Source organism: Coenobita brevimanus, chromosome 29, assembly GCF_032717465.1.
Source record: "Coenobita brevimanus isolate Jiangsu-jjx chromosome 29, ASM3271746v2, whole genome shotgun sequence".
Lineage (NCBI taxonomy): Eukaryota > Metazoa > Arthropoda > Malacostraca > Decapoda > Coenobitidae > Coenobita > Coenobita brevimanus.
Window position 1 is genome coordinate 2,160,001 of NC_136982.1, and position 282,500 is coordinate 2,442,500.

Consider the following 282,500-nt stretch of genomic DNA (forward strand, 5'->3'; position numbering starts at 1 on the left):
GCGTCCCTAAAAGCAAAAATATATAATCCTCGCAGTGAAGGAGTCAAGCCAGAAGCGTGACTGATTTGGCGTTGAGATAGTGAGAGTCAGGCGTGGAGGCGGTGGGAGGGGACCCAAGGGCAGAATTTACGGTTTTCTATATTTCGGTCACCTTTACTTGGCCCGGGTTTTCGTCCTTGTGCAGCCTACCGGTACTCTGTTTCCTGTGCCTCAGTCGCGTAAGATGGTGGTGGTGGTGGTGGTGGTGGTGGTGGTGGTGGTGGTAGTAGTAGTAGTAGCAGCAGTAGTGGTAGTAGTAGTAGTGGTGGCGGTGGTAGTGGTGGTGGTCGTACTAGTAGTAGTAGTAGTGGTGGTGGTGGTGTAGTAGTAGTAGTAGTAGCCGCCACCAAGTTCATCTGAAATGTGAACCTGGTGGACTTCAGGCTGAGATTGCGCTTCTTCCACAATCCACCATCCACAACCCACCATCCTCCTCTCAAGGGAAGGGAAGGAGATGAGGGACGTATGTATTACCAGGCAGAGGAGTCGTTAGGTTACACCGGTGCCACCACGTGAAGGCGCTCCTCTCCAACACCATGGACAAGACAATAATATGAACCTACATCCTTTCTACTGATTTCTTCCTGACCGTCGCCATATTTCCTGTTAATTTCTTGTCACAGCACAACGTTCAAGATGGGCAGAAGGCAATTTTAGGCCAAGTTAAAGTGGTGAGAATAGAGGCATAGCAAATAGAGAGTTACCTGCACAGATAAATCGTACAGTCGAAGCAGTAAGTCCTGTCGCTTCTCCGATTTTTTTTTTTTTTTTTTTTTGTCTACGGTTTGCGACAGTGTGATGAATCCGTAGTAACTGACACTGACGAATTTATTTACCTGTAGATCAGTGTTATCAGTGTTGTCTGCCGCGGATTCACAAAATAAATAAAATAAATAAATAAATAAAACAAAAACAGGCCATGCAACAGGACTTTTGATTCTCACTTTACATATACCCCATTCCAATCCGCTATCATTTTATTTTAACCAGCCAGACGATTTTACTCATCTACAGGAAGAACGCGGGATGTGAATGGAATACAGACTAACAAAAACCGAGTCAAAGAAAAAACTAGGAAACACAAAAACACACAACCTTTCCGACCAGTCACATGCGCATCACATCCACTCAACCTCCTCCTCCTCTCAATCGCCTATCAACTCCCTAGCTTCCATCAACTTCCATACTTTGCTATCTTACATATTCGTAAATAATCTCTCTCTCTCACTCGATATCCTGTCAATTCCACAGCCTCGATCAACCTCCACATCTCGCATTCCCACACACTCATTTACAATCTCTCTCTTTCTCTCTCTCTCCCACACGCTCATTTACCACATCCATCCATCCTCTTTAACGACCCAAAACTTACGTGCGAGTCAGCGGTGTGAGTGAGAGGGGCTGCGAGTAACAGGGGACCGAGTAAAATGGGTGCGAGTGAGGGGTGTGCGAGTTAGAGGTATGCAAGTGAGAGGTGTGCGAGTGGGAGATGCGCTAGTTACGGGTGTGCGAGTGACAGGTATGCAAGTGAGAGGTGTGCGAGTGGAAGATGTGCTAGTTACGGGTGTGCGAGTGAGAGGTATGCGAGTGGCAGGTGTGCGAGTGAGAGATTTGTGAGAGGTGCGTCAGAGTGAGAGGTGTGCGAGTGGAAGATGTGTTAGTTACTTGGTGTGCGAGTGAGAGGTGTGCGAATGGAAGGTGTGTGAGAGGTGCGTGAGAGTGAGAGGTGTGCGAGTGGAAGATGTGTTAGTTACGGGTGTGCAAGTGAGAGGTGTGCGAGTGACAGGTGCGTGAGTGGAAGGTGTGTGAGAGATGCGTGAGAGTGAGAGGTGTGCGAGTGAGAGGTGTGCGAGTGTTGGGTGTGCGAGTGAGAGGTGTGCAAGCGGGGTTCTCTGTATACTAGTTGGACGGGTGAAGGTAAACCAATGTGGGATTTGCGGTAAACTGGTATGCACGGCCACACATGCCTCTGGGAGTGATGATGAAGGATAACACGGGCAGATTAGCTGTATTCTTGCTACTTTCAGACGATTTTCTTCAGCTCGAGAGGCTTTTCGATCTTAAAGACTGATTTTAATTCTTCCTACTACTACTACTACTACAGGTACTATTACTATTACTACTACTACCACTACTAGGCTACTACTACTACTATTACTACTACTACAACCAGCACTCTGTAACTGTCCTGCGGAGTCACTAGTCACACCTACTGTTTCTTACAATTACTTTGACCCCAATCGTGAGCTTTGAATTTTTTTTTTCTATCAGCAATGACCCATACCAGGACACATAACCTGGGCCAATCATATTCCTTGCGCAGGTCGTACTGAAATCTCCATTAGGCCTAGACACGACCAACTTATCTCGTTCATTCATAATACTGATTGGACTCTTGCTGACATGCCCTTTCACTGCACGTAAAGGAGTTGGATTTTTTTTTTCTATCAGTAATGGCCCATGGCAGGACACATAACCTGGGCCCTTCAGATTCCTTGAGTCTCCGGTCCTCCTGGAATTGTTGCGAAACTCTGAGGCCGGAATAATAATAATAACAGCGGGTGGAAAGTAATAATAATAAACTACCACTACCAAAACTACCCGGTACTACTACTATTGTTACCACTACCACTACTACTACTGCTACTACTACTACTTCCACCATCACCACCACCACAACTACTACTACTACTACTACTACTACTACCGGTACAACTACTTCTGCTTCTACTACTACTACTACTACTACTTCTACTACGCTAGATATCTTCCATAAACCACCAGACATCTGGCGGCCACACACACAAACAAGACGTCATCGTACTGAAGAGGTTGTTCCTTTCCTTACAAGACGTTCAATATGACTGGCGAATGTAAGAAAAAATTGAGGAAATACAGAGGAAAGCGGGGTCGTTACTGAACAGGGGTTGAAACGCCTGATGACAGATAGATAAACAGATAGACATACACAGATAGATAGATAGATAGACAGATAGACTGATTGATAGGTGGACTGATGACAGATACAGATAAATAGATAGACAGGCAGATGATAGACAGACTGATGACAGATAAATAGATAGACAGATAGATAGATACGATACCCGGTAGTCAGCATTCACAAGCTTAAACCACCTCGAACAGCCCATTCTCTGATACTGGCACACCTAAGAATATCTATCTATCTGTCTATCTACTACTACTACTACATCAACTCCTCTATCTACTACTGCATCTACTCCTCTACTTCAGTGAGTCTATCGTTGGCTAATTACAGGCCATATGATAACACACACACACACACACACACACACACACACACACACACACACACACACACACATGAAAAATTGTCATGGGACTGATAGACTGCTAATAGATGAAAAATTTGATAGACTGCCGACAGATAAAAAAATGATAGACTGCCGATAGATAAAAATTTTATAGACTGTCGATAGATGAAAAATTAGATAGACTGCCGATAGATAAAAAACTGATAGACTGCCGATAGATGAAAAATTTGATAGACTGCCGATAGATGAAAAATTTGATAGACTGCCGATAGATGGAAAATTTGATAGACTGCCGATAGATGGAAAATTTGATAGACTGCCGATAGATGGAAAATTTGATAGACTGCCGACAGATGAAAAATTTGATAGACTGCCGATAGATGGAAAATTTGATAGACTGTCGACAGATGGAAAATTTGATAGACTGTCGACACATGAAAAATCTGATAGACTGTCGATAGATGGAAAATCTGATAGGCTGTCGATAAATGCAACATTGACAGACCGCCGATAGATGGAAACTTTGATAGACTGCCGATAGATAAAACAGATAGACTGCCGATAGATGAAAATTTTGAAAGACTGCCGTTAGATTAAAAATTTGATAGACTGTCGATAGATAAACAATTTGATAGACTGTCGACAGATGAAAAATTTGAGACTGTCGATAGATGAAAAATTTGAGACTGTCGATAGATGAAAAATTAGACAGACTGCCGATAGATAAAAATTAGATACTGTCGATAGATGAAAAATTAGATAGACTGCCGATAGATAAAAAACTGATAGACTGCCGATAGATGAAAAATTGACAGACCGCCGATAGATGAAAAATTTGATAGACTGCCGATAGATGAAAAATTAGATAGACTACCGATAGATAAAAAATTGATAAACTGCCAATAGACGGAAAATTTGACAGACGGCCGATAGATGAAAAACTGACAGACCGCCGATAGATAAAAAAATTGATAGACTCCCGATAGATGAAAAATTTGAGACTGCCGATAGATGAAAAATTTGATAGACTGTCGATAGATGAAAAATTTGATAGACGGCCGATAGATGAAAAATTGATAGACTGCCGATAGATGGAAAAATTGATAGACTGCCGATAGATGAAAAATTTGACTGCCGATAGATAAAAATTTGATAGACTGCCGATAGATGAAAAATTGGTTAGACTGCTCTGATAGATGAAGAACTGGGGGGGGGACGCTGTAACCATGGCAACGGCGAGGGGAAAAACATGACTGGAAAAAACTTCTAAATGGCGAGAGAGGCTCAGTGGATAGAACTAATGTGCCGAACCGTACTGACCACAGATAGACAGATAGATAGATACATGGATGGATGGACATAGATAGATAGACAGATAGATATATGGATGGATGGACAAAGACAGATAGATAAATAGATAGATATATGGATGGATGGACATAAATAGATAGACAGAAAGACAGACAGATATATGGATGGACAGATAGATAGATATGTAGACAGAAAGACTGATAGATGGAGATAAAGAGCAAGAGATATGGATGGATGGACAACAGATGGATAGGCTAGATAGATAAGCAAATGGAGAGAGAGAGAGAGAGAGAGAGAGAGAGAGAGAGAGAGAGAGAGAGAGAGAGAGAGAGTGCTATGTAATTATCAAGCCCGCAGGTAACCAATCACCATACCTCTACCTTTAATACTAGTAAACAAAGGAGTACGGGCCTAAACCGCTTACGGGATATCAATTATTCTGAAACATCTCATTTCCACCACAACCGCTTAAGAATGCATAATTTATCAAGTCACTTAAGCAGAAGAGGCTATTAATACGGTTGCGGAGGAGGAGCAGGAGGAGGAGGAGGAGGAGGAGGAGGAAAGAAAGAACAAGAAGAAATAAAGATGAAGAAATAAAAGAAGAAGACAATTAAAGAAGAAGGAGAAATAAAGAAGTTTGATACAAAATAACGTGTATAAGCTGACTTGGGATTTTTTTTTTTCACCTGATGGAACTAAACTGATCACATCTTGAATATTAAGTCGTGACTGTATGAAACTAGAAGCCTTAGCTGTGAAGTTAAACGAGTCTCCTTGGTTACTAGTCAAATCAGCCCTCCTATCTGACTGCAACTGGCCATTTACTGATGTGAAAGGGGTCAGGGATCTACGTCAGGTTGGAACAAAATCTCTAGAGTCAATCCCTAACACCCTCTTCCTAAGCGATTTATTTTGCTTAGCCTATTACACCTGACTGTCCTATTCTGTTATATGTAATTTCTTCAAGCATTGCCACACCCTGAATAAATAACGTACACCACAATATTACAAAATCTCTATAGTCAACCCTTAACACCTTTACCTTAGCGATTTATTTTCTTTACTACACCTCACTGTCCTATTCTGTTATATATAATTCCTTCAAACATTTTAATAACGTACACCAGGATATTAACCAGCCATAGCCAAAAATAAATCGCTAAGAAGGAGGTGTTAGGGAGCCTCCTTACCTGACAAAAGGGGCCTAAGTTACTACTGATTTTGGGTACTAGATTGACAGGTTGAAAACGGATATCTGATTCTAAAATTATCCAGTCGATTTCCAAAATAAATAATATCCTAACTGAACAACAAAGATAATGTCTGTTTTTCTTTTTCTTAATAATCACATCCTAAAACTGATGCATCAAAAAATAAATGGTATATATATATAACTTGCTTGTAATATACCTTCAAGAAAATTCAAAACAGTGAAAGAGTAATCAGCCCAGGTGTAATACAGGTAAAAATAAGTGTTTACAGGTGAAAATCATTGTAAACTCGTATACCGCGTAGGAGGCAGGTGTGATTCTGGTTACTGTATCGATATGATGTTAAAGAAAAGGGAAAATTGTTATAGCAAAAATAAATAATGAAACAATTAAGATAAACAATTTAGAATAGGTATGGTGAAAATGAAGAGGACAGTAAGTTGGATAAAGTCTTCTGGTAGCAGCAATAATTCAACACTAAAGTCTATGTAATAATAATGTATATAATAATCTAAGGGAGATAGAGATAGATAGATAGATAGATAGATAATTGAGGGCTCGCGGCCTTTGGTTCCTTCTTCCTGGCATAAAAAAAAGATAGACAGAGAGAGAGAGAGAGAGAGAGAGACTCTGTGTGTGTGTGTGTGTGTGTATACAGAGAGGCAGTAAGGGGAAATGAATCCAAGGCTTAGTTGTGACCTGGAAAGGGAAACAGAACGCCATCCACTGAGGTTTAAGAGAGAGACACCATTTGTTAGCAGTTCCAGCCCTTGCACACTTAACAAGGCCATTAGGAAGAGGGGAAAAACAGCTTCTAAACGACTTACACGAGGGTCTATGGGTGGCTCCACTGCTCGCTTATAAATGCATCCCTCAACTAACTCCCTATCCCCCGAAAGGAGTATGATGGGATGCTGGAGATGGGTCAAGTTTAGCCTGCACGCCACTAGGTTCACGTCTGAGATGAACCTGGGAGCACGACAACAACAATAGCAACAACAAACACCACCACTACCACCACCACCACCACCACCACTACCACAACCAGCACTACAACCACCAACACCACCACTACTACCACCACCACCACCACCACTACTACCAGCAAAAACAACAAACACACTCTTAAGACGTGGGTAACTAATCTATACAGTATTTCTTCCATCTAAGCTTAGTCGAGTCTTACGAATTTCCATTTAATAAAGTCTGGCAAAGAGAGAGAGAGAGAGAGAGAGAGAGAGAGAGAGAGAGACGGGGGGGGGGGGAAGCCGGAAATGAGCGGAGTCAGTACATTCAGCAGGTTAAGGAAGTTCCCTAACACCTCTTCCTTAGCGATTTATTTTTGGAAATGGCTAGTTATTATCCTTTTGTACGTTATTTACGTTGCTTATGACGATGTTGAAGGGATTTATGTAACACAGAGGAGTACAGTAATATGTCATAAACAAAATAAACCGCTTAGGAAATGGTGTTAGGGGGCTTCCTTAACAGACGAGAAGACAGGCCCTAGATTCACTGCAGGGGGTGAGTGAGGGCCAGAATTATCGTTTCCTCAGGCTGGCGAAGTATGAACTAGGAAGGGTTCTGAATGCATTAGTGCCACTCTCAATACAGTCCATTTACCACTGTTCATAGTAACCAAGGAGACTCATTCCCACCTCAAAAGACTTATCGAATTTCACGCAACTAAGTATTAAAATCCTGAGCGTAAACCAGTTCCATCAGGTGAAAAAAAAACTCAGCTATAGTTTCCAAATTTGCATAAACGTTGCTCAAGACAATCTCAAGGAACACTGGCCAAAATTATAGGAACAATGTTGACCTGAAGGAAGAAAGACCTTTGCACAGCTTAACTCTCTCTCTCTTTCTCTCTCTCTCTCTCTCTCTCTCTCTCTCTCACTGTTTATTCTTACCAATTTCAGACGACTTTATTCAGCTTAAGACAGACTTTCTCGAACTGGAGGGGTTTGATGTAGCTCAAATAGACCCTTTCAGTACGAGAACCATTTTCTAAATTACCGGTAAGCTACTACTACTACTTCCACTACCGCTACCAGTACCACCACCAATAATAATAATAATAAAAATAATAAAAATAATAATAATAATAATAATAACAATAATAATACTCTTACTACTACTACTTCTGTTGCTGCTGCTGCTGCTACAACTACTATTACTAAGACTACTGCTACTACTACTACACTACAATCGTCTGGTAAGGGCAAGCATAACCGCCAAGAAGCTCTGTGTCTTGAGGGGGTTAAGTGAGGTAAAGGAAGTGAAATTCGTTTGTTGGGTAAATTGGTTTTGGCTTCATTAGTGTAAGGCTGGCAGCGAGGGTCAACACGGAAGGAAGGAGGAAGAAGGAACAAGAGGAGGAAGGAGGGAGAAGAGGAAGGAGAGAGAAGAGGAAGGGAAGGAAGACGAGAGCAAGGAACGATGGCAAAAAGGAGCGCGAAGAAGGAAATAGAGGAGCAAGATGGAGGCAGATGCGAGAGTAAAAATGAGTGACAGGAGAAAAGAGTGCAGGGAGGAACAAAACACGAGAGGAGGAGGAAGAGGCGAGAGAAGAAGGAAGGGGAGGAGGAATAGGCGAGTGAAGAAGGAAGGGGAGGAGTTAGAGGAAGAGGCTACAGGAAAGAGGCAAAAGAAATGGAGAAAAGGGAAGAGGGGAAAAAGAGGCGAAAGGAGGAAGGAGTAAGAGAAGGGAAAGGGAGAGACGAGGAAGGAGCAAGAGGATATGCATGGCTTGAGACGAGGAGGGGAAGAAGCATGTAGGCAGGGAGAAGCAACGAGGAATAAGATTAAAGAGAGAGTAATAAAGGGGGAGAGAGAGAGCGACTGAGAGGGAAAATAGAGTTGACACCAAATAAATGAGAAAACTAAGACACAGAAGTAAAGGTACGTACAGGAGGCTATGGAGTTAGTCTGTTTGTTTTTATCTGACCAAACTGACCCAATCACAGTCATAACACTATGTCGTGGCTGTATAAAATTCGGTGAGCCTTAATGGGGTAAGAATGAGTCTCCTTGGTTGCTAGTCAGATCAACCCTCCAATCTGACAACACGTGGAAATCAACCAAGCTATAAAAAAAATGGGGGAGGGGTTGGAAATCTTTGACAAATGAAAAATAAATCAAGTATAGTGATGCAAGACGGAATCATCTACATAATAATTCGCGATGTTTGTCTGTCTGTCTGTCTGCTTGTCTGCTATATACGGTCTCATTTCTCAAACTCCATTGTTGAATAATTACAAAGGTATAGATATGGCAAAGTGGATGGTTATTAGCACCATTCGGACATCATGTGGGGTTTGGGGAAGGGGGGGCAGCAACCCAACCCGACGGTCTTCATAATAATAATAATAATAATAATAATAATAATAATAATAAACACAAAACTTAAAATTGCCCGAAGTGGTGATGGTTATGGTAAGCGAATGCAGGTAGTAGTGTAATGAGTGGTAGTAATGTGCTGCAGTGCTGAGTATGGTAGTGGATAGTTATGATGGGGATATGGTACCTGGGGTTTCATGGCAGGAAAGTGTAGGTATGTGTATGGTAGGAAGAGTAAGTGTGATAATGAAAGACAGTGATGGCGGTATGGTAGAGAAATGCACGAGGGTAGCAGGGTATGGTGTTGTGTATGATAGGAAGGGTCAGTGTGATGGAGAATGAGTGTGGTAGTGAAATGCACGAGGGTAGCAGGGTATGGTGATGTGTATGGTGGGAAGAGTGACTGTGATGATGAATGACAGTGTGGTAGTGAAATGCACGAGGGTGGCAAAGTATGGTGATGTGTATGGTAGGAGAGTTCAGGTAGTAAAGAGTGGTAGCTAGTGGTAGTGTTGCAGTGATAAGTGACAGTGAGTGACAGTGATGGTGGTGAGTGAGTGATGATGTGTGTTGTGATGGGCGTCTGAGTGATGGAGTGTGTGTGGCGGAGATAAGGTGCGTTAAGGTGTGGGTGTCGCGCTGAGCCGGCAAGATTAAACCCCTTCACTACTAGACCCCTCTTCCTTCAGCTGAACAAAATCGTCTGGATGGTAACAAGAACAGACCAAAACAACCCCCCCCCACCCTTCAGATGACCAAAATCGTCTGGGCGGTAGCAAGAACAGACCAAACGAGACCTCTCCCTTCAGCTGAACAAAATCGTCTGTATATATGGAGGCAAGAGCAGATCAAGCAAAACCCCCCTCCTTTCAGCTGAACAAAATCGTCTGTATATATGGTGGCAAGAGCAGATCAAACAACCCCCCCTCCCTTCAGCTGTCCAAAATCGTCTGGATGGTAACAAGATCAGACCAGACGAGACCCCTCCCTTCAGCTGACCAAAATCGTCTAGGCGGTAGCAAGAACAAACCAACACTCTATTCCACTGTGGGTTTTAATCCTATATCTAAACCCCTTCACAACGAGTACTCTCCACAGCTGAATAAAATCGTCTGCAACAAAGAACAAATTGAGATGATACGGTATGGTATTGAAGAGGTTAAGGACTCCAGTGTCATATGTTACGGGATATTCTCTTCTTGTTACCACCAGACGATTTCATTCAGCTTTGGTAGGGCTTTTCTGAATTGCAGGACTTTTTTGTATCCTACCAGAAGCCTGACCTACGCTGAATAAAATCGTCTGGAGTTGGCGTGGGTTCTGGCCTTTGGTTCCTTCTTCCTTTCATTGGAGAGAGAGAGAGAGAGAGAGAGAGAATCATCCTCGGGGTAAATGGGTTAAAGGGGTCATCGTACTGAAGAGGTTAATACTCCTTTAAGAATTATATCTACAAAAGGAAATTGTGTTTAGTATTAAAAGGAAACCCACTACCATTACTAGTTACCATGATGACACCACCCTAAGAACTACCATAACTACCATACACTACCAAACCACTAGACGGCCTACTATGACTACCACAAACCTACCACCAATACTAGCTACCATGATGACTACCATAAAAACTACCACAACTACCATACACTACCAAACCACTAGATAGCCTACTATGACTACCACAAACCTACTACCAATACTAACTACCATGATGACTACCATAAAAACTACCACAACTATCATAACCACTAGATACTGACTTCCACAAACCTATTACCAATACTAGCTACCATGATGACCACCATAAGAACTACTGTACCATAACTACCATAACCACTAGATACTGACTTCCACAAACCTATTACCAATACTAGCTACCATGATGACCACCATAAGAACTACTGTACCATAACTACCATAACCACTAGATACTGACTTCCACAAACCCACTACCATAATGACACCCCCCACCATATGAACTACCATACACTACCATAACCACTAGATACTGACTTCCACAAACCCACTACCATAATGACACCCCCCACCATATGAACTACCATACACTACCATAACCACTAGATACTATGACTACCACAAAACCACTACCATGATGACACCACCATAACCACTACCATAGAGCCTAAGAGGGGAGCGCAGTACAAAAGCTCAACTTACCTCCCACTACCATAACAACTACAATAACATTACCACTACCATAACAATAACATTACCACTACCATAACTACCATGATGGGAGAAAGGAGTGTAGTGGTAGCCTTCTAAAGTCACTGGACACTGACAACACCCACTCTACCATAACTACTATGAAAACACCATCAACACTACCACCACAATTGCTACCATAACACCACTACCATAACTACCATAAAACCAATACCACAGCTACCACAATACCACTAACATACTTGCAATGATAATACCATCACCCTAGTCACTAGCTACCATGACTACTAAGAGAGGAACAGGTTATAACACTAGTACCATAACCACTATCATAACTACCATAACCACTATCATAACTACCATAATCACTGCCATAACAACCATAACCTGAACCATGACTACCATAACCTGAACCATGACTACCATAACCTGAACCATGACTACCATAACCACTACCATAACTACCATAACCACTACCATAACCACCATAATCACTGCCATAACTACCATAACCTGAACCATGACTACCATAACCACTACCATAACCACTGCCATAACTACCATAAACTGAACCATGACTACCATAACCACTACCATAACTACCATAATCACTGCCATAACTACCATAACCTGAACCATGACTACCATAACCACCATAATCACTGCCATAACTACCATAAGCCCAACCATGACTACCATAACCACTCCCATGATATGAGGGTGAGAGAGCGCTACAAAATATGCAGTGTAGTGACGTCACACCATATCGACAAATTTCACTCTGGCATTTGAGGAAAGCTTTCGTTCACCCGCCGTTCAATCTCACGTTCTCTTCCTTCCTCTCTCAATTTTACGTTCCCTTCCCTCCTCTCTCAATTTTACGTTCACTTCCTTCCTCTCTCAATTCTATGTTCACTTCCTATCAATTTTACGTTCACTTCTCTCAATTCTACGTTAACTTCCTTCTTCTTTCAATTCTACGTTAACTTCCTTCTTCTTTCAATTCTACGTTAACTTCCTTCTTCTTTCAATTCTACGTTAACTTCCTTCTTCTTTCAATTCTACGTTAACTTCCTTCTTCTCTCAATTCTACGTTAACTTCCTTCTTCTTTCAATTCTACGTTAACTTCCTTCTTCTTTCAATTCTACGTTAACTTCCTTCTTCTCTCAATTCTACGTTAACTTCCTTCTTCTTTCAATTCTACGTTCACTTCCTTCTTCTTTCAATTCTACGTTAACTTCCTTCTTCTGTCAATTCTACGTTAACTTCCTTCTTCTGTCAATTCTACGTTAACTTCCTTCTTCTGTCAATTCTACGTTAACTTCCTTCTTCTGTCAATTCTACGTTAACTTCCTTCTTCTTTCAATTCTACGTTAACTTCCTTCTTCTTTCAATTCTACGTTAACTTCCTTCTTCTGTCAATTCTACGTTAACTTCCTTCTTCTGTCAATTCTACGTTAACTTCCTTCTTCTTTCAATTCTACGTTAACTTCCTTCTTCTGTCAATTCTACGTTAACTTCCTTCTTCTGTCAATTCTACGTTAACTTCCTTCTTCTGTCAATTCTACGTTAACTTCCTTCTTCTTTCAATTCTACGTTAACTTCCTTCTTCTGTCAATTCTACGTTAACTTCCTTCTTCTTTCAATTCTACGTTAACTTCCTTCTTCTGTCAATTCTACGTTAACTTCCTTCTTCTGTCAATTCTACGTTAACTTCCTTCTTCCCTCAATTATATGTTCACTTCCTTCCTCTCTCAGTTTTACGTTCACTTCCTTCCTCTCTGTTTTACGTTCACTTCCTTCCTCTCTGTTTTACGTTCACTTCCTTCCTCTCTGTTTTACGTTCACTTCCTTCCTCTCTCAGTTTTACGTTCACTTCCTTCCTCTCTGTTTTACGTTCACTTCCTTCCTCTCTGTTTTACGTTCACTTCCCTCCCTCTCTCAATTTTACGTTCACTTCCCTCCTCTTTCCATTTTACGTTCACTTCCTTCCTCTCTCAATTCTACGTTCACTTCCCTCCTCTCTCATTTTACGTTCCCTTCCCTCCTCTCTCAATTTTACGTTCACTTACTTCCTCCCTCAATTTTACGTTCACTTCCCTCCCTCTCTCAATTTTACGTTCACTTCCCTCCTCTTTCCATTTTACGTTCACCTCCCTCCTCTCTCAATTTTATGTTCACTTCCCTCCTCTCTCAATTTTACGTTCACTTCCTTCCTCTCTCAGTTTTACTTCACTTCCTTCCTCTCTGTTTTACGTTCACTTCCCTCCTTCTCAATTCTACGTTCACTTCTCTCCTCTCTCAATTTTACGTTCACTTCCCTCCTCAGTCTTTTCCATTCCCGGCCCCTTTCCTTCTGGCTGACTCATACGTTCCCTTCCTCTTTCGTTCAAGCCATTTTTTACGTTCTCTACTCCTTTCATTCTTGCGGTTCATTCTCACCTTCCCATCTCTTAATTTGCCTCTTTCGTTCTAGTCGTCTCTTACGTTCTTTGCATCTTTCGTTCTTGTTAACCTTCACGTTCGCCGCTTTTCTCACGTTCTTGTGACTGCCCTCCAAATTCATTCTAGCCCTGTATTACGTTCTCTGCTTATTTCATTCTCGCCGTTCACCCTCACGTTCCCTTCCCGTCTTTCATTTTTCACATCTCCTTCCTCCTCCGTTCTAGCCGTGTCTTACGTTCCCCACTCCTCTCGTTCTTGTGCACTAAATTTGGTTGTGAAACATGGGGTGTAGATTCCGTAGACTTTTCTTCCAACACACACACACACACACACACACACACACACACAACTCCTGGTGGTTGCACAGAATTCGATTGAAACCTTAGTTATGAGGTACGAATGCGTCTCCTTGGTTACTAGTGTCTGTTTTTATCTGACGAAGCTGCAACACTCCCCCATGACTAACTCTAGTTTCTGTAAATAATGTGATGTGATGTGGTGTGGTGTGGTGTGGTGTGGGAGGGTATTTTGTAAGGTTTGATGTGGTATGGTGTGGTGTGGGAGGGTAATTTTGTGGTGTGGTGTGGTATGGTGTGGTGTGGGAGGGTAATTTTGTGGTGTGGTGTGGTATGGTGTGGTGTGGGAGGGTAATTTTGTGGTGTGGTGTGGTGTGGTATGGTGTGGTGTGGGAGGGTAATTTTGTGGTGTGGTATGGTGTGGTGTGGGAGGGTAATTTTGTGGTGTGGTGTGGTATGGTGTGGTGTGGGAGGGTAATTTTGTGGTGTGGTGTGGTATGGTGTGGTGTGGGAGGGTAATTTTGTGGTGTGGTGTGGTATGGTGTGGTGTGGGAGGGCAATTTTGTGGTGTGGTGTGGTGCAGTTTCCCTAAAGTCACCTAAATCTGTGGAAGTAATGCACCTCCCATCCTAAAATCGTTAGTGAGAGACAGACAGACAGAGCCGTTCTCACAGATGTCTTCGTGCCTAAAACATCATAAAAACTAACAATAAAAATAATATTATCAGGGACCTAGATATAACATCGGACTGTTGGGGGTCGTTTTCTAAGGAAAGACTGGGACTCAGCAAAATTGTACCATCTGCTCTAATGCCCCTCATGTGGTCTACCTATTGCCAGACGCCTTAATCCCATAGGGGTGGCCACAAACAAATCGCCTCCAAGTCACCCTGTCCCCCGCAATTTGACTGCCCTGCTCCCAACTCACCTCCCCCTCTCGTGTGGCCGATAGGCAATAATTTAAACCTTCTTGGACATAACTAAGATTTATTTATTTATTTATTTATTTACTTATTTATTTATTTATTTATTCAGGGTGGGCACCGAATGAAGAGTACAGAACTTTAAATGTCTTTGTTACGAGGAAAACATCGCCTTACAACCTCTTAAATCGTTGTCACACGATTCTCGAGGAATTTTTGCTTCCAGAAGTGCTGTTTTCCACTATATAAGGACCTTCTCAAGTTTTCGGAGCAATTCTTTAAGACCAATTCTCTCGGGGCAATGATTTCAGATTCTCACAGTCCTGTCCGTCTGAACACGAAAGACTTCCAGCAATAATCGGTGTCAAATACATTGCTAATATATTCAGTTATGCAAATTGTAATGCTCAATTGTGTGCTTAGTCATTATGTAATAAATTAATATGATTACAGACAAAATAATCACATAATCTTAGAGGCTATTCTGATCAGCTTTTGTTTACAACCAAAGCCCGCTGCTCAGTTAAGGTCACCGTCTTCCTCAAGTTTATATCCTGCTTGTCAATAACGCGAAATACAAGACCCAAGAGAGGAAGATATTGCGAGTTTGTCAAGTCAAATCCACTGCCTCGTGGTTTCTCTGCCTTCTAAATTAAGCTCTGACCAGTTTATAATATATATCATTTTCCCTTCTAGCAAATTTCTTAAGAGTCTACAGATACTTCCTAACCAGCAGTCCGCTTCTGTCTTACACAATCATAGCCATAACAGTAGCAACCTCACTGGCATTACCTTCGTTCTTTTTCTTGTTGTCCTAATATTCGCCTCACTCCCATGGCAACACTGACCTTTTTCATTTTTTTTTTACTGCTGCTCGAAAATAAGTATGACCATATATTTAGTTAGGAGGAAAATAATCGCCTAAAAATGCCTTAGTTACGATAGGAAAATTATTGTTTTTAAACGTCTTGATTACGAGAGGCAAATTACTGTTTGTCCTGATTACGAGAGGAAAATAATCGTCTAAAATGCCTTAGTTATATATGAAAGGAAAAGAACTACCCTCTTAAATGTCTCAGGCTCGTTACGATATGAAAATTATCGTGTTTGTCGTGATTACGGGAGGAAAATGATCGTCTTTAAATATCTTAAGCACGAAGAAAATGGTCGTCACTGCCTACACTCTACTCGGGTCACATTAAGAGAAGCCTGGGTTACAACAACAATAAAAGGAACAATAGAAACTACTACTGCTACTACAATCACCATCACCACCACCACTAACACTACTACCACCACCACCATCACCACGAAAACTACTACTACTACTACTACTACCACCACCACCACTAAAACTACTACCACCACGACCACCACCACCACCACTAACACTACTAACACCACCACCACCACCACCACCACTAAAACTACTACCACCACTACAACAACTAATAGAGAACAATTATCGTCTCTAAACGTCTCAGTAACGCGAAGGAATTTATCGTCAAGTAATTCAGTTAGGTTGGACCCCTGGACTAAATGACGAAATTACGTATGCGGTTTCCGTCTGACCCCGCCGGAATGTTAAACCCTCCTCCCCCCTCCCCTCCCCCTTCCATCTCTCCCCTCTTCCCCACTCCAGCAACCCCTCTCTCCACCCTACTCCTCCATCTCTCCATTCCTCTCCCCTCCTCCCCACTCCAGCAACCCCTCTCTCCACCCTACCCCTTCACCTCCTCACTCCTCTCCCCTCCCCCCTTCCTCCCGCCCATCACTCTTCCGACAGATGAGGATGAATGAGAGAGAGAAAGAGAGAGAGAGAGAGTTACACAGAGTTAAATAGATACACAGACCACACAGACCTTACGGTCCCTACGAGGTGGTCCGGCCTTAATCCTACTATAGTGCATAGGAGCAGGAGAAAAGGATGGCACAGCAGAAGGCTCTCTCCCCCACCCTCCAGACCCTCCGGCATTTGCCGTACAGGAAACAAGAGAGGAAGTAATACCTTGCAGGAATGAAAAACCTGAAGGAATTTTATAGGATCGGCAGAAAGTAGAATAGTATGGAAAAGGAAAATTTGGGCATACAGCCACATACTTACTCTATGCATGCAATTTTTTTTTTTTTAATCAAAAGATGAATAGAATGTTAGAGAGAGAGAGAGAGAGAGAGAGACTAGAGCCTGTATTCTCGTCGGGTAAAGAGGCTCCGTAACACCTCTTCCTTAACGATTTATTTTTGGATATGGGTGGGTTAGTATCCTTTTTTGCGTTATTTGTGCAAAGTATGGCGATGCTTGAAACATTTAGAGAACACAGAATAGGACAGCAAGGTGTGATAAGCAAAATTAATCGCTTAGGAAAAGGTGTTAGGGAGCTTCCTTAACCCATGAGAACACACACTTTGGCAACACCTCTTTCTTACCGGTGTATTTTGCGTATTAAATCTCTCTCTCTCTCTCTCTCTCTCTCTCTCTCTCTCTCTCTCTCTCTCTCTCTCTCTCTCTCGAATGTTACTGACGTCGATACTAAAACCTTCAATCCGATGGCTTATTTTCTATTTTATTTCTGCCACCACTTGAGGATTTATTTAACTTACGAATTTGTTCAGCTGGAAGGATTCGCATTAGCTGTCAGTAAACCCTCCCTACCAGAGATTTATTAATTACTTGGTTATTTTTTACATAAGATGAACAGAGGAAGAAAAAATTAATTAACAAGCCCAACCTAACCTAACCTAACCTAACCCAATCCAACCCAACCTAACCCAACCCAACCCAACCTAACCAAACCTAAGCTAACCCAACCTAACCTAATCCAACCCAACCTAAGCTAACCCAACCCAACCTAAGCTAACCTAACCCAACCCAACCCAACCTAACCTAACTTAACCCAACCCAACCCAACCCAACTTAACCCAACCCAACCCAACTTAACCTAACCTAACCTAACCCAACCTAACCTAACCCAACCTAACCTAACTAACCCAACCTAACCTAACTAACCCAACCTAACCTAACTAACCCAACCTAACCTAACTAACCCAACCTAACCTAACCTAACCCAACCTAACCTAACTAACCCAACCTAACCTAACTAACCCAACCTAACCTAACTAACCCAACCTAACCTAACTAACCCAACCTAACCTAACTTGATCTAACTTAAGCTATGCTGATCTGACCTAACAAGTTGTGGGAGTAGCCAGGAAAAAAAAAAAAAAACTATAGTGAGGTGCGCGGTGTGTGTGGTGGCAGGAGAAAGACTGAAATTCCGCCATCGTTATCTTATCAGCCTCGATGGATACCTCCTTTATATTGCGTCAGCGTTATACCTTACTTCACCCCTCTCTCTCTCTCTCTCTCTCTCTCTCATGCTCGCGTTATTCCAGCTAACACCAGACGATTTTATTCAGCTGAGTGAGACATTGCAGCCTATAACATACCCTGCTGTTAAACTACACCCTCTTCATTTAACCTGGCCCAGATTTTCATTCGTTTTGTAGAATATTCCTCGTAGTTCTGTGGCAGAAAGATACAGTAGCTACTACGGCTCTATATCCTTTCCGTGGCACTTCCTCATGACTAGCATCGTATTCTACTGTAGAGTACGGTAAGTCTACCGTTGCAACTCAGTACTGAAGATGAGAGATGACAATTTTAGACCTAGAGTAAAAGAAGTATATATACTGTAGTTACCACAGCCTTGGATTATCAGATCACCAACAATTGCTTCTTCCTTCCATTATGTCTCTCATGGAATTAATTCTCGTGGTTGTGTCTATACGATAACTTAGCCTGTCTATCTAAGCTATAATTATAAAAAAAAAAATAATGAGAACCACACTGTAAGAACCACTATAATCGACAACCATTATTATTTTTTTTTCTTCTTTAAGATCAGTTTCCCCCAGACTTCAACCTCCAGCGTTCAAGTCAACTGTTACAATTTTTTCCTTAATGAATGGGGGACACCTGCAATGTGGTGTATGGATTTTTTTTTTTTAGTTAATCAGTTTTTCCTTCCTCTGTTCCTCTTCTGTTTAAAAAAAAAAGAATCGAAAGGTTTGAAAATCTGAAGTTAATGTGCACTCAAAATGTCATACATTTCTGAGACACAGGACTAGACTTGGTAAACTCTCTCTCTCTCTCTCTCTCTCTCTCTCTCTCTCTCTCTCTCTCTCTCTCTCTCTCTCTTCATATTTGTTTTTACTCGCCTACTGAAATTCATACACACGAGAGAAGGTTTTCACGAGGAAGAAGGGATGGCGTATGAATGAATGAATAACTGAATGAGTGAGTGAATGAATGAATCTGTAGCGGTGGTGGGAGGACATCTGGGTCATCTGGATTCCAACCTTATCCGTGAGATTAGATAATATAAAGTTTATCGCAAAAAAATGTCACGCTTATCGGGCAGGGCGGTAACAAAGCTTCTACCGTAAGTCTGTGCGTGTGGATGGCCCAGTGGTTAGCATCACTGACTGCTAAGCTGCCCGCCCGTCAGCGCCAGGACTCGACTCCTGGTGCGAGCACCTGGCGTCACTCGACTCAGGTGTCCATCAATTCCTTGTGGGTTGACAGGTAAAATGAGTACCTAAGGTAACACCTAGGGGAGGTAACCATGGTAACCTGGATGATGCAGTGGCCTTGTAACCCACAATATTGGGTGAATAACCCGCCACGGACTCAAAGGCCTTTGTTACGGAGTCAGTAGCGCAGCTATGCGCATCATGGCGTCTGCCCCCACCCTTACCCTTACCTTACCAAGCATACAACCTGACCTATTCCTGCGTTTTAAAATCACAACTGCAGTCTACCATTACACTAAATAATCAACGGCTAAACATAAAAGTAAAATAAATATTGTACCAGTATTGAAAATGGGTTCCAAATCTGAACCACACATGGATATCCTACTATTCTCTGTAAACTCCAACTTGTCCCAAATTTTAATCCTTTTCGAGCTTATTTCAAGCCGAGGGGCAGAAAAATGCAGTACTCTTGATATATACTCTCTCCAGAACATTTTCTCATGACAAGCATCACATTCTAGTGCTAATATATTCCTTCAACTCAGCATTTTTTTTATACATATAACAAATTTACGCCATGTTAACATAAACAGAATATATCAATACGAATGGGGGACTAGGTGAAAATTTCCTACACTACCGGCCACCCTCGTCAAAAGTAGCATTTTAAACATTTTTTTTTTCCTATTAAGTCCTTGGTAAATTAAAGAAAATTTTCCGTCAAAAGCTCCACTGTAATCTATGTAGTTGATTAGCCAGTTTCCTCAAATTTCACAAAAGCAGCTTCATGTAAAAAATTGTAATATTTCAGGATTCATCCCTTACTTGATACAATAAGGACTGTCTGAATACTCTAACCTGCGGATGGTGCTCAGCTGAATCTATCTATCTATCTATCTATACTACCTATCCATCCATTTACCGTATCTATCTACCAGTTCCTTCATCTATCCACATACTGCATTTATCTATCCATCCATATACCACATCTGTCTATCTGTCTATCTAGGCTATCTATCCATCCATCCATCCATATACCGTAGGCTATCTATCCATCCATATACCGTATCTACCTATCTATTATTCATCCACCCATTCAGGTGACATGTAGAGGTGTGCGGTACGTAGGAGGACTACTGGGCCTTGAAAGCAGGCTGTGAAGCCTATGCCCAGAGTCGGTCACATAAAAAAAAAAAAAAAAAAAATATGCCGTATTTATCTATCTGTCTATCTAGGCTGTAGCTAAACACCTTAATCCCGGAAGGGGTAGCCATAAACTAATCGCCTCCATGTCATTCTGCCATCCTGTCCCTCACCAGGCTGCCCTATTTCCGAGTCATATCCCCTTCATATATAAACTTCTCCACCCCGTCTCATTACAATTTAATAACGGGACTGGCAATAAATATACGTGGCCTCGCCCCCCCCCCCTACTTCCACATCCACACCCCCTCCATCCCAGTACACTGTGATCCTGTTTGAAACTTATCACACTAATTTCAGACAGGCAAACGGGTGTAGTAATAAATAGATGTCCTGAGAAATTATGACGTGGGAACAGTGAGGTAATGAATTGTTGGTACCGTACTGTATTAGCTATACAAAGTGAGGCAGCAGGTCTACTGTAGGTATCGTATTTTTTTTTTAATAACTAAACAGCCGAAGGCAACACGCACTTCCTCGTGAATTCTATTATTCCTTTCTTTTCTCTTCTCTTTCCTTTTTTCTTTTCTTTCTTTCCTTCTTTCTCTTTCCTTTTTCTTTCTTTCTTTCCTTCTCTATTTTTTTCTTTTTCTCTTTTCTTTTCTTCTTTTTGTCTCCTCTTTAATTTCTTTCTTTCCTTCTTTTTCCTCCTTTCCTTTTTTTCTTCAGGCTAGTTACGCCTACTATATAAATCATAGAATCACCACCTTCAAGCCTCTTTCCAACTTCAGATGTTGCCTACAGACTGGCTGAGATTCATAAACAAAGTACCGCATAGCCTCCTGCAGTTATGAGTATGGAAGTACTGACAACAGTAAAATTCGTCCTAGATGGTTTTCTGTATTATCACAGTAGGATTTACTTAATATGGAGCCTAGTTTACAATACAGACGGTAACCAAACGTTTCTCTCTCTCTCTCTCTCTCTCTTGCCTTGGCTTTAAGCAGAAAAATGGCCACATCAGTATTAAAACTGAATGTTTTCGCTACATAGCTAATGATATTTCTTTACTCAGATGACGTTTAAGCTGATGTTTATCGTATCTCACCTTTATACAGAAATCACGATTTTTTATTTTTTTTTGGTTAAATGAATGTAATTTAGAATTTTAATAGCATTCAGGCGCAATTACAAGTAAACCGCCTGAACTTGACAGAAAAAAAAAAGTGATAGTTATTTATTTATGGTAAATTTATGTATTTCAGAATACCCGGTACCACACATTCAAGCTCAATTATTAAAAAAATGTCTGAACTTGACATGCAACATTTCTTCATCGAAATAAATTTAACGTTTAATTCAGAATTCTAATGACAAGTTATAAACACACCATCAGCTAGAATTTTTAAAAATAAATAAATAAAATCTTAATAAGAGATCAGGTATTCTTTTTCTCTCAAGGGATCAAGAAACTGCAAGTCAAAATTCAGACACAAATCACATCTCACTTCAGCTTTCAGATTCATTTACAAAGGCAATATCGATTCACCTGTATCAAGTTGGCCCCATGTTTTTGCGAAATGGTCCCACGATGCCAGTTACCAATGGGCTGTCCTCTCTAGACAGACGATTACTGCTCTTATAGTACCAGTTTGTGTTAATCACAGTAGCTACCTATGTAAGTTTCATCCCTTCACATCATTTCATTGGTATGGAGCTAAGGGGGCCGGGATGATACAGCGCGCGCCTGCCAATCTTCCTGACGGGTTCAATCCCATCTGGGGGCGGACATTTATGAGGGCGCGATAGTATGACCTTTCATGTGTTTTTATATGTCCGTGTCGAGAGCTTCCCTTGATGACATATGGGTCACACACAAACACAACCACTACAAAGAATCTCCACATGCACTCTCTCACCCTACAATCTAAAGCCTTCCACTTGTGAAACACTGGGTAAGGGTGGGTGACTTCCCCATGGACAGAAGGTGGTGTTCCTCGACCCCATGGATAGTCGCTCTTCAGGGGCCACAAAACACGGCTTGAACGTATACGGCCAGGTTCGGCATATCGCAGTAAATTACCGATAAATAACAGTACACAGCAGCCTATCGTACTATTTACTGGGGACCAATAGCTACTACTGAAAAATAACTACGCAACACCCCAAGGTATTATTTACTGGGGACTAATATAGACCAATACACACTGGCTACAAATATCCTACAAACTATTTACATGCGAATGATCATACAGTATCTTTGAAATGGATAATGAGCACGGTAGCTTTTTAATATTACCGATATTTGCCAGTCCCGTAAAATGCAATTGCTAAACAGGAACACACTGTGGAACTGACTTATAATTTAATGTAATCTTCTGACAAGCTGCAAATGAACGAATAAAAATGTGTGAAAATACCGCAGACTAGGGGAGTTACAATCACAAATCCGTACAGTATATCGTTGTATTTTCGTTATACAAAACTGAGTACCATAATTTAAAAGATCATTGCCTGTACCTAAACTCTACATTAGCAATAAAAGAAACACTATTATCTGTGGATTTATCTGGATTGCTGCCATAATAGGGATCCTCTCTCTCTCTCTCTCTCTCTCTCTCTCTCTCTCAATAACACAGTACTTATCGGCACGAACTGTCAAAAACCCTTGGGATTGTGTCAGTATTCCTTACTTATGATGAAACAACAAAACAGTTTCCTGATCTGTCGTTCCTATTTCGTATAGGAATTCAAAGTTTGCAAAAGTTACTTATAACTTCATATAAGAACTATACTCCTTTCACCTTAACCTGGCTTCAATTCCGTCCTTCTGCAGTTGATTTCGCGCGGCTCAGTGGCATGAAGACAGTATTATGGCTAACCTATACGTAACACTTCTTCGCGAATACGGTACCATCATATTCTAGTGTTAATCTGATTTTACACCTCAGCATTCAAGATAGGGAGATGGCAGTTTTAGGCCAAAGTAAAATTGGTAGCTATAGTAACCAAAAGAATAAACAGAAACAAGTCTTTCATATACTTTTGCTCGTCAGTGTAATGTTTTCGTTAAATGATAAATAATACCAAAATTAAGAACAACGGGGACCACTATGACATTAAGACGGAAAATTTGCGGTTTCGGGCAGTCACGCTCCCACGCATTTTTTTTTTTTTCTGTTTACATAATCTGACTGAATCGCAAATGCTTCGTTAAGTACTTTGTAAATCAAAAGGCCCGCTTCATCTTCGCTGACATGAACATACCTAATATGATCTAACCTACCGAACCGAACCGAACCGAACCTTATTCTAAATTACATGTGAGAGCGGACGGAGACATTGATGGAGAATCCCCCTGTCTACTAAGTACTACGCGAAACACTGGAAACTGAAAGGCAGAGAAGACCCCCCCCCTCTAATTCGGTTACTGTAAAAATAAATAAATAAACATAAAACATGAGCACAAGTACTACGGTAGATTGATGCGAGACCATGGGGTTTACTTAAAGTGAAGCACCATAAGCCTTTGTTAGCAATGGATCTTCAGCGAAAATCCTTTGGCAGCTACAATAATGCACCATATGAAGCTTCACTTGAGTGGGCACCTTGCATGTCGCGTGTGAAAATTCTAGCACCCAGTGTTGCTTCCACACCTAGAAGAGGGCGATGACTATTCAAAACTGCAATTACTGTGTACCTTTTTGGACTCCCTTTACCTGCCTCCTTGCTTGGGGTGATAATCAGAGACAACGCTAACCTTGAAATCTTCTACCGAAAAATAATTTAAAAACCTGTGTGTGGCGAGCGAAATTTAAAAACCTTTTAAGTGTTTGCCACACTAACACTTCCTATGCCCAGTACTTCTACTTACCTTCTTTCTTATTACGCAGTTTGTTGAGGATGGAAGCCATCGTTGCTCAGGCGGTGCTGTCGTACAAAGCTGATGAGATGAGGGCGTCCACGTGTAGTGCCCACTTGATACTTCTTGACCTTCACTAACCTGAGGTAACTGTTACGCAAAATGAAGAACTGTTATGATGGATTTTCGTTGTGATTGGCAATTCTTCACGTACTGTATAAATAGTCTAAGCCAATGAAATCACTGCCAAATATTCCTGGTAAGGGTGAATATTTCACTAAGTACGATACGGTACTGTAATGCTAATTTTCACACTTAAAAGTTACCACTAGGTTATCAGGCTATTTCAAACACTGGATAAACAACGGATCAATATTTCTAACGAACACTTGCAAAATAACATAATTCACTTTCGCACACCGTGATTTCAACCGCAAATCACCATTTTATGAAAAAATTGCCATCCTGAGCAGCATTAGTTCAACCAATTTTAGCTTTCGACTGCACATGTAACAAGCACTGTTTGGACAAATCTTGTTTTCATGGTGACTTCAGCAGCGCGAGATGAAGGACACGTGAGACTAGCGACGAAAGTCAAGTTCAAGTGAAGGGAGAGGTGCAGCGGTGTCCCGTACTCCCACTTCCAGGGCTGGAGGGAAACTGAGCTGGGTGGATCGTGGAGGCACGGTTGGTGGAGCCTGCCGTACCGTCCTCCCTCCCTCCACCCTCCACCCCTCTGACTCATCATACGCCCCTGCCACTTTTTTTCATTTCACTTCAACAGTACTAGTTTATCTACTGTTATTGTTCAGTATTAACACCGATCAAGGCTAGTGGCGGACTGGCTATACGGGCATTTGGCCAATGTCCGTTTGGCTGGTGATCCTGTCCGCCGGTGGACCGATTTCTGGTAGTTTTTTTTTTTTTTTTTTCTGTAGCTTTAATAATTTGGTGGGGACCCTTGAACGTCTCGAGGTAATCATTTTTGTCTATCAACGCAGAAACTCTCTCTATGTTCGACTACAGTACAGATAAAAAAAATTTACCCTTGACTGCAAAACTTGACTCCAGCTTACTCCAGCAGACGGGTAAGTGGATGAACAGAGTGAGTGGAGGTGTATCGTCGTGATGATACCATGAAATAGAGATGATACAAAATGAGACAGATGACGGACAATCGAAAGAAGCCAAATTAAATTCACGAAGCAGAAATCCACCACGACACGACCTACCTCTCTCCAACCATTCTTTACGAGTATTCACTTCATCTCCCTTCACCCCCACTCTCTCTAGTCTCTACCTTCACTCCTGCTCTCACACACTTTGCCCTTTCCTCATTCGCCACATAATTCACTCACCCGCTTCTCTGTCCCCTCCCCCCCCACACACACCACTCACAGTCACCTCTCACGTACTGTATCCCCTCCCCCCACTCCACACGCACTCAGCTCACTCCCATACTCACTTCACACTGGCTAACTCTTCTCTCCCTCACTGTCACTCATCCCCCGCTCACTCATTCACTCCCGATTACATTCACTCATTTCCCACTCCCAAAAAAATGGGAGAAATGGAGTTCCCCCGAGCTAAGCCCTGTATTGGACTATATAGCCCTGCTAGGGTTACAGGAGGTAGCTACCCCTCCCGGCACGGCAGCCCGGGCGAGGCTCGAACTTGCAATCCCCCCCCCCCCCGATCACAAGTCCAGCGCGCTACCACTGTGCTACCGCCCCCCCCCCCACTCACTCCCAAATCACACACTCATTCCCTACTCGCTTGACTTCCCATTTACTCACCCATTCGCCTACTCACTCTCACTCATACACTCAGCTCACTCAAGTGCTTAAACATTCCTTCCTCACACCCTGTCATTAATTGTTCCCCACTTAGTCACTCATTCACTCACTCACCCACTCAGTACTCCCCACTCCCTCATTCACTACACTTACTAGCACCAGTACAAGATTCGTATGAGAAGCAGCACCCGAGTCCAACACCCGTGCCCTACAAATGGTCTAAAAATATTGACTTTGCCACGTGACCTTCAACCGATTCTTATAATAAAATTACTTCACCTTTGCCTGACCCTCAACCCTTTCACGACTCCTTTATTCAGACAGGGTCAACACCGGGTTAACCTAGCACGGTGTCCCTGATCTTTTATTTTCAGAATCGACTATCATCATCTTTGGTTGACCCTCAGTCCCACCACAAAGTCTAGTCCTGAGTCAGTCTCATTGCTATGGGGTCAAATTAGACCTTCCCTTGTAATCCTGGCCTTTGGTGGATTGGGCTAACATCGCATCCCTTCAACTTTAGTTTACCCTGAACCCCTCCACAATATTTTATGTAAATCGGAGAGGATGGAGGGTGAAAACCTGACGAAGAGAGTGTATGTGAGTGAGGTGAAGGGGGGAAGAGGGAGGGGGAGGCCGAGGATGAGATGGAGGGATGGGGTGGAGAGGTATATGAGAGAGGGGGGTGCAGGGCAGTGAAATGGCGGGGGACGGCGACTTGGAGGCGATTTGTTTGTGGCCACCCCAAACGGGATTGAGGCGTCTGGCAATAGATAGATAGATAGATCAATAGAATAATAATAAGGGTGACCCTGCAATGTGACTTTGAATTATGATTATTGTTTTAAAAAATGCAGTCCCTTTGACTGACCCTCAACCCTTCCATCACGTTTGATCAGATTCAGAGTACTATGTTCACAGGTCAAACTTTGGCCTTGCCCTGTGGCCTGGACCACGGATTGAGTGTTCTTTAAATCAAATCCCTTCGTTCTTGCCTTACCCAACCAATCTACCAAGTTTGATCTAAATCAGATTATTTAAGCTGACCCTGCCATGCGACCTTGACTTTTGACCTACGGTTCTAAGTAAAATATAGGTTAATCACTAGGCTGACCCTTAACTCTTCTACCAAACTTGGTCCAACTCAGATCAAAGCTATACCTCATACCAATTAATCTGGCCAGGCATGTATGGCAATACTGCTCCTGCCGAGATTCTGATTGGCTGGAGATGTTTGTTCGATTTCGTTGTTGCTGAAACTGATACTCTTTTTATTATCAGATGTGATACTGAGTTTGTCGACAATACAATCGTCAAAGGCAATGAGAAATCCGTCATATACTTAACAACAATGAAATTTGCGTAGGAAGATAGAAATATGAGTCAATAAAGTATTATAACAGTCCAAGTCAAGGTCAGCATTCGAACAATTCCTTTAAATCTCCGACACTCGATAATATAACAGAAAATTAAGGAAACCTGCTTAATCTAAGCGTTGGTGTAACACACACTTAAATTTTAAGATCAGTCCGCACCCTTAAATCGTGCCACAGCTCTGAATAATTAAAAATTCTAATGAAAAGACGAGTTGTGCGGGAAGGGAGGTTTGAAAAAATTGCGAAAATCAAAGTAGGCTAAAGGAAAACTATTTCATTATATCTCCTCTTTTATCACAGTATGGACTGATCTTAAAATTTAAATGTGTGTTACACCAACCAATAGATTAAGCAGGTTTCCTTAATTTTCTGTTATATTATCGAGTGTCGGAGATTTAAAGAAATTGTTCGAATGCTAACCTTGACTTGGACTGTTATAATACTTTGTTGACTCATATTTCTATCTTCCTACGCAAATTTCATTATTGTTAAGTATATGACGGATTTCTTATTGCTTTTGACGATTGTATTTTCGATAAACTCAGTATCATATCTGATAATAAAAAGAGTATCAGTTTCAGCAACAACGAAATCGAACAAACATCTCCACCCAATCAGAATCTCGGCAGGAACAGTGTTGCCATACATGCCTGGCCAGATTAATTGGTATGAGGTATAGTTTTGTTTTGCTGTTCACACACAGACATGTATGTGTCGATACTTTACCCTCCTTGTAACCTTGATCTTTGTCTGTTCTTAAAATCCTTTTGTTCTTGCCCTACCCTCGACTCGTCCACCAAGTTCTTGTCTGATTCGGATCAAAACTGTCTATATTGATCACTGACCTTTTGTTCCCAAAAGCCATACATCAGTCTCATATCTGACCCTCAACCCTTCCACCAAGTTTGGTTAATTCAGATCGAGAGAGAGAGAGAGAGAGAGAGAGAGAGAGAGAGAGAGAGAGAGAGAGAGAGAGAGAGAGAGAGAGAGACTAAATGAAATTCAGATGGCTGTAAAGCCACGAAGGTACTGAGATAGTTAAAATTAGATAATGGATTAAAAAAAATTCTTGGGGGACCATGACCAAAATACCTTCTGTATACTGTATATTCAGTGATCTAACTACTATACCAGAATATTGCATCATATCTAATGACAAGAATTGTGGCTATATTTATTTCTCTTCAGTTATGACTCATATTTTAAAAACTCAGTTGGGTTCATAAGTTTGCATCATTGGATTTTGAAGTTATTGCCAAGTCCTGTTATTTTTTGAAAGGAAGTGAATCAGTACTGGTCCACAACTGTAGGCTACACGAGATGCTTTTGATATATCAGATATCTTGTGGTGTGGGTATAAATGAAGTGAATGGGAATTGGCTGCGACTATTTCCTACCAGAATATTCACTCAGTTACAGGTTCAAGGAAAATTCACACACACACACACACACACACACACACAAATAAACTAAGATGTAGTATATTATTAATACCAGGGAGAGATTTCCATGTCTACTTATAATGGGGCCAGCCAATCAAGGTTCCATTCCTGTTTCATTTCATTTATAAAGGCTCCAACATGCTTGCATGCATTGGCCTTGGTCGCCTAATGGCAGCTCTCCATGCTGCTCGATCTCTGGCAGCCTCCCTATGCAGTCCCTTATCCCCGAGGTCACACCCTATGACCTCGTCCTAGGTCTTTTTCGGACTGTCTCTTACAACCCCACCCGCAATGTTCACACTTTTCACTTTCTGCACCAAATTGTCATCCCCCATCCTCTCCATATGCCCACACCATCTCAACACCTCACATCCCCCTAGCCCCATCACTATCTGGTTTTAGGCCGCTACACTCCACAAACACTCTTCTTACAGACCTTACACGAAGAGTTTTTGATGGCATCAATTCAGCTAGGCCACCACACAGAACACTCCTAGTCACACTAGACATTAACAAAGTTTTTTATGCCATCCCTCGCCACAACCTCACAAACAAAATAACACAAACATGCACAATAACACAAAAAGATGACTGGGAAACTATTTAGCAGACAAATGTGCACATGTAACATTTGTCAGTCAGTCATCAAACATCAGGAACTTCACAAACAGCGTCCTTCAAGGATCTATTTTGTCCCCTACACTCTTTAACCTATACATGCTCGACATACCCACACCCCACAAATACACATAGCTTCCTATGCAGATGACATAACACTAACATGTACACACCAAAACTCAAACAGCTGTATCCTCCAACCTTACCTCACCACACCACAAACAGACTCAAAATAGCCCCAGCCAAATCTACAATGACCTTTCTCACAAACTGAACAGCAGAATATGATCACATTTCACACCTCACCATAAACAACACCCTACCACACACACACACACACACACACACACACACACATAAAATCCTTGGTGTAATATACTTCAATGTCATTTAAACAACACATCACAAACATTAAAAATAAATTAACACCAAGACTCAACACCTTAAGGTCACTTGTCCATATAACATTCGGACACAACAAAGAAACCACTACCACAGTATACAAATATATACGTTCAGTGATGAACTATGCAAGCCCTGCTTGGGCTTCTAACTTCACTGAAACACACTGCAACACCCTACAGACCATACAGAACAAGGCCCTAAAAATAATCATAGGTTGCACAGCTACTACACCTACAGACCACCTATACCAAGAAACCAAAGTCCTTCAAGTCAAGGATCATCTAGACATGAAAGGCACACCAATTCTTGCTGCAGCCTCCACAAACCCACACCATCCACCACACTACATGGCAGCACATCCACACACACACACACCAAGAAACATCAAAACAACACCCAGCACACGATATCATACACAAATACTGTACTGTCATCTCTCCCCCTTCGCCCGCCTCAAACCAGCCTCCAGAAACATATCCATGCTCAAATCACTCGCTGTTCCATTCAGTCACTCAAAGACAACACACAGCTGAATGCATGGCCTCCTGATATCCACCCTTTTGATTCATCCTTCCCTCGTGAGGACAGGGTACACCTGGCCAGACTGAGATGGGGGCATCATCCAGTCCTCTTGAGTTATCAGAAAAGGCTGGATGACTCTGTTGCTGATGCCTGTCCAGGATGCAACAGCAACACAACATACACTCCTTGAGAGCTCTGTGGGATAGCCCTGGGTCGGCCATGGCCTTCCTTAAGGACTTGGGGCTGTTCGGCCAGACTGCCTAGCTAAATACTACGACTACTACAACCCCTCCTCATCACAACACCAGTACACCCCAGTCCTGTAATGTATCAGTTCCTATGAGGTTCACTAAAGGACAAGATCTTTTCCTCTGATGGAAAGTGGTGACCAGACTCAAGCCTTCCCTAAGCTGGTGGAGAATGAATGGGGAAGGGGTGTCTGTAGAAAAAGTGCACATGCAAAACTTTGTGTGCTGTAATTGTTATATTTGTGTGTAAAGAGTCTGTTTATGTCGTCAGTAGAACCAACAGTGTGTGAACATATGCAAGTGTATGAACAGATTTACTGACAGTGCCAGCACTTATGTCTGCGATGGCTTTGGGTTGAACCATAGTGTATACACAAGGCACATGCTCAGTGTGGTGAGCATGGTGCCACTCGAGCCATTGCAACTTCAGCCTAATGGCAGTTAGATTAAATTACATGTAAGACCATTAAAAAAGTGCCTATGCAGGAGGGATATGACTGCAGTGTATTCTAAATGCTCAAAACAGCTCTAGTTGGATTACATTACATGTAGAAACAATAATAAAAAAGTATCCATGTAGGAGAGATACAACTGAGATACATTCCAAATGTTCAAAGTAGTTTGTGATGTCCAAAAGTGATGAAGCAATTTTCCTGTGAATGTGCATATAATAACAATCTTCAAATGATTAATCTAACTGTAAATATGGATAAGACAGAAATGTCATCAGCAATCAATACAGAGCATTCTCATATGAATAAGGGCTACTGCTACCTATTAAGTTCGTTCTCTCATCAAGCAGGGCTACCAATATGGGGTAGGATTTGTCATTATGCAGGGTCAATTACCTGTGGTGTTAAAGTTTCATATGGAAGGAATTCACTAATACTTTCTGATTCAGTCTGCAGTCAAGGGCAAAAGTTCACATACTATTACACTATGTTCACTTTATACAAAATGCATGTTTGTTATTTTCCTTCTCAACACATTGTATCAAAATCTTCTATGAGCAGAGGAGCATACCAGGCCTCCCTCGGTTTAGGAATAATTAGCCAGAAGAAGGAGAGGTGAAATATATGGCGAACTTTAGTCTCCAGCAGTAACATTATAACAACCTTTACATCAATCACTTACTTTGTGTTTCAGCAATACCTAATTAGAGGTAAAATGAAAATCTCAGAACACTTTAAAAAATTTTATTGCAAATTATTCCTATGATTTGGTAATTTGTAAAGTGTATGCTTAAAAAACTCCTTGACTGGACATTTATAACTATGACGGGAATTATACAAAAAATAGCCTGACTTGGTCAGTTACTGTATAATACAAACTAGTACTGCAATTTTTCATCCATTCATTCATTACCAGACGCCATGTATCCCAAACGGGGTGGCCAAGGCTTAGAGTTAATTGTTTTACAGGGAGGGGCACTACTCCTCCACCAACCCCACTTGACACGTAGGGAGAACGTTATGCCAACAGCATCTGGTGTTCCCAGGCGGTCACCCATCCAAGTACTAACCAGACCCAACGTTGCTTAACTTCGCTGATCGGACGGGAAGCGGTGTACTCAACGTGGTATGGCCGTTGGCACTGCAATTTCGTTACATATTTATAGATTATACATTACTGTAACTTCTTCATGTAAGTAACTTTTTCATGACTGGCTAAAATATTCCATTCCATCTAATGCCAGACAATTTTCACTTGTTATATTCCAGCTAACGCCTGACTGATCTGCTGCAACTGTACCACAGGAGCTGAGCAAGTTAAAAGATGATTTTGTTTCCTTTTACAGTACTGCACTCTGAAGAACAAGCCAATATTTTTCTGTAGTAGATTCATTAACATACTTTTAATAGGAGTCTTCTCGTAACTCAGAGTTGTTTTTGCAGGAGAATACAGGGATGGAAAATTTCATCATTTTCCCGTCATGCCATTCCTTACAAGTTAATGAGAATTTTTCTCTTGTAAATGAAAATTGCTTATTTAAATTAAACAAGAAACATGGCACAATTGCACTCTCTCCTTGTTCCTCCTGCAGAAACAAATGTGAGCTATGACAGGAAGTTGACATAGGTTCGTTCATGAATCCTTGTCCTGACTAACTAATGCAGGATCATTTCCTCCTTGTGATTCAGATTTGTTTTTGCAGTATCATCAGGATACATGGAAAGATTCTGCATTCTCCCTTTTTTTTTTTCTGCAAAACTAATTTCAGGGGAAAATTATTATATAATTACAATTATGTTTCTGTAGGAACGACACAGAAAGGAGACTGAAGAATCTTAATCACTTGTTATACTGTATATAAGGAGTCTGGAATACAAGTGGCGAAAATGCCAAAATCAAGTTTTGAGATATGAGCATTTAAAGTTTGGCAACCTTTAAGAACACGCAGCAACCACAATTTTAAACCTATCTTCATGAAACTTTGCAGGTTACTATGTACATATGTCTAAATTATGCCTGCAAGGTTTCACTAATGTGTCGTTAATAACAAGCCTGTGCTGCCCTAACGAAGAGTGCATACCTGAAAATGTATCATTCCAGTGCAAATGAAAGTCACCCCAAAAATGGGAGAAATGGCATTCCCCCGAGCTAGACCCTGGAATGGATCATATAGCCCCACTAGGTAACAGAAGGGAGCTACCCTTCCCGGCACCGTAGTCTCTGAGCGAGGCTTGAACTCGCGACCACCCAGTCCCGAGCCCAAAGCTCTACTCCTGAGCTACCGTGCCCCCAGAGTCACCAAAAAGACATCAGAAAACAGATACAGTAACAGTAATGAAAATACATGGCATAAAATTATTTACATTACTTCCCATGCACACTTCTTGACATCTGATGAGAGGGGGTTACTGTCTTATTTAATAACTGACATGGTTGTCATCCACATCGACCTCCCCCTCCTGCTGATCTCCAGGCATTGTGTTCTGCGTTTGCTGGGCGAATAAGTCCTGGTAATACCCCTTCTGGCACATAAGGATGCAGAGCCTAAAAGTTTGCAATTTTGCCAGCGGGAATCCTTACAAGGTTGGGATACAATTCACAAACATCCCCTAATGCACACACACAAAAGTGAATATCGAGTGGAGCAAGAGCGAAGTTTCATTTCCTGCATCAATGCCACACACACACACACACACACACACAAAAGTGAATATCTAGTGGAGCATGGGCAAATTCACATTTCCTGCCTCACTAACACACACACACACACACAAAAATGAATATCTAGTGGAGCAAGGGCGAATTTACATTTCCTGCCTCACTGCCCGGATAGAGGGGGGGATGGACTGAAGTTTATGAATCCATCATAAAACGAAAATGGGAAACCTGGCGTATTCGCCTGTAGTACTCCGCACACACACGCACATACACACACATATACAGTACATATATATATATATATATATATGTTACTGCTCACGTAATCTCACTCAGGGATGACTGAGGCTGGTCACTCTCATCTCAAATGTCAGGACCAACTTGCCTAGCCCTGGGCTCCTACGCTCCTCATGGGGCAACGTAGGATTGGTTGATGAAGATATATATATACACTCAACCCCCTGCTATCGAGCTTAATTGGTCACAGCAAACGCGCGTGATAGCTGAATACGCGATAGCTGAACTGAACAATCAATGGGAATATTTCTAATTGTTTTTTCGGTGGCCCATTTTTCTAACTTTTAACCACTTTATGCCGGCGATTTCCTGCCAATATCTCCTCCAACATGAAATAAGCATTATTATATTAATAATAACAGTATAATGAATAAACAACATAAAAGGCCATCAAACTTTTATAAGGATTAAGGCTTGGGTGGTTTGATGGGTTCCGAAGCTTGGGAGTGGCTTAATTGTCGCCAGACCTCTTTAGCTGTCTCCATGATTTCTTAGTGTCCACAGCTAAAGGGGGTATCACACAGTACATCGTATCAGGAACGGCCGAGGAAGATTTAAGTGGAACAAAACCTGCACGCTATCACACACGTTCCTCATACTGTTGCCAGAGCCCCGTCTCAGTTGTAAACATGTGATTACTTTATCGACATCACAGTTTTCTCAGAATAGGAAATATTAATTCTTTATAAGGGTTTCAAAACGATTGATATTTATTCTAAAATACAGTATTAATAAATATTCAGTGTTAGGCTAAATTTCAATGCTGTAGCACGATATATTCTTTCGAGTTGAATGGGTTTTGTTCACACTGTTTTGCCCGTCGTATCTTTGGCAGGAATCCGTTCAGATGCATTCCAAACGTCTGTGGTATCGTCGGCAATTTTACCACATTACCGTTCCGATTAACCATTGTATCCTCGGCAAACCTCGTATGAAGTGCCGAGTGAATAAGTTTTGCTTAGCCTGTCTTCAAACTCGACGTGTGATAGCGGTCCTGGGGTGCGTGATAGCATGTATGATTGTGCATTTGATGTGTGCGTGATAGCAGATAAACATGATAGCTGAACGAGCAATAGCAGGGGGTTGAGTGTACAGTGTATGTATATATATATACAGCATATATAGTATATACTGTAACTTTTTACTTTTTTTTTTTTTTTTGACAGGAAGACAGGAAAAGAGATTGGAAAATCTTCTCATCTCTTGTTCCTCCAATAAAAAAAAATCTGTAAAGACAGTGACTGATCATATGGTTTGTTCTAGAGGAAGTGAAAAATTTAACCCCAGTAAACAGTATGGAATGCTACACAATGAATTCATTATACAATACTCTGCAACAAAGTTGGTAAAATGCATTTGCACAGATTATCATCATTATCGTCATCATCATTCCAAACCTAATTTCCTCCTCAGAGATGAAGTGAGGAGATTTAGATACTCTATATGATGAAATACAGTAGCCTTACTCAGAAAATATAACACAAAGCTATACTGTACATATAAAAAGGTTTCATTATAAGAGCGTAATGTATCATGAAAATTACTTATACATGTACTTATACATTTATACCATACATAATTCATAATGTGCATAAAAATGATCTCAAATCTTTAATACTATATGGTAAAGGTTTGAATGATGATGATGATGATTATTCAATCTCTGAACGTCTTAAAAAAAAAAAAAAAAAAAAAAAAAAAAAAGTTAGTAATACCACGAGAAATCATCACACAACATGCAGCATCTTCTGAATACTAGTGAACTGTTTAGACAATACAAAGAATATACACAACAGCCTTTACAACAATACTGTACAACACAACTAAATCCTCCCTGAATTATAATCAATATCAATACTGCTCACACTGTACATCCTACTTATACCTTTACAGCCTGGGACAAAAGTTTGCCAGCTATTTTGTTGCATCTACTCAGATTCAGGCCATGTCAGTTGTTTCCCCCTCTGATGCATCACATCAAAGAGAATCATCTGTGGATATACACATACAAGCTTCTCTCTGCTGAGTAACATTAGCCAGCAAACAATAGCGATAAGTAAGATAGTTGAAATATGATGCAAATTTTAGTCCCCGGCTGAACTAATCTCCATTCATACCAAAATTATTGACCCCTTCAGCCCAGGAATATATTTTTTACTTTGTATTTGCCATCTCCAGACAATGTTATTCAGCTTTGGAAAGGCATTTGGAACTGGACAGATTAAATACAGTCTTCATTTACCCCTTCACAACAGGAAGTTTCCCCAAACCTGAATAAAACTGTCTGGTGGTAGCAAGAATAAATCAATAAAATACATCGCTATACAGTTGAGGACATATCAGAATCACAAAGCCTTATCTTCTCTATCAATAAATGGGATTTTTCTACTTTAAAACAAAAGAGAACCAAAAAGTAGATGCTGGCAAAAGTGCTTCTTCAAACCAAAGTTGACCCCATAGATACAAAAATCAAGATCCATTCCTTTCATGATACCTGGACACCTGGGACTGCAGGTGGGGAAAAGGGAGACTTAGGATGACAGTTACAATAAAGTACCCTGATTTTGGCAATCACTAATCCCCTCAGCCCAAGGACATAATTTTCCTTTCATTTTTCTTCACTCATATATTATACTACACATAAAAGGTTTTTTGAACTGGAGAGTTTAGGTTCTAGTCTTTTATAATTAAAGGTCTTACTGAAGTTGAAAAAAACCTTCTGGTGGTGATCAACATAAAAAAATATATCACCGGCTGAAGAGATTCAGTGCATATACAGCACAGTATTTAAGCATAATCAAGACATGCAGTAATGAGCATGCCTTAGTCGTTGACTCTATCAGCTCTTATGCAGTCCAACAAGGGACTGGACCTTCATCAAAGAGTTACAGTATTGACAGCCAGAAACAGCTTTTCACAATGCTGTCCAAGTACAAATTGGAAAGGGGTGTCTGTAGTGAGTGGTTATGTGTAAACATAGAAGTGCTGTACTGTACTGTACTGTGTGTGTGTGTGCGTGTGTGTGTGCACACATGCGTGTGTGTCTGTTAAAGTTAGCAGTGCAAAATTATGCAATGCAAACATGGGTTTACATACAAAAGCACCATTCTACCAGCACCCATATTAAATCCACACAAAGACAAAAGTTTCAAACCCAGACACAGAACACCATGAAAAGGATATGAAGAGGGTAACCAGTGAGCTGCAATGGCTCCGTTGATTATAATATGTAGTGTATTAGAAAAGCCTCTTCACTGAGACTAATTTAACTGTTCCATGATTTTACTTTAAAAATTAATACCGTAATATGAAAACTACTCCTGCTGTATCTTAACTAATAATACTGAACATCAATTTAATCAACAATTATTATAACACCTTACAAACAGCTTTGGTTTGTAAGTACTGAACATCAATTTAATTAACAATTATTATAACTCCTTACACACAGCTTTGGTTTGTAAGTTATGAACTCTGCAGTTGTCTACCATCCAACAGCCAGGGTAGAGACTCACAATTATTTTGTTCCTTTACACAACAAACAAAAAATGAAATGATGAAACAATGACTACATACATTTCTGCATGCCAAATGCAGAAATACTGTAAATATAGTAAATAATACAGTATTCTGAACACACATTTTTCACCTTATTGCTCAAAACTGTGCATGGTAAGCTTCTGAGTCGATACAGTATATAAGCATGTTTGAAATTTTTTATATGGTTTCCTGTGGTATTTTTTAAATTTTATATAACCAAAACCAGTAGTTCTTCCCTAAAATAACTTTAAACTATAATAATTTTGCACTGTCTGGCAACTGCTCTAGAAGCTTCTGGCATATCTTCCCTAACTCAAGGCAGCAGTGCCAAGTTGCCGACTGTTTTACTTTCTGAAACTGTCAGTTACGATGCATCTATGCATGATGAAGCTCCCTTGAAAAATTTTCCTCTGACAAGCATTTAAAAGTCACCTTTGGTAAAAATAAAGATATGATACAATTCTCACTAAAATGTGTGTTGGGCTTAATATTCATAATATCCTAACAAAAATGCCAGATTTCAAGACAGCATTAACCAACGAGCGCCTATTGACATAAAGGTGAAGTTCGGGACATGACAAAATACTCAAGAATGTAATTATTTGGCAAAACAAAGAATAACTGTAACATATATACATATATATACATTATATATATATATATATATATATATATATATATATATATATATATATACAACATCAATTTTACACACTTTTACAGCTAAGCAGCAAAGTTCTTGGTAAACCAGTACCCGTGTCTTTAACAGACTTCAATGCAGATCTACTACATATATACTGTATATATATATATATATATATATATATATATATATATATACACAGTCTATATGTTCATTCATACACACTGTGTGTTCATTCAGTGGTACAAAACATGTTACACAACAAAATAACAAACTCAAACCAATTAAGGCACAAAGATTTAACACTTTGGCCGGCCAATGACGTTATTTACGTCATCCGAAAAACTTCCGTAAGCTGGCTGATGACGTTAGTTATGTCACTGAAGCAAAATATTTGCCAAAAATCCATTTACTGCTCGATGTTCATTAGGCTAGGTTTAAAATGCATGCTAACGTCTTCCCATTAGTGACTAAAATGAATGAAGCAGCACACAAAATACAGTCAGATCTAAATTAAACTACAGGTATAAATATTTACAAGACGGCGTACACTGATGGAGTGTGAATGGCCTTCCTTATGTTGTTTTTATGGTGTCAGTAACAGTGATGTTGGTTGTATGCTCAATATTTTATACATATATTATTGCTGAACAAACACTTGCAAACAAAGAGAGACTAAAATGAATAAAATTGCACAAAAAATAACGTCGAACATAAAGAATGAGTATAAACACTTATTAACTCTCATCTTAAATATCAGGACCAACTGCCTAGCCCCAGGCTCCTACACTCTTCGTGGGGCAACGTAGGATTGGATGATGGATGGATGGATAAACATTTATGCCAACTGCCTACATATTTTCACAGGTCGTTGTACATTCTGTTATAGTATTAGTAATGCTGGTATTTTATTTGACCTTATATGCATATATCTTTACAGAAAAATCTACTGCAAACAATTTGATACTAAAATGAATAAAGAAGAATGAAAAATAAGGTCAGAAATAAGAAAAGAGCATAAACATTTGTAAGTAACTATGTGCTGCCTGGCAAACCCCGGCCAACCGTTGGGTGCAGCGAGGCATGCGCGCAGGGCTGGCCAAAGTGTTAATTTCACTGTTGAAATATACTTAAACTTATCATTTTACTACTGTAATGAACAAATCTCTAATTCAAACAGAGAATGTTTCAGATAATGGATTTGCTTGGAAGTCTCTGGACAAACCACTAATCTAACAATCACTGATATACTGTATTGCAATGAAAAATATGTTAGATCAGGAATTATCCAGGAACTACCATTTGAGAATGTCATCAGCACAGAACAGTATTACCAGCTTATCAAGGAAGTCTTTCATTCATGTGTACATACACACACACAACACCTGCCCTACCCCTTTTTAATGCTACCTGATTCTTTTTTTTTTTTCCCACCATGTCCCCTCTTGTCAATATGGGCTAAGGTGTTGCCCCAGGGTAGAGAACTTAGGTTTTGGAGTGTGTAACATTTTACGAACAGATGCCCTTCCTGATGTCTACCAATGACCCTTGGGTGGACTCGTACCTCTGACCCTTCGATCAGAGCGTTCTAACCCACTGAACCAAGGCTGCTACAACCAGTCATTCTGCTTAACATAAAACACATAAAATCCTTCAACATATTCCCTACAAAATATTCTTGGTAGGTCCAGTGGCAGTAACTGAAAACAGTAACTGCAGTTCCTGGTCCCATGATAACATACACACACAACACATGCAGCTATGGCAGTTTAAACTATATTACTGTATCTGATGCAGTTACAGTAAATTTTTAAAGAGAACAAAAGAATATGTACAATAAGAGGAATGTATCACTTCCACCTTTAATACAGTACAGTGCTGTAATACATTTATTTTCTAGATAGTATCACTAAATAATAGCACCGCTAACTGCAGTTTATTTTGCAGTAATATGTAAAATAAAGTGAAGTGTAACAAATCACAAAAATATAAAAGCATATCAATAAATATTATTATACAATAAGCAACTGATAGCATGGAAAGACATAATGAAAGACAATTTGAAAGAAGGAAAGCCATAATGATCTATGAGTACTGTACACTGTTCTTCCATACTGTACAAGGAGCTAATTTAAAGCAGCAGTGTGAATCCATAATCAAAATGGGAGAAATGCTATTGTTTAATTTTTTTTTTTTTTTTTTTTTTTTTTTTTTTTTTAAATGGAGACAGCAAAGACTGGCATGCAAAGGAATGTTCATCCAGCCATTCTTGGAACCATGACTACTCCACAGAATATGGGCCCAGGGTGTCCCTGAATGGCATTGTGTAAGCAACAACCAGTAGACTTACAAAACCTTCATGGTCCACATCTTGTTATAATTCCTGAATCCTCTACATCACCTGGTATCCTCAACTGGTTATATGGTTACCATCAAACACAATACAGGGTACTATAAATTGTTCTCTCGGAGAGCTAATGGAAACCATTTGGCTTCAAGATAATACAAATCTCTTCACCCTCAAAGAAAGCCAACCTCAATATTATCATTTGTTCCAAAATATAGTATTTACACCATCTACCTACCATTCAACCCTTGCAACTTGAGAGGTCTCCCTTAAACAGTGGACGAGGGGAGGGAGTGAACACAGTTCAAGAGAGCCAGAAAATGAATTAAAATAAAACATCCTCATACTAGAAGAGATTAACAGAGATTCTTTCTAACCCCTTCATCCTAATCAGTCTCTCCTAACCTGAAAAAATATATATACTGGTAATTATATATCCAAGGATATCCATGGGCATGGGTTAGTAATATGGTACAGGTATTAATAAATGTAAAAGTTACAGCTTTACATTAAGCACTTGTAAGTTCACATATTATCCAAAATGCAAAACACAAGGAGACCTTTTCTTGGCCTACAGATTGTATTAAGTGAATAATTCTAACCCAATCAAAGTACAGTAAGCTATATTTAGTAAGATGGTGGTCTTGAGTATGGTATGTAAACTGGTGCCCTGAATGGCACCATTTCTTGCAACTGTTTAATACTGGTTCCCCAACTATTTTTCTCACTAGTAGCCAGAATAGCCATCTTTATATACATATATATATATATATATGCAGAGACTTCACTTCACCGTGAAGATATGTATGCAAACTAACCACAGGAGAAATGAAAGGAGCGACAGTGAGTACTTTTGTATATTACATCTTCAGACAGAAGATGTAATATACGAAAGTACTCACTGTCGCTCCTTTCATTTCTCCTGTGGTTAGTTTGCATATATATATATATATATATATATATATATATATATATATACTGTATATAAAAGGAAACTGATAATTTTCTAATTCAATTATGCATGCTTTCTTTTATTCCTGCTAATACCTGTACTAATGATTTTCTTCAACTATGGACACCTCTAGAAGGGAGGTGGTCTGTGAAAGCTATAGACTATAACTTCCCTACCTTGAACAACTTCCTGATTATTATGTAAACGAATCCTGATAATAAAATACGAAATGCATCACTTGACTTATGGGGTTAAAGGCTCTAACAGATATTATCTCAACAAGAATTTCCATGAGTGGTTATTTTTGGTAAGGCTCCAGATCTTATACAACTGAAGAAATCAGACAACTTTGGGATAACTGTCATGTACTCTTGTATATTCTGGGTAAACTCATCTGAGTCTTGGACACCTAACGTAAACACCGCCAGTCTTCGTAAATTTACCTCCCAGTTATAAATAATTCTTCTATCTTGTTCCCAAAAATCATACTGCATATCCTTCATGACTTTCTTGAGAAGAGCATACAAGTTGTTGGAGTCTTTAAAGTTACTTACAATGCCATTAAGCCATGCCTTAGTGTAATATACAATTTCTCTTTCTTTTTCAGAATCAAATTCAAATTCTTCCTCATCAAGTTCATACTGTTCTGTTTTCACAAATGTATCCCATAAATTTATCTCAGCCTCCAATCCTATTTCATTTTCTCTTTCTCTAATGGGTTTTAGCCAGTGGGGCACAACATAGTTCTTACTGGTAATCTCAGTACTACATGTTTTGCAAAAGTTTTCTTTATCTGAAGCTGAATTTCTTTCATCACTGATGCAGTTTAATTTGGAATGGATTCTTCTGTTTGATGATAAAATACATGATTCATCCACTTGACCAAGGGCAACAGATGTGAAGTCAATTTGATATGAGCAATTTGTGCTGCCTGCTGCTTCTGAAGACTCATACTCCGTTCTTCCTACTTCAGAGACAGTCAGTGAAACTGTATCTGTAAATGGGGCATTCAACCTTACTGCTATGGAATCATTTTCTTTGTTGGCAACATCAGGTACACCACTATCCAATGCAATGCTTGCGATACTATTTCTCCTTAAAATTCCATCAGGGTTAATACTTCTTGCTTCAACTTTAGGGATGTCACATCCAGTTGCATCTTCAGAAACTTTATTCATTACTGATACTGACTGGTCCTCATAAAATCTGTCATATTTTGGACTATAACTTATTTGCATTTCCGGGATCTTCCTATCTGTTGCAATTCCTTGGATATTTTCAAAATCCAGGGCAGCAGTTTTTGATGCACTTTTACTGATGCTACAATCATTTGAAATTTCAGGCTTACTGCTTACTGAAACTGCAGTATTGTTATTCAACTCTGTTACTTCACAGACATTTCTTCTTGCTGCATCTTCATGCTCAATCCTCTCATCTTGTGATCTCATATCTGCTTCATCAAATATTTTCACATTCTCCCTGGATGTCACTTTTTCCTCCAGTACGATAATTTCTTCTGAATCTTCTGCAGAGGAAGAGGAAGCAATTTCAATAATTTCAACATCACTTTCACTTCTACTACACATTAACTGGCTGATTCCCCCAGCATCTTCATGCTCTGATGATGACATGTTTATCTGGCTTATTTCCTTCCTTTTACAAATGGCTTCATTCACATTCTGACTTGTCTCTCCAATTATTTTTTCTTTCCCTTCAGTTTCAACAATATTGTATGTCCTATTTTCAGCATTTTCACTATTAACCACATGTATCTCATGGCTGTCTATTACAGTTGTATTCCTGTTGTTTTTTTCTCTTACTTTCTTCTTTTTCTTTCCTTTCACTGGTATGCCTTTCCACCTTTTTTGCTGATTTCTGATGCTACCATCACAACTCACAGTTTCATCATCAATGTCACTAACAGCACTCTCAGCAGGACTATCCACTGTAGCCAATTTTATACGCAATGAGTCATTTGATACCACCCTGAAACGTTTATGATAATACCTGTGCTTCTCATTATGAGAGTGAATTTGTTTGTATTTTTTTCTTTTCTTTGGTTTATTTACTTTACTTCCATTACAACCATTGTTAACTTCAGCACAATATACGTTTTGCCTATGTGACCTCGAAATTCCAAAATTTTTTGGTAATCTGAGATGCAATTTACTTGTCACCTTATTTGTGAAGTCATTATTCTGAGGAGCTAACTGTGTATCATTCCGGAAATCTGGATTTCTCTTTAGTAGTAATAAATCATCTTTCTGTGAAAACTGGATATTTGATGTCACTGTGGATGAAGATGTGATTTTTTCCAAGTTCAAATCTCCTGTCCTCTGTGAGGATGAAGGTTCATGATTGTTAAAGTCTGAGTCAAAAACCCTGGGATTCTGTTCAGATGTTCTCTGTCTCAGCAAAATGCATGGCTCACTGACTGCACAGTATGGCTGGGAAGGGACTCCAGTTTCACAAGTGTCTGAGGCTTCTGTGGTTACTTTAATAGCTGGGTCTGCAGAGTTCTGTTCATGAGATTCTGCAGGATTCTCCTTGACAGTTGTTTTTCTTCTTTGCAGCTCTGATGATATGGTAAATGGCTGAGATAATGATGAGCTTGATGAAGCTTCTTGTTGCTGATCTGTTACAATTAAAAAGGTTCTTTTCAATCGAATTGATGGTACTTTCTTGTGGGCAAATGTAGAATCACACATCTGACTGTAACTGTTTAACCCTGAATCTGAATTAGTGTCCTGGGAAGGAGATTTAGGTTCATGACTGCATGAAGTTTCTGCATCTTCTGGTTCTGGTGACATAGGCCTATCTGTCTCTACTGTTTCACTCATATATCCAAGTGATGACCTACTTTCACCTACATCAGATGAAATGCTCTGATGCTGGTGAGATAACCCTGCTCTCAACAAGGCTGCACGTTCTTCATTCTGTTTGTCTGATTGTCCAACGTCCGATGACTCTGAAACAAACTCCCTCGTCACATTATCTAGTGTTCTAGTTTCCAGTGTTACAGATGGTTCTATATCTTGCCGAGATAAACAATTGTGATTCTGCAGTGCTGATTTTAATTTCTGTTGAGAAGGTTCTTTGCTTACCAGTTCTCTACTCGCACAAACTCTATTTCCTTGTGTTACTGACGCTTGCTTTAACTTTTCTGAAGTATGAGCTTTTTGTTCTGAATGCAGATGTATATTTTTTGAACTCTCCACAGCTTGATTCACCAGAAGGGTGACTCTCTTTTCTAAATGAGGAGTTTTAGGGATCTCTGATACTGGTGATTCTGAAACAGATTCAGCTAATAGTGTTGGTTTAAACATCTTTTTATTTTTTAACTCTCTGGCATTCACTGTTTTAGAACTCGAGCTAACAGAATTCTCAACTGAAAGAATATTATCATGGGAAGTCTCCCTCGTATCATCCTTTAAAAAATCATTGTGTTCTGAAGCAGTTTTATGCATTACATTCTGAGTTACTATGTTACAGCAGTTGCTGTATTTACCTTGTTCTGGATGCTTGAACCAGCAATTTTTTCTAGAACAATTACCCCTGAGATAGAATATGCACACAACATTGTCATGCTTGGGTAACTTATGTAACTTTAAGCAATATTTACCATATGAACAATGGTTATATTTTAAGAAATTCAGGCATCTCATTCCCCTTTTAGGATCAATGGTAGTACCAGATGTTTTTTCACAATCATCTAACTGTTTTCCTTTTATAAAATTTTGATCTTGCCCCGAGTGATGTGCCTGCAATGATTTGTCTGTTTCTGAGCTACTGCTTTGCAGTTCCATGCCATCTTTACTGTTTCTACCATTAAAGGATTGGGTTGACTCAGATGACCCTTTATGAGAAACAAAAGCACTGTTTAGTGGCGCAGGAGATACTGGTTTAGAATCATCATTTGAAATGTCATAATGTTCAATAGCAGACGGTGTGAGTAACTGATCTGTCACACTGTCATACTTGGTTTCAGCAGAGTCTGGTACTTCAAGGACTTTCTCACAGAGTCTTGTTTTGGGAAGACTGGCAGATGAAACTCTTTTTCTTACCACTTCTGCAGAAATCCATGGTTCATTATTATATATTCTTTTCTTGCTATTTTGGTTGGTCACAGATGACTTCCCTGAATCAAATATAAATGCAGTTTCCTGTGTGCAGCTGTTGAGTGCTTGTTCAGTGAGAGGAATATAACTTTCCTCTCTTGAACAACAGTCCTGATTTTTCTGGTGGGACACACCTTCCTCAACAGTCTTCACCCTAGGATGAATTTCTTTCTCCCATCCTCTTTTCAGAATGTTACTTTTATTCTGAAATATAAAGTCAACAAATCCTTCATCTGTGTGTCTTAATGAACTTTTAGACAACTTCTGATATGAGTACCTAGTGTTAACACCACAGAAAGGGCCTTCTGTAGAACTTACACATTCATCAACGTCCTTTTCTCTCTCTAATTCTCTATATCTTTGATCACTATCATTTCCTCCTTCAGATTCCCTGTAGTATGTCAAACTAGGATGATTAGTTCCTAAGATCTGCTGTTCAGGAACATATCCACCATACAAGCTTGAAGAATGGTCATCTGAGGAAGACAAAGGTTGTAGCACTCTTTCATTATGCACAGAGCCTGAGAGTTGACCCTCTAACAAATTACTATGTGGCACTCTGTGATTGTATGATCTGAAAACTGTGGATTCTGAGGTGGCACCTTGAATAAAGATGGCCTCCTGACCCTTGCCATAACCAATGCTTCCTTTGTGGCACCTGAATGAATGAGGAATACCCTCACTTCTGAATCTCCTCCGCTTACGTGGGCTGAAAATCTCCGAGTCTTCATCACCATGTGTCAGATCCTGCAAATAAAAAAATACATATTTACGGTACTACTTCACACACACATACATGCATGTGTGCATGCACACACACACACACACACACACAGGACCAGCCAGAGCAATCGGACGTGTCCCAATCACCTTTCAACCACTGCTGCAAACCTTAAGTAGTTTTCAGGAATTATGTTTGTCCTGTCTCCTTTAAGCCAGCATCACACTAGGCAGAAAACGGCTAATATGTTAGCCGTTTTTGCAAGCTGAATGACCAACAGTCAGTGGGATCCAGCCTGCTATGAAGTTTGTTGCTGTGATAAAGACTGAAATGAGCTAAAAATCATTTTTCAACATGTTTTTAACTGTGAATGAAATATTTAATTAGAGCAGCAGGCAAGTTTAAATGAATGCAGTTCGCAAAAGTGGCTAACATGTTAGCCATTTTTTCCTTGTGTGACTCCACCTTTAGTCTTGTCTAAAATTTAAAGTATTGTAAGTTAATACAAACTGCCAAAAATGTAACAAGCTATTGTCAGAAAGTATACATGAATGTTTGTTGGAATTTCAGTAACAGCTGTTTAGTACTGTAACCAACCTCAAACATGGCCGACAATGTAAATATCGAGGGACCCGAATTTCCAGGTTTTGACAGTGCAAAAAATGTGATGGATTTGGTTAAAACACTGATTATGAGGAGTAGTGAATTAGAAAAGAAAGTGGAGGATCTAGTATCAAGAAACATGCCTGAAAATACGGAAAACACTATACAGAGTCTGATACAGGCCAGTGAGACGGCGAACCAGGAGATGGAAAATTTGAAACAAGAAAATATCGAATTAAGGAGAAAACTAGAAGAACGCAGTAACAATACGGAGAAGGTGAATAGTTTGTTAGAAGAGCAAAAGGCAAAGTGGGCACATGTGGAAGAAAAACAGAAAGAAGTGGTCAGACTAAGGAAAATAAGTCACAAAGAAAGGGAAATGAACAAGAAAAAATGGAAGAAAATGTAGTGAAAATATTGAAGAAAAATGAGAAAACTGTGAGAGAAACTTCAGAAAGGAACAGATGTGTGGTAATATTTGGAAATAGGGAGGAGGAAGAAAAGGTTAGATCTGTGAGACTCGAGAGAGAGACGAATCAAGTGAGAAAAATACTCGGCAAGATCAATCCCGAAGGAAACAAGTGGGAAAAAGAAACTGAGGAAGTAAGGAGGATAGGGCCATATAAGAAAGGGGAAGCAAGACCAATGAGAGTTAAGCTGTCATCAGAAAGTGTGGTAAATGATAAACTTAAAGTGACCTGGAAACTAAGTAAAGAGGCGGGGATGGAAAATATCACAGTAAGAAAAGATTTGAATGAAGAAGAAAGAGAAGTTTTAAAATCTTTGAAGGAACAAGGAAAAAAATGACAGGAGGACAGATGAAAAAGGTACAACTTTTTTTTGGAGAGTGATGGAATGAAAGTAGGGAAGTGGTATGTGAGATACTAGAAGTGAAGGAAACAAGGGGGATGGATATCAATAAAAAAATGAGAGGAATGAGTGAAGATAAAACCAGTGCAGTAAATCTAAGTATCGTGTAGAGTAATGTGGATGGGTCAATATCTAAGAAATGGGAAACTGGAGACTATATAAATGAAAAGAAACCTGAAATTGTTTGTATGATGGAGACTAAGTTGCCCCAAGATGTTGATACAAAATTATTTGGATGGAACAATTATAATATTTGGAGGATGGATAGGGAAGGCAAGTTTGGGGGAGGTTTAATGATTTTAACTTGTAATGACCGAAGAGCAAAAAATACAGAAACTGAAAATAGAATGGCTGAACTTTTCGGAGTTGAAATAGAGGACAGTTATGGAGAAAAAACAGATGTACCGTAATAGTATTTTATATGCCTCCCAAAACTAGGGCATGGACAAAAGTTTATGAACAGTTAATAAGAGAATCCATTATTAAACTAAAGATGATAACTGACCAAAGAAATAGAATAATAGTAATGGGAGATTTTCATTGCAGAGAACTTGACTGGGAAAGTATGGATGCTGGGAGCAATGAGGAATCATAGGGAAATAAATTAATGGAACTGGTGATGGAAAACATGTTAACCCAAGTTTTAAAGAAAATACAAGAATTAGAGGTGACGACGAATCATCAAGGCTCGACTTAGTATTCACTAAGGACCCAAATGATGTGAGGAACATAACCTACCAATGCCCCTTTGGTAAAAGTGATCTGGTTATTGAGATGGAAGTGGCAGGAGTAAGGAAGAAAGAGACGAAAAACACTGAGAAAATTGATACAATTGTGGGAAGGCACACTTTGCTTCCCTGAGGAACTTTTTCCAAAATGTAGACTGGAGTAAAATGAATATGATCACAAATCTATCTATCTATTGCCAGACGCCTCAATCCCGTTTGGGGTGGCCACAAACAAATCGCCTCCACGTCGCCCTGTCCCCCACCATTTCACTGCCCTGCTCCCAACTCACACCCTCCTCTCTCATATACCTCTCCACCCCATCCCTCCATCTCATCCTCGACCTCCCCCTCCCTCTTCCCCCTTCCACCTCACTCACATACACTCTCTTCGTCAGTCTCTCACCCTCCATTCTCTCCACATGGCCAAACCACCTCAGTGTGTTCCTCATAACGCTTCCTATCACATCCACATCCACACCACAACGCTCCTTTATATCCTCATTCGTCAGCCTGTCTCTCCATGTGACTCCACAGGCTCCTCTTAAATAACTCATCACAAATGCTGATGAGAAATATGAGTTTTTGATAGAAGTGTATAAAACGGTAGTTAGGAAATATGTCCCAAATTTTTCCACAGCTATGGAAAGGAAGAAAGAATGGCTTAAGAAGAGATGTAGAATGGTAATGAGGCAACAAAAAGAGCATGGAATAAAGTGAGAACAAGGTATAGTGAAAGGGCTTGGGAGGAGTACATGCAGGCAAGAAATGAATATGTATGGGTAGAGAGAGAAGAAGAAAGGAAATATGAAAATGATATTGTAACAAAATGTAAAAAAGAGCCAAAATTATTTTATAGGTTTGTAAATGGTAAAATGAAAGTTAAAGACAGTATAGTACAATTGAGGGATGGAAAGGAAACTTACAAAAGAGAAGAAGAATTGTGTGAAACAATGTGCAGTAAGTCTATGTGTTGGAAGAGGAATTTAGGGAACCTGAAATGGAACACAGGATGAGGGGAATGGCAGAAATTATAGTTGACGTGAATGAGGTGCTGCAGCTGATGAGGGATTTGGATATGAGAAAAGCAATGGGACCAGATGGTGTGGCTGGATGGATCCTGAAGGAATGTGCTGACCAATTAGTATGGCCTGTTTATGTCATCATCAAGACTTTGCTGGAAAATGGACAGTTACCTAAAGATTGGAAAGGAGCAAGTATTGTGCCAATCTTCAAAGGAGGAGATAGGGAAGATCCACTCAATTACAGATCTGTATCATTTACTAGTATTGTTTGTAAAATCTGCAAGAAAATTATCAGAAAAAGATGGATAAATTATTTAAAAGAAAATGAAGTGATAAAACCAAGACAATTTGGTTTTAGGGAAGGAAGATCATGTGTTACTAACCTATTAAGTTTCTACAGTAGGGTAATAGATGTCATACAAGAGAGAGAGAGAGGGATGGGCAGATTGTGTCTATCTTGATCTCAAGAAAGCATTTGACAGGATGCCCTATAGGAGACTGCTGTGGAAGTTGAAGACCTTTGGAGGGATGCATGGGGAACTATTAAAGTGGATAGATTATTTGATAGGAAGGCAGATGAGAACAGTTATAAGAGACAAGGTTTCACAGTGGAGAAACATGACTAGTGGAGTACCCCAGGGCTCTGTCTTAGCCACAATAATGTTTCTAATATACAGTAAATCCTCGTTTTTTGCGTCATGGATGTTCCACCAAAACTGTACGAAACGCGAAACGTCGAATTGTGAAGAATCAATGGGTAAAATAGAGGATTGTTATGGTGGGACATGTACCTACCCTAAGTACTATAACACCAAACAGGCCCTACCCAAAATTTAATGAAGAGTGTTTACTAGTGCTATAACAGCAGAACACAATAAACATGTACCTGAAAAGACATTAAAGCTGTTATAAAGAGCTGCAACACCAAAAATCCTTACCAGAAATAAAGTGATGACTGGCTTGAGTGGCATGTGAAGGTGTGTTGAGGGTAGATGGGTTAGTTACTTGGTGACATGGGCCTCTCTGAGGAAGTCCCATCACCTATGCCGAAACCCTCGAACTTGAACTCAGGTTCCAGCACCTCCACTTCCTCTCTGTCCACTTCTCCTTCTTCATCCGCCCCCTGCTGGCATGTCTAAGTCTTGCAGAATAGCAGCTAGATTCAGTCTTTCTTGAAAATATTGTGTGATCCAGGCTTGTCTCTGCTCCTTTATGTTTCTATTGTAGATGGCCATCACTTGAGACTTTAGATTACTCGAGGTCGATAGGATGTTGGTAGCCTCAGGCATAGTCATGGTGTATGCATCGAAAGTGGTTGCCATGTCAGTTATGGTCGACAGGGTGGTCGCAAGATGGCCACCAACAAATGAGCACCGGTATAAGTCATTGGCTGCTGGCTGGGAGCATCAAATTGTGGGGAAATTTGCGAATTGTGAGACAACTCGGAAACTTTCTTCTTGCGCGAAAAGAGGCGTCGAAGTAAAATGCATCCAAATACAAGGACTTACTGTATGTAAATGATTTGCCAGAGGGTTTAAATAGTTACATGAGTATGTTTGCAGATGATGCTAAAATCATGATACATATTAAAGGTACTGATAGTTGTAAAAAAACTCCACGACGACTTGGACAAACTCCATAAATGGAGCCAGACTTGGAAAATGGATTTTAATACCAAGAAGTGTCATGTATTCGAAATGGGAATGAGTGAAAAAAGACTGCACTGGACATATAAAATGGGCAATGAAATAGTTTGTAAAAGAAAAGATGAGAAAGACTTGGGAGTGATTATTCGGGATGACTTGTCACCAGAAAAGCATATAAACAAAATCATTGGAGGAACTTATGGATTACTGACCAACATGAGAGTGGCTTTTAACTATATGGACGAGGAAATACTGAGGGAGTTGATAGTGCCCATGATAAGACCAAGACTGGAGTATGTGGCTGCGGTATGGTCACCTTATTTGAAGATGCATATTGATAAACTAGAGAGGGTTCAACTGATGGCAACGAGGATGATACCATGCTTAAGTTAAGGGAACTCACCTACAAGGAGAGACTGGAAAAACTGAAGTTACCAACACTGCATGAGAGAAGGGAAAGAGGTGACTTGATCAAGATATTAAGAAATGTAAGAAAATTGGAAAGGGTGGATAGAGAGGATCTTTTTATGTTGGATGATGGAAGAACAAGAGGTCATGACTTTAAGTGGAGGAAAAGTAGATGTCTTAATGATCTTAAAAGGTTCAGTTTCCCGCAGAGAAGCATAAGCATTTGGAATGACTCAGATGAAGAGGTGGTGCAGGCAAAAAACATTTATGTGTTTAAAACTAGACTAAATAAATGTAGATATGGTGACAGGACAATACAAGCTTCGCTCAGTTCCTGTATACTACAAACTGGTAAATACAAACACACACACACACACTACCTGTGTATGATGTGTTCTGATATTAACATCAAACTGACAATACTGTTACTCTGGGTTATACAGTAAACACTGTAAACGCAGTAGTTCCATCAAATACTGAAATATTACTGCATATTACGGCAATAATGTAGTACAATATACAGGCAGTCACCACTATTCAACAGGGATGCACTGTATAGAAAGTGGTTGAATAACAAATTGGTCGAATAACAAACCTATTTTTCCCAAAAGATTGCTAAGAAATAGGGGAGTTAGGTTCCTGACCACCTTCAACATTAAAAAAATATTAAATAAATATGGAAAAAATACCAATATTTATCATTTTACACCTTTTATTTATTAAACAAAAGGAAAGTTTTTAATCTATTTATTTTCAAACAATAATGAGGGAAAAAAACAAAGTACAGTACAGTGGGGCACCAATTTTCGCGCCTAATTGGGTCCAAAAATAATGCGCGAAAATGGAATTAGCGAAAGTTGGGGCATTGTCTTTATGGCAAAAAGGCTAATTGGTTCCCGGTTATCCTAAAGTAACATCAGATTTTCATTTTCACTTGCAATACAGTACATCAAATCACTATTGTACATTGCATTGTGAGATACAAACAATAAAAACTCAACTATCTTCCTTTTCATTTCATTATTATACTGCCGTTTCTTCACTCCAACACGATACTCTCTTTTAGCCTTGGCCTTTCCTCCCGACTTTGAATGTCCCGGCCACTTTTTATCACCACCACTGCCTCCCGGCCCTCCCCCCACACCACCAGGCTCTCCCCCCACACCACCAGGCCCTTTCCCCACACTACCAGGTATAGTAGAGGCCATTGAACCATGAGAATCCAACACAATGGAGCTAGCACGCTCGTACACAATGGCGGGAATGGGTGGACAGAGTGTTGACATGACATCATTCAAGATGGCGGTGGGTTGCGGGCGGGCGGTGCAGGAAATTCAAAGTTCAAAATATTGTCCCAAACCCAAAATTTGTGCGCGAAAATCGATTTTTTTCAAGCGAAAGTGGAAGTTAGGGAATATTTGGTGCATGCCGTGAAAGTGGATTCCGCGAATCCTGCTGTAGCGAAAGTTGGTGCCCCACTGTACAGTAACCCCCCCAAACTAGTGAAGGTTAAGTTCCAAACCCTCTCGCTAATTCTTCTTCTCCTCCCTTGCAAAACACACACAACCACCCTATTTATGAGTATAAATAAACACAGGCATAAACAAAACAGACATGAAAATAAGAGAAAAATTAATTTTTGTTTGGTATCTTTATCTATTTGCTCACGTTTGCTGCACTGTTTTGAATCACTGTACATATTCTTTGCCTTTTACTGGCATACCAGGAAAGCCTTCTGTGTTCACGTGATGCTTTCGTGGGTAGAAAGGCCTCCCTTCCCTTCCTGCTAATCAGCTCATGTGAGGTGCGAATGGCAGGTCGTCTCGCATTTCAACCCTCATTGTCCAGCCTGTACACTCAAGGGATGACGTTTATCTCATTTAGGTCTGAAAACAGACACTCTCACTTCCTTTTTCCAACAAACTCCACCACCCAGACTACAAAAATAAGTTGATACTACCATATGCACAATAAACACCAAAAAATGCAAAATAAATTCATAATATAATTTTTTACATTCAAACCTTGCATATTGTGTACTGAAAAACTCCAGAACACACTTATATAGTTACAGTCAATCCTCATAAATTGCAGAAATTGGGGTCTGGACCACTGCCGTGATTTACGAAGTCCGTGATTTATGAATAATAACTCTTATGTGAAATATTAATTTGGGTCTGGACACTGGCCAATCCGTCCCCACAGCACCCTACCTACATCAATCTAGGCACCATCAAACACAAATATACAAATTTAGGAATATTCAGTGCATGTATTAAATACAAATATGCAATGTTATGGGATCTCACCTTAATCCTATGATAAAATTGCTTAAGTGAATGGAATGGGGTGGTGTTGGGAAGAACTTTGAACCTCTCAGCATGAGGTGGGGGTACTCCCTCTTGCTGTTCTCCTGTCTCCAGCTCCTCTGCCTCCCTCAGGAAGCCCTCAAAGTCTGCCTCAGAGATGACAGATGCTACGTCATCCACGTCCTCAGTGTGTGAAGGGCCAGGCTGTGGTTCAGGCTCAGATTCTGCCTTTACCCGGGCAAAATAGTGGGTGATGAGTTCCTGATGACTCTCATCAACTCTCCGATTAAACAAGTCCTTGTAAAAATGCACAGCTTTTCCAGGTAACCAATACTCTCACTACACCTTTCCTCATCACGTTCAATGGATTTCACAATCTCCTTGGCCATGTCTACGTAAACAAGCAAATCACTGAGCTCCTTCACAGAAGGTCCGCCACCTTCCTGCACATTCACTTCAATCATTTCACGGTTGGTCTGCCTTTCCAAGTGCTTGTCGTCTTCTATAACAGCCTCCATAACAGCTTCAGCATCATCAACCTTCTCAGTAATCACATCCATTATGTCACTAGCTGACACTTCACCACAGCCTGGCAGATTCTGAGCCAGTTGAACAACAGCCTGTACGTTGTCCTCTAAACCCAGGGACACGTGGTGATTGGTTGTTGGGTTGAGATTTTCAGTCTGAATGCCGCGGTTTACAGTTCTCCTTGGAAAAGGCCCATTTGGGTGTCTAGGTCCTCGATTTTCATGACTTAATAGTGATTTAAGGTTGCCGGCAGTCTGACGGTCACTTGGCCACGATTTACGAATCCGTGCTTTATGAACACGCGATTTACAAGGACTGACTGTATTTCATGCCTTTTCAGCACCACTGACAATGTTTTGTGGTAAAAAAAAAAAAAAAAAGTGCGATATTGTGTCACTGCAATACCTTAGTGTGACTAGTATCAACTGCCTAAATTTATGCAACTTCCGTGTTCATTTGCACACCACAGGATGGGTCTAGGAAGCTGAAATTTGCACTGCCAGGTGCGTCAGAACTTCCTCTTCAATATGGCAAGGAAAAAAAAATCAATTTTCGAAACTTCAGAAAATGGTCCCGGCATCAGCCAGGGGCGCACATAACATTCCGGATCCACGGCTACAGAAGGGTTAATCTTGAGCATCATTGGTAAACTGCTGATTTGGAAAGGAATGTTGTACAGTAGAATTATCATGACTCCCTTGCTCACAGTTGTGTATATGGCCATGGCCTGCCAATTTATAGGTACAGGTAACTCGCACGGAACACGTGGGTTTCGTTCCTACCGTGCCGTGTTAGGTGCGAAATCGCGTATATTTAAACTACTCCATATTTTGCTCCCTAGACCCCCCAAATGTGTTGTTTTGCTGTTATCTGTCACTGGTAATCACTAGAAAGCACTTTAAGTGGTTAGAAGGTTTATTTAATGTTATAACTCACAAATACAGTACTCCACAGCAAAACTTCAACACACAAATACTGTATGTAAACACAAGGAAACATTCCGACGCCGATCATAGGTAATCATATAAATCAGGTTAAGTGGTACCAGTGCTTTAACTTACAAGCACAAACCAGAACAGTACATATTTAACTTAGAAATGAAGTGCTGTGATATTGAATGATTTCAGTACATAATCTGTAAGGAATGGCTGGAAAAAAAAAATGTTATGAATACATTTTCACCTTTTTGATATATGTTTATGGTAGTTTCGAGTTATTTTTTACGTTATCGTTGTGCCCATGCTTGGAAAAGGGAGCGAAAGAGTTGAATTTTCAGTCCTAAATGAGAAAACTGCACGTCCTCCAAGGCTAGACTCTGCCACGGGAGAATAAATTGGAGGGTCAGTCCAATTAGCAATAAGGAAGTTGTGTCACAACTTCCAGCTCCCACACCACGAGTATGGCTAAAAATAGAATCATAATGCAGTTTCAAAACTAACAATAAGTCTAATTATTACGAATACAGATACAAAGCAGAAATAAATACGTTTACAGACGGGGAAAACGTACTTCTTCCGTCATAACATGTTCCTCTTTCTCTATCATTTTACCTTGTTATTTTCGCAATATATATTGCTGTCTCGTAAACAGGGTGGTTGTTTGTGTTTTGCAAGGGAGGAAAAAGATTGTATTTTCTGTCTGGGTCGAGATAATGGGTGTAACTATGTGAGGTTAGGCATGGCCACGAACGAAAAAATCGTACATCCACTCATCACGATATCAGGTGGTGAACTGACATGACACATGAGAGGGTGAAGTCAAGGTCAGTCTCATGTCCCAGATTTTCGTTCACTTCCCGAAAGTTTTCACAGTTTTCTACAATTTGCATTGCATCAAATGATCCAAACCATTACAGCAAACCTGAGCAAATAGGTAAAGATATCAAGACAAAAATGTATTTTTCTCTTATTATAAGTCTTTAATGAACAAACTAAAAAGGCAATATTCCGACGCCGATCATGGGTAATCATATAAATCAGGTTAACTGGTTACAAGGCTTTATTTAATGCTTTAATTGCTTACAAGTACATACCAGAACAGTAAATATTTAACTTACAAATACAGTACTGTAGAAAAGCAGTACTGTAAGAGTTTAACGAACAAACAAAAAAGGCAATATTCCGACGCCGATCATGGGTAATCATATAATTCGGGTTAACTGGTTACAAGGCTTTATTTAATTATTTAACTTTATTTAAGTGCTTACAAGTACAGTACATACGAGAACAGTAAATATTTAACTTACAAATACTGTACAGTAGTGGAAAAAACGAACAAATAAAAACGGCAATATTCTGACGCCTATCAGGTAAACTGGTTATAAGACTTTATTTCTTGCTTTAAAGTTATTTAATAGTACTTTAAGTTGCACATAAACTTACCAGAACAGTACAGTACTCTAAATATTTAACTTACAAATACTGTGCTACTGTACTCGGGAATGTCTCACTCACTGAATAATTTCCCGCCTAGATCGTCACATAATCAAAACAAACCGCGCGCTGTGGTGACGTTCGAGGATTTGATCTTTCAAAGGCCTCTCCTGCGTTAATTTGTAGTTTTCATGATGGTTTTTTAATCTTACGTTGTCTTATATGTATCCCAGCCCTTACCGTGTACTGTATAATTGCGAGTGGTGACGTTCGAGGATTTGATCTTTCAAAAGCCTCTCCTGCATTAATTTGTAGTTTTCATGATGGTTTTTTAATCTTACGTTGTCTTATATGTATCCCAGCCCTTACCGTATACAATTGCGAGCGCGTTCCGTGAGATCGTGTTCCGTGCGAGTTACCTGTATACAGTACCCCAGTTTAACGATGCAATTGGTTAGGTAAAAACCCATCGTTAAGTGGGGTATCATATAACAGGGTTGATTTAACATTACTTTAATGGGATGCGTTTTTCAACCTTGGGTTTCCCCACCAACCAAGTCCAAAACCCACCCAAATGAGCCCAAAAACAAGTTTAAAGCCAATCGAAATGGCCTAACAGCTGCAAATGAAGCTAACCTAAGCCTGACACCTGGAAATAACTCACTAAAACGAGCAAGAAAAATCTGAAAATCATCAATTATGTCTAGAAAAAAATCAAGCTTGGTAAATTATACCCCAAAATGACAATGTTCACCCCACCTATGGCTAAAACACATTAATCTAAGCCTAAAAACAGTTTATAAATCAACCTAAACACAATTTTAGCCTAAATCATCATCAAAATTGGTAAAAAAGTCAAAATCCATCATTAAACCGGAGTTTGACCATTGTTAGGAGGCGTATGGTAGTATTTCTACCCCCATCGTTAAACCAGGGTATCGCATCTAGGGGTATTGTATATCGAGGTATTCCTGTATTCCTCACCTGACCACCGTCACTCCATCCCTCGTTCACCACTCAACTGTTTTGCAGGAAATACAATAAATACATAGGAACTGCAAGCACAGCAATTTTGTCAAACAAAACAAACCTTCATCTCTATCAGCTTTTCTCTTGGAGGGAACTGTTACTGCGGGCTCATGGCCTTTGGTTCCTTCTTCCTCGCATAAAAAAAAAAAAAATCTATGACGATTTATAAATTCATCTTAGAATGCATCTGCACTGACTGAAAAAATAAATTCTAGCTGATAGAAATGAAGCTTTTGTTTTATTTGACAAAATTACCATGCTTGCAATTCCTACTTATACTGTATTATCTGCAAAACAGCTGATTGGTGAGTGAGGGGTGGAGTGACAGCATTCAAGTGAGGAAAAAACTGGCAGGCCATGGCCGTCTGCAAAACTGTGGGCAAGGGAGTTGTGATACTTCTACTGTACAACACTTCTTTCCAAATCCTCAGTTCACCAATAATTGCCCAAGATTTATTTCTATAGTTAATTTTTCCATGTTTAACAGAATGGTCTTGCCAGGGTACTGTATGACACTATAAGCTCTTTGGTAGTTAGATAGTCAGTTCGCTAGGTAGAAAGTCGTACTGGTACCACATATTTTCAGGCAATGAAGAGTATACCTTTTTTTCAATGGATTTATTCATCTTGCTTTTCACAAAAACTTCATTAAGCTTGGGTTCCTGGGACTTGATATCAAAAATTGCGGAATTTCCTAAACTAGATTATGTTATCAGAGCCTTTTAATGTTTGCCATTTTCAAGTATACTGCATCTGTCCAGCTTCTGTTTCAAGATGAGCACAATGTGCTTAAGACTGGTTTGCACCTTAGGCATCACGGAGAATACAAGTCGCTATCATGACACAGCAACACAACAGTGAGTGCTTGGTTACTGACTGGTGTTGGTAAGCAGATTAGTGATTTGTGGAGGTATGGAGGGTGAATGAATTAGAGGATGGGAAAGGGGGGGTGGAAGGAAGGAAACTAACCCGTGGAGAGTGATCATGCTTCCATAAGTATCGGGCGCCAAACGACAATTTGGCTGAAATTTTGGGTCTTACAGAACTGAATGAAACACACATCATTGTCTTGGGCATGTTTGTGTGCATCCAGCAAATATATATATATATATATATATATATATATACCTGTATATATATATACAGTATGACCACATAAAGTCACGTGGTGGTGAGATAAAATGGCCAGAAGATGAATAGCTGGTGGTGTGAGCAACCCGCCCACCACCCGTGGTGATTGAGGTGGGTCATTGTCCAGGAAAAACAGCCTATATTTACCAAAGCATTGGCAAAGATCACATGATTACTTTATCATCAACTCTCTCTCTCTCTGAGAGAGAAGGGAGAGAATGGAGAATAAGAGAGAGAGAAGGGAGGGAATGGAGAGTAAGAGAGAAAGAAGGGAGGGAATGGAGAATAAGAGAGACAAGAGGGATGAAGTTTATGCCTTATCTCCTCACTCAAAGTGACGCTCCTTTGCCATTCCCGTATCTATTCTCTCTCTCTCTCTCAGAAAAATGCCCTTTATCTCTCTCTCTTTCTCTCTCTCAGAAAAATGCCCTTTATCTCTCTCTCTCTCTCTCTCAGAAAAATGCCCTTTATCTCTCTCTCTTTCTCTCTCTCAGAAAAATGCCCTTTATCTCTCTCTCTCTCTCTCAGAAAAATGCCCTTTATCTCTCTCTCTCAGAAAAATACCCTCTCTCTCTCTCTCTCTCTCTCTCAGAAAAATTTTCTCTCTCTCTCTCTCTCTCAGAAAAATGCCCTTTCTCTCTCTCTCTCTCTCCCTCCCTCTCTCCGACAGAGAATGGAGAGAATGGAGAATAAGAGAGAGAGGAGGGAGGGAATGGAGAATAACAGAGAGAAGAGGGACGAAGTTTATGCCTTCTCCTCACTCCAAGGGACGCTCCTTTACCATTCCCGTATTTATTCTCTCTCTTTCTCTCTCTCTCTCTCCCTCTCAGAAAAATGCCCTTTATCTCTCTGTCTCTGTCTCTCCCTCTCGGAAAAATGCCCTTTCTTTCTCTCTCTCTCTCTCTCATGTGTGTGTGTGTGTGTGTGTGTGTGTGTGTGTGTGTGTGTGTGTGTGTATTTACCTAATTGTATTTACCTAAATGTGATATACAGGAAATGAGCTACGCTCGTGGGGTCCCGTCTCTGTTTCTCAATAAGTCGAATTTAGCTTTAAACTCGTTTAAGTTTTTAGACTGGACGATCTCTTTGTCCAGGCTATTCCACAGGTCGATACACCTATATGGAAAATGATATTTCTTGATATCCTTCAAGCAGCTTGGTTTCTTCAGTTTCATTCCATGTCCTCTTGTTACTCTCTTATCCCATAAAAACAGATCTTCTTTGCAAATTTTATCTACTCCCACCATGGTCCTGAACACTGTAATCATGTCTCCTCTCTTTCTCTTTTCTTCTAGGGAAGGCAAATCCAGCTTTTCCAACCTCTCTCTATACGACAGATCTGCCAGACTGGGGACCATCTTGGATGCTGTTCTTTGTATTCTCTCAATCTTGTTTATATCTTTCTTTTTGTGTGGGGACCACACTACTGCTGCATATTCTAACCTGGGGCGAATCATGGCCACTATCAATTTTTTCATCATCTCATCCATATAATGAAAAGCAACTCTTATACTAGTCAGGAGTTTATACGTCTCTCTAACTACCCTGTTAATGTGTTTTTCAGGTGACAAACTGTCCTAGACCAGCACTCCCAAATCTTTCTCTTCTCTCGCTTTTGTAAATGGTTCATTACCCATCAAATAATTCAATGATGGCCTCTTGGTACTTTTACCCATTTCCAATATTTTACATTTCTTTGCATTAAATTTCATTTCCCACATCCGGCTCCAATTATGTATCCTATCCAGGTCCTCCTGCAGCATTTTACAATCCCCCTCAACCTCTACCTTCCTCAAGATCTTTGCATCATCAGCAAACAGACTAGCATAACTGGTCACTCCAGCTACTATATCGTTTACATAAATCAGGAACATTACTGGCAACAACACCGAGCCCTGTGGAACTCCACTTGTTACTTCCCTCCATCCAGACATCCTCTCCTTTATTACTGTCCTCATTTGTCTGTCTCTCAAAAAGTCTCTCATCCATTCCAGGAGGTTCCCCTTCAGTCCTCCTATATGCTCTAGTTTCCACATTAGTCTCTTAATGAGGTACCTTGTCGAAGGCCTTCTCCAAATCTAAATACACACAATTCACCCAACCATCTCTCTCCTGTTTCACGTCAATCGCTCGAGTAAAAACTCGACAAGTTGGAAACACATGACCTTCCACTTCTAAATCCAAACAGACTTTCAGCCAATATATTCATCTCTTCCAGATATTTTATCCATCTATCTTTCAGACTTCTTTCGCACAATTTTGCGACCATGCTGGTTAGGGACACTGGTCTATAATTCAGGGGATCTTCCCTGTTTCCTCCCTTATAAATTGGTACCACATTTGCCCTCTTCCATTCTTAAGGCACTTTCCCCTCTTCCAGAGAACACACAATTAAACTGTGAAACTTATCTGCCAGTTGTTTTCTGCATTCCTTCAGTACCCAATTAGAGATTCCGTCTGGTCCTGGGGCTTTCCTCACAGCTTGAGTTTCCAGTAATTTATACACTTCCTGTACTTCCACTTTTATATCTTTTATCACTACATTTCTAGTCACTCCCTCCCCTTCCACAAACTCACTCTCACTGGTGAAAACTGACTGGAAACGTTTGTTCATTATTTCTGCTTGCATTGCCGCATCTTTATAGACCTCTCCTTCTACTTTCAGTTTGGTAATTCCTTCCTTTTGTTTCAGTTTGCCATTGACAAATCTAAAAACAGTTTGGGTTCATCCTTACATTTGTCTATTATACTTTTTTCAAAATTCCTTTCTTCCTCTCTATGTATTCTTGTGTAATCATTTCTAGTTCTTTTATATTCTTCCTTTGTTCTGTTGTTACCTCTCTTTCTCCAATTGTTCCATGCCGTGTCTCTCTCATTTTTTGCTATCATACACCTTCTATTAAACCACTCCTTTTTTCTGTTTTCTTTCTTCCTTACTCTTGGCACAAATTTTTCCACTCCTGAATTATAGAAGGCTAGAAAAATACCCCACTTCCTCTGTATCTCTCTTGTTTCTCTGAATTTCCTCCAATCTGCATTTTAGAAAAATTTTCTCAATCATGTAAAGTTTGCTTTCCCAAAGTTGTATCTTCCCTGCCTTTGCTCGTCTCTTGGCTCCACGTTCCCTGTTATCATCTGGAACTCAATGACCACATGATCACTTTTTCCAATAGGACACAGATACTCCAATGATTCTATTACATCGGGTTCTTTGGTAAACAGTAAGTCTAATCTTGCTGGTGTGTCCTCACCTCGGAACCGTGTCTCTTCTTTGACCCATTGCATCATCACATTGTGCATTGTTATATTTAATAATGTAGTGCCCCATGAATCTTCGCTGCCTCCTGTGTGTGTGTGTGTGTGTGTGTGTGTGTGTGTGTGTGTGTGTGTGCAGATCCCATTTATCTCTCTCATGTGTGTGTGTGTGTGTGTGCAGATCCCATTTATCTCTCTCATGTGTGTGTGTGTGTGTGTGTGTGTGTGTGTGTGTGTGTGTGCAGATCCCATTTATCTCTCTCATGTGTGTGTGTGTGTGTGTGTGTGTGTGTGTGTGTGTGTGTGTGCAGATCCCATTTATCTCTCTCATGTGTGTGTGTGTGTGTGTGTGTGTGTGTGTGTGTGTGTGCAGATCCCATTTATCTCTCTCGTGTGTGTGTGTGTGTGTGTGTGTGTGTGTATGTGTGTGTGTGTGTGTGTGTGTGTGTGTGTGTGTGTGCAGATCCCATTTATCTCTCTCGTGTGTGTGTGTGTGTGTGTGCAGATCCCATTTATCTCTCTCATGTGTGTGTGTGTGTGTGTGTGTGTGTGTGTCTAGATCCCCTAATGCCTGGTGTGGGGTTGGCGGTGTCACGGGAGGAAAATTAGTGCACGCTCCATGGTGTCCACGCGCACACGCGTATTCTGAGCGTATATGGGGCAGTGCATGGGCGGTATCGAGAGTTGCCACCAGCCCCTATTTCCCATACAAATTTCAGCCACCTGCTCCTCATGGTGCAGTTTTGGTACATCTTTGAAAATCACGCTCATTTGAGGCCTATTGTTTTCAACTCAGATAAGTCCCAAATGAGGCCTATAGCTCTCAACAGGTTAATAAGGAAATGACCTTGACCGGAAATGCCTTCACTTCACATCATTCAACTTCACCCAGTCTCATGTGAAACATGCCTATCCCATGCACAGGCGGGCATTGAAATTGGCACACACTGTTATAATTTTATTTATATATTTGCCAGTCCATGAATTTTCCTGGTTGTCTGGATACCAGATAACTGGGATTGTACTGTATATATATATAAAAATAAATAAATCAATAAATAAGTAACACTCACAAAAAAAGTATACAGTATATGAGAGAAGCACTGAGCAGGGCAAGGGATTTCCAACGGATAAATGCACTCACCAAATTCAATTTAAGTCCAAATATAGGACTTAGGAAGGAAGAACTAAACCACAAATTCAGCCTTCAGCAACTTTGGTGTAAGGAAAGTCCTGTAGATATGGACAAAAAAAAAAAAAAAAGGAAAAAAAAAGGAAAAACAAATACACAAAACAATGAAAGCAACACTGTAAAGTATACAACACTAAAGAAAGTGATATCTATAAGTGGTTGAAGCCACTTCAAGATACTTGTACAGTCAACCAAAGAAACGGGGTAAGCCTATATCTACATATTTTTTGAAGTACAGTATTGTATTCACTGAACCTGTTGATTTGCTGTCCATCAAAAACTGGGAAGCCCTTCACATCATACAATGCAGCAGCATGAAAAAGCAAAAATAATAAATATATATACTCTCTTCTATGTACCACAGCCACATTCACAGGTGGAAAATACAGAAAATATTTCAAGGCATATAATATCTCACCATTTTCAACAGCAAGTTCCATTGAGATGCCCTCCTCCATTGGATTCAGCTGAAAAGAAAGAGATTGAAGACACTAACATCAATAGTGAAACTGACACATGAAATGAGTTTTTCTAAGACGCAATGAGCAGATTCGTCTCAAGCTACCCATTACAGTATAGAATACTGTACACATATACATATCTATCTTTATCTATCTATATACCTAGACTGCTTCCCCCAAGGAATGGGAGGTAGCCAAGACAGGACGACACACTCCTCATTTACTCATCCATTCAAACACATTCATTTGCATCTTAGCCCCAAGGGGAGACGGGACAGATCCTCACCGCACCACACTGCACAAGGGTCAACTGCGCAGTGCAATCAGTGACATCCGCAGCAGGGCCTGACAGCAGAGCAGGTTTACCCCTGCCACATCATAATAGACCCATCCCCTTACCCACACCTGACCTGACTAGCTGATCATACCAAATGCAGGAGAATATCCCCTCAGGGTTGCGTCATCATTTATTCATTCACAATTTCTCTCCATTTATTTCTGTCACACACAGCCACTCTTCCTTGCCAAACAGACATCCCTCTCGCATCCAGCGCTCTCTTCACACTATCCATCCATCCTATTCGTGGTGTCCCTCTCAGCATTACATCTCTCACATCAGATCTAGTTATCTTTTTCACCAATTGCTCATTATCCATTCTCTCCATATGCCCAAACCATTGCAACACCCTCTGCTCAACTCTACCAGCCATCTCCCGAACAACTCCAGTTCTCCTTCACACTTCATCATTTCGCACTCGATCCATATGCGTCACTCCACACATACTCCACAGACACCTTTGCTCCATTACATTCAAACTTTTCCTCTCTGCTACACCCATGTTCCATGTTTCAGCCCCATATAATGCAGTCGGTACCACAACACCCTCATACAGCCTTCTCTTTACATCCATTCTAAGCTAACGACATCTAAACACTTTTTTCATTCCTCCCAGCACCTTACCTACTTCATTTATTCTAAACTTCACCTCTGCATCTATTCTTCCATCCACAGCAACATGTAACCCTAAATATTTAAAACACTCTACCTCCTCAAGCAACTCACCATTCAAAACTATATTCAGCCCCCTACCATCTACCAACCTTGTACACTTCATCACTTTACTCTTATTCTCATTTACTTTCAATTTCCTCCTTTCACACACCCTTCCAAACTCCTCTACCAACTGTCTCAATCTCTCCTCTGAATCAACCACCAGTGTAGTATCATCTGCAAACAGCAGCCGCTTCAGATTCCACTCTCCACCATCAACATTCACCAGACTCAGACCTCCACCTAAAACTCTTGCATTCACCTCCCTTACAACACCATCCATATAAATATTAAACAACCAAGGCGACATCACACATCCCTGTCGCAGCCCCACTCTCACGGGAAACCAATCACTCACAGTATTTCCCACTCTTACACACGTTCTACTGTTTACATAAAAACTTTTCACCTCTTTTAGTAACCTAACATCGTCCATACAATCTCAAAACAGTCCACAAAACCTCCTTATCAAGTCTATTATATGCCTTCTCTGAATCCATAAATGCCCAAAACACAACCTTGCCTTTCGCTAAATACTTTTCACACACGTCTCACAGCGAACACATGATCCACGCATCCCCTCCCTCTCCTAAAGCCACACTGCTCTTCATCAATCACTCCCTCTGTACCCTCTCTAATTCTCATGATTAACACTCTACCATACACCTTACCTACAACACTCAACAGACTTATACCCCTAAAGCTAGTATATTCATACTTATCACCCTTGCCTTTATACAACGGGACCACACAAGCACTTGCCCAGTCAACTGGCACCATACCTTTCACAAAGCACACATTCAACAATCTGGTCACTCCACCACCCTTCAGGCATTCCACAGCACACCCATCCATACCTGCAGCTTTCCCTGTTTTCATCTTTACTGCCTTCTCCACTTCCTTATCCACACATACATGGGACCCAGAAATGCTCACCCAGTTTGATTTAGTGATGCATACTATGTGAAAACGACAATCAGTTCTGTGCTTGCACAGGCTTAAGAACTGATCGGGAATAGCATGGGTAACCAATTTATACCAATAGGTCAGAGGCCACTACCAGCAGTAATAAAGCAACCTGTCTGGCCAAGAAGAGCTGTCAACCACAGACAAGCAAGTGCCCCCAGGTCATCCCATGCAGTGAACCAATGTTTCCTTCTGGCGGAGAGTGCTTCACCACAGCAGGGAAGAGTGTGGTGGGTTGTATTTGCGTCTCTCCACACAGTTAACAGGGGCACCATAGTAGGCTCCTCATCACCCATTAGCTACATTGCTGGGCTATTGGATTACCACATTGTACTGTAAATGGTTTTCTGGGTTGCAAGAAACCATCAGGCTTGTCACTCAGTGTAGAGTCACCTAAGGAAGATGTACTGAAAGGTAGCACTATATCAAATGAGTGGATGACAGTCGCCACCACCTACCACAACTACAAGCAAATAGTATAAACTGAGTGTCAACTCATCCCTGTCCCATTCCTCTTACTAAGAGACTAAACAGTTCTCCTCGTTGACTTGATCTTAAAAGATACTGAGGTTCTACCTGACAACTCACACCAGCCACACACATTATGCCTCATTCCATACAAGTCAGGCATGACTCAGTGTTAAACTGTAATTTGGCAAGCACATAACAAATAATATTGTTATCGCAATGGGATGACTTAAAAGTGCTGTTCTGTAATATGGCAAGCAAAATTGATTAATATCAATATTGCAAGTATGCTGAAACCTTTATAAATAATATGACAATCAGTATCGGAAGAGGAAGACTTAATGCTGTACTTTGACATGCAAAATATGATTAATATCGGTATCCATACCAGAATGGGAAAATTGTCTGATAACTGGAATCCTATCAGAATGGACTGAGTATTATTCAAAAGTCCTACCCTCTTTTAAGACTTCTAACACTTATTTCATCATCTTTTGTGTGAATAAAGCCATATTGTTAACCACTCAACAAACTCAACAGATCTCAATATTTTTCAACAGATTTCGCTTGTTTAACTCTGTTGAGAAAAAATGTACCAACTCCGTCATACAAACTAAGAAAGCTTGTATCAACATTTAGTTTTTAATGTTGCTGAGTGAAGACGAAGGGGAGCTGCAAGGCTTGGTGGATGAGTTTGCGAGAGTATGTAAGAAACGGAATCTAAAGGTGAATGTAGGGAAGAGTAAAGTGATGGTCTTTGAGAGGTGAAGTTAGTGAATGTACAGCGAGGTTGGATGGTGAGGAATTGAAAAATGTGAGTACGTTTAAGTACTTGGGTAGTGTGATGAGTGAGGATGGAGGTTTGGAGGGTGAAGTGCATGAAAGGGTACAGCAGGGAAGAAAGGTTGCTGGGTCTTTGAAAGCAGTGATAAGAAACAGGGGAGTGAACATGGAAGAGAAAAAGTTACTACATGACAGTATTGTGATACCAACTCTAACGTACGGAAGTGAAGCTTGGACATTGTTGGAAGTACACAAGTCAAGAGTGAGAGCAGTGGAAATGAGTTATTTAAGAGGAGCCTGTGGAGTCACGTGGAGAGACAGGCTGACGAATGAGGATATAAAGGAGCGTTGTGGTGTTGATGTGGATGTGATAGGAAGCGTTATGAGGAACACACTGAGGTGGTTTGGCCATGTGGAGAGGATGGAGGGTGAAAGACTGACGAAGAGAGTGTATGCGAGTGAGGTGAAGGGGGGAAGAGGGAGGGGGAGGCCAAGGATGAGATGGAGGGATGGGGTGGAGAGGTATATGAGAGAGGGGGGTGTGAGTTGGGAGCAGGGCAGTGAAATGGCGAGGGACAGGGCGACTTGGAGGCGATTTGTTTGTGGCCACCCTAAACGGGATTGAGGCGTCTGGCAATAGATAGATAGATAGATAGATAATACAGGTAATGCCCAGTTCTGATAAAAGAATTATGTATTTGTAAACTCTGATATATATATATATAGTATATATATATATATATATATATATATATATATATATATATATATATATATATGTGTGTGTGTGTGTGACAAATAAACTGAAAATAAAATATGTGCTAACAGACCTAACTGCATTTTTTGCACAATAATGTTATGATTTTTTACTAGCTATAACTATGAACTGTTTTCCCAGTGAATAAGTGTCTACAAAATACATGAGTTTTTACCTCATTTAGTTCCCTCGCTACTATCTCAAATTTACTCGCTGAACCTTCTAGTGCAGTGTTTCTTAACCTTTTCGGACCTCAGCACCCCCTGTAATAAGGTCTCAGTCCAGCCAGCACCCCTTTACATCTAGTTACTGGGACTACAGTTGCTGCACTACTGCAGGGTAAAAAGTGAAGTGAAGTACTGCTTAACAGTTTGTTTTATAACTTCTCAAAAAAAAAAAAAAAAAAAAAAAAAAAAAAAAAAAAACAATAATGCAGCATTTTCTAGCACCCCCTAAAATTATTTCTGCTGATTTTATGTGTACGGCATGCCGGGGTGAGCAGGTGGAGATTGTCAGACATGAAAGGATTGAACTTGCTGGTGAATCTCTTGAGTGTGTGGAAGAGTTTTGTTATTTGGGAGACATGTGTGCTGGAGGTGGGGCTGGAGCTAGCTCTGTGGCTAGGGTGAGAAGTGGTTGGAAGAAGTTCAGGGAGCTCTTGCCTCTCCTGACATTGAGAGAGCTCTCCCTACGTGCTATGGGGTCTTGGTATGCAGCATGTGTTAGGAGTGTAATGCTGTATGGCAGTGAGACCTGGACAGTGAAGGAGGAAGATATTCGCCGGCTCAGACGTACAGAAATGACAATGATTAGGTGGATGTGCAGTGCATCCCTGCGTCCAAGGCCTGGAGGGGCTGGGTTTTCAATGGAAGAGTTGAGAGGTAGGATGGGACTGGAGTGTATTGGTGTTGTGATGAGGAGGGGTAGATTGAGGTGGTTTGGACATGTGGAGAGGATGGGGGATGATAATTGTGTGAGGAAGGTGAAAAGTGTTAATATTGGGGGTGGGGTTATGAGGGGTAGACCGAGAAAGACATGGGACGAGGTCATTAAGTGTGACCTTAGGGTTAATGGACTGAACAGGGAGGCTGCAATGGATCGTGCAGCGTGGAGAGCCGCCATTAGGTGACCAAGGCCGACACATGCAAGCATGTTGGAGCCTTTAAAAATGAAAATGAAAACGAACCCTTGGGGGTGCTAGCACCCCAGGTTAAGAAACGCTGTTCTAATGCTATTAACCTAGCTTCCATCTCATCCTGTCTCTTAGAGAGCACTGCTACATGTGATAGTATCTTGACTGTTACCATACTGCACTTGTTACAATACCAGTGAATAGAGTCCACTGCATGACTCTTCAAGAAATCATATACATCTTTTGCTACATCCTCACATTCAATATGGTGCCATATTTCACAAAGATTACACTCCAGTGCTTCATCCTTATTCAATACTATACCGCTGCAGATCCTGCACTTGAAATCTCCTCTTTGTTTACCTTTGGGTTTGACACCTCCAACCTCTTCACATCAACTCATCCTCACCACTTACTATTTATCCTTTGAGAAAAAAATATGAAGCTTTTCCCATTTAATTATACATCTTGCTATTCTTAGACCTCACTCTAATATTTATCCCAGCATGCAATGAACTTAAATGACTGAAAATACATCAAAACTCCGAAAATATCAGAGCTCAAATGAGCTCGTGTACACTTGACCGCCACCCTTGACCCTGACTCACATAAGTCCTTCTCGAGAAACCCTTCATTTTTATGAAAATTTAGGTCAGTCTGGATATTTCAGCACTGATACAGGTAATTTCATGGCAAATGGTGTTCAATGATGGGGATGGGGATTGTAAAATAGACTGTTTTTAAATGTAAGAAAAATAAATAAATTCTGCAAATGCACTCAGAAAATATTCAAAGAATCACATGACGGGCATTGGTTGTTAAAAAAAAAAAAAAAAAAAAAAAAAAAATAATAATAATAATAATAATAATTATAATAACTGCACAATAAGGTGGTTCTATGTCTCTGAAATTACCCATAGTTTTTCTGATAACTTTTGGTCAAATTATATTTTTTATTTATTCATTCATTTGTTTGTGGCCACCCCAAACGGGATTGAGGCGTCTGGCAATAGATAGATAGATAGATTCATTGCCAGACGCCATGTATCCCAAACGGGGTGGCCAAGGGCTTAAAGTTAATTGTTTTTACAGGGAGGGGCACTAATCCTCCACCAACCCCACTTGACACGTAGGGAGAACCTTACGCCAACAGCATCTGGTGTTCCCAGGCGGTCACCCATCCAAGTACTGTACTAACCAGACCCAACGTTGCTTTATTCATTCTCGATAAAAATGTATGCCGCCATACTGACCCTTTATAAAACTCCCTTGTGTACAAACCATAATATCTTGGAAACGGTTAATCTGTGGGATATTTAGAGAAGAAACTCTCTTAGAAAAATGGCAGTATAAAGTAAGCCTATTGGTTCTTCAGTGCATGGGTTTGGTGTGAAAGTAAAGAATTATAAAAAAAAAAACTTGGTTTTATTTTACAAGTTCACACTATGGAACCCAGTAAAATAAGGGTCACAGACTGGAAGGCCATCAAAAAAGATGACTTTTCTGTTAATACGAAACCATTTGCAAATGCATAACCGAGATGTTAATATCTAAACACCTACCTCTATTTGCCTAAGCATCATATGTGTGTGTTTGTCTATCTGTTTACACCCAACTTTCTGGGCATCATTCCTTCCTGCCATTTTTTGGTTTCAGCCAATTAGAGGGACTTGGTTATATTAGCAAATGAAACTGAACTGCACCCCTACAGAGGCTAATGTGAGGGGATTCAAAATAAGTTTGAAAATAGCCACCACTGAGGATGGATTGTTCTTCTCTGTGCAGTTTTAAAACTGCCACTGCTGAGGATGAGTATGTTGCTTCTCCTCTGTGCAGTTTGAAAATGGCCACTGCTCAGGATGGGTGTATTGCTACTTCTTCTCTGTGCAAAGGTTGTGATCTGGATCACACTCAGTTTTTTTTATCAAGGCGAAGATGCACTTGACAGGATGGTGATGACTCACTGAATGCAACATTACTACATAATCTCTTTACTCATTAGATTATGAATTCACAAGCTATAACTGAGGCGGTAATTTGGGTTAGTAAATATTATTCGGACAGGTTGCGTTCAGCCGAGCTGTTTCAGCCCAACAACGAAGAAGCTGTGCTGTTTCTGTGTAATCACGGTGTCCTTGTACCAACCTCACTCAGAATAAGGTGAGTGACTGGGATAGCTTGTTACTGTGATGTTAGGTTAGGTTAGTGTAGCTTCTTAGGCATCAATTTTTTCTGGTGTTTTGGATAGTTTTACCTTCGGTTCTGTCAGATTTGCTACATCTGTCGGGGAGGGGGGAGGAAACAGGCACAAAGAAGCACTTCCAACAAAAATGAATGTCAAAATATTTCAAAACACATCAGAGAAAAATGTTGCCCAACAACAGGGGTGTAATGGGTACGGTACTTGTAAAATTTTACCAAAATCTTTATAATCAAGTACAGATATTTTAAAATCTTGGATAAGAATTTTCAATTTTCATTTCTTCTCCTATTTCAAAAGGATTTTTATATTATCAAGCACAAAACCCCTATTTTCCTTGGTCTTAAAAGCCCTCCCCCATTTATGACTACTAATTTCACTGGAAAGAACAAGTTACCGTACATTATAAGTAGTGATTTGCGACAAAAATTATGGTCAAAGCCATTCAAATCATTCATAACCCTGCAAAAACTGCGTGAAACTGGAAATACGACGCCTAACTTTACGGTACAAGTTATTATAGGCCAAACCCTACAAACAGCTCAGTGTTTGAAAAGCTACTGTATAAAAATAACAACTGATTATTCCTTACCTAACTAAAACACACTTAGGGATAGCTTTACAAAATACGCTGTGTATGCTTCTGTCAACTCTTCCGTCTACCAAGCTTGTTTGTTTTCGACCCCGAGGTCAATTATTCGACGGTCGGATATGGCGTTTAGTGAACAGAATATTTATAAACTCGTAAAAAAATGTGTTAAAATATGCAAATATATTAATATTCTAATGCACCTGAGTTAAATATGCGGTAAATGTAAACTTTACTTTAAGCAGCAGAAAGGCCTTACCAATTCAATTTATATTCCTCCAGTTAGTTTTCTTTATTTTTCTGACTATTTTCAGGTGTTAAATATCCTTTCCCTGTTGAAAATCCCCCTCCCCTCCTGTTATTTCATCACGTTCCGTAAGCCGTACCTACGATTTGTTTGTTTCCGTCATAATGGACAAACAGACGTACCGGTACTCAAAGGTGAATCTCATTTCCCATTTCCTAATTGGAGGTTTAGGTTAGGTTACATTATTAAATACAGTGAAGCTAGGTTAGGTTAGGTTTAGTTAACGGTAAACATTAATACCGTTTCCTAATTTTGGTGTTTTATATGCTCCACCAGATAGTTTTTTGTTGTTCATTTGAGTGTTTTGAGACCTCACTTGTTGTGCAAATGGATAATAACCATAATATGACTATGACAATCTTAGTTATTCTCCAACCCTCTGGGAGCTCTTGATTGCTACCTAACCTAACCTGACCTAACCAAACCTAACCCAACCCAACCCAACGTAACCAAACAAAAGCAACCTGTGCTAACCTAAAGTAACCCAACTTACACTGATGGTCCTTTTTGGCTCATCTGACAAGCTATTCAAGAGCGGCCATACCACGTTGAATACACCGCTTCCCGTGCGATCAGCGAAGTTAAGCAACGTTGGGTCTGGTTAGTACTTGGATGGGTGACCGCCTGGGAACACCAGATGCTGTTGGCTCGTTCTCCTTACGTGTCAAGTGGGGTTGGTGGAGGATTAGTGCCCCTCCCTGTAAAACAATTAACTCTAAGCCCTTGGCCACCCCGTTTGGGATACATGGCGTCTGGCAATGAATGATGAATGAATGAATGACAAGCTATGCAAAGCTGTCTCAACCTAAGCTAACCTAACCCAAGTATGGGGGTCAGGACTGTCAAGGTCATATTGCACAATTTCAAAGAAATTTTTCCCAATTTCGTAGTAATTAAACGAGAAGCCTGCACACGGCATCTTGGTGGTGGCCATGGTGTTGAAGGGCGATTTCAAAATTAAACATCGCCCTGTGATTGGCCGGCTGAGTGATGTCAGTCAGGTGAGATATGAAATTTAAAATATTCATTAAAAAAAAAAAATATTTGCACACAGAAAAGCACACAGGCATACACTATATGATAGCACAAATCCACTGGGTAAGATTGCCCGCTAAAGAAACAGCAATAAAGTAAATAAATACTGTTGGGTAAGGACAGTCGCTTCCCCCTCTGTAAATACTTTTGTGGCAAACGCTCAGACTTTTGCAGCCGTTGTGCCACCTCTCCGGCCACGCCTTACCCCCTTGCTACATGGGCATCTGGTAGCGCTCATGGCTGGACTGTTACATTGCCAGAATGCAGAACTTCTGACTGTCAAAATTCCTTTATTCCTCCCAAACTTGCTTCCCAAGAAGTTTCCCCCCAAACTTCAACCTACAGCAGTTCAAGTGGGACACCTGTAATCTGGCATAGGGATTATTTTTTCCTTCATTTTTTTTTTCCTTTCTGTGTTCATTCTCTTAAAAATAAAAACATTGTCACAGCTGAACATAGCTAAAAGCAACGGGGAAACAGTATGACGAGAAATGTTTATTTACCATCCCAGAAATCTATCTATCGAATGATCGAATATTTATTATTGTAAAGGTGTACAGAGTACTTATGCAGAAAAGAAGATGGTGGGTCTCAACACACACCTCCTTCAGCAAATACAGTTTTATACTGCCAGTGGTTATAGTCTAAAGTTGTGGGTGTAGCTGCACTCATTTTAGCAAATATATATCATTTAGAGTACCGTATGTGCTATGAGATGTAAATGGATTTATGAGATACAACATACAGAGCAAGAGGCAGTATCAGGGTGGTATAGAAATATGGCAAGGCAGCTTTTGCCACAGATTAAGATGATGACATCGCATTGCCTTATCAGTATGTTGTATGGGGTCGGTGAGTGATGGCGAAAACATCCATCAACACACCACACTCTCCCTCCTGCTCACTCTCTCAGCTTCATTACTCTTTAGTTATTTATTTGTTTTATACAAGTCCTTCTATCTATCTGCCTGTCTATAACCAGAAGTTACAGTCCTGTAGACTAATGGGTGGCCATTTGTCTTTGAGTTAATTCTTTTACTGGGGGGAGCACTCTTTGCCAATTCACTTGTTGACACGTAGGAAACACACATAGGTTGGTTATATGGTTACCACCCACTGTTGTAAATGGTTTCCTGGCTTACAGGAAACCATTAGGTTTGTCATCCAATGTAAAGCCACCTGAAAAGGAAAGAAGAGTGATAAAAAGTTACAGGAAAGATGGGAGAAACAGGAAGAGAGGAGGACAGACACAGAAAAAGAATGATAAAGGTGAAGGAAGAAGTAGGTAGCACTACATCAGGTGAGTGGATGATGGTCACCACCACCTACTTCCAGAAATAAAATGAAAAATATAACAGATTATTGGGAAGAACTGATCTGGTAAGGTATGTATTTTTACTGCTTAAAGTAAAGCATATGTTTGCCAAATATGCAAAATTCATACTACCATGAGGATCATAGCCTAAAAGCTCAAATATATCTGATTTCCAAAACTCAGCAGCTAAAATGATACGTCAGCCAAATTAAAAAGTTACGGTAACTTCCTCCAATATTGATTATAGCAAACATTTTTAAAAAACATTGATTCCTCTACTTCCAGGTAATTGCACTTACAGGCCTACTACAGGGATTAATGAAAGGTGTACCTGTACTTTGCTGAATTTTTTTCCATAGTGACAATTTTCTTGACAGCTTCATCAGGTAATTCATATAAGTAGCAGAATATTTTTCATTTCTTCTCAACTCATATTTTCCCATTTTATGCTTCCTTCAACAGCAGGCATCTCAGCAAAAGAACGTGCATGGTGGGTCTTGCCACACACCTTGCTTAGCAACAGTCTTTGATTACAAATTCATGCCTTAAAAAAAAAAAAAAAAAAAAAAAAAAAAAAAAAAAATGTCTTGTCACACACCTCTTCAGCAAACAGAGATGGAGTAATATGCACCTAGTAGATACAGTATATACTATGAAATGTAAAGGAATTCATTAGATATATCACAGAAGAGAGAAATGGCACTAGAACAATGCTGAAGCACAAGCATAGCGGCACTTGCCACAGCCTGGGATATACTGTAATAACATCGCACGCCTTATCGCTGAATGGTATGGGGTTGGTGAGAGATGGCAAAAGCACCCACCCTCTCTCTCTCTTTCTCTCTCGTATGCTGTATCAGACAAAAAAATAATAATAACAGCACACCATTAAGCTTTAGGCAGCCTTTTCTCGTTCCTCTCTCTTTCCCTTATTTCGTCTCGGTGTAAATGATGCCCCTTGGTACAAAATGTAGTGTTTAGCTTAGTCCAACTGGAGGTAACCCCACCACTCCTCATCTATCGTCTACCTGGGTGTCTTTAATGACTCTCATATCCATCATTTGGTGGTTCCCGTATTTCTCCCGCTGGTCATTGCCTTCATGACTTGTCGCTGTTATAAGCATCACCATCCTTTCCCCACTCCTTATCCCACTCATGTTAAGGGTGGCTGTCTCGATCTTGTTTTCAGTTGTTACATGGTACATGTCTACAAAAGCCCAACGAAACCACCACCAGCAAACCCACAAAACCCAACCCAACCTACAACCACTAATGACTCCAAGGCCACAGACTTTCACAGAGGAACCCCAGCAGCTAAAAAACAATTAACCAATAAGACACCACAGCAATGCAGACGGCATGCACCATATCCATTCTCACTGTATTTCATCCCTTCCTGCCGCTGCTCCTTCTTCTCCCACCCTTCTTTCCCATCACTCTGTCTAGGGTTAGCTTTGGCTTAGCTTTAGCTCCCATAGAAGTTAGTTCCAGCTCCAGCTTCTTGGTCCTTTCCTCCATATCAACCAGTGCTGATGATATCTACTTCTACTTCCCCGTTCCCCAAATTGTTCTAACTTTACTCTGTTCCCACTCACAGACTTGTCTGCATAATTATCACCCTACAGGGCTGTCTTATCTGAAGGCAATGCAGGACTGTATCTGTCTCTATCTATCTATCTAAATATCGGCTTCCCTCTCCTCCCCCCCCTTTAACTCCGAGTACGTCTCCACTCTCTGACAAAGATCCCACCGGCATCCATGCTGACCTTGTCATACCCATCTCTGCTGACCCTCTGCCCCCTGTAAGGACATGTAATACTCCTTCATTTAAATCCTTTAAGTGTAGCTACTTCTGGAGTAAAATCCATGTGTAGAGATGAAGATTAAGCCAGAAAACATCAGCAACTCAAATTAACAACATATACAACAATTAAAGCCGCATTTCATTCATTACCCAATCACGTATCACAGCAGGTGACAAGGTGTACTTTTAGATGAATCTGAAGTCAGCCAGTACTGGGATGTGATGTGAGGTGTTTGTACAAAAATGACGTCATTTAAGCTGATCATTCAGAGAGCTGCTGAAAATAATGGCTGTCCAGTCACATTCTGTAGGGTCTTTAAGGAGAATGGTGGACTGTAGACGGGCAACTTCAGCCTGCAGACTTCGTTTCATGTTCAAAAGACCTGGTCACAATAATGACCACTTTTCTTCCATTCCAGAATATTCTTAAATTTTTGTTTTACACCATCTTTGTTGCATACGCCTACAGCTGTTTGCTGTACTGTATCGTTAATAATGGCTCTAACATGCTTGAATGTGTCAGTAGTGCTCACTTAATGGCAGCTTTCTATGTTACTTGATCTCTGGCACCCTCCCTTTTCAGTCCTTTATCCCAGAAGCATTCTATGACCTTGTCCCTTTTTTTTTTTTTTTTTCCGGTCTGCCTCTCACAGCCCTGCCCTCGGCATTCACACTTCTCATCTTCAGCACCCAATAGTCATCTTCCACCCTCTAAACATGCCCAGACCATCTCAGTCTACCCCTCTTCATCACAATACACTTCAGTCCCATCCTTCCTCCCAAGCCCCTCAGGTCTCACATTCAAGGACACACTAGACATCCATTTAATCATTGTCATTTCTGTATGTTTGAGCCTATGAATATCCACTTCCTTCATTGCCCAATTGTTGCTACCATACAGCATTATATGCCTAATATATCACATACAAAGATCCTTTAACACAGAGAGAGACCCCTCTCAGTGTCAGGAGAGGTAACAGTTCTCTGAACTTCCTCCAACCACTTCTTACCCTTGCCACAGAGCTACTAGCTTCAGCCCCACCTCCAGCACATAGTTGCTCTCAAATAACAAAACTCTTCCACACACTCAAGAGACCCACAAGCAAGATCAATCCTTTCACTCCTGACAGTCTGAAAAGATGATCTGCACAGTCTGTAGACTATCCCAGAAAGTTCTCGGTCACTTACTGTTCAGACTTCAAGAAACTGTGTGGATATCTCTAAGCAGAATTTCAGTGTGCAGGAAGTCTATCAAAACTGGAAGCTTGATTTATGCACTGATTAGGTTGTGGACATTCATTCTTGGTACCACTGGTCTCTATTACTCAAGTATTCTGTTTCAGTCCTTCAGAGGTTAAGTAAATGGATACAATAATATCAGATCATGACTCTAACTACATCCCTTCAGTTATATTTTTTTTGTCATTTTGTTACAGTAATTACTGATGACTGTACTCAATTAAAGTTAGATATCTCAACAAGATAGGCCAGATATACCTCTCAGTAACCTCCCCCCCCCCACTGCAAGACATTTCCCCAAAGCTGAATAACATTGTCCATTGGTAGCAATAATACTGTAATTGAAGATACATCCTTGGATAAGGGGATTAAAACTGCATATTACACATAAAATCAAATTCCTAACTTCATTTAGGAAATAAAAAGTCTATACTGATTTAGGAAATAAAAAGTCTATACTGTACCTTCACTAATTCACAAGTTACAGTATTCTGGAAGTTCATTCATTCATTCATTGCCAGACGCCATGTATCCCAAATGGGGTGGCCAAGGGCTTAGAGTTAATTGTTTTACGGGAAGGGGCACTAATCCTCCACCAACCCCACTTGACACGTAGGAAGTTGATGATTTGAAATTGAATTATTTTTCCATTTTTCACATTTTGTCCTTGGTATGTCCTTCCTGTGGTAATACCACTCATGATTAGAGGACAGGCTTTTGCAGAAGTAACAAAGCAGCTGATTTCCAGTTCAGTGCTGCCTCAGTCTAAATTCGAATTTTGGCACTGGCCCTTCTAATATGGTACCTGAGCCTAAAATTACAGTAAACACCAATTACAGTAATCATCATGTGTTTAACCCTTTAAATCTCTTTATTTATATCTATCTATCTATCTATATCTATCTATCTATCTACTATCTATCTATCTATCTATCTGTCTATCTATATATATATATATATTCATTCATTCATTCTTGCTGCAGGTGCTGGCAAGGGATGCCTTCCTTCACTGGCATCAGTGCACCTGGACAAAGGACGTGCCCGGATGAAAAGACGTTCCTCAACTTCCCATCCCCTCACTTCCTGAAAGAGGATGGTGGGCTGCAGTGTTAGTGTCCTGTAATCCACTGAGTTCATGTACAGTTGAGTCTAGGGTTGCTGCTGAAGTACTGTACTAACACTACTGTTCTTTGCCACGTGGAGGTAGCAATTATTACGATGCTGGTGTCCAGACTTGAAAGTGTGGAATGTTTGAGGAAGCATGCTTGCAAATGTTATTTTCACTTTCTCATAACAAGCATAGGTCCGTTGTAGCATTAATAATTTCTGGAATAATCTAGCTTTAGTGTTCATTCTGGAGATCTGGGTTATTTTCAGCAGTATGGTGGTGAATTTTAGGAAATGCCACTTAAGTAACCCCTATAATTTTTCCATAAACCTTCCAGTGGTGTGTGTACTTTTATTAATATCTGAGGTAACCTAGTATATTTTTCTGTTTGGTATTATTATTGTTTTTTGGCAATATGGTGGCAAATTTGGAGGCAAAACACTCAAGTACTGTACAGTTACTCTTCTTACATATCCATACATTCTAACAATATGCTTAGAGCCACTGTAACATTAATAACTACTATAGTTTCAAAGGTTACTCAGTTTTAGTGCATGATTTGGAACTTTCTGGCTTTTTTCAGTTACATGGTGGCAAATATTGATAAAGCCACCCAAGTTCTTTAATACTTATTGCTTTTTCATAAGTTTTCTAATGGTGTGGGTGGACTGATCCACTGTAGCTTAACAAGTACGGGCATCCACACCCAACTACACATAAGACACTCTTCTTTCTAGCTCAAGAACCTAAACAATATATGCATTGTTTTGCCTAATTTGGCACTTTTTCAGTAATAAGGTGGCGAATGTTGAGAGGTCACCTCCATAACAAATTCCAACCACTCGTTACCATTTGACGAAGATAGAGTCCAACCAAAATCCAACTGCTCATTATCAAATGATGCAGGTTGTAAAAAAAAAAAAAAAAAAAAAAAAAAAATAATAATAATAATAATAATAATAATAATAATAATAATCTATTTATCTATCTATTGCCAGACGCCTCAATCCCGTTTGGGGTGTCCACAAACAAATCGCCTCCAAGTCGCCCTGTCCCCTGCCATCTCACTGCCCTGCTCCCAACTCACACCCCCCTCTCTCATATACCTCTCCACCCCATCCCTCCATCTCATCCTTGACCTCCCACTCCCTCTTCCCCCCTCCGCCTCACTCACATAAACTCTCTTCGTCTGTCTTTCACCCTCCATCCTCCCCACATGGCCAAACCACCTCAGTGTGTTCCTCATAACGTTTTCTATCACATCCACATCCACACCACAACTCTCCTTTATATCCTCATTCGTTACCCTGTCTCTCCATGTGACTCCACAGGCTCCTCTTAAATAACTCATTTCCACTGCTCTCACTCTTGACTTGTGTCCTTCCAACAACGTCCAAGCTTCACTTCCGTACGTTAGAGTTGGTATCACAATACTGTCATGTAGTAACTTTTTCCCTTCCATGCTCACTTCCCTGTTTCTTATCACTGCTTTCAAGGAACCAGCAACCTTTCTTCCCTGCTGTACCCTTTCAAGCACTTCACCCTCCAAACCTCCATCCTTACTCGTCACACTACCCAAGTACTTAAACGTACTCACATTTTCCAATTCCTCACCATCCAACCTCGCTGTACATTCATTGACTTCACCTCTCTCAAAGACCATCACTTTACTCTTCCCTACATTCACCTTTAGATTCCGTTTCTTACACACTCTCCCAAACTCATCCACCAAGCCTTGCAGCTCCCCTTCGTCTTTACTCAACAACACAGTATCATCTGCAAACAACAGTACAGGGAGTTTCCAAACACTATCCTCTCTCACCAGGGCCACTCCAACATCCACTACCCTACCTTGTACCTCTTTTATTACCCCATCCATGTACAGATTGAACAACCATGGAGACATGACACATCCCTGCTTCAACCCAACTTTCAAAGAGAAAAATTCACTTAGTTCACCATCCACACGCACTGCAGCCTTCGCACCATCGTACATACTCTTCACAGCATTCAACAACTTCCCATCTACTCCATATATTCTTAACACTTTCCACAATCCTTGTCTATCCACCGTCATATGCTTTCTCCAAATCCATGAAAGCCGCATACAACTTCTTTCCCTTCTCTAGAAACTTTTCCACTAAAGATCTAAGAATGAATATCTGATCTACACAACCTCTTCCCTTCCTAAATAATAATAATAATAATATACTTGTTTTATAAATGGTTTTGCCAGTCTTGTTTCCATCACCAACAGGAAGTATAATTATTCAGGGATACTGGGGTAAAAGAAGTATGGAGGTAGAAGCAAAAAATATTGGTGACAGAATAAATAGTTTACCAGTATAAACTTTTTTCATCGCTGCAACAAGCAGCTCCCGCAGCATGAGTTACGGTAACATTTTCTTTCATAAAATTGTTCCAGACTGAGCTTGAGTGACCATTTTTTTAATCAATATGCAGGGAAGGAAATTATCAACAACTATCTCTCAGTACATTACCATGGAAAAAAGTATACCTGTACTTTTATCTCAGTGAGTGAAATGAAGAAGAGGTTTAGTGAAAAAACTATTCATTTTGTCTCAGCTAGCCTTGCTTACACCACCAACAGGAAGTACAACTAATCAGGAGTACTGGGGAAGAAGTTTGGAGGTAGAAGCAAAAACACAGGCAGCAGAATAAATAGTTTATTAATTATTTTCATCATGGTGAGAAGCAACTCCCACTGCCTGAATTAGGGTAAATGTTCTATAACACAATCATTCCTAACTGAGCTACAGCAACCATTTTTTTACCAGGAGGTAGAGAAGGAAATTATCAATAACTTTTCTTAGCACAGTATCATGAAACAAGTATATTTCTATCTCAAAATGTGTCAAGAAAAGGTTTAGTGAAATAACTATTCATGCCTCAGCTGGTATTGTTTACATCACATAAAGGAAATACAACTATCGAGGAGCACTGGGGAAAAAGAAATATTGGGGTAGAAGCAAAACTGCAGGCAAAAGAATAAATACTGTTTACGTATAAACTTTTGGCATGTGTGTGTGTGTGGGGGGGGACTGTATAAGGTCCATGAGCAATGAGGGTGTGTGCACTGAGTGCTCTATCGCATTTATGTCTTTTGGTCACAAGAGGGTTAAGGACTACTTATTACTTTTCCACAACTTTTACATTGAATAGTTTTCGGGGTAACACATATCTGGTGCTCTACTCTACTACCCTACTACAGTAGATTATAAAATTTAGGCATCTTTGGTAGTGTAAAAACCTCACAAATTTAAACAGACTCCTTATGGACAAAAATAGGTTGGTGCCAAGGGTGATCAGTGACAACACAAATAAATAAAATAATGGCTTTTTTTTTCTTATTTAATATTCTCTTACTCCTTCCTTTGAACATGAAAACAATCTGAACAAATTCTAGCTAATAATTTCCACTACCTCCTTTTCATCATCATCATTATCCAGACCTCCTTTCCCACCCTAGGGCGGGGTGAGGAGTAGCAATGTCCAGACAACCTAAGTTGCCCAATCCAATGGCCCACACTTCCATTTACTCATCATTCAAGCCCCTGGCATCCTGATTCTATCTGATACACCCAAATGAATAACTGCTTGCCACTGGATTCTTAACCCCTCCGTGGCCGAAGGCCCGGAATTTTCTGTGCACGCCAGGCCGACGCCGGGGCCATTTTTTGAAGTTTCGAATTGATTTTTTTTTTCTTGCCATATTGAAGAGAAAGTTCAGATGCACCTAATAGTGCAAATCCCAGCTTCCTAGACGCATTTTATTGCTTGCAATGGAGTGCGGAAGTTGCAGAAATATCAGCAACCGATATCCGCTGCCCAGGGGTGCTGCCGCAATGCAACTGAGCAGATGTTATTTATTTTTTTTTTTTACCTCCCAAAACTATACGAATGGTGCTGAAATGTTGTGCATATATGAGATATGATGATATCGAATGATTTCAGTACATAATCTGTTAGGAATGGTTGGAAAAAAAAAAAAATTATGAATACTTTTTCACTTTTTTGATATAAAATATGTTTATGGTAGTTTAGTTATTTTTTATGTTATCGTTGTGCCCATGCTTGGAAAGGGGAGCGAAAGAGTTGAATTTTCGGTCCTAAATGAGAAAACTGTATGTCCTTCAAGGTTAGACTCTGCCACAGGAGAATAAAGTGGAGGGTCAGATCCAATTAGCAATGTGGAGGTTGAGTTGCAACTTCGAGCTCCCACACCACAAGTATGGCCAAAAATAGAATCATAATGCAGTTTCAGAAGTCTAATTATTACGAATACAGATACAAAGCAGAAATAAATAAGTTTACAGACAGGGGGAAACGGATTTTTTCCGTAATAACATGTTCATCTTTCTCTACCATTTTACGTTCATCTTTATCATTTTACCCTGTTATTTTTGCAATATATATTGCTGTCTCATAATCAGGGTGGTTGTATGTGTTTTGCAAAGGAGGAAAAAGATTGTATTTTCTGTCTGGGTCGAGATAATGGGTGTAACTATGTGTTTTTAGGCATGGCCACAAATGAAAAAATCGTACATCCACTCGTCATGACAGGAGGTGGTGAACTGACAGATGATATGTGGGGGGGTGAAGTCAAGGTCAGTCTCATGTCCCAGATTTTCATTCACTTCCCGAAAGTTTTCACAGTTTTCTACGAGTTGCACTGCATCAAATGATCCAAACCATTACAACAAACCTGAGCAAATAGATAAAGATACCAAGACAAAAATGTATTTTTCACTTATTATCATGTCTTTTTTGTACGTGTCTGTATGACTTCATAATTGTAAGTAGGTAGTTGTGTGTGTTTTGCGAGAGAGGACAAAGATGATATTTTCTGCCTGGGTCGAGATAATGGGTGTAGTTGTGCTTGTTTAGGCATGGCTAGGGGCGGAAAAATAGAAAATCCACTCATCACAGCAGCAGGCTTTGAACTGCTTGATGAGGTGTATGGGAGTGTAGTGTAGGTCAGTGTGAAGACGTTCAGAACGTTTGTTCACTTCCCAAAAATTTTTGCATTTTTTTATAGGCCGTGCTCAAACAACACTGCGACCACTGATTGACTAAATGTCATTCGATGCCGGCGGCCACGGAGGGGTTAATAACAACACAATCAAAAAGTCATGGTAGGGCAGTGTTAAAAACTATAAAATATTAAAGATGAAGTGGATCAATCAGCTGGAGCATACAGGCACCTCTCACCTGCCGCTTTTGTCAGTGTCCAATCACCAATTCTTGTTGTCGTAACTTTGCTTCTCGTAATTTTCAGTTATCATGCATTGTCTTCCTTTATTTTGGCTCTTGTCACCAAGCAAAGTTATGTTCAGTGAAACTTAAGCTAGGTAATTCATTTTTTTTTTTTTTTTTTTTTTTTTTAATTCATGCCCTCTTTAAAAAGTTGTTATCCACTGGGTTAGGATCGTTAGTTCTGGTTCATGTCTGATGACATAAATACATTTAGTCATCAATGGACGAATGGACAGAATACACAAAATAGTAGCTGGTATCTGCACAACTGTTCACTCAATGTCTTTATTACATTCATTTTTAATATTATAGTGCCCATTATAACGCAATGTGTGATATATAACTGCTATTCATGTGTTGTTTCACCATGGGCTAGCTTGGGTTTGAAGCACCTTAGTTCCTAACTAAAAGGATACACAGACTGCACACAGCTGGGACCTACACAACCATTCATTCAATGTCTTTATTTTGCTCATAATCATTGTTTCTGTATATGATGTGTGATATACAGCACTGCTATTCATGTGTTCTGGTGGGGCTAGAGCGCCACTGCTTGTATCCTTCACCCATGCGAGACCACTTCCTTGACAAAGTGAACAGCTGATGCAATACACGCCATTAATGATGCAGCTCATGTTACATTTCTATCTTTACATCAGTAATTTTGAATGGCGAAATTTTGACAAATATGAATACCCTGTACCATAAGGATGTAGTGAATCATTCTTAATTTTTATCATGTACTGTAATCTGAATGGTCACAAAAAGAGCCATTGTACCTCCAGGGTTTACTGTATAAAGCCAGTTCAGCACCAAGAATGGCTATGATCTTTTCGTCAGATGATCTTTTACTATGACCCATGTTTATATGGTATTTTAATTGGCAGCTGTAATTTTTTGGTTCTACATTGCAGACTGTGTTTGCAGACAAAAACCAAGAAGCCCCAGATGTGTTTCAAATCCTAAACTCTAGCCTCAACCCACTGAAAAATGTGAGTTTGTAGTAGAAACTTGTGACCTGATAGATACTTGATGTGCTCTTGTCAATCAAGTTGTCCTAATTAAATCATGCAAAATTTGAAAATCTACTGTAAATAAAGCAAAATTTGAAAATCTACTGTATGTAAGGCATTATGGTATTATGGTAAGTATTGTTGGCAACAAAAATCATTATATGTCCATCAACGACTGTGAGACAGTATTGCTTACATGAACAACTGATTCACAGGATGGTCAAATTACTCACAGGTGAGTAAATGTTTCTTTTGTAAATGTTCCTAAACTTTCTAAGTGTTTCATATAGCTACTGTACGTATATGTACAATGAAAGGTAGCTATTCTACATAAACAATGTGGACAGGGTGCTTGAATGTAATGTCAGAAGGGTCAAAATGAGAAAGATTTTACAAATTGCTTATGATGTCCTGTTTTCCTATAAGTTATACATTCTGTCCTGATTTCTGGGGTTCATGCTAACTTTCATGCATGATACCCTCACTGATACCAGATCTCCATTAATTCCTCCTCACTGCCCTTAATGTATGTTCATCACTGTCAACCTATAGAGGGAAATTACACCTCTGAACATGACTGTCCTACTACATAAGAATATACAGTATAATATGTGGGGGCACTCGCCATCTACACCTCTGAACATGACTGTCCTACTACATAAGCATATACAGTATAATATGTGGGGGCACTCGCCATCCACTCACTCAATGTGGTGCTGCTCTCAAGTGTCTGCCCTTTCCTCTCTTCTATCCTTCTTTCCTTCCATTCTCTTCTGTCTTTCTTTCCTCTTCCTTCCGCCTGTGGGTGACTCTACACTGAGTGACAAGCCAAATGGTTTCCTGTGCACCAGGAAACCATTTACCATCCTGGGTGGTAACCATATAACCAAATTATGACACCTGGTGGTTTAGTGGGTAATTAAGGTGCTCCAATTGGATTGAGTCAGTGAAGGTTTATATCCAAGGGGTGGTTGGGGTTTATTACTCATGTAATGCCACTCAGGAATGAATGAGGCTGGTCACTCTCATCTTATATGTCAGGGCCAATCTGCTTAGCCCTGGGCTCCTACATTCACAGGATGATGAGTAAAGTAAGTACAATATTACATCCAAGGAGTGTAATCTGTAAGTTATTAGGCCATTCAATACCTCTTGCATATAATACAGTACATGGACTATCTTCTTCACATAATGAACAGTATCATCTCCAATTATACAGTATATATGTACTTCAGACATCGCATTCCATTAAGTATATATTCCATGTTCAAGTGAAATGTGGCAACTCCACTCCTTATCTGAGGTGAAAGAAGTATTATCATTCTAAGTTACAGCTGGGGTTTCTATTCCCTCTGATTCAAGTCCCCCACACTGACTGGTCTACAAACTTCAAGTAAAAAATGGAAAACAGAATGATCCAGATGAAATGCCGTACAAAACATGAATTTCTTCCGTTTCATCATCAATATCCTCACCTAGTTTTTAATGTGGGACAAGGAGGCCCAGCTGTTGTGTGTCATGTAACATATTTTCTTCCACCTTGTCAAGTCCTACTTCCCCTTTAAATTGTTATAGTGTTACAATACTGCCACCTAATGTTTTAGGCAAATCTTATGATACTTTCTCTGGATCATTAACATTCTGTCTTTCCACTGAGATATGAGGTGGAAAGATGTAAAACAAGCTCTCTTATCTATTTTGGGACATGGATCAGAGATGGAAGAGAAACAATTGGCAATATCCAAACTGAAAATGTACATTGTACCCCTATTACAGTTTGTTAGGATATGATATTGCTCAGGAGTGAGTGATTAGTAACTCAATAAATGTCGAGACTGAACTGTCTAGACTCAAGCCCCCACAGTCCTGATGGTGCGACTGAGAACTGAATGATGGATGGACGGGCTGATGGATGGTTACATCAGTTTTTTCTCATAATACTTGGATAAATGTTCACATTTTACCTTTAGTCAAAGATATCATCTGAATTTTCCTCCTTTTTGCCTTGCACTTCCTCTTCTTGTTTCACAGGAATTTCTTCTTGAAACTCTAGGTGGGCTGAGGCAAGAAGTTCTCCTTTCCCCTCTTCTGTGCCTTCATCTTTCACAGAAGCACCATCAGGATTGGCTGGCTCAGAATTAGTAATTTCTCCTGAAGTGGTTTCCTCTCTAGAATAAGTGTCCTTTGCTGAGGGAGTTTCAGGCTCTTGCTCAGGAGGTGCTAGATTGATCTGGGACTCTTCTTGCTGAAACAAATACACACATAAATTGCTCTTTTTAACATTAGTTTAATTTTACTTTAAATTTGGATTTTCAGGGTGCACTTATAAACACATCTGGTGACTTACTAATGTTTCAGTATTATTTTGCTAATCATGACTAAAATCTTAACTTTCCTCACTTGCAAAGTCTAACAAAATACTTTTAAAATAATTTATATTGTACTGTTTATAAAACCACAACAAGCTTACTATTAAAATAATTTATACTGTATAGTTTATAAAGATCCCAACAGACTTGCATGTGTTGGCTTTGGTCATCTAATGGTGGCTCTCCGCAATGCTCAATTTCTGGCAGCCTCCCTATTCAGCCTCTTATCCCTGAGGTCACACTCTATGACTTTGTCCCACGTCTTTTGGTCTGCCTCTCGCACTCCTACCCCTGAGGTACACAGTTCTCACCTTCCACACCCAATGGCCATCCTCCTTTCCTCTCAACATGCCAAACCATCTCAATCTACCCCTCCTCATCACAACACCAATATGCTCATGCCCTATACTTCCTCTCAACTCTTTAGTAGCAATCCTAGCCCCTCCAGGGCCCTTATTCAAAGGTGCACTACATTTCTGCACATCTGAACCTACAAATATCCTCTTCCTTACTGGCCAGGTCTCACTACTACTACTATACAGTATTACACTCCTAAGGTTCAAAATATGCAAAGTGTAATGTGGTTTGGGAAAAGCCAACACAAATGACACAGATGATCATTTACACTACACATCTATTGTGTATCCTATACTCTACCTACTCACTGGCCTCTCAGGATTTAGTGCCTGATTCCCTGAGTATTCCTTACTGGAACAATAATAGAGTCTCCTGCTATCCAATCATTTTGGCAGAAAAGAAAATCACATCAGTGTCAAAGCCCACTGGCCAGGCACTAGGAACCCTTATGATCAGACCCACCTCTCACTCCTCCCCATCTGCAATAAACAGCAATACAGTCAATGAGCAAGATATGAGTATTTTATTTATCATTCTGTGCCAAAGACAGGTCAAATGATGTCTGTTTTACTGCTTCTCTTAGCATTCCACTTTTGTAGCTCCTTGGGACCTTACATACCTTGAATGTTCAGCTCAAACTTTAATTTCCTGTTTCTCAGAGTAATTGCCAGCTCTTTCCTTTTCTCTTCTTTGTCTTTCCTTCATTTCCACTCCTCTTCCCTCCTTTAAAGTGGTAGGAGTATGCCTTGCCATGCTTCTGTATACTGATACCTTAGTCTCAAGCAGTGACCAAAGTCTTACTTAGATTTCTGTTACCACCATTGCCCTTTCCCCCATGTCCTCTTTGTAAAGAGCAAATACTGTTCTTCATTTGGACAAAAACTTGGACACCAGGGCCATAAGGCTCAAATTTACAAAAGATATTAAATATTCTTCCAAACAACAATACTCCACATCAGCAAACTATTGACATTTATAATTTTATTTGTAATATTGATGTGATTCCTCACTTAAGTTTATTTTATTAAATGTTTGGTAGTTTTTATGAGTTAAGGAAACATCATAAACAGAAATCAATTCCATTTACTTAAGCCCAAGTCCAATCTTGACAAGTTTTCAATTAAACTTGTCAAACAGCCTGGCAAGCTGTTCTATTAAACTTTTGCAGGCCTTTATGCATTCATGAGTCTAAATGGCTAGTACTTTCACTTCTCTGATGTTGAAATAAGAAAACTTCTGAGTATCTTTCCAAACCAATGTTGTCTTGTCACAAAAAGTACTCCAACAAAGTGTGACTGGGAACCTACTGAGTGAAGAAGTTCCATCAATGAAGCTGGGGTCTGCTTCTACTTACAGCCTTTCAAGTTATCTCTGCTGCCCCACACCTATTATCCAGGTCTTATGGTTAAACCATCAACTGCCCTCTATTGGAAAGGGTGTGTGGAAGGTTAGAGGATCTGTGTCAGTCTCTCACAGTGGATCCTAAACCTCTCTTACCCTCACATTCCAGTCCTGAAGCATGCCAGCACCCCCTGGTAGACAGGAGTAGCAGGTCACCTAAATCTAATCCCCTGCTTAGCTGCGGACATGTAATTAGAAGTGTCACTGCATACTCTTCTTTGTGCAGTATAGCAAAGTTTCAAACCAAAACCCACTGGAAAACAGTGTTCATTTAGTGTGAAACCCTGGCCATGACTTCCCTTCTGATGGGTAGGATTAGAAACAGAGTGGAAACTATAACTCATGAATGCACATTTCATTCCAACAATCCTACACTACTCATCCCAGCTCTAGTCCTTCCATCCTGGTGAAAAAACATATAAGTGTTACCTGTAATGCATCATCCTGAGGCCGTAGTCTGCTACGACTAGACTTCTTGCGAAACACTGACCCGTCTACACCCAGCAGTGTTGCAAGTTTGGCCCCATTTTCTATCACCTGTAAAGATTATATCACTGAGCTGTAGCTACTACTGAAGGAACTTTTATGGCCTACCCATATCCATCACAAAAAACAACTCTTCACTCCAGGTACATCAATCACAGTTCATTTTTGCTGCTTTTAGACAATTTTGCTAAGCTTTGATGAGATCATTTTACATGGATGAGGTAAGAGAGTCTCTATTCTCCATTAACCTCTTCACAACCTGTACTTCTCTCCCAAGGCTGAGCTAAACTGTCTGACTGATGTATGAACAAAAAATAAAAGTATCACACTGGACTGATGAGATTAATACCAATTAAAGTAATATAAGATACAACTGGATAAAGGTTACTGGAGGTTCTTGTTATAATTCAGAGATAGGTTCCAGCATATCACAATTTTTTTCCATGTATTCATACTGTAACGGGGAAAACTGAAAAAAAATGGCTTTACAAGTAGTGATGGAATTCTGACTGGCAGTTTTTCTGCTATTACTTGTGGGGAAAAAAAAAAAAAAAAAAAAACTAACAAGGACTTACTATACCACCATGAAAGACACTGCATCAGATTTGGTGACTATAACTAATCCTTGTGTAATGTTGTGTAAGTTCATAATTAAACTTAATGAATTAATGTAAATTCTTTAATTAGCATGGTTCATAAGTCTCTAAAATTGTTCTAAAGCCAGAAATTAATGTTTTTGTGTTTTTAACCCTGAATCATGAATCAGATGCATATCTCAATACTATCTATCTATCTATTGCCAGACGCCTCAATCCCGTTTGGGGTGGCCACAAACAAATCGCCTCCAAGTCGCCCTGTCCCCCACCATTTCACTGCCCTGCTCCCAATTCACACCCCCCTCTCTCATATACCTCTCCACCCCATCCCTCCATCTCATCCTCGGCCTCCCCCTCCCTCTTCCCCCCTCCACCTCACTCACATACACTCTCTTCGTCAGTCTTTCACCCTCCATCCTCTCCACATGGCCAAACCACCTCAGTGTGTTCCTCATAACGCTTCCTATCACATCCACATCCACACCACAACGCTCCTTTATATCCTCACTCGTCAGCCTGTCTCTCCACGTGACTCCACAGGCTCCTCTTAAATAACTCATTTCCACTGCTCTCACTCTTGACTTGTGTCCTTCCAACAACGTCCAAGCTTCACTTCCGTACATTAGAGTTGGTATCACAATACTGTCATGTAGTAACTTTTTCCCTTCCATTCTCACTTCCCTGTTTCTTATCACTACTTTCAAAGAACCAGCAACCTTTCTTCCCTGCTGTACTCTTTCAAGCACTTCACCCTCCAAACCTCCATCCCCACTCATCATACTACCCAAGTACTTAAACGTACTCACATTTTCTAATTCCTCACCATCCGACCTCGCTGTACATTCACTGACTTCACCTCTCTCAAAGACCATCACTTTACTCTTCCCTACATTCACCTGCATCACTTAAAGCAGCATCTACCTGCACACATCCTAGACTTTAAGAAAGTACTGGCTAGTTATACTACAATCATTCTCAGGTAGGGAACTCAGTCACAAATACATGAGATCAAAGTCCAAGATGAGATTCATACACTAAATCTTAATAACACACATTTCAGATTTCTGTCTATGCTTACAGCATGTATCCCTCAAAGCTGGGAACGAAGAACAGTGGCCACATACTGCCTATGCGTTGTGAAGATACTTAAAAAGATAGCGATGGTGTGGGATAGGAATTCCATTTAAAGCACATACGCACACTAGATAGCGTACTCATACCTTTTCTATTACAGATGCTACCCCAAAATGGCATCTGCGGTGAAAAATTGTATGTTCTGAGAAGCAATGGAAACTGAATCTTATTTCCCAGAAGACTGTCATACCAAATACTGTAATGCAATTTCAAAGGACATGTAATGTCCTCAGAAAAGAATCCTCATATGTTCTAGATTTTTTTTTTTTTTTTTTTTTTTAATGCAAGGAAGAAGGAACCACTGACTAGAAGTCTGTAAGACTGTTTCTTAAAAAAAATATATATATATATATATATATACAGTAAAACCTCTACAATTCGGCATCCTTTAAGTCGGAAACCTCTACAACTTGGGAAGGCTTCAGAATATTCATTTAAAAAATCAAAATTCAAAATTTCCCAAAAATGCACACGTGAGAGGAAGAGAGTCGGCAAAAATCCCCCTAACTCGGTAAGATGCCGAGTTGAACAGTAATGTTTAAGTGTTTAATGTTTAGTTCTCCAGTATAGTACAAGTGATAAATACATTACAGTAATGGCCTTTATAGTGTTAATTGTGCTTTACATGATGTTCAGTGACTAGTACAGTACAATAAAGGTGTGCCCAAAACTGATCTTGAGCCCCTCTAACACCTCCAAAAACTACCAAAAGTCCTCCTCCATGCCTGGAATACATCCTACAACTGCATGGAATCATGGTAAGTCAGCTTTTACTGTTTATTTTAAAAACTTTTAATTTTTGTCCATTTTTTTTTTTTCCATTTTTCCTTTTTTTTTTTTTTTTTTGGGTGTGTGCTGGGGGGGAACTTCAAGTTCATCCCTACAACTCGGCAAATAGGCTAACTCTGCAAGGCTTACACGTGTATTATGCCGAGTTGTAGAGGTTTTACTGTGTATATATATATATATATATATATATATATATATATATATATATATTTTAAGTGAAGAAGAAGGGGAGCTGCAAGGCTTGGTGGATGAGTTTGGGAGAGTGTGTAAGAAACGGAATTTAAAGGTGAAAGTAGGGAAGAGTAAAGTTATGGTCTTTGAGAGAGGTGAAGTCAGTGAATGTACAGTGAGGTTGGATGATGAGGAAATGGAAGATGTGAATACGTTTCAGTACTCGGGTAGCGTGATGAGTAAGGATGGAAGTTTGGAGGGTGAAGTGCTTGAAACGGTACAACAAGGAAGAAAGGTTGCTGGTTCCTTGAAGGCAGTGATAAGAAACAGGGAATTGAGGATGGAAGTGAAAAAGTTATTACATGACAGTACTGTGATACCAACTCTGATGTATGGAAGTGAAGCTTGGACGTTATTGGAGGGACACAAGTCAAGAGTGAAGCAGTGGAAATGAGTTATCTGAGAGGAGCCTGTGGAGTCAAATGGAGAGACAGACTGACAAATGAGGATGTGAAGGAGTGTTGTGGTGTGGATGTGGATGTGACAGGAAACTTTAAGGGAAACACACTGAGGTGGTTTGGCCATGTGGAGAGGATGGAAAGTGAGAGACTGACAAGGAGGGTGTATGTGAGTGAGGTGGAGGGGGAGAGAGGGAGGGGAAGGCCAAGGATGAGATGGAGGGATGGGGTGGAGAGGTATATGAGAGAAGGGGGTGCGAATTGGGAGCAGGGCAGTGAAATGGCGGGGGACAGGGTGACGTGGAGGTGATTTGTTTGTGGCCACCCCGTATAAGGGATTAAGGCGTCTGGCAATAAATACATACATATATATATATATATATATATATATATATATATATATATATATAAATAAAATTATATGTCAGAGCCTGTTCATTCTGAGATGCCTGAACACACTACATTTAAGAATGGAAGTCATCAGGATTAGAAAACACAGACAGAGGCAGACAGTTCCAGATTTGACCTACTGCATACATGAAGGACTGGGAGTAATGGTAAACTCTTGCATTTGAGAGTTGGACAGAAAAGGGATGAGAGTTTGCTACTCAACAGGTGCTATGCACCTGTTGTAGCACTGGAGGGATGCACGCACACAGTTCAGAGGAGCTGTGACCAATTGCTACAGACCTCCTCCTTTACAGTGTTCTTTAGTCTAAAACACATTGGCGTTGCCAGACGGGTGGCCATGGTGGCACTGGCTGCCCATCATATATGCCTAGCCACCCCAACTGCTGCCCTAAATTTCCAGGGGAATACCCTCAGACTCTGAAGAGCTCTCCTAGGGCCATACTATCATTAGGCCTGGCCACCCCTTGATCACCACATTTTGAATGACCTAGTTATGGCCCTGCTTGATATACCATAACCACTAAATTTTTGACAAAGTGCAACGTTGCTTGTAAATGACTTACGCTTTATCACACTGGGAAAGGGGGAGGAAGAGATCTTGGATGAGGTGGGGGGACAGGGTGGAAAAGTACAGGTCTCCCTTGCTTTACGCTGTATCGTTTTACGATATTTCGCATTTACGATCCTTCTTCTTTAGTACCAAGTGTTCATTTTACGATTGAGCTCCCTCGCATTTACGATTCGGCATGTGGAAATCCTGCACTCACAGGCAGATCAGCTGAGAGATGCGTGCCATACCCGCCCCACCCACACAGTTTCCTGCGCTTTTGCCACTCTCACCCGTGTGCTTGATCACCATACAACCTCTGTGCATCTGTGTGCATCAGTGCCCATGACATTACTATTTCTCCTGTTCTTCATATTTTGCACCTCTAGTGCCACCACCGTGATGTCTTGTAAAAGCCCTGCAACATCTGGTGCTGGTGATCTGAAGCCAAAGAAAGCAAGAACGTCCTTAACCCTGGAGTCTAAGCTTAATATTGTGAAGCAGCATGAAGCAGGTGAGGGGGCAAACTCCATCGCTCATTCCATGAGTCTTGCACAGTTGACTGTATCGACTGTTATAAAGCATGCTGTCAACATTAAGAAAGCTAGGGAGACAAGCACGACTCTACAATACATAAAACATCATCATTATTATTGCATATTAGATCACTTGTATGGGTCTTGGTTTTCTTATACACAAGTCCAGGAACGCATCTCTATTTTTCCCATTAAACCTTAATTTCGCTTTACAATATTTTGGTTTACAATTGCCTTTCTAGGAACGCATACCAATCGTAAAGCGAGGGAGACCTGTATATGTATGTGAGTAATGTGACCTGCAGGGAGAGCAGGCTGATGGCAGAGGGTAACATGGAGGAGATACGTTTGTGACGTTTGGGATAATAGTGTTTGGGTATACATAGAAAAATACAGTAGATATATATACAGACAGTCATCTCTAAACTGATCTGATGTAATGAGGTTTTACTGTACCCATATGTCTTAACTGATGCAAAGCAAAAACATGAAACAGAATAAGAACAATGCTTGCTATAAGTATCTCCTCCCCACACAGAGTACAAATCACTGTACTAACTTGTTTAGAATTACTGTATTAAATACCAGTGCAACTAAATTTCAGATTCATATTACTGTATTCAGAATCTGTAAATAAAGAATGGTTTAGTAAAAATATTAAGTCATGAATACATTATCCCATTCCTCCCTTCGAAATGCCCCTAAAAAGGAAATGTCGTGAATTCAAAAGAAGACTAGTAAACACAATACCACCCACCTCTGTGTCCAAGTCTGCTCCAGTAGACTGTCGGAACTTGACCATTCGCACCTCAAACTCATTTATCATTTTCACTGCTCCATCCTGAAAACATATACTGTAATTTTATAACTATTCAAAATATTTGTACACACACTTGGAGATGGTTTCACTTGCATCACCACTGACCTGGGTTCCATATCCCCCCTTTCATTATTCTGATGAAATGCTATTCATGACATGGCAAGATGGCGTGCCCATTATCCAGCCTACAGGTCTGCACTGGGCTTATATAAAGATGGCAGCTCTCCCACAATCACTGGCTCACTTTCCTAGTTTCTGGATCCTACCTCTTGCTATCTTTTAAGATGAAAGGATCCAGATGATGATGATGATTAATGATGATCACTATTTGTTATAGTATGCAGGATTATCTGATGACACTGAGATGGTATGTACAAATAATGAAATCTTGCACATTCAGTAAAAGATGCTAAACGATAAAGAGTGGGCAATAACACTAGACATGTTCGTATGATACAGCATGTTTTCCCAAGTTTGGAATTTATAAACTAAGGCCTCATTATATGTGATGTCTGATTAACTGGGTTAAGGCACTCCCACCTGATATGGACCATAAGGGCTTACAATCAAGGGATGACTAAGGTTTTTTGCTCACATAATGCCATTCGGTGGTAAACAACTAGTCACTCTCAATGTGAATGGCTGGATTAAATACTCTGGCCCTGGTTCCCTTCACTCTTAAAAAAGCAATAATGAATTTGGATAACTGAGAAACAGATTCATTACATGTCACTTTTTCGTGTGTGTGTGTGTGTGTTCTTACCTAATTGTTCTTACCTAACTGTATCTTTACAGGAATGAGTCAAGCTCGTATTGTCCCGTGTCTTAGACCATATTTATCGTACATATCCTTAAATTTGTGAATTGTTTTGGCACACACTATTTCATTCGGTAGTGCATTCCATTGATCAATTGCTCTGTTTGGGAAACTGAATTTCCTTACGTCTTTATCACCTCTCTTCTTATGCAGTTTTTTGCAGTGTCCTCTTGCTGATGCTTCTCCATATGTTAAGTAATCATTTATGTCTATTTTCTCCTTTCCTGATATGCACTTATAAAGCATTATCATGTCACCTCTTTTCCTTCTCTCCTGTAGTTTTGGTAGATTCAGTTTATTTAGTCTTTCTTCATAGCTTAGGTCCCTTAAGCTTGGTATCCATCTTGTAGCGGCCCTTTGAACTTTTTCAATCTTGTCTATATGCTTTTTGAGATGAGGACTCCAGACTACTGATGCATATTCCAGGGTTGGTCTAATGAATGATGTTATTATCCTTTTTAGCATGTCTTCATTTATGTATGTGAATGCTATTCTCATATTTGCAAGCAGTGTATACATGTTCCGTACCTTCTCGCTGATGTGGTCAGCCGGAGATAGTCTGTTATTGATAATCACACCTAGGTCTTTCTCTCTTTCTGATGTGTATAGGGTTTTATTTCCTAACTTATAATCCCAATCAGGTCTTTTTCCACTTTTACCAAACTTGATTACATGACACTTGTCCACATTGAATTCCATTTGCCATGTACTACTCCATTCATGAAGTTTATTTAATTCTTCTTGTAGCTCCCTACAAGAGTCTGTGCTAGTAATTCTCCTTTGTATTTTTGCATCATCTGCAAACATATTCAGATAGCTCTCATTTCCAGTGTTACTGTTTATATCATTTATGTACACTAAAAACATGATTGGTGCCAGCACCGAACCCTGTGGTACTCCACTAGTCACTTCTTTCCATGATGAGTAGTTTCCTCTTAGTACTGTCCTCATTTCTCTTTTTATGAGAAAGTCTTGCATCCAACAAAACAGTTTGCCTCGAATTCCTCCTTGATGGTACAGCTTCCATAAAAGTCTTTGGTGTGGTACTGTGTCAAAAGCTTTCTTGAAATCTAAATAGATACTGTCCACCCATCCTTCCCTTTCCTGTATTGTGTTTGTTACTCTGTCATAGTAGCTCAACAGATTAGTAACACATGATTTTCCTTTTCTGAAACCAAACTGTCTTTCTGTTATCATACTGTGTTTTTCTAGATGATTTACCCAAGCTTTTCTAATGAGTTTTTCTAATACCTTGCTTACAACACTAGTCAGTGATACTGGTCGGTAGTTGAGAGGATTTTGTCTATTTCCTTTCTTGAATAAGGGGACTATATTTGCTTTTTTCCAAATATCAGGTAGTTTCCCTTGACTCAAAGATTTCTTGAAAATTAAAAATAGTGGTTTACTTAACTCCTTTGCACATTCTCGTAACACCCAACATGAAATTTCATCAGAACCACTTGCTTTTCCTCTGTCTAATCTACTTAACTCCTCTTGTATTACTTTTTCTGCTATTTGTATATCTGGTAGTATGTGTGGACATGCGTGTTCCACATAGTCCCTCTCAAAATTTTTTTCTTCTGTAAAAACTAATTGAAAATTCTTATTTAGTGCTTCACAAATATCTTTCTCTTGTGTATAAGTGATTCCCTCGTCCGTGATGGATTGTATTATATCTTTTACTTTGGTTTTGCTTCTGATATAGCTGTAAAACAGCTTTGGTTGATCACTACTTTTATTTATTATATCCTCCTCAAACTGTTTTTGGGCTTCCCTCCTTATTCTTGTATAGTCATTTCTTGCCTGTTTGTAATTATTATATGCCCTTTCACTATTATGTCTTCTGTATCTGTTCCACAACAAATCTCTTCTTTCTTTTGATTTTTTACATTCTGTATTGAACCATTTCTGTATTTTCTTATCTGCTTCTTTGTGCTGTGGGATGTAATTCTGGACTCCTATTTCATAATATTCACAAAATTTTTTATATACAGCATTTAAATCTTGTCCTCTAAGCTCATTTTCCCAATCAACTTCTAAGAAATTCTTCTTTAGGTCTTGATAATTTCCCTTTTTATAGTTTAGTCTCTTTTTGTAACTGTCATTGCTGTTTATTATGTCATATGCTATCCTGAAGTTATAATTTAGTACTGCATGATCGCTTTTGCCAAGTGGAGGGTGATATATTAAACTGTCAATGTCATTTTCTTGCCTAGTAAATATTAGATCTAGCACTGAAGGTACATCAAGTCCTCTTTTTCTAGTAGTTTCCCTCACGTGTTGCGTTAAGAAAAACTCTTGTACGAGATCCAGGAGCTTTTGGTCCCAGCAGCTTTCTTGGCTATTTATATCTAGAGTATTCCAATTTATATTTGTATTGAAATCCCCAGTTAGTATAATTCTTTCCGATTTCTCTTCCATTTTATGTAGCAAGGATCTTATACTCTGAATTGTACTCTCTGCTAGGTCCTCATATTCGTCTCTTTCCCATGTGTTTGATTTGGGTGGCATATACAAATTGGCTACAATTACTTTACCTTCAGATGTGTCGATCTCTACTGCAATCAGTTCTACTTGTGATGGTATATCTAGGTTTATTTCCTTGACTTTTAGATTTTTCTTAGTTAATATTATAATTCCTCCTCCTTTTTTAAATTTCTGTCTCTTCTCCATATATTGTATTCCTCTAAGTTTAGTATGTCATTGGATATCCTTGGTGTTAATTTTGTCTCTGTTAGGCATATTATTTGTGGTTCATTTTCTCTGACATAATCATTCATCTCTAGTAATTTAGATACCATTCCATCCACATTTGAGTACATCAACTTTATCATCTTGTTTATATACTTGTCATGACATGGTTCTACTAACTTCCTCCTTTTTCTTCCATCCTGTTTGTGTACCACTTTCGTACCTGCAATCCTATTACTTTGTAAAAAAATTTCTTCTTGTCCTCTTCTGATCTTCCCTCATTTTTTGTTTTTGCTTCCTCCCTTTTCTCTTTCAGTAATTCCAGTTCCTCTTGTGTTAGACATCTTTTTATCCATACATTTTTGAACTCCTCTTTTTCCATAAGATTTTTTGCATTTTTTAGTATCTCTTCCACAGTGTTTACACTCTGGAAAGTCACCTTTAGAGGTCTTGTCTTGCTTTTCTCGTATTTCCCTAACCTTTTGTGTTCCTCTATATCTTTACTACAGATTTCCTCTGATACTTCTTTCAGTAAGCTCATTACATTTGCCATCTCCTTTTTGTCTCTAGTGATTTTGTTTTTAATTTCTTCCTCTTCTATACCAGTGATTACTATTGATTTATTTATTTCTACTGAATCTCTGACTAACTTTGGATTGTTTTGGATTATTCTTTTCACTTCCTTTTTAATGCTTTTTTCCTCCACCCTTGTTTCTAAGTCTTTCTTTACTTTCACCATTTCAGCATACGTGGTTTCTACATCATTTTTGTAGCTTTGCACAGCTTCATTCACCTGTGTTATCTTCTCCTCAATATCACTGCTCTGGTCCATAAGACTGCTTGCTTGTCTAATTGTCTCTGTGTCATTTTTTAACTCTTCCATAACACTCTCGTGATTAACTACTGTACTTCCCATTTCACTCACTTTCTTCCTAAGGATATTCAATTCCACTGTTAGTTCACTGATGGTTGTGTCTTTCTTATTGGCCTCCTTTCCCAGTTTTTCTATCTCTTCCTTTTGCAAGTGCATTTGCTTCTTTATTTCATCAATTTCATTTTTGAAAGCCATTTCTAGTTTGTGTACACGTTCAACCAGTCTATTGTGAGTCTCCACTTCAACTAGTTCTTGGTAGAAATCATCATTTTGCTTTTTACTTTTATCCCTTTTCTTTTCCAAATTTGTTTTACTGAGGTATGTATCCATTTTGTAATACTAAATGAACAGAGTGTGTACTTACAGTGTGCACGCTTTCCCGGTCTTTCTGTAGTATAAACAAACCCAGCTGACTCAACGCATCGTGGTTCTTTGTTGTTTGAAAGTCTTATTTAAACTTATTATTTCTTTTCCTTTTAATAATGAAAAATCATTTAGTCTAACCTGGTACAAAGCTTGACTCATTCAAAGATACTTATTTAGGTAATGCCTCTGGCCGTGTTGAGCTTGTATGGAGTGCCGGTACAGACGTTCACATCCGACGATGCCGTGTGTGTGTGTGTGTGTGTGTGTGTGTGTGTGTGTGTGTGTGTGTGTGTGTGTGTGTGTGTGTGTGTGCGTGCGTGCGTGCGTGTGTGTGTGTGTCCTACTTAAAGTACTTCACAGTAAATTCAAGGAAATTCTCTATCAAGGCTCTACTGCTACCTATAAAATTCATCTAGTAGTTTTCTTAACAGTACAAGTTAAATGGAAAAAGCCATATTTTGGAACAAACCCCTAACTTACAATATAACAAGATCTTACAATAATCTTGGATCAAATTCTGTGCATGAATCAGCCAATAAAAGTATAAATAACTTACTTTATCATTATGGTTGTGAAGGAAGATTGCATAGTTGAGACAGACACTGGGATCCCTCGACTCCAGATTAACTGCCTGTTCATATGCTTGTCGTGCATTTTCCTCGTCATCCAAATATGTCAGTGCAACTGCAAGGGACAATGATGTGTGCTGGGAAATATGTTAATCCACTGTCTGGGACATGTTTTGTCTTATTCAGCTCAGGATTTTTTTTTTTTTCTATAATAACACACCAGGGAGTCAGGTACAGCCTTGATCCCTTCAGTAAGAAAGATCCATGTAAGTCAGCCTTAGGCCCACTCTAGGTATTCTAGCTCATTTCAGCCATGTTCTGACACAGTAGATCTAAGGGTTAATTCATGCAAATTAGGTCCTACCAGGTAACTTAAGGTCCATTGGTTCAATCTGCAGTAAACTGATATAAACTGATTTAGATCAAGTCTGTGATGGCATATGCCAATAATCAGTCCTACCGACTCAACAGTTTTTTAGATACGCTGATTCATGTCTTTCAAGACTGGGTGAGGTTGATGGAGATAAACAGACAGGATGGACCTAAATGCTGGTGTGTGACAGGCACTGACAATTTGAGTATACCCAGTGAATTCAGGTGTAGTTGATTGACTGGTAGTTGGGACAATTATTTTTATGATATTTCATCACAGCAAAATTAAGCAGAATGGATGGAAAAGACTTGATGGAAAGGGCTGGGCAGGTGGTGGAAACAGGCACATCAGCACAGCAAGTAGTTTGAGGACACAGGTAATGGTAAGAAAGACAGTGGCAAGGAGTGTTATGCACCATAATGATATATTTTAACATTAAGTGATCTTCACTTCTGCTTGAATGATTATGTAACATGACAGCTAAAATTAAGCCCAGACTGGAATATGTAGCTACTGAGGCCCTAAACTCTCTGGGCAAGCAAGATGATGAACAATAAGAACCTAGTGCCAAAATCCAGCACAGAGCCAGATCATCAGCTAAAGTTGAGTACAGTATACTGGGCAGGCTGCAAACACTGATGCGGTGTGTTTAAAAAAATGTATTAATGGAAGAAGTACACTACATCACTTTACAAACGGGACTACTGAAATGGGGAACGGAATTAAATGTCTGAAAGAATGCCAACAGAGGTAAAGAAGGACATATTACTTAAGGAAAAGTATGGTGATTCATGGAGGAAGGATTCAAGAAGGGGGGGACAGTGAAGGTGAGTCAAGAATGGAAAAGCAACACATCACTGTAAACAGTAAAGAGGACTATCAAGGAAAATATGGTGTACAGAGGAGCATCTGGGCAAGCAAATGAAGGTTATATTATAAAAACTACCATTCTCATACAAAAACTTCCAATACTGAGACAGATTTCTTGGTCTTTCAAGCCTCCTCATGCCTTCAGATTCACATGAACAGAGTATACTCCATTTTACTACTTCATGTTAGTTGCTACTATATAACCAGCTACTGTTTTCCACAATTTCAGCTTCTTTATGTACCAAAAATGCTTTCTATACCTTCCTCACCACATAAATTACAAAACAAGTTTTCCATTACCATCAGTCTTGAATTGAACAAAAGTGATTTTTTTTCATAACGTTTTGATGCGGCAACTGAGGCTGGTCACCCTCACCTTAATTGTTAGGACTGGGTATCCTAGCCCCAGGCTCCTGTGCTGCTGATGGGACAAAAAAGAACTGGACAATTGATGGATGGATGAACTTTTGAAGTATTCTAGCCATTGCTCTTTTTCCCACTGAAAAAGGCTCTTGTCACTTAAAAGCTTTCCAGATTATTCACATGATCTCTTTTCTTCTACCTCATCAGAATCTATTACCACACTGAATATAACATGATGCTTTTGTAATGAGGGCAACTGATATGTTACAAGAAGATACCAGTAAAACCTCATCATACTGAACTATATAAGACCCAGTCTGACAAAAGCAAAATTCTGGTATCCTTCAGCTATATCAGAATATTTCTAAGTACACTGGTCCACTGTCAATGCATCTGGAATACTTCACTGCAACCATGTGAATGCAAGACAATACAACTAGAGTACACACGGAAATGTAACGCCAGGCTTCACATAATTAAACTGATACATACAGAAAAAGGTGTGTATGCTTATCAATGCAACTAAAAAGCTTAAGAAACCATTAACTGTACCGATGAACACTGATTGCACTTGTTTTTTATTTATATTTAACTGAGTCTGATGTAAGTTCAGTAGGTGTCCAGTAGAGTACAGTGAAGTCAATGCAGTGCAGAAAGGCTTTACCTTTTTCTCAAGGACTCTACAAATGTAATTACTGTATTACTGTAAATTGCAAAAACTGTTCATACAGTACTAAACTACTGACAAGACTTTGCTTCTTCCATATTTGATACGGTGATGTACAAGCAATATGGGCAGAAAATAAAACCATACTGGCGAGAAGCATGAATATATGTCCCTTGGTCGGCCTGAGGTTAACAGCAGCAGAAAGGAAGTGGAAGGCAGAGGTGTACTGCTGCATTGTTAGGTGAACCAAACCAAGGTTGTAGAGGATCTTCCAGTCAAATGGAGCAAGGTAGTTGGCTCGCTTCAAACAGCTAATGGCCTGGAATAACAACACAATTATGGTATTGTCAGTCCTCACTTAAAGTCCATGATGTGTGCAGGCACAATGTTACTTTAAATAATATAATTATTGTGAAACATGCTTCTGAGTCATGACACAGGGATTACAAGCATATATGTATAACATTCACATCTAACGTCTAAACAACTCTATGATGAATCACACATAACTTTAAGTGAAGGAAAAAAAGAAGGGGGGGGGGGAATAATTTCATTTGCACATGAATAATAAAACAAGAAGCGGTGCTATGGCATCGCAAACCCGTCCCCGGCAGTAATTTTTGTGTTGATGTATAAACACAACAGGATATCCAGTTTAAGATGTCACATATCAAATTTGGATTGAATTGGGTGAAAATAGACAATTTTATGTCCATTTGAAATTTCAGGCCTGACCCACCTGACATTGACCCCCAACCACTAACTAAGGGGTGACCTCTCTGATATAATAAGCCATGTTACAGGATGCAGGTTTGAACAATGCATCTATGGGTGTTGCATGTTCATGTGATGAATTTGAAATTTGAAAGGAGTTACAGCGAAAAAAATTATTTTTAACCGTCACCATGTTTTTACATTTTGGGGGGCCTACAGCCTGGGCCTTGGCCCGATTTGGCCCAAAATTTATTTAAGTGATCAGAAGGTCATGGCCCATCATCCCTGTAATTTTTGTCAAAATCAAACCAGTAGTCTTCATGTAAAGTTGTTAACCCATAAACTGCTCATGGCAGTTTTTTGGAGGTGTCCATGGTGTGCAGACATAGGGGTAAAAATGAAATTTCCCAAAGGCCAAATTTTGTCTTAGGAATTGAGAGAACACATGCCAAAGTATAGAGTAACGAAATATTAGCTCAATATTTACTTTGGTAAAGCCATGGATGAACATCGAAGTGTATGATTCCCTATTGGAAAGTATGGTTTTCGTTTTCTTTTTTGGTTTTGGTTTTGGTTTTGAAGGCTCAAACATGCTTGCATGGGTCGGCCTTGTGCACCATGGCACTATATTTGAAATTCACCTGCGCAGCCAGGGCTGTATTGAGCAGTCGCACTCGAAGCAGTCCAGGCTGTATACAGCAGTTAACAGGTTAACAACCACACAGATAGACAACAAACAGACAGACAGACAACAAATCGAATGAAACAATACCCATTCCCAGGCCCCTCCGGGGAGGGGATGGGTAACAATATGAAACAACTAAAAATGAGGTCTAATGCATATGCAACATTACCAACTATGTTAAATCAGGTGATACTCAGTCAAATATAAAATTAACTTGGAAAGAGAGTTAAATTCACATTGGTAAAATAGCCCGAAATACAGTATGACATAATGATGGATACTGTGTGCAATTTACATGATAAATTTTCACAATTAAAAAATTTTCTGTTCAACATACAACAAAGAACGGAACAAATATTATCCAATGAATCCACTCAACTTAGCTACCAAACATTTGTGGTTCTGTTGGTACAGTGGAACAATAATGATATCAGCCCTTTCATACAACTGTTTATTTTACTATAATCCAGGTAAAAGTAACCCTTGAATCCAGTGATGTCAATTTGAGTTTACTTTTGCTTCATCCATACCATCATGTTCAACTTAGGTGACCCTGCTGCACCTGAATACTTTCCCTTCCATGAAACAGTTCTCTGATGTATGCAGGGAGATCAAGAGTAGCTCTTCTTGGTCTGTACTTATACAGCATATACCCCCAGTGACATCATGCAATTCTGTGAGACATATGGTGGGCTAGTGAATTACGCACTCCATCCAGATGTAGCCACTAAGAGTCTACTCCCAGTGGGCGGTTGGGGTTTACTGCTCTAGGGGCAATCCATAAGGATCTGCTTCCAAAGACTGGTTGGAGTTTACTGCTCATGTAATGTTGGTAAGGGATAAGTAATGCAAGTACTGTATTGTCTCTTGCCTTTTCTGTTTGGACTAAGATGTTTAGCCCTGGGCCCCTATGTTCCTGATGGAGCTATACTGGGATGGATGGTGGATGAGCAGATAGAAAGGCCTTGTTTTACCGAAGAGGTTACATTAAACCTCTTCAGTATGAAAAGTCTCCCCTTTAGCTACTGTAATCACCTCGAGATGGCAGCAAATAGTCGTTGTTGCTGAATAACCCTGGCATGTATGAATGAGCAGACCCATCAACTGCAGACCAACAACTACCCCTGCAGGGATGTCCTGTAAAATGCACAGATATTTCTTGTGGTAGACAGCATCTCACACAATTGAGGCATGGGGAAAATGTGGAGATCTGGTTCCCAGGTGGAAGTTGCATTTGCATCTCTCCATTCAATCAACAGGGACACTATAGCAGGCTCCACTTCACCCTATTTTTTGGTTATATGGTTACTACCCAGTGTTGTATACAGTCTCCTGGATTAGAGGAAACCATCAGGTCTGTCACTCACCATACAGCCACCTGAAGTGGAAAGAAGAGTAATAAAATGTGACAGGAAAGATGGGAGAAAGAGGAAGAGGGGCCTGAAGACATAGTGCAAGAATGATAAAGGTGATGGAGGCAGCACTACATCAAGTGAGTGGATGCTCATCACTATAAGAAGGTTAAGTACAACAGTCAATGACATTAACAGCAACTCACCGCAACATATTTCTTCTTTCCAAAGAAGCACATAGCGATATTGTTCCACAGTGGCGGAGACTCTGGGATGCTCTGGGCAGCCACTCGGTACTTGGCCAGAGCCACATCGAAGTCCTGGTGGCTCTGATGGACAAAGAACACACATTATGAATAAAGTAGCATGCCATTAGGAAAGTGAAATAAGCATCGCATTGTAACTATAACCCCTCCAATACAATGATTTACTATACTTTTAATTTATTCATGCCACCTCCAGGTGATTACACTTAGTTTCAAGGAACTACAACCAGTTGTTGAATGTGGAGCTTGACTTGGGCAGGGAAGGTTTGGAGCCAGCAGAACCAGTGTCTGACCCTTGGTCTCTGATTCACGCTGCTACTGTGAGTAGGGCAATAGGCAGGATTCAGATGGGGAAGGCAGCAGGTGTGTCTGGGTTAACTGCTGAAATGCTGAAAGTTTCAGGAGATATAGGAGTGGGGATCAGTCACTGATCTGATAAATACGATTATATATGAGTGTACGTTGTAGGTGGGGGTGCTTACCATCCACTCACTCAATGTAGTGCGCTCTCCAGTGACTCTCCTCTCCACTCTTCCCTCCTTCCTTCCTCTTCTGTTTTTCTTTCCTTCTTTCTTTCCTCTTCTGTCTGCAGGTGACTCAACACCGAGTGGCAAGCCAATTGGTTTCCTATACACCATGAAACCATTTACTGGGCTGAGAGGTAACCATATAACCAAACTATGGCGCCTGGTGGTTTAGTGAGTAATTAAGGCGCTCCAGTCGGATTGAGCCTGTGTAGGTTTATATCCAAGGGCTGGTTGGGGTTTATTGCTCACATAATGCCACTCAGGGATGAGTGAGACTGATCACTTTCATATTAACTGTCAGGACCAACATGCCTAGCCCCGGACTACTATGCTCCTCATGTGGCAACACAGAATCAAAAGTGGTTGATGATGATGATGATATTGTCCCAGATGACTGGCTGAAGAGTGTAATTGTAAATGCATACAAGGGGAAGGGTGATGCCCTGGAAAGAGGAAATTATAGAGGCATAAAGCTTTTGGACCAGAAAATGAAGGTAATGGAGAGTTCTAGAAAGTATGATTAGAGAAAGAATGAATATTGATAAGATGTAGTTTGGGTTTATGCCAGGCAAGGGGACCACTGATGCCACATTCTTCGTGCGACAGCTTCAGGAAAATTATATAGGAAAGAAACAGGAACTGTACTTTGTTTTTGTTGATATGGAGAAGGCATTTGACAGAGTTCCTAGAGAGGTGGTGCAGTGCGCAATGAGAAAGCTTGGGAATGATGAATGGCCGGTTAGGGTCGTTATGGTTATGAGCATCCAGGTACAGGTGAATGGAGATTTGAGTGAGGAGATTTCTGTGAATGTTGGTGTGCATCTGGGGTCAGTCTTAAGCCACGTGTTATCATGGTACTTGAAGCCCTCTCACATGACATGAGAAATGAACTCCCATATGATTTGGTGTTGATTGTAGAGAATGAAAGGGAGGAAGAGGAAAGATTTAGGAAATGGAGAGATGGTATGGAGCACAAGGGCTATGGTATCCAGGGCAGGGGGCAGTATTGTCAAAGAAGAGGGGGAGTGGGCATGTGCAATTCGCCACAAGGGTGTGAGAAGCAATTCCATCTTGTGCAGCCTCTGTCACAAGTGGCTGCATAGGAGATGTAATGGTATTAGAGGTAGACTGCGAGATAACGCTGATTTCACGTGTACGGTATGTCGGGGAGAGCATGTGGAGATTGCCAGGTGTTAAAGGACTGAACTTGCTGGTGAGTCTCTCGAGTGTGTGGAAGAGTTTTGTTATTTGGGAGACATGTTATGTGCTGGAAGTGGGGCTGGAGCTAGCTCTGTGGCTAGAGTGAGGAGTTTTTGGAAGAAGTAGGAACTGTTGCCTCTCCTGACACTGAGAGGGTTCTCTCTCCGTGCTAAGGGATCTTTGTATGCAGCACATGTCAGGAGTGTAATGTTGTATGGTAGAGAGACCTGGGCAGTAAAGGAAGAGGATATTCACAGGCTTAAATGTACGGAAATGACAATGATCAGGTGGATGTGCAGTGCATCCCTGAGTGTGAGCCGGGGGGGGGGGGGGGGGGGGGGTTTTACGATGGAAGAGTTGAAAGGTAGGATAGGACTGGAGTGTATTGGTGTGTGATGAGGAGAGGAAGACTGAGATGGTTTGGGCAAGTGAAGAGGATGGGGGATGATAACTGGGTGCAGAAAGTGAGAAGTGTTAATGCTGGGGGTAGGGTAGTGAGAGGTAGGCCAAAAAATGATTTGGGACGAATGTGTGACCTCAGGGATAAGGGACTAAATAGGGAAGCTGAAAGATTGAGCAGCATCGAGAGCCGCCATTAGGTGACCAAGGCCAACACATGTAAGCACGTTGGAGCCTTCAAAAACAAAACTAAACGAAACGAGATTATTGAGCTGAAGGGATAGTTATAGCCATAAATAATGCTTCAATATTACTGATCCTTATTCTGAATAAAATATAGAGAGACCAAGAATAAATTAACCCATAGAGACTGAATAGGGAGGCTGCCAGAGATTGAGCAGCATGGACAGCCGCCATCAGGTGGCCAAGGCTGACGTTTGCAAGCATGTTGAAGCCTTTATAACAAAATGAAATGCCACTGTATTGAAGGCGTTAGTGTAAACATTCAGAAAAGTTGATATACAACAGGGATTCCCAAACTCTGGTTGATCATGTACCCTTCAGGTTATGCATTGTAAACCGTGCACCCCTTTCCAGCTGTGACAAATAATGTTCAATACCACGTTGAGTACACCGCTTCCCGTCCGATCAGCGAAGTTAAGCAACGTTGGGTCTGGTTAGTACTTGGATGGGTGACCGCCTGGGAACACCAGATGCTGTTGGCATCCCTACGTGTCAAGTGGGGTTGGTGGAGGATTAGTGCCCCTCCCTGTAAAACAATTAACTCTGAGCCCTTGACCACCCCGTTTGGGATACATGGCGTCTGGTAATGAATGAAATGAAAAAATCTAAGATAAAAGCAAGAACAGTATCCTCCTAAATTTATAAGAATGTAACAACAGTACAAAGTGAACATTCAAAATGATACATAGGGATACTGGGAAAAATATGTTCATACAATACAGTAGTGAGCACCATACTTATTATAAAAAAAAAAAAAAAAAAAAAAAAAAAAAAAAAATTAAATTATTTGGTCTGAAATTGGCATTATCACCTTTTTAAACAAATGGCTTCTAAGAAGCTCACTGTGAAGGATGTACTTGTCTTCAAACTGGGGCTTCAGTTCTGCGCACTGTTTTTGACAAAGCCACCCTGAGGTCATGCTTCACAAAATGCCATACAAGATGATCTTACTGATGCACAGAACAAAGAATTCGTGATCACACAGATATGCTGTGATAAATGTTAACCTTTTTATGGCTGAGACAACTTTAATATGATATTCTACCTAATGTCAGATGATTTTATTTACCAGCTGACTAAGTTATAGGAGCTTGAAAGGGTTAACAATGCAACCACTAACTTTCTCTGGTAAGGTCAACTTCTATCCAGTCTATGCCAGATTATCATATTCTGCAGAAAGAATCACATAATCCTGATTTCAAAGTGTTGTATGGGTCATATTATATAGCATGACTGGCATATCTATGACCAGAATAGTCCATTTTGTGAAACTTCCAGGAAAGATCCCTTTTACAAAATCTGCACATATCCTTTGCATACTGATAGGATGGGAGTGCACTTCCAAAATGTATGGCTTACATGTGAATTTTGCATCTCGGAACAGCTCGCACATAACCTTTACATCACTCCTTTTTAAGTCTGGGAGCTACACCTAATTTCTCTGCTCAGGGAATATGCGAACTGAAAGACGACAGCAATGTAAAAAATGACCCAACCCATTTTACTGACTCACTTGCATCCTCTGAAAATTCCTTCACAAGCCCCACTTTAGGAACCCCTGGTCTAAAATACAGAAAATTAAAGTATGAAATGTACACTATAACTACTGTGAATTAATGATGATGTAAACAATTTAAATTTTTATTCTTCACTATGAGCTTGACAAGATGCCAAAACAAGGTAGCATCAAAATTTCCAATAATCCCCGCACACTGTGACAACTGTGTTGCCATCTCAACAAAATGAGGGGATCTAACACTTAAATAAACAAACCCACACAATACTTGTGATAGTTACACAATACTAGCAGCACTGTACTTTTACAGACATGCCCGGTATGTTACGCAACTTCAATTTATTCCATAATATAATATGCAATAAAACACCACGGAAATATGATGACTGACATACAGCCTGGGAATTGTAGTATCTTCTCACTGCCATCTAATTATCCACCATATTAAACTTTGGGGGATGAAGTGCGTGAAAGGGTACAGCAGAGAAGGAAGGTTGTTGGTTCACTGAAAGTAGTGATGTGAAATAGGGAGGTGAGTATGGAAGTTAAGAAGTCACTGCATGATAGTATTGTGATCCCTACCCTGACGTATGGAAGCAAGTCAAGAGTGAGAGCAGTGGAAATGAGTTACTTGAGAGGAGCATGTGGAGTGGCATGGAAGGACAGGTTGACGAATGAAGAAGTGAAGGAACGTTGTGGGGTGGATGTGGATGTGGTTGAGAAGATTAGAAATACACTGAGGTGGTTTGGACATGTGGAGAGAATGGAGAATGAAAGACTGACTAAGAGGGTGTATGTAGGTGAGGTGGAGGGAGGGAGAGGGAGGGGTAAACCGAGGATGAGGTGGAGGGATGGAGTTGAGAGGTATATGAGGGAGGGGGGGGTGAGTTGGGGGGAGGGTAGTCAAATGGTGGGTGACAAAGCGACTTGGAGGCGTTTTGTCTGCGGCCACCCTTTGCGGGATTAGGGCATCGGGTTATAGATAGATAGATAGATTAAATCTCTTTCCCACGAATAATTAGAGTAGGAGAGTTCCAGAAACAGGAAGAGAAAAGCATGAAAGCTGAAGATTTATACGTGATGCACTAACCACAAAGGTAATAAAACCACCATACACACTACTGTACTTACCCAATGGTGCTTTTGAAATTTATTTATCACAATGTTCACCATCACCTATCCAGGACGACACACAAGAAGTGGAGAGTGGTGAAAATTCCAAGCAACTGAAAGAATCACAACATTAAGTGCAGAAAAATGAAAATGAAAGTGTGCATAAGCTGTGACCTTGTGCAACATATCAGTCATATATGTATACTACATTTTTTAAACACTTCAGACCAGTAGTGTTTTAGTCTTGCTAACACTAGGTGATAAACTCTGTTTATGAAAGAATTTTCAGACTAAAGGGATTAAATATAGCCTTCAGTAATCCTTTCATGACAAGAGATCTCTCCTCCACTGAATAAAGTCATCTGACGACAACAAGAATAAAGTGGAAAAAATGTCACTGTAGTGAAGGAGTTGCCAAGCTTTATATAAGTGAACATACATATTACATATCTCAACAGTGTACTGTGTACATATTCCAATGCAGATAGTGTAACTTTTGTGTGGAGCAATATCCATATCAGAATAATCTCATACATATGAAGTGACACACCAAATGGGTTTTGGCAACCCAGAAAGCAATTAACAACACTGGGTGGAAACCATTTAACCAAGAAAAGGATGCCTGGTGGTCTAGTGGGTTTAAGCTCTTCAAATAAATGTGACCCATGAATATCTAAATCTGAGAGGCTGCCATACTTATCTTACCTTAGATCTTTCCATCTCATGTCAACATGGGAAAATGAGTTTGAAGGTGAAGGATACCAAAGTGAAAAAGCATATTATTAGTGCCAGTACTTGCTTTCAGGTGTGACATGCCACAATAATTGAAAAAATAAAATAAAATAAAATAAATCATTCCTTCTGTGCACTTAAGCTGCACTATAAAATTGCATGATTATAAATACAGTATGTTGCTGGCAAAAGAGAACTGTAAACAACTACTGATTTGCATATGCCACAAAACTAAATGACATACTATACCTGCATCATGGAACCAGCAGCAAGGATGGCCCTGGTGTTGGTTGGATCAAAAGTGAGAGTGGTACCAAGGTGTTCAAACGCTTGCTGGTACTTCCCGAGTTGCATATACAGCAGCCCCAGAGTTGTGTGTAGATCACCATTCTCAGGGAAATACCTGGGAATAATATGTTAAATCCTTAAATTCAAAGATGTACAGTTTCATTTCATCAAGCCACCAAATTTTCATTCAGTTATATAATCTCTCTCTCTCTCTTTCTGGAAAACCATTTACTACGATGGGTGGTTATTATATCACCACATGATACCTGGTGGTCTAATGGGTTAAGAAGCTCAACCAGATGAAGCCTGCAAGAATTTACATTTGAAGGGTGTTGAAGTTTATTGCTCACATTATACCACTCAGGGATGTGTGAGGCTGGTCACCCCTGCCTCAAATGTTAGGACTAAGTAGCCTAGCCCCTGATGCCTATGCTCCTGTTTATATGGGGCAATATGGGACTGGATGATGATGATCTCAAGTGGTGAAGAGATTAATAATGACTAAATTTAATTCTTTCAGTTTGAAAAGTCTCACTATGGTGGACAGAAACATCTGGAGACAACAGAAATACATCAGTGGACTGAAGGAGTTCAGTATATCTCCTGCAAAATATCTGATGAAAATGCCATATGTATGAATTTAATAAATGAATATTTTGTCAAATCACCATCAAAATCATCTTCATTATCCTCAAACTCATCAACAGTATCCTCAAAATCATCATCTCCAATGCCTGACTTCCTCCTAGGAAACATCTAAATGGCCATGACAAAACTGCCTCTAGAATACTTTATCTTCACACAGCTCTCTCACTCTCAAATATTTCTCTTTCTCTTTCCTCTCTCTCACTAAAATCCTGTTCCACTCTATTCATCTGAACCCCATAAGGTCTGCCTCCACCAACCTTACTTTGTCTCACTTGCAAAGACTTTCTTCAGCATTTTGTCTATATGCATTCTTTGTACACATTCATACCATGTACTCTATAGTCGCACATTTAATTCTTTACATCTGGTTCATCATTTTGCACATAAAATGACATAATGCTTTGACATAATACCTGAAGATCGCATGTGTCTGAGAACACTGGAGGAGTTAATAAATTCAAACCATGTTAAGCTCAAATGAAAATCAAAACTGACATACACATGCCCAATTAAACATAAAAACTCTCAAAATATATACTGCATATATCTAGAAATGTACTTACTCAATGGCAGCCCGATATGTGTTGATGGCAGAGGGTACATCATTTTCCAGCAGGTATATCTTTGCAAGGGTAGAAAATGTCTGGTGGTGTTTATTCTGTTCCAAAGCAAAGAGCAGTTGTTCTCGTGCCCCTTCATAGTCCTTCAAATGCATGTAACACACACCTGGGAAAGGAGGGGGGAGGGGAGAGAAAGAAAATGTAACAGTACGTTTTCAGACTGGGAGGTCATGCTACCTATCCTAAGAATGCATTATCCTACTTCTGAATCCCTCCGTCCCTCCCCTCCTCAAAATGCTTTTCTAGTTTTGTTCCAAGTAAGATATATAAAATATATCACTAGTCAGAAGCTTTAGCACCTAAATATAAATGAAAAAGTAACTTACCTAAGTTGTGGTGTAGCTCCCAGTCTGGCTTATCAAGTTTGTCCTCAGCCTGTAAGTATGCTTCTACAGCCAGACGGTGCCGACCCAAGAGATACCTGACACATGAGTTAGTCATGTACAACTAATTTCAAGTTTAGTACAACAACAAAGATTCAAATATATATACCACAGAGTGGGGCTATTTGGCACCAAAAAATAAATAAATAAATAAATAACTTTAAAAGTTCCATCCATTCATTCATCATACAATCCTGTGTTGCCCCATAAGGACCGTAGGAGCCTGGGGTTAGGCAAGTTGGTCCTGACATCTAAGATGAGAGTGACCTGCCTCACTCCTCCCCGAGTGGCATTATGTGAACAGTAAACCCCAACAATCCCTTGGATATAAACCTGCACTGGCTAAATCCAATTGGAGAGCCTTAATTGCCCACTAAACCACCAGGCACCATAATTTGGTTATATGGTTACCATCCAGCATAGTAAATGGTTTCCTGGTGTACAGGAAACTATTTGGCTTGTCACTCAGTGTAGAATTACCCACAGGCAGAAGGAAGAGGAAAGAATGAAGGAAAGAAAGACACAAGAGGGAGTGTAAAGTCACCTGCAGGCAGAAGAAAGAGGAAAGAATGAAGGAAAGAAAGACAGAAGAGGATGGATGGAAAGAAGGATGGAGGAGAGGAAAGGACAGACACCCGAGAGCAGCACTACAAGGGATTACTTGTATGTATATACTGTATATACAGTATATATATATACATATACACACACATATATATATATATATACACACACAAGTAATCCCTCCACTATCCGATGTAATAGAGCGCCAAAAGCATGTCTGGAAAGTGGTCCTGTCCGGAAAGTGGGCCCCTGCCTCCTGGACTGGTACTTATGGACCTTAACCCAGCCTAACTTTGAAAGCCACCTAAATAACTCCCTTCCAGACATGCATAGCACCTATTTAAACCTATTTAAGACCCTGTTCACACCAATAATGGACATAAAGCATGAAATAAATGAAAAGGAGCCAGAGAATGAGGAATTAGAAGTGGTTGTGGAAAATATTTAGCAGTGTACAGGGTACTTACAGCACGTCTGTGGCCACCTCCTCTAAGGCTCTGGTAGTTGTGAAAATGCTCTTGAAGCACATACAGTAATCCAGTGTTGTGCTGCACTTAATTCTTTCCACTGTGAGTTATAACTGTTTAGCACTGCACATTCTGTTCTTAACTGCACCACACCAGTTTTAACCACCACTTTGCACTCCACACTTAACCCCTACACCGCGGGCATGTTTACCGATGTTTTGCGTGTGCCGCAGGGTTATTCGGGCTCCGACAGACTTTCAAAAAATATTTGCCAAAAATCAGTTATTAGTCCTAGAATATTAAAATTATATATGCTTATGGCACATACCTTCAGCTTTCTCCTGGAATGTTTGTTGAGCCTTCGTCAGTTACCGTAGGACTTGTGGAGACCTCTAAATTTGGGTAACGAAGTCTCCACTTTACACTTCCCGACAACCTGTAATATGATTACCACAGCCAGATATTACCACTATAAACACTACTCTATGATTTTCAAGTAGTTTGGGATCCATACTCCAAAAAAAAAACCACTGTTAAAGCAATGAAAATTATGAGCGCGTCTGACCGCCGCACTTGCGCTAGTTCGCTCTTGGTACTCTGTCATTTATTATTCATAAAACCCCTCACACTTTATATTTCTATTACTATATAACACTTATATATATATATATCTACAGTCTTTATCCATAAGTTTCCTTCAGTAGTATTAGTTTATTGTCACTGTAGGGATTCAATTTCTTTCAGTAAAATACGTAGCATTCACTTTCTCGTCCTGTATACTAGCATTGAGAGTGAATGTCACTATCATCTTCACTTTCATAACTCATAGTATTCAGACATGCTTGAGTGAAACTTTCACTTTCATTACTCCTAGGGTACATACTTGTATTCTTATAATACTACTCATTTACATTTCTATTTACGTTCTCTATTTTATTTACGTTATTTACATTTCTATTTTATTTACACTGTGTTATGCACTGTCACTTGAAGTAACTTATAAAACTATTTTCCATTGTTCACGTATATTTACATTCATTACTTTCACTTGCTGTTTACACATTATTTACAATTCCACTTGCACTGTTTTACTCAACAGAAAGATCGTAGTCACTCTTTTATCAATTGTCAGCCCTTTACCTCTTTCCACACGAGGTTTAGTAGGGGGTAAAGGTCTCGGTGGGGTAAAGGTCTCGGTGGGGTGGAGTCAAGGGCTTTTCGTCTCATTGACTCTCCTCCTCTTACTGACTCCCTTCAACCTCTGTCTCTTCGCCGCACTGTTGCGTCTTTATCTCTTTTCTATCGCTGCTTTTGTGGTCACTGCTCCTCTGAGCTGTCTGCTTGCATTCCTCCACCTCTACGACGGGCGCGTAGCGCCCGTCTGGCAGCAAGCTCTCGTCCCTTTTCTGTCCAGCTCTCTGGTGCAAGAGTTGGCCGTTGCTCCCAGTCTTTCATTTATGCAGCGGGTCGGCTCTGGAACTGTCTCCCTCTGTCTGTGTTTCCTGCTGCCTGTGATCTCCAGTCTTTCAAGCGCAGTGTGTCCAGGCATCTCGAAATGATCGGATCTTGAATTTGGCTCTCTATTGTATTTTGTTTTTCTCTTGGAAGGAACTGTTACTGCGGGCCATGGCCTTTGGTTCCTTCTTCCTCGCATAAAAAAAAAAAAAAAAAACAGGGCCCTTTGCATGGGGGTGAAAAAGGCCCTGAAGTCAGCAAGAGGAACAGACGCGTACCTCCTCTTCGGAAGATGAGAGAGAACTGATAAGGGAGGGCTGGCCCGGGTAGAGGCCTACTTAGGGGATATTCAGTACTACCAACGTAGCTCTTGAAACAGCTATGTATTTCACTGAAATGATTGGCAGGAAATCTAGACAATACATTATAAATTAGGTAGTTCCAGGTGAATGTAAATATCACTTAGGCTTCTCTCTTCCCTCCTTATGTGTATATTTATTACGAAAATAGATTATATGGCACATTTCAAGGGGAAAAAAACAGCGAAAATTAGCGAACGAGTGCACGTGAGGTGTTGTCAGGTGATAATTAGCCAATTCCAGGTGTATGGCACTCTCACTTACCTTATTTCTTTCTTGTATATATTATTTGGTATAAGAATAGGGCAAAGGGCTTATTTCAATGGATGAAATCAGTGAAAAATTCCAGGGAAGATTTACTTAGCGTAGCACGGCCGGGCAGGCGAGAGGATAGGGTAATGGAGGGGGGGTAGGGAGGGGAGTCAAGAACGGGGAGAAATGGCTAAATTGTCAACAATGGATGGGAGTACAGATGAGATTAGGAGTGCTGACTAGTGTTGGACATTGGCAGTACTGATAGATGATACAAGCCCCCACTTGGAAGCCCGGGTGAATTCAAAATAACACAGAATCACAAAAGCGACGCCCCGCGGTATGATCCCTTGCTCCCAAGCGTCACGAAAGTGATGCCCCGCGGTTAAGGGGTTAATCCTTTGCACTCTAAATTCTAATTTCTTAACACTGCACAACACTGTAAATTCCCATGTGGTCTAGTGGCGAGGTATTGCAGTTTATTCACTGTTTATTCACAAAAACAAGCACGTGCGGCATCCATTGCGATGAACATCTACCCTCGATGGTGGTTAGGTGGTAACTGGGGAGTGGGGAAGGAAGGGGTGAAGGGGCCGTGCATAAACAACAGCTGTTCGGTGCCACGCTGCAATTTCAAATTAAGGCTGGGGAAAAAAATTCGGATTTTGGAGGGATTTGTTTCTTTTTTGGCCATTTTTGGGTTCCGAAGGTCCAGGCCCACAGTGTCCGGTAAGTGAGGAGTCCGAAAAGTAGGCGTCCGGATAGTATAGGGATTACTGTGCATATATATATATATATATATATATATATATATATATATATATATATAGACTGTGACAGAACTTGATGCACTATCATCAAGAAATGATTCCTAAGGTCATTAAAACAAATATTTTATGACCTTGTGCTGAATTTGCAATGATTACGAAGTAAAGAGTATTTACATCTGAATAGCCTGAAAAATAGGGGATAAAACACTCATTTCACTTCCTTGTTGTCACCCTCTATCCTTTATGTTTTATTTTTACTGAACACACTAGTTTTCAAACCAAAAAATAAAATGTTCGAAGTATAGAAACAACTCTGGAAGATAAATACCAGCACTGCCACTCCTGCCATTAATCCCTGTAAAGATCTCCTTCACAATTATCAAGGAACAATACATTCCCAACATATATATGTTAAATTTGAAACATCAGTACTGTATGTAAGTACGTTTAAGTATTTGGGTAGTGTGATGAGTAAGGATGGAGGTTTGGAGGGTGAAGTGCTTGAAAGGGTACAGCAGGGAAGAAAGGTTGCTGGTTCCTTGAAAGCAGTGATAAGAAACAGGGAAGTGAGCATGGAAGTGAAAAAGTTACTACATGACAGTATTGTGATACCAACTCTAACGTACAGAAGTGAAGCTTGGACATTGTTGGAAGGACACAAGTCAAGAGTGAGAGCAGTGGAAATGAGTTATTTAAGAGGAGCCTGTGGAGTCACGTGGAGAGACAGGCTGACGAATGAGGATATAAAGGAGCGTTGTGGTGTGGATGTGGATGTGATAGGAAGCGTTATGAGGAACACACTGAGGTGGTTTGGCCATGTGGAGAGGATGGAGGGTGAAAGACTGACGAAGAGAGTGTATGTGAGTGAGGTGGAGGGGGGAAGAGGGAGGGGGAGGCCGAGGATGAGATGGAGGGATGGGGTGGAGAGGTATATGAGAGAGGGGGGTGTGAGTTGGGAGCAGGGCGGTGAAATGGCGGGGGACAGGGCGACTTGGAGGTGATTTGTTTGTGGCCACCCCAAACGGGATTGAGGCGTCTGGCAATAGATAGATAGATAGATAGATAGATAGTACTGTATACCAACTTTTTCTTTCCCTGATCATCTTCAATCCGGCTTTTGTCATCTTTGTTCAGAGCCCTCTCATTACTCCATTCATAGCCTACATACTCTGGGCAGGAAACTACAATAAAACAACAAACACAAACACAAAAACGTTACTTACAAGGCACGTGCCATCTGCTTAATGTTATCCACACTACTAGGGTTGAGGATGTTGCAGAGCTGGAACAATTCAAACGATTCCTGGATCTTCCCTTCCTGCCGCAGAATTAGGCCCTGCAATGAATATGATCACTGTCATGAGGCCATTAAGTTTATTATCATGAGATGTGGTAAACACTCACATGAAAAAACATACTAAGGATTAAAAAAATACTGTACAAGTTCTCATTAAAAGTCACAGACATGTTCCTAAATACTGTATAACAACTTTTTCTATACAACTGGGTTGTGACTGTAAATTGGGGGGAACTATACTGTTTTTTTTTATTGAGGCGAAGATGCACTTGACAGGTTGGTGATGACTGACTGAATGCAACACATCCGAATAACATTGTTGTATTTCAAATAATTACCAGTAATGCAACGACATTATTCGGACACGTTGCATTCAGCCAGTCATTATCAATCTGTCATGTGCACCTTTGCCTCGATAAAAAAAAAAACGGAGTATAGTGAATAAACTCAATGGCAACAATGATACTTCAGTATGTACACTTTCTGTATTTAACTATGGTTTTCATATTTAAAAAGATGATACAAAAGGCAACTAACAACAAGGATTTACTGTATCACCAGAAGGCACCAGGTATGGATAAATATATAACACAGCAGAAGTGATGGAGTCCCAAATGGATACCTATCATTTGCTAATCATGGAGTTCACACTGATACAATGCATTATCCAATATTTGCGATTCTTAGGAAAGTGGGCAACCTGGACTAAATATTTGTAGGGACTGGTGAAGTATCCTTTAAAAAAAAAAAAAAAAAAAAAAAAAAAAAAAAAAAAAAAGTAATCTGGTACTGGTCAAACCATTTTACCAACTGGTTGGCAGTGATTGCAAATCTTACCTATTCTATCATCTAATTCCTTGCTGTCTCATCAGATGCACAGGGGCCTGGTGCTAAGCTATTAGGCTAATCCAGACATTTAAGGTTAGCATGACCAGCAGTTCTTCCTTGAGCGACATTACACGATCATGAACTCCAACCATCCTTGGATATAAACCCTAAAAGGCTACAACCATGTGCAATGCCCTACACTTTTTGAGCATCAGGGACCTATTTGGTTAAATGGTTACCCTTCACTATAGTAAATGGTTTACTGAGCTAAAACACACACACACACACACACACACACACACACACACACACACACACACACACACACACACTCAGAACAGAGTATTCAAATGAGTCCCCCAGTAACAGTCAATCCATATTAACTCATTGGTTTCTTTGAGTTTTAACCAACAAAAATATTTATGAGATAAACATATAACAAAACCTACCATCTACAAACCACAACTTTCCCATTTAGTTCCACCTCAAAAATATATATGCAAAATCAGGATAAATTAAGTGAGGTATACTTAAAAGATGACTGCAAACAGGCATGAGATGACATGCCTACACTGAGATGCTATGCTTTATGTTAGATGAAAAATATATGGACATTTTCAGGCCATAATACATTATGAAATCCTCTGCTGTTATAATGAACTATCACTGCTAAACCCCTTCACTCCAATGGCATACTGTACAGTAATCTTTATTTAATTCAGCTCAGAAGAAATGTATGGGTTAGATGTAGCCTCAATGAACTCCTTCACAAGATGACTTGTATAAGATGAATAAAGATGCCAGCTGGAAGCACAAATAACACAAATGATGTGTGTGGGTTGAAGGGCTAAATAAAGTCATGTACATAATACCTGGACATAGTTGGCATACTCGCACATCCCTCTGGTCTCCTCCAGCTGCTCCCGGATGAGCTGTTTGCAAACATCAAACTCCTTCCTGACATAATGGAGGTGGATCAGCCAGTTGCGTCTCTCCACAGTCTGGAGCTCTGGTGCTGGGGGGTGGAAACTTTTCTTTAGGGGTGAAGCAGTCCTCATTTAAAGCAGTTTTACTTTCAGCAATTTAATTTCACCTTAAATGTTTGGACTGAGATGACTACCCCTGAACTCCTATATTCCTGAAGAGGTTAAACTGAACTGTAAAACTGGTTAAGTTTTACCATAAAGCAGCTGATAAATTAATATCCTTCCTCAATTTAAAGTTGTGTGTTATTTATTATAAAGCAGCTCAAAATAAAAATGACCAGTAGCTATATATTTGTGCTTCTACCCCTTCAGTCATGGACAAAAAGTACTGATAAGTTTTGCTTAATGCTGTTTCACTTGCATTACTTTGCCTGAACACATTCTAGATTTTATGAGAGGTCTAACTGTACCCCGCTGTTTTATTAACCCTATCAGGTTTCTGGGCCAGGCACATTTTGTCAGTGCTAGGGTCAGCCGCTCTCACATCTTCGCGGCGCGATATTTTTCTTTGATCCCTCTGTGTAAGTACACTTCTCATGACAGAATGTTGGTTGTGGTGTCATTTTAAAGCTGAATAGTTGTACTTTATCGCAGTATGTTCCAAAAGGGAGAACAAAGAAAATAAAATGTCAAAATGATGAGCTGAAGTTAGGCAAAAGCCAAAAATTCATACCCAGCCATAGGAAAATATTCGGCAAAAAAAATTAAAATAATAATAATAAAATAAAGATATGTAAATCTCGTTTAAACCAAGCAAAACTACAATTAATTACCGGTACCTTTACAATGATATATAGATTGTGGTAATTTTTACATTTTATTGCACAGTAAAACAAAAGGAGAGATGCACAATTTTACTTTAGTCTTGGCCACACATTCGTTTTGCAATCTTTTTCTTTGACTGGTCAGTGTAAATACATTTTTTGTGATAGGATGCTGGTTGTGGTGTTATTTTGAAGCTGAATAGTTGTACTTTATCGTAGCATATATGATCAAAAAAGGAAAACAAAGAAAATAAAAAGTCAAAGTGACGAGTTGAAGTTAGGCAAAAACCAAAAATTTTATACCTTGCTGTAGAATATTCTTCACCAAGAATAAAGCGATAAAGAAACAATGCCATGAGTCAGACCAGCTGTGCTGTACCTGCCACGTCTAAAACAACCATTCCGTGACGTTATGCTTGAGCCTCTGTTATGACACGTAAATGCAATTTATGGCTAATATTTTATGAAAGTTTCTCAAAATGACGATTAAAAGTGTCATCGGAATCTCTGAGGTTGGATTTGAAATGACGATCAAAATCATCATCGGAATCTCAAAGGGTTAACTGTGTTGTAGTTGTTGTTGCTGCTGCTGTGGTCCCAGGCTCATCTGGATGTGAACTTCGTTCACTGTGGGTTGAAGGTGCCCTTCTCCTGCAGTTCACCATCCTCCTTTCAAGGGATAAGGAGGAGGTTCAGAAAGCCATACAGAGCTAAGCAGTGAAGCTATATGGTAATATCAGTGACACTGCATGAAGGCACTGCTCTCTAGCACTGTAAACTATGTTAATAGTGTAGTGTATACAATTAGCACTATCATCATATTGAGCTGAGTATAATTAGAAAAAAATTACTCCCAACTAACACAAATTATGTGGCAAAACTTCATTATTTTACTTAAAATAGTAAATGGTAGATAACCTTATTGTATTCCCTTTTCTCCTCAAAGGGACAATATGAGAGGCAAATACGGTACATATATTTACACTGACTAAATCAAATGCAGTAACTCTGGCAGCAATGTAACTGCTGCTTCTAGCTACTACTGTGTACCACCTTTTGTTCAAATCAGTTGCAAATTTTTCATCGGACAGATTTTATTGATTCACAATACAGTATACAAAAATTCTTCTACATCTGCTATCACTTTCATAAGTAAAGATAATGATCAGACTTGTTACACAGCAGACCACATCAAAACCCATGTGTCTTAACAAGCCCAACCCTCTCCCCTTCCCATCACTTCCATCCCTGCAATACAGAATATAGGTGCTATACCATAATATGTGGGGCACCTCTGGTTTGGATACTTTACAAACATTAAGCCCATGGATGGGGTAAAGCTTACAGATTTTCAAGGTTTTAAGGAGAGGAGATGAAGGAAGGACACAGAACAGGAACTTTAAAAATCAACTGGCAATGCCTTAATCATTTGCCTGCTGTTGGACTCCCACCCCTGCAATGGTGCAAATACAGTAGACCCTCCCTATAACAGACTAGCTGGGGGAAAGCCTGGTCCAATAAAGCCGATAATCTGTTGTATGTGATGGTCCTCCCAAGATAGGACTTCAAACACATGTGTGAAAATAAATGAGCACTACTGCATATTCTAATACTAAAAATGAAAAGTACACCCATTTTACACTATCTTGGCCCATAATTTTGCCCATTTGCAGTTTATTTCACATCCTTGTCATTATATTTCTTCATGACTAGTAAAGTATTACTGTATTACAGTCTGTTATTACAATGCAGAAATATTGATGGGGAGAAGGTAAAATCAGGCCAGGTTGGAGTAAAATGGGTAGGGAACACATGTATTGTGACCGAATGCGCCCATTTACCAGACACTGTTCATTAAAGCTGACGGAAGTCCACTGGTTTCATAGTGTCTATTAAATCTGATATCTGATCTATCGAGGTACTGTACATTAAATTGAGGGTCTACTGTAATAACAAATACATCATTTTCTTCTTATGAGCACAACTATGTTTAGGTAATTAAGTACTCCAGTCAATCAATACAGTACCAAGTAGTAATAACTAAACCTGAAAGATCTACTGCACTATTAAAACCTCAGTAAGGCAAGTGCTACACACCTTCTACAAATGATCAAATGCCAGGTAATGGGAGTTAAATAAGTGAATATAAAATTCATACAGTGTATCCTTAAATACCTTATAATGGGAGATAAATAAATGAATATAAGATTCATACAGAACGTCTTTAAATACCAACCTTTGCGTGGTCGTGTCTTTGCCTTGAGGGCTGATCCAGGGGCAGTGGTAGTGGATGTCATGCCATTGACATGTGACTCAGGTGTTTCTGTCACAGGATTCATGGGTGAAGGGGTTGTGTTCTCACTCTGAAGAGAACAAAATCAACATATAACTCAGTGAAGCTAATCTGCCCATCAAAGACTTTCATCTGTAAAACACAGTTTGTATTAAGTTGTCATTGATAGGGTATTAATACAATACAAGGCTCTGACATTTAAAATATGGCTTAAATTTTGTATCAAAGACAAAATGAATTATCGAATACTACCTAATTCCAGTTCATAATTCAGATTCACATCCATATCCACTTCACTGCGATAAAAAACAAGACAGCGAGCACTGACTTTCAAAACTCAGTGATGTGATCTTCATAAAAAAAACTTCTCAGTATACTGTGCATGAATTTTGTAACTCTGACTAAAATTGGACTCAAATTATTGTTCTCAACTGCACATTCTGAAAGATAAGAATTCCATGCTTGCATAGGCCACCCTGGTTCACCTGACTGCCATTTACCAAGCCCTATGATCTTCTGCAACATTGGTCTACTTCCCTAGCTCTCACATCCTTTCTCTGGACATCATTTCATGTCTTCTTTAGTCTGCCATAAACATCACTTTGCAAATACAAGTACATTCAATATCAATGCATCCTTTTCACGGCACATGGCTTTCTGTTCTCTGTTCTGAGATGGTTTGGACATGTGGAGAGGATGGGGGGTGATAATTGGGTGAGGAAGGTGAGAAGTGTTAATATTGGGGGTGGGGTTATGAGGGGTAGATCGAGAAAGACAAGGGACGAGGTCATTAAGTGTGACCTCAGGGATAAGGGACTGAACAGGGAGGGTGCAATGGATTGTGCAGAGTGGAAAGCCGCCATTAGGTGACCAAGGCCAACGCATACAAGAATGTTGGAGCCTTTAAAAATGAAAAGAAATGAAACGTCCTGAAATTACAAATCCATCTCACTTTATCATTTCAGCAGTCAGTAAACCCAAATGAGCATGCATCTTCTTCCTTTTTTGTTTTTATTTCAGTACCACAGAGAATTTCACTTCTCACACTTGAAGCATATAATTTCCCTTTCACATGGAGAGAGATTCCCTTCACCATCAAATGAAGTAAAAACTCAGAAATATTCTTCCTACCACTTCGCTCTGCATCAGACCGCATCCTACTGCCTCATATCTTGACATAAAATAAAACCCATCCCATTCTGTACAGGCAGCTGTTGGCAAAAAACTCAATCACTTTTATATACTGTACAACACATTTTATGTAATGTACAATATATAAAAGTTATGATGTTTGAAAGGAATGAAGTCACAGAATGCACAGTGAGGTTGGAGGGTGAGGATATGGAGAATGAGAGTGCATTCAAGTAACTGAGTAGTAAGATGAGTAAGGATGGAACTTTTAGGAATGAAGTGCTTGAAAGGGTACAGCAGGGAAGGAAGGTTGTTGGTTCACTGAAAGCGGTGATAAGAAATAGGGAGGTGAGTATGGAAGTTAAGAAGTCACTGCATGACAGTACTGTGATCCCTACCCTGATGTATGGAAGTGAGGCATGGACCTTGTTAGAGGGGAACAAGTCAAGAGCGAGAGCAGTGGAAACGAGTTACTTGAGAGAAGCATGTGCAGTTGACAAATGAATAAGTGAAGGAACGTTGTGGATGGATGTGGATGTGGTTGAGAAAATTAGGAGAACTACACTGAGGTGGTTTGGACATGTGGAGAGAATGGAGAATGAAAGACTAACTAAGAGGGTGTATGTAGGCGAAGAGAAGGGAGGGAGAGGGAGGGGAAGACCATTGAGGTAGGGTAAAAAAAATCCTACCTCCATGGGGAAGACTGAGGATGAGGTGGAGGGATGGAGAGGTATATGAGGGAGGAGGGAGTGAGCTGGGGGGAGGACAGTCAAATGGTAGGTGGCAGAGTGACTTGGAGGCGTTTTGTCTGCGGCCACCCTTTGCAGGATTAGAGTGTGGGGCTATAGATAGACAGAGATTTTTTTTTTTCTACATATGATTACTGATAAGGTTAAGAAGTTTAAACACTCCTCAGGAAGAAATATGATTATCCATCCATCCATCCATCATCCAATCCTATGTTGCCCCATGAGAAGCGGAGGACCCTGAGGTTAGGCAAGTTAGTCCCGTCATTTAAGATGAGAGTGGCCAGCCTCACTCATCCCTGAGTTGCATTACATAACAATAAACCCCAAACACCCCTTGGATATAAACCTACACAGGCTCAATCTGACTGGAGTGCCTTAATTAACCACTAAACCACCAGGCACCATAATTTGGTTATATGGTTACCACCCAGGGTAGTAAATGGTTTCCTGGTGTACAGAAAACCATTTGGCTTGTCACTCAGTGCAGAGTCACCCACAGGCAGAAGGAAGGGGAAAGAATGAAGGAAAGAAAGACAGACAAAGGAGTGTCAAGTCACCCATAGGCAGAAGGAAGCGAAAAGAATGAAGGAAAGAATGACAGAAGAGGAACGAAGGATGACAGGAATAGGCAGACACCCACAGCAGCACTACACTGAGTGAGTGGATGGTGAGCACCTCCACCTACCACCAAATATGATTATCATAACTCAAATACACAAGTCATAACTGACCCAATCAATATAAGAACATTAGGTAAATGGTTCATTAATAAATGACGGATCTTGTTCTCTAGGATTTAACTACAAATAAAAGCTACTCTAAACACACGTACTTGAGGGTAGGGAATGGGAGAGGAAAACAAGAAGATAGGATAAATACGAGGCAGAGGAGGAGGCAGGAGGGAGAAAATAAGGACAGGTAGGAGTAGGAGAGATAGGAGAGAAAATTAGTTAATGATTTCTTAACCTGTGGAAAGCAACGCACTCAACACGGTGATTCAGTGGTAGAGTTATCTATTCTGACAATGTTAATTATGCCTCATGGTTGAGTCATTACAGCACCCATGGCAGAGTGACAATCAAATCATACACACAGATTTGATCCCCAGGAAGTGACTGGAGGATTATCAATTACATAACTTTCTGCAGTATCGTCAAGACAAGTCTGGTTATCTAACCTGATATGTACTGGAGTATGGTAGTCTTACCTTGTGCACCTACACCTTAAAGGGAGTAATATGAAATTAGTTGCTGAAAAATGCAAGACGAAATTTATTCCACGACAAAACACTGTCTCACGTGAATCAGGTTAACACTTTAAAACTAATGTTTTTATACAACACTAGGTCTCCTCGTATAAAAGATAAGGATATTATGAAAGGCTATACTAGTCCTTCCAGTTCAAGTCTCTCTCTTAATATGAAGGAAATCATCTGGTGGCAACAACAATAGAGTTAAAAGTACATAATTATACTGAGGGGATTAAAAGCTGCCCAAAATTAAAAATTACCTTCATGTTCGGGTCAAGATGTTCAGGCAGAAGAATAACTATGGAGCCACCCAAACCACTACTACTCATCCTACCAGGGGTTGTGAAGCTGTCAGACCTAAGAGCAGTGGCAGCATACACAACACTACACTATGTCTGCTGCTCTCACACTGACACAAAGCAACATAACTGCACTACACATAGGTACAACAGCACATAACCCAAAAGTTATTTTGACATTATTAACTCCTCTTGCATTTTTTCATATATCACTATAACTTTTCTCCACTGGCTGTTTTCAGGATGAATAAATGATGTTGGGTTTCTCAGAACACTAAGCTATGTCTATTGATAGCATGGCTACTGCAGGCAGGTGGGCCAATATCTGATTACAAGAGGGCTCACAGGTGCTGAGTTGGTTAGTTATAGTTGCCAAATACTCTCAGCATTCTCATTTTTTGTATGCACAGCTCATATCCAAAATTAAACTTCTGCATGAGTATCATTTATACAAGGAACTGGAAAACTGGATAACAGAAAGACTCCTGAAAAAACAGGGAACAAAAGGGTACCTGGCAACTGAGTATTGACTGAAGTGCTGCCCTCCCAAACACTTCCATCAAATATTCAGACCAGCTAACAAAGACTGATGGGCAATTGCAAGAACACGGTCATATTATTTCTTCTCTGAACTTCTCAACCATTTCTAATATTAAATATTTTGTACCAATGACTATCAGAGGACAGCCATCAACAGCAGCAGAATACAGTAGGTGAAAGGCCATGCAATGGGAGGTCCACACTCTAACATACACTTACTGACTTAACCAATCAATAATCAATAATTCGAGCAGTTTTCCATGAAGATGTTATTTCCTGCTACTCTATCATATGTACTGAATATCTATCTACTTGATGTTCTCTGACCAGTGTATAGTACTACAGTAGTAGGTCTTCATTACACAAAAGGAATGTGTTCTAATTTATCACAACTTTTTACACACAACTGTTACTGTGAACTGGGGGAAACTGGCAAACCACCTTAATAGGTACAGTAAGAACAAACTTTGATGGGAAATTTTGCTCTAATTTATGTGGACTCAGAGGCAAAAATGATTATCAAATGGGTATCATGCAACAATGACTTACTGAATTTAGAGCAGCAAAAACTTTCTTATCAAAAGTTATTGGGTTTCAAAGAGCTTAGATGTGGGGTGATACCAATGAGTATGGCAGAGAAGGCATCCAAAGAACAGCTTAGCCCCATCAGTCCAATGACATAGTTTTCACCTTGTTTTTACCATCTCCAGACAACTACATTCAGTTTGGGGGAGAGTTTTCAAATCCTCTGAACTGTCTGCTTGCATCCCTCCACCAGTACAGTGGGAACATAGCACCCATCTAGCAGCAAACTCTAATCTCTTTTTCTGCCCAACTCTCTAATGCAAGAGTTAACTATTACTCCCAGTCCTTCATGTATGCAACAGGTCAACTCTGGAACTGTCATTGTCTGTCTGTATTTCCTACTGTCTATGACTTTCAGTCTATGTTAGTATGTCCCGACATCTCGAAATGAATGAATCTTGAATTTGGACCTAAATTATCTTGTTATTTTTTCTTCTATCTATCTATGTATCTATTGCCAGATGCCTTAATCCCATAAGGGGTGGCCACAAACAAATCGCCTCCATGTCGCCCTGTCCCCTGCCATTTCATTGCCCTGCTCCCAGCGCACACTCCCCTCTCACACCTCTCCACTCCATCCCTCCATCTCATCCTTGGCCTCCCCCTCCCCCCCCCCTCCACCTCACTCACATACACTCTCCTTGTCAGTCTTTCACTCTCCATCCTCTCCACATGGCCAAACCACCTCAATGTGTTTCTCCTAACGATTCCTATCACATCCACATCCACACCACAATGCTCCTTCACATCCTCATTTGTCAGTCTGTCTCTCCATGTGACTCTACATGCTCCTCTCAAATAACTCATTTCCACTACTCTCACTCTTGACTTCTGTCTCTTCAACAAGGTCCAAGCTTCACTTCCATATGTTAGAGTTAGTATCACAATACTGTCATGTAATAACTTTTTCACTGCCATACTCGCTTCCCTGTTTCTTATCACTGCTTTCAAGGAACCAGCAACCTTTCTTCCTTGTTGTACCCTTTCAAGCGCTTCACCCTCTAAACTTCCATCCTTACTCATCACACTACCCAAGTACTTAAACACATTCACATTTTCCATTTCCTCCTCATCCAACCTCACTGTACATTCACTGACTTCACTTCTTTCAAAGACCATAACTTTACTCTTCCCTACATTCACCTTTTCTTGGAAGGAACAATTCATGGGCTACTAGCCTTTGGTTCCTTCTTCCTTGCATAAAGTAATATACTGTATATCGCCTTCACCAATCCCATCAATACAAGGTCTAGTCTAAGCTAAATAAAACTCTAAAGGTAGCATGAACAAAAATGAAAACTAAGTCACTGAGAAGAGGTCAACCAGGATAAGAATACATGCTGGGGAGAAGTATGAGTGGGATGAAGGCTTACACGAATTCTAGTGACCATGGAACAGCAGCAAATGTAAATGAAATGGTGAGTAACACGTTCTTAAATGGTATGCTGATAGATGGATGGATGTGTAAGCTATCACAAACTTTTTTTCTAAGACAGGAGCAGGTAGATAATAAAAGTCTCAACATACAGCTGAAGCTATGCACTAAAAACAATGGTTGTATGTGCATATGTTGGTTTTGATGGGTGTCAGGCATGATATACTTTTCATTTTAAGTAGTCCACCATCAGATGATTCAACTAAAAATGCTCTTTAGCAGTAATGGGGTTACTGAAGGTTATCTGAATGCCCCTAGCTGGACAAGTCTCAATTATGCTGAATAATATTATCTGAAGGTAGCTGAAATAGGATAAAAAAATACATTACTGAACTGCAAGGGTGACTTACAGTACAAATGACAAGGTTAACACCGTAACTACAGTGAAGGTGTTTGCGTGTGCACATATAAATGCTGCTTAGGTGAATCAAACAATTTACTTGGATGTCATGATTAGCACATGACTGTAGAGGGATATATGGAGTAATACGAAAGTACACTATGTGCAAGTATGAGTAAGACAGTATATGAAAGCAACTTGAGATATGTGGATAAACATAGTGACTGTGTATAGAAATGTGGATAAGTGCAAGACTGCATGTGCTTAAAGATGTACAAAAATATGTGGATTAATGTGTGAGTGAGCCTTTGACTAAGGGTGTTGCTTATGTACTTATGCATGGGTAAGCGGCAGCTTGGGTGCATAACCTACACACGTATGACCTGCCTGACTACCAACAGGTTGAGCCCATACTAGTATGTAAATGTTGGGCAATACATGAATAATGCATATATACAGTGATGATGCATGAATGCTGGCTGTTGCAAATAAAAATTTAGCTGAGCTAGTACAAACAGTTGTAAGGGAAAAAACAATGAGATATAAGTATGAGTGTGAATGCACATAGGGGTACAGGTGATGCAAGAGTGGTTACAACAGATGGGTGAACCTGTTAGATTAGACTACGAAGGTTATGGAAAGGGTCATTAAGGGCATGCTTTGAGAAAATGTGAGTATAAGTGAAATGAAGTTGATTTTATGTCACCAATAGGCATGACTGATGCAATATTCATTGTCTAATATCTGCAACAGAAACAACTTAGATTACAAAACAGTATTGCATACTTGTCAATTTGAAGAAGGTATCCGATGAAGTCTTGAGGGTGGTAGAAAGCTATGTGGTGATGAATGAACTTTCAGGTTGGTGATGAAATTGCATGAAGAGACCACAATGGATATAAGAGCAACTGGAAAGTTACACTGGGAATTCTCTGTCAAGGCAGACGTGCATAATGGTACCGTGCTGAGTCCATTCCTGTTCATCCTGGCACTTGAGGCACTGCCAAGAAAATTTAGGGTTGGTTACTACAAGAGCTTTAATGCTCAATATTTAGTTTTGACTGCTGAAAATATGCAGAGAGAATTTCAAGGGATAGACAGATGGGATGGAAGCATATGGATTGAAAGTTAATGCTGTGTTGGTAAACACAGTAGGTGCGAGGGCAGTACTTCAATGCCATGGATCAAGGTGAGTGGCTTTGAGCTGTGTCCAAGAAAGGAGCTGGTAGGAATTCTATACCGTGTACAACTTTTAAGCGATGGATTCACAAGAGATGCAGTACTGCTAGAGGTAGGCTGTAGAATGTGGGACATTTTTATTTGTGCAGTATGATGGGAAGTTCAGGATGATGATGATAGAATGGATAATACAGTTTGGGATGACATCCATTTGGAATGCATGAATGAGTTCTGTAGAACATGTTCACTGCAGGAAGAGAAGTAAAGGCTAGATCCAGTGCTAATGAGAAATGAAAGGAAGAAGTGTAGGGAACTGCTGCCTCTCCTGACTATGAAAGGGTTCCCCTTTAGTGCTAATGGTACTTCTACGAAATATGTATGGGAAGTGTTATGTTGTATGGAAGTGAGCCTCGGCCATTAGGATACATACATGTAAGTTGGAATGTACAAAGATGAGAATGTTCAGACTGATGAGAAGGGCATCAGAGAGTGACACAAATGAGAACGCTGTACAGCAGTGTAGTGAAGGAGATTTGGCTTATGATATATAAAAGATGTGATGCAAACTGGCAGGTTAAGATGGCTGGACATGTTGAAAAGATGGGGGATGGTACCTCGCTGAGGAGAGCCACAGGTATGAATGTGGAAGAAGTGTCCAGAAACAAATCAGGGAAGACATGGGATGGAGTCCTGCCAGGTGATCACCTGAATAGGGGACTGAGTTGGGAAGTGGCTCACGATGGCAACACATGGATGGCTGCCGGCAAGTAAAATGATGATTTCCATATGTTAGCATGGTGGTACATGGTAGCAACCATCATCCACTTACCTAATGTACTACTGCCTACTTCTTCCTTCACCTTTATCACTTTATCTCTGTGTCTGCTCTCTTCTCTTTGTATTTCTCCCGTTTCTTCCCGTCATTTTATAGTACTCTTCTTTCTGCTTCATGTAGCTCTACACTAAGTGATACGACTGATGGTAAAGTTGATGTGATTAGGTTAGGTTAGCTCAGGTCAGATCAGGTTTGGCAAAGTTAGGTTGTTGGGCTATGTTACGTTTCCCATGAAATCTAGGATTTTCCCATGTTTTCTGATGTGATGCATGCAATTTTTACCTTCATTTTCCTTTCAAATTATCATCTTTTTGTGAGATTCTCCTACACTAACACCTGATTTCTAATTGGTTCCCCAGTAACAACTGGAAATGGGGAACATCTCATAAGTAGTTATTTTTGAGAGAAATGAATGTCAGAACCACACAAATCACTAAATAGGAAAAAAAATATAACCATCATACTTTATCTCAGGGACATGGGCTTTCCAAATTTCCTATTGGAATACTGTAATATTCTTACAGGCTATTTGATAGTTTTCATGGATTACCACAGCTACTGGGCGAATTTTAAATGTTACCTCTGAAAAGTGTTAATACACATTTAAAATAAGTACCAAATAAACACTAATGAAGTTCATAATTAGTACTAAGCTGATTGTCAAATGCTTCTAATGCACACTTTAGTTTAAGTGCAATTTTCTTATGGCATGCCCAGGCTGTTGGATCCCTCTGGTGGAACTACGTGTTATTAGCAGTAATCAGGTTAGGTTAAGTTAGGATAGTCAGGTTTGGTCAGGTTTGAATGGAGATTATGTTATGGTCTGACAAAATGCTGTTACTACTGAGTAACCCCAGTCTGTCTGGCTAAGGAGATGTATCAACCACAGGCAGGCAATTTGCAGAGCCATCCTGTGCAATGAACTGATGTTCCCTTGTGGTGGACAGCACCTCGCCACAGCAGATGGATGCTGCATTTGCATCTCTCCACCTAGTTAACAGGGGCACCATACTGTAGTAGGCTCTACATTACCCCACTATCTGACTACTGTATATGGTTACCACCCGGTGATGTAAATGGATTCCTGGGTTACAGGAAAGAAATAAGCTTGCAGCCTAGTGAACAGCTGCCTGAAGTGGAAAGAAGAGTAATAAAAAATTACAGGAAGGGACAAACTGGAAGAGAAAAGGGCAGACACAGAAAAAGAATGATAAAGGTGAAGGAAGAAGTAACCAGCCCTACATCATGTGAGTTGATGATGGTTGCCATCACCTACAACTATGGCATTTGGGGATTTCAAGGTCAGGTTTAGTGGCAATCCTTGGTGGTGGGTTTTGGAGATGATGCCCCCTAATTAGGTTAGGTCAGACTAATTACGTGGATTTTTTTTTTTTACTTATGGGCAAACACAGGGTGCAGTACACGGTATCCTTTAGAAACTGATAAAAATGGAAATGGGGGTACTGAAAAATATACCTGTACATGAAAAATGAACACAGGTGTCATTTCAGACCAGAGATGTTTAGCAAACTCCTAACTAACTTGATGAACCTGAACCAGAATCTTCTTAAGATAAGTGGCTTTATAAGGTCAGGTTTGGTAGCAGTCTGAATGGTTAACCCCTAAAGACTGCAATTATTTCTGGCAGGGTACCTCCCACAACCGAAATTCGGGGGTGTTTTGGCGACTTTCACCAAGGGTAAATTGATTGTGTTCTGGCTAAAGAGGATGAATTTACACACCTGACCGCAATCCGCACCCCCGTAGGCCAAAGGTTACCGCACAATTGCACGTCAAAGTTAAAAAAAGTTTATAACAGGTATCTCTCGAAAACACTTTAAAATGTGAAAATTTTGATAACTACATATTTTTCTTTTTGAAACATGTCATTTCAAAGTGTTTTGCCATATCAACCATGAAAACAGGTGTATGTAAGTGTGGGAAGATACTAGGCTGTGGGTAGTAGGCCTATAGGTACGGGCGTTGGAAAAATAACGAACTTTTCGCATGAAAAGAAAGCACTTCAGTGTGTTCTGTAACATCTTGGTGATCTGATACCTCTCAGGGGTCTGTAGGGGGTGGGAGGGTAGTGAGGGACAAGGAGGTATGGATGGGGTGGGGTTCAGGGGAGGACACAAGGCTAGCAGGGAGGGAGGAGGAGCAAGAGTGGGTGGGAAGGGACACAGGTGGTGGTGGAAGGAGAGATGCAGGTGCGTGGAGTGGTGGGAGGGTGATGGGGGACAAGGAAAGAGTGAGGAAGTGGGGTAGAGGGTGGCATGTAGGCGGCCCAGAGGGGGGTGCCTCCCCACCGCCCAGGTTGGGCTGATCCCCCCTCACGCCACTCATGGGTGAGTTCTCATTGGCATGATGCCATGTACGTCATAATTGGGGCAGAGGAAGCGCTCCGCAGTTTTTTATAGGCACCGCTCAATTGATGCGATTAGGCATTTTGGCATAAAACTCAAATCACATCAATGGATGCGATTACGACTTTCGGGGCTAATATCATGGACGGAGAGGTTTAGGGGTATGTAACTCTCCTAGTTATGACTTTTTTTTTTTTTTTTTAATGAATTCAGTCAGTTTTTGAAATGAGGCATTTCTGCAAGAAATGAAGGTCAAAATTAGATTAATGTTATCACATAAACACACAAAAAAAGTAAAAACCCTTCTTTTATCCACAAAACGCACATTTGCCCAAAAGTATGAAGTAACCGGTTAAGCTAGAGTAAGGTGGGGTCAGGTTAGAATGTGATATAAATATATACCTGTATATATATGTATATCGTTAGGTTTCCCATACTTCTGACACGGTTGTTTATAGTTTTTATAAATGGGTACATTTGAGTATGCTTGATGCACAGATGTGTCCAGTTAGCAACACTGTCAGTAAACATGCTGCTACAGATGTCCTGGCTACTTCCTTAAATACCCCGATACAGGTATAGCCTATTTTGTATATTCCATTCACTTTTGTTGTATAAAATCAACAAGTACAGTAACTATATGTGCTGTGCACTGTACTAAAATTATTTTCCTTGAGACTGTAAGATTAGCCTATTGACAAGTCAGCTGAAACTGCTATGGGGAAAAAAAAAAAAAAAGGAAGTATAGTATGGCAAATACCATACTTCCGGTGGCTTTCACAGCGAAAACAAGTACGGGCTGAAACCATAAATTTACCCATCATTAGATTAATTTTTGGAAACTTGGCACTAATTTTTGTTGGGGTTTTCTTCATAATCGTTATATTCCTAACAATGAAATGCCATAGAAAAGAATACAAATCAGTAAGATAATATTATAAGATATTTTTCATAGCTTTTAAAAGTCCACAGGCTATGCAAAATAATACCTAAAAGCTGTCTGTAGCAGACGTACTGAAATGTTTATTGCTATACAAGTATACAGAGTACATGTACAACAAAAAGGAGGTGGTGGGTCTTGCCACATACACACACACACACACACACACACCCTTCTGCAAAACACAGTTATTGTCACTGATTACAAATTAGTGCATACAGTGTACAACAAAACGGGGTGGTGGCTCTTGCCACACACCCGTTCAGCAAACAGAGATTCAGTGACATACATTTAGTAGATACTGTACATACTATAAAACGTGCATGAATCTGTATCACAAATACAGGAGAAAAGTAGCATTAGAATATGAAATACTTACAGTCCTGGACATACTGTAGTAAATCTTACACTGCTTAATCTTCAGGTGTTACCGGTTAAAACCTCGATTCTTCTTTAGGTAAGGTTCTTCTTGATGCTTCTGCCATAGCGCAAGCGCGTCCTCCTGTCAACAACAGCTGATGAAAGCATAACATCAAGCCTGCCAATTTAGCTTCTTTCGCTAAATCTTGGCCTTCGTTTAGCGAATATGTGGTCATTGAGCGGAGTATGTGGTCTTATATTTTAATATGTCTAGCGGTATTCTAAATGTGTTTTCACTGCTTTATCTATATTATGGAAATGCTGGCATTTTTTCTAGCAGTTTGCTAGAGATTTGTGAGATGACATTCAAGTGCAATGTTAAAGTAAAATGATATTTCTACGTACAGGTGTATAGTCGCTGATCTGGACTATGCAGATTAATTTCGATATAAGTTTTCTCATATCAGGCAATAGCCCCCCTCCTCAACTCAGTATGTCGTCTGCCTTCTCTGTGCCATTTCTTTCATTTTTTTTTTTTTTAAATCTTGCTAGTTATGAAGCTGTCGACCCGTTAGCGCAAGGTTCAAGTCAGTCCTTGACACAGGTGTCCATTCACCTCTTGTTATTTGAAGATATAATGATTATCTTGGTTAACACCTGGGGGGGGGGTGCTGGCGAGGGGTGCCTTCGCGCGGTGGAACTGATGTAGTTGGGCGGCTCCACTGCCTGGTCATGCAAACGCTCCGTACCTCACTCCTTGTCCCCAGAAAGGAGGATGGTGGACTGCAAGAGGTGGAGGTAGGAAAGGAGGTAGTCATGCTTTTTTCCTGGTACACTTGTTCATCCAGTCATGTTGGCATCACCGGATGGTGTGCCTCGAGAAGGAACTCGGCAGCGTCTCACCTTCTTCATCCCCCCCCCCCAGCAAAATACGGTTTTATGTTAAGTTAACGTCCAGTTAGGCTTACGTTGGTTAGGTATAGGTCGGGGTAATTTCAAAACGCGGCTTTTCTAATGATTTTATGGTCCCCTGAAGACCATATACTGTCCTCGAGTGAAAGCGCGACTTGCAGGGTCATTTCTCGCTGAAATCGTTCCGATTCTGCTAATGTGACTGAATGACTTCAGCTTGCAGTATACTGGATTTACTTACAAATGATCGTGGTGGTTACAGCTACCTTTACTACTACTTTTAACACCTAAGGCAGGTAACTGGTAGCCTGCATGATCCAGTAGCTTTGTAACTCAGGATTGTGGGTGAATGGATGAATAACCCACCATAGGCTCAAAGGCCTAAGTTACAAAGATGAACACTATGGCAAAGTGCCTATTGGCATTTACCCTACCTGTACCTTATTTTGACACACGTCTTCAGTGGACTCCCATCGTGGGGAATGAGATCGTTAACTTGGTGGTAGTAGATACTATAGGCTATTAGTATGTGCTCTCAGCTCATGATCACACAACTTGGCCCTGGTCAGAAATGCTTCAGCAGGCGTTTGAAATGGGTGGAACTCTGGAGAGGACTCGCCAGCATCCACCTTGGTAGGCCTATGCCTGGAGATGGGCCCACTCATGGGTATTTCCCATCCTCAGAGGTCATTGGACTCGAGACCTTCTCAGACTAAGAAGTAGACACTCAAAATTGTAAGAGTATCCTCACCAGGTGGGGCTGGGTGATAGTCTGTGGTATCTGTGGCACTGTGTCCGTGACACGATAGCTGACTATGTTCTGTTCACTGCCCAAGGTGTCTGTTCCCTATGCACTACCCTCTGCCACTGTTTGTTCTGGTCCAACTGGGAGTCCTCATTTTTAAAGTGCCTGCCATCCTTGATGCTGGTTCTGTGTGACCACCTCTGTGATGGCATTCTCCATCCTATATGCACCTTTGAGTCAGCTGTTCTGCATTTAGTGTTAGCCTCCACTCTGGGTGTGAAATGAGGGCATAAAGCTGGTGATCTACTGGCCAATACCCTTTCGCCACTCAGATGAAGAAGAAAGATATTAATACGATACTACTGTTCTCATGAATTTTGCATTGGTTATCCAGTAATGTTGTATAGCTAATGCTTTAAGGTAATTAGCAATAATGTGTGGAGAATGTAAATACCTGCAGTAGATAAGGATGCTATAATGTGATTTGTGAAAGATGTAAATTAAGGAAGTCTGTGCACAGTCGAGTTAAAGAGAATGAGAGAGAATCAAGTTGTGCAAAAGGTGTACCATGAGTTTGAATGTGAGAGGAGGCATGGTAATCTCTCTCTCTCTCTCTCTTTCACACACGTGCATGCACACGGTGGTATGTAAGCACGCACAAACACAAATACTTTGTGCACTGCAGTGATGGGTGCAGAGGTATTTCCCCTGCCTTGGGGGGGGGGGAGGGAATCAGCAATGACACTGCATTAGGAATTAAAATTAGGAATGATGAAGATAATTCTGTTCTGTCAAGCATCTCAACAAATCTCTGGTCTAAGCTTAAAATTAAGAGATGTTCTTTATAATGGAAATTTTCCACAGGTAATTATTAACACATCAAGAAGAACCCAAAAGTCTGTTAACCCTCTGGCTGTGAATGCTCTCATTTTCATTTCATTTTGGCTACAATCAGATTACTTTATTCAGCTTAGAAGAACCCACCACAGTAAAGTTATAACATCAATTCGCATTTTTAGCAGTCAGGTAAGAATTCTATCGTGTATTCCACCAAACTCTCTATGACTTAATTCAACTCACAGGAACTCAACACAGCCAAAGTGTTATTTCGAAGATACAGTGTAGGTACAGTACAATACTTTTTTTTTTGCTGAGTGTTAACTGAGCACACACACAGTTGTTTTCATTTTAATTTCTGTTCTTTAAAATATACAAATTCATTAATGTGTATTTGCATAGATTAACAGCCTCAAACATAACCATTTACTCACAATCAAAACATAATCTTTATATTACAAACTAATAACAACAACTAATACCCCCCACAAAATCAGTCTGTATAAAGACCTCAGATGATGAGCATAAGTGGACTTTGAAAATGATAGTTGTGATGGTTTCCTGGATTTCTTGGAGCTTGGGAAGCAATTTACTACACCCTGGTGGTAACCTTATAATCCTGTATTCCTGTGAGCCTATGCATAGGAAGAGGATGGCAAGGATGAGCAGTTCCCCACCCACTATTTTTACTTGCTGGTAAAGGTAAAAAGCCTCAGAAGGTTCAGTAACTGTTTATGACCCGGGAAAAATTGGCAGGCTCGTATATCCATATGGAATGTGATTGGCATGAACGAGAAGTGTAAAAGTGTGGAGAAGGTGAATGTGTTCAGGAGTGCTACAGTGCACTGTGATAGCTCTGTGTAAAATGAAGATGAAAGTAAATGAATAAGAAGTGGGATGGTATAAAGTTGGTAGTCAGGTATGAATGAGCATGATGTAAGGAAAGTGTTGCACTGTTGACAAGTGATGACTGGCAGAAAGGAATGAAATATCAGAAACTGTCATCTCAAGATGCATGTACAATAAACTCTCAATTATCTGCCACTGCAAAATCTGATCCAACGCAATATCCGGTGCTGCTGGTTTGACTCTATTAAAGCAATATCCAGCAAAATTATGCGACATCTGGTGATGAAACAGGATGTACCTGGTGGTTTTATGCAATATCCGGCATTGAGGCATATCAACTGGCTTGTAAGTGGCAGCCAACCAGCGCCCAGGAAAACCCTGAAATGTGCCAGCTGATGGGAATGCTCACTACGTGCCAGCCAATTAGAATCCATTGCCTGAGTGGCTCACCTGGCGCGCCGAACATACTGCCATGCTCTCATTCTCGCCCGTGGATTTCGTAGATTAAAGACGTGTCTGTGTGCTCTGTTCTTCTGACCATGTGGTCGCAAAACCCTAGTGCTGCAACTAACTCTGTGGCGTCCTATGCTTGTTGTTGTTGCAAAGTTTATGGCCTGTTAGTACTTGTGTCCTAGTGTTCTATTATGATCCTGAAATTATGACTGCCTATGGTGGTACTGTACTGCAAGGTGTACACCTCTACCCTCCATCGATGCCAACACTTGGTAGGTACATACAGTAGTTCACTATACTGCATTACTGTACTGTATTGTTACTGTATTGTATTTTTATTCAGGGAATGTTTTTAGGATACAGGGTCGAGACGGATAGTTACTCAATACCCGGCTCGACGCCGAATGTTGAGCCGATGCAGAGGTACTATGCAATATCTAACATTTCACTTTATTCGGTGTACGGCTTGGCTGAATTACAATGGATAAATGTGAGTTTCCTATATAGTCAAGTGGCCTATGGCGCGTGCTTCTATGGCATGGTTTTCTATGACATGGCATGGTGCCACACCAAAAAAAAAAAAACCACACGCATAAAATACCTATGGCGCGGGTACGGCAAGGTTTGAAATGCGCAAGCAAATTCCTCTGGCAGTCAGCGCGCTCCCATGTTTGTAAACAAAGATGATGGCAACCACTTCAGCTCCAACTGTGGACTTTTTTCTCTCTTATGAGGATGTTAAACTTCACCAAATTCATTGTGTTAAGTAATGAAACATTAAAGATTCTTTTGATATTGTGACTAGTTTATAGGTTTGTTCGTAAAACTGCTTCAAACGGATTAGTGACAAAGCACCTACCTCTGAGTTAAAACGAAGTATAATCCCTCCCATCATCATCATCGCATATATAAGAATGATTATTAATGTGTTAAATGTGAGTTTTGTTGACACTTGAGCATACAAACTTTATCAAATAAACTTCTTCAATCAGTGCCTGACCAGGCAGCCTCCGCCATCTTTAATGTTTTGGTCGGTCAGTTGATCTGTGTCTACTTGGCTGAGCTTTTTTTCACTTGATCTGCAGCGTGTGGCATTGCCCAAGTAGACACAAGGCTGATCACCCTCCCGATTTTTTGTGCCTATTGTTACGTATAATACATGCACTGACTGACTGCTTGATTGTGTGTGTGTGTTAAGTAGGGAAACATGGGGAAAAGTGGGGTGAAAAGGGGAACTGTGGGTGAACGTCCAGAACAAAATACCATTTTTCCCATTCGTTTAGTTATTTCTATGGCACGGGCACGGTCCAGAACCAATTAGCAGCGCCTCAGGCGACCTGACTGTATATATATATATATATATATATATATATATATATATATATATATATATACAGTATATATATATATAACCCATTGGAGCCCAGTGTCCAGAGTATTGGACAAAGCTGGAAATTTTCAAACCTTAATAAAGTAGGGAACCCCCGGGTAGGGACCTATGAGCTTCGCAACTATGAGCCAATAGGCGGAGGGTGGCACGCTTAGTGCCCTCCCAGTGCAATGCCTCGCCCAGCAGCTCCAGGTTCCAATGAGATATATAGATAGATAGATAGATAGACAGACAGATAAGATATATAGATATATAAATGTACAGTATGAGTGACACATTATAAATGTGCTGTGTGTGAGATAAATGACCGAAGATTCTTCCACCCTCTCAAGAGTTTGTGACGTGGTTTAAAAGCACACAGCAACATTATAAACATAAGACTGAAATTAGCTGACATATGAAAATCAAAAGAAACAGAATGTAAAACACTTTAGCATTTGAATATGGTATCGTTAACTAATATTGTATGCTGGTATTTGGCTTTAAAACATGCACACTTCCTGGCCTGCACAGCAACTGGGATGAGCTTCTCTTCATGAAAGTACATTTTTTTTTTTTTTTTATGTGAGGAAGAAGGAACCAAAGGCCATGAGCCCGCAATAACAGTTCCTTCCAAGAGAAAAACAAAATACAGTATAATAGAGAGCCAAATTCAAGATCCGATCATTTGAGATGCCTGGACACACTGGGTTTGAAAGACTGGAGATCATAGGCAGCAGGAAATACAGACAGAGGGAGACAGTTCCAGAGCTGACCTGTTGCACAAATGAAGGACTGGGAGTAACGGTTAACTCTTGCATTAGAGAGTTGGACAGAAAAGGGATGAGAGTTTGCTGCTAGACGGGTGCTACGCGTCCATCGTAGAGGTGGAGGAATGCATGCAGACAGTTCAGAGGAGCAGTGACCATTAAAGTAGCGACAGAAAAGAGATAAAGATGCAACAGTCTGGCGAAAAGACAGAGGTTGAAGGGAGTCAGTAAGAGGAGGAGAGTTAATGAGACGAAAAGCCTTTGACTCTACCCTATTGAGAAGAGCTGTGTGGGGAGCCTCCTCACACATGAGAGTTGTACTCCACACAGGGGCGGATAAAACCCCTGTATTGAGTCAACAATTGTGCAGGGGTAAAGAAAGAACAGAGTCGGCTTAGCACACCTAATCTCTTGGAAGCAGATTTTACCAGAGATGTAATATGATCTTCCCAAGATAAGTTCCGAGTAAATGAAACCCCAAGCACGTTCAAGGATGATGCAGGATTAAGCTGAATATTATTAAACAGTGGGTATACCTGTGGAAGATTTTGTGGTTGACAGGTGCAAGAACTGAGTCTTAGATGCATTAAAAACAACCAGATTATATCTACCCCAGTCAGAGATTCGAGCCAAGTCAGACATTAGGTGTGCCATAGCCTCATCCCTTGTTTGTTGAAGTAACTGCTGAGATGGGCACTGCAGGAACCGAATGGAAAGGCGAAGGGTGGAGTCATCAGTTATGAGTGGATAGGGTTAGATGTACTGCTTAGAAGGTTATTGATGAATAAAAGGAAGAGAGTTGGTGATAGGACACAGCCCTGAGGAACACCACTGTTGACAGATCTAGGAGAAGAACGATGGCCATCTACAACAGTGGCTATAGAACGACCAGAAAGGAAGCTGGCGATGAAGGCACAGATAGAAGGATAGAAACCATAAGAGGGCAGTTTGGAAATTAAAGATTTATGCCAGACTCGATCAAAAGCCTTTGAGATGTCAAGTGTAATGGCAAAGCTTTCGCCAAAGTCCCGAAAGGAGGATGACCAGGAGTCTGAAAGGTAGGTGAGAAGATCGCCGGTGGAGCGTCCGTGATGGAACCTGTACTGACGATCAGAAAGAAGGTTGTGATAGGAAAGATGCTTTAAAATTTTTCTATTGAGAATTGACTCGAAAACTTTTGATATACAGGACATTAAAGCAACTGGACGATAGCTGGAGGGTTGGGAGTTGTCACCCTTCTTTGGGACTGGCTGAATGAGAGCAAACTTCCAGCAAGAAGGAAAAGTACAAGTTGACAGACAAAGGCGAAAGAATTTGCCTAGGCAGGGTGTAAGCACAGAAGCACAGTTCTTGAGAACAACAAGAGGGACTACCATATGCCTTGTTAGTATTGAGGCCAGTGATGTATACTGATGCAAGTGTAACTGTCATCGAAAGCTCATCAGTAATTTTTTTTGCTTGTGTGTGTGTGTGTGTGTGTGTGTGTGTGTGTGTGTGTGTGTGTGTGTGTGTGTGTGTGTGTGCGCGCACGCGCGTGATTATGTGTGTGTTTTAGTCTTATTTTCCTTACGTTGATACCTACTTTTGTATAAACTTTTCACATCACTGCTTCATAAATATCTGGAGATATTGTTATATGATAATTCATAATCTTACCACAGAAAAAATAAATAAATACACTACATGAATGAATTAATATTCTAATGGAGAACACCTTTTAGAAACTGACGTTAACATACAATTCTCTGTCCATTTACACAAAAGATATATGGAGCTCTGCTGTATTGGTACAAACTCTCAAATCTGAAAATTCGCTTTTCAAAAACCTCCAGCTATTCAAAATATTTTTCAAGCAAAACAGGGGTGCTAATACTACTTGTCTTCATTTTTTTTTTTTTTTTTTTTTTACTGTATGTGAGAACAGATGATCAATTACTAACACTGGGTACAGTACTTCATATATACTGTTCAAGGTACTGTAGGTTACTTATTAGACAATTTTTTTTTGTTACCATTATGATTCTACATCCCCAAATTTTTCATTTTTCATAAAGTCTTTGAACTCAAGCATTTTGGATTTGAGTGCATATATGTACTGTCCTGTAGTTAAACCTAAGCAATAAAACATCAAGAAGAAGAACACAAATTTTTCAGCCCAGTGAAGTTTTTTGGTGAGATGCCATGAATGGAAATCATCTGTTCTGCAAAACATAGCCTGATTATTTCAAATTTACCTGTGACATAATCTTTTTTGTTTTTGTATCTGAGCCGCCACTATCAAACAAAAGCAATAGTAAACAGACGAAAATGAATGAAAATGAAATGTAAGTTGTAGAAAAGCAATGAGAGTTATGTTTGTGCCATCATGTACAAGAAATATTTAGTGAATCATTAAATGTAATGAATTCCACATGCTGTTTTAAAGAAAACAGGAAACTATCACAGAAAAGTATATGTACACATGCGAATGTAACTGCATGTTTTTGCGGAGCATCAGCGACACCTGGAGTCAGGCTCTTGGAGAGACAACAGGCCCTGGTGCTTAGGAATGTTATGGTCCCCTGCCCCTATAGTTACAGTAGCATGGCACCTTCCTCACCCATCCCACCATGAAAAACAATCAATAATAACAATAATAATACTATTATTATTATTATTAATAAAATAAATACAGTGTAAGTAGAACGTCCTCATTATTATTCAAAACTTGACATATACTGTAGTCATGATTTAACATTCATCCACCCATCACCCAATCCTGTGTTGCCCCATGAGAAGCATAGGGGCCTAGGGCTAGGCAAGCTGGTCCTGACATTTAAGATGAGAGTGACCAGTCTCACTCATCCCTGAGTGGCATTACATGAGCAACAAACCCCAACCACCCCTTGGATATATACCTGCACCGGCTCAATCCGACTGGAGTGCCATAATTACCCTCTAAACCACCAGGTGCCATAATCTGGTCACATGGTTACCACCCAGTGTAGTAAATAGTTTCCTGGTGTACAGGAAATCATTTGGCTTGTCACCCAGTACAGTACAGAGTCACCCATAGGTGGAAGGAAGAGGAAAGAATGAAGAAAAGAAAGACAGAAGAAGGAGAGTAAAGTCACCCGTTGGCAGAAGGAAGAGGGAAGAATGAAGGAAAGAAAGTCAGGAGAGGATGGAAGGAAGAAGGATGGAGGAGAGGAAAGGGCAGATACCCGAGAGCAGTACTACATCGAGTGAGTGGATGGTGAGCTCAATGCAAGAAAAACATAAATAGCATTATACTGTATCTAATTTTTGTACAGTATTAATGAAAAGTATATACTATTTATTTTTAAGCTCTTGGCTGGCTTTGCAGGCCCCCACTCTGACCTGGCCCAGGTCTTTTGGTACCACCAACACTCCTCCTTCCCAGGTCTGGCTCTGAGTTACCGGATATGATAAGGAAGGGACATAAATGTGAAGCTTTGATTGAATATTATCATACTGAAAGGATAAAAGCTTGCATCACGCCTTGAATATGGTGGAATGTATGAGGATTTTTTTTTTTTTTTCTGGTCATCTACTCTTTTATCTCAATCTGGTTAAAAATATTTTAGTCTGCTCTTGTCAATGTATCTCCAGAAATTTTATTCAGTTTGGGGGACACTCGTCTATCTGGATATGATGCATAAATCCTAAATAAATCCACTCACTGCTACATATCTTTCCTAAGTTGAATAAAATTATCTGGGGGTAGCAATAAAATAACAAATGTGTAATTTGGCTGAAGGGATTAAATATACTAGACTCTGGCTGCCTAGTTTTGGAGACAAACACTCTGAAAGGGGAAATGCAATCTGTTTGTTATCATTTACAATGCTCTATTACACAAAGTATAATGAATAATACAGCAATTTAGCACAACTTCCCTTCCACATTTTCTTATCCCAAATGAAAATGTTATAATGAATATTGAGTGTCCCTCTAATAACTTACTCTGGTCTCTTGTTAAGTTTGTGTGAGTATTCCATCCATTGTCCAATCCTATGTCACCCCACAAGAAGCATACGAGCCAAGGGCTTGGCAAGTTGGTCCAGACATTTAAGATGAGAGTGACCAGCCTCACTCATCCCTGAGTGGCACTACGTGAGCAATAAACTTCACCATCCCTTGGATTATATAAACCTACACAGGCTTAATCAACTGGAGTGCCTTAATTACCCACTAAATCACCAGGCACCATAATTTGGTTATATGGTTACCACCCAGCATAGTAAATGGTTTCCTGGTGTACAGAAAACTGTTTGGCTTGTCACTCAGTGTAGAGTGTGATTAAATACTGACTTTACATCATGCTTTGACCTATTAAATGTTCATGATTATTTCACTCTCTGTATCAGTACTATCAGGAAAGGAACTTTAATTATAAAAAACCCTCTCAACACCACATAGCTCATCCTCTAAAGGTCTTCAATATAATGTATATATTAAAAACACTCAACTGCTATGAAAATCAGAGCAATCAGATAACAATACTGTACAATCAATATTACACTGGCAGAGTCATGTGTCAAACATAACAAAAAAGCTGTGCCTGAAAAGTCACTTGCTATTAGTTACCTAATATTATACACCCTGGTCTTATTAGCTTTTAAACAGAGATGAAAGAAGAGCCGATACTTCTTCCTGACTTGGACATGCTATAATTATTCTGTCTTCTTCACTATAGCTGTCATTCATGATATTTTGAAGTCTTGAGAATGCAGCGGTAACATTTGTACGTACAGGCTTGAAAAGAATGAACTCTGTGTCACGGTTGGCAAGATACAGCTGCATACTGCGCTGGATATTGGGAAGGTGTGTACGAATGTTCTTGAGGCAGCTGCTTACTATCTCTGCGACCTGGGAAAGAGAAACTCTACTGCAAATCTACAGTACTAAAATCATCATCAACTGAAATTAAAACAAAATTAAAAGACTGAAAAGTAACACATTAACCCTATCAGTACGATGACATACTTTTGATATCATTCTTGAACATACTAGCTGATTTTATTCAACACGGTAGAGATGCCTTGCAGACAGCAGGGTAATGGAAGATGTCATATATCTAACCACCTCCTGCTTGAAAAGTCTACTCTAAGGTGCATATAATTATCTGGAGCTGGTAAGAATATAATAAAAAGTATCTCAATGGGCTGAAGGGGTTAATCACAAAAAAGCAAAATTTTGCACATGACACTTATGACCTGCACTGCTACTCAACAGATATTATGACATACAAAACAGTATGTTTTTTTGTCACCTTCCATGAACTTCCTTGTCATGAACATTATACAGATTCTAGCACTCACTACATCAAAAGCAAAAACTGTTTATTCATTTTTTTTATTTTTTATACAGACTACAAGCAGCTACCATATCTTTTTCAGTGTGATTTGTACTTTCCAGTTTCTGTAACTTGTTCTATGAGCTCCAACCTTTTTCATGTTAAATACTGTAATATTATACATATTACGTAAAAACACTAGGATCAGGATAGATTGCCAGATTACTTGTATTAGAATTTTAATTTTTGAAAGTATTATGAGAAATACTCTATGGTTTGGCCATGTGGAGAGGATGGAGAATGAGAGACAAACTAGAAATGGAACGATAATGATGATAACTGATAATAGTGATGATTATGGCTTGCCTAAAGCCATTTCACCCACAGACGGGCAATTTTACAGATGCATCATAGTACTATACCTGTTAAATCTGGAATCTGGTTAGAGTCTAAGAATCTCTCTTTCCCTTCACTATCCATCCGTCCATCCATTATAGATTATAAGAATCTCTTTATCCCTTCTCTACAATGATGTATGGTACTCTTCCTTTTGCATCTAATATCTCAAGTCTATTTTATTGATCTTTGGGATGACTTTTCATAGTTCATTCATTTGTTTATAAAGACTCCAACATGATTGCATGTGTCAGCCTTGGTCACCTAATGGCAGCTCTCCACGCTGATCTGTTCAATCCCTTATTCCTGAGGTCACATTCTACACTATGCCACGATTAAGTTAAAGTGGGCTATATCTAACCCCAAGTTCCAAAAATCACCCCTAATTAGAAAAAACTTATCTGAGGATACATGAATAAAATAAAAAATATAAAACTGGACTGAAGTGATTCATGTACTGTAGTCTACAGTTTTAAAATAATATGACAAAACTCAAACAATACTATACTTTTTCTGGTACTGCAAATGGCTGGTTTTTAAGTATGATTGGCTTGACATTCTCCTCTCTATTCATTTGTAGTATGACATCAGCTTTGGCCAGGAAGACAGTTAGAGGACTGGCCAAGGTCTCGGTACAGGTGGATATCAGCTGCTCACAAAGCTTCTTCAAACGATTATCTAGATCTCTCTTGGAGTCTAGTCTCTGTTCAGTTACCTGGAATATAAAGTTTTGTAAAACTACTTAACATATGTCTTAGAAAAAGTATTACAGTATTGTACAGTATACTGTAGGGGAATAACCAATCTCAAGAAAATGACAGAAATATACAGACAGTATAGTATTTAGGAACTAAAATAATCTTAAACCCCAAATACCACAGGTTTTCATCTGATGCTGAAAGCTACTGACCTGCAAGATGTACTGGTACAGCATATGTAAAGTGAGGCTTCAGTGTACAAATAAATAGTTAGATGTATAGATAGACAAACAAACAAAGAGATCAACCATGGGATATCTCACACTCTAGTTTCACTCCAACAATGATACTGAATCATTCCTTCAGATATCTGTCCACTCTTAAACATGCTGCAAAATCACCATAAGAACTCCATAGCAGCTTGGAGTTTTCTCCACACTACTCATACAGATTACTTTCCATAGTCCCTCCCGATTCACCTTTTCATATGATTCTTCCAAATCCGTAAACACCACAAAAAACTATCAATTATTTTCATACACCTACTCTCCCTTGGCACTGTGTGTAAGTTGGGACACATGAATGGGTAGGCTGAGGTGGTCTAGATATGTGCAGAGAATGTATAAGGGTAACGTCATGAAACAGTTTACATACATTAATACAGAATGGAGAGCCATATGAGTAAACCAAAGAAAGCTTGAGATGAGGTCCTAAGAAAAGATGACACGATTAGGGGAATCATATAGGATACCATGCACCATGGAATCCTGTATAGGCAGACCAACGAAAACATGCCATGAGGTCTTAAGAAAGTAGGGTACTTCAGAGTAAGAGGACTCAAATGTTACGATGCAATAAGGCCATGTAGCTTTGAAATAACCATTATTAACCCCTCTGCACCGGGCTGTTTATATCAGCACCACCCTCTCAGAACGGGCAATTTTCACAAAGGTGCTATGTGATTCATGAAATGTGTGGAGTGAGGAGGTCTGTGGACACCAGAATCGAAGAGAATGTACTGAGATGGTCTGGTCATGTGGAGAGAATGGACGACAACAAAGTGGTGAAAATGGGATACCTGAGCAAATCTGAAGGAGGGAGGAGGTGAGACAGGCCGAGAAGAAGGAATTGGCACCCCTTTTTAACGTGACAGTGTTCGGACTGACTCTATCAGCTAAGTATATACAAAGCAACAGAACGTGATGAAATTCTTTTGGCCTACCTGATGATGCCAGGATTCTGTGGGCTTGAATCATGAGTGAATGGAAGCATGGTCCATTGAACTGGGCAAACTTAGGCTGTCTGGACGTTACTACTCCTCACCCTGCCCTACAGTGGGAAAGGAGGTCCGGATGATGATGATGATGGTGATGATGCTTGTTTTCAAACCTTAATATCTCGGAAAGTATAGCAGTCACGGAAACAAATTAAAAACCACATTACTCGCCAACTTTTCTTCTTATGAATAAAACCATCCCCAGGTATGTAGGTGGTCGTGTTGATGAGTAAGGACGTGAAGAATGTACGTAACTTTTGGCTGCAAGACAGGCTGTATTTGCGCATGTGTGCATGGCACCGGCTTTCGCTTTGCCCTCAACGTGAAAACTTCTCTATTACTAGACAAACTATTCACAGTTGCATCCAAGACATGCCCTATGGCACTATCACCTAGCCCTTTCCTAGTATCCTCGGAAAGAGGATTTGGAAAAGGTGGAAAAGGCAGGGGTCCATGCAAGGTGGGAACGGAATCAGACAAGAGACTTAACCCCTCCGTGGCCATGGGTCCGGAATTTTATGTGCACCCCAGGCCGACGCCGGGGGCATTTTCTGAAGTTTCGAAAACCGATTTCTTTTTCTTGCCATATTGAAGAGAAAGTTCAGATGCACTTAACAGTGCAAATCCCAGCTGCCTAGACCCATTCTGTGGCTTGCAATGGAGTGCAGAAGTTGCAGAAATATCGGCAACCAATATTCGTCACCAAGAGGTGCTGTCGCACTGCAACATGGTACGTGTTATCATTTTTTTTTTTTATCCCCCCAAACAATGTGAATGGTGCTGAAATGCTGCACATATATTATATATCATGTATGAATATTTTTTCACCTTTTTCATATAAAATATGTTTATGGTAGTGTCGAGTTATTTTTTAAGTTATCATTGTACCCATGTTTGGAAAAGGGAGGGAAAGGGTTGAATTTTCAGTCCTAAATGAGAAAATTGCCTGTCCCCCAAGGCTATGCTCTCCCACGGGAGATGAAAGTGGAGGCTTAGATCCAATTAGCAATATGAAGTCGAGTCGCAACTTGCCGCTCCCACACCACATGTATGGCTAAAAACAGAATTGTAATGCACTTTCAAAACTATGAATAAGTCTAATTATTATGAATACAGAGACAAAGCAGAAATAAATACGTTTATAGATGGGGGAAAATGTATTTTTTCTGTAATAACACATTCACCTTTCTCTACCATTTTATGCAATATGCATTGCCTGTCTGTTGTGAGTGTGAGAAAGTATGATATTTTCTGCCTGGGTAAGGAAAAAGGGTACAGCTGGATGATTCCCAACATTTTACACCATCAGAATTGCGAGACGACCTGCCATTTGCACCTTGCACAAGCTGATTAGCAGGAAGGGAAGGAAGTTCTTTTCACTCACGAAAGCATCACATGAACACAGAAAACTATCCTGTTATGAATACAGAGACAAAGCAGAAATAAATACGTTTATAGATGGGGGAAAATGTATTTTTTCTGTAATAACACATTCACCTTTCTCTACCATTTTATGCAATATGCATTGCCTGTCTGTTGTGAGTGTGAGAAAGTATGATATTTTCTGCCTGGGTAAGGAAAAAGGGTACAGCTGGATGTTTCCCAACATTTTACACCATCAGAATTGCGAGACGACCTGCCATTTGCACCTTGCACAAGCTGATTAGCAGGAAGGGAAGGAAGTTCTTTTCACTCACGAAAGCATCACATGAACACAGAAAACTATCCTGTTATGCTTGTAAAAGGCAAAGCATATGTTAAATGATTCAATACAGAACAACAAATCTGGGCAAATAGGTAAAGTTACCAAACAGAAATGGATTTTTCTTTTATTTTCATGTCCTTTTTGTTTATGCCTGTGTTTATTTATAATCGTAAACAGGGTGGTTGTGTGTGTTTTGCAAGAGAGGAAAAAGATTATATTTTCTGTCTGGGTTGAGATAATGGGTATAACTACACTCAATCCTCGTAAATTGCGTTTATAAATCACGGATTCGTAAATCACGGCTAAGTGGCTGTCAGACTGCCAGCACCCTTAAATCGCTGTTAAGTCACGAAAATCACGGACCAAGGCACCGAAGTGGGCCTTTTCCGAAGAGAATTGTAAACCGCGGCATTCAATTTGAAAATCGCGACCCAACAACCAATCACCACCCGTCCCTGGCGGCAAGTGTGCATACTAATGCCGCCACGTTGTTGTTGTTCTTCCCGCCAGTCCACACACTAGAGACCATCACCGTGGAGTACGAGAGCTACCTGCCTTTTTTTGTGCACCTCCCCCCCCACCTCCTACCTTCCATGGCCCCTCCCGAACCCCCGATGAAGCGCTCTAAGCAGTATGGCATCAAGAAGCAGCCGCCGTTGTTGTACGGTCAACGTTTGGAGCTCATTTGTCGTGTTGAGAAGGGAGAGAAGTTTTCACAGCTGGCGAAAGAGTTTGGGAAGAACAAGTGCTGAGAGGTTCTAAGTTCTTCCCAACACCACCCCACTCCATTCACTTAAGCAATATCATCATAGGATTAAGGTGAGATCCCTTAACATTGCTTATTTCTATTAAATACATGCACTGAATATTCCTAAATTTGTATGTTTGTGTTTGATAGTGCCTACATAGGTGTAGGTAGGGTGCTGTGGTGGGTGGTTGGCCAAAGTCCAGACCCATATTCATTTTTCACATTGGAGTTATTATTTATAAACCATGGAATTTGTAAATCATGGCAGTGGTCCAGACCCAAATTGCCACGATTTACGATGATTGAGTGTATGTGTGTTTAGGTATGACCATGAGCGAAAAAATCATACATCCACTCGTCACAGCAGCAGGTGGCAAACTGACAGTGACAGATGAGGTGTGAGAGCGTAAAGGTCAGTCTCATGTCCCAGATGTTCATTCACTTCCCAAAAGTTTTCAAAGTTTTCTACAAGTCACACTGCATTGAATGATCCAAACCAGTACAACATACATGAGCAAATAGGTAAAGATACCAAGACAAAAATGTATTTTTCACTTATTATCATGTCTTATTTGTTAATCTATCTATCCATCTATAGCCCGACGCCCCAATCCCGCAAAGGGTGGCTGCAGACAAAACGCCTCCAAGTCGCTCTGTCACCCACCATTTGACTACTCTCCCCCCAACTCACCCCCCCTCCCTCATAACCTCTCAACTCCATCCCTCCACCTCATCCTCAGTCTACCCCTCCCTCTCCCTCCCTCCACCTCACCTACATTTTTTGTTAATGCCTGTATTAATTCATAATCGCAAACAGGTGGTTGTGTGTGTTTTGCATGAGAGGACAAAGATGATATTTTCTGCCTGGGCTGAGATAATGGGTGTAGTTGTGCTTGTTTAGGCATGGCCAGGACCGAAAAAACTGAAAATCTACTCATCACAGCAGCAGGCTCTGAACTGCTTGATGGGGTGTATGGTACTGTAGCGTAGGTCAGTCTGAAGACGTTCAGAACGTTCGTTCACTTCCCAAAAATTTTTGCAGTTTTTTATAGGCTGCGCTCAAACGAAAATTTATTGGCTAAACATCATTCGATGCCAGCTGCCATTGAGGAGTTAAGAACACATCATCCTACACTTGGCAGAGGTCACAGAGACGACTGAGGTATGCTTGCCTCGGGTGCCGGGAGGCTACTCTCACTCTTTGGTGACGAGATCAAGTGGTGGCCACTTCAAACTGTGGCACAAAAACACTTGCAGTTATAGCTTTCCCCGGCGGCCCCAATCCATCAATTTCACATCAGATATAACTGTCCCCCAGTGGCTAGAAGGGGGGGGGGGAGGAAGCAGGCCAGGAACACTAATTTTTGAACTGCATACTTGTATGTCTGCAATGCCTCCAGGGGCATAAGGCAATTAGCAGTCTATAAATATTCTGAGTTACTACACCTAAAAGAGAGGGGGAGGGGGAGGGGAATATGAGATTGGCTGTCACTGTTTCTACATTACCAACACAAATTTAAATTTATACTAGATCTTTAACCCCTACGTGCCGAGGATTTTCCGATGTCGCACACTCCTCCCTACAGGGGATATCCGTGATGGAAAAAAATATCTTTACTTCAAACCCTAATATCTGCCAAACTATAACAGCTAGTGAAAAAATTAAAGATACATAAGACTCACCAACTCTCTCTCTTCCAAATGAAAGCATCCCCACGTCTCCAGGTGGTCCCGTCGATGAGGGTGGCAGGAAGACTATCTATCTATCTATAGCCCAACGCCCTAATCCCGCAAAGGGTGGCCGCAGACAAAACGCCTCCAAGTCGCTTTGTCACCCACCATTTGACTACCCTCCCCCCAACTCACTCCCCCCTCCCTCATATACCTCTCAACTCCACCTCATCCTCGGTCTACCCCTCCCTCTCCCTCCCTCCACCTCACCTACATACACCCTCTTAGTCAGTCGTTCATTCTCCATTCTCTCCACATGCCCAAACCACCTCAGTGTATTTCTCCTAATCTTCTCAACCACATCCACATCCACCCCACAACGTTCCTACACTTCTTCATTCGTCAACCTGTCCCTCCATGTCACTCCACATGCTCCTCTCAAGTAACTCATTTCCACTGCTCTCACTCTTGACTTGTTCCCCTCATGCAAGGTCCATGCCTTGCTTCCATACGTCAGGGTAGAGATCACAATACTATCATGCAGTGACTTCTTAACTTCCATACTCACCTCCCTATTTCTCATCACTGCTTTCAGTGAACCAACGACCTTCCTTCCCTGCTATACCCTTTCATGCACTTCATCCCCCAAAGTTCCATCCTTACTCATCAAACTACCCAAGTACTTGAATGCACTCACATTCTCCATATCCTCACCATCCAACCTCACTATACATGCTGTGACTTCATTCCTCTCAAACACCATAACTTTACTTTTGTTTACATTAACTTTCAGCTTCCTCCTCCTACACACTGTCCCAAATTCATTCACTAAACCTTGCAACTCCCATTCATCTTCACTCAACAATACTGTATCATCAGCAAACAGCAACACAGGAATCTTCCAAACCTCACCCTCATTCATTAGAGCCACCCCCACATCCACTGCCCTACCTTGCTCCTCCTTTACAACCCCATCCATGTTTATATTAAACAGCCATGAAAACATCACACAACCCTGTTTCAGTCCTACACTGAGATCAAAGAACTCACTCAGCTCACCATCCACTTGCACCGTAGCCCTAGCTCCTTCGTACATACTCTTCACAGCACTCAACAATTTCCCCTCCACTCCATATATTCTTAATACCTTCCACATACCTTGCCTATCTATTCTGTCATAAGCTTTCTCCAAGTCCATGAAGGCAGCATACACTTTCCTTCCCTTCTCTAGATACTTATCCACTAAACATCTTAGAACAAATATCTGATCTACACACCTTTTTCCCTTCCTAAATCCCCCTTGTTCTTCTCCAACTAGCTCCTCTGTCATATGCCTAACCCTATCAATAAGTATTCTACCATATATTTTACCAGTCACACTAAGAAGGCAAATACCCCTATGGTTACCACATACTTCTCTCTCCCCTTTTCCTTTGCATAAAGGAACAATTATACCTGATTTCCAGTCCTCTGGAACCCTTCCCTCTTCCCAAGCCAATCTACACAACTTCCATATCCACTCCACAACAGCATTTCACCACACACTCCGTCAATTCCTGGGGCCTTTCCCAACTTGATCTTCTTCATTGCTTCCACTACTTCTGCCATACTGATCGCTTCCTCCCTCCTCTCATCTCTTCTTCTCCCAGCCATTCCCCAACCACTTATACTCACACTGCTCTCACTTTCTACATTCAACAAATCCTCAAAGTGCTCCTTCCATCTCCTCAATTTCTCTCTCTTCTCCACCGACAATCTATTATTCATATCTTTCACTCCCCTACTACTTCCCCTTTCACACTGCCTTACTTTCTTTACCTCCTTCCAAAACAATTTCTTACTCTCCCCCCATTTCACACTCAGATTCCTCCCAAACTCTTCATCCACTTTCTTCTTACTCTCCTTCACCAGTCTCTGCACCTCCCTTCTCCTTTATATATATACCTCTCTCTTCTCTCTCTCATCTTCTCCCCTACCTCTGCTCGCTAACCATTCACTATATGCCTTCTTCTTTTGTTCCACAGCTCATTTCACCTCATCAGTCCACCATGCTGTCCCTTGCACACCATTGCATCTCCTCCTCACTCCACAAACCACCTCACACGCAGCGCCTATCTCTTCTGTGAATATCTTACATACATCTTCCACCCCTTCCATCTGCTCTAGCTCATACCTTCCCAATCTTTCTTCCACTATGCTCTTATACTCTGTCATTTTTTCACTATCTTGCAATTTCTCCACTCTTGTCAGAGGAGCTGTTTCCTCCTGTCTTCCCCTTCGTCTCCTCAACCATTTTCTATGCAGCTTTACCTTGGCCATCACTAAGTGATGGTCCGAGACTTCATTCCCCCACCCTCTCCACACTCTTGCATCCAACACTTGTCTTCTCATTCGCTCATCCACGCACACATAGTCTATCATTGCCTTTCATTCCACCATCCATCCTCCTCATTACTCTCCATGTATACCGGTGGATCATCTTATGGCGAAAGTAGGTGTTGGCTACTGCCAACCCCTTACCAGCACAGATGTCCACCAAAGCACTATCATTCCCAACTACTTCAGCTGGCACACCCCACTGACCAATCACTCCATCCACTCGTCCATTCCCAACTTTGTCATTCATGTCTCCTGCTGCAAGCGGGAAGACGCTTGCTGCTATACACGTCAACCAGTGTTGCTCCGCACCCAAAACTGTGACGGCTATACACGTCCACCGGCGGTTAGGGGTTATGTACCTACACTAACTTTTTTTTTTTTTTTTTTTTTTTTTTTTTTAATGCGAGGAAGAAGGAACCAAAGGCCATGAGCCCGCAGTAACAGTTCCCTCCAAGAGAAAAACAAAATACAATAGAGAGCCAAATTCAAGATCCGATCATTTTGAGATGCCTGGACACACTGCGTTTGAAAGACTGGAGATCATAGGCAGCAGGAAACACAGACAGAGGGAGACAGTTCCAGAGCTGACCTGTTGCATGAATGAAAGACTGGGAGTAACGGTTAACTCTTGCACTAGAGAGCCGGACAGAAAAGGGATGAGAGTTTGCTGCCAGACGGGCGCTACGCGCCCGTCGTAGAGGTGGAGGAATGCAAGCAGACAGTTCAGAGGAGCAGTGACCATTAAAGTAGCGATAGAAAAGAGATAAAGATGCAACAGTGCGGCGAAGAGACAGAGGTTGAAGGGAGTCAGTAAGAGGAGGAGAGTTAATGAGACGAAAAGCCTTTGACTCCACCCTATTGAGAAGAGCTGTATGTGGGGAGCCTCCCCACACATGAGAGTTGTACTCCACACAGGGGCGGATAAAACCCCTGTATAGAGTCAACAATTGTGCAGGGGTAAAGAAAGAGCGGAGTCGGCCTAGCACACCCAATCTCTTGGAAGCAGATTTTACAAGAGATGCAATATGATCTTTCCAAGATAAGTCCCGAGTAAATGAAACCCCAAGCATGTTCAAGGATGATGCAGGATTAATCTGAATATTATTAAACATTAGTGGGTACACCTGTGGAAGACTTTGTCGGGTTGATAGGTGTAAGAACTGAGTCTTAGAAGCATTAAAGACAACCATATTATTTTTACCCCAGTCAGAGACATGAGCCAAGTCAGACATTAGGTGTGCCATAGCCTCATCCCTTGTTTCTTGAAGTAACCGTTGAGATGGGCGCTGCGGGAACCGAATGGAAAGGTGAAGGGTGGAGTCATCAGCGTATGAGTGGATAGAGTTAGATGTACAGCTTAGAAGATCATTGATGAATAAAAGGAAGAGAGTTGGTGATAGGACAGAGCCCTGAGGAACACCACTGTTGATAGATCTAGGAGAAGAACGATGGCCGTCTACGACAGCAGCTATAGAACGACCAGAAAGGAAGCTAGCGATGAAGGTACAGATAGAAGGATAGAAACCGTAGGAGGGCAGTTTGGAAATTAAAGATTTATGCCAGACTCGATCGAAAGCCTTTGAGATGTCAAGTGCAATGGCAAAGCTTTCGCCAAAGTCCCGAAAGGAGGATGACCAGGAGTCTGAAAGGTAGGTGAGAAGATCGCCAGTGGAGCGTCCCTGACGGAACCCATACTGACGATCGGAAAGAAGGTTGTGATAGGAAAGATGCCTTAAAATTTTTTTATTAAGAATTGACTCGAAAACTTTTGAAATACAGGACGTTAAAGCAATTGGACGATAGTTGGAGGGTTGGGAGTGGTCACCCTTCTTTGGGACTGGCTGAATGAGAACAAACTTCCAGCAAGAAGGAAAGGTACAAGTTGACAGACAAAGGCGAAATAGTTTGCCTAGGCAGGGTGTAAGCACAGAAGCACAGTATACAATAGTGTGCATATGTGCTCTTTTTTATAAGAGCATGGTTATTTGCATTCCACAATCATATGACCTGACAAACCTCAACATCTTCCCCTCACTGCCTTCATATCAGGGACACTACCCATCATCGATTTCTCTACAAGCACGTAATCAATGAGGCTCCTTTCAACATGATCTCCATTCCCTCTACACCAAATATATTTATGTGCATCTCTGTGTTTAAAATAAGAATTACAAAAGCACAACCTCCTTTCCTGATACATGTCCTTCAATCGCTTCCCATGGGAGAGTGTGTAAGAAACAAAATCTAAGGGTGAATGTAAGGAAGAGTAAAGTTATGGTCTTTGAGAGATGTGAAGTCAGTGAATATACAATGAGGTTGGATGATGAGGAAATGGAAAATGTGAGTATATTTAAATACTTGGGTAGCGTGATGAGTAAAGATGGAAGTTTGGAGGGTGAAGTGCTTGAAAGGGTACAACAAAGAAGAAAGGTTGCTGGTTCCTTGAAGGCAGAGATAAGAAACAGGGAAGTGAGCACGGAAGTGAAAAAGTTATTACATGACAGTATTGTGATACCAACTCTAACATATGGAAGTGAAGTTTGGACGTTGTTGGAGGGACACAAGTCAAGAGTGAGAGCAGTGGAAATGAGTTATTTGAGAGGAGCCTGTGGAGTCACATGCAGAGACAGACGGACAAATAAGGATGTGAAGAAGCGTTGTGGTCTGGATGTGGATGTGATAGGAAGCGTTAAGAGAAACACACTGAGGTGGTTTGGCCATGTGGAGAGGATGGAGAGTGAGAGACTGATGAGGAGAGTGTATGTGAGTGAGGTGGAGGAGGAGAGAGGGATGGGAAGGCCAAGGATGAGATGGAGGGATGGAGTGTAGAGGTATATGAGAAAAAGGGGTGTGAACTGGGAGCAGGGCAGTGAAATGGCGGGGGACATGGTGACGTGGAGGCAATTTGTTTGTGGCCACGCCGTATGGGGGATTAAGGCATCTGGCAATAGATAAGATAGATAGATCATTCACAGGACCAGTGCCTACTCTACCACTCATATCGCCCGTTACAATCACTTTACAACTCCTGGCAATTACTCCTACTACTTCATCCAGCTCATCCCCAAACCTGTCTTTCTCTGTCTCACTCCTGTCCTCACACGGTGCATACGATACAATCACTGCCGCTTTCACCTACATACTCTAAGATATTGCAAATGCAGATGCAGATAGTGATGACAGTGTTATCAGTGACACCATTAATAATGATGGTAGTAATGATGGTGGTAGTGATGACAACCAAACAGTCACAAACACTCTGTTTACCTGTGGTGTTCCTTCCACAATGAACTCTAGAAGTGCATTATTAGAAGATAGGGAGAAGAGTCTACCTCTCTTTTGTACCAGTCCAAGTGCTGCTGTTCTGACTTTACTCCAGTCAAGGCTTGTCTCATGTAAACATGCATCAACCTGGAAATGAACAAGTGTATAATGGAAAAAACATTCAAAGATCATTGCTCTATTATATACATCATCCTCTACATGCAATACATCATATGCTCCATATCAAGTTCACATTTAAACATTAACTGATACTATTGCATTTAGAATTATTTGTAGCAGTTAACAGCATAGATAATAAATAAATAAATAAATAAATGAATACTGTAATCTCAACCTTTTATCATAAGTATGTGACAAGGAATTTCATAATGATTACTGTAAATACAGCATAATGGAAAATAAACATTGATGATACTACATTATACTCTGCACCAGCCAACTTGTCCATGAAGCCACATCATCTCAGCTACCATCCAAGACTCATGGAAGGCCAATGTGAACCTTACAGATATATATATGAGCATACTGTAACACAGATCATTATTTTTGCAATGGGATGAAATGTCAGCAAAGCAGAGGCAACTGCAAGGAGAAGTTGTGAATCTACAGAAGAGTTGGTTGGTATGGAGTAAAACATTAAATTATTACAGTGACAGCTATGCAGAATATTACTGTAAAATTAAGGACCACTAGAAAACCTAAAGAAGTGATATATCGTTTAACCACTAATGGTCAGGTTCTTCCAACTAACAGCAGATAATTTTATTCAGCTCAAAACAAGCCACAAAAGCCTAAGAGAATTAATAGTGACTCACCACTGACCCTGTCATGGTCATGGCAACTCTAGTATTCTCTTCCAGTAAATGCCAAACAATTTTATTAAGCCGAGTGTTGAGTCAAAGGACCATGAATGTAAACAACTACTGTATGGTAATAATTTCTCCAAGTAGTAGCACCTTATGTGATACAGAATTATTCTGCCAGTCACGATGTCCAGTTCGCACCTATGAAAATTTTGTCTCTTAACATAGCCTTTAACTGTTTTGACTGCTTGGATTTCTCGACTGAACAAAAATGTTTACTATTACCCTAAGTTTACCAATGGTGGTGAATGGGTTACTCAGAACAGTGTTGAAATCTCTGACAGCTTGGATTTCTCAATTTTGGTCATACAGTAGTCTGATTAAAACAGCCTACTTATATGCTGGAGAGGAATGCCTTCACATGGAGGCACCAACTCCATTGCCTGGTTATAAAAACATTCCTCAACTCCCTCCCTGTCCCTCAAAAGAAAGATGGTGTATTGTTGGAAAAGGTCAACATCAATCTGCAGTTAACCAAGTTCATACTTAGTTGAGTCTCCAGTCACAATAACAACAAAAATAACTGCACCAACAATGGCAACATGGTTAACAAAGAATAATGTTAGACCCAGACATATACTGTTGCCAAATTCATACCATGCACCTGGAAATCATCTGAGGGCACTGAACACATTCTGTCACATCACCAGATTTATCTGTCCTACAACTTCACTGCCCTTACAATTCAACCCCCTCAGCCTGACCAAGATTCTGTCCTCTTGCACCTTATTCCCAGTATCTCAGTGTCAGAAAACAACAATGCTATGGCTCTATGTACTTTCCATAGCACTTCTTTGTGATCAGCATTATATTACAGTTTTAATCTCTTGTTATAGTTTAGTATTCAAGATGGACAGATGGTAATTTTAACATACATACATACATCATCATCATCTAATCTTGTGTTGCCCCACGAGAAGTGTAGGAGCCCGGGACTAGCCAAGTTGGTCCTGACACTGAAGATGAGAGTGACCAGCCTCACTCATCCCTGAGTGGCATAACATGAGCAATAAACCCCAACCACCCCTTGGATATAAACCAACACAGGCTCAATCCAGTTGGAGCGCCTTAATTACCCACTACACCACCAGGTGCCATAGCTTGGTTAGCCAAGTTAAAATGGACAGAGTAGAGTAAGTCATTATTACATGCCAGAATGTGTTCCACAATATCATAACTTTTTTCCTACAACCAATACAGTATAGTATTGTAAACTCAGTGAAACTGGTAATCAGCTTTACAGGTACCAATGGAAATTTAACAAGAAATCTTTGTGCAGTTTACTGTGGATTTAATTGCAAAATGACATAAAACAACAAATTATATAATGCAGACTTCTGGTACAAACATCTGAACTGTGCAGTTTGCACAATTTACTAAGTGTTCTAGTAGTGTATGATGCTGCACTCGCAATCTTAATCTCTTTGAGCACTTTGACGCAATTAATCTTATAAGAAATATCTCCCAAAGTTGCACATGCACATAAACAAATAAAATATACTCTGCATATATACATATATATAGATAGATAGATATAGATAGATAGAGATATATATATAGATAGATAGATATTTCCAATTTAGATAATCCTTGTCTTCCTTAAACCAGAGTTTTCTTTTCACTGTTATCTACTACACTATGCAGAAGAACAGTAACTCCCCTGACATAGTGTATAGGTCTGGAATAATTATACAAATTATAAAATTATACATTGTGATAATAGATATCACGTTTAGATTCTCCACAGGTAATTAATAACTCTGACTATGGACACTAATAGTCTCCTGAGTCAAGGCCACATTATGTTACTATTTACATTAATGATTTTGCATTACAGTACTGTGAGTATGTAATATAATTTTAAAGCAAATTTTCTGAAGCAGGAAGAAAACCATATGACAGTTACTTCAACCTCTGAGATCAAGAAGCATCGGGGAACTTATAGTTAGTTGCTGTGCTGATTCATTGTATGTCAGGGAGTCAAGGAAAAATAAAAACCTTCAAAATACCACCCCAGTTTCAGACTACAATCACTATACTGAACAAACCTGAAATGGTGCCATTTGTTCCCTTAGGATAAGTAAGTGTTTTATTTCAAACAACTGAGCATCCAGAGCTGATGAAGTCTTACTAATTGATGATGAAGCCACACTCAGACTCTGCATACAGGCTGACAGGGCCTCTAGAGACAACCCCTATAAAAGAAAACAGTATGAACATGAATGCCTGACATAATTCATTACAGTACACAGAGTTAGATCAGGCATTCCTTATTCAAGATCAGCCCAGTTAACATGTATTTTCTACAACACTGATGAAATATTTTATTAAGGCTAATTTTTTCTCTCTATCTATCTATAGCCAGATGCCAAAATCCCATAAGGGGTGGTCATTTGACTCTGGGCTAGTTGTTTTACAGGGAGGGACACTAACCCACTGCTAACCCACTTGTTGACATACAGGGAACACATATGGGTTGGTTATTTGGTTACCACCCAGCACTGTATATGGTTTCCTGCCTTACAGGAAACCATTTGGCTTGTCATTCAATGTAATGCCTGAAAAGGAATGAAGAGTACTTAAAAGTGACAGGAAAGATGGGAGAAACAGGAAGAGAGGACACCAAAGATGAGAGAAACAGGAAGAGAGGAGGGCAGACACAGAAAAAGAATGATAAAGGTGAAGGAAGAGGTAGCCAGCACTACATCAGGTGAGTGGATGATGGTCACCACCACCCACCACCTTATTGCAACTTAATCTAATTTAATCAAATCTTAAAATGCTGCCATGTTTCCTTTATGAAAGCTCTTTATTGGGGTTGGGCAAGGGACAGCTGATGTTTTCTATGGAATGGAAGCTTAACCAAGAGCCAAAACTAGCTAATTACTTCCCAACAGTTGTTAGAAGCTGATGGGAAAAACAAAATTTGAGATGTGTAATAAAATTTCTAACAATGTGAGAGTCTCAGCTTGGACTTTGACTCAGAGTACAGCCACAGAAGAAAGATTAACGAGTGACTGTACTTGTGACTGAATGTTTCCCACCAAAAAATGAAGACTGTGTGGCTAATTACCAAGCTTGTTGCCACATTCACTCTTATGGTAATACCTCCCAGGGTCAATGGTTGCTGCTGAAGGTGCTATATATGCTGACCAGAGAAATCTGGGGTATTTTGGTGTGATATATGGCGTGTGGGCAGGTAACCCTGAACACGAAACAAAAAGAATAGGGAGGGGAGGGGGGAAGGACGCTGATAACATGTCCAAAGAATACACTAATCTCTAAGTAAAGAGAAGGACTGAAGGGGATACATGCAAGTCATAGAACATTGCCCACATCAAAGGGAGAGCAAATCTACAAGTCCAGCCTCACAGCTAGCTCATCTACACACCATCATAAGATGGAAAGCAAACCACATGTAGTAACTGATGACACCTGATTTGGTGCAGTTTGCATGTCAGAAAACATGTTATGCCTTTTAATTGCATATCATGCCTTTTAAGTAAGTTTCTGCCATCATATTGTGCAGCTGTAAATGAATTATGGTAGCAGGCATATTTATTGATTTGACTGAAGAATTATTCTGAAGTACTACTTTCCATGCACATTTGGAAACAATAGTTGTTAACTCTCCCTCAATCCACTACCCTGGAGTCCCAAACCAGAGAATGGCAAGCTCACTCCAAGAGGAAACAATACCAAAACAGTCAAAGTACAGGTGACAGGGAGGTTGCTGCATGACCGGGGGAAGGGTAATGATTACAGTACTGGTTCTAAGTATACACAATTTGATACTAAATGAAGGGTACCTATAAAGGTATATGAGAGAGTGGGTGTGTGGGCTGCAGGGAGGGCAGTGAAATGGCGGGGAACAGGGCGACATGAAGGTTATTTGTTTGTGGCCACCCCTCACAGGATTAAGGAATCCGGCAGTAGACAGAGATAGACAGATCTATAAAGGATATGTAAAAAGAAAAAGAAAAAAAAAAAAAAATCATGGCTATAATACTACAGATAGTCCTTGTAAAACATGATTTCTTACATGCACAAATGCATGAAAACAGTGTTACCACACACTTCTGTGGATGTGTTCAACCCATCTATGAAACAAAAGAAGGAAACCATGCACTGAGACACATGACAGACCTGGCTCATCCTTCATCTGTAAGTCACCTGGGAAGTTCTTCAAGTTCTTCATTAGGTCAGTTTTTAAAGTAAATACCTCACGATTAAATTTACCTGAAATATACTTCTATCAACACATCGGTAGAGTTTAAATAAACACATGAGTGTTCGTCGCACTGTGGGGTACCACATTCCATGTAGATCAGCCGGAGAGGTACCCACACGAGAGAACCTTTCCTCAGCTGCTCCAGTAATGTTGGCCACTTCTTCACTAGTAGCTGATCTGTCAATAGGTTGAAAATCAGTCATTATGATGGTTGGTACACAAGAGTCTACCATACCCTACATCATTTTTTATTGTATTTTCCATAACCTGTTTGATATTTTATAGTACCTACATTTTATATCCACTGATTGCAAAGTTAAGTATGGTAAAATATTGTGAAGCAATAAAAATGCCTCCACCCCTCATACCAGCACACTAGGATGCCCCCACAACAAATAATAAAATGTTCTATATATGAGGCACCTGGTACTACTCTAAAAACTTAATGGCCATACTATTAAAAATGAGTGTGCAAGCCTCAAATTTATGATTGACAATAACAAAATACCTATTAGGAAATGAAGTGGCTCAACTGGATTCCAATTTACATAATGCAATTAACAATGAGGCAAAATGATCAAACTTCTTTTTCATTGTATGCTTCCATAAGCAATTGAGAGTTGCGTTCCCTTTTGCTATCTCAGGTTTACCTAAATGGCCATTACAATCTTTTTCACCACATCTGGATCTGTATATTGTCAGTATTACATGACTTTTCCATGTTAGCATATCTCACCTTGGCAACTCCTAATAATATACCTGATTTACCCAAACATAATATATCATCCAAATCAAGCACCGACTGTAAATACTGTATATTCAGATTTTACCCGCAACTTTGCCAATTTTGGTGCCCACTATTAAATAATGAATTCCAAATTCAAGTCAGTCCAATACAGCAATGAAAAGGACAATACAGACAAGTGAGTCTTCAAGAGTTTAACAAGATAAGAATAGGAAGGATTATATTGTACAATGCAACACTCATTACCTGTGTTTATCATATGGTATGTAACATATACTTCACTCAACTAAGGTTTCTTACTACCAGGGCCATAAGAAAGTAAAAAGTAAATTATAAATTGGTGCCAAAAAATCTCCATGTTGCTTGTCATCAGGGGAAAAAAAAAAATAAGTTTTCCATTCCCTTTATTACTCTCAAACTCTTGATTATCCCCTCTTTGGATACTAAGTAAGCATTAAACCTTGGTAACTAACTGCTTTAGGAGCCATGTGAACCAATAAAAGTTTTTAAGTGCTGATCACTGACAAATAAGTTTCATCTCTGGTGCAATTCCCATTGTTCAAGCTCATATACCTGTAAGTGTATAAAAAATGTAATTCATGTACTTGAGTCAGAGCCATAGCAACTCCTGATGGTGCCCTGAAGAGACTATGTAACTTGATTTTACTCTCTGTATTACTGCTTCTTCCTTCTCTCACACCAATATACTGTACTGCTCCAATCCCTCTTATCAACCACATAGTCTTCCATCTCTGACATTACCTCCAGTCTCAAAGACTTACTGTCACCCTATTTATGTACTTGAGAGCCACCTTCAATACAAGAGCAACTGACAGTTCACTGTTATAACTATTCTGGATACTGTATTTTACTACTAACCTGACTGAAGTGATGGAGGAAACAGAAGCATTTCTGGAATGCATCTTTCTCTGACTTGCCAAACTCTCAGCAATACTCTCCATCATCTGCAACTTGCCAGGATAAGCCAGGTCACCAGGGGATGGTCTGAAGCTGGCAATGTCAGTGTTGACATAGATATGTGCACGATACACCAGGCGTTCCTGTGCATCCTCTAGCATTTGGTTGACAACAGAGGTTAGAGGTGCCAGCTGAGTTGGGTTATTTTGTAGGTGCTCCTCTATCATCCTGAAAAATATAATATTAAATCATTGTAATACTGTACTGTATTTACTGTACATGCTGTTACGGGTAAATACAGTACTATACTGCAATGACAAATCACTATTTCAGTTCAACAAAGCTTTTGCACAAAATAGGATAAGATCCTATCAGCGTTCAAAATGCAATGGCCATGTAAAGATATTGCTGCTGCTGTGATTCCAGACTCATCTAGGCTGATTCACAAACAAGCTTATGATAAAAATTATTGTCATATTTAAAGTTTGTTTTGCAAGACCATGAGACAATGAAATATCTGATTCTCCATTTCTTTTTCCTTTCTGGGGAAATATATATATATATACAGTAGGTACACACAGTATATATATATATATATATATATATATATATATATATATACAGTAGGTACACAGAGTAAGTAAGTTCAAGGAACTCGCGTACTGTGAATACATAAACTTACGGGAAAAATTACATATGGGGGGCACCCCCCTTCATCGGTAACCCTTGAGACTCCTTTCAGACCTAAGTATTGTACTGTACAGGGAAACTATCTAAGACATATTACCTAAGACAAAGTAAACCAACAAGATTATGGCTTTACTAAATCAACAAGGATATGGCTTAACTAAACCAACAAGAATATGGTTACTCATCTTAATCCAAGAGGAAAACAGGTTTGATGGATGTAAGAAGGGGATCCGAGGCAGGGTGAAGCACCTAGCGTGCACCTCCTGCACCACCCGCCACACCACCTTCCTCAGCATTCTCATCACCAGCACTTTCGACACTTTCACTAGCTAATGCACTCACTTCGTTCATAAACCCTTCAAAGTCTATTTCTGACACCTCAGACATTGCATCATCCTCTTGATCCTCCCCAGGAAATGGCTCTTCTGATGTTGAAGGGAGTGATTCCTCACTTTCTTGAGGCCGCAGGTATCGGGTGATGATGGTTTGCTTCCTTTTGTTAACCTCCTGGTTGTGCCTGTCTGTGTAGTTGCAGAAGGTTCTGTCCAGTGAAGTCATCACTTCCTCCACTTGCAACTGACAGTGATCGATGTCCTTGAATTCTTCCTTGAATTTATCTAGTATACACAGTACCCAGATAGTCTCCATCATTGACAAGTCTCCACTCTCCATCACTGGAGCTGCTGGCTGTTCTGCTGTGGTCTCCTTCTCTCAGCCCCGGATTTGGGCCACACTTCATTGCCATCTCGCCTATTACAAGTTCAACTCACGTACTATTAAAAAATACACTAAAATTCGATAAAAAATAGGTCCTTGCGGTGGCTCAATCGGTAGAGAGTTGGCCTGCAGTCCTAACGGACCCGGGTTCAAATCCCACTGAGGCAGGGAACAGTTTAAGGATTTGAATTTCATAAATAACAGACTTTACTGATCTACCAGGAGACCCGCCGACATGTCGTAAAAATACCCCCGCTAATACCAATACACCAGTCCTGTATGAGACCGCCCTGGCATGTATTCAGTATGGACGGTGGGTGTTTGCGCCAAAGTGGTGACATGTAGAGGTGTACGGTACGTAGGAGGACTACTGGGCCTTGAAAGCAGGCTGTGAAGCCTATGCCCAGAGTCGGTCACATTTAAAAAAAAAAAAAAAAAAAAAAAAAAAAAAGAGAGATTCACATACTGTGAGCTCTCAGACTATGCATACCTACTGTACATATATCCATCCATCCATCATCCAATCCTACACTGCCCCATGAGAAGCGTAGGAGCCCGGGGCTAGGCAGTTGGTCCCGACATTTTAGATGAGAGTGACCAGCCTCACTCATCCCTGAGTGGTATTACATGGGCAATCAACCCCAACCACCCTTTGGATATAAACCTTCACCGGCTCAATCCGACTGGAGTGCAATAATTACCCACTAAAACCACCAGGCACCAAAATCTGGTTATATGGTTACCACCCAGTGTAGTAAATGCTTTCCTGGTGTACAGGAAACCATTTGGTTTGTCACTCAGTGCAGAGTCACCCACAGGCTGAAGGAAGAGGAAAGAATGAAGGAAAGAAAGACAGAAGAGGGAGTGTAAAGTCACCCATAGGCAGAAGGACATGGAAAGAATGAGGGAAAGAAAGACAGAAGAGAAAGGAAGGAATGAAGGCTGGAGAAGAAAGGGCAGACACCCAAGAGCAGCACTACATCGAGTGAGTGGATGGTGAGCACCCCCACCTACCACATGTACATATATATATATATATATATATATATATATACACACACACACAAGTTGAAAGACAAAGGCAAAAGAGTTTATCTAGGCAGGGTGTATGCACAGAAACACAGTTCTTGAGGACAACAGGAGGGATTCCATCAGGCCCATATGCCTTGTTAGTATTGAGGCCAGTCTATCTATCTGTCTATTGCCAGATGCCATAATCCTGTAAGGGGTGGCCATTTACTTTGAGTTATTTGTTTTACGGGGAGGGGTACTAACCCTCCACCAACCCACTTGTTGACACATAGGGAGCATGTATGGTTTGGTTATATGTTACCACCCAGCATTGTAAATGGTTTCTTGGTTTACAGGAAACCATTTGGCTTGTCACTCAATGTAAAGCCACCCATAAAGGAAAGAAAAGCAATAAGAAGTGACAGGAAAGATGGGAGAAATAGAAAGAGAGGAGGGCAGGCACAGAAAAAAATATATATATAATGACTAAGGAAGAAGTAGGCAGCACCACATCAAGTGAGTGGATGATGGTCGCCACCACCTACCACCAACTGAGGCCAGTGATAGCAGAAAATACATCAGCTGAAGAAATTTTAATGTCAACCATGAGGAAGTCAGAGGGGGGAAGTGATGGAGGAACAGCACCGGAATCATTTAAGGTGAAATTGGAGGAGAAAATCTGAGTGAAAAGATTTGCTTTATCAGTAGAAGAAATAGCTACAGAACCATCAGAGTAGAAAAGAGGAGGGAAGGATGATGACGTAAAGTTGTTGGAAAGGTTTTTGGCAAGGTGCCAGAAGGAGTGGGAAGAATTCGAGTTGGAGAGTTGAGAGCATTTAGTACGATGAAATTATTTTTATCAGAGTGAACAACAGACTTGGTACAAATCCAGGCAGAAACATAAAAAAGATGTGATTCAGAGGTGGGTTAGCTCCGGTACCTTTTATAGGCCCTCTCCTTGTTTTGGACAGCATTAGAACATATGTGATTAAACCAAGGCTTTCTTGCACTGGTCAAAGGATATGAGAATGGACTGTATGCTTCCATGCCCGAGATAATAACCTCCGTAATATGCAAGGCACACTCAGATGGCTCCCGGCCATAGAAGCAATAATCATTCCATGGAAAATCAAAGAAGTACTGCCTGAGGGGCTCCCAATCCGCAACTCCAAAGTGCCACAGACGACGTTTCTTTGGAGTGTCCACAGGCCGTACCGGAGCGATGGAACAGGTTAAGGTAATAAGGTTATGATTGGAGGAGCCCAATGGAGAGAAAAGATTAACAATGTAAACAGAAGGATTAGTTGCAAGGAAGAGGTCAAGTATGTTGGAGCTCTCTCCAAGGCAGTCAGGGATACGGGTAGGGTGCTGTACAAGCTGCTCTAGGTCATTAAGGATTGAAAAGATATAGGCGTGTTCATCAGGTGGATCAATGAAAGGAGAGGAGAGACAAAGGTTGTGGTCAACATTCAAATCTCCTAGAATGGAGATTTCAGGGAAAGGAGATATGGATAGAATGTGTTTCATTGTAGAAGGAGGACAGTTGAAGAATTTTGGATAGTCAGTAGAATTAGGAGATAAGTAAACAGTGCAGATATATTCAATCAGAGAATGACAGGAAAGCTGAAGCCAGAGAGAAGAGAATTCAGAAGAATCAAGTTCAGGAACACGAGACCAAGCTAGTTTGTTGCGTACATATACACAACAGCCACCTTTGGCTTTGAAATGAGCATACAGAAAGTAGGAGGATACAGAAAAGGGTTTGCTGTTAGTTGCCTCAGACAGCTGAGTCTCTGTTAAGAAGAGAAGGTGAGGTTTAGAGGAGGACAGGTGGTGTTCAACAGAGAGAAAGTTAGAGGAAAGGCTGCAAATGTTGCAGAAATGAAGAAGAAGCGAGTCAGACAGTGGTTACAGGCAAGTTGAGTTATCATCGGGAGTGGGGTGGATGGTGGGGACATTTATGGTCCCCCCCCTGGGGACTCCGAGGCTTGGTTATAGTATGCCATTTTTCTTTAATCTTGAAAAGGTAGTGTAGTGTGTACTGTGCATGTAGACTGATGTTGACAGTAGAGAAACTTGTATTGGAGAGCATGCTGGCCTACACTCTGTGTAACTGAACCAATGAAAAAGTTCAGCAAAGGGGGATGGTCAGGAACTAGTCCTGAGGACTGATGAAATGGGAGCTCCAGCTCTCCCTGTCATCAGCTTTCCATCCCTGCTCGACTGGTGCTACAGCTTATTGCTCACGTAATGCCACTCAGGGATGAGTGAGACTGGTCACTCTCATCTTCAATGTCAGGGCCCACTTGTCTAGCCCCAGGCTCCTATGCTCCTCAAGGGGCAACACAGGATTGGATGATGGATGGATGGATATATATATCTATTAGCTTTCCCTCCTGAGTAAGTTTTCTTCTTGCAGGTAAAAAGAGACAGATATAATCTAAACTCTTCTCATCTTTCCCGTGAAAAAATTCACAATTATAAAAAGGAATATGATAATAGGTTTGCTTGTGAATCTCAACCCTGAATGAGAACCAGATGGACTGCAGGAATCCAGATCATTAACTTCCTTCTGCCAAATAAGCCCAAGCACTTGACCAAAAACTAAAGATCAAATTTTAGTATACTCCCCAATGGCATTCAAAAGAGTTCAGGCTTCTCACCTTCATTTTTCAACCTCCTCCCCCTTCATCTGTAATAATCCTATCCAACATATGCAACTCAGCAACAGCAGTAGAGTAACTGGTTAGTTTGGCTGAGCAGACCCATCAACCACAGGCAAGCAACTGTCCCTACGGGGTCATCCTGTGCAGTGAACCAATGTTCTGCGGTGGGCAGTGCCTCACCACACTGAGGCATGGGGAAGACTGGAGGTTTGGTTTCTGGATGGACACTGCATTTATGTCTCTCCTCCCAGCCAACAGAAAGTAAGCTCCACATCATTCTGTTACTCTTTGGTTATAGGGTTACCAACCAGGTTTGTAAATGGTTTCCTGGGTTACAGGAAACCCTTAGGCTTGTCACTCCGTGTACAGCCACCTTAAAAAGAAGCAGGCAGCACTACATTATGTAAGGTCATGGTGGTTACCACCACCTATCAACCTTCCGGGGACCTTTTGACTATCCCTTCCTTCAGGTTTGATCTGGCAATACGCAGTACCTACTGCAGTAGATTCTACTCACCTTGGTTTGCCTGGTCAGTAAAGGGCAGTTAGATGACAGGGGAATAAAATTAATTTCCAAACTGCCCTCTTACAGTTTCTATCCTTCTATCTGTGCTTTCATTTCTAGCTTCCTTTCTGGTCGTTCTATAGCCGCTGTCGTAGACAGCCATCGTTCTTCTCCTAGATCTATTAACAGTGGTGTTCCTCAAGGCTGTGTCCTATCACCAACTCTCTTCCTTTAATTCATCAATGACCTTCTAAGCTGTACATCTAACCCTATCCACTCATACGCTGATGACTCCACCCTTCACCTTTCCATTCGATTCCCGCAACGTCCATCTCAGCAGTTACTTCAGCAAACAAGGGATGAGGCTATGGCATACCTAATGTCTGACTTGGCTTGTATCTCTGATTGGAGTAAAAATAATCTGGTTGTTTTTAATGCATCAAAGACTCAGTTTTTGCACCTATCAACCTGGCAAAATCTTCCACAGGTATATCCACTAATGTTTAATAATATTCAGCTTAATCCTGCATCATCCTTGAACATGCTTGGGGTTTCATTTACTCGGGACTTATCTTGGAAAAATCATATTACATCTCTTGTAAAATCTGCTTCCAAGAGATTGGGTGTGCTAAGCTGACTTTACCCCTGCACAACTGTTGACTCTATACAGGGGTTTTCTCCGCCCCTGCGTGGAGTACAACTCTTATGTATGGGGAGGTTCCCCACATACAGCTCTTCTCAATAGGGTGGAGTCAAAGGCTATTCATCTCATCAACTCTCCTCCACCTACTGGCTCCCTTCAACCTCTGTCTCTTCACCGCACTGTTGCATCTTTATCTCTTTTCTATCGCTACTTCAATGGTCACTGTTACTCTGAACAGTCTGCATGCATTCCTCCACCTCTACAACGGGCGCGTAGCACCCGTCTGGCAGCAAACTCTCATCCCTTTTCTGTCCAACTCTCTAATGCAAGAGTTACCCATTACTCCCAGTCCTTCATTTATGCAACAGGTCAACTCTGGAACTGTCTCCCTCTGTCTGTATTTTCTGCTTCCTATGATCTCCAGTCTTTCAAACGCAGCGTGTCCAGGCATCTCGAAATGATTGGATCTTAAATTTGGCTCTCTCTTGTATTTTGTTTTCTCTTGCAAGGTACAGTTTTGCGGGCTTGTTGCCTTTGGTTCCTTCTTCCTCACATTAAAAAAAAAAAAAAAAAAAAAAAAAAAAAAAGACATTTAAGCTACGTTTTGATATCATAAGGCAAGGTATGCAGTTTTTACTGGATGATTAGGTGGGCTCAGCATTTCCTATGTGACAGATAGTACAATCATCAACAAATATTTCTGGCAGCAATCCCCATCGAAGTTAACTGTCCCCCTCATAAGGTTAATTACCGCCGTTGGTTATGTCTGTATCGTATTGTTTCTAAAGGCTCCAACATGCTTGTATGCATCTACCTTGGTCACCTAATGGTGACTCTCCACACTGCTCAATCTCTGGTAGCCTCCCTATTCTTCCAGACCCCAGCACATCCCAGGGCCAGCCAGTATGGTCAGGTACACTGTTCAAACATCTGACTGATACTCAGCTAGTCATTAAAAAAAAAAAACATTCTTTCCAGGGAGGTTGAAATCTGAAGCAATTCTTATAGCAATTAACTGCTAAATCTAACTTAAGATTCAGTCATTACATGGTTCCTTGAATTCAACAATGTTATTATAAATATACTGCATTACAATACAGTAAACCCTCAATTATCTGTTGCTGCAATATCTGGCGCTTTTTGCTCAACTGTATTAAAGCATTATCCAACAAAATTATCCAACATTCAGCGCAGAAACAGGAAGCAACCAGCAGCTCTACACAATATTCAGCAGCGAAGTGTATCATTCGGCTCAGACGCGGGAGCAAAATGGTGCCCAGGAAAACCCCACAATGCATCAGCCAATCAGAATGCATTGCGGGAGCAGCCCACCTGGCGTGCTGAGCCTACTGTCACTCTCATTCTCTCCCACAGATCTCATAGTGAAGATGTATCTATGCACTCTGCTTTTGTGACCATGCAGTAGCAAAACCCTAGTGCTGTGACTTACTCTGTGGCCTCCCATGCCTCACTTGCTGTTGCTGCAAAGCCTGTGGCCTAACAGTGCTTTGTGTAGTGTTCTATTTGATTCTGAAATTACTGTACACATAATTACTGCCACTAGACCACATGGGATTAAGTGCACTGTACTGTACTGCATGGTGTACAACTCAACCTTCTACTGATGCCAAGACTAGGTGAGTATATAGTACATTATGTACTGTATTATTATAGTGTCTCAATACTGTATTGTATTTTATGTTTAATTTTTATCTTTTACTCTTGGGAAAGTTTTTAGGATAAATGGTTGAAAAAGATAATAACATACTCTCTATGATGACTTACAGTAATTGTACAGTACTGTGCCAAATTTTACACAGTAAGTCAACTTAATGACACACTTAAGTTAGAAGAATCAACAATAAGATATACCAGTTTACCCTCTTCTCAGTATGTTGCAAAGTTCAGAGAGTGTTTCCAAGTGGTCAATGTGGATGATGAGGGGTCGCAGGACATCATACAGGCCTGTGCACAAGCTTTGTAGGAATGTATCTAATTCACTTGTCCCAGCTGAAAAGAACTGCAGAAAATACTATATTAGATACCAGTATATCAGGTCAATACACATGCAGTACTGTCTAGTTAAAGCAATTATGTCAAGGTCACACAAGGTCAATCAAAAGCCAAACTAAAAATGCAAATATAAACGACACTCTACAGTTATTAGGTACTATTCACAATACAGAACAGCTATTTACTACACTTCTGTTAAGTCAAAAAAAAGAGCTTTTTGATGGATAGGGACACCCACTCCATTTTCCATATTCCTGTATTACAAACACTATGTATTGGGATTCGTTCATTCGTTCTTGAAGACTCCAACATGCTTGCATGTGTCGGCCTTGGTCACCTAATGGAGGCTCTCCATGCTGCTCGATCTCTGGCAGCTTCCCTGTTCAGTCCCTTATCCCCGAGGTCATACTCAATGACCTCATCCCAGGTCTTCTTCACTCTACCTCTCACAACCCCACCCCTAACATGAACACTTCTCACTTTCTGCATCCAATTATCATCCTGCATCCTCTCCACATGCTCACACCATCTTAACTTACTTGTCCTCATCAAACACCAATACACTCCAGCCCCATCGTGCCCTCAACTCTTCCATCGTAAACCTAGCCCTCCAGGCCTCACACTCAGGGACGCACTGCACATCCATCTAATCACTGTCATTTCTGTACATTTGAGCCTGTGAATATCCTCTTCCTTTACTGTCCAAGTCTTAATACCATACAGCATTACACTCCTAACATGCTGCATACAAAGATCCCTTAGCACGGAGGGAGAGTCCTCTCAATGTCAGGAGAGGCAACAGCTCCCTGAACTTCTTCCAATCACTCCTCACTCTAGTCACAGAGCTAGCTCCAGCCCCACCTCCAGCACATAACATGTCTCCCAAATAACAAAACTCTTACACACACTCAAGAGACTCACCAGTAAGTTCAATCCTTTCACGTCTGACAATCTCAACATGCTCTCCCCAACACACTGCACATATGAAAATGTGTCAGAATTACTTAATTATCTTCAAACAAAATATATACCTGCACTAAATAACTTAATACACAACAGGTATTAGTTAATTCCACAGCTGAAAAAGTTTAAAAGTTAAGATGCTGTTATTCTGTATATTATATTTCTTATTCATTACTGTACTGTATAGAGTATACAGTGATGGTTATTGAGAGAGAAGGTGACTCCCAGTGCAATGTAACAGTGAATGGAGAGATACTGGAATTGGTGAGAAGAGTTCAAATACCTGGGTACAGTGACAGAAAAGAGAGGAAAATGTGCAAAAGAAGTTGAAAGTAGAGTGACACAAGGAAGAAAAGTAGCTGGTGCAATGAAGGCCTTGATAAGAAACAGAGGCTTGAGTGTTGCTGCTGCATGAGGCTTACATGAAGGAGTGTTAGTGCCAACTTTAACATAGGGATGTGAGACTATGGTGTGGCATGAAAATGAAAAGTCAAGAGTAAGAGCAGTGGAGATGGGACTGCTGAGGAATGTATGTGGAGTACAGAGGGTGGATAGGATACGAAATAATGTGATTCGTGAAAGATGCGGAGTGAGGAAGTCGGTGGACACCAGAACTGAAGAGAGTGTACTGAGATGGTATGGTCATGTGGAGAGAATGAATAAAAACAGAGTGGTGAAAAAGGTATATCTGAGCGAATTCGAAGGAGGGAGGAGGTGATGTAGGCCAAGGAGAAGGTGGAGAGATATGGTGGATGAATGTGTGAGGAAGAGGGGTTTGAAAGTCGGTGAGGCTAGGGAACTGACAGTAGAATGAGCTGGCTGGATGAATTTTGTGAGGAGAAGTGCATGATCAGGGATTTTTGGCACCCCTTTTTAACGTGGCAGCGTCTGGATTGACTCTGTCGGATACAATTATGTGAAGCTACAGAACATGGTGAATGTTTTCGGCGTATCCGATAGAGCCAGGATTCTGGGGGCTTGAATGATGAGTGAATGGAAGCATGGCCCATTGGATTGGGCAATTTTGGGCTGTCTGGACATTGCTACTCCTCACCCTGCCCTAGAGTGGGAAAGGAGGTCCAGATGATGATGATGATGATGATAATAGAGTATACAGTATTATATCACATCGACAAGATTAGGAATAATACATACATTATGAAAGAAACATTTTGTATTTTTGTGCACAATGCAAGTTACCTACTTCAGCAGGGTGGCACTAACATAAGGAGTGACTTCATTCCCTCTCTCAGCTGTCAACTTATATACCAGTAATGGTTTGGATGTTTCCAACTTGAAGAATTAACAATGAGGTCCCTCTGAGTCTTCTATGGCATAACTTAATCACTTCACATTCTGCCTGGTACAAATAATCCCATATGAAACTTCATTCTATTCTGATCAGTTTCCAACAAGCCTTCCACCCTCCTGGATGCTCAGAATTCTATGATTCAAAATTTATCACATAATCCTTCCTCTTCTCACAGACCTTTCCAAACTTTGACACAAAAGTCTGAGTTAGGTAGGATTTGGAAACAGGAAAAGTATAAACACAGAGCACCCAGTAAAATGGACCATGCATTCATTCATTCATCGATCATTTGAAATTCTTGGTCTCATCTCACACACAAAACTATCCACACATATTTTCTTTCAATGCACTTTACAAACACTATGGATTAAAGCCATTCCCATCACTACAGTGCACCTGTATTTGTTTTTATCTAATAAAGATCCCTAGCCCCCTCTCAGCTCAAATGAGAGCCAACAGTAGATTGGAGGGCTGAACTGACCAGAAACCAAAGTGACAGTCCAGCATCAGTGACAAAGGCTCACTAAATTTCAAGTAATCATGACCTAGTACTCAAGTTGTGGAAACAGCCCAGTTCCATCAGGTGACAGTTTTCCACATCCACACAGCATTGGGAGATCCAGAGTAACATTTTTTGTTATTTTAGTGACACAGAAATAAGAGGATAAAGGAAATTTCATGTACAATAACCCATTACTCTGTGCTCTCCAGTATAACAAAAGTGCCACGTAATGGGGTTGTCACATCTCCATCTCAATACAGTATAAAAGAGGGGGTCACTTAGCTTTCTACTCCCACTCATTTTAGTTGCCTTTTACAACGTTCAAACAATGACATACGCTCACATTATAAGCCAGGGATGTATTTGAAAATGTTACAACAATTTCCATACAAATGATACTGTGCTGTAAACTGAAAGTCATATATAAGGTTTTCAATAGGAATAGAGTTTTATTATGTGACCCTTCTGTAATTTACCATAGATAAAAAAAAAAAAAAAAAAAAAAAAAACCCTGCTTATAACAAGAACTTACAGTATTCACTGGGATATTAATATTTCTGTTGCTGTTGACAATCTTATTCTTATTATTTTTAAATTATTATTATTATTAACCCATGGATTGCGAGCCACAGCTCAGGCTGGGTAGCATCACATTGTGCGCCACAGCTCAGTCTGTGCTGCCCATGCATCACCGCTAACTACTCCACCCCTGCGCAAACTTATGCATGGCCCTGCGCAATGACAAAGAAAGAAAGATGTTTTTCTTTTTACCAGATGATGCCCTGGATGTTTATCTTCAAGTCTGTTATTGGACTGAGCCGGTGAAGGTTTATATCCAAGAGGTGGTTGGGGTTTATTGCTCACGTATTGCCACTCAGGGATGAGTGAGGCTGGTCACTCTCATCATAAATGTCAGGACCAACTTGCCTAGCTCCGGGCTCCTATGCTTCTCATGGGGCAATGTAGGATTGGATGATGAATGAATGAATGAATTATAATAAACAAAAACTAAATCTCCTTTTTTTTCTTTTTATTCATTTTTCACTACTCCCTTAAGTAAACTTACACATGGCCCTACGTAAAGACGGAGAGAGAGATTATTTTTCTTTTCACCAGATGATGCCCTGGATGTTTATCCTCCAGGGTGGGATAAAAAAAGATAACTGGGTAATCCACGGGTTAATTACTATTATTATTATTATTATTAAGTGAGCATGGAAGTAAAAAGGTCGCTGCATGACAGTATTGTGATACCAACCCTCACATATGGAAGTGAAGTTTGGACCTTGTTGGAAGGAAACAAATCAAGAGTGAGTGCAGTGGAAATGAGTTATCTGAGAGAAGCATGCAGAGTTATGTGGAGAGACAGACTGACAAATGAGGAAATAAAGGAACGTTGTGATCTGGATGTGATAGAATGCGTTAGGAGAAATACATGGAGGTGGTTTGGCCATGTGGAGAGGATGAAGAACATGAGACTATTGAGGAGAGTGTATGCGAATGAGGTGGAGCGAGGGAGAGGGAGGGAGAAGCCGAGGATGAGATGGAGGGATGGAGCGGAGAGGTATATGAGAGAGGGGGGTGTGAGCTGGGAGCAAGGCAGTGAAATGGTTTGGACAGGGTGACATGGAGGTGATTTGTTTGTGGCCACCCCTCATGGGATTGAGGCATCTGGAAATAGATAGATACATTTTTATTTAAATTATTATTATTATTATGACCTTGTCCTTCTGCCTACGGGTGACTTTACATTCTTTCTTTTGTCTTTCTTTCCTTCATTCTTTCCTGTTCCTTCTGCATATGCGTGACTCTACACTGAGTGACAAGCCGAATGGTTTTCTGTACACCAGGAAACCATTTACGACACTGGGTGGTAACCATATAACCTTATGGTGCCTGGTGGTTTAGTAGGTAATTGCGATGCTCCAATCGGATTGAGCCAGTGAAGGTTTATATCCAAGGGGTGGTTGGGGTTACTGCTCATGTAATGCCACTCAGGGATGAGTGAGGCTGGTCACTCTCATCTTAAACGTCAGGGCCAACTTACCTAACCCCGGGCTCCTAGCTCCTCTTGGGGCAACGTAGGACTGGATGATAGATAGATAGATAGATTATTACAACTGCTATTGTTATCACTGCAGTATTATGGTGGTAGGTGGTGGTGACCATCATCCACTCACTTGATGTAGTGGTACCTACTACTTCCATCACCTTCATCATTCTTTTTCTGTGTTTGCCCTCCTTTCTTCCTATTTCTTCCATCTTGCCTGTCACTTTTATTATACTTCTTTCCTTTTCAAATGGCTTTACATTGAAGGCCAAGACTAATGGTTTCCTGTAAGCAAAGAAACCATTTACAATGCTGGGTGGTTACGATAAGACCAACTTATACATGTTCATGTTCCCTACATGTCAATAAGTGGGTTAATGGGGGGTTAGTGCCTCTCCCCATAAAACAAGTAACTCAAAGACAAATGTCCACTCTGTATGGGATCATGGCATCTGGCTATAGACAGATCATTATCATCATTATTATTATCATTGCCAGTATTATTATTATTATTATCATTATTATTATCATTATTATTATTATTATTATTATTATTATCATCATCATCATCATCATTCACTTCTGACATCCATCACCTAATGCTTTACTGCTTCAGCATTAGTAGAGGGGCCCGAAACTAGGCTAAAACAATCAGTCCAAAAATCTAAGGCAAGAGTGATCAGTTCTTCTCTTCCTGAATGGCACTGTGTAAGCAATTAATCCTAATCATCCGGAGAAATTTAACCAGTAAGAACCACCTCTGGCTCAAGCACGTTTACCCACTAGAACATATGTCTATCTGTTGACTTTTTCAATAAAACAACACAGTAAACTTCCACTCCTATATAAAGCCTGAGTAGCAAATAATTCTCACCTGATGAAAGAGTGTGTGTTCGTCTTCACAAACATGGACTAAGAAGGCACATCCACTGCGCACAAGTGAGCAGTAGTCACGCTCATACTTCTGTGATAGTTGAGCCACAGCATCTGTAACACAAGGGCTGAGGAGTCTCTGTCGCTGTGCAAAGTAGCACTGATGACAATCACTCAAAAGGTTAGTGTACTCAGGGCTATTTTCTACTCGATCTTCAATTTCTGCCATAAGGGACTTTATCCTTGGGGCATTTGTTCTAAACTTGCCATAATACAAAACAGCAGCATTGTCAGTTGTTGGCTTTTCTGAGCCTGGTTTAGGCAGAACCTGCTGGGTGGCATTTTCCAGTGACTTTGTGACATATGACTTCACCATACCTAATGCTCTGCTTAAGCAATGCTTATACTTTGCTAAGTATAAGGAAGATTCTTGAAATGTTGGATTGGCATTCATATAACTAATACATTCATCAATTTTAGCCAGGAGAGGGATGAATCCTTCACTGGTTACTTGGAATGCTGGAGAGTTGAGCTTCTGGCTGATTTTGTCCACTTCCTTAAAGTACGTCAACTTGCTTTCTATGGTGTCTGCTTTGTTAGTGAGTCTGGTTTGCTCTGCTAACAAATGTTCACAGTCAGTGTGAAGAGCACTTGTTTTATTTGATACACTGGTGTACTGCAAGAAAGAGAAGAAAATGAAAGATTAATCAAAACCCTATAATGGTCCAACTTATTAATCTAAAGCATATACTGTTCAACAGAGCCTCATCATCATCATCCTGATTCTATATTCCATTAAACAAGGGGTAGGTATGGTCCATGGAATAGTAATGGGATGCCATTTAAGTAGGAAAACTATCAAACAGTGCCCAAAGAACTGTCCATCCAATTATCTATTCATCACCCATGCCTTCAAAATTCCCAGTTCCACCTCACACGCAAACCAACCATACAAAAAAGTGCTTCACAATGCAAGTGGGATAAAAATCAGCAAAATTACTTCAAACATATTTATAACTACTTCAGAATTACAAGGAATATTGACTATTTACCCAATGTGCAAATCATTGATGCCACACTGTGTGAGAGATGGCCTTGACATGAGGACCTCCAGGCATATTTGTCCCTACTCAGTAACAAGCCCCCTCTCATAGCACACTATTCTCCCTGCTACACAATACATTCTTACCTTACCTTACATCTCCACCTTATTCTCAGTGTACCTCTCCTTCTTGTTCTTATCATACCACTCTCATACAGTCCCTCTCATGTCTTAATCTCACAGTGCCATGTATTGTTCAAAGGAAAAGGATTACACCCACATACTGAAACTGTGTTTATGTTGTGAACATCCAACAGTTTTAGTCCAGCCTAGACTCTTCAGCTATGGACTTGAAGAGGGTACAAATTTTTCAAACACAATTTCAGTATAATGATATGTATAATTACTCCACTCTCTTTGCTTGTAGCTCATGCTCCAAGCACATCATCATAAGCATGTTAAGTTTTTCTCTCTCACTCCTCTCTCTTTATTTTAAAAAAGTTAGGCCAAAACTCCATTTTTTACTCACAGTGAGTGAATTTGGATGCACCCTTGAGGAAGAGGCTTCAGATAACTTTCTACACCACATGAGCACCAGAAATGGTGACAAGAATTATCTTAAAGAACTGAGAAGATGCACTGCTTCTTGTCACCAGTTATGAAGTACTGCATATACAGTACAAGGAATTTTCTGTATACCAAAAACACCAATATGGCATCCTCCAAATGCTTCTAGCTGACTGTTACCAACTTCACACCTAAAACTAGGGTTCAGGCACTAAAGAACAGCAAAACTTCACACCAACAACTGAGCACTGAATGCACAGAACACATCCATCCATCCATCATCCAATCCTATGTTACCCCATGAGAAGCGTAGGAGTCCTAGGCTGGGCAAGTTGGTCCTGACATTCATGATGAGAGTGACCAGCCTCACTCATCCCTGAGTGGCATTACATGAGCAATAAACCCCAACCACCCCTTGGATGTAAATCTTCACTGGCTCACTCCGATTGGAGCGCTGTAATTACAGTACCTACTAAACCACAAGACGCCATAGTTTGGTTATATGGTTACCATCCAGTGTAGTAAATAGCTTCCTGGTGTACAGGAAACCATTTGGCTTGTCACTCAGTGTAGAGTCACCCATAGGTAGAAGGAATAGGAAAAAATGAAGGAATAAGAAGTGGGAGTGTAAAGGCACCTGTAGGCAGAAGGACGAGGAAAGACTGAAGTAAAGAAAGACAGAAGAGGAAGGAAGGAAAGAAGGAAGGCGAAAAGGAAAGGGCAGACACCCGAGAGCAGCACTACATCAAGTGAGTGGATGATGAGTCCACAAAGCCAAAATAATACTACCTTATATAAGACTGTTACTAATGTGCAACACATGTAGTAGTAGTAGTAGTAGTAACTGTTCCCTAGGCAGTCTGGCCGAACAGCCCCGAGTCCCTTAGGAAGGCCATGGCCGAGACCAGGCTTTCCCACAGAGCTCTCAAAGAGTGTATGTTGTGTTATTGGCGTAGGTGATTGTGCGCAATCCAGACTTCCATAATGTGTTTAATAGTATGGGGTGCTGTGTTGCATCCTGGACAGGCATCAGCGATGGAGTCATCCAGCCTCTTCTGGTAGCTTATGAGGGCTGGATGGTGCCCACATCTCAGCCTGGCCAGGTGGACCCTGTCCTCAAGAGGAAGATAGGATTCAGAAGGGTGGATGTCAGGAGGCCGTGCATGCAGCTGTGTGTTGTCTTTAAGTGACTGAATGGAGCGGCAAATGATCTGAGTGTGGATATGCTTCTGGAAGCTAGTCTGAGGTGGGCGAGGGGGGAGAGTTGACAGTATTCGTGTATGGTATCGTGTGCTGGGTGTTGTTTTGATGTTCCTTGGTGTGGGTGGATGTGCTGTCATGTACTGTAGTGGATGTTGTGGGTTTGTGGAGGCTGCAGTAAGAAACTGGGTGCCTCTCATGTCTAAGTGATCCTTGACTTTGAGGACTTTGGTTTCTTGATGTAGGTGGTCTGTGAGTGTAGTAGCTGTGCAGCCTGTGATTATTTTTAGGGCCTTGTTCTGTATGGTCTATAGAGTGTTGTAGTGTGTTTTGGTGAGGTTAGAAGCCCAGGCAGGGCTGCATAATTCATCACTGAACGTATGTATTGTTTGTATACTGTGGTGGTGGTTTCTTTGTTGTGTCCGAATGTTGTATGGGTAAGTGACCTCAAAGCACTGAGTCTTGGTGTTATTTTATTTTTAATGTTTGTGATGTGTTGTTTAAATGACATTGATGTGTTGTATGTTACACCAAGGATTTTAGGTGTGAGTGCGTGTGGTAGGGGAGTGTTGTTTATGGTGAGGTGTGGGATGTGACTGTGTTCTGCTGTCCAGTTTGTGAGAAGAGTCACTGTAGATTTGGCTGGGGCTATTTTGAGCCTGTTTGTGGTGAACCATTCGTATAGTGTGTTGAGGTAAGGTTGAATGATGTGTGCATTTGTGTTTGCATTTTGGTGCGTACAAGTCAGTGTTATATCATCTGCATAGGAAGCTATGTGCATCTGTGGTGTGTGGGGTGTGGGAACATTGTGCATGTATAGGTTAAAGAGTGTAGGGGACAAAACAGATCCTTGGGGGACGCCGTTTGTGAAGTTTCTGATGTTAGAAGACTGACCGGCAAATGTTACGTGTGCACATCTGCCTGCTAAATAGTTTGCCAGCCATCTTTTTGTGTTATTGTGCATGTTTGTGTTGAGTATTTTGTTTGTGAGGCTGTGGCGGGGGATGGCATCAAAACCTTTGCTAATGTCTAGTGTGATTAAGAGTGTTCTGTGTGGTGGCCTAGCTGAATTCATGCCATCGAAAACTCTCTGTGTAAGGTCTGTAAGAAGGGTGTTTGTGGAGTGTAGTGGCCTACAGCCATGTTGTGACTGGGCTAGGGGACTGTGAGGTGTGACTAGTTGTAGTACCAGTTGTTCAGTGACATTAGAGGGGGTGCAGAGGAGTGTGATGGGGCGATGTGAGGAAGGTAACGTGGGGTCTTTGTTGGGTTTAGGGATAGTGACGATATTGCCATGCTTCCAGATGCTGGGTATTATGTTGTGTGAGTAGCAGTAGTCTGATAAGTTGGTGAGTGCTTGTATGCCTTGTGGTCCTAGGTGTTTAAGGTGAATGTTGCTTATGTTGTCTGCTCCACAGGCAGATGAGTGCTTGAGGTTGTTAATGATGTGCTTCGTCTGGTTGTTAGTGAAAGGTGCGTAGTCTGGGTCTGCGCATATTTTGAATACACTAACAAAAGAGCAAAGAATTACCCTTGTGGGTATATACATTACAAGATTTCTGAACATGAGGAGTAAATGCCTATTTTTGCAGTATTTAGGTTTTTACTGTTTCCTCTTAACTACCTTTAGCAGAAAAGAATTTATGTCTCAAATAACTTGGACTGTTCTGTTTTAAACTCTAAGAACACTTATATCCTATTAGAACCAGTGCTAATGGTCTGCTCTTTCAATTAAAACCCTGATTATGCCCCTGAGCACTAGACCACACAACTGTTGTTCTTATAATCTCCACCCTCCCAATATCCCTTGAATTACTGGTAACTATAAGCACACTTTACCTGTGAGGAGAGGTGCTGGAGGTTAGCTAAGGCCTGATCAAGCTGAGAGAGGAGTGCATGACATTCAGAGCGATGGCCCTCTAGTTGGCTGACATAGTTTCGGTAAGGCATATCCTGCTCTTCACACATTTCAGCTTCCACCCCAGCAAACCATGTAAGAAACTGGAAAATATTCAAAATTTAGAGCACACATAATAACATGCATCTGTGGTGGCAGATTAAAAAATCTGTTAATGTACAGCAAACAATGCAGTGTTAAGTACGGCAGCATATAAGCAAAAGTAACTAAGTTGACTGTTACCGTTCACCAGCTCAAGATAATTCTGTTCATCTTAAGAGAGACCTTTTGACCTAAGAGGGTTAGATATAGCCTTCAGTAGCATGTTCACCCTGACAGACTTTCCTAAATTGAAGATAATCATCTGGAGGTAGCAATATTATAATGATACATGTATTATCACAGTGATGGGGTAAAGCCAATATAGGTGACACTACACACTACAACTTACCAAGCTGGACACAGAAGTCCATTAAATATCCGCCAACGGTCACACACCTGTCATGAACACTAAGTGATTTCTAACATTTTAGTACATGGCAAGGCACACTACTGAATATACGGTACCTACAGTATTCCTTGCTATAAGCAGGATTTATTTATGCCACATTGAGTTATAAGAGTGTATACTATATTACAGAAAAATTGCCCCCCCCCCCTTTCTTTAGTGTAAGGAGGAAAAAACCTGGGTGTGACTACCCACATACATAACCATAACCACCCTAACCAGCCACTCCTCAATCCCAAGCTTTCTCATTGCCCACAAGCCTAGAAACAAATGAAGTTAGTAAAATAGCACTCAGAAAATAAATGGAAACATATTCCCTGCAATCAAATTAATAAAAATATGTATACAGTAGTTGAATGACCTTACACCCACCCCAACTTTATGAGTAAACATAAAATTTAAACATGGCCTGCATCTACTCAGTTACTCACAGCTGACCTTCTGGATAAAGTCAAAGTTAGGCCTGTGGGTCCAACTTTAGTATATTATCATCATATGTGGTGGCAGTGTAGTTAATTTTATTAATCTGTATGTTAGCTTTATAATTACCAGTATAAATTATGTCCTGGGTACTCCAAACTTTATATAAAATTCTCTCAATATGCAAAGCTGACTTTGAATCCACTACATACTGGGGTAATACATTCCAATTACGGTACTGTATTTACAATTCTATTGCTTATTTCCATTTATCTAATCTGGTTCTTTCCTTTTAAATCTTCTACATGTGGCCTCTTGTTGACTGGTCCTCTCACAACTCAAAAGTACCGGTATCCTGGCACATTTCAGGGTCATACACTTTGCATTGCATCTTGCAGGTCTCAATCATGTCTCCTTTTGCCCTCCTATATGCTAATGTTGGTAATTCAAGGAGTGGTTGGAGTTGATTGCTCATGTAATGCCACTCAGGGATGAGTGAGGCTGGTCACTCTCATCTTAAATGTCGAGACCAATTGCCTAGCCCCGGGCTCCTACGCTCCTCATGGGGCAATGTAGGATTGGATGATGGATGGATGGATGGTAATCCTAACTTCCTTAACCTTTCTCAGTTGCTCAGTGATGGAACTAATACGGTCGCTCTCCTCTGTACATTTTCTACTGCCTCCGCATCCTTCTCCAAACGAGGACACAAGACCTGCTTTGCATACTCAAAGCAGGGTCAAACAAGAGTTACATATAACAATTTAAAGACTTCTTCTAAAGACAAATGTTTACCGAATCAGCCCGAGTATGTGGTTTGCCTTACTTACCTTCTCTGCAAGATGATCTAAGAAAACAAGCTTATTGTCAAACATGACCCTGATACAGCCACGGGCTGCAGTGCGAACACTTGTAGTGCGAGAATCCCGAATTATTAGCTTACGAAAGTTATACCACTTACCACTGTTATGAGCACAACATTCGATGTTACAAGCATAAGGACTGCAAGAATATGTACAAATACTCAGATTTCACATTTTGAGGGCCACCGCTAGCCAGCCACATGGCAAACTGAACCTAATGGGTGGAGATTACTGGAGACAATAGCCTGCATGATTCTCCTGTGCCCCGCATCACTTTCAGTTCCACATGTGTTACTGTCTCAGTGCTGTGCAATATCATGATATGTAGGATACTGTACTGACTGATGCTTTTAATATTTCAGGTGTATTAACCATTTATCCTTGTTTAAGGGTTGTGTGGGGGGGTTACTAGGATGGTCACAGAACCAATCCCTATTTTTCCCATAAGTTGCATCCTCAGTCCCCATTAGCTCATAATATTAAGCCATTCCTGTATCCTTCTCACAGTTTACTTCAACCACTGATTTCTCCATTTAATACTTGCTTCTTACTATATACAGTATATCTGATACCCCAATTCTTATATATAACTTGCATTTCTTAGGGTGAAACAACAGCAGCCATCACTCTGACCATCTCTTGATATCATATAAGTCTTTTAGTATTTCAGTACAATCAGTCTGGTTCCTGATCTGCCTGTGCACCTTTGTGTCATCAGCATATAAATATATTTCACTACCATTCTGAACTACTTCCGGTAGCTCATTTATGTAAAGAACAAACAATAATGGCCCAAGAACTGACCCCTGTGGAACTCTACTTTTGACTTCATACCATTCTGATTTATAATCATTTACAATGACACCTAATTTAACTTGTGGATTGCACAGTTACCTTTTTTTATCCCACCTCGTGTACAAAAAACGAAGGAAACAAAGTTTTTTTTATTAGTTTCTGTTTATCATAAACTTGAAGATAAACATCCAGGGCATCATCTGGCGAAAGGAAAAAAAATCTCTGTCTTTGCGCAGGGCCATGTGTAAGTTTATGTATGGTAGTGAAAAAATAAAAATGATTTTGTTTTTGTTTATTATAAACTTGAAGATAAACATCCAGGGCATCATCTGGCAAAAAGAAAAAAAATCTCTCTCTCTCTCCATCTTTGAGCCGCTGCCATGCGTAAGTTTGAATAGGGATCCAGTTGTTTACGGTGATGCACGGCCAGCACAGCCTAAGCTGTGGCTCACAATGCAATGCTACCCAGCCTGAGCTGTGGCTCACAACGCAATGCTACCCAGCCTGAGCTGTGGCTCGCAATCCACAGGTTAATTTATGAAAAATATATATATATTCAAATATCCCAATGCGAGTGGAAAATTTGCGAGGCTCGCGTGGTGGGGCTCATATATTAATAAATAACTGCACTAACCTGTTGACTGGACTCTATTTTCACTTCCCCTAATTTCAGTTTATCGAGACTGTGATGAATTTGGTGGTCCGGCGTCGAGACTTCTGTGCGGCCCCCAGCCTGGCCCACCACGTCACCTCTCCTGTCATCCTCCACGCCAGCTGGTAGTGCCCTCCATCCTGACACAGAAGTTAGTTCTATTATAGAATCGCGTTCCTGGGAGGTCAAAGGAGCCAGAGGTGACTTGTCGTCTTCCCAATTAGTTAAATTTTCACGAACGCGGGCAATGTTTACATCCGCCACGTCTTCCATTTTTGTTTTGACAGAAGATAGCTTGTATCGGGATGGATTTTCCGGTTCCGGCAAATATATGTATATATCTACGGATTTTAATGAATTTCTACATATTTTGCAATACAGTAGTCTTTAAAATTTGAGTTAACTGTTTTTTTGCTAGGTAAAGTAATACAATAGAATTTACCCGAAGAATTGTTACCATCTGTACGGTAGGCAATGCCTCTTATCTGTAGATCTGCAGATTTTGCAGGTATTTTCAGACTGTCAAATTTTGTTTGAAAAAGAGGCTTAATCTACAGATTTTTATGAATTTCACGTTCTTTGTGGATAAGAAGAAACTTTACTTCAGTTTTCCGAGTATTTTACTTAAAGTTCCATCACAAGCTTTTTGTGATGTCAGCTCCACTGGGAGTTGTTCAGCAAAAGATGCGTGGATGGATGCACAGAACAAAATAATCTCACCTGAAGAAACTTTGTACTTGCATTATTTTTTTTTTTCCCCTTTACATGGTGGTGCTGTTATTTTCTGGCTAAATTAAGGCTGTGGAGAATATTGGGCCGTGTGTTCCCCCATTTCCACCTTGTGCCGCAGACTAGTTATAGTGGTTTTCACGGAATGATCATTTGGGGGGATCTACAGATTTCTAAAGGTTTTTTGGTGTCCATTCAGACTTTCCCAAACTTTTAGGGACAACTGTAGGCACACTCAGCGTTGCCAGACGTATGATAAATCGTACTAACACTGTACGATATACGATACCATGCATCCGATAATGCGATAATTTATGTATTTGTGCAACATTTCATTCAAACAATGCGATATTGTTTACTTGATTAAGACTGGTGAATTTTCATTAAATGACTTTCGACATTGAGATCCCGATGAGTATACGCTAAGTGCTAAACGTCACCGCGTCCTGCAGACAAACTCACGTGTCGAGTTCATGTGCGTGTGTATCGTTCTCTGTTGGTGAGCTGAGCGCTGTGTTACCCCGGTTCATCGTTGGCCTGCGGCTGGTGGTAGCATAGGTTCTATTCGTGTCTGTAAGGGCTGTTTTATCATGGCTGAGTCAAGTAGGAGCTTAATATTAGCTACCAATGACTTTTGGCCTTTTCCATTACCTCACTGCACGCACCTTCACTCTCTTCATTTTCTGAAGTTTTTTTCCCTTTCAGAGATAATGACACGGCTGTTTTACTGTGGGGATATGCTTTTGAGTGTTTCGACAGGCCTAATACAGTATTTATTTCGTGTGTGTGAAATATAGGCAAATTCGCATAGAATGAATACTTATAACCAGTGTTCAACTGTACGGTAGTTATGAAGTTGGGTTAGCCTCTAGGTAGAGTAGGACCTGCCTCAGTTGCATGCAAAGCGTAGGTCATTAGTCTATATGATTTAGACATGAAATAAATTTACCCTTAAGTACCCAATGTGCATTATTCATGTGCACATATGTAGTAGTAATGCGTCCAAACAGGATAAATTTGGGGAAAAGGCTTTAGTTCAATGTGTACGATAATTTTGATTATTAAAAAAAAAAAAAAGGATAAATTTTACATGCCTTGTACAGTACGTAATATGGGCTTAGGCTGTTGGAGTGGCGGGTGGGCCAGCAACACTGCATACTCCCAGGTGATGGTAGGGTGACTGCGTGTGGGAAGGCTACATGTTGCAGTTACTGCCCTTCTAATCACACCTACAGCATTATGGGACAGACTGGCGCCAGTGATAGTCTTTCGACCTTGGAGAGGGACGGGGAAGGGCAGAAATAACCTCTAACACGAGAAACAAACATGGGTGGCAGTACAAGATGCGGTGTCAGTAAATGCCAACGCACGGGAGAACAGAGATGCACCAACCGCTGAGAAAATAATAGAATACTGGTGTGGTGAACTGGAGCAAACTCGCGATCCCAGAGTGAAGCTGAACTTCGTCTCGGATTTGGAGCTTTCCCTCCCACAAAAAGCTAAGTGGGCAGCTTCTGTGGGAAAACAGTTTCCTGAATTTGAGTTACTGTTCGAAGAAGGTAAGGTTCGTCCGTATGTGACTGTGAGAAGTGGCCATGCAGTGGATTACTTGACTGTAGAAGGATTTAATGGCGTTGTTTTGGAAGCTGTTACCAACTGTCCCCAGACAAGGGTTATTATTCATAATGTTCCTGTGTATTTTGAGGTACAGAATCTTGAAGTTCCAGAAAATGTCGTGTGGATGAAGAGAAGAATGGTTGGGAAATATCCGAGACCACAGCTTATTGTTCTGGTAGAGGGGGGGATTCCAGAGACGATATTCATCCTGGCACTGGGACACAGAAGGGTTGCACGCTATATTACGGAGCCCGACCTCTGCCACTGTCGCAGCAGGTGGGGGCATCTGTTGTGGAAGTGTAGTGCGGCATACAAGTGTCGCTTTTGTGCTGGGACTCACGATGCTAACATCTGTCTGGAAAAAATAAAGAGAGGTGAACACTTCAAACATAAGTGCTGCAACTGTGGAGGGGAACACAATGCCCATTTGTAGTTGTGTCCCCAAAAACCACGGACGGCCCTGGCTCTATGGCACACTGCAGCTCAGGCCCATGTAGCACAACCACCACCAGTCAATGTTTGGGAGGCCCATTTACAGGCCTTGAATATCCCACAGCTGAGGAAGGCAGCCACTGCTGCACTTGTGCAGTCAGCCACCAATACGTCCAGCTGAATCCTCGGCAGGTCAGCCTCCAGACAGCGATTCCAGTGAGGACGAAGCCAGTCTATGGGATGCTGTTAGAGATCTCTGTTTGGCAGTGCAGGACATGTCCCGGAGGCTCCAGTGCCTGGTGCGTTTGCAGCAACAGGATCAATATGCGTGAAATGGCTGAAAAATATCTATCTATCTATTGCCAGACGCCTCAATCCCGTTTGGGGTGGCTACAAACAAATCGCCTCCAAGTCGCCCTTGCCCCCCGCCATTACACTGCCCTGCTCCCAACTCACACCCCCCTCTCTCATATACCTCTCCACCCCATCCCTCCGTCTCATCCTCGGCCTCCCCCTCCCTCTTCCCCCCTCCACCTCGCTCACATACACTCTCTTCGTCAGTCTTTCACCCTCCATCCTCTCCACATGGCCAAACCACCTCAGTGTGTTCCTCATAATGCTTCCTATCACATCCACATCAACACCACAACGCTCCTTTATATCCTCATTCGTCAGCCTGTCTCTCCATGTGACTCCACAGGCTCCTCTTAAATAACTCATTTCCACTGCTCTCACTCTTGACTTGTGTCCTTCCAACAATGTCCAAGCTTCACTTCCGTACGTTAGAGTTGGTATCACAATACTGTCATGTAGTAACTTTTTCACTTCCATGCTCACTCCCCTGTTTCTTATCACTGCTTTCAAAGAACCAGCAACCTTTCTTCCCTGCTGTACCCTTTCAAGCACTTCACCCTCCAAACCTCCATCCTTACTCATCACACTACCCAAGTACTTAAACGTACTCACATTTTCCAATTCCTCACCATCCAACCTCGCTGTACATTCACTGACTTCACCTCTCTCAAAGACCATCACTTTACTCTTCCCTACATTCACCTTTAGATTCCGTTTCTTACACACACTCCCAAACTCATCCACCAAGCCTTGCAGCTCCCCTTCGTCTTCACTCAACAACACAGTATCATCTGCAAACAACAGTACAGGGAGTTTCCAAACACTATCCTCTCTCACCAGGGCCACTCCAACATCCACTACCCTACCTTGTACCTCTTTTATTACCCAATCCATGTACAGATTGAACCATGGAGACATGACACATCCCTGTTTCAACCCAATTTTCAAAGAGAAAAATTCACTTAGTTCACCATCCACACGCACTGCAGCCTTTGCACCATCGTACATACTCTTCACAGCATTCAACAACTTCCCATCTACTTCATATATTCTTAACACTTTCCACAATCCTTGTCTATCCACCCTGTCATATGCTTTCTCCAAGTCCATGAAAGCCGCATACAACTTCTTTCCCTTCTCTAGAAACTTTTCCACTAAAGATCTAAGAATGAATATCTCATCTACACAACCTCTTCCCTTCCTAAAGCCTCCCTGTTCTTCTCCAACTAATTTCTCTGTTCTTTAACTCTGTCAATAAGTATCCTACCTTACACTTTTCCTATTATACTAAGAAGACAAATGCCCCTATGATTACCACACACTTCTTTTTCCCCTTTTCTTTTGTACAAGGGAATAATTATACCTGACTTCCAATCCTCCGGGACTCTGCCTTCCTCCCAGGCCAATCTGCACATCTTCCACATCCATTCTACTACTATCTCTCCCCCATGCTTCAGCATTTCACCACACACTCCATCAATTCCTGGGGCTTTCCCCGATTTAACTTTCTTCATTGCTTCCACAACTTCTATCCTACTGATTTCTTCCTGTCTTCTCACCTCCCTCCTTCTCCCAGCCATTCACCAGCCACTTATACTCGCATTACTTCCATCCTCTGCGTTCAGCAATTCCTTAAAGTGTTCTCTCCATCTGCTCACTTTTTCTCCCTTCTCCACTAGTAATCTACCATTTTTATCTTTCACTCCCCGGCTAACTTCACTTCCACCCTGTCTTACTCTTTTCACCTCTTTCCAGAACATTTTCTTACTGTCCCTCCACTTTACACTCAAATTCCTTCCAAATTCCTCATCCACTCTCTTACTCTCTCTTACTAATCTTTTCACCTCTCTCTTTCTTTCTACATATAACTCTCTTCCGCCTCTCAACTTCTTCCACGCCCTTATTCCTCATCCATTCATTGTATGCTTTCTTCTTTTATGCCACAGCCTGTTTCACCTCTTCAGTCCACCACACTGTTCCTTGCACCCCCCTCCTTCTTCTCTTCCTTCCACACACCACATCACATGCTGCACATATTTCTTCTGTAAATATCCTACACACACCTTCCACGTCTCCCATCTGCTCCAATTCATATTTGCCCAATCGTTCCTCCACTTCTCTCTTATACTCTGCCTTTTTCTCATCCTCTTGTAACGTTTCCACTCTCCTTGCAACTACTCCTTCCTCTCGTCTTTCCCTTCTACTATTCCTCCATCTTACTTGAATTCTAATTCTGGCCACCACCAAGTAGTGGTCAGAAAGTCCACTCCCCCAACCTCTATAAACTCTTGCATCCATTACACATCTTCGCATCCTTTCATCCACACACACATAATCAATCATTGCCTTCCTTTCATTCAGTTCACCACCCATCCTTCTCATCACTCGCCATGTATACCTGTGGATCATTTTATGCCTGAAGAGGGTATTGGCTATCACCAACCCCCTCCCAGCACAAATGTCCACTAACGCACTCCCATTCTCATCTGTCTCAACAGGCACACCCCACTCACCAACTATTCCATCCACCTTCACATTCCCAACTTTACCATTCATATCACCGATCAAAAACACTCTCTCATTCCTTCCAAACTTTTCCATGCACACTTCTACATTTGTCCAGAACTCTTCTCTCACTCTTATAGCACGATCTTGCGTTGGCGCATACACACACACACAATCGCCCACATTTGTATTCCAACTTTCAACTTTACCCATACAATCCTTGACCCAACTGATTCATACTGTCTTATGCACCTCTTCCATCTTTTACTCACAACTATACATACTCCTTCCTTTGCCCTCTCATTCTCACCTACTCCTGCACATATACCCCATCCATACTCCCATTCTCTCACACTTTCTTCTCTCCATTTTGTTTCAGTTATTCCACATACAACATCCACTTTCGCACCCTCAAGCACGTCTCTCTTTCACCTCACTTTTCGGAAAGCCAGTGACCTGCATTAAAGGAAGCCATACTTTGCAAGGGATTTGGAAGAATTTTACAAATGGATCCTATTACTGTACTGTCATCCACAAAGTGACAGGTGTATAGACTAGTATGATTTTACATATATGCTATATGTATGAGTTGAGAGGTATATGAGGGAGGGGGGAGTGAGTTGGGGGGAGGGTAGTCAAATGGTGGGTGACAGAGCGACTTGGAGGCGTTTTGTCTGCGGCCACCCTTTGCGGGATTAGGGCGTTGGGCTATAGATAGATAGATAGATGTTTGTGGCAGGTTGGGGCACTCACCATCCGCTCACTTGATGTAGTGCTGCTGTCGAGTGTCTGCCCTTTCCTCTCCTCCATCCTACTTTTCTTCCAACCTCTTCTGTCTTCCTTTCCTTCATTCTTTCCTTGTCCTTCTGCCTACGGGTAACTTTACATTCTCTTTTCTGTCTTTCTTTCCTTCATTCTTTCCTTTTCCTTCTGCCTGTGGGTGGCTCTACACTGAGTGACAAGCCAAATGGTTTCCTGTACACCAGGAAACTATTTACTACGCTGGGTGGTAACCATATAACCAGATTTTGGCGCCTGGTGGTTTAGTGGGTAATTATTGCGCTCCAGTCGGATTGAGCCGGTGAAGGTTTATATCCAAGGGTTGGTTGGGGTTTATTGCTTACGTAATGCCACTCAGGGATGAGTGAGGCTGGTCACTCATCTTAAATGTCAGGACCAACTGCCTAGCCCCTGGCTCCTACTCTCTTCATGGGGCAACATAGGATTGGATGATGGATGGATGGATATATATATATATATATATATATATATATATATATATATATATATATATAAAATAGATGGATAGATATGTACAGTATATAAGACTTGGAGGCTACAGGAACTTGTCATGGTGAAACATTGATATTAGACCCAGCCATTAATGTGTATATGCCCATATCACTGATCCATTATTGTGTTGTTTTGTAATTATTTTTCTGCAGTCCAGCAATACAACCTGATCACTTGTAGCACTTGAGCACTGGATGGGATATACATGACATTCACTGCGAAGGAGTCCCAGATCTCAGTTGTTTGAGTGATTGAAAATTTTCTGAAATTCACTTTAAACTGGCAAGAGGCATATCCAGGATTTTATTAAGAGGGGGGAGGGGGCTGAATTTTAGTTGTCATTATTCTTGAGGCACAGCTGCTTGCAAATTATTGCAGTAGCATCAAAAATTTAAATTCTAGTTCCAAGTCCGTACCTTCTTTACCCCTGCACAGTTGTTGACTTTATACACGGGTTTTATTTGCCCCTGTTTAGAGTACTAGTACAACTCCCACGTGCGGGGAGGCTCCCCACATACAGCTCTTCTCAATAGGGTGGAGTCAAAGGCTTTTCGTCTCATCAACTCTCCTCCTCTTACTGGCTCCCTTCAACCTCTGTCTCTTCACCGCACTGTTGCGTCTTTATCTCTTTTCTGTCATTACTTCCATGGTCACTGCTCCTCTGAACTGTCTGCTTGCATCCCTCCACCTCTACGACGGGTGTGTAGCACCCGTCTAGCAACAAACTCTATCCCTTTTCTGTCCAGCTCTCTAATGCAAGAGTTAACCGTTACTTCCAGTCCATCATTTATGCAACAGATCATCTCTGGAACTGTCTCCCTCTGTCTGTATTTCCTACTTCCTATGATCTCCAGTTTTTCAAACGCAGCATGTCCAGGCATCTCAAAATGAACAGATCTTGATTTTGGCTTTCTTTCGTATTTTTTGTTTTTTCCTGGAGGGAATGGTATGTGGGCTCCGGCCTTTGGTTCTTTCTTTCTTGCATAAAAAAAGAAAATCATATAGCAAATGAGCAAATAAAAATGACTGCCTTCCTGTTGAACTTATCACTATAAAAGAGGGGGTGCCTGGGCCCTCAGGTCACTCCCTTAGGTGCACTTAAGAAAGTGGCCCACAGTTTCAGTGCATGTTGTCTAGAATAATATCACTTAGTTGGATAATGCTAGATGGATCACTGTCATAGTAGCTATTGAGCATCTTATGTTTCTATTAGATTGATTTTGTATTGCCTCTCCCGACATTTAGAGGGCTCTCCCTACGTACTGAGGGATCTTTGTATGCAGCATGTGTTAGGAGTGTAATGCTGTATGGTAGTGAGACCTGGGCAGCAAAAGAAAATATTCGCAGGCTCAAACGTACAGAAATCACAGTGATCAGGTGGATGTGCAGTGCATCCCTGAGTGCAAGACCTGGGGGGACTAGGTTCTCGATGAAAGAGTTGAGAGCTAGGATGGGACTGCAGTGTATCAGTGTTGTAATGAAGTAGACTGAGGTGGTTGGAGCATGTGGAGAGGATGGGGGATAATAATTGGGTGTTGGAAGTGAGAAAGTTTAATGTTAGAGGTGGGGTTGCAAGGGGCAGACCAAAAAAGACCTGGGACGAAGTCATTAAGTGTGACCTTGTGGTTAAGGGACGAACAGAGAAGCTGCCAGAAATTGAGCAGCATGGAGAGCCACCATTAGGTGACTAAGGCCGATGCATGCAAGCATGTTAGAGCCGTCAAAAATGAAACAAAACGAATCGCCTGTAAATATGTTGGCACTTGCAGTAAAGTGGGGGAAGTAAATGACAAAAGGGTCAACTTTGGTCTCCCAAGCCATGTAATTATTGCTGGCAGACATGACTAATTCACCTGAAATATCATCATCAGTAACTTAAAATTTAGTTAAGGATTTTAGTGTAGGGAAATATTGTTTGGTTTTTTATTTTTATTTTTTTTATGCCTGCAAAAGGGTAAAAGAAATCATGTTTGGCGAAAAAATCTTTATTGATTTTATTTTTTAAAGCTGGTGAAGCTTCTGTAAATGGGAAAACAAGCACATACATGCAGTCTTAATGATGAAAAACCAACAAAAAAGTGTACCGGTATATAAACTGTGTACAGTTATATATATATATATATATATATATATATATATATACAGCTTAGATACTTTATGAAGCCCTTTCAGTTTGGCTGAGATGTTCAGGTCCATAGAAAACACACTGAATGGGGACACTGGAAACATCGCTTGTTGTTCTGTCAACCCAGGTCCAATCCCTTGGGTTACTAGAAATGGTCTTTTTCTTGAGAGTGTTCATATCCTTTCATGAAACTTCTTCCTCCATAGAAAAAATGTTCATAAGTTTCCCCCAGTAGTAAGTTAGACTGGTGCAATATAATCCTCGTACACTGCAAAATATTTTCCCTTTGACTCGCCAGTTATTTTGGGTAATTCAAATGTGGTTTCTTTAGTAGCTGTTTCCAGTTGTGTTGTGGGTACTTCCATTGGTGTAGCCTCTTGTTCTGTATCCGGGAAACAGTCCAAACTTAAATCTGATGAAGAGTTTACCATAATATATATCTTCATATGTTGTAGTTGTTGAATCAGTGTCACTTTCACATGCCTTTCTTTTTGGCTTTCATGGTTTCTTTTGTCTTTGTTTAGGTTTTCCTCTTGTTGTACTTGTCCTTTCTTCTTTGTTTTTGTTTTTTCTTTATTCATTCTTAGCAGTTCATCACACTCGTTCTTACCACTTCACTATGAGTATTTATATTCCCTGAGACTTGCCGAGGGGTTGTACCACATCGTCCTCTGGAATGAAGAACCAGAACTTGTTCCAGTGATGTGTCAGTTTCCTCTGTTAGAAGGATGCTGCATTTTATTCCCTCAGGAGCCCTTGCTTGAATTTCATTAACAAGTGTTCTCAAGCTTAACACTTTGGCATATGAGGCCTCATTTGCTTGTACTTCTTTGACTATTATCACTGGGGAATGTTGCACTCTTTGAATTTGATGGACCCAATATCCATAGAATGTATGCTATGGATATTGGATGGACCTGGAGACAGTGAAGCTCGCCCTGACGTACCTGGAGACGGTGAAGCTCGCCTTGACGTTCCTGGAGATGGTAAAGCTCGCCTTGATGGACCTGGAGACAGTAAAGCTTGCCTTGATGGACCTGGAGATAGTGAAGCTCGCCTTGACGGACCTGGAAACTGTGAAGTTTGCCTTGATGGACCTGGAGACTGTGAAGCTTGCCTTGATGGACCTGGAGACTGTGAAGGTTGCCTTGATATACCTGGACTCAGTGTTGGTGATGGAGATTGTCATGAGAAACTTGGATTAGGTGCTGGAGATGGGATTTCATTTAGGTTTTCATTTTCTTGTTCAGGTATTTCTGGTTATTGGGTGTCAGTTGTATGTGAGACGAGTGAGTTGTGGGTTGTCATCAGAATCCAGAGGAGATCCTCTTTCCACTCTGTATATATTTTCAGCTTAATGGGATCAAGTCTATCTTTTATAATTTTCTGGATTGAATGGATATACTGTATACCAGTGGCTTTAAACCCTGCATTAACATTGTCTTCAGACAGTCCTTACTTCCAAATGTGGCAGAGCATGTTCACAAAGCCTCTCTTGCCTAGAGGTTTGTGGGCCCGCCTGGTGAACTAGCTCCATGAAGCCTTTCATAATAAGCCTTCAGAAGGGCAAAGCAAGACATATCTAATGGTATTTTCTCCACATGGGGAAAAAAAAAAAAAAGGCAGTGTGGGGGTGAGAAAAAATCATCAGTTAGGTTAAGAAAATTATTAATACTGTACAGTAATCTGAAATATTCTTACTCCACATATTGCATTTATTTGGGTTAAGTAAAAATCCCCCCTTCCCCCACTACCAAGGGGAAGGTAGAGGGGGACTATGAATCATTCTTACACGAAGACCATGCTACTAAAATGATTTGGGGGAAGAAAAATATGAGTTTGTGAAGGTTGTTTGAAAGTTTTTCATCCATCCATCATCTAATCCTACGTTGCCCCATGAGGAGTGTAGGAGCCCGGGGCTAGGAAAGTTGGGCCTGGCATTTAAGATGAGAGTGACCAGCCTCACTCATCCCTGAGTGGCATTACGTGAGCAATAAACCCCAACCACCCCTTGGATATAAACCTTCACCGGCTCAGTCCGATTGGAGCACCTTTATTTCCCAATAATCCACCAGGAGCCAAAATTTGGCTATATGGTTACCACCCAGCGTAGTAAATGGTTTCCTGGTGTACAGGAAACCATTTGGCTTGTCACTCAGTGTAGAGTGACCCATAGGCAGAAGGAAGAGGAAAGTATGAAGGAAAGACAGACAGAAGAGGGAGTGTAAAGTCACCCGTAGGCAGAAGGACAAGGAAAGAATGAAGGACAGGAAGACAGATGAGGATGGAAGAAAAGAAGGATGGAGGAGAGGAAAGGGCAGACACCCGACAGCAGCACAACATCGAGTGAGTGGATGGTGAGCGCCCCCACCTTGCAGACTTTTTTTTTTCTTATGGTTTAAGTAGTGCCCCCACCTTACAGACATCTTTTTTCTTATGGTTTAAGTAGTGTCAGTAATGATCATATTTTTTAATTATAACATGGAAAACTAGTGTTCTGAAACTACAGTAGAAGAGTTGCTTTAATATGATATAGCAGTAAAATATTCAAAATTTTCAAATATACCTGTTGGGGACTCCCTGTAGTTTTCATACTCCATTTATTATATCTCCAGCCTTAACTCATATGTTAACCCCTTCATGCTGTGTGGTGACTCTTCTTTGAACATTCTAAGTTGCTTCTCTGTCTATTGCATTATGAGGTTTCTTTTGAGGATCTCTCAAACCTGGGCTCTGCCTGGTCCCCAAAACCACAGAATTTTTAAAGATCTTCCAGGAGTTGTGGTCTTTGTAAGATGCTTCCTCCTCCTCAGTTAAAGATATTGCATTTGCTCTAACCTGCCAGAGCTTAATGGATGGCCCTTTTAGCTCTTGTCATTTACAGAGTATAGATCAGATTACCTGTGCATAATGCATAGTTCCTCCTCTGCCTTTCCTGTAAAAATTTCCGTGCTCATTCTTCTTAACAACCATTATGATTTTTCTTTTTCCTGCTAGAGTAGATTTTTTATTTATTTATTTATTTTTTTCCAACAGAACATTTTCATGGGCCAATAGGCCTCCTGTTATCTGTACGGTACTTCCAGCGTTACTACTCTGGCCAGGTGTTCACAGACTGGAAGTTTATTTTACTACAAGAGCAATCACACTCATTCCTACCTCAAAATTAAGGCTTAACTAATTCCATGGAACCACAAAACTTCAAGATTCTGGGAGTGGTCCAATTATGTCAGTGGTCTTAACGGAACTCGTTTATGCCTTGTTCTCTCTGGATGACTGCACTCTCAATTGGGGCTAGTTCATATGGCTCATCCTCCTCCCTTTTTTCCCCATTCATGAACCATGTATCCACAGGATCTCTTCCCACGTCCTAATTTTTGTGAACAAGCTTGTTGAAATGGTGGACAAGAGGGCATTCTTTTCTGATAGTTCTTCTCACTGGAACCCAAATCTGTCCTCCACTCTGTAGCTCAAGACACCTGTTAGTGGTGGTGGTTGCTTTACTCTGGTCTGTCCGATGGAGCAGACCAATTGACCACAGGTAAGCAACCACCCCTATGAGGATGTCATGTACGTTCCCTACACCTCTGATGTCTGGATCTTAGTATGGCATATGCTGTGCAGTGCTCCATTATGTATTATTTTTTATCGTTATTTTTATACATACGGACAGAGGAAGGGGGAAAAAAAAATCCATGCACCAAATTACAGGTGTCCTTCATTTGGAAGAAATCGGTAACAGTTGGACTTGAGCTGCTGTTAAGTTGAAGTTTGGGAGGAAACTATGCTGGGGAAGCAAGTTCCAAAGAGATGCAGTTTGGAAAAAAAGGAGGGGGGGCCTATTGCATAAGCTGGGCATATCATCTGTGATTCCACCCAACCCAAATCTAAGCCAGTAGCTGAGGAGGGCTGGGTGATATCCTACACTAAGGCTGTCTAGGTGAACTCAGTCACATCTGTTTAAGGACACCTCCAATAGGTGGATTTGGGAGAAGGGGGTGGCTTGTAGTATAGTTGTCTTGGGAGTCACATCTGTCTTTAGACTTGGCTTCCATCCATTTGGGTTTCTTCCATAGCTACTGATGTGGTTGTTCATCCCAGGGCCCCAACATCCATGCCATTGCCTGACTGTGCACTGATCACACATGTTTAGCCTGCCGCTTGTTCTGCTGGATAGTGCCATGGTATACCTGTACCAAGGCGATTGCTCACTTCCTGCTGTAATATCCCAGATTTCATTTCATTAGTTTTCTTTCAGGAGTGCTTGGCTACCCTTGGGGTTGTTGATCGTTCTCTCCCTCTCCTCTGTGATTGCTGTAATTGAGATCCCTATATCCACTGTGCAGCATACATGTGATTTCCTGAGGATCTTAATAAATGGTTGCACTGATTCTTGTATAGGTAGTTTACCTCCCCTGAGCAATTGTATAACCAATGTAAATTGTACCTCATAGATGGCTTGCAGTGTGGCCTGTGCAAACCTTGATTGTACCTCATGAGGTCTGGACGTTGCTACTCCTCACCCTGCCCTAGGGTGGGAAAGGAGGTCTGGATGATGATGATTAAAACAATAACAACTACAAAGAAACAGCCTGGCAAGGGTTAATGCAGTAAGCAAAGTGATAGGAACTACTAGAACAACTTAGATGAGGAAGCATTCCTTACTAATGTACAAAACACTGGTTTGACCTCTGTCTTGAATTTGCTAGTCTGGTATGGATACTTCAAGGTTTAAAGAGCCATGTTTGAAATGATCCTATGCCCAAGTTTGCCCAATCCAATGGGCCACCCTTCCATTCACTCATCATTCAAGCCCCCAGAATCCTGGCTCTATCTGATATACGGTACCAAAAGACTTTCACCACATTCTGTAGTTTCACATAAACGTATCCGAGTTATTGTTTTAAAACCAATGCAAATTGTACTGCATATGAGGATCGCAGCATGGCCAGTGCAGACCATTGTGCTTCATATGATGTCAGCAACTCAGCAAGGGTCAGTACAGTAGGCTTTCTGTCCCTTTGCTAGCAGTGAAGAATAGAGGGTAGGGGAATGCTTATCCCTGCTGCAGTCTCTCTCTTTGCTTAGTACAGTATTTCAGGGAATATAAGGGACAAAATCCTTCCTTTCTCTCCTACCTCAGGAACTGGGTTTAAGTTACCAACCAGCAGAGTAAATTGGATTTCTGGCAAAAATTTTGCTTGTCAGTGTATGGGTATCATAACAATGAGTATGCAGTTGCTTCTCTTGAGTAGTGTGTGATTGAGGTTGTGGTCCATTTCACTGGACATGTTAATAAGTTGTTCCTCTGTCATGGTTTTTGGATCATACCTCACTCCACTTTACAAAGATATTATCATCATCTGGACCTCCTTTCCCACCCTAGGGTGGGGTGAGAAGTAGCAGTGTCCAGACAGCCAAAGTTTGCCCAATTCAGTGGGCCATGCTTCTATTCACTCATCCCCTGGAATCCTGGCACCATCTGATAGATCAAAAAATTTCACCATGTTCCGTGGCTTCACATTTGCCTGTCTGATAGAGTCAATCTGAACACTGTCACATTAAAAAGGGATGCCCAATCTCTGGTCATGCACTTCACATAAAATTCATCGAGCCAGCTCAATCTCTTGTCGGTCCCTTAGCCTCACCAATTTCCATAGCTCTGGTCCTCACACACTCATCCACCACATCCTTCCACCTTCTCCTTGGCCAACCTCACCTCCTCCTTCCTTCAAATTCGCTCAGATACACCCTTTTCACCACTATATTGTCATCCATTCTCTGCACATGGCCACACCATCTCAGTACACTCTTCGGTTGATGTATCCACAGACTACCTCTCTGCATTGTTCACGAATCACATTATTCTGTATTCTGTCCACTCTCAGTACTTTACATACATTTCTCAGCAGTCTCATCTCCACTGCTTTCACTCTTCATTTTCACGCCATACCATAGTCTCACGCCCGTATGTTAAAGTTGGCTCTAACACTCCTTCATGTAAGCCTCGTGCAGCTGCAACACTCAAGCCTCTGTTTCTTATCAAGGCCTTCATAGCACCAGCTACTTGTGTCATTACTTTCCACTTCTTTTGCACATTTTCCTCTCTTTTCTATGACTGTACCCAGGTACAGTATTTGAACTCTCTAACCAATTCTAGTCTCTCTCCATTCACTGTAACATCACACTGGGATTCAACTTCTCTCTCAGTAACCATCACTTTGCTCTTTTCTACATGTACTCTCAAGGCATGATGCTCATAGAATTCTAGAAAAATCTGCATTAGTGTACCAAGCTCATGCCCGTTCTTTGCAAGTAGCACTGCATCATCAGCGTACATCAAATCTGAGATACGTATAAATGTGTATGTATATATATATATATATATATATATATATATATATGTATTTGAACAACCATGGGAGCATCACACAACCTTGTCGCTCACCCACACTGATTGTGAGCCATTCACTTAGATACCCATTTACCCTTACACGTGGCTCACTACCATCGTAAAAACACTTACCGGCACCTAGCAGCTTTCCATCTACACTGTACATGTGCAAAACCTCCCACAATCCTTCTCTGTTCGCTTTGTCGGATGTGTTTTTCCAGATCCATAAATGCCATAAACACCTTATTGTCTTTCTCACAAGCTTTCTCCATTTGTCTCACTGCATATATTCGATCCACACATCCACCGCAACTCCTAAAGCCACCCTGTTTGCCACTCACTAGACATCTCTCTTACTTTCTGTATAATAATTCTTCCATTTACCTTCCCTACAACACCCAACAGACTTATGCCACAATAATTCTTGCACTCTGCTGACCTTTATTTTTGGACAGAAGTACAATCACAGCCTTTTTCCACTATACTGGCACAGTTTCACTCAACCAACAAGCACTTTATTCTGCTCTCTCCACTACACTTATCATCTCTGCATACATCTCATCCACCCCAGCTTCTCTCCCATATTTCAGCCACTTCACAGCTTTCTTCACCTTTGCGAGTGTTACGTTTCCTGGCACTGCATTCCTTCTCTGTACACCCCAGGGCTCTTGTTTGGCGAGCCACAGGTCGCAAATGTGAGTGTTTTTTCCCTTCAGCAAACAAATTTTACATCCAAGTCGCTTTTTGGCGAGAAGAAAATACAAGTACATCCACTTCCAAACCCAGTAAACTACAGTAGAAGTAAATCTTATGTAAATGAGCAAAAAGCACGTTGTGATCGATTATTGTCTTTCCGTGTTGTCACTGTGAATGTTTAAAAATAGACAATGTGTAAATAAGTAAATAAATATATTTATTGCTTGTTAAATATTTCGGCTCAACATTTGGCTACTAAATATTTATTTGGCTCGTAAATCTGAAACTTTAGGAGCCAAGTGGCTCACAACCATCGGCAGTTAGCAAGAGCCCTGCACCTCAAAAATCAATAATGGTTATAATTGCTCTGCGCTCTCCATTCCCATTTATCAGACTTTCAAAATATTCTTTTACGTCTGGTATTTACTTCATCCCCATGGGTTAATAATCTTCCACTCACATCCTTCACACTTTCACATTTCTTTCCTCTGTCACTTCTGCACCTCTTTCCAGAGTAATTTCCTGTTTTCACAGTAAATTGCATTCACTTTTCTTCCTAGATCATCACTGTGATATCTATCTATCTATTGCCAGACACCATAATCCCATAAGGGTGGCCATTTGACTGTGAGTTATTTGTTTTACAGGGAGGGGCACTAACCCTCCACCAACCCACTTGTTGACACGTTGGGAGCACGTATGGCTTGGTTGTATGGTTACAACCCAGCGTTGTAAATGGTTTCTTGGCTTACAGGAAACCATTTGGCTTGTCACTCAATGAAAAGCCACCTGTAATGGAAAGAAAAGCAATAAGTGACAGAAAAGATGGGAGAAACAGGAAGAGAGGAGGGCAGGCAGAAAAAAGGAATGATAAAGGCTAAGGAAGATGATTGTGATTAATGCAGTCCTTGTTACAAGTACTGTAGCCTTTTTTTAAATGCTATTCTCACTAAGGACAGTGTAGGAAAACATGAGTCAGAGTCAAAGTTTTATTCCTAACAATTTCACCAAAAGGCTTCTTCAGAGGAACCCTTCTGGTGAAACTGGTCAAAAATAAAACTGTCTTGGACTCATGTTTCCCTGCACCACCCTCATATAACTGTCCTAGTATTTCAAGTTATTATTAAGTCCACAGTATCATCATCTAATCCTGTATTGTCTCATAAGAAGCACAGGAGCCCTGGGCTAGGCAAGTTGGTCCTAACATTTAAGATGAGAGTGACCAGCCTCTCACATCTCTTGAGTGGCATTACATGTGCAATAAACCCCAACCACCCCTTGGATATAAATAGGCTCAATCCAGTTGGAGCACCTTAATTACCCACTAAACCACCAGGCATCATAATTTGGTTATATGGTTACCACCCAGCATAGTAAATGGTTTACTGGTGCACAGGAAACCATTTGGCTTGTCACTCAGTGTAGAGTCACCCATAGACAGAAGGAAGAGGAAAGAACGAAGGAAAGAAAGACAGAAGGAAGGAGAGAAGGAAGAGAGGAAAAGGCACTCTCTAATGCAAGAGTTAACTGTAACTCCCAGTTCTTCATGTATGCAACAGGTCAACTCTGGAACAGTCTCCCTCTGTCTGTAGTAGTAGTAGTATTGTTCCCTAGGCAGTCTGGCTGAACATCCTCGAGTCCCTTAGGAAGATCACAGCTGAGACCGGGCTTTCCCACAGAGCTCTCGAGATGTATATGTTGTGTTGCTGGTGCAGGTGATTGTGTACAATGCAGTCTTCCATAACTGCTTAATAGTATGGGGAGCTGTGTTGCATCCTGGACAGATGTCAGTGATGAAGTCATCCAGCCACTTCTGATAACTCAAGAGGGCTGGATGATGCCCTACGACAGGGGTACTCAGCTACTGCGTGTGACAGTCCAGACACAGTTTCCTACGTAGCAAGGGTCCGGATGAAAGTCTTAATTCAAAATGTGGTAATAAGAAACATGTAAGAACACACATTACAATTTACTTCAAGCTACATGAATTTTTTGCCTAAAAATGTTCATGAAAATAAACTACAACAATCATCTCTGGGGGGGGGGATCTAGAAGTAACCACCCATTCCACTAGAAGCTAGTGTGCTGAGGTCCACACAAAAGCTCACCACAGTCCGGATTTGGACCGCGGACCGCCAGTTGAGTACAACTGCCCTACAACCGCCAGTCTTTCCAACAGTGTGTTCGGGCATCTCGAAATTAATGGATCTTGAATTTGGCTCTTTGTTATCTTGTTTTTGTTTTTCTTGGTGTGAGCAATTTGCAGCAGGCCCCTGACCTATGAATCCTTCTTCTTTGTATTTAAAAAAAACTACATCGAGCGAGTGGACAGTAACTTGCAGAAAAAAATCTCATTAAACTTCCTGTCACTTTTACTGCTGATCTGCCAGTTTCACCCAATTTGCAGTAACATTTGTTCGGGGGAAACTTGATATTTTAGAAACACCTTTGACTTGTAATATGAAATGCCTGCATGTTTTAACCCCTACACGCCGGGGTTTTTACAATGTCGCATGCTCCTCCCTATGGGGGATTTCCATGATTTTTGAAAAAGTACCCTTACTTCAAACCCTAATATCTGCCAAACTATAACTATAAATTAAAGATACATAAGACTCACCAACTCTTCCTCTTTCAAATGAAAGTATCCTCATATCTCCAGGTGGTCCTGTTGATGAGTAAGGATTAGTTAAAGCTGAAAGGGTGGCGGGAAGACGCTTGCAGCTATAGACGTCAACCGGCGTTGCTCCGCGCCCGAAATTGTGATGGCTATACATATCCACCAGTGCATAGGGGTTAATTTACTTGTGCCATGAGTTCAGCCTGAAACCACGTACAGTATACTTGAATATAATTTTGTCGGCATTTGTCATTGGTCTCAGTAAGACTGCTCTTCATTTTAAAGACTGAACATCCATGCTCTGGTCTCACTGCAGTGAGAAGCATTTTGTATATAAAAATGAGTTATGAATGTGAAGGCTGTACAAAGAATGCATGGAAGAATGCTAGAGCCTATTTGAACATATGGGTGTGATTCACAAGTACAGAAGGAATATGTCATGAAGATTAATAGCAGTAAATACGGATTTCTGTACTGTAGATTGAGGGGGGGGGGGGGGGGGGCACAAAAGACGTGCTGTTGAGTAACCTTGGCATATCTGACCATGCAGACTCATCCACTGCCACCAAGAAATCACCCCTGCAGAGCTGTCCTGTGCAGTGAAACAACGTTCCCTTGTGGCAGACAGTGCTTTGCCACTGTAAGGTGTGGGGAGAAGTGTGGAAGTTTGGTTTCTGGATGGATGTTGCATTTTATTCCTCCACCCAGTAACGGGCACCAGTGTAGGCTCCACATCACCCTGTTCTATGGTTACATAGTTATCATCCACCACAGTACTGTACATGGTTTCCTGGGTTAGGAAACCATTAGGCTTGTTACTCAGTGAAGAGCCACCTGAAGTGGAAAGGATAATAACAAAAAGTGACAGGAAGGAAAGGGAGAGAAATAGAAAGAGAAGACATACACAGAATGATAAAGGTGAAGGAAGTAGGCAACACTACATGAAGAGAGTGGATGACTGTCACCACCACTTCTGTAAACTGTGGGAAGCTGGCAAATCAACTTGACAAACAGCAATGGAACCTGAAGAATAGCTCTTGCTACAGACTAATTTTTTAATATACACTAGAAATGGGTCTCTTCTTGATATAAAATAAGCATATTTATTATTTCAAATATTCCAATATTAAAAATATAAAAGTTTCTTACTAAAATACACCATGCACCAATACAAAGCTCTCAAAACTCACTCATTCCTTTGTACAATATTGGATATTTAGTCTACAAGAATTACAAAATGACATTCATTCAAAGATCATAATACACAGAACTTTTGTTATTTCACACCTTAATACAAATCTTTGCTGCATTTATCCTAATAATATAACTTTATGAATAAAAGTTACTGCTCAAATCCATGATCTTCAGTGTTGCATTCTAGATCTACATAATGAGAATGGTGCTGAAGAGGAATGCCTGTATGTGGTGGGATTGATATAAATGATGTCCAATTATACTAACATCCCTCAACTCCTCCCTGGCCCACAAGGTGGACTGTAGGACAACTTCAGCCTGCAGTTCACTGGCTTCATGTTCAGATGCACCTGGGGCCATATCATCAACACAGGGTGAATATGAATTTACATGAACCTAACAAATTATCACACTGTATAAACCATGACTCGTATTTAATATGATGAGTACCAAATATATCGTTTTCTTCCAAAATTATTATATAAACATATATCCTCACCCTGCCCTGGGGTGGGACAGGAGGTCTGGATGATGAACATTTACATAAAAAAATAAAAAGCACAATGCTTGGGGAGGGGGGGGTGCCAGTCCAACACAGCCCCAATCAATGTGTCAGCTACAGCACCTAAAATGCTGCTGGGGAAGGTGACCAGTCAATGTTTCTAGTGGCATTAAAGGACTAATATTTCAGCTGTTGTTTGGAAAGCAACTGGTAACACCTACCCTGAAAGTCTGAACTTAGTAGTAGTAGTTAAAAAAAAAAAAAAAAAAAAAAAAAAAAAAAAAAAAAAGGGGGGGGGGGGGGTGTCAAAAAGATGGTTTCTTGAAGATCTGAACTGGCACACAACCATTCCTATTTCACTGGCACTGTTTTGACATTTGAACCATCATGCATCTTCATACACAAATACACAATGCAGCTGCTGTGCATTAACCCCTTCAATCGTATGACATTATTATAAATACTTCCAGATGATTCTCTTCCATTTAATAGGATGCCACAGAACTGATTAGGTTAGTAAAGGCTATATATAATTCTCCTCCAGTTTGAAAAGCCCTTTTCAAGTTAACAAAATTACCTGAAGACAGTAAGCACAAAATAAAGAATGTCAGACTGAAGTGGTGAACAGTAAAGTATTAGTTATGGAACATCAATTATTCAGTAACTAAGCAAAAACAAAAGCCTGCAACCTGAATCTATCAAAGGATATATTCTCAATATGTTTGGCTACTGCCACAATTTTACCAAGCTTAAGGAGAACTCATCTGAATGAAGTGGTTAAACAATGGAACTAACCCTTTCAGTCAGAGGATCCTTTATTCTGGGTACTGTCATATCGTTAAACATTGGAACTAACCCCTTCAGTCAGAGGATCCTTTATTCTGGGTACTGCCATATCCTACTGAATTTCAAGTAGACCTCTGAGTGAAACACTTTTTCAAGCATTTCTTAAACTCTGCAAAGATAAGAGAATCTATTTTCAAAAATTAATTGGATGCACATATTAATCCTCTGAAAATGACCATACATACTTATTAAAATGTGGACAAAGGTATTAGTTTAGCAGTACATATCTTGAAAATATTATTAAAGTAAGTTTTCTATGCCACACATACTTAAATGTGGACAGAGGTATTACTTTGGCAATACATTATCTTGAAAATATTACTAAAGTGGGTTTTCTGTGCACACTGACAAACTGCACTGACTACATCACAAAGTCATTGATAGTTTTGAAGAAAGAAAGTGGGAGGTTGTTCAGACAATAAACCATGAGTAATACTGAATGTCTTGTGACAGTCAATGAAGCTATTTCCATTAGTCAGCAGTACTATTCTAAAATATCATAATAACTACTAAATATAATATGGGAATGATTATTTACATTAGCTGGTAAGTTCTTTTACCAATTAAATTCAAGCCAGAATTCCTGGGGCTTGGATGGTGAGCGAATGGAAGTGTGGCCCATTGGATTGGGCAAATTTGGGCTGTCTGGTCATTGCTACTCCTCACCCTGCCCTAAGGTGGGAAAGGTGGTCTGGATGATGATGATGATGATGTGCTGACTTTGTTAATGACCTAACAAAAATGCTACTTGGTGGTTCCTATGATTCTCCCGAGCTCATCCTACTTGCAACAAGTGTCCAGGACTGAAAAATTACCATAAATATGTTTGCATGTGCTTGTGTGTGTGAAAGTTAAGTGTTAGTGGATTGTCACTAAGGTTTGACAATTGAATGAAAGGCCAAAATAAAAATTTATATAAGAAAACTAAGTTTAGTCCACCTCTCAGGAGTTCTCAGACGTGGAGTGCAATTGTATGGAGATTTGAAGGCAGCTGTAGAGGGGGCAGGGGAATGTCGAGAGATATTTCTGGACGATCGCTGTGGTCGTGGGGTTTGGTGGGTTACATTCCGTGGTGAGCGACGCTGCACGGAGTTGAGGCGTGGTGAGCGGCGGGTGGCTACACGAGGAAGAGTCTTGGGAGTCTTGGGGAGTCCAGGCGGAGGGCGACGGGGTGAGGGTTGGCAACTTACCAGGGGAGTACGGCTCTTCCCATTTACAGCAGAACTCCTCACATTCTGATGCTCGCCAAGATGATGCAGACCCTTCTGCAACAATGTCAATACCAAACATTACTCTGCCTTCATGAAACTTGTTAAGAAGACTTTCTATTAAATAATGTGAATTATTCAAATTACATAATGCTAAATATAAATAAGGTCAGTCAGGAGACTACTACACAAAATGCAATAATAAAACATGATTGCAATGATTAATTGAAGTGAAGAATGGTAATTAAAGTAAACAATGGCAGCAACAACAAACAGAGTCTGGAAAAAAAAGAAAGATACTAAAAACAAAAATTTTAAATCTTGTTTATACAAGAATCTTGGCAGTTTGTGTGTATGATAAATCAATTCTTATGACCTAAACAAGATGACTGTTTACCAGTGATCCAGATACAGAAGTACTTTACTATACTATGGATATTCTTTTAACTGTTTTATTAGATGTTATGCATATGATACATCCTTATTATCTGTGCAAAAATAGAGAATGTAATGCCAGTTCAGCAATACCAAAAATACAGCTCCCAATCAAAAAATATATAAATAAAATTATTAATATAAAAACTATTTTAAGTTTTTGGTATCAATTTTCCAACGCAAATCTACATCCCCTCTACTATAAACCGTTACTTGTGACAAGTTTGTTTTTCACACCTTCTACAATTAAGATGTTTTCATGCCATTTATCTCAAAATATCCAGTTATGTTTATGAATACCATTTCCATGATGACTGTACTGGGTAGCAATGAACATCATCTATAAGCGGGGTTAAATTCTGAATTGCTCTGATGGCATAAATGCTTACCATACAATGCATACTGTATACTGTACTAATCTTTATTGTGTTACAATGTCAATTCAAAGATCTTTTGTTAAAATATTCTGCTTAGGGAGAAAGATTTGGTTGTGAAAGGGTTAAGAGACTACAGCTAACCCGTTCATGAGCAGTCTCTCCACAGCTGAACATAATCTACTGGGGGTTGGAAGAATACAATTGTTATTAAGCTGCAGGGATTACGGAAAAATGACTCTACAAAATCTAACAACAAACAAGATATTGGGTTAAGGTATGTACAGTACAGTACAGTGGCACCAGTGAAGGGTGGGAAACACTGACCACACATAACTCTTTAATGTAGACTGAAGTAGGCACCTCTGGTCCTCTCATATGATGACGTGCTTGACTTGCCCAAACTTGAACTAAGACTAAACTGCAAGTGAATATTTGATGCACAACAAAATAATGGATAAATGTACTCATAAATTTTCAATTTCTTTATCATTTGCCATAATCTGTCGACTAAAGACATATGTAATAAAATTTTCATGAAAAAAGTCTGGTTCATGCAAGCATGGAACAGTCTTACTAAATGGTATGTAAATGTATGCATATCAAGGACAAGTGATTTCTAAAGTATATGATGATGACAGATGATGTCATTTCTGTATTGTTGCTGATTACATACTATAATGTGGTATACAGACTGAAGACATCTAACAGGCATTTCATAAATGACAGTAAAAAATTTGGAGGTTCCTTACATCCTCCTGCACTTACTCTTAACTTCTTCAGTTTGGTGATTTATTTTTTAAGCCTCTTCTTGCTACAGTACTACCATGTGATTTTACTAAACTTAGTTCAGATTCTGAAACTGGAGGGGTTAGGTATACTAAATGCTCAATCGACTCCTACAATACTATCCATCCATCCATCATCCAATCCTACACTGCCCCATGAGAAGCATTGGTACTGCAATAAAATAAAATAACTGAATAAAATCATCAGGCGGTAAAAAAAGTAGCAGCCAATCCCGTATTACCTACTTCAAGATATGGGGAACAGATGCTAAGCTACCACAGTCTGGTAAATTTAAAAGTATATGACCAGCCTACTTCCCATGATGGCACTACATAATGAAAAAGCCTGACCGTCAGTGCTTGGAGACTGAACCTTTGCAAGACTGTCATTACAGTACAGGGGTTTAATAATGCAAGGACTACCAAAAGTAGAGAAGGGATTTCAATTTAGCATGAAAGGCATAAAACATCACTGCAGATTACATCAATTTTAACAATTCTGAAGTCTTTATAGTTTTAAAAATAAAACCAAATACCATATTCCAGAACTGTGTTGAAATTGATCAAAGACTTACTGATATGTTTAATGTTCCTCACAACAAAAATCCTTACATTATATTTAGCAGACCCTATACATCTGTAACAGCTAACATTATTTCATAATTTACCATGAATGTGGAATACGAGGACACATCACTGGCAATGCTCGAGAAGTTGCCTTTACTTGCTGGGCTGGCCTGACTCAGAATTGTGTTCTGGTTGCGTTCTCGAAGCACAGTTGAATTGCCTCGGGTGGGCGTCTGGGTTCAACATGCAAAAGTTACAGTCCATCCTCATTTAAAGTTGTCATTATTATAATACAGTAGACAGCTGATGAATAAACATCTTCTGTTTTCTTTTCTCAACTTAAATACTGCTTATGCTTTTGCGCTTCAAAACTTCAATCAGATGCATGTCTATCATTTAACCTCAGAAATGCAAAGCCGCAGTTTGTGAGGGAGTGCGAGCAACAGCTCGTGCTGTGCCTTTGTCTACTGCACTTACTCACCTGCCACAGCCAAAATAAACACACATTGTTATCTCAGAGTAGCTGCTCTTTTGTCACACTGCCACCCACCAGTGTCCCAGCTTCAATCTTGACACCATGAAGGGTGGTAACATGTCATTCTCATCTGATGACACTGTTTAATGACATCAAACCTACTCGTACAGCCTTACTCACGTTGCTACACTCAAACATTGACAGAAAATCCTACTTTCTTCACTGTCATGTGCTCAGTATCTTTATCAATGCAATTCTATGATTTTAACATATTTAATATACGCAGTACTGTACACTCAAACCTCGATATAAGGTACCTCCATTTATGGGAGTTCGGATTTAAGGGACTCCATATTCTACCTGACAAACGGACAAGACCGTTAAAAAATGATACGTAATATCTAGGTCATACACATTAATATGTTTCTTTATACAGTACCCGTAAAATAATATTCATAACCATATATTGTATATAAGTAAGATAAGTAAAACAATCATTGCATTTCATAAGACTGTCTTTATATGTGGTAAAACAATGGACATTTTCAAGTAGGGGACAAGTTGATTCCCCATTTAGTCCCTTAAATCGAAGTTTGAGTGTATATATGAACTAATATCTACGTAAATCAGAAAACAATGCTCAGTATCTTTATCAATGCAATTCTATGATTTTAACAGATTTAATATACACAGTATATATGAATTAACGTCTATGTGAATCAGAAAACAACAAAAACATTTAGGTCTGCCATGTAAACATGTCAAACAATTCCTGCTGATCACTGTAGCTTGTAAGAAAGCAGGCATAAATAAGTCGGACAGATACCTATAATGCACTGTAATATGAAACTTATTTACAGCGATATGCCAACAGCAAAAATAAACAATGACTCATAACAATATGTTGAGGCTTACAGATGTTATTGAACTTCCAGATGATGATTCTTCTCCAATTCGTCTCAGCTTAGCTGTCCTATGGGTGTCATTGCGAGGGAGTCTCCTCTTCATAGATATTGAGTGATTCTTTGTTGTTCCCATTCGAGAGTCATTCTGTGCCTGCTTCAAGCGTGCAGAATGCTGAAAATTAAGCACAAAACACTGTCCTAGAAAGACAATATGTAGTGCTTACTAGTGGTGTTTGTAAGTGCTAAAGTGTGAGGGATGGAATCACTGTTACCCAGAAGCTCTTAAAAAGTTCATAACTGCTGAAAACAGTAAGCACTATGGTACTAAGCTTTGTCTCTACAGGCAATCCTTGCAATATTCTTATGACGACTTAAGTCATGTAAACAAGTCATCACATATCCTCATTTTTGGTTTTATGTTGGTTTTCCATGTAGCAAGTGTCAGATGGGTTTACCTAATAGCACTCGTCCACTGTGCTCTGTTCACAGCACTATTGTAATTTCTTTAGATCTACAGCCAGCACAAGCCACCTCATTCCATGTTTTCCTCACTCTACCTCCCCTACACAACACACAAAACTCATCCTACAGACAGCTACCCAATACCCACCTTGGACTGTGAAAATTTTATCACAGGCTGGAGACCAATCAAGCATAAGTAATAAATGTATCAGTAAGAAAGATTAATCTCTTAACTAATCCAATACAGTCACTACTCGTTTTACGATGGGGTTACATCAGGTCATACCTTATCGTATACCGATTTTATCGTAAATCGGGAGATTGAAACACATTATAAAGGAGGGGTTACGTAATCTCAACTTCCCAAAGTCACCTAACCAAGACTGAACCATAAATGACAACCCACCTTCATTCATTCCTATGTTGGTCCAAGTCATCTCCAAGTCGTCCCCCCCGAGGCTGGGGGACAGCCTGTGCTTCCAGGCACTAGTGGTCAGCCTCTGAGTCAGACAGGAACAGGTTAGGGGGAGGGGAATTGGGCTGAGTGCTGATTGGTGAGGTTGGTGAGGCAATCGAGCAGCTGGTGGATGGTCTGGAAGTGATGGTGGTGGGGGGTCTAGTGGCAGCTGGCTTGAAGAAGGCAGTGATGCTGGTCTGTGAGGCTTGCCTCCGATGTCAGTCAAGGAGCTCATGATACACCTGTAAGGTCTGATTGACCTGGTAATGGGCATGGGAACTCCTGGTGGAAATTGGGTCACGTTCTCCCATTTGCTCCATAAACTCGTCAATGCCATTAATGAACCATGTAAGGAAGGTGCCTGATAGTTCACGCCGTGGCTGTACCTCTGGTTTGTACTCTGTCTCATGTGCCCTCTGTTCTTGAATTTGGAGTTCCTCATTTGACAGCTCTTTTGAGTGGCTCTGTAGCAGTTCCTCAACGTCTTCCTCATCAACCTCATGGAAGCCTGCCCTATGAGACAGGGACAGAATTTGCCCATGGATATCCTCAACAGATGAACCTGAAGTGTGAGAGGAAAAGCCAGGGAAGGAGTGCACACACTCAGGTCAAACTTTTTTCCAAACCAAGTTGAGTGTCTGTGGCATCACCTCCTTCCAAGCCAGCACGATGTTGTCGATGGCTGCCCTGATGTTGTATCCTTTCCAAAAACCCCTCACCGTCACCTCGGCGTCTGTATCTATGGCCCGCACCAATTGCTCCATGGTGAGGAGGAGGTAACGTGCCTTAACCCCTTCTTTATCGAAAATGTGATTTGATGTACTCCCGTACATCGCCAGTAAACACCCGTGAGACACCGGAACCGCTACCGTTGTACACTGGTACACCTTCTAATGAATGGCAGCTTATGGGCCTCAGGGGAGCCCGGTAAGGCTGTTTCTGAGGACCTCGGGTTAGCAACAGCTCTGTGTTTTGACAACAAAGACTGACGAAGTTCTGACAAATTCTGACATCATAAGATACGTCATGACTGAGCTGCGGTGGCACCAATGGCTTGCTCACTCATCTGTGATGTAACCTCTTTTAGACCAATCATTATTTTATTTATAATTTCTACTACAGATATCGTACTATATTTTCTACTGACATACGGCAAAGTTTACACCCCTTGGCCTGCCTGAGAGAGTCAGTTACCAAGCACTTGACCACGAGAGAGGGCGTACAGGATACTTTTCTCTCATGGCGTCTCTGGCAGATTCCGATAGTGACGAGTTTATTCCTCAAGAGGATACTTATTTCGATGTATTAGATGATGATGCAGCAGTGTCTGATGTGTCAGTAGATGACTGTGATCCTGAAAATGATAGCAAAGTTGATGTGAGTGAGGAGGAGGAGGAAATTAGTAGCGAACTTAGTGACGGTGCACTCTCGGCAACAAGTGGGTCAAGGTCGCCATCACCATCACGTGTGTCCACACACTTCATGCTCAGCTTACCAGGTAAATAAATAAGCCATCAATCTGTGGAGGACATTTTTTTCAAGCCAGTTTGTACAGTAGTTACCTGGGTAACAGTACTTTAGCATAAGATAAGTAAACTTATATACCGTAATAGTTTATTTTATAATATTTTTTTATTACCAACATCATACTGGGTTTATGTGATCATCAGTATACAAACAAATAAAAAAGAGTGAATGGTTTCGACGTGGCAAAAAATATACACTGCCCCTCACACTACGGGAGGGGGAGCTATCAGGTTGGTATGGGAGGTAAACGTAATGGTTACACTGGCGGGAGGGGTCGGTAAAGAAGGGGTTAATGGCAGCAATCACACCCTGATCCATTGGTTATAGGACAGAGGTGGTGTTTGGCAGTAAAAACATCACTTCGATGTTATCTACCCATTCCTGCATGACTGGAGGGTGGCTGGGGGCACTGTCCACCAAGAGAAGGAACCGACTGGTCAAGTTGCAACGGGAGGCATACTCCTTCAGCGCCCCCGACAGATAGCCAGAGACGTAGTTCTGGCAGAGGCTGATGGTAAGCCAGGCTTTTGGGTTGGCTTTCCAAATAACCCCCAGCTTTTCCTTGACAAACCCAGCCAAGGCCCTTGGGTTCTCCCAGTGATACACCATCAGGGGCTTCAGCTTTAGGTCTCCCTCAGCATTAGCCTCAAACAGGAGTGTAACTCTATCTTTTGACACTTTGAAACTTTGCGCCTTCTTCTCCTCTTGAAAGATGTAGGTCTTCTTTGACATCCGTTTCCAAAATAGCCTGGTTTTATCAAAGTTAATCACCTGTTTGGGGCTAAAGCCCCCTCTGGTGATTCGCTGTTGTAGTAGGGCGGGGAAACTGGCAGTGGCCCCAACGTCTGCACTCGCTGCCTCGCCGTGCAGGGTCAGTCCATTGAGGCCAGCCCGGTTCTTGAAGTGGACAAACCACCCGGGACTGGCCTTAAAATTCTCCTTTGGCTTCTCCACAGTCTTCTCCCTCACCATTTCCCACAATGGAAGGGCCTTGGTGGTGATGATGGACATTGACAGCGGCGCCTTTCGTCGGGTCTTGTCCTCCACCCACAGCTGCAGGAGGCGCTCCATATCCTCCATACAGGGATCTCTGACCTTGGTGATCCTCTTGGCCCCCACTGTGGAAGCAGTCTCACTTGCTGCAAGTACAGCCGCCATATTTTTCAGGACAGATGAGATGGTCGACAGGGGAAGCTTGAGGGAACTGGGAATCTTGCTGGGGCCTTGGCCATTCCTGTTCCTCCTAACAATGTCCAACTTAATATCTAGGGAGAGTGAACGCCTCATCCTCTTAGACAGGCCATCATTGCCCTCACTCGTCCGACGCTTCTTACCACCTCCCATAGCACTGTGGCACCCACCTGCACCATCCGTAACACTGTGGCGCTCACCTGCACCACCCGTAACATCAACCTTAGCACTGGGGCCCATGCCCGCACCAGCCTTAGCACTGGGGCCCATACCTGCACCACCCTTAGCACTGGGGCCCATACCTGCACCAACCATAGCACTGGGGCCTACACTGGCACTGACCTTACCACTGGGCACACAAATCCACAGTACTGTACAGTAATTCACCAAAAGAAACACTATCACACCAGTACAGGCAGAGTTACTCACGTACAGTAAATCATTGCAACAACACAATACAGTACAATAATCAAACTTGCATGAAGGTGGCCTGGTGCTACACGATGTCTACTGTAGTACGATGTTTGGCTGAGAGGTGACGATAACAGGGGGGCATACATGAACAAGTTGAAAAGACAGGGCTTTGAAGGGGTGGCGGGACCTGAACCATAACAGTGCGCTGCACGCCAGGGCCGCCATCTTGCCTGAGACAATCGATGGTCACCTTGCGTGTGCCTGGTGCTTTCCGATGGCAAAATCGTTATAGCGGGAAATTTATCATAAATCGGAATTTGGGGTGGAACTTTTCTATTATCGTTGTAGTGAATTATCGTAAACCGAATCATCGTAAAACGAGTAGTGACTGTACATTCTGTCATTTGCTATACCACTGGAAATCAGAACACACATTATCAGTGACTGATAAACTAAGATAACCAGAGAATTAAACCCAGAGATGGGCCAATTCACTTTTGTCAATCCAATTCCTATTCCAAGGGTATTGGACACGAGGTTACTAAGGAATATGTATTGAGTGCAAAGAATATATATGATAAGGAATAAAGTGATTTGCGAAAGATGAGTAGTAATGATGTCCATGGACACCAGAAGCTAAGAGTGTGTACTGAGACAGTATGGCCATGTGTAAAGAATGGTGAAAAGGATTTATCTGAGCAGGTTCGAAGGTGGGATGATGCTGGAAGGCCAAGAAGAAGGTGGATAGATACTGTGTATGGCCTAAGTGTATGAGAAAATCAATGTAGGAAGGCTGAAGCTAGGGAACAAATAGTGGATTGTTTTGTTTGGAATAATTATGTAGGAGTGTATGATGTGTTTGACAGCCATTTCTTACCCAGTGAGAAGACAGTGGCTGGATTAACTCGAGCTAAGCACGGTACTGCTAAGAGCATGAAGTGTGGATGGTTATGCCTGTGAGAAGGAGTCAGGAATCCAGGTGCTTGATTGGTGAGTGACAAAGTATGGCCTATTTAAATAGGCAAGCTGTAGATGGATATCCCTCCATCAGATTTGCTCTTCTTCTCAGCAAACTACCTGATCCCAACCTTGGGTGGGAAAAACAGGCTGGGATGATGACAATGACTACCTACAGCTAATCTTTGGTTAAATATTTAGTGTCCATGATAATGTGTGTAAATATATATCACTATCATATGGGCTCTAATTTTAAATAAAACAAGGCATGGGATACTTTACAGAAAGCATAGGAGTAGGAAAACAATCATACACACAGTCATTCAAACTTATAAAACTGGCTCCTTAAAAGTGAGAGCAGACATGAATGCACAGTGGATCTGCCTTATCCACACCTAATTTGTTCTAAACATTACCCACCAGTATTGTAAGTTTCAATATCACTCTGGCTCTTTTCTCCATATAAAGATGGGATGAAGCAAGATACATGAACAAGGTATGAGAAAGTAAGAAAGTGGAAGAACTACCAACATCAACACCCAATAAAATGGTCCACACAGTCATTCATCATTTCTTCCATTCAGATCTCGCCTCATATGCACTATAATTATTTGGTGCTAGTCCTGCCACTCTAACTGGCCTCACACAATATTTGCTGCTGTTGTTGTTTTGGTTCCAGGTTCATCTAAATATGAACCCAAAGGAGTACAAACATAAGTCACTGCTCTCCAGCAGCCTACTGTTTTTCCTCTAGGGCATAGGGAGCTGAAGGGTGTTTTTATAAGGGCAGGTGTGCCACTCCATTAAGCCATCTCTCTCCAACACCACAACTCTGTCACGAGGTGCAAATACGAGTTGTTTTCATCTCAAACTTACAAGCACCACTAATGCAGTTAATGGTATAATCATTCACTCTTCACCATCCATCTACAATGCAGCTCTCTCTTTACTGTCTATGGAAGCTCATAGCTAATCCTATGCAAGGCCTTCCCATTCACCAAATTCATTCCATCTCATGCCCCTTGTTTCACACAAAACCATCATATTACACCTTTCTTCTGATGCTAAAGAGGGATGCCATTACATCATGGCAGTGATACAGCTGGGCTGGGATGCCTGGTTGTGCAAACACTCCTCAATCCCTCAAAAGTAGGATGGCAGACTGCGAAGAAGGGTAACTTTAGCCTGCAGTCCACTGGGTTCGTGTTCAGATAAGCCTAGGGTTGTGACTATTACCACTATTACTACACCTTCCTTCTTTGAACTTTCACTACAGTACTTAACTTTTTTATAGTAATCATTCATACTGCTCACATTCCACACAGCCAGGAGCCTACCCAGTTTCACTGGGCCATGGCAGGCACAAGACTCAGCTCTGAGGCAACCTGGACCATTTTACAGAAGATTTTGGGGGGTAAGGGGATTCTTGGTCCACATCTGATACAATAAACAATACATAATACATTAACTTCCTCACCTTCTTTTCTTTCTGATGCTCCTTTTGCATATGGTAATTATGCCACTGGTCAACAATATAATCTGCTACTCTCTTGCCATTAACAAGGAAGGGACGATCCTGCTGTTTTTCCCACAAGGCCACCATGTCTTCAAGCTCCTTCTCAACACGTGGAAGTTCCTGTTTTGAAGGAGTAATAAAATGCAACAATGACAAAGATACAATCTGCTCCATGATATTAGCTTCAAATTCAGCCCCTTGAACCTGGTGATGTATATTTTGTTTTATCCATACTGTTTACGAGATTATTTTATTTACCATAATTGAGATTTTCAAACAGCAGGTGTTAAAACTGCCATCATTAACCCTTTCACTAATACAGAGCCTTTCCAAGTGGAATAAAATCACCTAAAGGTATCAAAAATTGGATAAAATTACATCAATGGTTTGAAGTACCTTATCTGTTAACATGATTTCCATCAGTGGCAAACAAACCTATTAATTAAACACAGGTTAAGTAATGGGTATTAGATTATACTTCTCTCAAAATCACATGAACAATAATTAATACGTAACTTGGAACACCACTACGGACAGAGTAACTCACATTCCTGACTCTATTCCTCTCTTTTTCCTCCTGTAATAAGGCACCTCCACGGTTACTCCTCAGGCGGGTGGGGTCACTGGCTCTCTCCTCAAGCTGTACAAATTTCTTCCACAACTGAAGGACAAATAACAAAGCTAGTGTTAGGAAGGGGGATCAATGGTATATGAAGTACATTTGTCAAATTACAGTATATCATAAATAGCTAAATCAAAGACTGGATAAATTAACCAGACAGCTATACATTTTTAAAAATTAAAGTAGACAGGTGTGGCTTGAAAATGAAAAGTCAAGAGTACGAGCAGTGCAGAAGGGACTGCTAAGGAATGTCTGTGGAGTAGAGAGTGGACAGGATATGGAACAATGTGATTTGTCAAAGATGCAGAGTGAGGAAAACTGTGGACACCAGAATCGAAGAGAATGTACTGAGATGGTTTGATCACGTGGAGAGAATGGATGACAAGAGAGTAGTAAAAAAGGTATATCTGAGCAAATCTGAAGGAGGGAGGAGGCAAGGTAGGCCAAGGAGAAGGTGTAGGGATATGGTGGATGGTGTGTGAGGAAGATAGGTATGTAAACTGATGACGCTAAAGGACTGACAAGAGACCAAGCTGGATGAATGAATTTTGTACAGAGAACCTCATAACAAAGGATCTGGCATCCCTTTTTTAATGTGGCAACATTTGGACTGACTCTATCAGACAGGTATATGTGAAGCTACAGAACATGATTTTTTTTTGGCCAATCTGATGGAGCCAAGATTCCGTGGGCTTGAATGATGAGTGAATGGTAGAGTGGCCCACTGAACTGGGCAAACCTGGGCTGTCTGGACGTTGCTACCCCTCACCCTGTCCTAGGGTGGGAAAGGAGGTCTGGATGATGATGATATGTATGTGTGTATGCATCTATCTATCTATCTATATATATATATATATTATATATATATATATATATTATATATATATATATATATATATATATATATATACAGGTATATATATCCATCATCCAATCCTTCATTGCCCCATGAGGAGCATAGGAGCCCGGGGCTAAGCAGTTGGTCCCGGCATTTAAGACGAGAGTGACCAGCCTCACTCATCCATGAGTGGCATTACATAAGCAATCAACCCCAACTACCCCTTGGATATAAACCTTCACCAGTTCAATCCGATTGGAGAGCAATAATTACTCACTAAACCACCAGGTGCCAAAATTTGGTTATATGGTTACCACCCAACGTAGTAAATGGTTTCCTGGTGTATAGGAAGCCATTTGGCTTGTCACTCAGTGTAGAGTCACCCACAAGCAGAAGGAAGAGGAAAGAATGAAGGAAAGAAAGACAGAAGAGGAAGTGTATAGTTATCCGTAGGCAGAAGGACAAGGAAAGAATGACGTAAAGGAAGACAGAAGAGGATGGAAGGAAAGAAGGATGGAGGAGAGGAAAGGGCAGACACCCGACAGCAGCACTACATCGAGTGAGTGGATGGTGAGCGCCCTCACCTACCACAATTATATACATATATATATATATACACACAGTGGTCCCTCGCGTTTAGCATGTTTCATGTTAGCGATTTTCGCGTTTAGCGATAGGTTAGAAAAGGTACCAATCCCACACATTTAGCAACTGTCTTATGCGTTTAGCGATGTGGGACGTGAAATGCCTTGTCTGTCTGCCACCAGACCGCCATTGTTATCATTATTATGAGTGTCTGACAACCTTGGATACTTTTTTTTTTCTCTCAGTGTCGAGCATTTGGCGTTTTTCACTGATGAGTAGATGTATAACCATACAGTACTGTATCTGTATAATGTATTGCTAATACACCGTGTTTCATTTTCAGCACTTAAAGCAGGAAATCGGGGGACAAAAAGTTGACTTGGAGGGTGAGTGCAGACTAACTGATATTTTTCACACATAAAGTATACTTTGCACCTAGTGATGGTTTTGCCAGACTAATTAAATCACTAAACGTGAGGGACCACTAAAGTACATACAAAAATATTTGCACAAAAACTACTGTTACTGTACCTGATCTCTCCGCTTCAAGTTCAGGAATATATTCTTCCACTCCTGGTAGTATGCTTGGAGTCTTTGTACTTCATTGTCATGAGCTTCAAGGCTTTCCTCAGTGTACTCCTCTGAAGAAGGCAATGATGTTCATCAACTATTTAACACAACAAATTCTTAATGACTTATCTGTTGTTTCTAAACATTATGGAAATGGAATTTAATGCATCAGATAATGAAACCACAGTAACTCACCATGTATTGGACTACCAAAGGGATGCAACCTGGTCTGACGAAGGCCAATAGTATGACACACCAAAGGCCATTCAACAGAGTAGCAGTACTAATTTAAAGCTGCTTTGCTTAGTAGTTTCAATATTTAAGCTGCTAATGAATTAGCACTTGTTTTTCGACTGATGTTGCTCAGGAATGATCCTGAATTAGTTCTTAACTTAGAATGTTATTTGTGCTTTCAGTCCCTCAATCAACAATCTAAAGCATGCCCTACTGATATATCCTGTATATATAACAAAATACGGTAACTGATATTTCCAGAAAAACTTCAAAGAAATACCTGGTATGCAAGTCAGAAAGTGAATAAAATAACCATCTCTTGAAAAAATATCCCTTTTCATCTGCCAGCAAGTGGCATCATTAATCTTGCAGTTTATTCTAAACTTCTGGGATTCAGTCAACATGTGGATATGTCAATGGTATGGCACATGAGAGAAAATTCACAACTAAGAGGAGTGGAAATGGAATTACTGAGGAATGGTTCTGTAAGTAGTACAATTGGGTGGATAAGATTTGAAAGCATAGGCTCATAATACTATCATTATTAAAAATAATGATAACCCTAATTTCCAGTTGAGAATATGGGGTGGGTTGGAAACTGAAACAGGTGAAAGGGAGACTCCAAAAGAATGACAATTATCTACTGAGAGCCTGGTGAATTATGTCACACACATTCCTATATAAATCAAGCATTCCAGGTCTTGACTTCATCTCCCCAGCACAATCTATCATCACACACTTTTTTCTTTTTAGATCTACAGCCAGATGCTTTACTCCTGAGGGGAAGGGGGCATACACAGCCTCCATATTACCCTGTCCTCTGCAAGCAGGCTGCCCTCCCTCAATTCACATCATCCTCATTCATCTCTCTCTCTCCACTCTACTACTGCACCTCATCTCCAGTTTCCTTCTCCTGCTCACTCATATATACTTTCCCAATCAATCTCTTATTCTCCATTCTTTTCACATGGTCAAAACATTTCAGGATATTTCTAATACTTTCCAGCACAACCGCACCAACACCTTAACTTCCTCATTTGTCTCCCTATCTCTTCATATAACTCTATATACTCATCTCAAATAACTCATTTCCACTTCATTCACTTCTGATTTTGAGTCTTTCTAACAAATTCCAAGCTTTCATTTTCATACATTAGGGGGAATGACAATTCTGCCATGCAGCAGCTTCTTTACTTTCATGTTCCTTTGTTATATATCACTCCCCTCAAAGTATCTGCTGCCTTCCTTCCCCACTGTACCCTTTTTTTGCACTTCAGTTTCTACACTCCTATCCTTGCTCACCACACTAATATACTTGTATTTGAAGGCACTCACATTCTCCATTTCCTGACCACTCAGCCTCAACTACGGACTGTGACATCCATTCCTCTCAAAACCATAATTTTACTATTTGCTACACTCACTTTCAAATTTCATTTTTAAAACTCACTTCACAAATACCCAAGGGGTCCAACCGCTGCTGTGAACGATTTCATACATACAGCATCCACTCATCTTGATGCTTTGTCAATTCATTTACTTTCTGAACTTCACAACCTTGCATCTTCATACTTCATAAACTACTGCATCCTGCCATCTTCTTGGCTTTCCACTACTTTTTCCACCATCAAACTAACCATTAATTCAAATATCTTACTATCAACATACGTGTGTGTGTGTGTGTGTGTGTGTGTGTGTGTGTGTATATGTGTGTGTGTGTGTGTGTGTGTGTGTGTGTGTGTGTGTGTGTGTGATGGGAGGGGCAGGGCTCATGTTTGGCGAGCCACAGCTCGCAAATACGAGTATTTTTTCCCTTCGACGAACAAATTTTACAAGCAAGTCGCCTTTTGGCGAGGAAAAAATACATCCACTTTGGTGAGGAGTACACTACAAAATAAATCTCACTTAAATGAACAAAACACACTGTGATCGATTATTAAGTCTTCCTTGTCGCCACTGTGAATGTTTAAAACCTCATTATATGATTCTAATCATCACAATGTGTAAATAAATACCGGTATATTTATTGCTCGTAAAATATTTCAGCTCATAGTCAGTTTGGCTACTAAAACTTTATTTGGCTCGTAAATTTGAAACTTTTTGAGCCAAATGGCTCGCAACCATCGGCAGTTAGCAAAAGCCCTGCGGGGGGTGTGGCTTCAACCTTCTCAGGATTTGCGTATTTCCTGTCACGAGAAAATTTTATATCCTAAAACAGGAAACAAACTTTAATTCGAGGCTCAGCTGTAGGTGAATACAATGATACTGTACTAGCAAAGTATGCAAGACATGTACTGTACATCTCTCAGAGGACTCCTTCCAAGACTGAATACTCCATCATGTGGTTTTGTATGGCTTGCCCATGATGTGGAGCTGAGAATTTTGATGGTCTGAGTGATAAGCTAATGAATTTATGACTCATTCACTGGGCACTGTTGACAGTTCTGCAACTTTTATGTCCCCCCCCCCCTTTTTTTTTTAAATCTCTCCAGCATCCTACTCACTCCATTACTTAAACAGAAACATATTTCTGCTATCAACAATGGTGAATACACAAAAAACAAGGTTCATAAAGGCAATTATTGGATATGAACAGCTATTGGCAGGTATAACACAAGTACAGTAAAACCTCGATATAACGGACTTCAATGGACCAGACTTCGCTTTTATCGGACTCGAGGAGCTACCAGACTAAATTCCTATATATTGGAAAAAGTCCAATAAAGTCAGAAGCAGTCCGGACTGCCTGACCACTTCAGGTATGCTCACGACAATAAGGTAAATAAAAGTCATGTTTATCAGTGTATAGTACAGTATTATTATATATATTGTACCATTCGATTAATGTAGTGAAGTTATAAGGCAGTACAGTACCGCAGTGGTAGTCAAAACAGTTTTAAAACGTTCATACGATCCGGACTAAAGTCTGATATATCGGAAAAAGTCCGGATTAGCAGGGGGAAGTCGGGATGTCGCTTTTATTGTAATTTCGCGTTTTTCAGACTGGCTTGGGCCCCAATTAGTCCGTTATAGTGTGGTCTTACTGTACTTACCTTTTAGATGCAACATAAATACTTTGACTAACGTTTCAGATGATGTCAGGAGATTTTATTGCGATCAAGATAAATCTTGGGTACCAAAATTTTAAAACAATACAGCATGTCCTTGTTTTATGATGAGGATGCACTTGAAAAAATCCATCACAAAACAACTGATCATATATTCAGTTATAACATGGGTTCAATGGGGATACATTATTGGCCAAGGGTCATCCATCCAACAAAGTTTAAAAACAAGTTTCAAACTTGCCTAAATTGGAAGTTATTTCATTTCACTTGCTGCTTTCCACCAACAGCAGCCTAAAGACTTACTTCCAATTCAACTAAACAGGTAATTATTTCACTTCACTTGCTGCCTGAACCCCAACATCACACTATTATTACATCATCATCATCATCTAATCCTGTGTTGCCCCATGAGGAGCATAGAAGCCCTAGGCTGGGCAAGTTGGACCCGACATTTAAGATGAGAGTGACCAGCCTCACTCATCCCTGAGTGACAATACATGAGCAATAAACCCCAACCATCCCTGTAAAGGCTCAATCCAATTGGAGTGCCTTAATTACCCACTAAACCACCAGGCACCATAATCTGGCTATATGGTTACCATCCAGCATAGTAAATGGTTACCTGGTGTACAGACCATTTGCCTTGTCACTCTGTGTAGTCACCCACAAGAAGAAGGAAGATGAAAGAATGAAGGAAAAAAAGACAGAAAATGGAGTGTAGAGTCACCCACTGGCATAAGGAAGTGGAAAAGAATGAAGGAATGACAGAAGAGGATGGATGGAAAGAAGGAAGGAAGGTAGGAATGGGCAGTCACCTGAGAGCAGCACTACATCAAGTGGGTGGATGCTGAGCACCCCCATCTATCAGTACTATTATTACATCTACAATAACACACTTGATGGTGACAGAGTTCAGAAACCATCTGGGAACAATCAAATAACTGTATACAATAACACACCCAACAGTGACAGAGTTCAAAGACCACTTTGGAACACTCAAATAACTGTAGCTTGCATCTTGGCGACCATGTAATTGAAACAGCCATCGCATATTGACCGGTCAAGCTTCATATGGGATCACAATGATTGTATGGGTGAAATGCAAGCATATACTGAAAAATGTTCCTAACTCTTTGGCCACTGTATAAGCAACTACAAACTGCATACCAGTTCTCTGTAAAATGAGGGTCTGCTGTATCACAATTACCATTCTGGTCAAATATATTACAATTCATATTTGATTCCAGCTTACAATGGATAAATTTATAATCAGCATATTTAAACAATGCAGCCAAAATATTAACATCCATCCATCACTCCATCATTTACTGTCAAATCAGGAGCATATGGGCCCAGACTGTGCTACTTGGTCCAGAGATTTCAAGCAACAATGACCAGTTGCCCTCACTTGATCAGGATTATATGAGCAAAGAACCAAACCAATGGGCTCAGGACTAGGCAGCTTGATTCAGAGATTTGAGGCAAGGTGACCATCTGCCTACCCTGGAGTAGCCTTATGTAAGCAAAAAACCTTAACCATCCCTTCAATATAACCCTTTATGAGGCACATTTGTCTGGGGCACTCACATCACTTCTCTGACATGAACCCTTAAGGGTCAAACCTTGTTGGAAAGAGTTAGCCCACTACACTACCAGGCTACCTACAAATATCGGCCTTGGAGTACACTTACCATGTGAATATGGTTCAAATGCATTCCTTTCAGACTCACTGATATAGCACTGCTCCCACAGACTCTCTAGCTGCCGTCGTTGCTGGTTAATTAACAGTGCCAAGTTTTCCCGCTTCAAATCTTCAAGCCGCTGCCACTCTTCATGGAGCTGATGGAAAATAATTCATGTTGCTACTGATAAATAAATCAGGAAAGTTACAAAAAAAAGAGAGAGAGAGAGAGAGAGAGAGAGAGAGAGAGAGAGAGAGAGTGAGTGATTTACAGTACAGTGGATTTCTTTTTCACCCAAGTTAGCAATAACCAAATACCAAAAAAATATTGTACCATTCCATTCCTGAACAAGTACTGCATCATCCACTGCCAATCTATCATATCATGCTAATACCTATACCAGGTTGTAACAGCCCTTGGTCACATATTAGTCACAAATGAAGACTACTGGTAAGTACAAAACTGCCCTTCTGGTTATTAGGGGGGGGGGGGAAATCCAGTATTCTGACAGAATATCTTCAAAGTCTGGCTGAGGATTTACAACCAATTGTAAAAAATATCGACTGGAGTTGCTGAAGCTTCAAGGAAATAAACAAAAACCATAACCCCACCCTCAAAACAAATACTGACTCAGTACCTAAAATTCCTATTCAAATGACACAATGACTACATACATTACTGTACATGGAAACATATAATTTATGGTAAGGGAAAGTATATACTCATCTGAAATAAATGTTTGTCAAATGTTACACAGCAAATATTAAAATTTTTGTTGTGAGAGCAGTGAAAAAAGAAAATTGCAAAAACGGAAAACCCTTGTACTGTATCTGCTTATTTACCATGTAAGAAATGTATACAGTACAGCTGTTTCTGCAAAAAATCTACTTAGTTTTATCCATCCATCATCCAATCCTATGTTGCCCCACGAGGAGCGTAGGAGCTCAGGGCTAGGCAAGTTGGTCCTGACATGTAAGATGAAAGTGACCAGCCTCACTCATCCCTGAGTGGCATTATGTGAGCAATAAACCCCAACCATCTCTTGGATATAAACTTATGCCGGCTCAATCCGATTAGAGCGCCTTAATTACTCACTGAACCACCAGGCATCATTATTTGGTTACTGTATATGGTTACCACCCAGTGTAATAAATGGTTTCCTGGTGTACAGGAAACCATTTAGCTTGTCACTCAGTGTAGAGTCACCCACAGGCAGAAGGAAGCGGAAGGAATTACTCCTCTTCATCATATCCTTACTTAATTACTCACTGAACCACCAGGCATCATTATTTGATTACTGTATATGGTTACCACCCAGTGTAGTAAATGGTTTCCTGGTGTACAGGAAACCATTTAGCTTGTCACTCAGTGTAGAGTCACCCAAAGGCAGAAGGAAGCGGAAGGAGTTACTCCTCTTCATCATATCCTTACTTATCGACACTACAACCTGCAGACCAGGAGATACTTTCATTTGCAAGAAGAGATATTGAGTAATAGTCTTTACATTGTTTCCCTAACTGCTACAGCATCCGAGATATTATGGTTTGAAAAGGCTATTTTCAGAAAAATGCCTGTAGTGATAGAACAACAGCGCTATAAATAGCCCGGCATTTAGGGGTTAAAGCAGTGTCTCCATACCACCTAGGGGGTATCAAAATGGGTTCTTGGTTTATCCAGAAAGGCATCTTTGAAAAGGTAACTATGACTAACTGGCAACTACTCATAGCTGCCTTTTAGTCCGCGGTTGAGCTGTTTGTTTACAGCCATTCTCTTTCCTCTTGTTTACAAAATATATTAGAGGGGGTAACAGGTTGACTAGGAGGTAATGGGGCTGAAAAAGCTTAAGAACCACTGAATTACCATACAGTATTTTATTCCCATGTTAGGTAGTAGCAACAGACTTGGGGTAACAGTAATATGTAATAGGAATAGTAACAGATTAAAAATCATGGCTGTAATAGTAAGAGTAATAGAAGGCAAAGCTATAGATAATAGTATATTACTTTCCTATTAGACATTTAAATAATGCAGCATTATATATATATATATATATATATATTTACACTTCCTCTTCTGTCTTTCTTTCCTTCATTCTTTTCTCTTCCTTCAGCCTGTGGGTGACTCTACACTAAGTGACAAGCCAAATGGTTTCCTGTACACCAGGAAACCATTTACTATGCTGGGTGGTAACCATATAACCAAATTTTGGCACCTGGTGGTTTAGTGGGTTATTTATTGAGCTCCAATCGGACTGAGCCAGTGAAGGTTTATATCCAAGGAGTGGTTGGGGTTGACTGCTCATGTAACGACACTCAGGGATGAGTGAGGCTGGTCACTCTCATCTTAAATGTTAGGACCAACTGTCTAGCCCCGGGCTCCTACGCTCCTCATGGGGCAGTGTAGGATTGGATGATGGATGGATGTATGTATGTATATATATATATATATATATATATATATATAAAATTGAACTAAGCAGAAGTTTAATTTGTTACATATGAATTTGTTTCCATGAACTTAAAAGTTTAATGTGGCAAATTATTCTTTCAATATAATGTAATACAGTACCTCACTGGCCAATGGTTATATACAGTCCTTAAAATTGTAGTGATCCACTTAAAACAAATATCAATACTGGTTACCCTTTGTCATTTAAAATAACCTTCTCACCTTAGACCTTAGTTATCTTTTGGCTGCTCACCATGATGCAGGTACACCTCAGGAGACCATGCAGAACAGACAGCAGCCTACTAGCCATCAAATGATCAAGACATACTTGTGCATTATATGGGACAGCCTCCCAATAATAATGATAATGATAACCATTTTCAATTTAAATTACTACCGTTATTGCAAATAATATATTAATAGTAATAGTAATAGATGAGCAAGTATTAATAACAGTAATATAACAGATAACCACTAAAGTAATAGTAATATAACAGAGAACAACTGAAAGTAACAGTAATAGAAACCCAGTAATAGACCCCATGTCTGAGTAGCAATGGGATTAAATAAGGCTACATCAAATCCCTCCACTACAAGACGACTCTGAGAAGACATATACAGTAAGCTCAACAGAGGAAGAATAAAATAAACAATGTCATTGGATTGGAGTTCAATGACACTTACAAAGCTATATTCCACATTCACTACACTCATAATCACATAAAGACAGCCAACTGATTTCCTCTGAAACACTGTATCCAATACTGAACCCAGCTGACTGCCATAATGGATTCTCCACCTCTACATGTAAGATATGGATAGAATGAGTAAAGAAAGGCTGGTGAAACAGGAGAATGAGTGTAGGAAAGTGGTGAAATTGATATCTGTGAGTGAATCTAATGGTGGTGGGAAGAGATAATGTAGGCCAAGAAGGTGGATGGAAAAGGGAAGAGAATGTGCGAAAGCACAGTACAGCAGCTGATGAGCTATGAATCTGACATGAAAGTAAGTCATGTTTATAGTTTTCCCTCTTTCATACTTTCTCCTAATGTTTTTTGGGTCATATTTCACCCCATACAAAGGCAGCAAAAAAAGGTCAGGATGATGATGATGACTAATGTAGGCCATGGCCATGTCACGGAAATGTTGTTGACAGTTCCCCAATTTTCATACTTTCTCTTTTTCTGTTTCTTGATCCTACAATACCCCATCCTTAGGTGGGAAAAAACAGTGAGGATAATGACACCTCATTTCCTGTGATATATTAGGTGAGTGCAACCAAGAACAAAAAAAGATAAATAAGAAATCTGGAGCAGAAACAGATCAGGTAATAAGCTTACCTTAGTTAACATAGAAGGTGTGTGACCATATATGGAAGCAAGGAAATTGTCACGCTCGGTTGGATCCACTTCAAGGCGACTGTACAAGTGTTGTATTTTCTCTTGCAGCTCAAGACTCTCCTTTTCATTTTCTTGCACCTAATGAAAAAATAAACAAACATGTGTAAATAAATACTGCATATATTGTAGAGACCAAACACCCCTCCTCTAGATCTGGGGTTGGCAACCTTTCATGGACTGGGGGCCAGGACTGCTCTGTTACTCAGCTGGTGGGCCAAATGTTTTGAACTTGTTAAAGACTGCATCCCCTCCTCCAGTAATAATAATAATAATAATATGAATAATATCAATATGAAAATACAGTACAACCTCGATATAACAGGCTTCAATAGACCAGAATTCGCTTTTATCAGACTTGAGGAGCTACCGGACTAAATTCCTATATATCAGAAAAAAGTCTGATAAAGCCAGAAGCAGTCAAGACTGCCTGACCACTTCAACTATGTTCACCACAATAACGCAGGCATGGGGTGATTACTAGGGTATTGTATTCGATTACGATTACTTCGCAAACTTCAGATTACGGTTACGATTATGATTACAGTAAAAGTAAGAGTAATCGATTATGATTACATAAGAAGTAATCACGATTACATGTGCTGTTATGCACTATATAATTATGAGCACGTTTCTTTTATACTTGACACTGATTAAGTAAACAGCAGAAGTTAGTTTTTCATCCATCCACCCATCATCCAATTCTACGTTGTCCCATGAGAAGCGTAGAAGCCCGAGGCTAGGCAATTTGGTCCTGACATTTAAGATGAGTGACCAGCCTCGCTCATCCCTGAGTGGCATTACATGAGCAATAACCCCAACCACCCCTTGGATATAAACCTTCATCGGCTCAATCCGACTGGAGCGCTGTAATTACTCACTAAACCACCAGGCACCATAATTTGGTTATATGGTTACCACCCAGCGTAGTAAATGGTTTCCTGGTGTACAGGAAACCATTAGGCTTGTCACTCAGTGTAGAGTCAGCCATAGGCACAAGGAACAGGAAAGAATGAAGGAAAGAAAGACAAAAGAGGGAGTGTAAAGTCAACCGTAGGCAGAAGGACGAGGAAAGAATGAAGTAAAGAAAGAAGAGGAAGGAAGGAATGAAGAGAAGAGAGCAAAGGGCAGACACCCGAGAGCAGCACTACATCGAGTGAGTGGATGGTGAGCGCCCCCACCTACCACAAAGTTAGTTTTTAAAAACAAAAACATCGTCCAGTAATATAAAACTGATATTTTCTAGGGATATATATCTTATATGCAAATCATTTTCATAAGAACTGCCTGCATAAGGAAGAACATAGGGTTAAGCTCTGCAGAATCTATGGCTACTGTTATTCTGGATAAAAATATACTGTACAGTGCTTTGTCCAGTAAGTTGTTCCTTTATTTTTTTGCCAATCTGCAATACAAATTTGTTTTAATAATTCATGCACCGAGACTTTTCTTCACTTTGTCCTTGACCCTTTCATTCTATTAACTTTTCTACCAACTGAGATCTTCCCAGGTGATATTATTATAGCTTAGGAAGGATATTATATGGAAGCTTCTAAGTGATAACCTACAATTCACTTTTGTTTTCATATTGCTTATGGACTTGTATGGTGTATATTTGACTGTTTGACACTGAACTACAGTATTTTATTCTTGACGAGCATTTGTGGAAGAATAACTTATCCGGGGTCGTGTAATTGTAAAAGTAACCATGATTACGATTACAATATGAGAGTAATCAATTACAACTGCGATTACTTTGGGGGAAAAAAAAAAAAATAAAATAAATAATCGATTACGATTACCCCATGTCTGACAATAAGGTAAATAAAAGACATGTTTATCAGTGTACAGTAGAGAATTATTATACATATCATACCATTTGATTAATGTAGTGAAGTTATAACACAGTAAAGTACCGCAATGGCAGTCAAAAGTTTAAAAACCATTCATGCGATCCAGGCTAATGTCTGATATGTTGGAAGAAGTCCAGGTTAGCTGGGGGAAGTCCAGATGTCGCTTTTATCAGAATTTCCCATTTTTCAGAATGGTTTGGGCCCCAATTAGTCCATTATAGTGAGGTCTTACTGTACAAGAATATACGTTAATCCATCCATATATCATCCAATCCTACGTTGCCCCATGAGGAGCATAGGAACCCGGGGTTAGGCAAGTTGGTCCTGACATTTAAGATGAGAGTGACTAGCCTTACTCACCTTTGAGTGGCATTACGTGCACAATAAACCACAACCACCCCTTGGATATAAACCTTCACCAGCTCAATCTGACTGGAGCACCATAATTACCCACTAAACTACCAGGTGCCAAAATTTGATTATTGGTTACCACCTGGCATAGTAAATGGTTTCCCGGTGTACAGAAAACCATTTGGTTTGTCAATCAGTGTAGAGTCACCCACAGCCAGAATGAAGAGGAAAGAATGAAGGAAACAAAGACAGAAGAGGGAGTGTAATGTCACCCGTGGGTAGAAGGACGAGGAAAGAATGAAGGACAGAAAGACAGAAGAGGATGGAAGGAAAGAAGGATGGACGAGAGGAAAGAGCAGACACCTGCGAGCATCACTGCATCAAGTGTGTGTATGGTGAGCGCCCCCACCTATCACAAATTTACATTATTAACTTTTCAAAGCATATTTTCTAAAACTATACTGAATACAATACAATTTTTATGAAATTAATGGATCAGAAACAAAAGAAATAACTTTCACAGAAACAAATATCACCATGTGTAGTAGAAATATTCAAATTATTTCCCCAAAGTTATACTGAATATAATTATTATAAAAATAATACATTAAAAAAAAGAAAGAAAGAAAAAAAAAAGACTCATTAAAACAATTATCACCATAAGTAACAGTTACAAAATATATTGCATGCATGTTATCATTTATCGCAGTCCAAAATATCGCACTGGGCAATAATTTTTGCACATCTGGCAGTGCTGGATCACTGAATGCTGAGTGCAGAATGTCACAGCCTCCTGATCTGAGCTCATCTGTTTGAATACAAACTTTTTAAAACAAACTAACTTTACTCGTACCTAGTGTTTGCCATAGTGATTAACACCCAGTAAGATTTACTGATTTTTCACTTACTTAGTAAGTGAAAAATGGGAATAGTCTTGTGAATTTGTGGAGCACGCTGGCAGGCCGGGTAAGGCCTGCAAGCCATAGGTTGCCAACCCCTGCACTAGGTCTTTTCCTCATATTAACACAGAAACAGAATCAGGACAATTATGATGACGAATTACAGTTACATGATTACTAAAGGAAAATAAGCTACATAATAAAAGTTGGCTGAAGTGGCATGTCTGAGAATCCTGACCAAATCACCAAAGCTGAACTGTCACAATAAAAACATTAGCCAAATAACAGTGATGATGAACACAATGAAGATGAACATCAGCATACAATTACTGATATGTGATAAAAGGCATCTACCACAATCATACAGCAGCTGGTAAGAGATAAAAGGCAACTCGTACAGAATCGTGCAACTGCTATATCAGATAAAAAATACCGAATCATACAGCAGCCGGTATGAAATCAAAGGAACTACACTGTATTGTAATACAGAATCATGCAGCTGCTGTATCAGAAAAAAGCAACAAACACAGAATCATACCGCGGCTGGTGTGGGATAAAAGGCAACTAACACCGAATCAGACGGTAGCTGGTATGAGATAAATGGGAACTGGGATATCTTACCAAAGCTGCAAAAAACAATCACTGGGTGTGTATATATATGTATATATATATAAAAGGGGGGGGGGGCAATGATGACATATACTGTCAGCAAAAATACTGCAGCAACCATCTTGTACCAAGGACTTCACTTAGAAAATATGACTAACACAAGCCAATCAATTACTCATTTAACAGCAAGATACTCTTCAGCACAACACAAAAAAGCAGAAATTTGAACAAACCTCTTTTTGCATAAGTGGGGTAACTGCATTCTTACCTTCTGCTCATAGTCGCAAGTAAGTCTCTTTAAGCGTTCAAGGTTAGCATGGGATAGGGTGAAGAGTTCTTCTATTTCAGAAAGAACAGTGTGCTCAAATGGGGTCCTATTTGTCTGCTCCAACTCTTTCATCAGGTGCTCCAGCACACCCTTCAGTCGCTGGAATGTCTTTTGTCGGTTCACCTGCAACCAAAATCAAATGCTCTAATTAAAAACATTAAGTGTGTATGAACCTACTTTCAGGAAGCACTGATTAGTCTCTAGAAGTATCAAGCCTGGAAACCAAATTTATAAACCAAACTTCCAAACATGCTTCCATAAAACTGACAACACTGAAACTGGGTACTAAATTTTGTTTGGGGGCACTGACTACCACTAATTCAAAGCAGACCTACAGTACCAGTACCTTCAGGCAACTACACTGAGTGACAAACAAAATTTTTCCTGTGACCCAGGCTATATTACATTTGGTGTTAACCAATACTGTAATCAACAAATGGATACCTGATGGTTTACTCATTTATGGCACTCCAACTAGATGCAGCCCTTAGTGGTCCATGTCTGAACAGTGGCTGAGGTCAACTACTCATATAATGCTGCTCATGGAAATGCAAATGGTCACCTTCTCCTCAACTGACTGGACTGAACAGCCTAGCTTTTAGCCCCTACACTCCTATGAAGGTGAGGCAATTAAGGATTGGATGAATGATGGAAAAATAGTTACCACTGACCAAGAAGATACCATCATGAGTGACTGTGAAATGTGGTTACAAGCTTGATATCTAACCACACAACCATTATCCTTAGACAGAAAACTCAGTCACAGATGCTCAGACTCAGTACTACTTGCAAATACCAGACAAGAACTTGGTAGACTAGTGCAGAATTTTGCTATATCTGTGAGCATCGTGCTTTGAGAGTAAATGCAGAAAAGAGTAAAGTGATGGTTAGGGAGACAGGTGACTACCAGTATGATGTTACAGTGAATGGAGAGAGACCGGAATTGGTGAGACAGTTCAAATACCTGGATACAGTGATAGAAGAGAGAGAGGAAAATGTGCAAAAGAAGTGGAAGGAAGAGGGACACAAGGAAGGGAAGTAGTTGGTGCTATGAAAGCCTAGATAAGAAACAGAGGCTTGAGTGTCGCAGCAGCATGAGTCTTACATGAAGGAGTGTTAGTGCCAACTTTAACATATGGGTGTGAAACTATGGTGTGGCATGAAAATGAAAAGTCAGGAGTGAAAGCAGTGGAGATAGGACTGCTGAGGAATGTATGTGGAGTACGGAGTGTGGATAGGATACAAAATAATGTGATTCGTGAAGGATGCGGAGTGAGGATGTCTGTGGGCACCAAAACTGAAGAGAGTGTACTGAGATGGTATGGTCATGTGGAGTGGAAGGATAACAACAAAGTGGTGAAAACGATATATCTAAGCAAATCTGAAGGAGGGAGGAGGCGAGATAGGCCAAGGAGAAGGTGGAGGGATGTGGTGGATGAGTGCGAGGAAGAGAGGTATGAGAGTTGGTAAGGCTAGGGGACTGACAAGAGATCAAGCTGGCTGGATGAATGTTGTGAGAAGAAGTGCATGATCAGGGACCTGGCACCTCTTTTTAATGTAACTGCGTCTGGACTGACTCTATCGGATACATTTATGTGAAGCTACAGAATGTGGTGAAAGTTTTTTGGCGAATCAGATAGAGCCAGGATTCTGGGAGCTTGAATGATGAGTGAATGGCAGCATGCCCATTGGACTGGGCAAACTTGGGCTGTCTGGAAGTTACTACTCCTCACCCTGCCCTAGGGTGGGAAAGGAGGTCCGGATGATGATGATGACAATGATAAATGATAACCAGGGCTCTTGCTTGGCTCCTAAGGTTTCAGATTTACGAGCAAAATATATTTTTAGTAGCCAAACTGACTACGAGCCGAAATAGATTACGCGCAATAAATTATATATTTATACATTGTGATGATTAGAATCATATAATGAGGTTTTAAACATTCACAATGGCGAGAAGGGAAGACTTAACAATTGATCACAACGTGCTTTATTGTTCATTTAAGTGAGATTTACTTATTTTGTACTTTTCTGGGTTTTAAAGTGGATGTATTTTCTCCTCATCAAAAGGCAACTTCTATGTAAAATTTGTTAGCCGAAAGGGAAAAAAACTCGCATTTGTGAGCTGTGGCTCGCCGAACATGAGCCCTGATAATGATGATAATAGTAATAATAATAACAGAAAATAATAATAATAATAATAATCCATCCATCATCCAATCCTACATTGCCCCATGAGGGGCATAGAAGCCCGGGGCTAGGCAACTTGGTCCCGACATTTAAGATGAGAGTGACCAACCTCACTCATCCCTGAGTGGCATTATGAGCAAAATAATAATAATAATTACAAATGATTAAAAAGTAAAGAACTACCATACCCTCTCTTGTTCCAAAGTGCGAATTCTCCTCTCCAAGTCCTTGATGTCATCTTTGGATGGGACTGATTTCCAGTCAATACTGCTTGGTTCTTCACACATGCACTCACAAAGCTCCTGAGTATGAAACACTAATTAAGACAGGGAAAACAAACAAGCTGACACGTATGCATGCATGCAAGCACACACAAAACCTCAGCAGGTAGACCACAAAAGCAAGGAGCATGTGATCTACCAATTTACCATGTATCAAATATACCTGTCTCAATGGGTCTTATGGGGGGAGACTTGAGTGGCAACTGAAGATCTCTGAAGGACTGGAGGTAGGTATAACATCTAAGGTGAGATAAAAAGCTTGTCTTTACAATTTTACTACAGAGGGAAAATAAGGTCTGTTGAGGTTGGGGGGGAGGGAATGTAGTAGAAACCTATTGCAAGGAATAACAAATCTCGTGGAGTTCTTCATTTGTTTAGCACTCATGGCAAGGGGCCTGATGAAAGAGTACATGCAACAGCTATGATTCACCACAAAACTATATGATTTTTAAAAAAATAAATGTGTGTGAGCCTGGACAATGGCTTACCAGCCCATTCCCTTAGGCCCAGCAGTCCTCTGTGCCACACACCTTCATGTCACCACTTCAGCATTAATATCCACTGTCTGTACTGAATACATGCTAGGGCAGTCTCAGTTCAAGACAGGTACTGTGGTAATAGTTTGGTGTTTAAATGATGTGTTGGTGTATCTTGTGGAACAAAAATTTAATTTATCAAACAGTCCCCTGTCTTAGTCAAGGACTGTACTCGTCATTTCAGACAACACAAGAATTGTCTAACCACCTGGGCAACACTTCCTTGGTATGCTGCCAAGTTGGAGATCTTGATAACAGCTGTTATATGCTCTTGCCATATTGTGTGTTTGTTGTTTTACAGGTCATGTAACATACTCTGATTACTATCAGGCAAATATGTCAAATATCTGCCTCCACGAAAAATGAGTACAGTAGGCTCGCACAGTGCGCGAGAGATTGGGCGGTCCACGACCTCGCGCACTGGGAATACATAATCTTACGGGAATAATTACACATGGGCGGTACCCCCTCATACCTGGACATTTTTTGGCCCTTAGAGACATAATAAAGGTCATATTTTTCAGACATTGTACTAAAGCTATAGCTACAATAACAAAAATATGGGTAGTCACCTTACCAACAGTAGACAACAGGCCTGATGACCTTAAATAACAGGGGTTCCGAGGTGCGGCAACACTTACAGTGCCGCACTCCCCACCGCACCAACACTTCCCTCCACAGACTCCTCTTGAGCACCTTCCCCAGGAGCATCAAAGTCACTCACTTCGGCCATAAACCCTTCAAAGTTCAATGCTGACACTTCTGACACTGTATCCTCTTCATCCTCAACAGCAGAATGCCCGGGAATTTCTGCACATCAACATGACGACACGTGACATGCTGTGTGAGGGGTGGTCGCGCACTAATAGAATATGGCATTTTTGAGCCACTCCTTGCCTCTGCCTCGCATTCCGTGTGGTAAGCTCGCGCATTCAAGGATTTTTGGTCACTCGCCCACTGTGCAAACCTACTGTACTTCACTTTGCAAAGCTGATGTCTGTCTATGGCCAGACGCCTTAATCCCATGAGGGGTGGCCACAAACAAATCGCCTCCATGTCGACCTGTCCCTCACCATTTCACTAACCTCTCCCCAGCTCATACCCCCCTCCCTCATATAGCTCTACTCCATCCCTCCACCTCATCCTTGGCTTCCCCCCCCCCCCACTAACATACATTCCACTAGTTAGTTTCTTGCTCTCTATCCTCTCCACATGGCCAAACCACCTCATTGTCTCCTAATGCTTTCTATCACATTCACACCACAATGTCCCTTCCTCATTTGCCAGTCTGTTTCTCCATGGAACTCCAAATGCTTCTCTCAAATAACTCATTTCTACTGATCTCACTCTTGACTTGTGTCCTTCCAACAATATCCAAGCTTTGCTTCCATATGTTAGGTTTGGTATCACAATACAATCATGCAGCAACTTTTTACTTCCACTGAACATTCAGTGACATCATTTATCTCAAAGACCATAACTTTACTCTTCCCTAACATTCACCTGATGTCCAAGTAAGTAAATGTTTCAAAATGTTCAAGTGTTCTTCCTTAAATCCAACCAATTCATACTGTACCTGATATGAAATAGTTTAGTGACATCCAACTCATGCTGCAGTGGCAGAGGTTGAACTTAACAATACATCATAATTCCTCACTAAGTTTCACACCAAAAGAGAGGGACAATGCATAAAGAACCATTATCATGTGGCATTAAGGCATGCAAAATATAATTGAGAATGTGATGCTACAAATGAGAATTTATCTGATTCAAATTTTCCTACTTTCCATGAAAGATGGATATAGTAGTTGTCAATCGCTGAACCACAAATACTGTTAATACACGGTACTGTACAGCACTTCATGAATGACAAGAATTCATTATATGAGTATGTATGTGTGTGTGTGTGTATATATATATATATATATATCAGGGGAGTGATCAAAAAGTTCGGTGAATGGTACTGATAAATAGAAATGAGTTGAAGTATGTGAGGTTTGTTGGTGGTTGTTACATCATTCGCTTTCCTAGTTGCCACCAGTCACCGGACACGACAATGGCACAGTCCAGTGTGCTGTGGCAAGACACAGTGCAAGGTCATGTCTACCGCATCTGATGCATTTGGGGAAATGTCACAGTTTAAGCAATGTGCAGTATCCAGACATTTCTGGTGGGGAAAAACATTTCGCTCATGCCGCATCCACCTTACTTACCTGAGCTGGAGCCTTGTTACTTCTGGTTGGTCCCGAAACTGATGCGCATGATGAAAGGGAGTCGTTATAAAATGATTAAAAACATCCAATCCAAGACGACAAACCTTCTGATGGATATCAAGAAGGAAGACTTCCAGCAATGTTTCAGGCAGTGGCAGGAAAGGTGGAACAAGTTTGTGTGTGCAGGAAGGGAGTACTTTGAAGATGTCTAATATATGCACCTAATGTTCGATAAAATACTGTTATTCTAACATTCATCGAAGCTTTTGATCACTCCTCATATGTGTACAGTATGTGCATGTATATATACTGGAGACAGAGAGAGAGAGAGAGAGAAAGAGAGAGAGAGAGAGAGAATGTACAAAAGTGTGTATGGTATGATAACTTCTTACTACATAATTACACTCTAAAGGCAATACAGTACTATGAACATTTATTCCACCCAAAAGAAACAAAGATTAACTTCAGACAGATGAAGGTGACCATAACTACACTGTAATACCATACAGAGAATATACAGTATACTGTTTAATATCTTACCTTTTCTTGTTCTTTAAGTTCCTTTACTTTGTCACGACGAATCTTAACTTCTTTATGTAGGATCCCAACATGTTGCTTCAAATATCGGTCCAACTCTACTAATGTTAATGACTCTGGTGGTTCTGGCAGATTAGCCTCCAGTGCCTGCAAAGTCAGTACAGTTTCTATATTATCTCATCTAATGTTTAAAGACATCCAGCATGTCTGACTTATAAAGATTAGGACTGCTTAAGCTGACTAAATGCAATACTACAGTAATTAGATTGGAAAAACACAAACTAACACCAAACATTGGAAAGAAAACAGCATACCATATATAAATGAAACACCAATGACTTTGCTTTTGCTACCCAAGACAAATAAAATACCTTAAATTTCACTTTGCTGGATACAAAGAAAACATATCCAGTACCCAAAAACAATGAAGCAAGTTTCCTGCATTCCAAACACATGGCATAATTTTCATTTTATTCTTATTATCTCCAGATTATTTTATTGGCTGAGACTTTTCACAATGTAAAGTTAACAAATGCTATAAGTACCTCCTCCATTTCAGAAAGTCTCTCCCAAGCTGAACAACCTTTTTTATTTATCTGTTTATTTATTTTTTTAATGCAAGGAAGAAGGAACCAAAGGCCAGAAGCCTGCAAACCATTCCTTCCAAGAAAAAAACAAAAACAATACAAATAAAGAGGAAAACATGTCACTGGACTAACAGGGTTAAGAACACTGTAGTACTGTACGATCAGCACACCTATGGTGCGGCGAATTCGTCACACCACAACACACCATCACCCCACCACACCAATGAGCTTCTGGGCAGTCATTTGGCCTGTGCTGTAGGAGATACAGCAATGCAGTGACAGTTAATGTCATAATTAAACCTGTGGCCTACACTGCACTGGATATAACCATACAATGGTAGTTCTGAGGGTCAAACATGGCCCTACTGCTGTACATTACATATAATCAGTGTTACAGGAGAGCATATTGAACCCGTGCTGACTGTCTTGTATGGCAGACAATGCAAACAATGAAACAACTTCAACAATAAGTGGAAGCCATAACACTCAGTCACTAGCTTCTCATTCACTTTATAATAAGAACAGATAACTACTGTCCTTCATCTTGTGCCTACCTTGAAAAAGTATTATGTGCATTGCCACACCTGATGTATGCAAGTGGAATGAGGCACCCCTTACTGTTCTGATTATAATCACCCCCACACCAGACAAACCCCAAGGAGCCCAATTATTTTACATAGAGAAGTGGATGGCATTGGGTGGGGGTGGGGGTAATTCAATGAATGCATTTTTAAAATATGGGTACTACGTGTCAACAAGTGGGTTGGTAGAGGGCTAGTGCCTCAAAACAACTAACTCAAAGATAAATGGCCACCCTTCATGGAATTAAGATATCAGACTGTAGACAGGCTGACATCAGACCTTAGCTTCCACCAGAATGAAGCTGTTAATATCAAACTGGTAATATAGTGGAAGTCAACACATCATCCAGTTTCTTAAGTTCTTCTTCTTCTTCTTTTTTTTTTTTTACTAGGAACATCCTAGTCAGCCAGCTCTTCCAATTTTTTTTCCTGTATGCCCAAGCAACTACAAGAAAACCAGTTCTCAGCCTACGGTGACAGAAGGTACAATCGAAACAGCTACAGCATATCAGCCAAGGAAGATACTTTTCTCAGTGTTATGTTCTCTCTCTCTCTGGACAACTCTTGCAGGCTCCTAGTCTTTTTGAGAGAGAGAGAAACTTAATTAGAGAGAGAGAAACTTAATTAGCCATACCACGTTGAGTACACCGCTTCCCGTCCGATCAGCGAAGTTAAGCAACGTTGGGTCTGGTTAGTACTTGGATGGGTGACCGCCTGGGAACACCAGATGCTGTTGGCATAACGTTCTCCCTACGTGTCAAGTGGGGTTGGTGGAGGATTAGTGCCCCTCCCTGTAAAACAATTAACTCTAAGCCTTGGCCACCCCGTTTGGGATACATGGCGTCTGGCAATGGCAATTTCTGAAATTATCCTTCAATGATGGGTCATACCCAATACTGTATTACGTATAGCAAACTTGTCAACAATAACATCAGAACACCAAAAATTCAATCATTGTTGACGAATGTCTTGCTGAATGTACCACAAATCATGATAAACGCTTATATCCTGTTCTCTCAGAAGCTGATTGGAATCTGTGGGCAGTGAGCAAGACTTAGATGTTAAGCCCTCAACACCAACACACTGGGGTTAACATGAGGCAAATGAGACAATAAGGGAACCAGCTGAGCAACAGTTTGACCTGAAGTCATCACGTGTAAGGCTGGACCAAAATAAGTTTCTACCTTCAGGAGGAGATGGTTGTTAGAGGGGGCAGGGGGAATATAATAATAAATAATACAGGGTATAATATATATATATAATGTGTCAGCCGTGGTTCAGTGGGTTAGAGCGCTCCGCTCTGACCGAAGGGTCGGAGGATCGAATCCACCCAAGGGTCATTGGTAGACATCAGGAAGGGCATCCGGTCATAAAATGCTACACGCTCCAGTCCAAAAGTCCTCTACTCAGGGGCAACGCCTTAGCCCTTCGGGGATACCTGGCGTAAAACCAAATTATATATATATATATATATATATATATTCACAGGGGGGGTGAGGGAGGGGGTAGAGGCCAAGGAAGAAATGGAGGGATGGGGTGGAGAGGTATATGAGGGGGGGGGGGAGCTTCGAAGCAGGGCAATGAAATGGAAAGGGACCTGCAACATGGAGGTGATTTGTTTGTGGCCACCCCTTATATGATTAAGGTATTTGGAAATAGACAGAGTATACATAAAACCATAATTACCTTATTCAGCTCATGAAACTCCTTGCCATTTTCATCAACTCTTCTGTCATAAGTTTTCTTGAGCTTGCGTTCTCCTTCCAAGACTTGTCTTAAACATTCCTGGTGAAGTGAGAGGAGTTTTAAATTAAACACCATCAACAATTATAATGCTTTACTCTCTCCTGGGAACTCCCCATGACAGACCTGTCCCCAGGCTACTTTTTCCACATATACCTCTTACTCTCAAACATTCCTCTTCCTCATCCTTATCAATGTACAGCTCCACTCACTTCTTCAATAATTTACCCTCAGTTTCACTTTCAAATAGCTCTGGCTCTGAATCTATAGTACACCCTCATTATCGACGTTTTTTTTAATTGACGGATTTGATTATCGACGGTTTTTTCTTCTCCTGGGAGTTAAATTATTATTATTAAAAAAATAAAAAAATAAAGAATTGTATTGGCACCTCCTAGCAAGTTTGCGCGCCATCCCGCCAGGTGTCTCTGGCTGCTCGCGGCATGTTCCCGCCGACCCAACAAACAACAGCATCAGTACACGTTTGTCTGTTGTTCTCATATCGTGTTCGGCCACATCTATCGTGCTTTCGCGATCATCATGGCTCCGAAGCGCCCTTGTAACACTCCAACTGGAAATAAGACAGCTAAGAGAGCAAGGAAAGTACTTACCTTGGAAGTAAAGAACGAAATATTACAAAAACTTAGAAGTGGAATGAGCTATGCAGCGGTTGGTCGCGAGTATGGCATGAATGAGTCCAGTGTTCGTGGCATAAAACGGAGAGAAAAAGATTTTAAAGATGCTCTGGCTTCGTGCACACCAGGATCGGCTAAAGTAACGATGCATGTGAGAGATGATGCCATGGTGAAAGAAGAAAAGGCACTGAATATTTGGACTGAGGACTTAAACCGTCGACACGTGCCGCTAGACTCGCAGTTCATCAGAAACAAAGCAAAACAACTCTATGCTCGGTTTGCTGGGGAAAGCAGTGGTGTTGGTGAAGATAATGGTGATGAAAGTGAGGCAGGTGAAAATAGTGATGATGGTGATGAGAGTAATGACGATGGTGATAGGCCTAGTAATGTTGGTGCTTCTAGGCAAAAGAAATTTGCAGCCAGCAAGGGCTGGTTCGAGAATTTTAAGAAAAGGTATGGCCTACATAACATTAGGATGACCGGTGAAGCAGCTTCAGCAGATCAGATAGCAGGAGAATCGTACCCACGTGAATTTGCTGAACTTATAAGGGAGAAAGGGTACAGGCATGAACAAGTGTTTAATGCGGACGAAACAGGCCCGTGGTGGAAGAAAATGCCTAAAAGAACGTACATTTCAAAGGAGGAGAAAAGTGCGCCAGGCTTTAAAGCAGCAAAGATCGTGTGTCTGTGCTATTGTGTGGTAATGCAGGAGGACATATGATAAAACCCATGCTCCTGTATCATTTGTTATAATGTTAAAGACGAGTTGGATTTTTTGTCAATAAAGGATATTTCTTGCAAAAGTTAAGCAGAGATTAAATATGAAATATACGAGCATAAGAAGAGTTGAATTTTCCTAAAAGAAGATCTTAGCGAAAGCTAGGCTAAGATTCATCTTTGATAGCATAAACTGCCATACAGTCGTGAAAATTTAGGTCTGGGAGAAATGGACTATCAAGAATGAAAGGAAGCTCTTGAGAATGAAAGTAAATAGGAGAGCGTGGTCTCTCTGGTATGAGCTAGCAGCACCGGCGTGTGTTGTGAAGATCGGTGCGAACAGCTGATCTAACGTAACACTTGCCTCACACTCTCAGTTATTAGAACGCATGAATGACCACCACTGCTGCTTTCATTTTTTTTTTTTTACACTCGGTTATGTAAACGTATGGATGGCTACAACTGCTGGTTTCGCCTTTTATTTTTAGATGGAGTGAGGTGTACGTGGAGAGAGAAGTGATGATACAGCCGCCATTACAAGTTGAGGTCCAGTGTACGACCACTATGCATCAACATGAGATTATGCTATTTTTTCCATAATTCTTTACTTAATATAAGTAGTTTTATTATGATATTCAGTTTTTCAGTTGCCTAACTAATTTATTTCTAAGAAACACTAAAACTAAACTGCATATTACATACGAGTGATTGAAGGGATACTAAAATATATAAACAAGAGGGTACCTGGCCAGACGAAAATCGGTATCGACGGTTATAGGCATCGACGGGTATCTTAGGTACCTAACCCCCGTCGATAATGAGAGTGTACTGTACATAGGACAGAAGTTCGTCCCAATTAACCTGCATGCTACGAGCCTCTGATCGGGTAACACTACGAGAAAAAGTCACCTGGTACAGCTTCAATGGCTAATATTCAATCTATACTATAAAAGCAGCTGCACTCCTCCTCCCCCCAGCACTCTGTAAACTTGTAAGTCATCTGGCAGAGGTTGCTGGTCAGGTAGGTGGGGTGGGTGGGTGGGACGAGGGACTGAATAGAGGGGATGCTAAGGATTGGGCATGGACAGCTGCCATTAGGTGACCGAGGCCAATGCATGTAAGCATGTTGGAGCCTTTCTAAACAAAATTATGAATGGAGAGGATTCACTTGGGTGGTGGTCAAGCTATCTACCAGTGCCACTATTAGGTACACAGATATTATTCAATACTGAATGCTAATCTCTCATAATGCATAACATATGTAAGTGGTACAGCAGAGTGTAGCTATCATTACAGGCTCTTGCAACCCACACTTTTACGTGCTAACCACTACAAGTACACCCCTACTGCTGTGACAGTTGCTTCTCTCCCCTGGATAATCTGCACAAACAACCATACAGTTTAGTCCTCACCAATGCTTTCTCCACCACCTGTAGTACAGTTATTATACTGATCCCTTGGATAATGTGCATAATTGGTACCAAACGTGGAGCCTGACAATGGAGTTGAGCAATAACTAAAGCATTGAGCATATAGAATTTATCCTGACTGGTACCAGACATCCCAATGTGCAAGCCTAAATTTTCTCTTTTACAACAATTTACACCCACTAAATACATACATTATGGTATCAGAAATACACATAGGCATGGTTAGGTTAACAGAAAATGATAGGGCTGGGCAACAAGCAGCTGGAAACAAATGTATTCTGACCCTTGGGCTCCATTTAACATACACTCTTCATTACAGTCAACGAAAGACTGGTGGCCTTTCTATTATCCATTAAATCTAATATCCAGTCTACTGAGGTCCATTAAAGTGAGGGTCTATTATATCATATAAAGACCTGACATGATGTAAGGGGTTCTGAGGCTAAGGGGTGGAGAGTTAATGTCTCCACCAACTGGGATTAACTCCTAGAGAATGGTCACATCTTTGAAGCCCTCACAGCCATCAGAAACCAGACATTGCACCATCACTCTCGGCAGAAACCAGTTCGGCTGCATGATAACATCCCCTCCCCCCCATGAGAGATAATGGCAGGAGTGCAGATTGTCATCATGTAGTGATAACAAGAGCTGCTATAACTAAGGGATCACTGTATTGGATCCATATGTCCACTGCTGCTACTTAAGCTGCACTCATCCCTCACCAGATATTGTTTCCCTTATCTTCTGTTTCATTTCATTTTTACAGCCCCAACATGCATGCACTGGCCTTGGTCCCCTAATGACTGCTCTCTGGCAGCTTCCCTTTTCAGTCCCTTATCCCTGAGGTCAAACTCAATGACCTAACCCCAGGTCTTTTTCAGTCTACCTCTCATAACCCTACTCCTAATATTTACACTTCTCACTTTCTGCATCCAATTATCATCCCCCATCCTCTCCAAATGCCCAAACTATCTCAACCTACCTCTCCTCCTCACAACACCAATACACTCGTCTCATCCTACCTCTCAACTCTTCCATCATTATTCTAATTACTCCTCCAATTACCGTAAGATGGGGTAACTGGGCTCCATTTTTCCCTCTTTTTTGTCAATATTACTGATGTGCAGGAATTTGGAAAAAGTGAAAAATGTTTTTAAATAACTCATTTGGGGCTACCTTTTGAACCAGACATACTTAAGGATACAAAAACAACTTGCTTAGGAATAAAACAAGGTGGGTGCCTGTTTACCTCATGTGATGGGGCAACTGGGCACCCAGACCTTTTTGTTACTGTATGAATGTGCTCATTACTGCTGACTGCTACTAAATAACATAAACTTAGGCAGGCAAGCATAATATGTAACATAAACTTATATATAACATTAACTTAAGCAGGAAAAGCAGGTGTCCTCCTGCTACTCAGGATTTTGTAGTTCTGCAACATCACTGCGGTTCTGTGGGCAAACTAGCTAACACATTCAGAGCCTGGTGCATCCCTGGAACTTATCAATATGGCAATTGATGACAAAGAGTCTTTGAGACATATTTAGAAACTAAATATTGATAATTAGTTAATGTGACCGGTCGCCCTCCCCAAAGTGCCCAGTTACCCAACCTGAGTTACCCTCGCCATTACCAGGTAATGTTTAACTGTAGAAACATGTTACTAGTTCCCATCCGACCTTTGATAATGTCCACTAAATGCGCATAAGCAGAGTTCTCTAGCTAACTTCTGACAAAGGTAATTTACCCTTAGCGTTTCCAATGTTGGGGCTTCTGTGATTTCTCGAAAACATCACTCTTATGCATGCAAGGATCAGTGGACTACTTTTTCCTATTTCAAACTGTTGATTTTGAGGTTGCTATGTTATTGCAGGTGGATTTAGCTATACAATTAACACTAGAAAAATTTAGAAAATGAAAGATTTATAGGTTTTATACAGGAAAGTTTGCAAATAACTTAGTGATTGCCCGGTGACCCAGCTAAGTGCCCAGTTACCCCATCTTATGGTACAGTACCTCTCCTACAACACTCAGCAGACTTGTCTCACAATAGTTTCTGCACTGTACTAGTTTCATTATAGCTTTATCTACCTAAAATAAATAAAACAAGTGACAACACTGGTACTGTACTGCATTCTGGATCACATCAGCTGATATGAAGAATTTATTGGTAGCTGTGCTGCCTACTTATTCCTTCACCTTTATCATTCTTTTACTGTGTCTGCCATCCTCTCTTCCTATATATCCCATCTTTTCCATCACTTTTCATTACTCTTCTTTCCTTTTCAAGTGGCTTTACATTGAGTGACAGGCCTAATGGTTTCCTGTATGCCAGGTAACCATTTACAATGCTGGGTGGTAACCATATAATCAACCTATACGTGTTCCTACATGTCAACAAGTGAGTTGACGGAGGGTTTGTGGCCCTCCCAGTAAAACAACTAACTTAAAACAAACGGCCACTCCTTACAGGATTATGGCATCTGGCTATGGACTGGCTGGAATTAAGGGGTAGCAACAGAATTTCTTTGGCTCTTGGTATATAGGTGCTGTAGTCATCAGACATGGGGTCTATTACTGGGTTTCTATTATTATTAATTTCAATTGCTCTCTATTATATTACTATTATAATTACTTTAGTGGTCATCTATTACTATTACTTGAACATCCATTGGCATCACTATTACTATTAATATATTATTTATGATAACGGTACTAATCAAACTGAAAATGGTTTTTATTTTCATGAACGTTGGGAGGCTGTTCCACTGAATGCACAAGTGTGTCTAGGTCACCTGATGGCCTATTGACCACTCTCCATTCTGCACGGTCTCCTGTGGTGCACCTGCAGCTTGGAGAGCAGCCAACAGGTAACCAAGGTGAGAAGGCTAATTTTATTGATTATGGTAAATGGTATTAAAGAAGTGTCTGTAATGGGAAAGTAAAATACAATTATCTATTACTATGCCTTCTATTACTATTACAGTCAGGAACTTGTGATCTATTACTATTACTGTTACTTTGAAAACACTGTAATAGTCTATTTCTAATACCCTATGTCTGGTAGTCATAGATATCTTGTGACACAACCTAAAATAGATTTGGTAAGTGCATGTATAAAGGCAAGATCTGCAGACACAAAATCTGCCTATAATGGGAGTCAACTAGCCTATACTACATGTGACGTATCATGAAGAGGTTAGAAATGCAATGTGGTAATAAGTTACTGTGCCTGAGAACCTGATGGCAATATGAGAGGCCAATGAAGTGTTTTCAATGATGACCTACTTCTCTACTTACCTTCACCACCCCAGTGATGCGTGCTGTCCTTTCCTTGCACTCCACTTCATCAAAGCCAATACTGTCCCAAACGGTCTGGAGCTGAGCTGTGACTTTACGGAAGTCACTTATGATCTCTTCCTCCTGTTTCTCCATGGTTCTTGGGCAAACTGGAATTACTGTAAAACTCATTATCATACTCAATGTACTGTTACAGTACTGTAAGTATATACAGCTGTATTTCTCGAAACCTGCAGACAGTTTTATTCAGCTTAGCTCATTGCTACTGAAGAAACTTATTAACATTACAACTCCCATTTGAAAAATCTTTCTTATGCAAAGTAAAACCGCCTGTTGGTTACAAGAATAAGAAACAGAATACCGGTACCAGTATGTCACTTGTTTGAAGGGATAATATATTACTGTAATTTCAATATTCAAACTGTTAGCCTCCCCATTCTAATTATAGAGGTAAGTGGGGGTGCTCACCATCCACTCACTCGATGTAGTGCTGCTCTCGGGTGTCTGCCCTTTCCTCTCCTCCAACCTTCTTTCCTTTCATCCTCTTCTGTCTTTCTTTCCTCGTCCTTCTGCCTACGGGTGACTTTACACTCCTATTCTGTCTTTCTTTCCTCTTCCTTCTGCCTGTGGGTGACTCTACACTGAGTGACAAGCCAAACAGTTTCTGTACACCAGGGAACCATTTACTACACTGGGTGGTAACCATATAACCAAATTTTAACGCCGGGTGGTTTAGTAGGCAATTACGGCACCGCAGTTGGACTGAGCCAGTGAAGGTTTATATCCAAGGGGTGGTAACCAAATTTTGGCGCCTGGTGGTTTAGTGGGCAATTACAGCACTGCAGTTGGACTGAGCCAGTGAAGGTTTATATTCAAGGGGTGGTTGGGATTTATTGCTCACATAATGCCACTGAGGGATGAGTGAGGTTGGTCTCTCTCATCTTAAATGTCAGGTCCAACTTGCCTAGCCCTGGACACCTATGCACCTCATGGGGCAATGCAGGATTGGATGATGAATGAATGGTGCCTTTTATTTTTTTTTAACTGATGGGTAAACACAGGCAGCTACGCAGTTTAATGTGTTTGCTTTGGGTTTCTCTCATCGACTAAAACAACTCTTTCCTACATCACTTCCTTTGGAATGCAGAAATAACAAAAATGCAGGCACTACATATACCGGTGCACAAAACATCTATACAGGCGTCACATCAGACAGGAGATGTTTGCTCTTCACTTGCTCAAAGAGCCTGAACCTGCAACCTCTTCCTATGTGGCTTTTCAACGTTAAGTTTAGTGGTGGTCTGGATGTTTAATATCATGGAGGACACAGTTCCCAGCTAGAAACCCAGGGTTTATAATTTTTTTTTTGTTATTTCATCAGTTTTGGAAATGAGGCTTAAAATAACATAAGAAATAGGATAAAAACCTTGTTTACAAAACTTGTGTTTGCCTGAAATTAAAAGATAACTACCACTATGTAACTACTGCCACACCTTTCTTCTGCTCTCTCTATATAAGTATAAAACTACAGTACTGTACTTAGCATAGCAAGTTAAAAGTTGCACAAATACACATTTTTGATGTCATTAATGATACTGTATAACTACAGTACATCCCCCTAGTACGCACCTATATGGGCGGCAGAGGACGTCACGTACTGTGAATACATAAACTCATGGGAAAAATTACATATGGGCGGCATCCCCCTTCATGGGCAACCCTTGAGACACTATTCAGACATATCGGTAAGTACTGTACAGGGAAACTATCTAAGACATATTACCTAAGATGAAGTAAACCAACAAGGTTAAGGCTTTACTAGGTAAATCAACAAAGATATGGCTTAACTAAACCAACAAGAATATGGCTGAAGGTGGGTGGAGCGTAGGCTACCGTTATCGCTTCTTGGGGGGGCAATGTTGTGTACTCGAGGTAACCCCAGATTTGGGCCACTCTTTGCAGCCTGTCTCACAAGGAGTTCAATTCGTGTACTTAAAAAAAAAAAAAAAGTCCTCGTGTACAAGGGGGATCGCGTACTGTGGGGATGTACTGTACCAGAATTTTCCTGACACATCATGGCAAAATGGCACTCCTCCCTGCAGATCTTTTACCGTAAGTCAATGCAGCTCAAAGGTTAAGTTGTAATCAATTGTTTTGTTCTTACTAACCTAGTCTAACCATTTTCTTAACACAATCTTTTACTGTGGTTTTGATTTCATTTTTTTCTGTAGGAGGATCAAGGTAAAGCCATGACAACAGGAAGTAATTTAAATTACAACAATAAAACCTCCAAAAGGACACATTTCTGGAAGAAATACCACAGATCCCCCCCTCCTATTCTGATGAGAAAGTTTCATTAATCTAACTACTCTATCTGTCTACAGCCAGATGCCTTAATCTCTTAAGGGGTGGCCACAAACAAATCAACTTCATGTCGTCCTGTCCCATGCCATTTTGCTGTTATCCCATCAACTTACACTCCCTTCTCTCATGTACAGTACCTCTCTACTACATCCCTTCATCTCGTCCTCAGTCTCCACCCCCCCCACCTCACTCACATACTCTCCTTGTTAGTTTCTCACTGCTCGATATGGCCAAATCACCCAAATGTATTTCTCCTAATGCTTTCTATCATATCCATATCCACACCACAATGCTCCTTCTTTTCCTCATTTGTCAGTCTGTCTCTACAAGCAACTCCATATGCTCCTCTCAAGTAACTCATTTCCATTGCTCTCACCCTTAACTTGGGTCCTTCCAATAAACTTCATAAAACAGACCAAAAATACAGTGGGCCCATTATGTGAAAATGTAAAGGAATACCGGTACAATCTAACCAGCTACCTAACTCAACCCCTTCTTACCTCCTCAGATCGATTTAGGAACGGATGGATTTTGAGACTTAACCATCCTTGTCACAGCCAGTTTAGCAGAATTACATAATCATGAAATATAATCCACCACCAAGTGGAAGCCAAATTGGAGGCACTGAAACATAACTGAGGGGCTTCACCCTCCAGACTCCCCAGTGATTATAACCTACCTCACAGCATGCAAAATGTTTTTCATTCATTCATTCATTGCCAGACGCCATGTATCCCAAATGGGGTGGCCAACGGCTTAGAGTTAATTGTTTTACAGGGAGGGGCACTAATCCTCCACCAACCCCACTTGACACGTAGGGATGCCAACAGCATCTGGTGTTCCCAGGCAGTCACCCATCCAAGTACTAACCAGACCCAACGTTGCTTGCATTAGGTAAAATTTGCGATAAAACAATGTATTGTTAAAGGCATTTGGTAATCATCACAACAACCATGCAATGGAGGTAGCTAGGTGCGATCACAAAGCGAATCTTTATATACATCAAAGGGGAGATATCCATTGAAACATGATACAGGTTAGCAAAATAATGCTCAGTTATTAAACAAACACTTCATATTCTGTAAACTCTAAGACTGACACTGTACATAATGAAATCTCCTATTTATGAACATTTTTAAAATGGCCACTATAGACACTAATCTATTAAAAACATACAATAAAGGATTTTGTCCACACTTAATAGGTAGGAAACCTGGAAATACAGTACTGCATTACTGTCATAAAGTATTAATCATTTTTACATAGAATACAGATCACTGATCTTGCTAGCTTGTTCTGGTCTTTTCAGCCAATAGAACCTCTGCATGTAATACAGTCTTGAGCCATGGCCTATCTCAGTCCCCTAGCTTGTACCTCTCCACATCATCCTCCCTCCACGTTCACCTATACACTAACATTCATTTGCCAACCCACTACCCACTTCTCTCACCATGTCCTGACCATATTAACTATGGTTTCCATCACCTGGCTAATGCCAACTCACAACACACTATTCTCTACCCATCCACCTCTTTCTCATTCCTGTGAATTCGTGTATATGTAGCCTATTTTTTTCTCTTACCAGCCAAGCCATACAACATAACACTTACTCGTTCTGTTGAGAGTACCCTTCAAGGCTAACTAAAATCTAAATAAATAACAAATAATGTCTCATTTATACACAAAAAATACGGCGAATTAACCAAACCGTTCTGATTCGGGCTGGGTCGCGGTGCAGTTTCTGCTGACCAATACTCATTAAAGACAAACCGACACATCCAAAGGTATTCTATAAAACGCTAATACTCACCATATAGACAAAATATGCAAATGTTTTGGCTGGCAAATCCACTAGACAAAATCCCACTACTAGTCTCCACACCTCACCTCACCAACACTTTTCAAAACACACTGCGCTTAAACCCTCTCTTCGGTGCTGCATCTTTCTCTTTATACATTCGGTAATTTATCATCATCAAACCAAAATTCTTGTTCTTCAGCACTACTGTACATTATTATTTCTTTTTCTGGTCTAAATTACACTAAAGATGTGAATATTTGATTATATTTATTTACACTATATACCTCAAGGTGTATAGATTCTTCCAAAAGTATTTTAAAAAATAAACCCTCATTACACATCCATCAAATGAATGGAAAAAAATAATTCAAATATAATTTTCATAGTAATATCGACACAAATATTCACTTCAAATGCAAAAACGATAAAACACACGCCCCTCCCGCCTCTCCGCAGATAGGTGGTTTCAAATTTAGGAGGGAATGACGTCATACTAACATCGACGCAGTTATCCGACGCATCACTGAGATTACCAAAAAGTCCCTTCTACATATGTATGGAAATATAATAAAGTCCCTTCTATTTATGCATGGAAATATAATACATAGAATATTCTGACTGACAGCGAGTATGTATTATTTAGCTCCCCATAGGATATTTTTCCATTACTCCCTCCCCACTAGGATTACCAAGAAGTCCCTTCTACATATGTATGGAAATATAATAGGGTAAAGTCCCTTCTATATATGCATGGAAATATAATACATAGAATATTCTGACTGACAGCAAGTATGTATTATTAAACTCCCCATAGGATATTTTTCCATTACTCCCTCCCCAGTGGGGAGGGAGTAATGAATACTTCCCCAGTATGCCTGCTTGTCGTAAGAGGCGACTAAAAGGGGCCTTTTTGTCTGCAGTCTTTCTCTGCTGTCCATGTCTGCTCTTCTGTCTTTTCTTGACTTCCATGTGGTTCAGTGGTCAGCTCTGACCGAAGGGTCGGAACCGGAAGTTCGCGTCCACCCAAGGGTCATTGGTATTTGGTAGACATCAGTCCGGTCATAAAGTGCTACACGCTCCAAAACCTAAGTCCTCTACCCAGGGGCAACGCCTCAGCTCTTATCGACAGAAAGGGACGCGGTATAAAACCCGAAAAAAAAAAAAAAAAAAAAAACTAACTGCCAAGCGGCCTTAGACATATTATGGCTTGATGCAAATTCTTCATTATTCCATTCTTCCTATGCTCTCAATAAACAGAAATTTATGATAATGCAGATACTGTACATTATTACTGACACATAACCATTCAGTTCGACCTCTTTACTCTGTATACCTTTACAGCAATGCTTCAATCAAGCAATAAAATCTCTTTACAGCACCTTCCCCCCATCATTGACTGGGGATGGGTCCATAAAACAAGAGAAAAAGAGAGGGGGGAAAAGAAGGGGGAGGACAGTGAAATGGACCACACACTCATTAACTCACCCTTCAATTAAGCCCCTGGAATCCTGACTCCAGCTCAAACATACCCATTGGCACATTTTGGTTTTCTTTATGGGTAAAGTACAAAACAGCCTATACAGAAGCGAGAGGTTCGGGTCCCTTCAGTTAATGCCCTTTGTGTCGTGTGGTGTGGTGTAAGAAGGTTGTATGGTGTGTGGTCTGGTGCAGTGTGGTGTGGTGTGGCTTCACTAAAGCTGCCAAAGTATACAAGAGTGAAGCACCTTGTTCCCGAAAATCGTTAATGAAAGAGATGGACAGGGGTCACTCCTAGAAATGTTCTGGCATCTAAAAACACCGATCCGTCGACTGTCAAGTTATAAATGGGTACCATATCCTTGTCCTGTTCTCTGCCTCCAATAATTCATCCAACCTCATCGATCCACTGATAATTCCCTGCCCTTAACCTCCATACCTCGATTTCTCACTCATTCCTTACCGATATATCTCCACCCACTATCTTGGCCTCAACATTTTAATACTTATTCGAGTGTTTCGTATTCTACGGCACAGAGAATGACAATAATGCTGTGCTGCCTGCACTGTATACGTGGGTCCTTCAAGAGTTCTTGACCTCACCCAAAAAAGTCACAGGAGAAAGATTGTTTTTGTATCATTTCTCAACATAGTCTAAGTCCCATGTACTTGATCTATCGACGTTCAAGCACTGCTATCCCATCCAGGAAGCAGGTCGCATCTTGAGCCTCCAAATATGTCTCAACAGCATGGATGACTTAAAAATTGCCCAGAAAACGATGACCACGCAGGTGGGATTTCAGTTTGGGAAACACGAAGAAGTCTGACAGAGCCAGGTGGAGTGAGTAAGAAGTATGAGGTAACAGTTCAAAGCCATGGCTGGCTGCTTCGGCCACTGCCACCTGTGCTGTGGACAGGGGCATTGTCCAGGAGCAACTGCACGCCCGGTCACTCCTTTCCTCCCCGTTTCTCTTCGCCTGCTTCTTTCATTTGTCGCAGTTCTTATGCAAAACAGGCTCTATTAATGGTGTGACCCACTTGCAAGTACTTAATCATGAGCACTCCCTCAGTGTCCAAAAACACTGAGGCCATAACCTTGCCGGCATACGCCCCTTGTTTGAATTTTCTGGGAAGTGGAGAACAGTGTTTCCAATGCTTGCTTTGATTCTTTGAATCAAGTTCAAAATGGTGAACCTAGGTCTCATCCTGGGTCACAAATCTTCGAAAGAAATTGGCTGGATCAGACTGGAAACGGGCCAAAAATGTCCTTGAGGTTTCCAATCTGGTCAGAGTCTGGTCCGATTCTCGTGTCAGATTCTGGGGTTCCATCTTGCACACAGCTTGCTATTACCCAAGATGTCGGTCAAAACAGTGTGCTCTGAGCCAACACTGTTGTTCATGGTGTTTGCTATCAGTTGCACACACAAACATCTGTCACTCAAGATCATGCGGTGAACGGCCGACACTTGATCGTCCCTGGTCGATGATTTTGGGCGTCCCGACCTTGGGTCATCTTCGGTGGTCTCCCTCCCCCGGTGGAAATTAGCAGCCCACTTCTTTGTGGTGGAACAGCATGGAGGGTCCTCACCAAGTGTGTAGAGCATGCTTACATGGATCTCCCTGGGAGTCACACCATTTTTTCGCAGATAATCATAGCACGGACTTCTTTCGTGTCCATTTTTGAGTTTTGCTCTAACCTACCGAATTCCAAAGGACCTCACCTGTAAACAAATAAAGACAAAGATCTAAGTTCATGTGTGTAGTCATATGAAGATTTATCCAGTCACATCCAAAAGTTGTGGCTACTCCTCTTGTTTCTGGGCGAGGCCGCTAACTATTTGAAGAACCCATGTATATTACACCCATTTATCAAAACAAATAACCCTACATGAATATGCGGTGATGAAAAAGAAATGAATGATTATGGGGTTGTGAGAGGTAAAAAGAAGTCATGGGGAGAACGATGGCGATGATAATGAAAGGTGAAGGGTGGTGTATCCCAGATCTGATGTATGCAGATGATGAAATGTCTGTCTGGTGGAACAGACCCGTCGACCACAGGTAAACATCAGCTTCCGTTGAGCCGATCTACAGGCAGAGTGTAGTTCATACACTGCGTAGGGCTTCAGCGCCACCCTGTGGTAGACAACGCCTTACCAGAGTAAGAACAGGGCCCTTCCCACGGCGAGGTGCAGGGAAATATGAGGAGGTTTGGCTCCCAGATGGACGCCGCAGCTGCTCCACCCAGTGTGCACAGCGCCATCACATGTAGGCTCCTCCTCAGTGCCACCTGAACTGGTGAGAGTTTAACTTCATGAGTGCAGTGGAAGGAAAGAGAGGTAAATGTGCAAAGAAGGTGGAAAGTTGAGTGACACAAGGAAGGAAAGTGACTGGTGGTATGGAGTCTTTGATGAGAAAGAGAGGTCTGAGCGCGACAACAGGAAGAGGACTGTATGAATATCAACACCCACAATATCATATGGGTCTAACTGGTGAGGCATGGAAACGACAAGTCTTGCGTTAGAGCCGTGGAAATGGTTGTCTTGAGAAACATGTTTGGAGCGCGGACAGTGGACAGGAAAAGACAATCCTGTGAACTACGAAAAAAGTGGGGTAAGGAAGTCCGTGTACACTAGTGCTGAAGAAAGCGTGTTGAAATGACATGATCATTTGGGGAGACTGGGTATAACCTGGGTGGTGAAAGGGGTATATCTGAGTGGGTGTGATCTGGGAGGAGTGCTAGTCGAAAAGATGGATGTATGTGGTAAATAAGCCAATGAGAGGAAGAGGTATGGAGGCTGGAGAAACTAAAGGAACTGACAAGAGATGGAGCTGTCTGGATGGGCTTTGTACAAAGAAGTGCAGAACAGGGGTTTAACTTTCTTTCTTTCTTTATTTTTTGACAGCCGTTGAACTGACTCTGATAGGAAGCCTAATTATGAAGCTGTGTGTGGAAGGGCACAGCTTACCTATAAAGTAGAACCGGGATTTTGGGTGCTTGAATTGAAAATGAATGAATGTGAGGCTCATTTCAATGGGCATATTGTGGACTGCGCTAGTATATTCTTTCATTTACCTTACTTCTGGACGCTGCCTCAACGCCACCTGCAGGTGGGAAAACGAGGCGGGATGATGATGATGATTAAATGAAACAGATCGATGCAGAAGACTATCTACGACGCGTTCTGATTTGAAAATATTTTTGTCTGAGTGCAACTGCTACCAGTTATTGAATAAATAAATCGCCTGAATGTGTTGCGATTGTAGTTTCACTCAGAGCATCGCATTAGTTACTTGACCTCAAGGACCTTCTTGTAAAGCCATCTTCAGGTAATTACAGTATAGGGATAACTGCATTTTTTTTCTGTACCCGAGAAAGCACTTTCTTCGTTAGGATAAAGGTGGGGAGAGAATCCTGTACTTTACACTGGAAAAAAAAAAAAACTTCAGTATAGATATATTACCACTATCCCGGGAATCGAACCCGGAACTCTCAGGTGAGTGCCAGGCAGCGATCCACCACGCCACGACCAGGTAAAAGATTATCCAACACTGTCCCAATTTTGTAACCAATGTCCCTCCGCCCCCACTGTGGGCACAAAGAGGCTGAGATAACCCCCCTGGCCCGAGTGCCCCTATAATAATAACCAGTAATCTTTTGGTCAACTCCCTCTCATAACTCATGCATTATTATTATTATTATTATTATTATTATTTGTGGTAGGAGGGGGAGCTCATCATCCACTCACTCAATGTAGTGCTGCTCTCAGGTTTCTGCTCTTTCCTCTCCTCCTTCCTTCTTTCCTTCCTTCGTCTTCTTTCTTTCCTGCATTCTTTCCTCGTGCTTCTACCAACGGGTGACTTTACACTCCCTCTTGTCTTTCTTTCCTTCATTCTTTCCTCTTCCTTCTGCCTATGGGTGACTCTACACTGAGTGACACGCCAAATGGTTTCCAGTACACCAAGAAACCATTTACTACGCTAGGTGGTAACTATATAACCATATTATGGCGTCTGGTGGTTTAATGGGTAATTAAGGCGCTCCAATCGGACTAAGCCTGTGTAGGTTTATATCCAAGGGATGGTTGGAGTTTACTGCTCACGTAATGCCACTCAGGGATGAGTGAGGCTGGTCACTCTCATCTTAAATGTCAAAACCAGTTTGCCTAGCCCCGGGCTTCTACGCTCCTCATGGGGCGGCACTGGATTGGATGATGGATGAATGGATGGATTATTATTATTATTATTATTGGGAGAACAAAGAATATGGGAAAACTAGGCCCTTTGTTCTACTTTCCTGCAAAAAAATGATAGTAACGACCATTTCTCTCGCGTAGTCAAGATCTGTATTTATAGGAGGAGAAAGAGATAAGGGAAACTGCATCATCCTCCCCCTCTCCTTCAAAAATAAATAAGTAAAAATTGAAGAAGAAAACACAGACCAGAGTCACGGAAGAGAATTTGATCGTAAGAATATCTGTGAATCTCGACCCTCACGGCGTCGCATTCTTCCCGTCTCTATAGTTTTTCCTCACACACACACACACACACACACACACACACACACACACACACACACACACACACACACACACAGAAATCGTCAAGGGAGATGCCAGTACTATGCCCATGAGAATAAGGGCAAATCTTCTTTTAATGCCCGAATATGGACATAAATAGAAGTTAATTTAAATAAGTCACCTGGACCCTAATATATATATATATATATATTGACAAAACTGGTCCCCTTCCACAACTCGAATATTAAGTTATGGTTGGATGAAATTCAATGAGCCTTAGTTATGAGGCAGAGAATGAGTCTCCTTGGTTGGTAAAGACCTCAAACCAAGGCAACAGTGTATAAAGATGAGAAATAGAACAAATGGGGTCCAAGGGTTTTTCTCGCGAAGCGTGAGCAATAGGACATCTAAAGTAATATTACAACTCTAACGAGCATTAGTAAGACCACATTTAGACTATGCGCGCAGTTTTGGTGTCCATCCTAAGGAATGGATATAAATTTATTACAAAATGTACAGAGAATAAATAACGACAAAAATGATGTACAATGTTCGGAACTTTTAATAACTATCAAGACAGGGTGAAAAAACGAAATTTGGACTCAGTAGAAAGGCGCAGGGTAAGGGGAGACTTCACTGAGGTGTTTAAGTGGATGAAGCGAATAAATAAGGGAGATATTTGCAAAGGTACTTAAAGTAAGCATTCAGGATAGAACTTAAGTAATGGTCTCACACTAGATAAATTCCATTTAGTAAGGAAATAAGCAAAGGCTACATAAGCATGCGACTGGTATGGGTCAGAAAAAAAATAATAATAATAATAATAACCTGTACTAATTCACTTTTCTTCCTTTTCAGGTTTCAGTATGATTGTATCTTTTTTCCTTTCACACTTTCCTATAAAATGACCTGGCTAGTTTTTCTATACTGCGTAGTGCTCCTATAATTTGTTCTGCCGGTTTCGACTGGAGGGTTTGGTGGGTGGGGGAGAGCCTTCTTCTTTGCTATCTTATCTTATTCTTATAGTTTAGTCACTTTTAGGATCTGGGTGGCATGGGTAAACTGGCCTACTGCAGTGATTCTCTCTCTCTCTCGTATTGAGATCCCTTCACACTCCCTGCTTAAATCCCCTTTCTTGACACATTACCTCCAAAGACTTCCTGACTCCTCCTGTGAACATGCTAATCTCTCTCCCTCTCTCTCTCTCTCTCTCTCTCACACACACACACACACACACACACACACACACACACACACACACAGCACCAGACGATTTTACACAGCTGAGAGTATAGTACCTGGGAGTATAAATCGTCATCGTGATCACAAGAATATTAGAAAGGAAGATAACTGCAGCTCCTTTAAGCGTGTGGCTAGATTAGAATAAGACAAAGATAGCACAGAAGGCTCTCCCCCCATCCACCAAACACTTCAGAAAAAAGTGAAAAGAAACATCATGCAGTAACGAAAAAAAAGGACGGAAATTTTACAGGAAAGGACGAAAAAAAAAAAAAAAAAGGGTATCGTAGAGCACCTGAAAAGAAAAATATTACAATAATTACTAGAGCATTATTTATTTCCAATCCTTATCAGTCATATATATAGGTAGCCTAGTATTGAAACTCTCAATGGAAGGGACAGCAACTACATCAATAGGCAGCTTATTTCACTCATCCCCTACTCTGTTGCCAAACCACTTCCTACCTATCTCCTTATTAAACAAAACTTTATCTAGTCTGAAATCATTATCTCCTCACTCTTAACACCTTGCTAGCAACTCTCTTGTTTATTGCCATCACCCACTTAAACACCTCATCCAAGTCACCCCTTACTCTACACCTTTATAATGAGTGCAAATTTAATCTCATCAACCTTCATATGAAAGCCTCTGAATATCGTAATAATTTTCGTCATTCGTCTCTGCACATTTTGGGACGAATTTGTACACTCTATTATCAAGGTACCAAAACTGCACGGCATAATCTAAGTGCGGTCAGAAGAACTCTTTTATAGTCAAGGCCAAATGATTTTATAAAGGAACCTGAGACTCTAAATAACTGTCGACGTTAACATTATAATGGTCCAAATTCGTATTCTCTTCCTGCTAACGTCCGTCGATATTAATGATCTGAGAGTAAATATGGGTGCAAGAAAGCGTTAATACTGCTACCAATAACGCCAGACGATTTTATTCAGCTGAGTGAGTCATAGGAGCAGGTGTGGAAGACGGGTTACTCCCAAAGGTGCACCGGATCATCATTAAGGGATGGGTTCTGGCGATGGTATTTAGAAAGGATCCTAACCGGGTATCCTGTTTATAACTGATCGCTACTGGGTATCTATAAAGGATCCTAACCGGGTATCCTATTTACCAATGATCGCTACTGGGTATCTATAAAGGATCCTAACCGGGTATCCTATTTAAAAAGGATATTAACCAGGTATCCTATTTATAAAAGATCCTAGACAATTCCCGGATAAATAAGCTTCCAAAACAGCTGAATATTAGCAAAGGCCGGTTAGTTTGCTTATCTTAACACCTGAATATTCACTTTTATAAACTGTGACGAATTTGTCGAGTGTATAAGTAAAAGACAAATTTATAAACAAGTCATCTTATATACAACTCCGGCTTAGGTGAGTTTATAAATACGATGTCAGTTACAAGCCCGTGTTCTGGAGCACCTCTTTCTTAGCGATTTATTTTTGGATATGGCCACAGGCAGGTCCTATAAGGGTAACTATTTATAAACTACTACAATAAGACAAGAATGGTAAAGAAGACTCTCCCAAGCCCACTAAGCCCTCCAGCTGAAACTGGCAGGAAAAAGTGAGAATTAACACCACACCTTCTAGAAAAACTATAATAATAGCCTACCGCTGTGAAACCTGAAAAGGAAAATGAATTAGATTTTTTTATATCCACCTCTTACTTGTCATATGCTTATCTAGGTTACACTTGAAACTAGCAGTGGAAAGGGCATTAACTACCTCACTATTTTATTCACTCCATTCGTTCACTACTTAATTTCCAAATCAATTCTACCTATCTCCTTACTAAAAAGGAATTCAGCAGCTCATTTTAAGTATCTTGCTAATATCTCCCTTATTTATTCGCTTCATTCACTGAAACGCCTCACTTAAGTTTCCCCTTACTCTACGCCTTTCTAGTGAGTGCAAATATTGTTTTTCTCAGACTATCAACATATAAAAGATTTCGAACATCGTGTATCATTTGTTTTCATTCTTCTCTATACATTTTCTAACGAATTTACATCCATTTTATTGCACGGCATAGTCTAAATGTGGCCTTACCAATGCTGGATAAAATCGCAATATTACTTTACATGTCCTATTGCTCATGCTTCAATAAATAAATCGTTGGACCCTATTTGCTTTATTTCTCGCATTAATACACTGTTGTCTTGGTTTAAGGCCATTACTAACCATGACTCCTAGATCTCTCTCGCGTGTCGATTTATCAATTTCTTTATTATCTACACACACACACACACACACACACACACACACACACACACACACACACACACAATCACCAGCCTACAACCATCAAAATAAATCCTTCTGATGACACATGGGATACACAGAAACGACACACCAAGAGACACATACACCCACAACACCTCCCTTGAGCCTTAATGACCTTGTGTTTAATTATGACAGCCATTAATTACTGCGGAGGTCATTAGCGGGTTAGGTCACCGTGATGAGGGGTAATTAGAGCAGCATCAGGGTTTAACAAGCTCCCAAGACTGACAGTTATTAATGGTGTCTTCCAAGGTTTATATATAGAGTGGTAAGGGTTAGTGTGTGTGTGTGTGTGTGTGTGTGTGTGTGTGTGTGTGTGTGTGTGTGTGTGTGTGTGTGTGTGTGTGTGTGTCTCTCTCTCTCTCTCTCTCTCTCTCTCTCTCGCCTGATACTGGCTGTCAACAAAGAGGAGTGCCACTACAGCGCGTCGGTGTCCAATTTACCATTAGCAGACTACCTCCTCGAGTGCCTTACCATTACCATTCTCCGGCTGGGTGCTGCTGCCAGGGTGACTGCTGCAACAACAATCACGACCTTGGCAGAAGTGATTGCCGCCTGCCTCCCACCGAGATAATATCGCAATCTACAGTGAATATTCAGCAACACAATGTGGTAGCGTAGGTGGACTAGAGTTGCCCCCTCCTCTGCCCCCCTGCAACACAATGATCATCACTTACCAACATATCATCACTCGTGGGTCGCTCCTCCACCATCATACGTTTTGGTGGCTCCTTATCCCCTAACTGGATGGCAGTGGATTGCAAAAGAGCAGCATCAACCTGCAGTGCACCGGGCTCACGTCCAACTGAACCTCGGCCACAAAAACAACACTTTGATATTCGCTTGTATGCTATCTATATCGACTTAATATCAACACAACTTAAATCATTGACATACAGGATAATACTGTGGTGTAAATGCAAAGTAAATCGGCATAGGAGTGTTGCAACGAAATCTTCAGAGACAGTAGAAAACGACCCACTGAGACGGACATACTCTTACATTGATCGACTGTTTTTTCGTTTTCATTTTTTATATATTTACAGATAGAAAAAGTTTCATTATCTCTCCACTAGTATTTTAAGGTGACACTCTCCCCCTTACAGTTCAAGTGGTGACATGAAGAGGCTAAGGAATGAAACAACAAACCTCAGTTCATTATGGACAGAAAACCAATAAAAACTACGAAAATTTTCCTTGTGTAACTAAGACTTATTTCCGTAGGAGGAACTGGAGACGTGGGAAGAGGCTGCATTTCCCTTTTCCTATCCTTCCTGTAAAACCAAATCATAACTACGACTGGGAATGGATGCTCCAGGATAAGGAACTTTGCGAAAACCGGAATGGCGGGTCAGTATGGGCCTGGCGGCAGAGGTGGGAGGACGCGCGGCACTCTCCCCGCCTCCGCTCTGTCCTGCTCTCACTCTTGCTCCTCCCTCATCCACTTCCATAATTCTTTTTACACTGCGATATTATTTTTTTTTTATTTTTTTCTCCGAAGCAGGGTAAAGGCTCATAATGCAACAATGGTAAGTAGAGTATTATTTATCACTATCATTACAATTTGCTAAACTTATTTCGCTTTTCACTGAACGTCCAAATTCTTTTAAATAGTTTCGGTTCGTACTTTCTTGAACGTTTTAAAGGGTTTCTTGCTGAACGTTTTATCTTGATTTCTTTTACTGAACGTTTTAATTCTTCCATCCGGTTATTTTTCTTTATTTTTATTTTTTCGTTTTACTCCGTCTTTGCTTAAACGTCTTAATTCGTCTGCACTGAACGTTTCCACTCGTATTACTGAACGTTTTAAGTTTCGTCTTCTTTACTGAACGTTTTAATTCGTCTTACAGAACGTTTTAAATTTCGTCTTCCTTATTGAACGTTTTAATTCGTCTTATCCAGGTTCTATATTTCGTTTTTTATTGAACGTTTCAATTCGTCTTATTGAACGTTTTAAGCTCGTCTTAACTAAACGTTTTAATTCGTCTTATTGAACGTTTTAAGTTTCGTCTTTATTGAACGTTTTAATTCGTCTTACTGAACGTTTTAAGTTTCGTCTTCTACACTGAACGTTTTAATTCGTCTTACTGAACGTTTAAAGTTTCGTCTTCTTTATTGAACGTTTCAATTCGTTTTATCCAGGGTTTATATTTCGTCTTTTACTAAACGTTTTAATTCGTCTGTGAGTTTTAAGTTTCGTCCTTTACTGAACAATTTAATTCGTCTTATAAAACGTGATTTCGCCTTTCACTAAATGCTTTTATTCGTCCTTTGAGTTTCAGGTTTCGTCTCTACTGAAAGTTTGAATTCGTCTTTCACTGAACAGTTTAATTCGTCCTTTACTGAAGATTATTATTTGAATCTACTTTATTTCTTTGGAGTTAAGCGTTTAAAGAGCAATGGTAATTTTGTGTTATTTACGTTTATGTGTTATTGGCTACTGGATCTCTCTCTCTCTCTCTCTCTCTCTATCCATGGAAGGGTTAATGGGGACAGTATTAACACCCTCAGGCTCCTATGACTCACTCTCAGGTGAATAAAATCGTCTGGCTTTAGCTGGAACGAAATAAAGTCGCGAAAAACGTCATCGTAGTGAAGGGGTTTATGGGAACCGGATTGTGTGTGTGTGTGTGTGTGTGTGTGTGTGTGTGTGTGTGTGTGAGAGAGAGAGAGAGAGAGAGAGAGAGAGAGAGAGAGAGAGAGACTTGGCCGCGTCTGTGGGTGTATGAAAAAATCGTCCCGGAGATAGCAATTATAACAGAAAAGATATAATTATTTTGAAGAGCTTAATCCCTTCAGTACGGTGACGCCATTTTTTTTTTTTAGTTTAAAGAAGCATTAATTTCTTTGATGCAAGACATCCTTCCTAACTTACAGACAAATTATCTGGTGGCAGTCTGAGTAAATAAAATAAATAAATAAATAAACAAAATAAAATAATAATGGTGAAGCGGTTTGCGGTTAGCCATATTCATTAAATTCTCCTTCGGCCACATAACGTAATTTTTTTGTTTTTGCTCCTTTCAAGCGGTTTTACTTAGCGATTTTATTCGAGTCTAATTTGAAAGGAGTACGGCTATATCTAGCCTCTCTAGTTCGAAAAGATTCTCCTGAACTGAATAAAACCGTCTGCACATAGGAGTAAAATAAAAAAAATCATCACTGGATCAAAAAGCTTAACATTCCTGCACTTATAGGAAGATCTGACGTACAGTTTGAAGTTTTAGGCCGGCGAAGAACATAAGAAGAAAGGATAACTGCAGTAGGCCGGTTGGCCCATGCTATGAAGAGTAACTGAACTACTAGAATGAGATAAGGATAGCAAAGAAGAAGGCACTCCCCCGCCCTCCAAACCCTCCAGCCGAAGCCGGCAGGAAAAAGTCAGAAAGAACACCACGCAGTATAGAAAAACTGGCGAGGACATTTTACAGCAAAGTGTGAAAGGAGAATAGAGACTATCAGAGTGTAACCTGAAAAGGAAAAAGTATGAATTAGTATTGCTTATAAGATTTTCTTTTTTCTATATCCACCCCTTATTTGTCATATGCTTATCTAGCCTATGCTTGAAACTCTCAATGGAAGAGGCAGCAACTACTTTACTAGGTAGCTTATTCCATTCGTCTACTACTCTATTACCAAACCAATTTCTACCTATTTCCTTATTGAAACGGAATTTTTCTAGTTTGAAACCATTATTTCTAGTTCTATCCTGTATGCTCACTTTAAGTACCTTGCTAATATCTCCCTTATTTATACCCTTCATCCACTTAAACACCTCAATTAAGTCTCCCCTTACTCTACGCCTCTCTAGCGAATGCAAACTTAGTCTTTTCAGTCGGTCTTCATATGACAGGTTCCGGACGTCATGTATCATTTAGTCTAAAGGTGGCCTTACTAATGCTAGATAAAGTTTCAGTATTACTTTTGATGATCTATTGCTCACGCTTCTCGAAATAAATCTTAGGACCCTATTTGCTTTATTTCTCGCATTAATACACTGTTGCCTTGGTTTGAGGTCGTTACTAACCATAACTCCTAGATCCCTCTCGCATTCCGATTTGCTAATTTCTTTCTTATCTATGCTGTATTTAGTGTCTCCAATGGTCTTGTCTACGTTAAGTACTTTGCATTTTTCAACGTTAAATTCCATTTGCCAAGTTTTAGACCATTTGGACCAAAAATCGAGGTCTTTTTGTAAGTTATGGCAATCGTCAGTCGAGTTAATGATACGCCCTATTTTTGTATCATCGGCAAATTTGCTGATGCTACTATTGACTCCTAAGTCTAGATCATTTATATATATATATATATAACATATAATAAGGGACCGAGTACTGAACCCAGTGGTACACCGCTAGTTACTAATCCCCAGTCCGACTTGGTTCCATTTATTAATACTCTCTGCTTTCGTCCTTTCAGCCAGGATTCTATCCATTTTAAGATATCGCCGTCTATACCGTGTGCTCGAACCTTTCTAACTAACCTTTCGTGTGGGACCCTATCAAAAGCTTTACTAAAGTCCAGATAAATAACATCGTAAGCTTTATCGCTATCTACTGCCTCATAGACCTCCGAGTAGAATGACAAGTTTGTGAGGCAGGATCGTCCTTGCCTGAATCCGTGCTGACTTTCGTTTATAAAATTAAATCTTTCTAAGTGTTCTCTAATCTTATTTGCCAAAATTGACTCTAACATTTTTCCTACTATTGACGTTAGACTTATCGGACGATAATTCGACACAGCTGATTTATCACCCTTTTTAAAGATGGGCACTACGTTTGCGGTCTTCCACGCCTCTGGAACTTCTCCTGAACTTAAAGAGTCATTAAATAACGTTAAAAGTGGCTGACATAATTCTTCTTTGGTTTCTTTTATAATTTTTGCATATATATCGTCCGGACCTGGCGATTTTTGAGGTTTTAACTTATTAATTTCTTTCAACACGTCCTCCTTACTAACGGTTCTTTTACTAAGAATATTTTCCGTATTCTCATCGTAAATATTTGCTGCTTGAGGGACCAGGTCTAGATTTTCTTTGGTGAATACTGATATGAAATAATTATTTAGGATGGAGCACATTTCTTTATCTTCACTGGTAATGTCACCTGATTCTGTTCTGAGTGGTCCTATCCTATCTTTATTTTTCGTACGGTACATTTGATAAAATCCCTTGGTGTTTTCTTTTGATTCACTTGCAACCTTAATTTCATAACTTCTCTTTGCTTTTCTTATTTCCCTCTTTACTTCTCTATTTAAAATCGTGTATCGGTTACGTAAGTGTTCCTCTCCACGTTTTATTGTTAAACCAGACGATGTTACATATTTTAAAGTTTTTTTGTTGTAGGAATAGAATCAGTCTCCATCATTTCTTGCAGTACAATGGCTTTTCCAATCACTGTACTCTTGCTACTACCAGACGATTATACTGAACTAACGACAAACCTCTGTAACTTAGTGAAGCTGAGTAACGAATGACAGTTTATTGTCACAAATATATACAATAGTATTTGTAATATGCAAACGGCAAAGCTATGTATACTGGTGTAAACAAAATCACTGCATATACATACGAGTACATACATACATACATATATACATATACATACATACCAGGTATTATAGATAACAATGTATCAGGGTACGTAATTTAAATTTTACTATTTCGTTCGGTATATTTTTCTCGCATTTTGTTACAACAATTTTTTATTTATTTGTTTATTTAATGAAGGCATCACACCGCAAGGCCGTTTATAATGAAATCAGTGATTGGCAGATGCAGTTTCAATATCAAAACACTGGACCTGCTTTTTCCTGTTAATAGACACACGTAAACCTCGTATGTGAAAGAAAACATGAGCAGCATTTTTGCATTTCTGATGGTGAATACATATATATATATATATATATATATATATATATATATATATATATATATATATATATATATATATATATATATATATATATATATATATATATGTGCGTGTGTGTGTACACAGTAGGCCTATATGCTGTGTGGGGTAACAATGGCTGGGTTCAGCTGATGCTTACCTTACAGTAGTTCGTAGTTCGGGCTGACGAGGAAAGTGACAAGAGGAATTTGTATTATACTCTGTCCACTTTAACCTGGCATTTTACTGCCACCTCTTCGTCTTGGATGCTGCGCTGTAACAAGAAATTCACATATAAATATGGTGCCAGTCAAGAGGGAGTGCTATGGAAGGGATATGGCGTCGTGGCGTATGTCGTAGTCTACCCCTAGGAGATATGCAATGGGCTGAAAAAAGGACGAAAATCACCCCTAAATTAAAGTGCACGAACAAAATCACCCCTAAATTAAAGTGTACGAACAAAATCACCCCTAAATTAAAGTGCACGAACAAAATCACCTCTAAATTTAAGTGCACGAACAAAATCACCCCTAAAATAAAGAACACGAACAAAATCATCCCTAAATTCAAGTGCAAGAACTATAACCATACGATTTTTTGATCCACACCTACAGTACAAGAGAGGCTGGCAGAGGGCAGAGGGAGGTGAGGTCGGGGGATACGTATGTGTGAAGATAAATTTGGCGCGAGACACTGAAAGGCGGTGGCAGGGGAGGTAGGGGCTGGTGTGGAGGGGTATGAGGGGGAAGTAAAGGCGTTAGGGGGGAAGAGAACAGCCTGGATTAATGTATATACACTGCACGAGGGTCAGTATGGCAGACAACTTTTGCTAGGTCACAATCATCTTCGAGATGTCGTTGCTCAATCGCGTCAGTCTAGCCAAGTACACCCATCGACCCTGTATGACACGACAAACCCGATACGAACTTCTGCTGCATTTCGATTTTAAGCCTAAGTTTTTCCGAATATTCTTTAACTGCTCTCGCTCGTTTCGCTCGCTCAAACACTATCAGACATGTCGTAGGGTAGTAAAGGCCAATATCAAAGTTAGGTACCCTGGAAACTATCAAATATACACCGGATCTATGTATATCGTGGAAAGACTAACGGTAAAGTCATTGGTGTTACGTGTCTTTTCTCAAATTTCACAACACTGCTGAAGAAAAGCTAAAAATTGCCTATTATAACCAACAACACAGCGATATCTCTGAAATGATTAAAGCTACAGCGCAACTAAGCACATCGTTGGAAAGCTGACGGAAAAAGCAACAGATGTGACTTATGTGGCTTTTTCAAAATTCGCCACCATATTGCTAAAAAAAAAAAAAAAAAAGTTAAAAATCGCCAAACTAACAAAAATAAATTACCTTAGGATTATTAAAGCTGAAGTGGACCGTTGAAAAGCTAAAATCAAAACACTACATCCTTTTCTCTCCAAACTGACCCAAAACTACCATCTCTCCGTGTCAGGTGCAGAGTTGTAACAAGTGATCAAGGTTGGACTATAATGCTTGTCACGAAGAGGTGCCATGGAAAGGATGTAGAGCCACAGCATTATTCTGCCAATGAGCTACGTGAAATAAGCTGCGAAAGGACGAATATCTAGGCAAACTTAGACTAAAATAGTATGGCATGCTTACTCTAACATACTCCATACTACCGAGTTTGGACGCCTACTGTACAAATAATTCTTCCTTTTTCTATCTATCTATCTATCTATTGCCAGACGCCTCAATCCCTTCCTTTTTGCTATAACTAATCCCGACAGTAATTCGATTTTGTTTTCGCCACTTCAGGACGACGATGCATTTCTATTTAATCCTTAGTAAAGCCCATACAATTTTACTCAACGCAGGGGAGACTTGCTGAAATGAAGGAGTTAAATTTAGCCTTATTTTACCCTTCCAATAACAGGGTGTAATAAAAATTCCTGAACAGAAACGCGTGGAGGAAGCAGCGATGAGAGAGAGAGAGAGAGAGAGAGAGAGAGAGAGATCTGGTCCTCGGGCTGCAGGGGTTACTTTATTAGACGAATATGGCGATGGTTTTAAAAGACTGGGGTCATTATAATTTTGAAAACTGTTGTGATAGAGGAACTCTGCGAGAGGCCAGCGATGCACGGAGATAGTTGGGAGGAAAGTGTGAGTTTTTTGGAGATTAAGTTTCGCGTTCCAACAAAAACTTTCGCGATGGAGAAGTTTAGCGAGGAGTTTGATGAGGTCATTTACTGAACACAAAGGACAGTGACGCCTAGACTTGTGCTAAACTTTGAGGTGCGTATCTTCGTCGGTCAAGAAGGCTCCCTAACACCTCTTCCTTAGCGATTTATTCTCCAAACTACCCCTTAATATCCTCTCTCTCTCTCTCTCTTGCTTCTCCCTAGCACCTCTTCCTTACCGATTTACTTATAAGATTTCCATGTCATCTTCTTTTTTCCTTCGTATAACTTTTTAATATCGACACAGATATCAAAACTACATCTGCCCTCCTTTCCCTATTCTGTGTCCTTCATAAGTTTTGGAGGGGCTGACCCCCCTAAAATAATGATGGAAATTTTTATGAAATGGGAGACCTTACTAAGGAACCACACGACCTTACCAAAGAAGTTTAATTGAAGTCCATGAGCTCGCTTTCCCCCTTTGCTGATCGTATTTATTTTTGGGAAGGGGGTTGATCCTCCTCTCCCCCCAAAGAATCACTGAGTGGTCATGCTCCCCAAATAACGCATTACGGATAAGAGTCCACTGTGCAACATGAAATAAGATTTTAAAGCCATAGATGCCCTCCTTTCACTATTTTTGATATATATATATAATTATATATATATATATATATATATATATATATATATATATATATATATATATATATATATATAATTTTTTGGTGGGGTCGGGTGGTGAGGGGAACTGATCCCGCCTTACAGTCATGGTTGGAAAACTACGTACAATCTAAGACCTTCCCAGTAACTAGTCGACGTCACCTGGAAAATTCACTCAGATCCATCAAACAACCTAGGAGTTGAAATACACACACACACACACACACACACACACACACACACACACAAACACACACACAAGATGTATTCGCGCAACGATATAGGGCAAGTTGCCGAAAATGGCAACACCGTGTTTCGAGGGATTTAATATAATAAATTCTGTTCCGATGTGATGCCAACCATTAATCTTGAAAATGGGTGAAAATAAGTTAGGGAGCGCATAAATTAAGGCAGCCCCGAAATTGGTTCAGGCGCCGAACTGGACGAAGGTATATTATTGTGTTTTTAGAAGACACGAGGCACAGGAGATGAATTTAATCGGGTTCCAAGACGCAATTCGCTGCTCCCACTTTCTGTTAAAATATTGACTCTGCGTTCCCTGGCTAAAGTATATGGAGTTAACTTGGCCTGAATGGTAAACACGTACACACAAACACACTTACACGGAAAAATATGTACACACTAACATACGCACACAAATTATGACACTATTCTTATTTTTGTTTTACACACACACACACACACAGCTATTAAGTTTCCTCCCTCTCTCAAGGAAAAACAAGGAAAGACTCCCACTCACGACTCATCAATGCTTCACTGAATTTAGTTACGTTGATACACAGACCACACAGACTTTACGGTCCTCCCTGGGTAATTCGGCCCTTAGATGTGTGTGTGTGTGTGTGTGTGTGTGTGTGTGTGTGTGTGTGTGTGTGTGTGTGTGTGTGTGTGTGTGTGTGTGTGTGTGTGTGTGTGTGTGTGTGTGAGAGAGAGAGAGAGAGAGAATGCAATGAAGATAAGAGAGTGAAGAGAGGCAGGGAGAAGAAAGGAAAGATTGGATAGAAAGGAGGAAGGAAGAGGAGTGTCGAGGGAAAGGAGAGGAGGAAATAAAAGAAGAGAGAGGAAACCAGAGTAGGAGGTAACGGAGAGGAGGGAGTGGAGGGAAGGATGGACAGAAGAAAGGGATATGGAGGGAAAGAGAAAATGGACAGAAGGGACATAGAGTGGGAAAGAAGAGAGAGAGAGAGAGAGAGAGAGAGAGAGAGAGAGAGAGAGAGTAATGGACACTTCATTACATTCAACAGACCCTATTATGAGAGAGAACACGAAGAAGAAAGTGAGGAGTGGGAAGAGAAAGAAGAGAGGTGAAGAGAGAAATAAGTGAACGAGAAGGCGGGCGGGAAGGAAAGCAAACTGAAGGAGCAATGAAGGAAAGACGTGAAGGAAACGAAAAGGGAAAGGGAAAGAGTGGGAGAATGTTGACAATGTTTCTTTCCCTTCCTATCTTATAAAATTTCCCATATATATATTTTTTTAATGAGGTAGTCCTTCTCACTTTTTTCCTGCCGGCTTCTGTTGGAGGGATTGGTTTGTTGGGGAAGCCTTCATGTTTCGCTATCGTTAATTTGACTCATAAAATAAATATAGCTAATTCTTATAACTTTCTTAACACAACCTCGAAAGGACTACTAGGGCTGTTGGTTGTTTTCCTTTGTACTTTATAAATCTACTGGTCGTCTATCCTTTCTTATGTCTACTTTCCTGCTTTCCTTCCTTTCTCTCAAACCTTCACCCCGTCTCCTCCTTCCTCCTTATTTCTTCCTTCCCCTCTAATCTTCACCCTGACTCCTACCTCCTCCTTTACTTCTATCTTCCTTTCCCTCTAAACTTCACCCTATCTCCTCCTTCCTCCGTCTTCTTTTCTTTTCCTCCCCTCGCCTTCGTCTACGCCTCCTACTTTCTCCTTTATTTTTTCCTTCCCCTCCGTCCCCTCTAAACTTCACCCCATCTCCTCTTTCTTCCTTTATTTCTTCCTTTGCTTTCCTCCTCTCGTCACCGCCTCTGCCTCCTTCCTCCTCGTTAATTTCTTCCTTTCCTTTTTCCTATACCTTTTACCCCGCCTCCTCCTTCTTCCTTTATTTCTTCCTTTCCTTTCCTCCCCTCGTTGCCACCTCCGCCTCTCCATCCTGTAAATGCGAACGTAGGAAGCACAGCCAGGCCTTCAGTGCAAGCCAATCAGGTGAAGAGGCAAGAGGGACGAGGAGGCAGAGGAGGCAGGAGGAATGTAGAGAATGAAAGGCTGAAGGTGGCAGGGAGGAAGGGAGAGAAGAAAGGGAGGGGAGGGGGAGGGAATGAGGGAAGGACTACAAAGGGATACAAAGGGAAGCCAACAGGAACACACGTAATGACTCCTACGCGTCTGGTTGTTATAGAAAAGGTTATGACTATGATATCTTTCCTATGAGACGAAAATAGAGACTGCAGAACAATAAGATTCCCCTCCATTACACACACACACACACACACACACACAGCAATTCCTTGAGATGAAAGCAGCAGGTAGAGGTGCGAAGGAGCACCGTGCAACACAAAAAATGAAAAAGAAATCTTGGAAATTTCAAAGGAGAGGAAGAATGGAAAACTGTATTCCGCACGACCGTATTCTGAAGGGAAAAAGTAAAATTTATTGCATAATGATGTTGCACTGTTGCTTATTTTGTACGATCTGTGTAAAGGAAAAACAGACAGATTATTCTAACATTCAGGAAGGGAGGAGAGGAGAGGGGAGGGAGAAAGATGAGAAGATGGGAGGTGAGGAAAGAGGAGGGAGAAAGATGAGAAGAAGGGGGGTGAGGATAGGGGAGCGAGAAAGAAGAGTAGAAGGAAGGTGAGGAAAGGGGAGGAAGAAAGATGAGAAGAAGGGAGGTGAGGAGAGGGAAGGGAGAAAAAAGAGAAGAAGGGAGGTAAAGAAGGGGGAGGAAGAAAGAGGAAAAGAAGAATGGAGGGAGGAACTGAGAGAAAGCAGAGAGGAAGGGAGGTAAGGAGAGGGGAGGAAGAAAGATGAGAAGAAGGGCGGGAGGAACAGAGAGAAAGCAGAGAGGAAGGGAGGAAAGGGAAGAGGAGGAAGGGAGGAAAGGGAAGAGGAGGAAGAAAAGGACAGCGTAACAGATGAAGGAAGAAAGGAGACAAGAAGGAAATGGGGAAATGTACTTACCTTACTGCAGTCTACTAAATTCCGTACCAATTTTTTTTTTCATATGCTTACAATCTTTCTGAAAACGAAATACTTTGATACATCTGAGTGGAAATGCTTGTCAGTAATTTTTCAACCATTACCCCTCATCACGAACTGCCAATCCATCGCCAAAGTACTTATCAAATTCCTTCTATATCATGCCATTTGGATTTTCACATATACTTTCACTCCTTACGTTGTCTGGGATTTGATGTTATGGGTATTCTTGTGTTTTTTTTGTCTTAATTTGGGTATCATTATTGTTGTCACCCTTCGCTGTGGTCTTTTTAATGTGTGTGTGTGTGTGTGTGTGTGTGTGTGTGTGTGAGAGAGAGAGAGAGAGAGAGAGAGAGAGAGAGAGAGAATACTATGAAAAGGTAAGAGTGAGGTAGGAAAAAAGAGAAAGGGGAGGGAAAGAGAAGAGAAGGAGGGAAAGATAAAAAAAAGAGAGTAAAGAAGAGGAGGAAGAAGTGATGAAAAATGAAACGCTTAAAGTAGAAGGGAAGGGGGAGGGGAGGAGAGGAGAGGGGAGGGAGGAAAGAGGAATGTAGGGATGAGAGGAAAAGAAAAAGGGAGGGAGAAGTAGGGAGGAAAGAATTAGAGGAGGGAGGAAGACAGAACAGAAAGGAGGGAGGAAAGAAGAGGTGAAGAAGGGAGGAAAGGAGTATAGACAGGGGAGAGGAGAGGGGAGAGAGGGAGAGGGAGAGGAGACATGAGGGAGGAGGAGAGAAGAAAAAACGGAAAGTTAGATGAAGGGAGGGAGGAAGGAGAGGAAAACAGAAAATATGGAGGAGAGGAGGAAAGAGAAATGAAAATGAGAAGGTAAATGAAGAAAGAAGGGAGAAAGGGAGGTGAGGAGAGGGGAGGAAGGGAAGGGAGGATGAGAGAGAATGCAGAGAGGAATGGAGAGAAGGGAGGAAGGAGTAGAAGAGGAAGAAGTTGAGACAGTAACAGATGGATAAAGATAAAAGAGAAGGAGGAAATGAGAAGATGAGGAAAGAAGTAGGAAAGAATAGAAGAGGAAGACTGAGAGAGAGAGAGAGAGAGAGAGAGAGAGAGAGAGAGAGAGAGAGAGGAGAATGGAATGAGGAACGGAGAAGAGATGAAACAAGAAAATGAGAGGGTAAAGGGGGAGACGAAAGGAAGGAGACAAGGGGGGGGAGGAAGAACGAGGGAGTTGAGAATGGATGGAGGAAAGGAGACGGGAAGAAAAGAAAATGAGAGGATAAAGGAGGAAGGAGGAAGGAAGGAGAGAAGGAAGGGAGGAAAAAAGGGGATAAGGGAGGAAGAAACGGAGAGGAGAAGGAAAGGAGGGAAGGGGGGAGCATAAGTGGAAGAATGAGAGAAGAGAAATACTGAAGGAGGGAAATGAGAGGAGGAGGAGGGAGGGAGGAAAAGACGTGGGAGAGGGGAGGAAACAGAAAGGAGGGAGGGAGGGAGGGAAGACAAGTGAGAAGGTGAAGGAAGAAGTGAGGAAATAAGAAGAGGAGGCGGAGGAGGGAGGGAGGAGAGGGAGAAGAGGAGGGAGGGAGGAAAAGGAGAAGAAGGAGGGAGGGAGGAAAAGGAGAAGAAAGAGGGAGGGAAACAAAACGAGAGGGTGAAGGAGGAAGAAAGAGGGAGGGAAACAAAACGAGAGGGTGAAGGAGGAAGGAAGAAGTGAGGAAGAGGGAACTATTCACTTGTCTCCTCATTTGACACTCCAGTTGAAAGGAGGAGGAGGAGGAGGAGGAGGAGAGAGAGAAAGGTATAAGATGCACATGAAGACTGAGCAGAGATGAATGAAAAACACACACACACACACACACACACACACACACACACACACACACACAGAGTCTTTTAACCCATACCTTACTCGTGGATATACATCACTGGAGACAAATGGGATGATTTTGCAAAGGAGGGAAGAAGATAACACTGATGGGAGGAAAGGAGAAAGGGAAATTAGACGAGGAAGGAGGGAAAGGAAGGGAAGAAGGAAGGAGGGAGACAGAAATGAGAAGAGAAAGAAGGGAAAAAAAAAAAGAGACAAGGATAGGAGGGAAAAGGACAATAGGGGTAAGAAGGGAAGGAGAACAGACAGAAATAATACGAGGGTGAGGAGAAAAAGGGAGGAAGAAAGGAAGAGACAGGAGATAAGGAGGGGATAGAGGGGGAGGAAGGAAGGAAGTAGGGGAGGAGGGAGGTGAGATGGAGAGGGAGGAAGCTGAAGGAAGAAAATGGAAAGTAAGACAGGAAAGCGAGGAAAAAGGAAAATAATACAGCCAGAAGGAAAAGGCAGAAAAGGAAGAAGATGAATTTGAAAGGAAAAAGAGGGAGAAGAAGAGAAGGAAGATTTAGATAAGAAAAGGGAGAGAAAAGGAAGTTGACCATGATATAATGGAAACATGGGAAGGAAAATGAAAAAAAGAAAAAAAAAAGATACAGAAGAAAAAGTAGACGAAGATGAAATGGCAGAGAAGTAAAGGAGAGAGAGAGAGAGAGAGAGAGAGAGAGAGAGAGAGAGAGAGAGAGAGAAATAGGTGACGGGAAGAAGGAAGGTGAGGGAAGAAAATGATTAAGAGAGAGGTAGGTGAGGAAAAGAGGGTGAGGAGGGAAAGGGAAGGAAGAAAAGGGAGAGAGAAAAATGAGAGGAAGAAGAGGAGGAGGAAGGATGAGAAGGAAAAAGGGAGAGAAGAAAAGGGATGGGGAAAAGATGAGAGGAAGATGCAAGGAAGAAAAGGAGGAGGAAGAAAATAAAGATAAATAAGAAAGAAAGACAGGAAAGAATAAATTAGGGAATGGTAGAGATAAATAAAGAGAGAAAGAGAGAGAGAGAGAGAGAGAGAGAGAGAGAGAGAGAGAGAGAGAGAGAGGAATCCCGTGTTCTTACTTGTCCTTTCATTTGACAGACATTGGTTCCCGGGGTGCAGGGAGGGGGGGGAGGTGGAGGAGGAAGAGGAAGGGAGTAAGGAGGAGAGAAGGAGGTAAGAGATTGGAAGAGGTGAAGGAGGAGGATGAGACGAAAGCGTGCGAACTGACAGGGAACGAAGAGGGAAGAGGGAGAGGTGATGGAGAGATGGAGGGAACAAGACGGAGGTAAGAAGGGAACAAGGAGAGGAGGAAGGGGAGGAGGTGGTAGAAGAAGGAGGTGTAGGAAAGGAAGGAGAAGATGGAGGAAGAGGGAGAGGTGAAGAAGAGGAAGAAAGACAGGACAGAAGAGGATAAGGTGAAGAGGAAAGAGGAAAAGAGAGGAGGAGATGTAGAAAGAGAGGAAGGGAGAGGATGATATGAAAGAGGGAGAAAATGGAGAAGACGAGGAAGAGTGGGGGATGAAAGACAGGGAGGAGTAGCGGAAAGAGGAGGGGGTGGAGGACTGTGAGGAGGATGAGGATGAGGATGAGGAGGAGGAGGAGGAGGATCACCGGAAGACAAGAATGACATGGAGAAATTAGAGAGGGTGCAGGAATGAGTTACAAGAAGGATACCCAGATTAAGGAACAAACCATACAAGAAACATTTAAAGGACCTAAGCCTGTTAAACTTGTAAAAGCTAAGACTACGAGAGGATCTAATTCAACTATATACAAATCTTAAGGGATACGAAAATATGGCAGGCGATAAGAACTTCACAACTGACAGGCAAAATTACACATAAAATCATCAGCAAACGTTTCCAGTCCAATGAAGAAAAAATATATATGGAACAAACTGCCTACCAATGTGAAAGACTGCAGCACCGTAACAGCTTTTAAAAGTCGCTTGGATAAGTATCTGGCTTCAAATCCCCAGTTAAGCACATTTACAGCTGAATAAAATAAAATAAAATAAAAATCTGACAAGCCTATTTCCCTTTTTCACATAATGGAGTATACAGCGGCAGTGCAATGTTCTTAACAGATAATTTTACTTATCTCTTACAGACCGAACTAGTAAAAGCTATATATAGATTTTTTTCTGTTCAATCTTTCCAATTAAATTTCCATGGCGGTTTTTCTAGGGTGCATGGTGATCCTTCTCGCTTTTTCCTGTCGGCTTCGGCTGGAGGGTTTGGTGGGCGGGGGGAAGCCTCTATGATATCTTTATAAATCAGATATCACAGTCACTCTTCTTCACAACTATCAGCCCCGAAAGGACCATTATGGCTGTTGCTGTCTGCTGTCCTTTGTGCTCTTTTGTACTAAATGGAGGAGGAGAAGGAAAGTGTGGATGAGAGCGGAGGAGGAAGAGGTGAAGGAGAGGGAAGTGGTGAAGGAGATGGAAGACGGGGAGGGGTAGAGAAGAAGGGGAAAGAGGAAGAGGAGAAAAAAGCGAACAAGAGATGTCTAGGAGAGGGAGGAAAGGGAGAGGTGAAGGAGATGGAGGAGGAGGAGGAGGAGGTGAAGAGGACGAAGGAAGTGGGGGAAGAGGGCCAGATAAAGGACACCGAGGAGAAAGAAGGTAAAAGAAAGGGCAGAAGAAGAGGGAGGGAGAGATGATAATGGTGATGAGAGAGAGAGAGAGAGAGAGGCAGAAGAAGAGGAAGGGAGAGATGATAATGGTGATGAGAGAGAGAGAGAGAGATGATAATGGTGATGAGAGAGAGAGAGAGAGAGAGAGAGAGAGAGAGAGAGAAAGAGAGAGAGAGAGGCAAGACTCATGCACCCAGATATCTTCCTACTCGACAGGCGCTATTGGAAAGAAGAGTTGGGATCAAGGGGGGGAGAGAGAGAGAGAGAGAGAGAGAGAGAATTGTAAACTCTGGAAGGAGGGTCTGGGGGAACGAAAGCCCCCCATAGTAAACACACACACACAGAAAATACACCGAAAAACAAATCTGAAAAAAAAAACACACACAAATGAAAGTGGACTTAGAGAAAACAAACGCAAAGAAAAATGAAAACGAGGGAGAAAGGGAAAAAAAACAAGGAAAAACACGAAAATAAGTCTTCAAACAGCTGTAAAAGACGGACGTTTGGAAATCCTGGAAAGCTCTCTCCCAACCCACCTGTCCCTCCGGTTAGGTAATTAAAATGGAGAGGAAGATGTCACAAGGAGGGGAGAGAGAGAGAGAGAGAGAGAGAGAGAGAGAGAGAGAGAGAGGTGATGATACTATTACTGTTGTTGTGCTAATCCAGTCTGTATGATCCAGCAGACCCATCAACTGCATGCAAACAGTCGACCTTGTAGGGGCGTCCCGTGCAGAGAACCAATGCCCCTATGCGGCTGACAGCGCCTCACCACAGCGAGGCGCGGCCATTATTGTGAAGGTTTGGTTCTTGGGTGGATGCCGCATTTGCATCTCTTTACCCAGTTAACAGGGGCACCACATCGCCCCATAAATTATATCTGACCAAAAACTGAAAAATAAAAACACGTGACAATGAAAAAGTGAAATATAACCTGGCAGTGAAGTTAAATAATAAAATCATTTGCTGGTATAACGAAAAAAAAGAAAAGAAAAAGAAAAGTACCTGATGCGAGAACTTCAGGGTCTTTTGGTCACTTAGTGGTGTGAGACGGTGATAAGGTGTAGTATGGAGTGAGAGTAATGTGGTGTGGTGTGGCGTGCTCTGCGGTGGTGTGTGATGTGGTGTGGTGCGGTGTGGTGTGGTTTCATTCTATCTATCTATCTATCTATTGCCATACGCCTCAATCTCGTAAGGGGTGGCCACTAACAAATCGCATCCATGTCGCCCTGGTTTCACTGAAGTCCCTCAAGTCTACGGGAGTATGACACCAAGTTTCCGAAAAATCATTAAGCGAAAGACAGGCGAACAGGACCGCTACAAAATGCTCCCTCATAAAACACACAGGCCATCGACGCTGTGACCTTTTGTCCCTTAAGTGTTTACCATACGCCTTTAAAAAAAAATAATTGGTGATAAAATGAAAGGAAAAGAAATGAGGCCATCGCAGTGAAGGAGTTAGGGTGATGGAAGGAAGGCTATGAATGAATGAGAGGAAGGAAGGAAGGAAGGAGGAGGAGGAGGAGGACGAAAAAGAGAAGAGGTGAAGAGGAAAGAATGATGAGGACGGAAAGAAGAAAGGGGACAGGAAGAGGAAGGTGCAGACGGAGGTGGCAGGATGAGGAGAAGGAGGAAGAAAGATGGGTTGGAGAAGGAAGAGGAAGGAAAGACGGCTGGAGGAGTAGAAGGTGGAGGTTAGGAGGAGAACGGATGAAGACGGAGGCAGAAAAATGAAGGAAGGAGGGAAGGAAGGAAGAAATGAGCGAAAGAAGGAAGGAAGAAATTAAGGAAGGACATTTGCACCATTTACTTACCTTTCTTATTCTGCATTTTAAACCTTAACCCCATCTTCACAGGGTGTGCTCGCTCCACCCTGCCTT

The 282,500-nt window shown here is 40.8% G+C and overlaps 3 protein-coding genes, 1 long non-coding RNA gene, 3 other non-coding genes and 1 pseudogene across 9 annotated transcripts; 4 read left to right on the forward strand and 4 right to left on the reverse strand.

The window, feature by feature from the left end:
• Positions 1 to 32,469: 32,469 nt before the first annotated feature.
• On the reverse strand, positions 32,470 to 32,588 carry LOC145395103 (5S ribosomal RNA). The gene has a single exon (XR_013896534.1). It is a non-coding gene; the product is annotated as a 5S ribosomal RNA (ribosomal RNA).
• Positions 32,589 to 72,639: 40,051 nt separating this feature from the next.
• LOC145394926 (uncharacterized) lies at positions 72,640 to 85,282 on the forward strand. The gene is made up of 3 exons (XR_013896517.1): positions 72,640 to 72,666; positions 78,909 to 79,033; positions 85,225 to 85,282. It is a non-coding gene; the product is annotated as an uncharacterized LOC145394926 (long non-coding RNA).
• LOC145395111 (5S ribosomal RNA) lies at positions 73,063 to 73,181 on the forward strand. The gene has a single exon (XR_013896542.1). It is a non-coding gene; the product is annotated as a 5S ribosomal RNA (ribosomal RNA).
• BBS4 (Bardet-Biedl syndrome 4) lies at positions 81,627 to 135,822 on the reverse strand. Of its 3 annotated transcripts, none has more exons than XM_080268677.1 (13): positions 127,099 to 127,384; positions 123,653 to 123,779; positions 120,539 to 120,681; positions 118,765 to 118,877; positions 113,618 to 113,712; positions 113,235 to 113,397; positions 111,985 to 112,138; positions 105,946 to 106,068; positions 103,136 to 103,307; positions 100,703 to 100,830; positions 95,336 to 95,419; positions 89,880 to 89,987; positions 81,627 to 81,666 (listed from the first exon to the last, which is right to left on the reverse strand). In XM_080268677.1, the coding sequence occupies exons 1-13, from the start codon at positions 127,165 to 127,167 to the stop codon at positions 81,658 to 81,660; spliced, it is 1,488 nt and encodes a 495-aa protein (XP_080124803.1). In that variant the 5' UTR covers positions 127,168 to 127,384; the 3' UTR covers positions 81,627 to 81,657. The 3 variants fall into 3 exon arrangements, with proteins under 3 accessions (XP_080124803.1, XP_080124802.1, XP_080124801.1); XM_080268676.1 differs by lacking the exons at positions 81,627 to 81,666; positions 127,099 to 127,384 and adding exons at positions 87,148 to 87,568; positions 135,737 to 135,822; XM_080268675.1 differs by lacking the exon at positions 81,627 to 81,666 and adding an exon at positions 87,148 to 87,568.
• LOC145395075 (5S ribosomal RNA) lies at positions 108,737 to 108,856 on the forward strand (annotated as a pseudogene).
• Positions 135,823 to 146,031: 10,209 nt separating the features above from the next.
• Positions 146,032 to 188,028, reverse strand: Cog3 (conserved oligomeric Golgi complex subunit 3). The gene is made up of 10 exons (XM_080268678.1): positions 187,738 to 188,028; positions 184,460 to 184,621; positions 179,813 to 180,487; positions 173,979 to 174,118; positions 165,828 to 166,094; positions 164,212 to 164,380; positions 162,021 to 162,167; positions 159,092 to 159,235; positions 147,856 to 148,062; positions 146,032 to 146,524 (listed from the first exon to the last, which is right to left on the reverse strand). Exons 1-10 carry the CDS (start codon positions 188,026 to 188,028, stop codon positions 146,267 to 146,269), a joined length of 2,460 nt encoding a protein of 819 aa, XP_080124804.1. The 3' UTR covers positions 146,032 to 146,266.
• Positions 188,029 to 209,973: 21,945 nt separating this feature from the next.
• On the reverse strand, positions 209,974 to 250,710 carry LOC145394904 (protein regulator of cytokinesis 1-like). Its single transcript, XM_080268655.1, has 13 exons — positions 250,576 to 250,710; positions 244,434 to 244,532; positions 241,583 to 241,726; positions 238,201 to 238,314; positions 235,763 to 235,945; positions 231,726 to 231,863; positions 227,947 to 228,094; positions 222,915 to 223,024; positions 220,886 to 220,999; positions 220,300 to 220,458; positions 213,825 to 213,986; positions 212,536 to 212,667; positions 209,974 to 210,327 (listed from the first exon to the last, which is right to left on the reverse strand). Exons 1-13 carry the CDS (start codon positions 250,708 to 250,710, stop codon positions 209,974 to 209,976), a joined length of 1,992 nt encoding a protein of 663 aa, XP_080124781.1.
• LOC145395119 (5S ribosomal RNA) lies at positions 243,368 to 243,486 on the forward strand. Its single transcript, XR_013896549.1, has one exon. It is a non-coding gene; the product is annotated as a 5S ribosomal RNA (ribosomal RNA).
• Positions 250,711 to 282,500: the final 31,790 nt, after the last annotated feature.

Bases quoted from the DNA above. Each gene is read 5' to 3' on its own strand.
- BBS4 (XM_080268675.1), bottom strand. From the start codon at position 127,167: ATGAGTAGTAGTGGTTTGGGTGGCTCCATAGTTATTCTTCTGCCTGAA. The intron at 123,780-127,098 runs GTAATTTTTAAT...TGTTCTCTTCAG, and splicing joins ATCTTGACCCGAACATGAAG to AGTGAGAACACAACCCCTTC. The intron at 112,139-113,234 runs GTAAGTACATTT...TATTATTCCCAG, and splicing joins ACATATCGGGCTGCCATTGA to GTATTTCCCTGAGAATGGTG.
- Cog3 (XM_080268678.1), bottom strand. From the start codon at position 188,028: ATGGAAGACGTGGCGGATGTAAACATTGCCCGCGTTCGTGAAAATTTA. The intron at 148,063-159,091 runs GTAAACAGAGTG...TTTATATTCCAG, and splicing joins TTGTGGAAGGAACACCACAG to GTAACTGAACAGAGACTAGA. The intron at 146,525-147,855 runs GTATAGTATTGT...TCTCTTTCCCAG, and splicing joins CATTTGCAGTACCAGAAAAA to GTCGCAGAGATAGTAAGCAG.
- LOC145394904 (XM_080268655.1), bottom strand. From the start codon at position 250,710: ATGGAGAAACAGGAGGAAGAGATCATAAGTGACTTCCGTAAAGTCACA. The intron at 221,000-222,914 runs GTACAGTAACAG...TTTGTCCTTCAG, and splicing joins ACTTGAAGCGGAGAGATCAG to TTGTGGAAGAAATTTGTACA. The intron at 220,459-220,885 runs GTGAGTTACTCT...CCTTCAAAACAG, and splicing joins AGAGGAATAGAGTCAGGAAT to GAACTTCCACGTGTTGAGAA.